Genomic DNA, 287,132 nt, shown 5'->3' on the forward strand with positions numbered 1-287,132 from the left:
GAAATACACTTTATACAATGTTCCATGAGAGAAGTGGGATGCTATTGTAATTATTAAAAAGTAGATAAACCTAATAAAGAATGAGTGAGGATTGACAGTCATAATATTCCATTGTATGTTAGCTCAGTCTAAATCCTACAAATCCTGTTTTTCTTCTACTGAAAGAGAATTTTTTAAAAATGTGTCTGGGGGTTGTCTCTTCCCGTAGCCAACAGATGACAAGCAGCTCTTGGAATTTCTCTGTGCAGTGTTAGATATCTTTCTGTCCCCTAAATTTTTGCCCAGTTTACTTAACCTGAAAAAGAACCCAAATCTCACCATGTAAAAGTAATCTGGTAGCAATGCAGTCATCCATTTGGAGCTGATCTCTCATAATAATTGAATGCAAAGGTGGGGAGATCACGGATGCAGCGAGTAGAAGGAAATCAAAGAAAGCACAAGAACGTGGCAGAGATCCTGTTGCACCCTTCTGTGTCTAAACCAGATTATTGGAGAGGCTGGGTGAGAGTCAGTTAAAAATTCATGAGCAATAGCCTGGCATTGCAATGCTAACTCAGCCCCACGTAACTACTATCGCTAGGAAGAGGTGAGTAGTCATCCATCCAGGAAAAGGAAACGATTTCTCTTTGTAATTGCTTTTGTTTATAATGGTAGCTGTTAACATCTGTGTCCTCAGGCTCTGATAGTCCATTAGAGAGCTCAGAGGAATGGCTGAAATGGAATTGTAGCTGGGAGGAGCATGAGGCAAGACAGCAAGGACTGCCAGACACCCTGTAATGTCATTACCGGGGCAGCTTCCACAGATCTGCTCTGCATTCCGAAGTAGACCCTTCAAAACAAATTTTAGCTCTCATCATAGATCAGAAGTAAAAATGTGGACAAATCACCCCAGACATTCAATGGCTTATCATATTTAGGGGACTTCTTTGTACTCTTCCATGGTGTGACACACTTTGCTCTCACTGAGAAGCACTGACTGCTGTAGCTCAGCTACACAAGTTTCCAGGAGATGAGGAGCCTTAAAGGCTGCAGTGATGGCCTCTGAAATACAGTTTGATAGTGATAAAAACATGAAACAACCTGCAAAACAAACAAACAAACAACTAATTCTTCCTTCCCTCTTAGTTCAGGATTGCAAAACAGCCGAGAAAGCATCCCCAAGAGCTTTCCTCAGTCTGAGTCATTTGCAAACCTGTTTTTACTTCCTTAACAGATTTAAAATAATGTTTGAGACTATGCATCTGCCAAAGACTGTAGTGTGATGGTTCATATAATATGGGTTTTTTTAAAAAAGCTTGATTTTTTTTTTAATCTTGCAGGTACATCTTACATATTTGAGGAAGGAGAAAGCAATACTGTGGCCACTTTGTGGGAAACGGCATTGGAGCCCTTGTACTTGTCATTGCAGGAAGCTGCAAGAAGACAAATACTGAGAAGGCTAAAACCAGATAATTGGGATTTTAATATAACAGGATAGTAATTAGGCATTTTGTATTGGTTTAGGGCTAAGTTTTAACTCTGAGGGGAATTTAATTCCTGAGGGTACCTGTAAGCACAGAAAGGAATTAAGTTCTCAAAAGTCTGCTGAATGCTTGAATTCTAATAAACAGGCAGCTTCCTACTTTACAATGATCAGCTCTTTGAAAATTAATCTCTTCCTAGAAAAGAACCATCCTAAATGTTTCCCCACTTAAACTGTTATATAAATATTTGCATTTCTTCGATGATGCATGTTCAGATTTACCTACTGCTGTTTTGATTACTTAATGTAATCCTGGAATTTACATAAATATGCATGAAAGGCAGTGCAGCTCATCATTTCCTCCCGTGTCTCACATGCTTTAAATTTATGTCCCAGGAGAGGGATGTACAATTTGTAATTCTGTTGCCTGGGCTGACATCACTTACAGTGTGGAGGCAGGATTTATGTGCTGCTCTTCTCCTGTGTTTATTTGGATAACTCATTATTAATGTAGCTGACCCTCTCTCCTGCAAGTTTTACTGAGCTGAGTTTCATGCAGCCTTACCAGAGAAGGGGTTTTTCTATGAGTGTGGCAGATGATGTGCTGCACTCTCATGTTTTCAAAATGGCAGTAATAGAAAGGGGATGTACAATTAGTCCACAGAATGTGTTTGCCTTCCACTTTCCTTCATAAGCCTGTGAGGATAGATAAAGGGCTTTTCTAAACTATCAATGGATTTGTTTGCCAGATGCTTTCCAGATGAGTGCAGTGAGGGTGGAGAAAGGAGGACTTTTGGCTCAACACAATTCCTTTGGTTCCTTTCATATTTCTTTCAAAACAAGCTTTTGTTTGTTTTTTAAGAAGCAGGAAAAAAAAATCTTGGCAATGGGAAGGCATTTTAGAGGGAAGGTAATTTGTGTAGGATTGTGTAGAAACTTTGGGCATCTTTAGTCCTAGAGAGGTGGAGGAAACTGCTCAGAGACTTTTTAGACTCTCAGAAAGATTTCATTTTTAAAATACATGGGTGTTAGCTTTGCTAATGTTGAAGAATGTTCTGTATGTGAGAAGTCTGAAAATAATAAAATTGTCGTTTTTCTTACTTGCATCACTTTTTTTCCCCTGTCCCCAGTATGTAAGAGGCCACTTGTTCAGTGCACTCTGGGAACCAATAATGGAAACAAGCTACTACTTTGTTTTCTGTTTACACCCTGACATTTCTAAACAAGAGAAGAATGCAGAATACTTGTAGAAGACATTATTTTCTCCTAATTTTGCAAGAAATAACAAGTAGAAGTTTGGTGATTTTGATTTTCTAATGATGTGTTATATGAGAAATATCCAGAAAAATTAGAAATGCCGAGAGAGTCAGGCATTTTAAACCTCCCTACCTGCTATAAATCCCAGACTGTGCTGCTTTCTGAAGCAAGAAATGTCACATTTTCTCTGTGTGACAAACTAGTTCAGCACTGGAACTGCTAATGAACTGCAGCACAGAAATCATGAAGATTGAACGGTCCAGTGGGTAAAGGAGCAATTAAAGAAGCAATTGACTGATGATCACTGTCATTACTGAAAGTGGAGCACAATTAAACAAACCAATCAAACAAAAAGCCCATCTCCTGTATAAGTTTGTTCACAGTTTTGGTGCTGAAGGCCTTTAACTGTACTAGAACAGGACTTTCCACCACAAAAACGTGCCCCCATCGCTGTGATTCTCCAGCCTGTGGCATCCAGAATGAGTGTTCAGCAGTCAGGAAGAGAAGCTTCTATCGGCTTTTGTGTGAGTGATTCCCTCTGATGAGCCATCAGTGTCATCTCCTTCTGCTCACAAGGCAAAGATAAATGTTTCTTTTTAAAATTTGTGCTTTGTGTGATTGACCAAGTACATTATCCAGACTTTCAGCTTCACGGTGCCTGTGGAAGTCCTTTAAAGTCAGAGTTCATCCAGAACTGTAAATGGAGAGGTTTGGTGCAGCCTGGTTGTTTTGCTGTAAACAAACTTGCAAAAACAATTCAAATTTGATTCCCCCCTCAACATATTTTTCATAAGTCTTTCCCAAGGACAGACTAATTCTTCTGTAGTGGCCTGGGAAAGAACTGTAAAACACCTCAAGACAAAGAATCATGAGCTAAGACCATGATCTGCTGTTTAATGTACAAAAGCAGGCAAGTGGACATAAAAAAGCACATATGATTTTGCAGCGAGCATGCTTGGCATATCTCTATACCCCAGAGTGAACTGCAGCTCTGGGGTATTTTGTTCTCAGTGCCTAAAACTGAAAAATCAATATATTTAAGCCATAGCTAATGCTGTTCACTGTAATTCTTTCTCTTTATTACTGAGACAAGTTGAAAAGCAAAGGTCAGAGTTTGGTTAAGCTGCCACTGCTGAGTTCATCAGGCAGGAAGGAAATGCCTTCTGCAAGAAAGTATTTGGATGGTAACTATTCCATTACAAGGTTGGAACAGATGATCCCTGAGGTTCCTTTCCAACCTGGTGTTCTGTGATTCTCTCTTTCACTCGTGTATATGATTAAATGATGCTGATTCCTGTAACTCCTCTGAGCATCTTCCTCTGTCCTTGTGTTGCCACTGTACTTTCTCCCCCTATCCTTTGCAACTAATTCCAAATTACTCTTCCCGCTAGGTAAGCTCATGAAAAGCTGTGGGTGGGACGTTCAGATTTTGAGTCCACTTCAATGTCAGTGAGAAAATTGAAGCCACTGTTCTCCAAAATAGTAAAACTAAGAGAGGATAGGAGGTAAAAAACCCCCTTGGCTCTTCATATGTGTAACTTTACCAGCATTATCCTGTAAGTCAAAGGTATGTATTGAGTTAAATAATGTTACCTTTGGTGAATTTCACCAATCAACATGCATATGCATATTTTTCGAATGAAATCAGAAGATTTCCAGTCAGAGACTAGCACTAAAAAATGAAAGTAATCTGAATTTGGAATGAAAAGAGAAAAAAAAAAAACACTTGTTGCAGAGCTCTGATTTCTGGCTCATTTTTGAAAACAGTTTTGAATACAAACAGTTTTAGTGATGCAGGATTAAATTTCTGTCAGTTAGCTGCATGTTTTATTTGCTGGGTTGGGTTTTTTTTCATTACAAATTATTTTGGAGGGTCTTTTTGTGGTTACTTACAAAGCTGAGAGTGCTGTAAAGTAGTTTTCCCAAACACACCCCAAGAGGAACGGTGAGAATAGGTGCCCCTCCTGATGCCTGATAGGATCATGGCATGCTTGTTAGCTCATGTGAGAATTACAGTCTTTTCTTGGCTTCTCCAGAGTGTCTGCAGCTGGGTCAGGAGTTATGTGGGATAAATCCTCCTCCCTCACAGTAACAGCCAGCAGAGTCCTTCTCTGACGAGCAGAAATACCAAAACAGGAACCATCTCATGTAAAAGGAGAAACACCAGAAGCTCCATTTCAGACTTTTAATGCCTAAAATATAGAGCAGGAATGGAGGAAAGCAGGGAGAGCCTAACCCATCAAAACTGATAAAAGAAGATACAAAGGCACGCTTGGCCCTCTCTTGGGCTATTTCAGACTTCATGCTGCTTAGCTGATGGAAAATTTCCAGGAAAAGGACTGTTCTTCTAAATCAAAGAATCTTACCTCCAAAAAAAGCAAAGCTGTAAGGATAATATGGACAGCAGTTCTAGCAAAGTTCCAGCATTTACTGGGGAGGGTGCTGGTGTTGTGGGGAAGAGGATAAATACACAACTTGGTACTGATTTAGTGACTTGTAGGCAGGTACCCAAACCAGAAGGAAATCATTCCAGAGGATTCAGTCAGGCAACTCAGCACTCAGTTATTTGGCCAGTTGTTAGCACTGTGCCATGGTTGGTTGATTATATACATTTCTTCTGGTTAGAGGATAAGGCAGATCAGTCTTTCCCAGCAGCCTAACCAAGGAATGAGCAGGATCAGGAAACCAGCAGAGGTGAGGGAGGGACTGTGAAACATTTCATGTTAGCCAGCATCTAATAATTCTTGTATTATTCAGTATTGTCTTCAACAGAGTTAATTCCCCATGAGTTACAAAGTGTTATACCTGAATTCTAGACAGGCTAGATCTATGGCATTTCTCTTGTTTAAAAGACACCAAAAAAAAATGTCCTTTCAGGGGAAGAGAGGAGGTTCCTGGATGCTTTCTGCCTGTGGTAAGTCTGCATAATTTTGCCCTCTTTGAATTGTGCTTGTATCTGCAGCTGTTCTGCTTTTGTTCTTTGGAAATTTGTTCTAAAGCCCTGTGTACTGCTCAGCTCAGAAAAACAAGTCTGTCACCATTTCATCAGTTGTTCTCCCTTCTCTTCACCTGCACCTTGAATGTTCCCCAGTGAGAGAGCTTTGCCTCTGCTTTCCTCGAGGCATTAACCACCCTTGACACCAGGCTTGGTGTCCTGTGCTGGGGGGCTCCACAAGACTATGACAGGTCTAAATACAAAGTGATGGCCTTGAGTAGGCAAATCTGGCTGCATAAACTCTGTTCTAAATGTTGTCGTACTGAGAACAGTTTCTTCTGCTGCTCTTGGAATGCGAAAGATAAATGAACATTAGCATGCTGGAGCTATCTACCCGTAATATATCATAATGCTTAAGTGTTTATGTATAGAACTTGTGCTCTCCAGTGCACAGCTCTGATTTATCTGCCCCTGGGGAGGACCAGGTAGCAGTTCTTTTGCATATGTGCTTTCAACTGAGGTATGAAAAATAATATATCATTTAGGGCTGTCTGCTTGGCAAGACTGTCAACTTTCCTGTACAAGCTGCAGACGAGGAAAAAACTAATATTTTTCCACCCACCCCTGGATGACCTGTTTAGCACCAAAGCTTTGTACATCACTTGCAGGTTAACAAACTAGCCAGACGTGCTCAGCAGTCTCCCTCTGATACTTAATTTCTCTGCTAGGCCATTTTATTCCCAAGTTTTTCTTTTGTATAGAGTTGTGCCTTTAGTAAAGCACCATTGTTTGCTTAGGCACTTCTTGTCTGTACAGTGTTCAGGACACAGGAAACCTCAGCTATGCCAAAAATCTTTAATGAAGTATTCAGAGAACATTTTAAAAGGCATTTCACCATCTAGCTGTAAAACTGTTCTCTCTGCTCAGACTAAGAAACACGAGGTCAAATACAGGTACTGATGTTTTCTTTAGTTAAGTCAATTCCATTTGTGCTCAGTTTAATGTACAAAACTAGTTTTGTAGTGAGTAACCTGTACAGATGAATTCTTCCTTTTTTCTTTTTCTTTTTTTTTTTTTCCCAGTAGACTTAAGGAATAAGCTCAGCTTTATGGATCTGAGAGAGGAAGAAATATTTTGTAACGTGTGGCACTAACTACTACTTACTAGTTAGTCATAAATCTCCCTCTGTGTTGCACATGGGTTAATTGTCACTGAACTTCCATAGCACCCCCGAGGCCACACAGCTTGGGATGGCACTTTCTAGTTAGGAATTTCTTCTGGAAAGCCAATCACTCTTTGGGACCTGCCCTCTTCCCAGGGTAGGTCTGTCTTTGCAGGCCTGGAGGAGGCTGTGCAGCGTTTGTGGCACTGGCATCTGCCAGCCTTGTCCCCAGGCCTGTTGGATATGTCTTTTCCTCCATGAAATGGAGTTGTGGAGCTGCCCTTTCTTCTCTGTCTGGGATGCCAGGAGGGAGGGCCCCGGCAAGGGCCGTGCTCAGCCGTGTATGGGAAAGGTGAAGTGGGGACACGGAGGCTCCTGAGCAAGCAGAAAGGAGGAACAGCGGGAAGGGGAGCGCTCCCAAGGAGAGGGGGCAGGGTAGGATGCGTGGAGAGTGCCACGGAGCAGAGCTTGCCAGAGGCAGGTTAGAACAAGCAATTGCCAGTTCAGCAGCCAGTTCAGCAGCTGAGGGAGGTAATGCAGCAACCACAGCAGCAGGGAGCTCAGTTTTGGCTCTAAAACATGTAGAAAGTCCTCGATAAACACTCAGTCAGCTCAGCCCACAGGCTGAAGCCGCAGCAGCATCCTCAGCGCGGGAGCATCACGAACTGCGTGGACAGAGGGCTGGGCTAGAGCTCCCCCCGGGCTGAGCAGCAGCGCAGTCCGGCGGCGTGTTTACATCCCTTCTCCGCGGTGTACGCAAACGAGCACAGGAGATGCAAATAAAACTCCCCGAGTCCATTCTCATGTTTACCTTGTTTTCCTGTATGGCGTGTTTGTAAATGCTTGCGAGTTAAACACGGCGAGGACTGCGTAAGAACAGGAGGGGGTCACGTCCACAGCCCTGGCAGCGAGTCAGGCTCTGGAGAGCCGGGGCTGAGACAGTCAGAGGTGGAGCTGTCTGAGATAGCTGCGAGTACAAGTTTCACAGACTTCTCTCAGAACATTGCCTGCAGGGCACAGATGTGATATGAGGGGGTGAATACACTCCTGTCTTTGTTGAGTGTTTGTAATAACATGACTGGGTTTGTTTTTGAAGCTGAGCTTTTAAAACAATGTCACTTTTCCTCCTACGGTGTTTTAACCTCACCACAGCAGTACCAAGAGCAGGGATGTTTAGCCCGAGCTTTTCCTCATCAGCAGCCTGTTCAATAAGCGCTTTTCCTTCTTAAGAGAGGGCCCCACGGAGGCTGCACAGGCTACAAGGAGCATCGTGCAGGGCTTGGTGCAGGATGCCTGTGCTGGAGGCAATTGCCAGCACGCAGGACGGCTCTTGCGACCATAACTGTGTAGTGTGGTCCAGTAGAAGGGTCTGTGTTGCTCAGAGAGATTTCTCACCAGAAGACAACCTCTCTTGTTTATTTAGACATATTTGCATTTAATCTCTTCTACTTTAAAACTTTCTTTCAATACTGAAGGTTTTGGTGATAGTCATACAGTAGCAAATGCCATTTAAAAAAAAAAGGCACCACACAACAAAAAACAACCCCTGTGGAGTCTTGTTTATGTAGCATAGGTCTGCCTTCTATTAAATACACCAGATCAGCATGTGTATTTTCTATAAGCTTGAATTTCTTTGCATTGACAACCAATGAAGGATTGCCTTGTTTATAAATACAGAGAGAAAATCCAAACAAAAAAAGTTCAAATCTCTGTGTTGTCTCCTCTACTTATTTGTCTATTACAGATACAGGAATTTTATCTGTGTTTTTAAAAATAAAAGTGTAAGAGATCAAAGGACATCATAGGAAGACTGGATAAACATTTATGGATTCCAGTTGAAAAATAACTAGAGCTATAAAGTCTAAATAGTTAGGAGGGTCTTTCCTTCATCAAACAATACTTAGACCAGTCTGACCTGTATCTTATTCTCCTGACTAAGTTCTAGTAGGTGGTTTGTTTTATAGCATGGTTTTCAGCAGCCCTCAGGGCAGGGAACAGATCTGAACTGGTAGTGCACATAATAAGGAGCCAGTGGTTATTTTATGGCTTGAGCCAGCATGTTCTTACATGATCATAATGCAGTGATAGCGAAATTTCTACCATTCTTTAATACTTCAAAGCAATTTGCATTGGAAGAAAGATTTGCTGGTTTACATCCTTTATAAGTTGAAATTATTGTGCAGTAAAACATTATGTATTTATTTGTTATTGGTTATCTGTTTTCCGTTGTTGGAATTGGTTGTGCCTTTCCTTTAAGGATTTAATCTCCCTTGGTTTGAAAAAAAAGCCTGTAATAAACTTGGGACAGGTTTCCTTCTTCAAAGAATTTGGGGGGAAGAAATGTAGAAATAAGCTGGAAATCTCATAGTACTGCTTTGGAGTCAGAATTCAGGTCAAGAGCCTCCTGATTTGCTTGTGTTTGTCACTGGTGTATCTGCTTCTACTGGGCTGCAGTTCTCTGTCCTCATCAGTCTCCTCTATAGAATGTGTTGCCCCCTATTCTTTCTCTTGCAGTGATGAACAAAAATGAGCCAAAACCACTGAGTGCTGTGGCAAGCTTGTGTCAGAGTTCCTTGGGGTTAAAAACTCTGTGACCTGACACAGAGGTCTCTTCTCAGGATTCGAGGGTACAGAAGTTTGAACTCTCATCTCTGCTGAGCATAGCTCAGGTTCATGCACTTTGCCATTGTTTCCAGTAGCTATTGTGTTCTATTAGAAAATGCATGATCATGATGCCTTATATTCATGCCTGTAATTCTAGGGGGGGGGGGGGGGAGGGAATCCCAGAAAAATGCTTTTTGGTCTGTAGCTCTGTTGTATTGACCATCCTACCCTAGGGCTGGCACTGTCTGCAGTCATTGACTGCTCCGGGGCACTCTGACCATTTCTGTGAGGGAAAATGTGTCATTAGAATGTGTTTTGATTCATTATAGTGACATTATGTCTGTGTGGAGTGTAAAGCATGTACTCTCAGGGCTTTTGTGTGTTTCTGCTGTACAAAACTAAGCTTTGATCATGTTCTGAGGCAAAAGCAGTGGCATGGATTGGGGGCGTATAAGAGTTCAGATTGTCTATAGATTCAAATTCACATTCAGAAGACCCAAGGACATGGGTTTGAAATGGTTGGACTCTCAATATGGTGTCAGAAAAGGGTCTTCTGAGAGATAATTATATTTTTGAAGTAGCTAATGCTTAGTTTTGTATACTAGGGAATGAAAATACCTTCTGGTTAAAAACTTCCAAGCTGACACATGGGATGAGGAAGCTTTTAGAAGATGGTTTCTTTAGGGGGAAGGGTGGGTGTGCCACGTTAGTATCAACCTACAGTTTGCCTTCCTAACAATGATGAATGACAGAGATGCAGGTTTGAAAACAATGAGTGAAGCAAAACAGGCTTGGAGGCCAGTTATGATGAATTGCTGGGTCTGTCTCAAAAAGATACAACAAGTACTCTGAAGGAGAGCGTGGAAAAATGTGCTGAAGAACAAGCTCCAGTCACACTGCTCCACAATTTTGTGTTGTCAGCACACAAACTTACCCAGGACAGGAGCTACTTACCCAACTGTTGGCATTTGTTCTTCATTCGATTTGGGATTTTTTATTACATCAGTGGGTCTGCCTGCATGTGCTGTAGTTAAATACTGGACATCCCTGGACTTCTGTTAAAACTGGAAATGCCAAAATGCACCTCTAGGAAGGAGGGGGTGGGGGAGAGGGGGGAAAAGCAGATGTTGAAAAGTGCCTCTCATGCTATACCCCTTAATAAAATTAAAATACAGTAATGTTATGAGAAGGTGCCATTGTGCAACTGTATTGCCACACTGTAATGGTAGTTAAATGGAGAATCCCAAACTCAGCAGTCTTTTGTCTCCATAGTTAATATTCCCTGTCTCCTGTTATTCACACCTTAACATCCTGCTCTGAAAGCACGTGCCAGGTCTTACCCAGGTGAAAGGCTATATATGTAATATGAGCACCATCACATATATTGAATAAGCACACCGTCTCCACAAATTCTGTGATTTAAAAATTCTTTTAAAAAAGGAATAAAGCACTAATAGATTTGGGTAAAAGAAACTACTGTAAAATTTCACTATAAGCTGTAAGCTCGTGGCACCCAACTGCTATTATTGTTAGTGAAGATACTTAGATCCATTGTTTTCTTACTTTATTTGGAAATTGAGTCCATAAACTTTTATGAGCTATAGTTTAGATAATGTTAGGAAATGGCTCGTCTGGAGCTAAAATTATCTCATTGTTTGAAACAGGCAGGGACAGGTTTTGGTCTTCTCTACATTAGTCTATTTGCTACAAAACAGATCTTATCTTTTAAGTGTTATGGAACTGCACATTAAATTTCTGGTTTTATACATGGAAATAGAGCAGATGTGGCTTCTTGATGTCTGTGGCTGCATGTGAGTAAAATAATTAATGATCCAGTTCACAGGAAGAGAAATCTATGGAAAAATAACCTGAAAGAATGTTACATTCTCTTGAGGGCTTTTGTAAGAGATGCTCAGGTTTATCTGTGTGAGTATCTTTATGATTGTTAGAAATGTGTTTCCTCTGACATATTCCCATCACAACTGGGGTTAAATGCGTTCTAGAGGCTGTGAATTTGTTTGCACCACATATCAATGGCAGAACAAGACTTCTCTGCATTATCCATCCCCCTTGGCTTCTAAGGAGCAAAGAGTGAATCATTTCTAGCCTTTTTGGATTTATATAGGCTTTTAGAATGTCATGGGTTCATGGGGCTGAATTTTTGGTAATAGGGAACCAGAGTCCACGGAAGTCTCCTCCCTTTTGACAGGCTAAAGAAAACCATTTACTTTTTAAGAGAGGATATTTGCTATCAACAGACTGAAATGTGCTGCATGTGTGGATACCACTAATAAAAGACAAGAGCACTTTTATCACTGAGAGGTTTTTTTTCCACAAGGACAAATACACTTAATATCTTCTGGTCAGTTATATTTAGAGAAGAATATAAGTCACTCCTAGATGGAGCTCACATTGTGCAGACAAGCTCAGTGTTGTTTGCACTGACAATGTACCAAGTGAGTGCTCCACCCAAAAGCAGAGTCGAGGTCTTGGAGAGAAAGTCTCTGAACAAAGACATCACCAGGAAGGAGCTGGAATTTGTAATGTTCAGAACTATTGTTCAGCCCTACCATCTCCATCCTGAAGCCCCCAAATTTTCAGATTCAGGACTTTGATTCAGGCTGGCTTTTCACTTATGTTAATTGTTTTCAGACAAAGAGGTTTGTTTGTTTGTTTGTTTTTTCTTCTGTTAAGGACCACTAAAAAAAATGAGTTCCCTTAGAAGTGCCTCCCTTCTGCTATATATTTCTTAATTGAGTTCTTGGCATAAGGAAGGGAGCAAGTATGTCTAGCTATTAGAGTAGCTGTGTGAACTGGGACAGCCTCCAGCTTCTAGAAATATATTTAAAGGCTTCAAGAAGATCCAAATTTCCAAATAACTTTTACTCCTTTGCTTGGTCAGCTGTCAGTATTTGATAAATAGGGTGGGACTATTGTCAATATTTAACAACTCAACACAAATATTATTCTTCATACACTGTAAAAATAGTATATGAAATGCAAATAAAGTGCTTTATTCCAGGGCTTGTTAGTAACAGAAGCAAGTGATAAAATCTCCCTTGTCTCCATACAAAGGCATAGAGAGGGAGAAAAATGTTACCAGTGGTAACAGTCTTCCCTGCTGGGAAACAAAACAGTGAGATACCTCACTCCTCCCACCTAAAGTCATGTCCCAGGGGGGGTTCTGTGATAGAAGTTTGTTGTGATGTGTTTCTGAGTAAGAAACAGCAAGGTATGATATTAATTCAAACCAGATTACTGTGAAGTTTGCAGGAACAGAGCTCCTCCTGTCTCCAGCAACACCACCAGGACCCCTTGAGCTGCTCTGCAGTCATATAGTGCATACAAAACTCAGATATTTCTGGGACTTTCCCTATGTTCAGATAAATTCATGCCAGAAAGCCACCATTTGGCATTATCTTGCTGGATGGAGCAGCCTGCCCTCTCCATAGGCATGTGCCACATGACTGTGGCATCACCCTGAGAAAAATCTGGGTGCAGCGTAGTCAGTGTGACGTGGCTTTAACGGGGATCAGCAGCAGCCCTGGATGTCACTTCCCAGTCTTGTGTTCCAGATTGGTTTCCCATTACTTAAAATCTTTAGAGACGTTATCTCTGTGTGAATGGTTTGACACAAGAGCCAGGAGATATTACTTTTTTTTACCTGAAGGAGAGAACCTGTGGGTGAGATGGCTCGGCCACAACCCGCAGTGACAGCCCCGGCTGACTGGGGGAGGTGTCCACCCCACACAGCCCGGTGTACTCTGCAAGGGTACTTGTGCTGGTAGCTACATGAGGCCACCACCCACACAAAACAAAGGGGAAGGAACACAGCCAGTTTATTCAGGAGACTTTCAGAACTAGCATTGTTTCGGATTTGGCTTCTGTTCAGTGTAAAATGCGCTCTGTGTGTTCCTACAGCTGCCCTGCGGAGAGGACCCTGAGGTGGCAGGGAACAGCTCAGTTACTGGAGCTGTAGTTTGCTGCTTACTCTGTAAGTTAGTGTGAGTAAATCCAGGAAGAAACACAAACGACAGTAGAACTTTATTATTCCATTTTGTCCAAAACAGCCACGCTGCTTTACCATTAGTTCTTCTTCTAATCCTTTACCATGATTACTGCACTGTTAATATGGTTCAACTGTCATCCAGAAATGTCAGATCTCAAAGCCCATTCCATCCTCCCCCTGTCCATCCCACAGGGTAGTGCTCCACTGAGAATTAGAAAGCTGAGCAGTCCAGATTACAGACAATTTCAGAGCACTTTAAGAACAACGTGTTCCTGCACACTTCTTGTCAATGAAGAGGGAGTTTGCCTTCACAGAAATGTTGCCTTCTGGCACTGATATTTGGAGGATCAGTATCTGCAGAGTGTCATGTGCTTCTTGCTGACATCACTGGAAGACCTGTATGATGTCATCTATAGTGTAAACTTCAGTGCCTTGAAAAAGAGAAGTGGACAGGTTGCCCACATAACTTCAACTGTCCCTCATCCCATTCCTGTTTTTTAAGTGGATAGGCAGGAATTGTGCAGCTGTCTTGGACTGAATCAATATGAACCCTATTTGCCAAACTAGCTTGCATAGCAACTGTAAGAACTGATGCTTTCTTGTTTGTGTTGACCTTCAGCAGTGGATTAAGCCCCTCTGATATATTCACTTGCAGGCTCTCATTTGTGCAGCCTGTCTAGGAGCATCATGGCTGTGTTGAACACTTGAATATGGTCCTGTAGAATCCCTTTGGGATGGATGTTACTAGAGAGTGTTGGAGCAGTTCATAATAGCTTAGACTTGTGAGGCAGGGCGTGCTAATTGGGCCAGATTTGGCACAGAGGCTCATTAATCAGAATCACTTTGCCAGAACAACCATTGAATGTGGGGCTCTGAAATCAAGATGTTCTGTGAGCTGACATTGGCCACGCTGCTTCCCGTGGCTTATCAATGGACACAAAGCAAATCTTCTTGTGTAGTCACTGAGCTGGTAAATTCTTTCATACTGCCAAAACTCCGTGTTTTGTCTAATGTTCTATTAAATGCTCCATGCACTATGGGCTGTAAGAAAGATTGATTTTTCCAGAAACCACTTTAACTCATCCTAGGATAGTCCCAATTTTTTAAGCACAGAAAAACTAGACTTTATTAATTTGTTTTCTGTCTAATCCCTCCGACTACAAATTTGGCAGCACACACAGGGAACAAATGCCAGCATCAGCACTTCCCTTTAAATAAACAGTAACTCAGATAACATTTACATGTTACAAAGAAGTAGTTCATTTGATGTTTTCGTTCTCTATTGCAGCTGAGCTATTGGGCTGAATTCTTCTTCCTTTAAACCACATGAGAGAAATACACTTAAATTATTTAAAAGCAAAAAAATCTTTTAAAAGTGAATTAGCAAATGGTTTTACTTTCTCAGATAGGATTTTTTTCTCTAAGAAAATACATTTTATTTGAGATGTTATCTCAAGCAAAACTGGTGGGAAAAAAAATGTCCAAATTTCAAAAGCCCTGTCAGAATTTCTATTTCTAATTGCAGTTCTGATGAACAAACCATTCAATAATTAATCATCTACAGCATCCAACATAACTTGGTCTGGACTAGGGAGCTGTGGTAGAGTAAAATTTATATGCATTGGTAGGAAGGAGAACAGGATATGTTAATTATCTGTCAAGATAACTACATCTAGTAAACACTGTACTTGTATAAACATTTGGGTTGAAATAGTGGAAATCATATTAGACTGACAGAAAACTTGCATGTATGTTAAGCCTAAAGTACTTGTGAATATCTGTGTGACAGTCTGTGATGCTCTCACTTCACTTTGGAGCTGCCAGGAGTTAGTTTGATTCAGAACCCCTGTGTACATCTGGTCTTTAAGTATGTCATGTGAATGTCCTTTCACTCCACTTGAAGAAAAATTCAAAGACATTCTGTTGTTCCACAGACTTCAAATGAAGCTTCCAAATTGTTTTTAGACAGGATCCTTTGGACCATCAACGGCATCACTGGCAATTGTGGGAAGAAGAAAGGATAATGTGACACTGAGTTTTTGTTGCTAAATCAAACATGTTTTGTGCCTTGGATGCCTGCAATCCTGCTGACTGGACTGATATCAATCCTAATGCTGCAGTTTTATGGAAGAGGTCGTTGGGGAGGATGTAGAGCACAAAACTCAGAGTGAGTCTGAAACTGGGGTTGTGCATTAATATTTGAGCCCATCTTGCTTTGTTCCATTTGTTGGGGTGTTTTAATAAACTTATTATACTGTCTTATACGCCTGCCTAATTGATGGTATGGTGGTAACAGGAGTGATAAATTATCTGCTCCCATGATAAATGTAGCTACTAAGTGAATGCTGCAGTGTAATCAGAAGCTTTTTCTGGTTTCTTGCAGCTGAACTCCTGCATCTGGAACAGGCCTGATTTATGTGATACGAAAAGCCACATGAATAAAACTATCCAAATGGGCATAAAAGAATTTGGATCCAAACCAATATTTTGTGACAGAATGGATGTGGAGAGCAGAGCATGAAACTGAGGAAATCTAATATATGGATGCACCAAAGGAAATGTCAGGATCCTATTAAGGAGGTATGAGGCTAAAAAAAAGAGATACATTACATTGTACATTTATGGCTTAAGGAGTTAGCAACAGTGAAAAGATGTCAGTACAATAAACCATGATTTATTGCCACTTCCTTGTTTGAATAGAAGCATTTTTAGCTGATAGAACAGTTTAGTAAAAATAATATACTTAGTTGATGCATTATGTACTTCATTATCCTCATTGTAAGTGAAGCTGTTGGGTACAGTAGGATTTTTGCTAGAGACAAAAATTAAAAGGGAATTATTTCCTACTTTTCATTAAAATATGCAAGATTTTTTTACTAGGCTGAGAAATTCACTCCAGCTGTGAGAGGAACCCTGGTGCAGTATTTCTTGGGTAAACCCCCACAGAACAGTTTGAAGATGGTATTTTAAAGAAGATATACTTGACAGCGTTCTTTTGGAACACTGACATGTTCTGACTGGATTGGAGGGAGATAAATGCAATTAAAATTCAGAAGACCCTTTTTCAGTCATTAGGGAATCTCAGACATCTTCCCATACACCCAGAAAACCACAAGGGATCACAGCACAGGGATCACCAAGCTGATGCCAACAAAGGGCCCCACTCCCCCCAGCCAAAATACTTGCCAAATGAGCTAATCTGTACCAAGATGGTATTGGAGTCACAATATAGTTGGAAATTAACTGAGACAGCAAGACATGCTGCTTCATTCCTATTTGCAATTTTTAAGGAGCCCGATGATTAGATAGGGGTTTTTTTTGCATCATAAGATAGACTTCTGTGTCAGATATTCCTAAAATAGATATTTCCCAAAGTGAAATTTGTTTCATATAGAATTGAATTAAAGTCCTAACTTGGATAGGAGACTGAATCCTGAAAGAAATCAACCACCAACAAGCAACTGAACTCTGAACTGATTAATTAACAGATTGATTTGTATAAAGTTGGCTTGCTGGGCTGCATGTAAGTGGATGTGGTTTAGGTTCCTTGTGTGTTCTCAGATTTTTCTTTTTTTAAGAAAAAAAGCACTGGCATTTAAGCCATACAAAGAAAACTGGCCTCAGGGGAACCACCTCCGATGCATCACAGGAGCTTTGTGCAAACGGTTTTCGATTACTCACTCTGGCCACACATTGGATGAAACGGTTTAGACAATGTGCTGCACATGAAGGGATTGGTGGGGAGGATCACCAGACTGAGCTGCTCCAGCCCACGTCATCCTTGGATGACCTCCAAGGGCAGGAAGCAAAAAAAACAACAAATGCCGAGCAGCAGCGTGTTCCTAGGAGAGCGTGGTGGGGCACCAGCAGCTGCACATCCGGAAACTTTCCCCTTCCAGGACATGAGGAAAGTTTTGTGCACAGCATTCCTGTGAGCATGGACAGAACTGCTCCTGCTGCTCGTTTGACCAAGGCCATGATTCCTGTAGGCTGGGTTAGTTAGGCCCAGAGCAGTCCCACGTGTTTCGTCATGTACTCAGGGTAGTCTTTAGGTACAACATTTTTAAAATGCTGCAGCCTGACCTTGTTTCTTCGTTGTTTCTGAGGTTAAACTAACCCAGTGGTTATTATCTGAAGGCAAAAAGCAGCAGCCAGGTAAAGTAGTGGGAGGAACATACTTGTGCCTCCTCATTTTATAAACTTCTTTAATATTTTGCCGCTCAGTCAGTTTTTCTAAACTCTTTTCATCCACATTTCCACATTTCACCTAAATTATATTGTAAAAGTTAACATTTGTTCAGGTTATACTTAACTGAAGAGTGTCCTCATGACTGATTTCACAATTAATTTTTGGATATATGCCACATTATTTCGAAGTAAAACTATGCTATCTTGCAATATTTGGATTACAAGCATAACCCAGACCTTCAATGTGAGATGAATTTGGACCTGCCAGTCTCTACTGTCATGTCATAGACACGTAAGAATGTTCCTTCAGTTGTCCGTAGTTCACGTTCTGATGGAATCTGTGCAAGTCTTTTTGACTCTATGAGATTATGCAACCATTTTAGGAGAGAGATAAATCTGGCTTTGTCTTCAAGTGACTGCCTTAACTTCATATCTGTATTTTCTCTTGGTTTGGAGGCAAAAATCTATTCCTAAATAACTATTTCCTCCTTCAAACAGGTTTTTCCAGAAAATTTTTAGCTGCCTACACCAAGCAGCACACACCTTCCCAACCACTTCTGAGTCACCCTTCACTAATCACCTGAAAACGTTACTCTCAAACACGTTCCAATATCAGATTGTAAGATTAACTGTACTCACGGGCACCATGAATGGACATGAAAGACTGTAAATAACTGAGGTTTTAAGGCATCAAAAGATGAAGGGGAGAAAACAAAATCAACAAAAATACATTTAAAAAGTTATGGGAGGATAGAGTGAGGTCTGAGATGAAAGTATTTGTGGGGCAAGTGCCAGAGGGAAAGTATTCCCTCTGATCTACCACGTCCTCCCACAGCTCCCGATGCTGCTGCTCCTCTCCATGCTCCTTGCACGGGCATCTCCCATGGAATTTTGGTATTTCTTTATTCCCATTCAGAGGAACAGGTTTATGTCCTGTGCAAGAGCCATAGGAGGGCTCCTTTCAGACCTTAGATAAGAAGTTTGAAAAGTATTTCAGAGGCTGGGAGGCAGTTTCTGCTATTATTGCCACTGAGGTTTTCCTGACTTTCCTTCTGTGTTTTATGGCAGTTGTAAAATTAAGTAGGCTGTCCCTTGAATTAGAAGAAAGTTGTTTAAATATAAAATGTATGCAATTCTTCTAGCCACCATATACTCAATAGTTGCTAAGACAGGAAGGTTTTTTAACTTAAATGTATAAATCAATTTAATAAAATAATGTGGGAAGGATGTAGACTGAGATAGTAACTTACTAAAACAAAAGACTGTAGGTTCATCAGGTAAAGAGTAAAAGTACACCAGGCAGAAAGGAAAGCGAGAGTCATTTTCCCTCCTATATTGCTATAATATATTGCCTTTTCACACTCCAGGGGTAAAAAATCCCCAACAAAATGGAGCTGTTTCTAAAAGCACACATCCCCAGTGAGCTGAGTGAAAATACTCAGGACCATGGTGACTTGCTTCTTGGAGTGGGTGGTTGCTTTCTCATGGCTTTACTAAACATGTGCCTGTTTTTCTAGCATCCTTCAGATCCCTGTGCTCCCAGGGGAACAGCAAGGCTTGCAGGGAGGGTGGTGCTGGGCACTCTGCCCCTGGGCACAGGAACACTTCTGAGCAGGTGTTGGAGCTGGCAGGGATGATCTTCTGTTTAGATATGGTGTAAATACTGGACTATGTAAACATGTTCCTTGCTGTCTGGTCTGACTGATTGCCAGAGGTAATGTACATAAACACCCTGCCCTATTGGCTATTTCCAGCAGACTGAAGCCAAGGTAACTATTTATGTTAATATTCCCTTTATGGAAAAGAGACACAAACATATTAAATGGACCACAATTGAAAGTTTTCCTTCTCTTCCTAAAGATTCGTTTCCTTTCACACCAAATGTGAGATATATTTACCATAACGTCTTTTGGGTAGACTGAGTATTTTTCTTGAGGCACCCTCTTCTACACCGAGTTGTGTACACTGTATTTCTGTTCACCAGACTGAAGATGTGGTCCTAGAGCAGCTCTGAGCCTGACCAGAGTCATATGTTGGGATTAGACTCTCAGAATATTTGCATCCCCAAACAACCATAAGCTCTGTGAGGCCAGTGATGATGAAATACAGTGGAGCTTTGGCTTGTGATCTTCAACTCTTGCCAAATACCTCACTGGGGCTTCTGCCCCTAGCACCTCATAGTTCCAGTGTTCCACCATCCAAATTCTGGATGAACTCACATTATTATGACCAAGATTAAGCCCAGAATCAAGTAAGATAAATTGATCATAGACTTTTACGTGCAAGGCATATAAACAGAAGAAAACATGCCATTTCAACATAAGGTCATTTTTAGATCATCACCATATTCCCACTATTTACTCTTTCATGTAGTTTTTGATTCTTTCCCATTTCAGAGTTTTAGAAACAAATGGCTGCAGGAGGTTCCCTCTATGTTGTTTTGGGGTTGGTTTTGACCTGGAAAAGATTTTGCTGTTTCACAAATCAGAAAAGTATTTTTCATTCCAGAATGTGCTCCAGACCTCATTAAAATAACAGCTTTTCCCGCTTTCAAGATAGCAAATCATTTCTATGCTAATTTTCCTGATATTTTTCTCTCATTTTATGAGAGCTACCCTGCTTAGCTAGGAAAATAATTTGCCAGAAAGAAGGATGTCTGTAGTAGCTGCATTGACTATAATCACACCCCAGTGGAAGAACAGAGCTCTGGTAGCACTTAAGAATTAAGCCAATGGCTGTTGTATTAAAGCAATGTTTTTTTCTCTAATTATTACGGACTGGAGAAAGAAGAAGGAGTACCCCATCATGCTTACTGATAGATACCTTTTAGATGGGCACTCATCCACATTCACCTCTGCCCTCGCTCGCCTTCTCCTTCCTCTGGTTCCTCTGAGGTCAGGAGTGAGCATTAACCACACTTTTACCATATAACTTCACCCAGAGCTTAACCAGCCGTGGTTTTGCTCAGTGAACCTCTTGTATTTTCCTTTCCTTTGCCAACGCTGACCAGCCAGAATTCCTCCTCACCAGCACATGCTCTTTGCTTCCCCTCCAGCATTTTGTTATCCTGATGTAACTACATTACTATGGAGTTTGTGATGAGTAAAATATCTCTGCTATGTGTGTGCTGACTGGTAACTCAGCAGAAACAGCAGCATTAGTTCGTAGAATTCAGTCTTCTTTGATTTTTCATCCATGTATACCAAACAAAGTAATTATTCTTTGTACAAATAATCAAATGTCTCCAGGTAGCTTATTATTGCTATTTAATGGTGTGACAGCATAGGGATATAGCTCTTGTTTTTTCCATTATAATCCAGTTGTCAGCAGTTATGTCCCAGTGTCAGCTGGACTCGATGACAAAACCCCTGCTCATGTATCAGTAGCTCCCAATGTACTTTGTGATTCCAGGTGTGCACCCTGTGCTGCCTTATGCCATAAATTCTTTTATAAAAGGGGCACTTAAGAGCAATAGAAAACACCAATGGAAAATGTGAAGCAAATGTTTATACCTGTAAATCCAGGTGAAACTAAGATGGATGGCCAATTCAGGGATAAAGTGCTGTACTTGGCCAGACCAAGTTAAAATACACAAAAAACTACATCTTTCGTGCTTTGTAGGCAGGGGAGGAAAAAAAAAACCCAACGAAGAAACATGTATTTAAGTGCTGTGGTCTGAGCTTACACGTGTTTAGCTGGTTAGTTTGCACTTTCCTAAGAGTCCCTAAAAATAAACTGAAAACATCTTAAACTACTTATGACAAGTAGAATGGCAGGAAAGCTCTATTGTTTCCAAATGTGCATTGAAAAAAAAGAGTAAATGTGAGGCTGCTCTATAAGAGAAAGAATCTTACTGGAAGAACTTAAGAACTTACAGTAGAACTCTGACTGAAGCCATATGAAAGTAGCACAGTGAGTCTTGCTGCTTAAGAAGATTTTATCTGTCAGTATAAAGTTAACCTTCAGGTCAACTTCAGAACATGTGTGTCAGAATTCAACTACTACACTTACACTTATGACTTATTTCCGTGAAAACTGGCTGAAAAGGCAGCACAGAGACTGATACAGGTCTGTGCCATTTCTGCCTTGTACAATAGGAAGATAAAGGCAGAACAAATGTTTGAAAAGTTCACTGCGACCTGCTGGGAAATATGAGATTGTTTCTGACCAGAACCAGGCCAGAATTCCAGCTAAAGGTATGGAAATGTATTTATGAAAAGGGAAGGAAAACTTGGAAATTACATGTCAAGGATAGACATTCTGTATGTAAATACTTCTAAATTTTAGTTAATTTAGGGCTCTCCCCTTGCTGCTTCAAAATAAAAGTGCAAAAGCTTAGTCATCTTCTTCCTCTAAAACAGATAAATGTGCTGTTTGCGGGCCTTTTTATTTGCATGCTTTCCAAAGTTCATTCACTATTTAAAAAAAAAATAAAATTAAAGATTTAATGTACTATTTCTGTATCAAGAAAAGGACAGGAAGTATCACCAATTAATATAATACCAAAACCATACTACCTAAGATATCTTTCCCCACTTTAAACCTGTAAGTTGCAAATGAACATAATCAGTGTGTGATGATGGTTCCCTGACATCTGTCTGTGAGCAAACTCTTCTCAAGCCACGTGTGAGTCAAGTGCAGCTCCAGGAAAGGTAATACAAGGTAGATCCTTTGAGGAGGTGCTCATTGAGGGAGGATGTAAACTGTAGGGAACATTTCTATGCCTTTTGGGTACAATAACATGCAGCTGCCAACTCTTAGTGAATCTTGCCTTGGCCAGTTGTGCTTGGAGTTTGTTCTTTGCATCAGATACTTCAGCACCACGATTGTTAAAGGCTAAGTTGATGCTGAATAAATGATTCCACATCTCCTCAGGTGTGCACTCCAGTCCAAGCTCTGCATCCTTTCAGGGAAGGACAGAGTTGGCCCCTGCATGCTGAGAGTACCTGGGATTTTCTCCACTGAATTTAGCCCAGGAATTTGTTGCAGGAACTGAAACACTTGTAAGGAATTTAACATAACTTGCAGCCTGAGCCCCTGGCTTCAAAACTGCTGTTGCAGTGTAAGCTACTGTCTTTGGAATTAAATTCATCACTTTCTTTAATGCCTTGCTTAGCCTGCTAGATCACTCCTCTCTTCACACAAGTGTTTAGTGTATTCTATGAAAAGTACAGATATTTTACTTGCCAAATTGAAAGGCTGAGACAAACTACTGTCTGCATTTAGACTTCATTCCCCACACAAAACTTTTTTCTAAGAATTATGCCTGTATGATAAACTCTGCACGTATATATCACTATATTTTGATTTTCACATTTACTCTAAATTTTAATTGAACACTGAGATTAAATATTAAGGGACGCAAAAAGAAAAGGTTAATTTTGGTTTTGTCAGTGCTTGTTTTCTCAGTAGCCTTTCTTCAGTTTTTCATAGGGTATTCCTCTGCCTCCAAACAGAAGTACGGATCTTCCTAAATGATTTGGAATTCCTTAGTGCTGCATACTTATTTAGGCAGCTGCCCTTAAAAGTTTCAGGCAACCAGCCTGATACAATAGTAAAGTGCTTAAATCAGTGTACTGAACCTGAGGGGGCTCTGCTTACAGCTACTGATCCAGACAATCTTGATGTATTTTCTGCAAGATATTTGCTTTGGGTTTTTTTTTCCCTGATGTACGATCTGATGGATTATATTCATCTTCTCATCAGAAAATTACATTTCTAAGTAGGTTTTTCATCTTGACTATCTGAAATACATAGTATTTAATCCGTTCTTTAACATTGCTTTTTCAGGCTGTAATTTATCCATCTGGGCCTATTGAGGCAGAAAACACCTGCTCTGCTCCTGAGTGCTGCAGGTATGTCTCAGACTGCCAAGTCTGAGGTTTCAGGAAAATGTTAATGAAAAATGTAGTTTCTTTGGGTAATGGATGGTGAGAAAGGAAAAAGGCTGCAAAACTTATCCCCATGAATCTGCTTTTTACTAGAGCTGACAAGAATAATTTTATTCATTGCTAATCCTAAAAGTGGGTAGAGTTACTGGAGTCAGCAGAATGCCTGCCAAGTTTCCTTCGGTTATGCCCTCGTTTCAGTAGTGAATGAGGTGATCTTTTAATGAAAAGCAGAGCATAAGTAAACAAATAATACTGGTTGCTTTTTTTTTTTTTTTCTCTTTCCAACAAGACAGAGCTGTTATCATTTGAGATTGTGAAGTACATTCACCGTTCAAGTACTGCTATGTTAATGATAAGGGAACTGACAAATCATTAGCACAAAAACACTGCCCTCTATTGCAAGATGCTCTGCTGCTGCTATTGCACTTGGATTGGATGCAGGGCTTGATGAGGACACTGCTGATAAACAGTTTGAAAACTGCCTACAATTGGGACATTTTAGCTCAGTAATTTTCTTCCAGTCTGTAACACCAAAGCTGTGCCAAATGGACTAATTTCACAACAACCCAGGCTCTTTCACAGACAGTGTATTTAGTCCTTGGTGAACACTTAGGTGCTGTTTGCTGCATTGCACTTACCTGCACACATCAGCTGAATTTTTATTTGGTTTGATGTGGTTTTGAAACCTGAAAGCCACAGAATAGTGTAAATCAAATCGAGGGGGAACTCTGCACAGTGGAGTTAGAGGGCAAGGAGCCAACTGCAGCAGAGCTGTAAACCAGGACCCAGGATGATGATGGAGGGTCTCACACCAGGGAAAAACAGGGCCCAGAAGAGAGAGAAGATAAGGCCTGGGCTGAATCAGGCTCCTGCTTACAGCAGGGAGCACGCACAGGGAAGGCTACAGCAACCACTCATACCCACATCTCGGCTGCTTCTTCCACTCTATGGTAAAAGTTGATGCTGTCCAATGTGTTCCTCAGGTTAAAGCACTTCTCATCAATAAAATAGGCTGAGTTTTTGTCAGAAAGTTCCTTCTCCAGGGCATGCTGTGCATCTCTGTTGAAATATATACACACACATTGTGTTACAGCGTATCTTGTCTCAGAAAGCTGCATGACATTACCCAGCGAAAAAAAGCAGAGATAATTTTAAAGAAATGGTCATTGTCAGTTAACTTTATCTTCTCATGATGTTTAAAACCTACATAAATAAACTATAAGGCAGTGAGGGACAGGCAGTGGAGCCATACACTGTAAACTGTGTGTAAACAGGGTAAGACTGATACTGCAAATGCTCACACACAAAAAAACCCTCCTCTTGCAATAACTGATGGAACTAATTCTCAGCAGCTGCCAAGGAGGGTAAAGTTATTGCTGAGCATGAGATTGCAAGAGTGCTGGCAGAGCCCTGGGCTGAGCTCAGCCTGGCTTGAGCACTCCAAGGCCGGGTGTTCTCCCAGAGAGTCCTGCACAAGGAGCCCCCGCTGGCTCAGAGCAAGAGGGGTACTGAGGAAGAGATTCACTTTTACCTTTCTAGTGCTTTTTCTGGGGAACGTTCTCTGTAACTTTGGGAACAGGAAATGATCAGTTGGCCCCAAAAGAAAGATATTTGAACACGTACCTCAGTATAAAATGTGGAAAGTTCTGCAGACATCAGTGAATGTAATCCATATGTTTGACAGGAAGCACAGACCCAAAGTGCTGTACTGGGCTGTGGTCTTACACAGAGCCAAATTTTTCATGGGCAAGGTACAGTATAAATTTCTGATATGTCTTCCTGGCCAGTTTTCCTCCCACCGCAGACATTTCAATTTGCTTAAGCATTTGGCTCTGCTTCCACATAACATTTTCATTAGTTTCCCATAGAAGGGAATTACAGAGCAGGAAGTTCAGGAGCTGCACAAGTATCCAGTGGTGATGAGCATTTACCTGGGGTGAATACACTTGAAATGGGAAATGGGTAATAGCCTACTTATTAATGACAAAAAAAACAGACCAAGCTCCTCAATTACTTTAAAAAAATATATTTCCAGTTTTTTTTCTAGGTTTGCTTTTTGTTTTGGTTTGGTGTGGGTTTTTTTTGTTTTGTAGGTGGACCAGTATTCAGTTGTGTGCATTCTTCCAATGCAAAGTGGTGACACTGTTTAATGCATTATTCTGGACACCAAAACTTTACTCCTGTGCCAACTGTTCCCATGCTGTTTCTGCACCTACTATGGTTGGGACTCTGAACATCGTGACATGAGAACTTTGTCAGTGATGGGAAAATGAAGGGAAGGTGAAAAGGTTGTCAAAGGTCTTGTAAAAAGAATAATCTTCCAAGTGAATGTACCCATTAAATTACTGGAAATTGTCTATCAGCAAGATACAGAATCAATATACTCAGAACTGACACGAAATACCTCAACAGTGCGATTTTACTGGAATGATACAGAATCTCCTGGGTATGAAACCTGTGAAACGCAGTAGCGAAGAGCATTCCTGTGTAACGCTGTCCTTGGCAGCTGCTCAGCGCTGTGACCGTGGCTCGGAGCTGGAGCACGGCTGCTTCCAGCGGCAGAGCGCGGTGCGGGCACACACTCCCCGCGGCTCAGCCCCGGCACCGCCCGGGCTGCGGCACCGCGATGGCTCCGTGCAATTAATGGTCAGTTAGTTCTGCCTAACGTAGCTCCGGAGGAGAAATCCCACGGTGGCTGCTGGCATAGCTGGACCTGCCGTCGCTCCCTTACCGGCGACATGAGCCGGACCCCGGCGCGGGTGCGAGGGGTGCTGGCACGGCGGGGGAGCCCGGGGCGGGGCTGCTCGGGGGTGTCAGCGGAGACCCCAGAGCAGTGTCAGGGTTGTCTCCAGGTCCCCCTGGAGATGTCACCGAAGCCCCCCGGCGATGTCAGTGAATGCCTCCGGGAGTGTCAGCAGAGCTCACCGGGGGTGTCACACCCCCCCCCCCCCGAGGTGTCACCGGCTGTCCCCGAGGTGTCACCGCGGCCCCGCAGCGCCCCCTGGCGGAGCGGCGCGGGCGGCCGCAGGCCCCGCCCCCGGGCGGAGCTGACGCGCAGCGATGGCGGAGGCGGCGGGCGCGGCGCGGCCCGAGGGTGAGCGGCCCGGGGGAGAGCGGCTGGGCCGGGACGGGCCCCCCGCCCGCCGCGCCCGCGCCACAGCCCTCGCTGTGCCTTGCAGAGTGCCCGGGGACCGGCAGCGCCCAGGCGGGCAGCGCGGCCGCCTGCCAGGGATGCCCCAACCAGCGGCTGTGCGCGGCCGGCGCGGCCGGGCCGGACCCGGGTGAGTGTCGGGGCCGGGAGGGGGTTCGGGCGGTCCGGGCGGTCCGGGCGGTCCGAGGGCCCTGAGGGAGCTCCGGGCCGTGCGGGGGCTGCTCTGACGGCCCGGTGTCGCCCCCAGCCGAGGCGGCGGAGCTGCGGGCGCGGCTGCGGGCGGTGCGGCACACGGTGCTGGTGCTGTCGGGCAAGGGCGGCGTGGGCAAGAGCACCTTCAGCGCCGCCCTGGCCCACGGGCTGGCGGCCGACGAGCACAAGCAGGTGGGGCCCCGGGCTGGCGGGAGGGAACGGGGAGGGGGCTCCGACCGTGTGCCCCATCTTCCTTACGGCCTCCTGGCCTTCGTGTATGAACCGCGCTGGGGTGTTCTCAGTGCTGCGAGTTCCCCCGGGGGGGACGGCCCTGTGCCGCCTTGTTTCCAGTGGGGCGCGTTGGCCGGTTTGTTTTTCCAGGTTGCCCTGCTGGACATCGATATCTGCGGGCCATCGATCCCTAAGATGATGGGTCTGGAAGGAGAGCAGGTGAGTGAAACGCTCGAATGCGTTGTTTAAAGGATGTCTGCTCGTTTTTACAGGATTTGGGCTCTGTAGGCTGAAAGCTTGTAAAGGACTGTTTTTGGGAAGTGTGTGGCAGTGGGTAGGGAAGTAAGCTGAGATAGAGGAGTTCAGCATAACTGATTTTGTGAAAGAGTCATCAGGATGAACAGTTCTGCAAACCAGCTTTCCTTGCATAACATTCGTGTACTCGTGACAACTTAAAACCTGAGTAGTATTATCATGATGGGCTTTATCAGCCCCCGAGTATTTTATATAAATATGTGAGGTCACAGGTAAACTTGCATAAGAGTTAAACAGTTACTGTTCACTTATTGATGGAGATCTGGTGCTCCTGCAGTTTTTACCTCAGCCATCCCAATAAAGCAGGATTGTCCCTGCAGGCAGGAAAGCTGTTACCCAGGTTTGACTTATGTTCATATTTTGTGTAACATCTGTATTTGTTTCTCTTACAACTTATGTATCATTTCAATTTTTCAGGTTCATCAGAGTGGATCTGGATGGTCTCCAGTGGTGAGTTGGGGCATCTGTTTCAGAAAGTTTGTTGGGTTTGTTTGGGTTGGGCACCATGTTCTGTGTTAAAAAAATGAGTGAGGGAGGAGCAGGAGGCACTTGTGTTAATTCTTTTTCTAGTGACTTAAATATTCAGATTCTATAGATAGAAGATACAGAATCTATAGATTCTACATGTCCAGATTCTATAGATTCTGTATAGCCTATATCCAGATTCCGTAGAACATACAGAGAATGCTGTAGAATATATTTACAGATTCTATGGAACCTGGATATACATTCTGTAGATTCAGAGTGTTAAATTTCTTTTGTTAATAATAGTAATACTGTATCTCTTGTTTACTGATTTCCCTACTGTGGGCAATAAATATAAATATAAGTTCCTCAGTTTTGTTATGTTGGGTATCAGTTAGCTGTGTAGTGTGTCACCTTTTCTGTGACAGCCAAGAAGTACCTTGCAACCAAGGAAAATCTCATTAATCTTAAGAAAATGCGAGGAGGGTTTTGCAGGAGATTATCTGTAGTGTGCTGTTAAAAAGGCAGCTTGGGCTGAGAGAGAAAGCTGTTTCTATCTTTTTGTTGTCTCCACAAACTGCTGTAACAGCTGCGTTTTTTCAGTCTGACTGCAGTTTTTAATGCCCTGTAATAGAAGATAAGGTTCTCTGCCTTTATTTTATTAATATCTTCTCCCCCAGCTGCTTTTTCTATAAAATAGGGCTTCAGAGTTGGTTTCTCTACTCATTCTTCACTGCTATGTTTATCTACATCTCTTTCAGTATGTTGAAGAAAACTTAGGTGTCATGTCAGTGGGATTCTTGCTTAGCAGCCCTGATGATGCTGTCATCTGGAGGGGACCCAAAAAAAATGGTGTGTATCACATGTTTTCAACAATAATTTACATACTTAAAATCTCTAGTATGTCAATATCATGAGTTTGTTTAATAACATAAAGCTATAAGGAAAAAATAAGTGAATGGTTTGTTACTTCTTTAGATGAACATGTTCATTTGGTGAAGTTAGGAGGTCAAGTGATGTCAGGTTTTTTATGTATTTTTAAGCTTTGTCAAAATACATGTTTTTGTCCTGAAGTTGACAAGTCAGAAGAATCTTCTACCTCGGCTACAGGAGTTGAAGTAGACCCTAAAATCTGCAATACAGGGAGATGAATTTCTTTTTTTCATACTCTTATCCTTTCTTTTAGGGTTGATCAAGCAGTTTCTCCGTGACGTGGACTGGGGGGAGATCGATTACCTGATCGTGGACACTCCTCCAGGGACGTCGGACGAGCACCTGTCCATCGTGCAGTACCTCAGTGCCACCCACATCGACGGGGCTGTCATAGTCACCACCCCGCAGGTATGGGAGATGAATTTCCATGTAGAAGCAACTCACAGGTTAAAGGCAGTCCTGGGGTTAGAGGCTGCTGAACTTCAGAGAAATCTGAGGGTACAGAATCTCCGAGGACTGCCTTGGTTGTGTTGTGCTGGTGTGTGGGTTGGGTGGGTGTCTCAGTGGAGCTGGGGATCCCACTGGGTCACTAAACCACAGGGCAATTCACAATCAAAAGCTGTTGTGTTCTGTATGATGAAATGCAGTGTTTCACTTTCTTCCTCGAAATTAGGGTTCACGTCCTTGTGTAATTTAATCATCAATGGCTTAATGCTCTGAAGAATATCAGTAAGAAGTTCAGTTTTTAAGTGATAAACTGTGCACTGTTTGACACCTGTGAAGTAACCTATCACCTCCAGTAGGCAGTTTTGTCATGTGCATCTTTTTTTCAGCTCTTGGAAAGCTGAAACTCAAAATAAGTCTAGTTCAGACAGAGGTTTTAATGCCTGGTTTGGAACAGGAGCAAAAAACATGTAGTATTTCCACAGCAGCTGAATGGATAACACATAAAGGAAATGAAGTGGTGAGAGTGATACTGGAGAGGTGGTGAGGGAAGGAGAAAGGAACAGGAGAATGAGTGAGGTCCAGCATATATGCAAAAAGTCTGAGGAGAAGATATTTCAGATTTATTTTGGAAGAGGTAACAAGTGTAAACCTGGTGGTTCTTGTCCTCGTTCTACAGGCAATACCAAGGGTCCTTTTGTAAACTGAAAACATGAAAAAGTTGCTTTAAGAAACTGAAGATATGAGATGAACATAGGAGATAAATATGGTGAATGTTTAGACAGATTTCAAAACAGAACCACATCCAGTAGGCTGGAACTGTTGGACCTGCTCTGTTGCTCCTCAGAATTGTTGCTAGCACAGGTAGCACAGATTTCTGTTCCTCAAAATATTGAGACAGCAGTAATAATGCATTATAAATACTCTCTTTAAAATAGCTCTAAGGAGGTAACTGAATGGATCCAGCATGAAAACATGACAGTTGAAATATGAACCTTTGCTAATATTTGTAGGAAATCTCACTTCAGGATGTTCGGAAGGAGATCAACTTCTGCCACAAGGTGAAACTGCCCATCATAGGTGTTGTGGAAAACATGAGTGGCTTTGTGTGTCCAAAGTGTAAGGTAAGGCTGGCTGTGTGTTACAGCGTTTTTGCTGTGGCATTGTATATAAAACATTACTCCAAAAATGCCTTATTGTGTTGCAATATTTTAACTCGGATTTTCCCGTTGTCCCAGAAAGAATCTCAGATCTTTCCCCCGACTACTGGTGGTGCAGAGAAGATGTGCCAGAATTTGAATGTTTCTCTCCTGGGTAAAGTGCCTCTAGATCCACAGATAGGTAAAGTTACTTATTGCACAGCACCTAAAACAAGTTGTTCCTCCTATATTGATGTTATTACTGGAAAAACATGATGTGGGCACTGATGTCTCTTAGGTAAATATCCACTTTTAGATAGAAGGGGTTTTTTGAATCAAAAGTTACTGGAACTGTGATATAGCATGATATGAACAAGAAAAGTGCTGGGGTAATTTCCTTAACCTGAAACTTTAATCAATTAAGATTAGATGATGCATGCTTTCAGCTCTGTAATTATATTTGAAATACAACACGTCTTTCTCTTTGCTGTAATCACCTGGAAATGCAGGCTGAATAAAATCATAACCACTTCAAAGAATAATACCTTGTAGATGTTAAGCATTAAAACTAGTGCTTTAACCTCAGCGTTACTGACACTGCCCAAATTCTATTGTGGGTTGTGAGGGGCCTTGGTTCCTTGCCCACCAGCTATTACAATTAATACTTGAATTAATGACATCAAGGAACAGGTCAGTACTCCCAACATAGCAAATAAAGGTTTCTTCTAACACAATTCCCCTGTAAACTGTAAGCTGTAACTGTAGTCTTATTACTGTCATCAGAGCTTCCTAAAAGGAATAGATGTAGGTGGCTGTTTGAAAGAGTGTAACTGAAGTGGGATAAAGGGTAAAAAAAAAAGCTTATCTTTTCTTGTTGCTTTGCTCTTGTGTTTTTCCCTGTCCTTCAAGGAAGAAGTTGTGACAGAGGCCAGTCATTCCTGTCTGAAGCACCAGAGTCTCCAGCTACGTTGTCTTACAAGAATATCATTCAAAGTAAGTCTGAGAATCACTGTGCACTCTCGGTTCCGAGCACTGCTGCAATATATAAAGGTGGTAAACAGGATTATGCTATTCTGCCACAAATAATAAAACAGGAAATGTGCATAGCAATTCTGAAAGTAATAGCTGCAAATGCCACGTTTGCTTCTGGGCATCGGTTCTGACAGGCTTTTAAAGCCAGAAGGAGATTGTGTTTGATAACTGGTTTCTGTATTTGATTCAGTCATTCATTCACAGAGGTGTGTGTGCCCTTACCCTCACAGAAAAGTTCTGAGGTTCTCAAGCAGGCCTGTGCAGGGTGCTCTCCATAACCCATGGGATGCAGCTGGCTAATTATGCCTCCACTTCTGACTGTAATGGCACAAAACTCCCTTTCAAAACCTACTAAAGAGCTGGTGTTATTACAGAATGCAGACAGCTGGGAAATCCCTGAAGCCATTTTCACCTTGATAAAGGCCCAACTTGAGATATTTGTACCAACAGTGATGCAGCATCAACAAACTCCTGATGTGCAACTGAAGTACCATTTACATTACTTTCTCTCCGTCTTTGCAGGAATTCAGGAGTATTGTGAACACCACCATTCTCAGGAAGAAAAGATGATCTAATCTGTGAATGGAATAAAAAAATGTAGCTCTTGTTTAATTACAGAAAAGTAACTTATGCCTTGATTTAATAGAAGGAATGTATTCTTTTTGTATATTGCAAATAAATTCTTAATTTAAATGTTCTTGCCTTAGTGCTTTCCGTAGTTCAGGATTCGTGTAGCTGTTCCTTCACTGGAAAGCTGCGAAACTGAGTCTGCGTGTGGGTTAAGAGGTGTATTCTGCCTGTGGTGTCACGGTACAAATAACCTGACTGTGAAGTTGGTATTTGGAGACATTGAAACCAAGATGTTGTTTAGGCAGTTGAATATAAAATATGCTGGGCTGACACTGGGGCGTCGTGTAATGCAGGTACTGTGCTGTGCAGGCCTTTGTCCTGCCTGCTGTGCTGGGATGGACTGCAATGCCTCTTCTGCCCCTGGATAACTTCATTTAAGGGTCCTTCCTTCCAGTGGAAAAGATCCATATCTAGAGTAAAATTCAGTGTAGTATCATAGCACAAGTACAGTATTTTATTTGTTTTTTTTCTACAGGTATCAAAATACATGAACATATTTTAACAGTACATAACTGCCTGCTTCACAGAAGTGCTGTGTGAACATGCCTCCTGAATTTTGTTTTCTTCTATTTGACCCTGAGCCTCGATACTAAATAAACATTCAGTATCTTTAACTAAGAGGCCCTTTGGGATTGTAATTCCTGTTTTTATTGAGGAATCAAAGCTTTGAAAAGTGAATATTGTGTACCAGAGAGAAAGGCAGTTTGATTTTGTTTATTGTAATTCCAAAATTAAACAACTTAGCATTGTCTTTTCATTACATTTAATTCTTGGCTAAGATAATCCAGCAATTTCTGGTTAGCTTTCCTGGAAGCAGTGTGCTCTGTATAAACCATTTTTTCAAACACAAATGACATTATTTCATGCAGGCATAATTCTAGAAGAGCTTTATTTAAATATCTTCATGTGAAGAACAGCTTTCATGAATTAGTAATTTTACTGCTCATCCTTTTAGTTCTTCCTTGTTTGATTACCTAGGGACTGTCTTGCCATGTTCTTCAGTTCCATCCTCTGAAATCCTCCTGCTCTGCCCTGCAGAGTGAACAGAGGACACGTGGCTGTCAGCAGAACCTGGGACATGGGAATCTGGGGTAGGTCCCCTCTGTATGACACTGCAAGAGAGGCTTGTTGGAGAATCAGAATCACCCTGCCAGGAGTTCCTGTGGGAACTGAGACCTGGGAAGAGCCAGAACCAACCGTGACAGGCGTGTTGGGCTGTGCTGCCTCATGGGCTGTGGCTGACAGACAGCTCAGTACTTACTCTGGGGAGCATCTCCCGTGCCAAACAGCCTCGAAGTTACTCTGCTGATGGTCTTCTGTCCCCCTAATTTGCAGTGGATGTAACCATATAAATTAGCAGCCTGCAGGGAGATCCCAGCTATCACGAGAGCCTGTGGACAAACAGGAGTTCAGCAGGGACAAATATACCACTACCTATCAGCCATGTAGGATCTACACATGTGTGTACCCGTACATACCACCTAGAGAAGTGTGGGCTGTAAGAGGGAGATAGCCCTTCCCATAATAAATGACCTTCAAAGAGATCCAATCATGTCAAACACAGTGGTTCCCTCCTACAAAATGTCTCTTTCAGCAGAACACTGATACCACTTTTGTCATGCTGCATTTTTGAAGACTTCATTACTTCCCTAAAAGCACTTACTCAGAAAACGACCTCCTCAACAGATTCCAGAAACATCTCATGGGTTTGAAGTCTGATTTGTATCTAAAAATTTTGCATCCAAATCTGTGGCACACTGCAGGCCTGGTTAGCTGCCAAATGCCTTATATCCAAATCAGATCCTGTAATTTACAAGTTTACAAAGGGCATCCATAGATAGGAATCCCTATCTAGCATTGACAGGCAGTGAAAAGAACTGGCTCCTTTTGTGGTACTACAGGGTTAGCAGCAGCTGGGACCCGTCTGACTAATGGAATAACTTACAAAAAATGTTTCTCAGCCTCAGGACTGGTTTCCTGAAAGGATCTAATTTTCCTTTATGCAGCTTGCCCTTTATGGGCACCTGAGCAACCTGCCTTCAGAGCCAGCTGGGGTTCTGTCTCCAACCAGCTCTTGGCTTAGCAAACAATCTCTGGTTTTCAAAAATAAAGGTGGAGCCACGAACAAAGAGTTCTGGTTTAATTTTAACTGCTGCCTTTTTAGCTGTGCCATTTGGGGTACCAAAAAGCAGTTAATGATTTGCAATTGATTCATGCCCATAGCTAAATTTCTTGTTTAATTGAATAGTAAAATGCAGTCTTGGCTGATAACTGGTTATGTGGCTGTACATGTTGGAGGTGCCTTTTATCTATCTATACTGAATTAAGAAATGGTACTGAGCATGGCTGGGGACGTGACAGAATGAATTCTGTGGTGATTATCCAAGCACCTAATGTTTGCAGGGGAAAACATGAAGATTTCATAGACAAAAATATCTTAACATAATGCAATATATACATAATGCTATGCAATTCCTCTTGTATTTAGAAAAAAAAAAACAACTTGGGTTTTGGTGTTTTTTTTTTTGTAAAGTAGATGGCTTATAAATAATTATAAAATACATACTTATAGTTCCATTTATCGAGCTTTTAAGCACTAATAATGCTGGTTCTTTTAAAGGGAATGGTACCAGAGATCTAAAATCCTTACTTTTCAGAGTAAGTAGCATTCAAATCCCGGGGAGACTTAAAAACCTGAAAACCAGCATCACCAGCTCATTTTTGTCCTCTTCCATTAGTTTCATTGGACTGAAATAAGCTGGGGAAGAGTGAGTTGCTACAGTTAAAAAGAAGGCCAAAATTTTGCCCACCACTTGAGGTTCTCCAGTCACATGAAGGAGTTGACATCCAATAACCCATTAGAAGAGCAGCTAAAAATTACTAATCCATTCCAGAGTGCAGGGCTTGAGTACAGAAAACTCTTTGGGGTTCCTTGAAGCTGTTGGTGGGATTTTTGTACTGTTGGAAGATTTGGTTCAAGACCAAGAGATCTGGGGTTTCCCTCTACCAAGATTGTCTGTTAGCTGTAGATCCTTCATTATTTCCTCACTCACCAGCCATTTCAGCTTCAAGGAGAACAAGGTGCTAAAGAGAAACAGTGTCCAAATCACGGGGCAGATGATGAGACCAAGCCAAAAGATTCGGGCTTCAGCTTCAGTTGAGGCAGCAATTGTAGGCACCTGGAAGGGAAATTATCGAAACTATCAGTCACCAAGTCAAAATGCACAATAAATGACAAATATCTGGGCTCTTGAGGGAGAACACAACACCTCAGAGCAGGCTGCAAGAGCTTTGGTTACAGATTTCTTTAGGACAGCACATCTCATGTGTCTCTGTCTATACTGGAAGGCTCGTGGTTAATTACTACACTTAAAAAAAAAAAACACACAACAAACAAACAAGCAAGAAAGAGAATTGACAGAAGGTTCTGATCTTTCCAAAGTTTTTGAAACCTAACTCTAAGCCTCAGACCACTCAACCACCAGCAGTGTCAGTTTCTGAAATACAAAGCTTCACACTTGGAAAAGAAAACACTCCCACTCTGAAAACTGAAAAGCCTTTCAGTTAATTTTCAATATACTGAATTTTCCATGTAAAAATAAGACTAACCCATCCTTCCCCCATGAGGCAGACATTGTCATGGAACTTGTAAATGTAGTTAAATTACTCCATCTTGCCTAAGAAACTCCTGAAAGATGCAATTACTATGAGGTGTCTTAACTTTTTCATGTACCCTCTAGACCAGTGATGTTGCAGAGATCCAGAGAATAACATTCTATGCCTTTGTAATTACAGAAAATGACAGCTCCTCCGAGTCAATAAAAGGGTTTAATCACCTGTATCCTGAATTACTGACAAATTACCCAGCAGTGGCATTGCATTGCACTAACTTTGTGGGAGGAAAAATCCCAAACCCAAACACCTGAGAACTTTGCACCTGAAAGACTTGGTTAATTTGATGAAAGATTACAAAAGGCTACACTCAGCAGACTAGTAAGAACTGCTTTTCTTTCAACCAGCATCAGCAGCAAGCAGGATTTCCGAGGTGAACTTCTGTTGTAACAACCACGTGCCAAGAATTAGTTGTTGGTGAGTGACTTGGAATATCTCTAAGCATATTTACCCATAAAGCAAGAGACCTTAATGAGCTGCCAGAGGACTGGCAAAGGAGGTGGGAATGCCTGACTCGGGGAAGTGAGAGAACTGCAGGTATTTCAGGACCTTGCTATGACTAAGTCTTTCTCATGGGTAAGCCATGACGGAAGTATTATCAATATGTTCCTTCTTGTGGTACTATAATTTTTGCATTAATGAAGTTACCACTTGCCAGAAATTTTGGAAGGCTTTAGCCCATGCGGGTGAATCAACTTGGTACTTCTAGGCTAGAATGAAAACCTGTAATAGGTGAACAAGGCTTGCTCATCTCACAGTAATTTTGAGGTCTGGAGGTCATTTTATGGATGTCGCTGCTTTTAAGTGCTAAGAAAGCTCTTTATTCCCGTCTCCACAGAAGTGAGACTCTCTGACGGTGGTCTGGTTTCTTTTCTCTCGTGCAGGGATGTCTCTGCTCTGCCTTTAGCTTCCCTTAGGTCACAGGGCCCAGGCGGAGCTGTGTTCTCTGCTCAGGGGAGCGCTGAGCTCGGCGCGGGGCTGCAGAGGGCACTCCAGCCCCGCACAGCTGGGAGGCCCCAGAGGGATGGATGACCCACTGAGCAGCCCCTGGGCGCTGTTCTGCCAGGCTCTTGCTCGAATCAGGCTGTGGAAAGCACAAACCTGAGTCTTGACTCTGGTAGTGATGCCAAATGCCATTTTACAGCTTGTTTGCTCAGGGTGTTTGGGGCAGCACTGGCAGTATCAGAGTGCTCTGTGATCTGGGTTCTATTCTCTGCAGTGTTCCACGAGCATGAATGAAATAGCAGTTTTAAAATACTGAATCACAGAATCAACGAGGTTGGAAAAGACCTCTGAGATTATCAAGTCCTACTTGTGACCCAACACCACCTTGTCACGCAGACCATGGCACTGAGTGCCACATCCAGTCTTTTTTTTAAACTCCTACAGGGACAGTGACTCCACCACCTCCCTGGGGAGCTCATTCCGATGCCCGATCCCTCCTTCTGTATGGAACTTCTCCCTAATGTCCAAACCTAAACTTCCCCTGGCGCAGCTTAAGACTGTGCCCTCTTGTCCCATTGCTGGTTGCCTGGGAGAAGAGACAGACCCCCACCTGGCTACAACCTCCTGTAAGGGAGTTGGAGAGGGTGATGAGGAATCTGAACTATTTAGCACCGCTTTCCACACAGACCATTCCTGAAGAGGATTCTGTGTTGGCATTATCTACGGGAAGATGTGTTTATTGCAAGATATTCTCACCAGAAAATAAAACAGAACCACCAGAAACGTTTCGTACCTACAGCACCGTGCTGTGAATATTTATTCTGCTGATCCATGTGCTGACAATGTTGTGAGACCAGCTTTGTCCAGCAGGCTTCCAGGATGTGAGAAACCAGTGTTTGCAATACTTATATTGTGTTCTATATGAACACTTACATTGTGTTCTATAGAAGCTGGATAAAAAGTAACTGTTACGAAGGTGCTCTATTTGTTACTCTGTTTGACTTCGGATCAGCTTTGCAAATTTCCTATGCGTTGTTTGCCCTGTGCCTCCTTCTATTAATATATTTACCTTTTTTGCTTCAAACACCCAGTGGCTTTTTCCATCTTCATCAATCTGGTTCCACCAACGCAAACCAACCAAGAGTCTTCCTGTCACGTTCTAGTGATGAAACCATTATTTGCATTAATCAGTAGCACAAGTCACTTGTCTAACAGTTAAAAATAAAAAAGACAAGCATGTTTGAAAATCATCTTCTTTTACCAAATGCTAAAATTACTTGTAAAAGCTGTGCCAGCTTGAGCACAATGGCCATTAATGATGGATGGAATTACCACAAATTTAGAAGCCTGTTCTCTTCTAATATGATGATTAGCACAATAGAACTTATTTAGATAAGAAATTATAGGTTGTATCTTTTTCAAGTCAGTCAGTTGTACAAGCACCCAGTAATAAACAAATTTCCTCAGTAAAAGAGGAGCACTGAGAACAAAAACACACTGAAAAATGGGAGATTAATGATAAGCGAATCAACTGTGTGGATCGAGCAAACAAACTAAGAAAATATTCCTGCACCTGGAAGAACACTGGAAGCTTTCAGAATACTGGAGACACATCAATGCTTCACTTCTACAAAACAAAAACCTTGTTCCACATGGGGAGCCCCTGGATCCTGGGCTGGCCTGACCCACCTGCCTGCACTTGATTGAGGCACCAGAGCCATAGCTGGGTTTCCAGGGGCCTCCTGCAGCCTCTGCAGGGGTCTGGTCTGCAGCTCTGAATGTCCCCAGGCATTCATTACTTTAATTTTTATTTTTTGAGGGGGAAATTACAAAGAAATCTACCTACAGCAAATCAATTTTCTCACCATTTTAGTATCTCCCACGAACCATAGAGAACATGGTGATAAACAATAACAAACATATGTAAACATCTTCATTAAACTGGGCTAGACATGTAATAAACCAACAAATCATGATGTTCTGTCAGTATGCATATTCCCTTTTTTCGTTTTATTCAATGGCAAGCAAAATACTTTCAAAGGTAATTACTATTCAGGGTCATCTTACCTTGACTGACCAAAAGTCAAAGGATAGAAGGAGGAGAATAGTGACAAAACAGGCAACAAAGCTGTTGCTGAACCAGTCACAGAACAAGTAGGTAACAATAGCACTCACTCGGAAAAACAGGTGGAAAAAGGTGGCCAGTGGGTGCCTAGAAAAGAAAACACAGAGCGTGTATGAAGTGATGGGACAAGAAGGAATGTTGCAGTACTCACTGACAGCGTAGCGTAACACCAGTATTTCTACTTCAAAGTGGTATTTTGGTTGTAGCTTCTATTATTTCAAATGTTGGTGGGTACCTTCATTATCAAAGCAATAGTATTTTCAGTGGCTGAGCTTCAATCCAAAGTTAAAAGACGAAGTTTAGTTTCACCAATTTCTTTGGTATGTCTGAAGGAGTGCAGTGGTTACATTCAGCAGTGTTGTAAAAATTCTCATTTTTTAATGAAATAAACCAGCTTTTCAAAGCACAAAATAGTTGAGACAATTCTTGTGCCTTTCAGAACTGTTTTGAAAACAAAACAGGAACTCTGAAACTAAAAAAAAAAAAGTATCCGTTTGGTGTAAGACAAAATGAATCTTCATACTTAATGTCTAAACCCAAGCACTTCCTTTCAGAGAGGGACAACGATTCCTGAATCTAGCAGTTCTTATGAATTATAGCATGTTAATTTCACTAGATATTTATGCTTTGCTCATCCAACAAAATTTTGTCTGTAACAAAACAAAGAGGAATTTCAGTGAAAGAAGTAACTGTATGACATGGAATATTGGCCTGTGCAGTGGGAGCGGGGGTTGGAGAATTCTGGAAAGAGCACAGTACAATTTTCAGGGGAATATGCCAAGTATAAAACTTACTCCATACAGTTGGCTTGTGTTAATTAGTTGAAAGTGAGAATTAACTAGAGGCTATTGCATTTAAACAACTTCTCCCTTAAGGGTGAATGAATAAAATTTATTTTCTGAATAAGATATTTTTATTTAAGTCAGCAGTTATCTTCTTAAGCTCCTCCACCACTATGAAAAATTAACAGTAGTGTGACCTGGACCGTAATTAACCATTCAATAGAATGTTATTTTGTTATTGTGTATAATAAAATGAGATATATAATATATACACAATTATAATTGTTTATTATAAACTTAAATGATAGCTTTATAAATATAATAACTATTTAAAGATCCTTATTGTAATATTATCCTATAGCTGTTTGACTGTTTATATTTATATAATGTCAGTACTGTGTTTGCAGTCCTACACACATGACTGCAGAAGGAAAAACGATGCACAGCTGTAGTTTATATTTACTCCTGGTCATGCCCAGGTTAACTTCAAACTTTCCAAAAACTGCTTCTGACTTACAACTAAATATGTCACACTGTAAGTGAAAGGGGCTTTTTCTGCTGTAAGCAGGTGGGTGGAGTGGGGTGGACATTGTGAGCTGTCAAAACCAGACAGTGCCTCGCTGCTCACACGGGGGTGGACAGAGCTTCTGTAGCTGTGTCAGTGCTTCCAGGCTGACTAACTTTGGAGAAGAACTGTTTCATTTTGGAAGGCAGATTGAGCAGGATTACTGGATTGCAACAGCATTACTGTTTGGATGCTGGATCTGTTCCAATCTCAAACTTTGAGGGGTATTTACTAGAAAAAGTCTGTGAGCAAGAAGCTCTCGTTCACTCCTGTGCTGAACACTTGCTGAGGCTGTGGAATGTCAGTCCTCTCCCAAGGATATGCTGACCAAGCCACAGACAGACTTGCAGGTTCTTGTCCTATGGGAGGAAGGCAGAGACGTATCAAAACTTGCACCTCATTTTTTTGGGCAGCTCTCTCAACCTCAGAAAATTTATGCTTAAAAAAATAATAATCCTGAAACTAATAGAATCTAGTAAATAAACTGCTCGCTTCCTCACTTAACAGAACAAATGTGTTCTCTTAATTTGCAGCTATTATGAAATTTTTAGTTCCTATCATATGCAAACAGAAGTTTTAATAAGGAGATGATCATCTTTTAAAACCTGAAGCTAAACAGTCCTTTTAAAAATAACTTTCTTGTTTTTATTCTGTGAACTCATTTTTATTGAATTAAATTGTACTCCATAAAACTCTTTTAAAAGTTAATATCCAGAAATACAATGGCATTAATTGTATATTGGTATCATTGCATAAACATACATTATCCCTTGTACTAATGGGAGACAGTACAGGCTTTAGAATATGCTAACTTTTCTTTTTTTCCTTTTCTTTATTCAAATCCAGTAAAGGATGAAGGTAACTGAAACTCTGCTTCGCAGACATTTGCTCCTGAGAGCACAGCAACCCTCTTTCTTGGACTTTCATTTTTCCTGTTGCACCTAAACCTCCCTCTAGTGTAGAACTGGAGCCTCGAGGCTGAAGGGTTGCCTTTTACCTTATTACAATGACCTTTGTTCAATTTGCAGGCATGATGCCTGTTGGGACAGGAATGAGCTTCTGTGAATTTAGATGCATCCCACATTAAGGAATCAAATATACTGAAGCAGATTTTGAATGAAGAGGCTCTCTGATCATTGTGTTGCCTGGTTGATTGGTAAAAGAAGTGATTATGTGTTCCAGATCCAATGTTCTGGTATTCCAGTGAACTGCAAAAAGGGTCTAAGTTATCTTTTTCTAACTTCCTAGGAAAGTAGCCATTAACTTCTCACTTTTAAGGAGCCCTTTTGCATGTACTTTGGAGAACCACAAAAGTACATCTTGTCATAGCTTATGAAAATTATAACCAATTTCAAGATATATGAAATTGGGATAAAGACAAGATTAGAACATCTTGTTATGCCCTCTAAGACGACAACTAAATTTTGCAGCACCCAAGTGTGGTACAGGCTTGTTTAGACAAGATTCTTCAGAAATCTAAAAACAAACATCTATGTGAACAGTGTAAGCAGTTCTGTGTGAATACAGTTTCATTTCTGCATTCTAGAGCAGGTGAATTTTCAGTATGAGATTATCTTTTAATATTGTTGTGAGGGCAAGAAAGAAGAGCTGTCTTTAACAAAATAAGTGTTTACACAAAGTTGATCACTTAATAGTTTGGTTTGCTGAACTTTGCTTGTCTGTATTTATGGAGTAGTGTGGGCCAACAGGAGCAGATCTGTAAAGTAACTGGTGCTGTGGACCCCCTACAAACATTTCAGGATGGTTTCACTTCATGCTCAGTTTAGTCTGGTCCTACAGATGGAATCTGTGGCTCATGTGTTCAAGGTACTTCTAAGCTGTGTTTCAGTTTGGCTGAATTCTTTGGGCTATGTCTCCAAGATAACATCAAAATATAAATGTTCATTTAAAATTTGTGCTGCTGCTGAAGGCTGACTCAGTGTGTAGTTAAAAAGTCCAATACAGTCTGAAGTGCAGAAATGCTTCACCAGATACCAGTAAAACAGAGTAATTGCACTGTAAAGCTACAGGATTGCTTGTGACCTCAGATGTCATTTTGTCGGGATTAACATCTCTTACGTTTCTTTGTTTACACCTAGAAGAAATATTATCATTGTAATGGACCAGAGTAAACTGGGGCAAAGTAACTGGGGCACCTTCTAAACCAAAGGTGATTATGTACATTATTGGTGAGTGCATGCATAATTTCTTTTGACATAAAATTCTTCCTTTTACAATCTTTTTTGAAGAACCTTCAGCCAGCTACTGTGGAACAGCTCTATCACCTGGGACCTCAGTGTGGCCAGAGCTGCAGAGTGACACCCAAGGTGACAAACCCAAAGGCAGACAGCTTAACCTGGTGGGAGGGGTGAATTTTCTTAGGTAACATCTACGAGGATAAGATGTACAATATTTCACACATCATCACACCCCGTGGTAGGGGAAACGTGACAGTTTTATTGCAGGTTTCTTGCTGTTTCCTTTCAGCCAGGTGTGCAGTGCAATGCCTGAGCACTGCAGCACAGCTGCTTTTGCTGGAGCTGAGAGGCCTCTCCGCTGCTCCAGCTCTAGCAAAGGTAGTTTGGTCGGGTTTTGGAGCGTTGGGTGTGTCAGGTTTCCGTTTCCATGGCCGGGAGATGCCGGACAGCGAGGCCGGGCCTCGCCTTCTCCAGTCCGGGCATCTCCCGGACAGAGGCTCCCCATCCTCCCCGGGCAGCCTGTTCCAGCGCTTCACCACCCTCTCTGTAAAAAACATGAATCAAGCGCTTAAAAGGAGCTTTCTGCGTTCCCGTGCATCACTCCGGCCGGAGCAGCGAGGGCCTCACGGGCTCCGCGATGCTGCGGCCTCCGCGCCAATACCTGATCCGCGCCTTCCGCAGCGCCAGCTCCTCCTCGCTCCCGAAATCCAGGGACACATCCTCGGTGTCGTCCACCAGCGCCTGCGGCGGGGACCCGGTCAGCTCGCAGGGACCGGGGGGGCTGTGCCGCCCCCCGAGCATCCCGCCCCGCCCGCCCCTCTACCTGCTTCATCCTCCCGCGGCTCCAGGGCCGGGAGATGTGCCGGGGAAAAGGGGTCGGGCTGCCCCTCGCCGGGATGCGCCTCCCCGGGCACCGCCTCGGAGCGGGGCCGGCTGCGGTGGCGGCGTCTGCCGAGGCCAGGGCGGCTCCAGCCCCACCGGCAGCATCAGCCGGAACGGGACCGCTGCGGTCTCGTGCTCAAGAGAAACCCTGAAAGGAAAAAGGAGTGGAGAGAAAGGCTGAACGTGGCTGTACAAACGTGAGAGCACACCTGCGTGTCGCGTCTGGGGGGCACCCGCGGTGCTGCCGGTGCTGCCCCCCCTCAGCGGCCCCGTGTCCCTGTCGGGTACAGCTGTGGGGAAGGTGGTAGGACACAGCACCGCGGTGTCCCACTGGTGTGGTGTGGGTAACTCGGCCCTGCAGTTAGAGTAGCTGAGGGCACTTGTTCTGTTCAGCCTGGAGGAGACCCCCCCCATTGGGGTCTGCACCTTCCTCATGAGGGGCAGTGGAAGGGCAGCTCCGATTTCTGCATTCTGTGACAAGCGACAGGACCCCAGGGAATAGCCTGAAGTTGTGTCGGGGAGGTTTAGGCTGGATGTTGGAGAAAGGTTCTTCCCAAGGAAGGTGGTTGGGCACTGGACAGGCACCCAGGGCAGTGGTCACAGCACCAAAGCTGATGGAGCTCAAGGACTGTTCTTGGGCACAGGGTGTGACTCTTGAGCCTGTCCTGTGCAGGGGTTGGACTCGATAATCCCTCTGGGTCCCTTCCAATTCAGGGTATTCTATGATTTATTTTTTTTTTAATTGCAGGTGAATTATGCAGCAGAGTCAGGGAAGTGAAACAAGACAACTGAATTTCAGGATGGGTGTAAGGATTTCACAATAATGGGGGGAAATAGTCTGGTCAGCTAAGCACAAAGTGGAGGGTCAAGGAAGATCTGATAAACTGCAGCCACGTGTAGGTCTGACTAGCTGTTAGCATTAAATAAACCTGCAAAATAATAACTTCCTAGTCTTTTCTAAAACACCTAGCTGAACCAGACTGCATCTGTTGAGTAAGTACAGAAGTTACTGAGGTGAACCATAGCCTAAAATTCTGAAATATTTAAGGAGACCTTTCATTCCCCGAAAAGATATAAACTCTTTGATGCTTAAAAACTATTCTGACACAGTTTCACTTCTTAATTTTATGCCAATTATTAATTAAGACAGTCTAACTGCATCAATAAAGTAGAGGTTTTATTCTTTGGTCAACTTCATCCAACGAAAAAGAGTGGAATGGAATGCAATGTTTACATTAAAGTTTATTTATCACATTTAGCACAAGAATATTACAGGCTACAGGGTAGAGAATATGCATGGAACTACTTAACAAACTATTACACACACACTTTATACATACTAACTTGTATCATTTATCTAATGATCTATTATTATGAATATCTCTTATTACTGATTCCAAATCAATATATAGTCCATGGATAAACATAGCATAAGTAGTCTTTTTCTCCCAGTTTTCACTTTGGTAACAGGTATTCCCTGCATGGTATCCCTCCACAGAAATTAGCAGCTTCTTCTTTCCCTCTCACTGAGTGTCCAAGGCCATTTGATGGATTCCAGCATTATCTCTGAGGCCTCTCTCTGGGCAGCTGCCTCTGGCTTTCTAGGCTGAACACCTCTTTGGTTTCCTACACTTTGAAAGCTATCATGAGGTACAATTACTAAATAATTTTGTGCATACCTGGAGCTGACCTCTACTTCATTTACTGTATCAACATGCACTTCTGCTCACAAGCAACGTATTAACAGTAACTCAAACAGAACCAGCTCTGACTTGGAAGCTGCTCCTGGAACTGCACTGACAGACACCTTCAGCATCTTCCTGACTGCCAGATTCTTCATCTCAGCTACTGTATCAGCTCCTCTTGTACCTCTCAGTGCAGTTCTGCCAGCAAATCTGATGGTTTAAGTTTAGTAATTCTGTAGTGTTGCTGTACTGTCCGACCTATTGCATTTTTGTTCTAAGGAAGTACCTGTGTGCTGTGTTCCTTGTCAGAGAAAGCAGAACTTCCATGGGAGAGGTGACAATTAGCCTGTCATTGCATTAGGTATCTGATTTACTACTCTGGTTCCTCTAATTTTCCCTCCTTCCAGTGCTTATCTCCACTGACTCACTGCAGGGATTAACTGTTTTCCTAACAAAATCTATGAGATAGTCCCACAGGAGACTATCACTATAAAATGCAAATAAATATTTTTTTAATAAATTCTCTAAAAAGCTATATCAAATTATGCTGTGTGACTATTCAAGGTATTTTACAGGTCATCATTTTCTTTTAGAGCAAATTAAGAGCTAGAAAGAATCTTTGGTCCCTAGAGGAATCATTGCTCAAACTAAGAATTCCTTCATTTTGAGTTTACTGGAAAAGAATTCTTCCTTTTTTTTTTAAATAAGTACATCTGAGTGAAACCTCATTGGAAGCTTCCAGTGTTTTCTAGGATTTCACAGAACAGATTGTCTTATTTTCAACACTCTTTCTGAGTTCTGGTTTAACTACAAATTATTTGAACCTTGGAAAGATTAGCAACACCCTAAAGGTGATGTAAGTTCTCAAATACTGCTTCAACAGCACCAAAGGTGGAGATGGTTACACTGAATTTATGAACTGTGCTTTGATTTTCAGGTTTGTACACAGGAAAACCTTGACCATTTATGAAATATATTAAGATTTCACTTAATTGCTGACAGAAATATATAGCATAAAATCGTTAAAAATATATCACTTGCTGCTGTGCACTTGCCATTACCTTGCAGGCAATCAATCCTCTCCCCAGGCAAATAACAGCCTCTGTATTGTAGAGCACTATCAGTGCCAAAGGCTTGATAGGAATAACTAAGAAATGCCTCTCATTCTCTGCTTCAACAATAAATAGGACCTCCTCTAAGATTAATATGCTGTTTTATTCACACAGCTACCAAGAAGTCAGCTGATTTCTCTTTCTCTGTAGAGCACCACCCAAAATCTTGCAGGATATGGCATCAGAGACTCTCCCTGTAAATAGCCCGAGGACATTGTGAATAACTTGACAGTTTTTGCTCTGGTTTAGGTATCTCAGTGGTGTTTACAGTTGAGTATTCTGTTCCTCTGAATGTTGGAAAATATTGTTAATCCACTAATAACTCTTACCTCACTTTCATTAGATACATTTAAGGGGTTTGTGTGAGGTTCAATAAAATGTTTACATTTTGAGGAGATAAGGCAACATCCCAGATCCACTGCAGTGGGTGGGGCTTATCCCTGCACTCTGGGATCCGTTTCCCGGAATGGCAGTGATTTTCTCAGAACAGGTGCTGCGAGTCCCTCCCTTTCTTTGCCCTATGAATTTAAAATGCCTGTGCACTCTCACACAAGCATCCAGTACCTCTCTTGCCTTAGGCCAGTCCTGTATAGGCTTGCTGAGGAAAAAAAATACAATACTAATAATCCTAACCTATTAAATAAAAGATTCTAAGGGTTATTGAACAGTTGAGAAACTTAGTACAATAGGAAGCTGATAAGAAAAACTGAGTGCTGTTGCTCCTACAGCTTTATCTGCAAAAAACAAGTTAATAAATAATAAAAGTTGAAGTCGCTTATAAAAGCTGTAAGCTGCTTATTCAGTAAGCTTTATTTCTTGTATTCTTTTTTTTCGTCCCCTAGCTGCTAGTAATACCCATGTAGCCTCGTTCAGCTTCCTGAGATGCTTGTTAGACAGTTCTTCAACCACTTTCACTGGCAATTTCTACTTCATCTTTTGTTGTGGAGGCTGTGGCTAAGCAGCTTTGGCTATACCTGTTTGCATTTGATTTTCTTATTTATTCTAAATTGCTGTGTCTGTGAGAGGGTGGTAAAGGAAATAACTTTATCAGGAAAAAAAAAAAAAAAGAAGAATATAGACAAAACACAAAGAAGGGGTTCCTAATCTTGGGATGCAATGAAATGAAAAGCCTGTACCCACCATTCCTAAGCATTTTGACTTGCAATTTTTTTCTGAAGCATCCTGTGTCCCTACGTTATTGTTTAATAGTATCTTTCCTTACTTTGTTAATATTTACTTTTCTAGTTCACCAAATGTTTTCAGCTCTCTAGTATTCCTTGTATTCAATCACAGAGAAATTGAAGGGATATCTGAGGAATTACAATTCACCAAATCCACACTATTTCTTGGGGTTTGAATCATACAGAGAAGAAGAGGTGCTCAGAATTGATCTTTAGGTCACTAGATCCCCCATAGAAGTCACAGGGGCATTAAATGCCTTGGAATGGGGTCTGACACATCTTATTTACAAGATCTACCAGGTGCTGCTGGAGACAACTCGCTCTGTATGGAGAACACAGCCCTGAACCTCTCCTGGAGCCAAGGACCCAACCTCCTCTGGGAAATATGAAAGCAAGGCTCACATCTGTGGCCTATGAGCCCCTTTTACAACTGAGTCTGGGATTGAGAAGGGACCACAATTCCCTCTGTGGCCTGGCAGGTGACAAGCCTCAACCTTCCAGCTGAGAAGGGGAGGGAGCTCCAGGCTGTACTGGATGTGCCCACAGCTGAAAGCTGTTCTGCCTGACTCCCCAGCTGGAGGGTGAAGCATTTGTCCCTCCTGTGAATGGACCTGAGTTCATGAGCCACACGTTTTTAAAATCTATAAATAGCCACCAATTAAAAATGCTGAAACAAACCTTGGAAGAGGGGCAAGAACCTAAACCTGTTCTTTCTCAGGGAATGCACTGAGAAAGATGCACTGCATTCTTTGTCTGACTTTCATCCTTCATGCAGAAGGGTGTGAGAGTTCTCCTTCTCCATGGCAGAGCAGACCAGGGACATCAGTGCAAGACTGCAGGAACGTGGACCTGAAGCTCCTGGAAAAGAAGTGGAGTGACCTTCCTGTGATACCACAATCACTGTGTGCAGCTGCAAGAACAACAGCACAGCTACTGGAATGGAAGTCACAGTGAGTGCTGGTTTATTCAACTGACTAAAGGTGAAGCTGCTGTGTCTGACATGGATTTTGATAGCCTTTGTGTCTGGTGTGTGTTTTAGTTGACGAAGATCAGAAATGCTCTAGGGAAGCCCCTAAAATATGTGGTTTCTTCAACTGTCAGTTTAGTATTTTTGCCTGAATCTGAAACTTGACACAGTTTGTGGTTTTGTGTGCATCCTTTCCTTTGTTTAGCTTGGGTTTGCATTTGTGTTCTGGTTTATTCTGCAAGAATAAAATTCTTGCTCTATTTCATTTCAGTGTGAGGGAAATCACGGGGGTTTTATGTCACGTGCTTCCATGTACCCGTGTACTGGACTAGTTATATGAGTTCCAGTCGTGGTGACAGAAAAGATACAAATTTCTTGTATTTTCTTCTTCTTTTTTTCTTCATTTCTTCTTAGCTATAGATAAATTATAAGTCCATTTGCAGTAAGATGAATACTGTTGTGTACTGTCTGTCCCAAAGCTACTGCTAAGAGATGTGTGTGTTTGTGATGCTCACAGACTCCTTGAAAACCAATGGAGGGCATAAGAGGTTGTGTCTCTTCCTCTGTCTGTAGGCCAGGCAGCAGCCAACTTTTAGTGGAAATGCTTCACTCTCCATCCTTGGCTTCCTGATGAAATACCTTGTGCTAATAAAAATCGTGTAATAAGAGAGCAGCATGCTTATAAATTAGCAGACACCTGAACATCACCTTGAGAAGTAATGTTCAATACTGTATTTTAGAAAAAAAAGATTAGACTCCTCTCTAAATTGCAGCCCAAGGTCCTTCCATAAGTTTTGCAGGTCTATATCAATATTCTTTTTACTCTCCTTTTAAAGTCACTTGGTTTTGTAAAAGTAATTCTGAATGCTATAATTTAAGCTGGGGTTCTGTTGTTTTCCAAGAGTAGAATTGCCCCAGAGCTATCCCTCTTCTCCAACACACACATTAATTCCCTGGTGGGTCAGACTGAGAAGTGACTTCACTCCCTCAGAATGTGCCTGCATTTTTTTCTCTCCCGCTGCCCACCAAAATCCTCAAGTCTTGAATTCAGCTTCAAAAGTCACTAAATACTTCCCCTATTGAAATCTGCAGCAGTTTCATACAGGCAGTGCAATTTTGTTGCTTATTCCAGACAACTGGAATTTCAAGTGGAAAGCATTCCTCCCATGTACGATAGAAAAACATCAGAGGTTTTCCTGCACGAGTTGTCAGAACCTGACATGGACAAGGGCTCCTCAGACTGTCAGTGGCTGCCATGCCAGTTGAGAAGAACTGCCCTTATTGTGGTCTCTCAAATCTACTCTGCATTTCTGATTCTGCAAGAGGTGTCAAAGAACAACTTTTATTATGGCCCAGCTATAAAAATGGGTGTTTGGTAGACACCCTGAAGGGGTGAATGTCTTTGTAGCTGCTCTTGCATTATACTCAGCTCTCTCCTCCTTATCTAGTCCCCAGTTATGTACTTCACGCTGTGTGTGCCCCAAGACATTCTCAAAATGCAATAAACAAAAGTAAATCTTTAACAAAGCAAAAAAGAAAAATAAAGCTAATTTACCAGAAATTAACTTCCTCTTGGCTCATTATCTGTCTTGTTTTAAGGCTTAAAACACAGAGGTTTAAACAACAGAGGGGATCCCCAGTGCTCAGTAGACAGTAGAGAGTATAGATCTACTTTAGAAAAAGATTGCCTGATTGTTATAGCAGAACTTACAGCCTGGAAATAAACACTGGGACAAAATTTCTAGGCCTGGCTTACAGATGGGATATTTAAACTCCAGTCATGGCTGCCTAAACAAGCCTGAGGCTGAGTATGGGAGATGTATTCAAATAGAATCTAAATATTTTCTCTTTATTTGTTGCTAGATTTTATTGCCTTGAAAATTGCCACGATTTCCTTTCATCATCAGATACATTTGAAAGTGGAGCAGTAATTCCACCTGGGAAGAAACAATGTTAAATCTTTATAAAAATTTGAACTACCCTATTCTTCAGATCCAAAACACCTTTGCAGAATAAGAAGAACTTAGTGCTTCTCCCAAACACTTGTGTTTATGGTCAATAGCAGAAAGAGCAACACTGGAAAAAGAAGTTCTCTCACTATGCAATAGCACAATTTTGACTTGCAGTGCGGGTAGGTAACAAGTTTTGCTCTAATTGTGTAAGTGGCAACTGAGAAGAGCAGATTAATTGATTTTCCTTATGGAAAAGTAAATCCCTTGGATATGTATTCTAATCTTCCTTTGAATCAGTTTGCCTCTTAAAGGTATTTTCCTTTGAAGTTGCTTCCTACATCGATTCAAAACAGAAGAAACATTAGTTTTGTTGATGTATGAGTAGGAATAAGGTCCAATTCATTTGAGAGAGCATTGCTCCTGGGCTATTACATGAAAAAGACTCTTTCTCCTAGTTTTATCATCATAAAACTACACTGAATAAGATGTCTTTACTTTTATTTTGCCATCTTGTGGAGCAGAAGAAATGCTGAAGGCAGCTGTGGGTTTCCTTTGCAGAAAGCTGGGAACCACTTGCTGTCACAACAAATCTGATTGAGTTTACCACAGTTTGGGGAAGGGCAAAGTTTCAGCTTCTCCTGCAATCACTGAGCTCTTGAATGGGTTCAACAGATTTAAAAAAAAACAAAAACAAATAGGCAAAAAGCCAAAAGCATTGTCTTGATTATTTGGTCAGGAAGGCTTTCAGAAACCTTTCTCAGCATCATCAGTCACATTCAAGACCCCTTTAGGCACCTGGCTAAGTCTCCTTTTTGATGGGAGGTGCAGAGTTCAAGCCACATGAGAAGCTGTGTAATAAAAGAGGAAACTCAATTTAAACTGTAATCCTTGGCCAGTCCCTGCAACTCCTTGAGCTGCTGCACCTTAGTTATGCAAAACTCAGATAAGGAAAGCTCAGAGCTCCAGGGCAGAAGTGTGAGGGGATAAATCAATGTGAGAATTGTAGAGTTCTTATGGGGAAAGAACTCCCCTCCATGGGATAGTTCCAAGGGAGCAAATAGCTTGTGGTACATCATCAGGATTGACACTTAAACATGAGAAAAGATTTTCTGCAAGTGTTTCACACCTTAAGCACGTGTGCCCAGGTGTTGTTCACCAGGAGCAGGAGATTAGAGACTTTTCAGCCCAAATACCAAATACAGTATTGCTTCTTCTCTTCTGTCCAAAGTGGAGACAGATCACAAGTGGGACAGCCTTTGCATAGGTGTTAAGATATAAAGATTCCAAGTTGGGTCCTGTTTTACTCTTCCCACAGGTTTTAAGGATTCCTGAGGAGTTTTCCAACAAGATCTGCAAGACCATGATCTGAGAGGAAGCCTAGTTCCTATACAGCTGCCCCTGGCTTTTGCTAAGCTATAGGCAAACATACCAAGCAACAATGTGCTGGAAATACTCTGACCTCAGAACGATTATCTTGTAGCTAAGGCCAAAACAAGGGAAAGGGGACTAGAGTGGCTTAAACTTTGAAAACTTGATTCAAGTACTTTTGCTGCTACAGTCCTAATTTACAATAGTTAAATGTGATTTCTATTTCTGCTTTTGGTTTTGCATTTGTAGAAAAAAAAAAATTCTTACTGTCTTGACATCAGATAAAATCTGCTAAAGGCTCATGTCATACCCAGATGCCATGAACTGAAGGACATAACTGGCCTACATTGGTACACTTTGAGCTGCCTCACTGTCCCTGGGAAAAACAGTGACATTTTACTAATATTATTTGGATTCCAAAATCTGCTGTAGGGCAGCATCATATTTACTTAGAAATGATACTTCCCCTCAATGCAGAGAAATCAAAAGCACAACTTCTCCTTTTCAACTCACTTTCCTCTTTAAAATGTATCATAGCACAAACAGTGCATGTGAAAAGGAGAACTAAGTCAGGCCATACATTTTTACTATTTGTTGGTTTTTTGTTGCTAGTGCTTGGCACTTTCCATTGCTAAGGCATGTCTTTTCTTTTGGGTTTTGAGAAGAACATGACAACCCTTAGAAGAGCTACAGCTGTTATGAAACATCCCTCTTATCTAGGAAAGCTGTGTATGAGGAGCCTGGATGGAAGGAATCCCAAACAAAAATTCTGCTAGGGAAACAAATTTATGGACAGAGAGGCCAAAGCCTGTAGCTGACTGGAAAACCAGAGCTCAAATATAGAGCTCAGCCAACATGAAAGGAATTTTCAAGGATGCACAATTCCCTGATTATAACACAATATGGAAATCTATAGGGACTTGGCAGCAATGCCCATGAGCAGGAGAGAATGCTGCCCTCAGTGAACATCCAAGGACCAGCCCATCCCCAGACTTTGTTACACTTTGCAAAGCAGAAGTGCAGGAACTTGTTTTGGATAAATCTCTGAATGAAGGCTTTGATTACCAATGCTGTGCCTTCCATCATGAATGCACACTCACATGGGATTTTCTCAGTAATTCTACCAGGGTTTGCAGCTCTCAGTGGAAACCTTTTAATGCATATTATGAACCTGACTTCCTGTCATGAATTGATGCTGATCATACCTGCAGCTTCCTTAGAAGGTAATTTTCTCCAGTGAATTTAGGAACTCAAAAGGTTCAGAATTTCCAATCTAGTAGGTACAAAGACAGATTAAGGCCTCAGATATTTGCGGTCATTCAGAATCTCACTGAACTTTGGACAGCAACTCTCAGAAGACAGAGCAAGACTTAAAAGACATGGGTCAAAATATGGGAGGAGATGCTGAGGATACAAGTCAGGATAGTTCACGAGAGGGCAAAATACTGACCTGGAAGATTCTAGATCTGTTATTACCTACATTCAGATTAGTGCCAAGAATTCTTATTTTAAAGGTAGAATACCAAACACAGTGGCCTAGTGCCACTTGTGTTGGGAGTATATATAGTCTGCTTTCTTCTTCTCATGAAATCCCTGATGTGCTTGAAGAGGTGTCTGCTCCTTCCCACTTTTGTAATGTAGCAGCTAAAATCTACATTCAAAGATCTTGAAAATCTGAAGCATTAGTCTTCATCCATCACATACTCAACCACGGTCACTGTTTTCTAAGTTTTGTAGATTCAAAGACATTGATTCGCTAGGAAATTACTCAAATTTTATTAGACACTTCAGCTCCCTTTGAAGCAAATTCTCTTCTGGATTTCTTGTTGAAATTTGGTTATTTGTCAGCCTTAAGTTCAATCATTGCTTCACTCTGAAGAAGATTTGCTAATAAAACTTGAGTCAGGAACAGATTGATATAAGCAGGGTTCCTCTTTATCTGCAGATGTTTACAGTTTCTGGACAAAAAAGTCCCAGCTTTCCTTCTCTTGTAAAGTGCATTATTGACATCTGTTTAGCAGTGCTTCCAGTACTGCTGAATATGCTCTGCCTCCTCTTTTTTCAGTAGGGCAGTTTCTCATTGAAGCAAAGAGGCTGATGGCCCTCTGAAAAGCTTAGGCAGTTCTCAGCTGTCTCACACCCTCCTGTTTTCCAGTCTGCTTCTCCCTCTGTCTGTAAGACCACTTTCCTAAACTGCTCCACTAGATGGACTGTTATTTGCTCCAGCCATTCCTTTCTGCTGTTTCCAAGCAGCTTATGAGTGTTGTACAAGAAGTGGACAACCAGTCTTATCTTCAGTCATGAACTGGAATCACAGCTGAGTAAACAGCTGAACTCCTGTTCCCCAGACTTCTGCTCCTGAAGTGCAGAGATTGCCTGCTGGGACTTCCACCTCAGAGACTGGTAAGGAAATCCACCTGCAGGGCAGGTGAGGGAGATTGTCTCTTGAGGGGTTGTGCTGCACACTAGAATGAGGCTAAAAGACAACCCTCTGAAATTTTGTGTGATTGTTTTCTTGTCTCCAATCAAAATGGAGCACTAAAATACAGAACTTGTATTTGTGCAGCCTTGCATTATTTTCTGCTCTGAGTGCTGTTATTCTGAGATGTTGCTTTTCTTCTAATGGGCACAGAGGAACTCCAGCACAGCCAGGATGGTTGGAGAGGATGGTGCTCTACACCACAGGCTGGACTCCGTGTCTGTAAATACAGGCAAGAGATCAGCTGCTCCCAGGGAGGAAACAGCTTTGTCCCTTCTCAGGGAGCATTTTCCCATGGAATCTGGTGGATCTCCTCTGCAAAGAGAAAAGGCTTGCACAGGTCAGCAGCTGCTTTGCTTATAGGAGCAGAAGAAGCCAGTTGTTTTCAAGTAGCTAATCAAAATCTTGCCTTACTGAAGCAGGAAATCCTGGATGTCATTGTGTTTATCAGATCCTACTTCTCTCCTTTTCCCTTGATAGAACTTTTCTTTAAAGCTATAGCCAACGGAATAATACTACAAAAAGTATTTACTCACTTTAGAATATAGTGTTTTTTGTAATTAATTGCTAATTTGTATCAGTCCATGCAAGAGAAAAGCAAGCAGATAAACTTGCAGAGCCACACAGAGGCAGCTACAGGCATCACTGATGGGAGTGCTCATGAATGAACTTGGTTTTCAAAAGGCTGTTTGTCTTACACCAGGTAGGCACTGGCAAGGGAAGTGATGATTAGATGAATAAACATTCTGTCGGATGCCACTACAAGCAAACCGTGAACATCATGTGCAATCCAGGGACGATTCACGAGCTCCTGTTTCACAGAACATCCCACTTGTCATTTTAGACCAATGGCAAGAGACTCATGCTTGAGATACCAAACCGATTTTACACTGGAAGAGTCTGTGAACACTTTCACTTCTGCTACCCCAAGTGGAGCTGCAAGGTAAGTGTCCACACACTGCTTGCTTTGCTCTTCCTGATGACTTTGGGACAGATTTGAACTGGAATGAAAAAGGACAGGAAGAATTCTGGGGAGCAGTGGAAATTGTCACTGTCGGTTCTCACCCAGTTATGAATTCCAACCAAATAATTCCATCTGTTCCGAACTGGCAACACGAGCAAGCTCTTCTTAGCGGTGGCAGTGACCAGTGAAGGTAACAGTGCTTGTTGTGCTGGGATTGCTAGAAGGGAGGTTCCTCTTAATTTTCCTCTTTGGAATTCCCCCTATGAGTGTTCTGGTTTGCTTATTTCCTCCTTTCTGCTGTCACTTTCTATTTGCCCTGGGTAGGACTGGCAGCTCTCCTCACTTTTTGGTACCGAACACAGAGGGAAAGAGCAGGAACTGTGCAGTTTCCTAAGGTCAGTTTTTCCTCAACCCTTGAATGCATGCTTTTTCCATGGTAAATTCATTTTAGCTTACCTTTTGTAGGTGTTGGTAACTGTAGTGCATTGGTATCTGGACTTCTGTTGCTTGGAATATGAGTAGGATGATGCCTGAATTCAGGTGAAATTTTGGATAGGGTTTTTTGTGATTTTACTTTGTGGCTAGCCCTGTTACTTGCTCTAAAGGTTGCTGTAATTTATTTCAGACTTTATTAAGAAGATCTTTGGGTTTTTGTATAAATGTTGCGCCAATAGAAACTGAAACTGAAAATCACTGAAAGAAACTGGCTTGTTTCCATCTTTTCCACAAATCCAGCAAAACAACCCAGAGCTTTACTTTCCCATTAAGGTGGGCTGGAATTTTGTCTGGAAGAAAATCACTGACTTAAAATGTAGGCAAGGTGTCTGCAGTGATGCTTTACTTCATCTCTCTGCTGGGATGGGAGGGCTGGGCAACACTGGATATGAAAAGGCAAACTCTGCTGTAAGTCCCAACTCTGACACCTGCAGGTCAGTGTGTCATTGGTCTGCCTCAGCTTGTCTGTCTCCAGCACCAGATGAGTGATATCTCTCTGTTGTGTTGATCACTGTGCAGCTAAGTTCATTAAAATGAAAAAACTCCTTTTTCCTTGTGATTTATACTTTTTCTAACTTTTTTTAACTCATCTGTAAGGGAGACAAAGGTGAATATGGCAGGATATGGATCAGTTTTTTTTCAGCATCATCGCTGTTCTTCTTTCATTTTTGACAATAAAGTCTGTGCAAAGTAACACCATTCCATTGGAAAGATAAATACTCTCAACAAAAGCAGTATCCCTTGTTCAGCTGGGTAATACAAAAAGAAAAGTTAAACTGCCTTTCAGCTGCAGAAGCTTTTCATAGATCAGAAATAGAAACTAAAACCTTTAAAGCTAAATATAAATTGAGCTCCATTACTTGCAGCTTACAAACAATCAGGCCGTTTCTGAAAGGAAAATCTGTGTGGTGCCTGGGGAGCAGAGGAATTGTTAGGGATGTATTTGGGGAGAGAAAAGGGAGACAGGTGATGGTAACGTGGAGGGGATTTCTGCCTTCCTTGCTGGCTTGACCATTTCCTCAGAAACTGTCTGAAAACATTGCCTGAGGCAAAAGCCAGGAAACAGCCCTGCCTTCTGGTGAGTGTATTGTGCACCAGGACACAACCTTTGGGGGGGGCAGAAGAAGAGAGAAAACTTTCTAAAGTTGTTGGGGGGGGAAAAAAAAAGCTTTAAAATTGTGGTACTGAGATTTTCAATCAAAGTACTTCTGAATCAAAGTGTTTCACTGGACTCCTTATTTATAGTTTGATATAACCTAGTTTTTGTCAGCTTGCTTCACCCAGATTCATGTGTAGCGCTTAATGGTCTGGAGTGTTGCAGGAAAATACCATTTCTTCAGCATCTTTGTGTTTGATTTTTCAGCCTCCTGTTTTCTCAGCAGCCCCATTCTCTAATTTTATTATAATCTAAGACTTGGAATGTTATGAAAGACTTGAATGTTATGTCATCCTCTGGTTGAAAAACATGTGATTTGCATGGCACTACTACTCTTTTCTATGAATTATTCTCAGCTTTCTAAACTGGTACCAAAAATTAAATTGCAGGGGGATTTCCTCTGTTCCTAAAATTACGTTACAACTTTTCATTTCCTTAACCTCTATATTCATGTGGGAGATTTTATTACCTGTCACTTCACATGTCAGCAGAGATCTGGAAAGTAAACCCCCTAACAAACCTCAATTCTCTTCTCCTTATTATTGGAGTAAATGTTACATTTTTGCCTCTGTAATTCTTCTTCCTTTTCTTAAAATCATTTGATTTAGTTAGTAGCAGACCCCATTGCCTGGAGTCTTTAAGATGCTGATAATTTAAAATACAGTTAAATGAAATTATTGGGGCAAAATGATAAATCACAACAACCTCCCTTACCTTTAGAAATCCAAAATGCCCCTTCTAACTCTTCAAACTTATATGTGGTTTAAGTGATTCCTTCATTTACTGGATTCTTCATCCTGGTACAGTGATGTTCACTGTTTCTTTTACTGCTTTTCCAGCATGTTTAAATCATATGATAACGCTTGGACTCTGAAAGAGCACTGAAAAAATAAAATGTGAATTTAAAAGTGAACTGTATAATCATGCTAAAAATGCAGAATACAGAGCTAAATCTGAAGCATCCTGAGAAGAAGCTTGGCTGTACCAGGTGTCCCTGGGTCACTGCAGAGGGCACACAGGCCTGCTCCACGCAGCCAGAGCATGTCAGCTGCTGGAGAAAGGAGGTGTTATTTAAAGATTTACAGGAAAAAATATTTGCTTTAACCGGTGCCCAAACCACAAAGGGTTGAGCTCCCTGAATGGCATGGAAATACGTTTGGAAGTACATCCTGCCTTGCCCCTGCCCAGCACATGCCCTTTGTGCGTGGAAGCCTTGCAGGAGGCTCTGCAGGCTCTGTCCTCCCCCTCTGAGGGCTGGCTCCAGCCCTCACAGCCCCAGCACACAATCTTTATTCTTTATATTTTACGTGAAACTAAACACCCATGTTGGCAACACTGGGTCTCGTGGGACCCCAAAGGGAATGTAATATCAGTAATCTAAGTTAAAATCATGTCTGAAACAGCTGAGGAAGTGCTGAGCGGTACAGAGCTCATTAATCCTCACCCTCAGACAGGGGACTGTTGGGATGCTGTGAGAAAAAAGGGGAAGCTCTGGGGAAAGGAGTTGTCGTGGTAAACAAGCTTGGGAAAGGTCTGGTTTCATTTTGTGTGCTTCAGTCACAACATGCAGCAAAACACTTGCTGTCCCTGAGGTGGAATTCTCTTTGCCTCTGGCTCTCTCAGTGTAGAAATTTCCACTTTCAAAAACTTGCTTCTTTACTCTTGCACCCTTGGACAGAGTGCTTTACATGATTTACATGGTCTTAATGAAGCAAAGTACAGCTGCTATTCAAAATAATTTGGTTCAGCTACAGAAAGAAATCCCAGCATCCCAAATCCAGTGCAGTCAATAGAGAGACGGTTGTGTAAAGATTTGTGTCAAAACCAAAACAAGAAAAGATACCAGAGTAAACTGAGGGCCATTCAGACTTGTGAAGCAAAAAAAAAAAGGCAAGCAATCAAGTTTTTCATTCTTGAAAGAGTGTCAGTCTGGATTCCTGTTAAGGTAGAAGGGTCTGTGTCTCTCACTCCTGTGCACCTGGGTTGTAGCATCTTCCATGTTCTAATTTTCAGCTCTTTAGCCAGACTTGGCACTGACAAGACTTCCCCTTGGTTGCTTCCTGACTTCTTGACTGTTTTAGCTGAAACATTTCACATTACTCCTGTATTTATCCATAGAGAAATGCTCTTGAAAGAAAAGGTTAAAATAAGATAAGCTCTAGTGACTATAAATTAATTAAAGCTTAATATTTCCATGAGGATTAAGGAGGCCTACTTGAGGAGGACAAAGCAAAGTGTTGCAACAAACCGAAAAACTTAATCTGGTGTGTTTATAACCTCATTCTTGGTTCTCATGCAGGTTTCTCAACTTCTGCTTTCCATTTATAGCATGCCAGGCGATAATATCAAATTTTTTGTAATCTTGGTAGCGTAGTGAGGCCACAAAGCATGGAAAAGGAGAACTACCTTAGTGCAGGTTATTCCTGCTTGTTGAACCTCACTGAGTTCAGCTCCTTTTGAAGTTCTGGCTCTCGATTCTGGTGTTTTCTGCAGCAGAACTCAGAAATTCCCAAGCTGTTCAGAGGGACAACCTCACAGAGGGGTAAGAAGAATGGGGATTAGTTTATAAAAAAGCAGCAGTGGTAGTGGGTGACCAGGTCTGCACTGCCTTCCCATCACAGCTGCAGTGTTGGCTGGTTTTCTCCGTGTTGCAGGTGAGCTTCACAGTACAGCTCCATGTCTGCACACCTCAGGAGAGGAGACAAGTGCAAGCAGGGATGGCAGTGGAATTCTGCTAAAGGCAGATTATCTGAGAGTCATTTATTAGATATTCTTCATTGCAGAATACGGTGCTGGACACCAAGCTGAAACTTTTCTTGGCTGTGGCGTGTGGACACCTATTTTAACAGGATATGGTCTGGAAATTTTGCTGGTTGTTTCATGCTGGTATCTCAGTATTACAGTGGAGGAAATCACTTGAATTGGCAGCCCAGGTGACATTCACATCAGTGTAAACACCAAAGAGCCAATATTTGGATTTGAAATAGTCTGTTAAAGATGATGAATAACCAACATGTAGTGTTGATTATTCTACACCTGTGGAATATCCAGAAGGAATGTTTGAACTTCTTCTAGAACCTGCTGCAGTAACTGGAAGCAAATAGAAGGGATTTAAAATGTGGAGATAAAATTAAATCTATCAGGAAATGTAGCTGCAGAGTCTAAGCAGCTCTCACATATGGGTGGCTGGAGCAGGGAGCACCTTAGGTCAGTGAGATTTGTCTGGATATTGTGTGGCACTCTACTTGGAAGGCTATAACAACTCCCAGCTCAGGAGTAGGTTTGTACATGAGTTCTAGGCAGGAAAGAGAAGTTGATTAAAAAAGAAATGTGATAAATTGCAAAATGTCAGAGAGTGCCATGTGTCCTGAAATTAATTCCCAAGGTGACCATGCCATTCTGTACACAATCAACCACATTGTTTGGGAAAGAATTGTAGAAAATAAGTGTTTTTTCTTTCACTGTCCCTTCTTGTGCTGTGAGGATGTCTCCTAGTGCCACCTCCAGGGCTTAGAAACTGGGTGTGGCATCCCAGCCAGAAGCTGCTTCCCCTGAGATGCAATTGTCCTGACAGTAAAAAATGGGCTTCTTCTTCCACCATCTTCACTGCAGCCTTCTAATTTCCCCAACACCTGCTGCATCTGAGCTTCCATCATTTATATCCTGATAAGATACAGGGGTTGCCACTTATTAAATACTTTTGGTCCAGGTGGTCAGACTGCAGCATCCCAGTGCCCTGACTGGAGTGAAAGAGAGGTGAGTCTCACTGCCAGCTGTGTCTGGGTCTGCAAGTTTAAGGATCTCAGGGTTATAACTCAAAGCAGGTCTAAGCAACACCAGTTCCCCAGAAGATCTCAGTGTCCTGCCCACAGAAAGCCACGGTGCAGGAGTTGGTTTGGATTGGCAGAAGCTGTGATTTTGTCAGAGCTAAAGGTCTGGAATTTGATTTCAGCCAGGAAGAGACAAACCATGGATTTTGTGCCTGAGAATGGCTACCTTGATTTACTGCACAGTGACTTCGACCCGCTGCAGCTGTGTGCTTTCCTGGATCCTAAGTCATCTGGAGATGGAGAATGTGACTTCACTGCAGGTTAGTAAAAGTCTAAAAAATGTCTGGTTAGTTTAGTGCTCATGCTGCAAGTTATTGCCATCTCCTCTCTGAGCCATCTAATGGCACTTTATCTTGGTGATGGGGCTAAATTCTACAAGCACTTGGTGTTATATTATGGGAACTTGGTTTGCATCTGTATATACAGTAGTGACTGCTTCCAGAAACTGTTGTGTTTTTAAACTGTACTTATTTACAGCATCCTGCTGAGTCAGTCTAACAAAACTTACTGTACTGGGATCATTGTGATTGATTTTTTCCCAGGCTGATCTTTTCTCTCTCAACTTGACTGTCAGTAACAGCTGCAGGAGTGTGTCTTCACCCCATGGCCTCACTTGCTCAGTGACTGAAAGCAGGATGAATTACGAATCAAGGACTGACTCTTGTGCTATCAGAGATGTTTCACTTATTTGAATACTTTTGAGCCTTAGCAGTGTCTGAGGTGATGTAGGTAAATCAAACATCATCAGGACACACCAACAGTTATTGGAAGCTGAACATCTCTGCTGGGCATGGGTTTGACCTTGCCCAACTAGAAGCTTCACATGCAATCTGCAGTACATGGACACAGCGTTGCTCTGAACAGGGAATTTCGATGGCACCACCGTATCCTGCTGAAGAAGGTTTAATAGTGTGCATGAGTCTGGGCTTTAATGTCATAGAATGGATTTGGGAAATACTTTATTTACTAGGAGAGATGAGGTCTCAGAGTTTAGCAAAAGTACTGACTTCCAGGTGATTGTGAATTACTGAGAGTTCAGTTCTGTTCCTCCTTAGCCAACTTACAATGCAGAGCCAAAGCCTTACGCTGAAGCAAAAAATCTGCCTGTTCTGCATGTCATGCTATCTGTGTTTTTTGCTCCTTATTTATGGTATTCACTGAGCCAAATCATATTCTTCTTTAGATCTTGAAGTTGATGCCAGCAACTATGAACAGTTAAATAATATGGATTTCATGACTACTATGGAAAATGCTGAAAATGGAGATGGGTCGTATCTCTGTTCCAACACCACAGATGCTTATGCTAAAATGGGTATGAAACTAATTTTAGGGTTTTAACTTGTTATTTTACAATCACCTGCTGTAGCTGCTCCTTACAAAAATTCTATTTTCACTCTGAAGCAGTGGCACATGCTCAAGTGGCCTGTCCCTCATGCATGGTAGATCAAACCAGAGCACCTAAACCTGTGCATTGTAGGGAAACAGAGGAACAGTACTTGTGGCTGTTGGGGGGAAATCTCTCTATTAATGTCGTCTTCTGCTTAATACTTCCTGTCTCAACTTCTCCTTTCTTGTGATCTTTATTTCCTGAACAGCAATTTACAAGAAAAACTTAATTTAACTCTTCAATTTTACTTAAACTGCAGATTTCTGTTAATAAGGGCAAGCTTACAAGAATTTTACTGAGAAATTTACTATGTCATTGCTGTGTTCCTCTCTTTTTCTTTCCTATGTTGCTAGCTGAATTAGTAGAATATGTGCTCAAGGATCATCAGGAGAAGCAAGTGGAAGACATTTTTGGTAAGATTTATATGCCAAAGACTCATTTTCTCCATAACAGTGTTCTGGCTATCATGTGCTTCATGCCCACAGTTCAAACACTAATAAAGTTTCTACACATCTGGTGTCTTCTTCTTTCCACTTGTGAACAGTGTCCTGGAGATACTTGCTTGACTTCTGGGACAAAGTCATTGCTTAGGTAGTAGCAAAAATGCAGCTGTTTACTATTTCAGAATATATATATATTAATGTGTGGCTGTTGAGAAATCCATAGAATCAGAAAGAGTCACACAATATCTGTATATCCTTTTTTTATGTTTGAGCAAAATAATTTGGAATAATTTACCAAAGGTCAGACCTTCCCTAGAATAATTCCGGCTACAGGAAGCTCACATGACTTTTCAAATGATTTATACTGCTCCTTGGAATGTCTAGAATTTGGGGGGTTTTGCACCTAATGGCAATATTTATATTTGTTTTAGAAAAAAAAACCCAAACAAGATACAGTTTTAATACTTTAGTATTTGCCAGTAGAAGAATGGTATGGGTAACTTCACAGTTCTTGCAACACAAAGTGTAAAATCATTTTAGAACCCTTTACTGTGTCTCCTAAAGGATCTAATCTCTCTTGTACATAAATTGAGTAACTTTACCTGTACTGAGATCACACTGTGACAGGGCTGTGATGTTTTATCCTTTACTCATCCCTAGAGCACTAAAAAGTATTTATGTTTTATTTACCACTGAATTTATGGCAGTAGATTAATAGTTTGCAGTTCAGAAACTAGCACGTGGTAAGAAAATCTGCATTCAGAGTTCTGTGGGCTTTCTAAATCATATTAATCTGGACACATGTTTTATGGCATAATTTGGTTTTTATCTTTTATTTGGAGCCTATTCCATCTTTGCTGCCTGATGGTGTGTTTCTCTAGCTTTTACTTCTCTCTGCAATTTTTCTAGGAGAACAAAGGTTGACATTTGGGCATTTTTCATGTTTTTAGCAGGGAACCTCAATTTGGATGAAATGGCTGCTGAAAACACTGAGAAATTTCCTGATGTAAAGAAGCAGAAGTGTCATAAACGAAGTAAGTGAAGAACATTAAGAATTTGGAAGGGTGTAGTGTTTGAATTCTGAACTTTCATGGTTTTAGCACAGCCCCAATGCACTTCTCATGCAGTTTTTCACTCATTCAACCAGATGTGTTTCCTCTGCCCCTGCTCGTGGTGTGTGGGCAGGAACTGAAAACAGCTCTTCCAGGCACAGGATTTACAATTCACAGAATCTGCTGTCCTGTGACATGACATTAGGCATGATCTATTTCTTCACATTTTTATCATCCATGTAACAGTGGATTAACTTCTTTTTCATTGAATCTATAACTTGGCAAGTACTGGCTGAACAATTCCCTCTTTAACAGCAAGGGCAACAGCAAAAATCTTTGGGTGGCACGAAAATCTGAAGCCTAATTAAAACTTCACAGTCAGAGTGAAATAATAATATGAGGCTTTTCACATTCATGTCTATGCACTGGACATGCACAGTTCTGAAACAGCTGAATTGAAACTCATAACACCCCCTCCTACTTTAAAAGGTTAAAATAAGCTTCCATGGGGTAAACTCAAAATTACCAAACCGGTTCAGTTTTTGTCACTTATTCTCACCTCTCTTTCTTTCAGCATTCTTAGGCTCTGCAGAAAATTGCACTGATGCTTCAGAACCAAAATACAGGAAAACTGGTAAGTCATTGGCTGAATAGGAGAAGATTATGGAACATGTATTTTCTCACGTTCCAGAGTGTCATCCTCTGCTAGGTATTGGAGCTCTGTCTTCTAGGAAAAATTTGCTCTCATAGATTTGGTGATTTTGACCATCATGCATTTTCATGGTTCTGCAAAAATCACACTTTTATACTTCTCTGAATAATTTATGGTGTAACAAATCCATGTCCTCTCATCAGCAACTCTTAACTCGTGCAACTTGGGATCAACCCCACAGTAGCCCAGGAACAGCTGGATCCTCGCGCTTCAAAAGCACATATTCTTGCCAGGGGATAGGAAAATTACTTTCTTAACATCAGCACAGTTGAGCTTTTCTAAATCCATCTGAAAGAAGAAAGCAAAACAGTGGAGAACTGTCTTGGTGCCAAATTCTGTAGTTTTGATCACGTACACCTCTTGTTTATGGTGGGTAATATGACTCAGGTCGTAGTTCGGCGTTTCCTGGGCTTGATCTCAGGAAGGAGTGTGACATCTTCCAAAACTCTGGGGAAACGTCCTAGTGAAAATAATAATGGTGAAGAGATGATTTCTTGGTCCAGTCCATGCTATAAAGTCCTTTAACCAAAGTAAGAAAGGGAGAAGGGGAAATTTCTAGGCTTTTGCACATTGTCAGACCTTCTGCAATGCCCGGGGCCAGTGGTCAGGCTGGAACTCGCTCCCTACGTGTCAACTGGTGCTACTGTTCTTACCCTACTGTAGCCTAAATGGATGTGTCAGACATAGATGAAACAGCAAAGTACTCTTCCAACATCCATGTGAGAGCAACCAGTTTTGGATGAATATTTTACACCGTGTTTTGAATTGACATTTGACTTGTTGTATGTCAGCACACCTCACGAACCCCCTCAGGGGAACTCTGACTGTACCAAACCCTGGGGGCCATGGACATGTCAGGAAGGGCAGCCAAACCAGAGTGTAACCTAGAGATCCATCCAGAGAGCTCCTGGATCAGGGGGGCTGCACCTCAGCACAATTCAGGCCAGCAGCTGGTAAGGAACTGGCACAGACTGGATGAAAGTCATAGAGAACAGATATGTGCACTGGGTCTGTGATCCAAGCTGATTTTCTGGTGTTCATGTGGAGTTCTGAGGCAGTGGGGAGGGAGGATTGAACAGAATTAGCTGTAGAAAAGATACATTTGCTCGTTCTGGAGAGGTAATCAGAGTTTCTACTGAATGAATACCTGATGATTGTAGTTATTTAGGCACAGGTGAAATTCCTGGCAGCTGGTACCCATTAAAGGTGGGTTACCTTCTATCTGCTTAAGTTCCCTTAGAGATTAGGCACTTTTAAAAGCCTTTTTTTATGCCACAGTAACAACAAGAGTTTTCAATAAGGAAACAGCACATCAGTTCCAAATGCCCCACCCTACAGAACTTGCATTCCAACATCATCACAGAGCTAACAGGTGCTTTGTAAAGCTGCACCTATCCTTTTTCTGGAAGTCCTCACAATATTTTCAGTCTCTCTACCTTCCTTAGTGCACTAAAGGCACTGAGGTGCTAAGGAAGGAATATGTAAATAAGACAGTATAAGTACTATGTACAAAAATCTAATGGACAAAAAGATGGGCCACTTGACAAAAATCAGGAATTTATTTAACCTGTCACAGAGTGATCCTGCAAAGGTAAGTGTATCAACTCTTCAGAAGGGTAGGACTACCTACAGTAAAGAGGATAATGTGTACTAAATTCAGAGTGGCAAGCAAAGGATGAGATTCTTTCAAAGGAATTGAAGGAAAGTTTGCCCAACTGTTTCGGTAGATATAGCAATATCTGTTATCATCTGACCATAGCAATGCAGAATTAATCCCACTGATTTAAGCATAAACTGAAAAACACTTTTTAATATCTGATTTTATACCTCAGTAAAAATAGAAGATTCTTTAACAAAATAACACCTCAGTTCCTCATAAGCAATGTAAATACATTCCACCCTAAAAGGCTTGCATTGCAGACATGGTGTAATTTATAGTGGCACAAAACCCACTCAGGTCTGTAGCTCTAGATAAAAACATCAGACCACAGAAAGTGATCAAATATAGACTTACTTTTTGCTGCTAGACAGGAGAGGGAAGGAAAAGGCAAAAAAAAATCTCTGAGAATAAGGATGTGGCAAAACCAAGGAAACTAGCAGAATAATTCAAATTAGCAAGTGTACCTTACTTGATTTGTAAGAAACTTTCCATAAGCACATGAAATTGTACAGTGCATGAGTCTCTCTCCTCATTTGTCCCATTTGTGGAAGAAAAAAAAGCGCTGTGGGCAAGATGCATCTTTTAAAATGCAGGTGTTTGTGATTGTTCTTTGGGAAACATTCTTAGGGTTGTCCTTGCAAGCACTGTAGTGTCTCAGCAGAGGCCTCAGTTTGCTGCACTTGGACCTCTCTGCTCTTGTGCAATACTGAGATAACAACCTGTCCTTGGGAAATTATCACAGCCAGTATCAGACCTTGCTATGTCTAATCTGTCAGCTATCCATGTGTAACATCATTTACATATCTATTTACAGCTATCCATGTGTAACATACATTTACATTTAAATCTGGAGATTTCTAAAAATAAGACAGACCAGGAAAAGAGAAAATATAAAAGGTGAACTACTCAGAAGAAAAAGTGATCCACTACAGAATTTCAAAAATATGTTTTAGATTTTGAGAGCTGAGTATATTCCAGAAAGCTAGTGTGAACTGTTCTTGCTGACTAGTGATTTGTGATATCTGTTGTTATCTCTTCTCTGGTCCCCTTAACTTCTAGCAATGAGATAACTTTCTCCTGTTGTTTTCCTTTTTTATTTTTAAGTGGAAGTGCCTGCAGTGTCTGCAGGGAATGGCAGCTTCTTAGCTCTGCCTCTCAGCAGCCTGCCAGTGAGCTGCACCTCCCTGACTAACCAGCACTTGTCCTTTTCTGGTCCTGCTGCCCACAGCTTGGAAAGAAGTTTCCTAATTCCTGGTACGTACCCAGGGCTGTAGGTGTGCACCTGTACAGAGGCTGATTTATACAAGGGGAAAACTCTTTTATAAATCTTGACCATGAACAATGGCAGGAAAACCAAGTATGGCAGCTCTCTCAATCAAGCACTTGAAGTGTGGCTCTCACTAAAAGAATGAAAACATTCAAGGGAAATTAAAGGGTATTGCCCCTAATGAAATAGGAGGAATCCTTCATTTAATTGGTGAAGTGCAGGTTAGAAGAGAACAGTTATTTACTATATGCTAATCTAAGTAATTACCTACTGGCACTTAAGAACAGGAAGTCACAAAACTTTCATTAATAAACTTTGATTTAGCTGCAATTACTTTTTCACTCCGAGGTCTGTAAAGGACTGGGGGATAATTACATTTGCAATAGTAGAGCAAAATCTAGGTTGTAATTTAGCTCATAAAAGCTGAGTATTGAGGGGCTGTGTAGGCACCTGGCCTTGGTCATGCTGTGCAGCAGAGGGTGCTCATGGTACACTGTGAAGTGCTAATTACAAAGACACAGTTCAACACCTTTCACTGTTAAATCTGTGCTGGAAAGGAACCAAAAGCAGGCTATAAGTTGGAAGCCTTGAAGTGTCTGATGCTAGCTGAAGCAGCATAAAGCAGCAGAAGAAATTCTGTCACACCTACAGAAACTCAGAGCTATGGCTGATTAAATTGCAAGCATTGAATCATCAAAAAAATTACCCAGTGTGGGTTGGGAGGGGGGATGCTTGCTGGCTACTTGTGCAGCCTGCATGATGTTCACTTAGGTGGGATGCTAAAATTAATGTGGATACTATTTTCACATCTTCTCTCTTCTGGATCTCTGTCTATATGTTGACAGACTTTGCCTTAAGCACTTTTCCTTCTATTATTAGAATTTCCTTTTAGACTGTCTAAAACCAGAGGACACTAAAAGCTAATGTAATTATTCTGCACTCATTTCAGGATCTTCAGAACCTTGTACTGCAGGGTTCCTACCTGTCAGTGTGAAAGGGAGCCAGGACAATCCAGGCTTTGCAGATCCTCCTCAGCAGTTACTTAACTTTGTTCTTGAAAATGGCATATCTGATTTTATAATATATCCAGGTAAGAGCAATAGCCTTTCATCCACATAAATAGGCATAAAGTACTGAGAAGTCAGTGCTGCCAACAAAGTGCTAAGTTCAGTTTTTGATAGCTATGAGATGCTAAAAACTACCATCTGTTTCTTGCCAGTGCTGCCTTCTTCCATGGAAACATTCATACCCCCAAGTTTTCCAGTTAGTTCATTTGGTAAGCAGAAAATCGATTTTTATATATGTTCAACACTTTTAACTGCTAGAGGGACTATATTGTTTCTACTCAAAGCCAATTCTTCTCTGCAGGCTCTACTCATATTGGTCTTATTGAGGAAAATAAAAATTGATAGCATTGCCTTTTTTGTATTGATCACTGTCTGCTTAATCTAATCCAAAAGAAGGTTCAGGTAAGGCTTTGCAGAGCTACAGGTTCAGCTGTATTTTAGCAGCCTCTGTGTTTGCCATGAGGTTCCAGTTTCTGGAATAAGTCTTGTCTAGTTAAAGCAATGCAAAGCCCAGTGTGCTTGAGCCCCATCAGAGAGTGGAAGTTGTTCTGGTCCTGGCATGACCTGAGCATCTGCAAGGCTCAGTGCTGGAAGCCAGACTCACATGGAAGCCTCAAACCAAACCTGTGATAACTTATTTAACTGAATAAAACAGAAGCCTAATGTAAAGAAAGGCTTATAACAAAGCCAGAGCCCCGATCAGAATATAATAGTCCCACCTGTGGCAATGAACTTCCCTGAGACACTTTTTCCAGCCCTCGGAGAGGGGCTGGAAGCAGGAGTTTGATGCCAGTGTTCAGTTGCTGGTCCCTGCAGCTGCAGCAGCCCAGTACAGGTGTTCTGTTGCCCTCTGGTGGCTTCCACCGCCACAAAAGCAAAAGCATGAAGTGGGGAATAAGAGGCAAATATCCCTAGGTCTGGGGAAGTCTTTGTAAATTATATATACTGCCTATCTGAAAACACAATGCTGATGATTCCAACCGATTTGCAGCAAAACGACATATGAATGTTGCAAGTCTCAGAATTCCAAATGCAGCAGAAAAATTAGCACAGAAGATTACAAGCCAGTGTCTTTTCCTTCTTGAAAAATTATTCAGTCCTGGTTGATTTGACCAGTTTCTCATCTAAATGTCCCATTACAGCTTCTTTGGTTTTTCGTTCTGTTTTCTAAATTAATAAAATAAATAGTAAACCAAAACCAGACACTTGCCTGAAAACAGGCACGACCCTTCTTTATTTAATATTTTCGGTTGATTTTTCTTCTACAAGGAGGAGAGCTATCTTTGTATCAAATGTATTCTTCCACTGAAAAAAAGGACTTGCTTATTAGAAGTCTGTGGTGCTTCCCTGCTAGAAACAACTCCCAACTCAAACCATTCCAAAGGTTGCTGGCATGCAGGATAGGAATTAATTTCCGGATCTCTGAAACTCTAAGACTTGTATTTTTTTAAACCACATTCTACATCAAGATGATGATATGGTATGAAATACATTTGTACAAACTTAAGGAGATTAACTTGCTTTGATTTGGGGGATTTTTTGCACATCTCTGCTACATATAGTTCCAAAACTAAGAGATTGGGTTTGTTACAGTCTCTGTCAATTTAAGTTCTGTCTTGCATTTGCAAAGCTTTGCCTACCAAGAGTTTTGTCAAAACTGATAGTCTGTCATTACCAGCCTGTAGAAAATATGCTCTCTCTGAAACATTCCTGATTCCTTTGTGTAAAGCAGACACTGCTCATCTGACCCATGTGCTAAAATTTGAAAGCAAATACATAAAACCAAGGGAAATTGGACAGCAACAGGACTTTGCCAGCAAAAGCAATGGGTAGATTCTGTTACCAACAGTCACTTCTCTGTGACTTTCATCCTTAGTGCTCAGTTACAAGGTGTAGAATAACAACATGAAGCAATTGCTTTTGAAGACATAGAGAAGCACTATGAGTGAATGTGAATTTATGCAAAACTCTGACACTTAAAAGAACAACGGATGTCACATTGCAATGATAGATCTGCTTCATGCCACCGTCAGAGCAGCTGTTGGCTTGTTTGGAGCCACACTGTCTGCAGCTGCACATCAGCTGAATCCTACCTGTGTGAGGACTTCTTTCCCTTTCCTTGTAAAGTCAACAAAATATCTCTTCCTCCGAATATATGCTGCAATGAACTTAAAAATTTGCATAAGTCTTATTGTTAAAATTAGTAAGGCTGAATCAATGACTATCTCGATGTCTTCAAGTATGTTGTTTTGTTTCTCCAGATGTAGAAACATTTGAAGAAGTTCAAGATTCCATAGTTCCTTCTGAAGACCCTTTCAAAACACAGGGTGAGTTTAGAACTCTTAACTTAAACTTTCCAGTATTTTCTGGAAAAAGACTCTTATGCTTCTTTTTGTACAGAAAAGCTACTTGTAGGAATTGTCATTAAATGATTTGTGGAGCTGTTCTGAGGGCCTGGGCACAATTCCTGTTTTCAAGATGTTAGACTTGACTACCTTTAGATATCTAGCTGTAGTACTTACTCTCAGCAGGTCATCATGCTTAGCTGTTTTTATCATCTGTGTAGATAGCTCCAAAATAATTCAGTTCCTAGATTTAAAATTGTCTGTTGTGACTGCACTTCTAACCTGCAGTTGCATGGGATAAATCCAGACCTATGGGCTTTATGGGAATGGATGTATTTTCACCATATTACCATAGCACTTAAAGCAGCATGAAATGATGATATAATTTGTGGGCTGGTTTCTTCAGTTTGTGTGTGCTTTTTATTTCTCTAGAGCTGGTGGAAACTTTCTGTACATCCCTTAAGGATTATTTCCGAGACACGTGCAAGTTTGTGACCATGGAGCGTGAGGTAGCTCTGGATCACCTGTTCATTGATGGGACACTTGTTCAAAGCCAAACTGAAACCAGGACTGGAAGGAATAATGCAAAAACAACAGAAAACCAGCTGGTAACTTGCAGTCTGCATGAGAAGGAAAAGACAGCCATTGACAGAAGCCAAATATTTCAAATCCCACAACGTAAAGGCTTAGAGACTAAAGTGATTGTGGTGCTGGGAAAAGCAGGAATGGGAAAAAGCATTCTCGTTCAGAAGATCTGCCAAGACTGGTCCAATGGAGAGTTTTCTGAGTTTGAATTTGTGTTTTGGTTTGACTGTGAACAAATAAGCTTGCCTGAGAAGCGATACAGCCTGCAGGAACTGCTGCTTGAATTTTTTGTAAAACCTCAAGAGGGAAGCAAAGAGATATTTGAGTATATATTGCAAAATCCTGCTAAAGTCCTTCTGGTTTTTGATGGTTTTAAAGGATTGCATGACCATGAGAATTCTCCTCGTCGCCCAGCCAGCCAGCCTGAAAAAGATTTGTACAGTATAAAGGAGCTGCTTTCAGGACTCACCCAAAAAAAGATACTCAATGGTTGTACCTTATTATTTACAGCAAGACCAAAAGACAAGGTGTACCACTACGTGTCCAAAGTGGATAAGACCATTGAAATAGTAGGATTTTCCCCTGAGCAGAGAGAACTGTACATAACCAAATACTTCAAGGGATTGTCCTACTGTGACAGTGCACTGAAATTAGTCAAAGAGCATGAGTACTTGTTCAGTCATTGTTACAGCCCTGGTATGTGTAAATTTATTTGTTTTCTTTGTGAGACAGCACTTGAAATGGGAGAGGAAAGCCTCCCTTCAACTCTTTCTGAAGTCTTCCTGAAATTTTTTCAGCAGAAGACAATACCTGTGCAAACAGATGTTACAGGCACACAAAATCAAGAGAATCTTGCTCCCTTAGGCCGTATAGCCTGGTGTCTTGGAGAAAAGCAGCAAAGTGCCATGAAAAGTGATCTGTTTCCTTCTAAGGAAGCTAAAGAGTTTGCTCTGAAATATGGATTTTTCCTGCCATTTGCGTTCCCCAGACATTCAGATAGCGAAGAAGAGGAATTTGGGAGCACGTTCTCTGATTTTGTTGTTCAGAACTTCTTGTGTGCGCTTCACCTTCTGTTAGCAGAAGAGCTCAAGGATAAAAGTGTAACAAAGTACCTGTCTTTTCCATCCAAAAGGAAAAAACCCTATAACTGGTTAGATTTGGTGCCTCGATTTCTGTCTGGGTTGTTGTTTCTCCAGGATGACCCTTACTTCTGCTCCCTTTCAAATCAGGATGCAATACAAGCAGTGAAGAAGCAGAATAAACTCTTGAAATACATTAAAAGGCTGCAGATTAATGATCTCTGTCCAGAGAGGTTGCTGGAGCTCTTACGCTGTGTTTATGAAACACAAAACCATTACCTCCTGCAGCACGTGGCCTTGAGACTCAAGCCAGACTTGTCTTTCCTGGACATAGTCCTTACACCACCCGATGTCCACGTGCTGCACTCTATTTTAAAAAGGTCAAGAAAGGAGTTTTCCTTGGATTTGAGAAACAGCAGCATTGACATGCAAGGGCTCAAAGACTTGGTCAGCCTGAAGAACGTGGCGTCGTTCAGGTTGGTCACTCTCTGTACGTAGTTCGTAGCACTCTGTAGATGACACCCTTTATACAACAACAACAGCTCTCCCATCTGTTGGTTTTGCATGTTTTGTCACCTCACAGGGCCTCCCTCAATGACACTGTCCGACTCTGGAAATCTTTAGAACAGTCGAAAGACTACGAGCTGCTGAAAGCCTCTGCAGAGAAATTTGTTCTTAATCCCTTTAAGGCAAAGACGATGAAGGACATCAGTGACCTCTCTGACCTTGTAGAGATACAAGAGAAGATGGTGAATTGGTAGGCTCATTTATGATCAGAAATCCTCTTGTGCTTGCAATTTCAGAAAATGGAGTTTCACTGACAGTGCTGCACAGCAGAGTTCTCTGCTTTTCCAAAGGAGAAGTAACTCAGGCAGTGCAAGCTCTTGTACCACGTCAGGGCATTCTCCTACCCTGCTGTGAGCTGGCTGTCATGGCAGGGTGGAGCAATGACAACCACTCACAGAATATTCATCAAAAGTGCCCATAAAACAGCCAGCTGTCATTTTTTTCTTCAGATTTCTTTTTAATCTCCAAGTGGGCCATCTTTCAATTGCTTTCAGTGCTAACTTGAGCTGATTCTTTCCCCCTGTAGCCCCTGGGCCATGAGTGAAAGCTTGTTTTGCACTGGTCACACATGGCCTGAGTCAGTCTTTTAGCCCGGGAGGGGAAAGCTTGGATCCATAAACCCTGTGTTTCATCCCTGCTCATACTGGGGCTAGGGGACTGGTTGCAATTAAAAGCACACAGAAATAAAGTTTTTGGTTTGTTTTTTAAACGATGGCTTCCATTTTAAGATGTGCAGAGTATTTTGATTAAAATATACACAAAATACTTTCATGTCTGACAGAAAATAGTTGATATAGAAAAGCGTATTTTTAAGTTTTATTGGAAAAAGAACAAAGAACTGCACTATGAAAGGCAATAATCAGAATGAAATTACTCAGCTGAAGAAAGGTTGGAGCAGAAGTTATTCTGAAGTTTCCTGGTTCCTCAGTTAATTCAGCAATTGTTTATTTCCTGTAAAAATTTACTAACCAATTATTTTTAAAGCACTACTTTGGTTGCTAAAATATTTATCATACTCTGGTTCTACTGTGATTTGTTTAGTGAGCAAGATGCATCTGAGTCCACCAGCTATGAAATTCGTGCCATCAAAAACCTCAGAAAACTCGAATTTGCGTAAGTGTTGAACTTCTCTGCTGATTGACATGGTTACATTTAAGAAGGAGAAATCATGGATATTGGCTGCAGTCCTTGAACTGATGTATAGTTAGTTTATGGTAAAGAAAACCTATTTTGCTTTTCTCAACTAGATTTATTAAATTATGGCCAAAACTCAGAAAGCATCATTTCTGGCTCCTGCAGTGATACAGATCAACAAGGTTTTATCAATTTTGTTTGATTTTACTACAAGTTCCCTCCTTACCAGCAGGTGTAGATCTTGTGCCACAGGGTACAAAATGTCTTGATCGTGATCCAGCTACCTGGGGAACATTTTTCCCCCAGAAATGCTAAGCTTTTCTACCTGGGTCTCCTGATGTGATTTTCTACCCTATCAGAGCTTAGGCCATGAGGGAATTATGTCAGAGAATGCCTCCCAAATAAATTATTTAGCACCCTTTTCCTAGAAGAAGGAAGGTTGACTTGGAAATACTTACTTTGAAAATGAGTGTTTAGTAACATTTCTTTTTTCTCCACAAACTTCAAGCAGCCTCCAAGGCTGTTCTATTGCTTAAAATATCCTGCCATGGGCTGTGAATCAGTTTGGGCAGAAATTGCAGCAGTGCAATGGAGAACTCTCAGCAGGTCTTCATCTGTTTCCTGCTCTTCAAATCTAACTCAACGCAGCACTGCAATGCTTGGCCTCACTTCTGATTTTATGCTGCTTTCTGTTCTCCTTTCCTCTTCTTATTTCCTTTTATTTAAATTAAATTTAAATCCTTTTAATTAAATTTACTCTGATACCAAAGAAACTCCAAATCAGAGATTAGGATCTGAGGGACTAATGTTGGGAGCACGGATATCAAAGAGCAATTTATGCTTTAAGATGCAGTGAAAGGTTGATTTTTGGTCTGAATTGCCAATAGTTGAGGCAAAAAATATTTTTTTAATCTCAGTTATCAAGATTATACTTTAAATTAAAAACCTGAGAAAGACAAAGAAAGAACAGAAACACAGAAATCTTAAAAAAGTGAGATGAGTTTTGCAAAGAGGAACAAAAAAGTGGCAAATGCATGTACCACTGACTCTGGTTCCTAAGGACCTTGGCCTTGAGTGCTCCTCATCTGGAGGCTTCACAGCAGAATTCCTTGCTGCAGGTGGTAGGGAAGAGTTGCTTCTGAGGAGTGTAAACAGCATTGGGGGCTGCAGGGAAAGAACTTGAAGATTCTTAAACTTTGCTGTCCGCGAGCATGTGAAAAAACTGCTGCGTGTCTGTGTTTTCTTCCAGGCTGGGTCCAGTGTGTGGCCCTCAGGGACTGCTAAGACTCGTCAAAATTCTTGCAGCATTTCCATCACTTCAACATTTAGAGTGAGTTCTGCTACAGATCAACTTTGCCACCATCAGCAGCCCTTGATGATGGGGGAGCTCTTGTACCCAAGAAACATTTTATGTTTATTGTTATGGCCACAAGACTCTTTATTTTGATGAAGAAACTGAACAGCAGACACATCCTGAGTCTGTAACAGCAGATGAAAAGCTCTTCATCTTCCCTTGGGACACTTGGTGGTGTTTCACTCAGTACCCTCAGTCACTTCCCTGGGTGTTCCTTGGCTTTTGGAAAGGGTTTAGTCCAGACCCACTGGGTGCTCCCCCTTTCCTGCCACAGCACCGCTCAACACTGCCTGAGGGTCACTTATTTCTTCCTTGAAGCTCCAGAACATGCCCTTATCCATGAAAAAAACAACTGTCTCTTAATTTTAAGCTTCCTTACACTGAAACAATTGTACCAACAATAGCCAGTACTCTGCCATGGTGTCTGTGAAAAGATGACTGAGGTTTGAGTGGACCTTTGGCCTCACTGGCTCAGCCCATTGGCCATTTGTCTGTATTGGATCTGGCCTTTTCATATTTTGGGAAAACAATAAAGCTTTAAGACTGAAATGAGCCCAATATATCCCAGCATTACCTGTCAGATTAGAAGGGGATCGAGTATCTAAAATTGTGACTTGATATGAAGAAAACCTTAATTTCTAATACTCCCACTCTGGAGAAGGATCTGTTTAGGCAGGGATTTACAACCTCTGCTGGATTTTGTCAGTTCTGTATTTCTGTGTGCGCAGGAAATCTCATTTCAGCTTAGCTGGAACACAGCTATTTCATAACCATTTTAATAATCTTGCATATCAAAGGAAATGGGTCAAGCCATTCATTCAACTAGTAAAAAAAAAAATTCTTAGGCTGTAAATTTGGGCAGCAGAAAGCTGCTTATTAGAGAAGCTGTAATTTGTGTGATGCTTCATGCTGATTGAGGCTACTGCAGAGAGGGAGCTTTTCAAGATAGATAGAGTGGTCTCTGAGGTGAATAAACCACAAAAATTTAGATTAAAAGGGGACCTAATTCTCTCTTTGTCGTCACCCAGCCTTGACGCTCTGAGTGAAAATGGCATAGGAGATGAAGGAGCAAAGAGTTTATCTGAAGTCTTTCCAACCCTGACATCACTGGAAACATTAAAGTAAGTGCAAGGGTAACAGTTCTGGGAAATTTTGAAAAGCAGTAAATTAAAGTCAGAGCCTTAAGGGACTGTGTGTTAACAATTATGGGCACAAGTACTCCATAGGCATGGAAGACCAAATGAGTCTATGGGGATAATTAATCTGCACATTCATTAGAGAAACAGGATAATCCTATGGCAATTCCTCCCTGCCCTTCAAGCTCCGTGTTTTGTCTTTTTCTCTGCATTTGGTCTAAACAGACTGTCCAAATTATATTTTTAAAAAATGAAAATTAATTTTCCCCATGTTGTAACAAATCAGAACAAACGTGCTCAACTAACACAGTGAACTCTCTTCCTGTAGTTTGTCACAGAATAAAATAACAGACGCGGGTGCGGAGAAACTCGCGACAGCTCTTCCTTCCTTGTCGTCCTTAAAAACACTAAGGTAAGCAGTGTATCCTGTCCAGGTGTTTTATACAACGTACCTTGCTGTCTCTGGCAGAAATTACCGAACGTGGAACAAACATATACACTGTGCAGCAGCCAAGCTTTTGACTTCGGTCTTGCATAAAGCCCTTAGAAAGAAGAGAACAATTCTGACCCAATGCAGACATACAGGGTGTCTCAGGAATATGAAGTTGTGTTTTAACCTTTAACTGCAAATAAGCATAAATTGAAAGCTAAGATGTATCAAAAATACTTGAAAACCCTTGATCTGATATATAGTCTGTTTACACTATCCATTACTCAATTTTGACTATACTGGTTTGGTTTTCTGCAGCTTGTACAATAACAACATTAGTGATTTTGGAGCAGAAAATCTGGCAAAAGTTCTTCCTGCAATGACATCTTTGAGAGTGCTAGAGTGAGTATGAAACCTTTTGAAATGGCCCAGGAAGGCTTACTTCCTTGGAGACTGAAAATTTGAATGTCCCATGCTTGGCTTTAGAAGAGACAGAAATTGAGGAGGAAAATTTCACAGGGGAAAATGTGCTTATGGAGAGTCCAAGCAGTCAGTGACTAGAGAAGATTAAGGAGCGGTTCACCATTAAAACTAAAATATTGCTGGTAAGGTGGGAGAATAGGGTCATGGGGAGTTGGAGGAGGACCTCAGGTACACAGAAAAAGGAATCCCTCAGATGAACTGACATAGTTAAGTTCCTGTTTAACCTTTTGAGTACATTATTACAAGCTTTTTTAATCAAGAATCTATTTTACTTTTTTTTTCTTTTTTCTTTCTTCCCCCATCTGCAGATTAGCCTATACAATACTTTTGATTTTGAATTAAATGTTTGATTACACCACTACATGATGTGATCTGGATTAACAAAGTTGTTTTTATTCCTCAGTGTTCAATACAACAAAATAACCAGTGTTGGAGCCCAGCAGTTGACCAACAGCCTACGAAAATGTCCCCATATAAAGAACTTGGTGTAAGTGTCTCGATAGGCTGTTTGCTGTACCTTCATTCTGTAAAACTGGGGTAGAAATCATGCTAAAGCTGAGATCTGTATCTGTCAGATTTATGAGGCACAAAGAGACATCACCAAAATACAAAAGCAGCCACAGTGATGTTAAAAAGTTGTCTCTGGTTTCAGCTGCATTACTTCCCAAAGGTCCCAGGCAAGTTTGTCCTGCCTCAAGCATAGTTTACATTAAGCCTCCCTTTGTAATCTTCTACCCTCCCAGAGAACTCAGCCTACTCAGCGCTGCAGGACTTGTGTTTGGGGGATAAACAATGAGCAACCATCACTACAGGTGATGGCAACTGAAGTCGCCAATACACATTCAGAGGGAGTTTGATGGAAAAGTTAAAGAACAGTTACAGAAACAGGATTGTAGTGTGTCCTGTAACCAGAGTCAAGAAGGTTATGGAGGACTGAGCTGCTTTTTTTCTAAATCAAAATGCATTTTCATTTGTTCCATAGCTTAAATACTTTCATAGCATGATATTCAAAGGGAAAGGCAATTTTAAAAAAAACCACAAACAAACACAAACAACAATAAGAAAATCACAAACACAACAAACACACCAAAAACACAGTGAAGCAAATAGCACTTCTTAAAATCTCTTTCCTTTATGAATTTGCTCTTACAGGATGTGGAATCCCACCATTCCCCATGGAATTCTTGAATATCTTCAGCAGCTGGACTCCAGGATCAGCGTGTAGATTCAGAGGATCCCACAAAGGTAACAGAAACCCTGGCTCCCTAAGACAGCAAGATTTGTATCTGGGGGAGCTGTTGATTCTGGGCTCCCTGGCAGCAGGCACAGGAACAGCATCCATGTATCCATGGACAAGGACAGAGATGCTGCCCTGGAATGGCACGGAGAGTCACATCAGGGTCCCTTTTACCCCACTCACCTTGTATTCCCCATCTCCCTGGCACCTGCACTAGCAGGCTGCAAGTGCTACATTAAGAAAAATGGACTTCTCCCAAACCTCCCAGTTCAGCCCAGCTCAGTGACTGGCAGCTGCCCTGCTTACCTTCTCTTCTCTGTTGCAGAAAACTAAAGCTCTGTGTACTTATGTTTAATAGATGAGTTCTGTGCTCTTTAGAGATGGTTTGTGTTGATTTTTAGGAAGTCCTTTCACTTTTCCTGTGTTTAATACAAATCCTCAACAGCTGCTTGTCCCGCTATGAAGCTGTACCTGTACTGTACTCAGAGCAAACCACTGGTTCCTACATTCCTTGTTCTCAGTCTCATTGTGTGGTTTAGCCACTGGCAGCCACTTCACTTCATTGATTCTGCCCACAGAGCTTCAAGGACTCCTGAAATAATTGCATTGTTAATAATTTAATAAGTTTGCCAGTGATCATCGGAATCTGACTGCCTTGATGCTCCTGGACTGAAGAAGCTGCAGCTGCCATGAGAAGTTAGGGATTTGTGTAGGATTTCTGTTCCCAGCTTTCTGCCATATGCTTCCTCTTGCTCTTAAAAAAAAAAAATTCGCAGGATGCACCAATGAAATGATCCCAGTGAAGAACGACATGCCAGAGTCAAGCCAGATACCGGATGCCCTTCAGCTTTCTTTCAGATGGCAAGAAAACACATCCCATGAGATCACCAGCTGCATGATCAGTGGCCAATGGCTCCCTAAACCATGAAGTGAGCTGAGCTTTTGCATGACTCCTGCTCTCAGTGCACTGATCACCAGATGCAGACTGGGCTGTACATATTGCACTGACCAGGCTGCAGGTTGTGGAAGACTCAGCTGCCACAGCCTGGCTTTATACAGCAGCACTGAAAAATTGTTGTAGTCCTTAATGGCCTACAGTCAACTAACTCTTTGTCCTGTTGAATGACTGTGCCTACTCAAGAAAGAAAACATTAGGGATACGATCACTGTGAGGAAATCTTCTGCATTAGCACTGGGAAGAAGCAATGGCAGGAAGTCTGGGTCCTGTCTCCCACCCTTGAGACATGCAGAGTACCAGCCACTGCTGTCTGTTTACAAAGCTCACCAAATATCTGATTTTGGTAATCCTAGTGGTGATTAGGCTGGTGGGTGTATATCTAATATTCTGTTTTCATCATTTCACAGGTGTCATAAAGAAGAGGGGAAGGTGTCCTTTGTGCCTTCCTATCTTCTCGCTGCTTTATGAATCAGAGGCAGATTTTTGTGTTGCAAAAAAGGTCACCTTTAAGTTTCTAAGTGATGCTTAAATTAGGTGAATTATAAAGTTTGAGTTTTCAAAGGTCATTTAAAGTGCTATTCAAAGACACAGTCGTATTCCTACTGAAGTGATGAAGAGTTAAGCAACATCAAGTGTCATCGACAAAAAGTGCATCCGGATACTGTGATCCCCATTAAAGGAGACCAGGAACCACCAGGATGTTGACAGTGTAGAATTCCATCATCGATTCATCAAAGAGCAGACTGAAAGCTGCTGAATCTGCGACACCTGAAACAGTGATAGATCAAATCTGATTGTTCCATGGTGCCAGTGGTAACTGTGATTGACTTTGGTCTGATGATTTTGGACTTTCAAAGCCCAGTGCTACAGATTCCACTTGTGAGTATGGGCTGATTTGAAGCATTAGGATGAGGAGCATAAAAAAGAATGATCAGTACTGGAAAACGTGATATTGGAAGATTATCCACGAGAATCTAGAAGTGGTTCTTTTCTTGATGCTAATCATCAGTGCTGTCTTAAGGGGTAGAAAGATATCTTCTATCACTTGTTTGTTACAGAATCCTTCAAAAAATCTGGGAGGGGAAAGAAAGAAGTAATGAGAAGAAAGGAATTAAAACTGAAAAACTACTAAGGATTTTTCTGACATCATAGAAATCCAAATGCATACAAATACTTCAGTTTATTGCACAAAAATCTTTAAAGTGACAATCTTTGAAGGTTTTTACTTTATCTCAAATGAGAACTGTAAATTAATATACCTGTATTGAGATTTAGTCTCTTAAATGCAGCTGGCAGCATAAATGTTTACAGGCATAGATTTTATACTTGACAGTGATCTCACTACTGTATGTGGTTTATGTGGTTGTTCTGATAACAGTTATGAGTAACTGGGCAAAAACAGGCAAAAATACATTTAAAAGCATTATCATGTCTGTGCTGCTGGTCTCAGTCATATGTGGGCCAAATACTCATCCTGTTGCTACAACAGCAAACCAATTGTCTCGGGTTTTTTCCTTTATTTCTGTTCTGTGAACGTGGAGAGAACTTAGGATTGTACAGAGACAATTGTCAGGTCAGCGCTAGAGTTCTGGCTTCCTGTCAGATACAGTCTGAGACAGAACAACAAAAAGCGACAGAAAAAGCTAGGAATGTTTGATATGACACAAATTGGGAAGTCTCTCCTTCACAGTTAGCTCAGGGTTAGCTCAGCCACTCCTTTGAAATCTCTTCTGCTAAGAAGCACTGACAATACTGACCCAAGTATCTGGTGCAAACTAGAATCTCTCAACTAACCTCTCAAATACTCTGCTGCTTGGTCTTTTACAAGTCCCCCATTTAAACAGCTCAAACCCACAGTCTTTGCATTCTTTCCAGCAAGTTACGCTCCTTTGCTAATGTTCCAGTGCCTGAAGGATCTTGACAGCAGGGACAGAGAGTGGACAAATTAAAGAAAGAAGGGAGGAAGGTCTGTTTGTTGTTTCTCAGAGCAGAGGATCAGATATAGTCCATGAAAGAATAGAGAGTAAGGTGGAAAAACTCTGTGGAGAATATGAATGTAATTAGAATGTGGTATTTTTCTTAACTGTCTGCATGGTTCTTCTCTCTAGCCAGAATCAGGGATAAAAGATGTCATTTATACTCCCCTTTTTGAGCTGCTTGAATGGGAGGTAGTTTGAGCCAAATCTTGTGTGATATTCCCATCAGCCTGCGGCGCTCCAGCCGAGCACATCCACGGTGAACCCTTGTCTTGGCTTCCCTTAACTAAGCTTGGGATGACAAATGCCCCTTCAGGCACATATTCTGCAGCTGCACTTTACTGTGACTGAATCTAAGAATGTGCTAAATATTACCCAGGCAGATGAATGTTACAGGACCCTGTCTGGACTGATAAAGTCAGGTTGTATATACTGCTGTTCTCTTTCTAGGAGTTAGAGAGAGATGTATTTTTATAATGTACAGATTGTAAATTGTGACACTGTGTTTTGGTTGTCTTTACACATAATTTTTAAAGTATTAATAAAACTCAGTATTTTGTTTTACAGTATCTTGTACGACCTGTTGAAAATTATTTTGATTTTTCTCTTGGAAACACTACGAGACAGTGCTGGCTGCTGTCATAATGACAAGCTCAAGGCTTCATGTTGCAGGTCAATGGGAAGCACTGTGTGTGAGGGAGACAGGTTGGTCCTGCTGGCACTGAGCAGTTCAGTGGTCTGGAAATGGAGAAATAATTCTTTCTTAACAGGTAACAGGGTATTGCAATGCCAACTGACAGACTGTGAGTTCAGGATCAGAAGATGCAAAAGGGCTGACTGAGCCTGCCTGCTAACAAAAGCAAAAAGGTTTTTTTATCCTTTCTAAATCTTTGCAGTTAAAAAATTCTAAAATTAATCACGGTTCAAGGTCTGGATATTCTTGAGGCACAAAGCTCCTCCAAAATGCTTTTGTCAAATGAGTGTATTGTGTATAGAGACTGAATTCACTGGCTACCCTGAAAGAAGCTGCTCTGATCTAATCTGTGTTCTAAAAATCTTTTAGGGTGAGAAAAATGCTGCTCTCTTTATGCCAATCTTCTTTTGTTGTCAAAGAAGCCTTGTTAAAATGCCAAGGATTGTGTTATGATGGAAGTCAGACCCTGTAACACTCTCCCCATCCTTTAAATGCCTGAAGCTGAGCTGTTCTGAGAAATCAGAAATCTTGATCTAAGACTCAGAATCTCCAAAGTGGTAATCCTTACTGGGTGAAATTTGTATTGCCTTATCTGTGCATTGTGTGGCATAAACCCACTGCAGGGAAATTACTACAAGATGGTAGATAGTGCAGCAAGTACCAATAACAACAAACTGAACTGTGTTCTTAAAATAGCATGCATGTGGCCCTGAAAAACTAGAGAAGCCACCTCTGAACAGTCTGAATTTTGATTACACAGGCAGCAGGAATGCCCCCTTCAGTAGCAAAATTCGACATTTCTTGTGTTAGCCCCAAATGGGCACATGAACACAACCTTGACAACTTTTTTGATTATTCTTTCTGTAGGTACCTAACTGGGGATTTAGTTCCCTAAATGTATCTTTACATGTTAGAATATTGTGCCCTAAGTGACTTCATTCCTGAATTGCAAGCCAGGGATTATATGGAACAAAGCACTTGTCAGTGTTTTAAGGCCCTAAACTGCATCTGATGACACCTATCTTGGAGAAAAGCTACTTGGCCCAATGCCAGCGCTTCATCTCTTGCAGGGGCAGCTGAAATTTGTATTTGGGGCACAGAAATTTTGGGAACTGGGAGATAGTTTATACTGCCTGGGGCTAAAAAATGCCGTTAGAGTGCAACACATTGGGAGTATCAGGGAAAAAAAAAAATCAATATGCAAGTTTCTTTGTCATTGTTTCATGGGGGATCTAAACCACCACCCTCTTGTTCCCTCATGCTGACTGTCAAGAGGCTCATGCTGTGTCTGGATCGGGAAGCCCCAGCTCGGAGCAGATGGTAAACACAGATCTCAGAGGACAGACATCATGCAGAGAGAGAAATCAGGAGAATTGTTTCCAATTCTGCTGTATCTGCAATGGTCTTGATACATCAACTTGGCTAAACAACCCCATAGTTACAAAACTCATACTTTTCTAAAAAATTAAACCAAGCCCAGGCCAATACCTGCCCTCAGCAACGTGTGGGTTCCTCCCACCAGGTTCCTGATGTTTCAGTTCAGGTCTGATTTCTTAATCAGTTGTTCATGAGAAGGATTTCTACATGCTGGGCATCTCAGCAATCTGGAACTATGTGAGGTACCTGTGGGAAAACTAAGATTTCCTGGAAAGCATATTTAAATTATTTTCTATCCAAATAGAATAATAACAACTCCAATATGACTGCTTTATTTTCATGGAAAAGGTAAGTCTTTATTGTATTGCTTTCACATCTGTACATAGGAACATGAGCTTAAACAATCTGCCAAATATTCTCTGTTAGATAATTAATCCATCTGACATATAAAATTCACCCTCTGATCTATTTCAAAACTCACAATTTAAATAAAATATCTTTCTAGCACAGTTCTTGCCGTGATACTCCCTGAACAGAACCTCCTTGCAGTCACTCCTGCATATTATCCCCTGAGAAAGCACTGCCTTTGAGCTACTGGCTGGTAGAGTTTTCAATGTGTGATTGTAAAACCCTCTTAAGCTATATATAGAGCGTGTCCACTTGGGTGACATGGCATTTATTCAAAAGTGTATCAAATCTGAGTAACATCCTGATTTTCTGTTACAATGGAACGCAGTTTATCTTATTTTTCACACAGTCCATCCCAGAATTACCCATGGAAGCCCAGCATGGTGCATAAATCACTGCAGTTTAGTGCACCTTCAAGAGGCAAAGGCCTTGAAGAGAAGTCACAACTGTCAAGGTCTGATGACAACTCTTCTTATTGGTCTTTTGTCCTTATTTCCATCTCCACATTTCAGAGTACAGTTTCTTTCCAGGACTTGATCCATTACCCTGGTCATAATCCATTTCAGCTGTTTAATGAATCTGTTTAAAAGAAAACACATAAATAGAGAGTAACCTTCCATAGATAAAATGAACAGAATAGTCACTGTGCATGTGAGATACAGCACCATGTCCTTGACTTTTTAAAACAATAAAAATTAAAAATCAAACCCTTTTGTGACTATGGTTAATAATTCTTTGAGCAGTAAAGGCCTGAATAACCTTTCATAAAAATTAATGTCACAGTTCCTGTTAATGTCAGAGCACACAAGCCCTTAGTGGAATTTTAACAGAGGCATGAAGATACCAGTATGAGGGCTTTGAGAGGTATGACAGTAAGCTGTGAACCACAGTCCACCATGCCAGCTAGTAAGGGATGTTTTTAAGAGGGTACAACAGCTGTGACACACAGTGGGGTAACCTGTTTTATGCCAGGTTTGATATCATTAGAGCTATTCATTAAAACTGATTTTTGACCTGGCTACTCTTTCTTAACGAGATACTGTTCATTAGAATGTTGTTATTTTTTGTGTCATTATGTTAACTATGTATTGTCTACATTTAAAGTAGCTCTAATTTTGGTCACTTTCTCTTTTAATTTAGAGTCATGTTGTTCAAACCACTTTGGATCCACTGGTAAGTAGTTATAGAGTTAAGTAACATTTTAGGGTAACTTACTTTGGTCTTACTGGCAAGAATAAATTACTGTTATATTGCTTTATCCCAGTTCAACCAATTTGCCTTGCCTAAGTCACAGTATCCAATTGCTATGAGGAGATGATTTTTATCTACCACCAGAGGTAAATACAAGAGCTGTGGATTATGAAGGTGCTGGGCACTGGTGACTGTGTCCATTTGGTGTTGTGATCTTACAGATGACTGATTACTACAGTGTAGAATGGTGCAGCTCTGAGAGGGGATGACTGTGTGGGGATGAATCTGTGTTGAGGATGAGCTGAGGTACAGAAGACCAGGAGCAGGTCCCCTGGCTGCCTGCAGCTCATCTGGGCTGTGTGGAGCAAGTCTCTGGAAGGACAGCTCTTCCCTCCTTCCCCTTCCTGGGTGTGAATGAAGAATGAACTATGATGATCACATGTTCTGCATGAGTTTGGACTGACAGAGGACTACTGGTATTAACAAGAGTGTTAAAGGAAGCTGAAAGCAAACAGGCTAACACAGTACCGAGGGAAAGGTTCCTCTGTGGATTGAAAGCAGATTAAAAGATTGGAAGGAAAGAATAAGCTTTGGTAGGAAAGAACTCAGTAGCAGAGTACACCAGGGATTAATTTTTATTCATCACCATTACTGACCCAGAGAAAAGAATGAATAGAGGAATCTTCCAGACTGCAGAAAACAAGCTCTTTCAGGTATTCAGAAGCTGTACTGATAGGAAGCAAATCCAGAAGGATTTCAAAACACTGAGCAGGCAAAAGGTGTCGGGTTTGGAAAACATTTGCTAAAGGGCTGGGCAGCAATGTGCCCTCTAACATCCCACATCCTACCACTGTGGATTCTGGGAAGCAGAGGGAGAACAGCCTGCAGATTTTGGTATCCCAGAGAGCATCCCCTGCCCCTGTCAGAGGTGGAACACAGGGTAGGGGATCGCGGTCTGACTCATCACGACATTTCACATGTTCTCGTGTCCCAGTTCCTGCAAATGCTGTGTCAGAAACAGAAAGCTCTTGTGTCCAGAGAGGCATTTCTGTCCAGTGTCTGTCAGCTACAGTACCTGCTATCAGTAAACATCGGCTCAAAACCCAGTCTCTTGAGCTAAGGTTACGAAAAGGGGAAACAGCAGCTCTTTCAGGTAACTCATTTCACATTTATTGGGTTGCCTTCCAAGTGGAACTAAAAACTGGTCTAGAGCAGACAGTTCAGGGAGAGATGGTTAGTATTCTGCACTGTAGATCAAATTATAGGCTAACCTAAAAATAGCACAGCAGAACGTATTGGGCCTCCAAAGCAAAGTATAAAGCCATCTAATGGAAGTTTCAAGTACTGCTGTAGGGCTGCTAGTCCAAGACTGTAATTTGTTGTGGCAGATATTAAATGGGGTGTGAAGTATAAAATTGACCAGGATACTCAATCTTGCCTTTCTCATTTTCTGATTAAAAGGCTGTCCTTCAAATTTCATGTGAACCTATTTTTTAACAGAAAATTTCAAAAATTTCAAAAACCAATGGAAAATTATAAGGTAGAAAATATTTTTAAAATCTCAGAATTACAGTCTCCCAGTAGTATGGCTGTAGTAGCATAACTCCAGCTTTAGAAGAAACTCATTAATGATATTTTGGTTAATTCTGCATGGTTATTTTTCCTCACAATTCAGCCTGGACCAAAGGACACACAGTGACTTTATTTTGCATCCTGACACTGTCTGCTTTCTGTTTCCTGACTTTCTGCAGGAGTATGTTTCAGATCTCGTGGCCTATTCAGGCTCTGCTGCCTGAGCAAGCCTTTGGTCTATTTTTCCTGGCCCTTCAAAGAGTATATTTGAACTTCAAAGAGTATATAACTGAACTGGAGTATTACCCAGCAATCATATCATTCAGTGCACGTCATCATTTTCCATTATACCATTATTTTCCATATATGGCTGCTATTAGTCTTTGCCCTTTTTATCACATATATTAGAAATATATTTGTGTCTTCAGAGAGCATCACTCAAATTATTCAGCTATTTTTTTCCAAGAGTATGGCCAAAGCACTAAAACTCATCCAGGAAAAGAAAGACAGTGTGACAGTTTCCCTGAAGAAATGGAAAGATTTAGCAACTTGTGCATACTATTTAATCCCTTTTGACAGCTGCACTCCTTATAAACTAGAATCATTATGAGGGGACAAGTACGTAGAGTTGGACTGGCCAAACACACACACTAAATGTCTCTAAACAAATTATTCTTTTCTTCTGTTTTAGGACTGTTAGTTATTAGCTGAACTACAGAGGCACTTTGTCCCTTCTCCAGAGGAAACAAACATGAAGAATTAAACTGGATTCATTTCTTAATTCCTTTGACAGCTTAGAACTGGTAATTGGCTATTGCCACCTATTGAAGCAAGTTGATTACAGTAAGCTTCATTTTTTATAGGAAAGAACTGGAGATTTTTTTTTTTAATTATTCTTTAAAATTACTTGTGGCTGAGGCTTTTAACACATGATGTACTCAGGCCTGAACTATTTCTATCCAAAACTTAATGTCTCCCTATTTTCTGTGCCTTATTTTAATTCACATTAATAACAGCAGCTTTTGGAAAACTTTTTGAAAAATCTAGTCTCTTTGCATTATATAAATAAATGCATTTGGCAGAAAATCACTTAGGACTGCCCATGGCTGTGGTTAATGAGTCTGTATGGACAGTTCAACAGAACCATGATTTTCTTCCTTCCATCTAGGATGAAATTCTTATTAAGTACAAAATTCTGTTTAAAGCAGAGTTATCAGGTAAGTTTGAACCTTGAACTTCTATTAATTTTTAAAACATCTAAGAATTCAAACCACATTTTTTTAATTGCTCTTAAGCCTCTTGTTACTATAACTATAAAACAGCCAACTGATCTGTATCATGGAGTTAACAAGCCACCTTGGAAAGTTCTACAAAGAGGGGGAAAAAACATAGTGAAAAATGGTAAGGTAAAATAAGTAGCAGATTGCTGTTCTCATTACTTTTAATATTTAAAGTCTGAAAAGGAAGAAGTCAGCAAGTGGATTTTGATGCATTTATCCTGACACTGCCAGTGATAACATTCTTCTGATCTGTCCTTTACAGGGCATCTCTGTTTCAGAGAGAGGAACAGAGGCACAGGTGAGTTAAGCTCACAGAAGACACCAGTGGCAGACACGGCAAGAAGTCCAGCGTGGTTATTTCCCTCTTCATTGGGCTGTGGTCCCACAGACACTGAGCCTGCAGTTCTAACTGGCACTGTGTTGATGACCTGGTGAGTAAAGCTATTTCTTTGATTCAGAATTTAGATGTTGACGTTCAGCCGAAGTGCTGAGTCATAAATCTTTGAGTGCTGGATTCTGCTCACTGAAGATATTCATCATATTTCATGTTATAAAAAAATACAGGTAATGATATATAATACTGTAATGTAATAACATATATATACATATACACAATATATATACAATTATATATAATATTGTAATACTGTAAGATTATATAAATTCAGTATTTCCTATTCAGTTTTGATAATTGATTACTTCTGCTCATTTTCTTTCTGATTAGAGTACTTTGTGATGAGTCACATCTGATTTTATGAAAGTATGAGAACAGAAATGTGACTTTATTCTAGGAGACTTGGAATATTAATAAAGAACCTGTCACACTCACTCTAAAACAATAGATGACACAAACAAGATCAATCCTGTTCAGTTTACACAGATTAATTTCTCCATTCTTTTGAATAGGGCAGGGAACTTCTTTCAGCTGCTTAGTTAGCTGTCTTCCTTCAATCTCTGCCACCAATTATGCTCAGAAACTTGGACAAGATTTTGCTCCTACTGAGTTTATTCAAGTGAGGGTTTTGCTGAAAGAGAGAACAGAGCTTTTCTGATCCACACGTTCTTTTAATTTTACATCTAAATTAGCCTTTCTGCATATTGCAGAATCACCTCTTGGGATTTCCTCCCTTTGTTTTCCTGCCACACATGCCACTCACCTCCACGCTTTCTAAAGGCACGGAGGATGCTGCAAGGTTTCAGCTGAGGCTAATCATAGCTCTTTGGTAGCTCTCAGAAAACCACTGGTGAGTCACATGAAGAACACTCCTATTTAATGCAGAGAGGATTTCTATGTATTTTTCATCACTGCTGGCAAAACTCAGACAAATTCCTCCTGAATCCTCAGCACTTCTGGGTGCGAGGCCACAGGGTGGGTGGGGAGCCTTCCCAGGCTGTGGAGAGCAAGGATTAACACTCAGACCGACCTCGGGTCACTGCAGGCCAGGCACCAAAGGAATTTAAATCTTCCCCTTTCAGTGCCTTACTGCAGCTCCCAAAGCGGAAAAAACAGCCCCAAATTAGGGCCCTTCTCTGCTGGCTTGCTAAGGGACTGGTGAGGAGGAATAGCACAGAACAGTGAAGAAACCTGTAACCAGGGTATTAACACAAATTCCTTCTCATGGTGACATGCTGAGTGTTTGCCTGGTAGCCAAATAATTATGCAATTTGTGGCCTGGCTGTTGCGTCTTTAAATATAATTAAATATATGAAACACAGTATGTTTTGTGCTGCCTGAGAATGGATCTAACTTTAGGGATTTGTGATTTGATTCTCAGTGGAAACCACCAACAGGACAGCTTCCAAATTAAAGGATCAAGGCTGGAGATGATACCTGTGCAGTCAGAGCTCCATTAGCTCACAGTGGACACAGACTGAGACTTACTTCTGAGCTTTATGAAGACCTCTGCATTTTGATTTCTGCATATGGAGATGACAGGTTTTTATAGTCCAAATATCAAGAAGTTTCCAGATCTGCTTATCTTTTTAATATGAAGGGAAATGTTCAGTGACATTGGAGCAGTAAGATTTGGAGTTTGGGGAAAGGTATTTTGGGGGAGAAAATGGATAAGGATTTTTGCACCAAACATTTTGCTTAGATTTTCATAAGCTTTTAGGAATTTCTTTCCTGTAATATGGAGCATGTCTGTTATTTGCCCAGCTGAAAAAGGAGGAGACAGCTACAAAAGTAGCCAACGGTGTTTTGTGGGGAGGTCTGTTCTGCTCCAAACCTTCCACTCTAGCAGAAGTGATTCTAATCCAGTTGCTTGGGATGAACCACCAAAATGCTGGCATGTTTCATTTTCAGTGACTATATGCAGTGGGATTTCTCCAGTAGCAACAAAATCTGTTCACTCCCTCGTTATGCTCCCACGTGCCTTTGACCAAGTGTTGTTCAGCTGTGTTTGTGCAACCAATGTTACTCCAACACCAATTTTTCCTTCTAAACTACTGACCAAAATCAGCTACTATTGCTTTATATGGAATCTGAATAGAAATATTTAGGAGAGAATTTTAACCTATATGAAAGATAGAACTACATGAAAGGTTTGTAGGTTTGTTTGTTTGTTTGTTTTAAATTAGATGACTTTAAAATAGCTTGATGTTAACTGGTATTTGTACAGTGTGTTTTCTGAGGTTATGCTTGTAATCTTATAACTAAATTTCTTATTTTCATAATTTGAAACGGGGGAGAGGTATCCTGAATTGGTTTTCAAATTTACAGACAGTATTTTGCTAAAAAATCCACTGGCAGATTTGCTAACACATTTTAATTTAAACTGTGAATGTTTCCATTAACATACATTTGGCACAGAAAGTCCTAGCCAGAAACAGTGATTTCTTCCCAAATGCATCTCAGTGTTTTAAAATGCTAAATCCTTACATTTTCAGAGTTTCAGAATCACTCAGAACTACAACAAATTGATCAAGCAAATCCTCGTGCTACAATTAAAATGGGAAGAACGGTGAGCTGGGTAGTTTGTCATGATCCACGAGAGTGGTTTTAAAGGGCAGTTGACTAAGATGTATTTCTTCTGTCTCGAGGATGGTCTCTGATTTGTACTAAATATTAGCCAGGTTGTTCAGTTAGATGCAGAGCTGCTTGCAGGACGGGATGAGCAAAGTTGCTGCCCATCTGTACAGGCAGCACAGCTGCAGTGGCTCGGAGGATGAGCCCTCGGGGTGAGGAAGGGACGCTGTCCCCGCCGGCCCCCGGGAGCTGCCGGAGGGGGGGAGCCCCGCGGCCCCGTGCCCGCAGTGCCGGGAGCTGCGCTGGAGCGTGTCCCGGCGCCGTGCCCGCTGTGCCCGCCCGGAGCGCCCCGCGGGCCTGCCCAGGACGAGCCCGGGGAAATTACTTACTTCCCTGACGAGGTCTCCGCGGGCCTGCCCGGCAGGAGCGGGTCCCGGCTGCCCCTCTGGCCCCTGCACCGGGCGGGAAGGGTGTCATTCGGGAGGGAAGATGCTGCGCAGGAGGAGCCGGGACGCGGCGAGGGCATCCCGGGGCCGCGGCGGCCGCCGAGCTACGGCCATGCCGGGACGCCCGGCCCCGGGCCAGGCGGCGGCACCGCTCGGTCGCTTCGGAACGCCCCGAGGCGTCACTCCAAGTATCCGTCAAAGACATCCAGCTCGCTGTCCGTCTCGTAGAGCACGGAGCCAGGGTCGGAGAGCATTCCCAGATCCACCAGAGCCTGGTCCATATCCTCGGGCAGGAAGACGATGCCTACATTGAGGACGATGTACTCCATCAGGAAGGCATAGTACAGGATCAGCACGTTGACAAAGAACAAGCCCACGTAAAACATATAGGGCAGCACCAGCAGCGCATGGAAGGCCCAGGACTCCACCGAATCCAGACGTGCCGAGACCGCGGCGGGCATGCAGCCGTGGGGGCTGCGGGGGCAGCGGGCACCGACCCGCACGGCCGGCGCGGGGGGGCGGGCGGCAGCGGCGGGGCCGGGAGCGGGGCAGGGCTGCACGACTGCAGCCCCGGCGGCAACGCAGGGCAGAACCCCCGAGGAGCCGGATCGGGACCCTGGGAAGAGGCGAACCTCCTCAGGGGCGCGGAGCGGCCGGCTCGGTCCCTTCCGTCCCCGGAGGACGAGGCGCCCCGGCGGCCAGCGCGGGTTCAGCGGCGCTGCCGCAGCCCCGCCGCTGGCAGGAGGCTCCTCAGCGGCATCTCCAGCGCGGCTGCTGCAGTCCCGCCGCGGCTCCCTCCTCCTCCTCTTCTTCCTCCTCCTCCTCCTCCCGCCCGCAAACTTCGCGGCAGGAGCCCGCAGGCGCGCTGGGAGCACCTGCCGCCGGCTGCGGGCCCGGCCTGCGCGCCTGCACCGCGCTGCCCGCCCCGCTCCCCGCCCGCCGCCGGGCACCGCCGGGATGGGGACGGTACCGGCAGCTGGGTCCCGCTGCGGCTGCCCGAGGGCTGGAGGGGGCAGGAGGCGGCTGGCGGTGCCCGACCCTCGCCTTGCCCAGCCCTGCAGCGCCCCGCAGGTTTGCGCTGTTCCTCTGGCCCTGGAAGTTGTTCCCTGTCCCCTCCTGGCGCAGCGCTGCGGGCGCGGGCCCCTCTCGGCTGCGGTGCAGGTATTTATGTGCTGACCAAGGCCGTGCCTTTATCAAAATATAACCGAAGGCACGATGTTGTACTCGGGGCAGTTTTAACATTGGCTGACAAACTCTTCAGCTTTTACTTAGATTTAATTTATTTCTCTGGTTAAAGGAAAAGAAAAAAAAAAAAAAGGCCAAACTAGGTCACGACATTCACTAATAGTCCTGTTCTCCTCATTCTTCTTTAATTTTTAAGGGGATTCAAAAGTAAATGTACAATCCTCATTGGAAGAACCTAAGCAAGGGGAAAGTCAGCAGCTGAATTTCCTCTACTGTGTCTCACAGCACAGGACCCAACCCCACAGATTTGCTTCCTTGGGGTTATGGAATTTGAACAAGGAATGTCGGTGACCAAATTTGCATTAAGGAAAACATTGCCAGCAGGTCGAGGGAGGTGATCCTGCCTTCTACTCAGCCCTGGCGAGGACACATCTGGAGTGCTGTGTCCAGTTCTGGGCTCCTCAGGACAGAGACACGGAGCTCCTGGAGTGCGTCTGGCAGAGGGTGACAAAGATGATGGGGGCACTGGAGCATCTCTCTGACGAGGCCAAGCTGAGGGAGTTGAAGCTGTTCAGCCTCGAGAAGAGACGATTGAGAGGGGACCTCGTCAATGTCTATCCGTATCTGAGTGGACGTGTCAGGGGAAGGACCAGGCTCAGCTCGGGGTGCCCAGCAATGGGACAAGGGGCAACGGGCAAGAACTGATGCTCAGGAAGTTCCACCTGAACACGAGGAAGAACTTCTTCCCTGTGCAGTGACCGAGAACTGGAACAGATTGTCCAGAGAGAGTGTGGAGTCTCCTCAGTGCGGATATTCCAGAACTGCCTGGACACAGTCCCGCGCCGTGTGCTCTGGGATGACCCTGCTGGGACCAGATAACCCGGTACGGTCCCTTCTAGCCTGCCCCATCCCAGGGCCCACCCTCAGCATCCCAGCCCGCCCGAGCCGTGCAGAGCCCTCAGCGCTCCCCGTGAGGGGCAGGGCCCCCCCCCCGCGCGGTGCCCGCCGGGACTCGCAGTCCGGGGGCGGGGCCGGGCCGGGCCGGCGTTCCCGGCGTGCCCCGGCCGCGCGTGCGCCCTGCGTGCCGGTGCCGCCGCCGGTGGCCGCCCGCTCCGCCCGCTCCGCTCGCTCCGGGCCATGAGCCCGTAGGGCCGCCGGGGCCGCGCTCACCGCCAGCATGTTCGGCCGCTCCCGCAGCTGGGTGGGCGGCGGGCACGGCAAGGCCGCCCGCAGCATCCACTCCTTGGACCACCTCAAGTGAGAGCGCGGGGCCGGGGGTGCGGGTGGCGCTCCCGGGCCGTGGCGGGGCTGCTCGGGCGGCTTTCGCCGCCGTCTCCCCGGGGGAAGGCGCACGGAGCGGCCCCGGTGGCGGAGCAGCCGCTGTGGGCCGGTGTCTGCCCCGCGGAGATCGGCCTGTCCGACCCGGAGCGTCCTCGGGGCGGGCGCAGCCCGTGGTGCGATGTCGCGTCACGCTCGTTGTTTGGTTTTTAATAATTGCCGCGGGCTCGTGGGCTGAGTGGGGTGCGAGGGGTGCTAACTATGGGAAACGTCACATTCCTCTTGGGGGAGAACTTTGTTCGCTGACGGTGGCGAGGTGGGAGCGAGGAGCCTTTCCCAGTGTGAGCAGGACAGACCGGCGGTGTGCGGGATGGATTGCGGGGCTCGGCAGCTGCTTGAGAACTGCACCGGTGCTCTCCGGAGCCCGATATATGTCCTCCTGTGTTACTGCTCTCTCCAGAAGATGGAATAGTTTTGGGGTTTTTTTTCCTAGCTCTGCCCCTGGAGAGTTGGCAGGATGGCAAGGGATAAAAAAATTTTAATTTCTCTGCTCCATTTTAAGTGTTGTGCTGTTGCAAGAAAAATTAGATCCTCTGTGATAACTACTCTGTACTGAAAAAGAAAAGGAGGTCATTAAGAGATGAAGCATTTTCTAAATGAAATCACTGGGAATATGTAACTCATTGAAAAAAAAAGAGTGATAGTTTTCAATGATTAGTGAGATTACAAGGAGGTCGTGAATGAGGTCTGACAGTAATGAGTAGGATGCACTGTGCAAGATTGGGATCTTGCAGTTTCCTTATTGAGATGGTTTATGGATTCTGGTCCTCATCCCTGAACTGGAAAAATGTTCAAAATGAGCAAGACTAACTGAAATGCATTACTTTTTACCAAAGGCAGGAAAAATAAGTGCATGAATAGAAAACTGATGAGGCAGTAGCATTGCAGAAGTAATTTTGAAAGCATGGTATGTCAGACTAGTAAGTCAACATGATGTGGCATTGCAGGAAAAAGGGGAAAATTCATGCTCAGATGTAAACATAGGAGCGTTCTATTTAACATACAAGGGGTAGTCATTAGGTACTCAGTGCTAGTGGAGCTGTAGAACTGTCTGGCTTTGATATTACACTTGAAGATAGAACAAGAATGCTGATACAGGATGAATTTTGTAGAAACTGAACTTTAAGTTTAGAAAAAAAAATAGGCTGGTGAGAAGGAGACTTGAGAAGAAAAATGTGTCCATATGTTCTCTCAGAGCCACAGAGAATACGAAAATGACACACTGGTTGATTTGCAGCAAAAATTGGGCTAGAGGTGTTGTGGCTTGTGCTTGACTTCTTATCTGAGAATTGAAATATACAGTTCTCTGTTAAAAGACTGGCTTTGGTCTATTTGCTTTTTTGCATGTGACTTCTTTAGTTATGAGCAATATGGAAAGGGCAGACAAGACCTTTGATCTGTTTAGACTATGTATATTTTAAGTGTTTATTTAGCCAGGCTGCATGAATTTCAACAGCAAGGGTAGTGGTAAGGTGAAATTTAGGGCTTTTCTGAGATAGCAGTGGAAGTGGGTGAAGTAACAGAAGGAAAAAGGGCAGAGAGTCTTCATTTTGAGTCATGAAAGCAAGCTGGTCTAGATAAGATCCCTTGATAAGCTGTCTGCATTCTCATCTTTTCAACTCATCCAAACTCCATGTTGTGTTCCATGTGAAGGAGTTGAGTAGAACACACCAGCCTTGCTGTCACAGATAAGCTCAGCCTGTAAAAGGTATCTTATGCTTACAGGAGTGAAATCTGCCCGGGCCAGCCTTATGGGAATGTTTTTATTTTGAAACTGGCATGAAGTAGAGTTTAGTCTAAACTGTAAACAATGCACCTGTTTAGTGATACCGAGAGAGTCTCTGCTTTTTGTCAGTAAATGTTGGATCTTTCCCATCAGCTTTAATGCAGTTTGTTTTGAAGCTTGCTTTTGAAATTTTACCATTCACTCTCTCTGCAAACATGCCTTGGAATGGATTGGTTAAAGGAAAATTGTGAAGCTGGTTGTATTAAGTGTTTTATACAGTCTGTGGGTCTAGTGAAAACAGTGACAGTTTAATCCAGTTTCTGAAATCTGATCTAGAGAGGGATGTACTATGCACTACCTGGGTGCTTCCGACCATTATTTTTCAGAGAACTTGGTATTTTTGTGCATCTTTGTTTCTAAGATGCAATTTTTCACCCTACTTTTCTAAGATATTTTACACAGCCCTGTTATTGCCTTTAAGTACATTCCCCATTGTTGCTTCTGCCCTTGGTATTTTAATTGCATAGCGATTGCACAACAGGCTTTATGCCATTAGAGTTGGGTGCTGAACATTTCCCATGCCTTGGTCAGAGCAGTGTCCCTGGAGGTGTGTGCTTCGAGTCTCTTTTCACGGCTGATTCATTTCCTGAGGTCCTGTCTGTGCTATGCATTGGGTTTCCTCTGTGAGAACAATATGTAATTACATATTTACAGCAGAGTGAAGGGACAAGCATATTATGCTTAGGTCTGGGGTTTTAAAATTTGACTGCTTGACTTACTAAACTCCTACATGTTTTAGTGTATTTTTGTGAGTTATAAGTAGGTAAGTCATTAATACACATTGTCTGTATTCATGGGTTATGATGTTACCCCTTTGAGCATGCTTTCTTACCAGAAAAATGTTCAGAATTTTGTTTGGTTTGCTCAGTTGCTGGCAACATCTCCCACTGATTTTGGTTGTATTGAGTACTTTGACACTTCCTGTGTGATGGGTTTTTGTTTATTTGAACCCAGTCTCCAGATAGAGAGATAACAAAGGCCTCCTCGGAGGGATTTTGTGTTTTGGAGCATGAACTTGACCCTTCTGTAATCAGAATTTAGAGAGGCTTTAAGAATTTGTCTAAATATAAAAATGTGGGATTTGTGTGATACATTGTTCTCATTGTATGTTATGTTACTTGTGTGGAAAGAGAAACAAGTCTGTGCCTGCTTTCTCATTCCTTTTCAAGTAAATAGATAGAGGAATAGCTTGAAGGTGAAGCCCAGGTTTCCTCTAAGTGCATCAGTGCCTTAACAAGTTAAGAAACTTTGCAGTAATGCTGATATTAAGTAAACAAATTTGGAGATAATGTGTTCCTGACTATTAAAGGTTTCTTCCTTTTTGCATCTGTAATGGTCTGTATTCCATAGGCTCTCGGGTGAGGTAATAGCATGTAATTCTTCCCACTGCATTCTGTTCCCAGAGTTCTGCTGTTGGAGTAAACTTTATTTCCAAGCTTGTATAATGAGATTGATTAATGAGAACTATTTGTTCACAGATGCAATCATTTATACATGACTTCAAATAGTCTAAAATATGTGAAGTAACGTGGTATACAATTAGTCTCTTTAACAATATCAGGAGAAATACTGTCCAGATTGCTGTGGAATGAACTGATCTAATTGCCATCTCTGCTCCGTTAACTGCTGCAAGCTCAGAGCAGGGACTGAGTTTGTACACAGTCTTTTGATTCACTGTCCTGATAATACACACAGTGCCACGATGGGAAGGTTTTGTGGGACTCCTGTGCCATGTGCTCTCTTAGAAACCCTGGGAATTCTCATACATGTGCAGGCTTAAGCTCTCACGTGTTCGCTGTGAGCCCTCACACTGTCAGTCTCCACAGAAGGAATCTTGGACTGTGATCCTTGGATTAGTGGAAGAGGATTTGCAGGTGCTCTTTGGCTTGCCATTTAATGACTGTTATGGCACTGCATGTAACCAGCCAGTTATGACTGCAGGAGATAGCTGTGAACCAAGTTTTCCTAAAGTGGTTTCAGCCTGAGCAGTTTCTGTTGTGGATTTGAAAATGAGTATTGATTTATGAAGGGGGAAAAAAAACACCATGAAGAGGGAGAGATATTTTTTTACTGAAGAGAAAGACTATGAAAAGCCAATTTTCTCCCCCTCTCCTGCCACCTCCTCTCTTTTTCCTCCTCTTTCCTTTGCTGTCTGGTGATCCGTGTCATATGATAATGGCTTTGGTAATGTGATACAGGCTTTGTCACATTGCTGATTTTGGGGTGAGGGAAGGTAATGTGGTGTATCACATTTGTTAAAGCTGTGAACTTCTGAGAGCTGTTTACTTCTGGCTGTCCCTGTGCTGTACTCAACACAGTAAAATGTTGTGTGATGATTAAGTAATATCAAGATCAGCAAGCACACAGTGTTTTACCCTCACAGCATAGAGTATTTTACCAAATCAGCTTCTCTAAAACAGCACCTACTCCCTTGTGGGGATGGAGTGTGTCTTGCAGCAGGTCCTGTGAAGCTCTACCCAGTTCAGTGGCAGCTCAAGGGTTTGATGTGAATTTAAAGTAAACTGTAAATATGATCAAAGTTAAACCCTCCCTCCTCCCCCTTTTTTTTTTTTTTGTGGGACAGACAGAAGTAACCTTTGATGTAACAACTTATTTTGGAGGGAGTGAAAAGCACTTAACCTTGATGAGTAAAATTCTCAGACTTAGAATACAAGCCTTTCAGATTTTATTTAGCTTCCTGTCACCTGTGTGATACAAACATCCCCTTTTTTTTTTTTTTTTTTTTTTTTTTTTTTTTTTTTTTTTTTTTTTTTTTTTTTTTTTTTTTTTTGTTTTGAACTCTTGCCCTTGTCATGGTAAAGCTGGAATTTGCCTCCTTTCCAGTCGGTTTTTCTGTGCTCCAGGGACCAGAGACCTGGTGATTAGGCTTTGCCAAGATGAATGAATATTCTTTGACAGTCCTGGTATTAAACATCAAATTGATGTGACTCTGTAAATGATCTGTGCTGACAAGAGAAGGGATCTGATGTCTCCAGTTAGATCTGTATGTGCCTCTTTCCACAGTTACACTTTCCCATACCATACTTACCTGCTTCTTCTGTTTCTCCTTTTTTCTGCCCATCACTCCTTTGACTTCAACATATTCCAGAGAAATTCACGTAAGAAGCAGGGTGGGACAAGTGTTACACAGTTTCTAGTCCCATGTTAACATATGCATAAACACTCATAACTGGCTAGTTAGAGATTGTTTCCTTTGCCACATATTCTGTTTAACAATGGCTTTTCTTTCTGCCTCAGTATTAAAAGGAAAGTTTAGGATTTTAGAATTGTGCAATGATTAGACATAGCGTGTGCATACATGTGGGTCTACAGTAAGTTAGAGTTGCTAAAGACAAAGTGGCAGGACAGCATATTACTTGTACTTATTTTTTCTTTTAGGTACATGTATCATATTTTGACTAAAAACACAACGGTAACAGATCACAACCGAAACCTGCTGGTGGAGACAATTCGTTCCATAACTGAGATCCTCATATGGGGGGACCAGAATGACAGCTCAGTGTTTGAGTAAGTTCTTCTGAGCAGTTTGGACTCTGCTTCTGTTTTTAAAGAATGCTTAGAGTTCTACAGAATTCTAGTTCAAAAATTAATTCTTCCAAGACTATATTTCCTGAATGTGTATAGAAAGCCCTGTCCTGTAGTAGGTGGGTGAGCAGGCTCATATTCATGTCGTACAAGAATCTGTTTATTTTAAAAAGTGTTCGAAGTCCAGAGTCCCTTTCATGTACTGCTTTTGTTTGACTCTCCATTCTTTTGATATAAATACAAACTAACTGATTTTAGTGCCCAGATTTACTTAAAACATCTAATAATATCATATTGCTTCAATTTGTTCACTTCAGTTTACCTAAGATATCACAAATAAATGTCTTATTCTAGCTATGTTATTTAAAGTTTTAGTTCAGGTGTTGTTTTAATCCTTATAGAGTAGGGCGATAGAAAAGTGAACTTCAAAACAAATACAGTTGCAAATGTGACAGTATTTATTGCCTTTGATTTGCAGTTTGTTTCAAAACACTTGTTCTTTTACGAAGACAATTTGTGATTGAGATAATAAAAGCTGAAGTGTTTGGTGGTTTTAATTACTTGTTTAGGGAGTGGTTTGTTTTATTATTACAAGGTTATTTCAGTATGAATTGGTTATGATGTGGACCAAGAAAATTATTCTGATTAGTCATATCTATATTGTAATTCTGTCACATTCCTTACTGTCTTCCCTACTTGGGAGAATTTTAGGAATGAGGAGTTTTTTCTTTTGTTAATATAAAGAAATTTTCGTAGATGTGTATTTGTTATAACCTGGTAGGAAAGAGTCCACATTGTTCCCTTATATTGCATTTCTGGTTTAAAAACACTGCAAGTGTTCACTTCTGTTTGAATTGTATAATGAGCCATGAAATGCCTGTTTGAATGTGGGAAAAAATAACTAAAGTGGATCAAAAATAAGCTCTGCAGTGTTGAAAAGAAAAAGTTTAACTTAATGGGCACGTGAAGAAAAGTGTAACCTTCATTTAGAGGCTCTCCCCTTCCAAGTTATGATTGTAAGGCAGGGAAGCTGCCTGATAAAGTGAGTATACTAAAATACAGTAAAAAAGGCCCTTAACATCCTTCCTTTGCATAATTTGAATTTTTAAGCCCCTGTGTTTAGTACCTAAAGTTTTTGAAAGATATTTTTTTATTATAGAGATACAACTTTGCAAAATAATTCTTCATAAAAGCAAAACATGCTGTTGGTCAAACTTGCTTTGAATCATCCCTGACCCTAGCCAAATTACGTACCTCTGTTCCTTTACTTACAGCATGTGACTTAATGACACCTCTGATTTTATTTCAGCTTTTTCTTGGAGAAGAATATGTTTGTTTTCTTCTTGAACATCTTGCGTCAGAAGTCTGGTCGTTACGTGTGTGTGCAACTGCTGCAGACTCTCAACATCCTTTTTGAGAACATCAGTCACGAAACATCATTGTGTAAGGGCACAATTCCTAGACTGATTAGGATTAAATGGTTAAGATTTGATTGAATCCCCTTTCATTCAATGAAATTTAGTACTATTAGCCCTTTGCAGAACTGTATGAATTACTAACAATCTTTTTAATTGAATCAAAATACAGTTTAAATCGACTCCAAAAAATATGAAGAGGATGGAGAATTAATAGCTAGTTTCATGTTCTCTACAACTATCATGAAGAGAAAGTTATATTGAGGCTTGGAGAGTTAAGATTTGGGGAGGAAAAGAGAGTTAAGTGTTATTAGCTGCCAAACCTACCTACATCGAGGAAGGTGAAGCATATTCTCAGTTGTCTTGTTCTCAGGAGTCTTTGGAGGGAACAATTCCTTTGTATTACTGCTTGAAACCATCACATGAGTTGTTTGGCTAAAAATTGGGATCTTCAAGCATCAGGTAGTTTGTTGCTGGCTGGTATCTTAAATACAGCCTGTTACCATAATGATTTTTTTTCCGTTAACCTCTTATTTTTCAGATTACCTGCTTTCTAATAACTATGTAAATTCTATTATTGTCCACAAATTTGACTTTTCTGATGAGGAGATCATGGCATATTACATATCATTTTTGAAAACTCTTTCCCTGAAGCTCAACAATCATACTGTACATTTCTTTTATAATGAGGTAAGTGAAGAAAGTTGCAGTGTAATGATAAGTGGACTTGAATTCGAACTTGATGGCAGTGTGGCACATACTCTATTTAGTCTCGTCTCATAATGTCTTGCATTTATTTTTATAATGATAATACCAGTGATTGAGGATTCATTTGTGGGGATCTCTGCAGAAGCCTGGTGAAGAAGTCCTTTGTCCTCATACAACTACAATAAAATAAAAATCTGGAAGTTACTGTTATATTGAACCATTTCAGGAGTTCTGAATTTTACTGCCCTGAGAATTTGACTTATGTCTTGTTTTCTTGTGCTTTCGTAAGCAGGTTTTTTTCTATTGCATCACTTGGTTCTAAGAGGTTTAGTCAAAGTCCAAAAAACCTGAGTAATCAAAGGGCAAAGTTGAAATCGTTTTTTCCTTGCTCCATTCTGCTTTTTGCCAGAAGAGGGCACGATAGCACTGAGTATGTGCTCGCTTATCATGGGAAGCTCTGATGCTTAAAACAGTTTATTTTAATGCAGAGCTACAAATGCAACTGACTGTGCGTTGTAAACTCCTTTAGATTACTTAAGTAGAAGGTAAAAATTCCATATTAATCCACATTAAAAAAATTTCATACAGAATCCCAACAAATATCCAGTACATGTTTACTGAATAAATGCTTTCTCTCCCCTTGTTACAGCACACTAATGACTTCGCTTTGTACACCGAAGCTATTAAGTTTTTTAACCACCCCGAAAGCATGGTCAGGATTGCTGTTAGGACTATAACTTTAAATGTCTACAAAGGTATGCTTTTTGTATATTAAAAAGGGCATGTGTACAAATCTTGCTTGATTGTAGTTTAATTTTCAGTTATTTACATTGGAGGATTTTCTGTCTGCTTTATGGGATTGCGAAGCTTAGCATTTTGACATGCTTCAGATACACATTTTGACTTTTATGAAACATTATCCCTAACCTACAGTATGTACTTGTAAATGGCATTATTTTCTCACCAGTGAAACTTCTTTAAAAAAACCCCGAGGTGTCAAGCATACACAGGGAAGTTTAGCTTCCCTTCCAGCAGAGATCAGAATGTGACTGTATTTAAAAAGTAAACAAACAGAAACCAACCCCAAAACGAAAATGTTTCAAGAATGTAAACTAATTTTTACTGATGAAATTGAGCTTTACAGTGTATGAAGCAGTAACCTACATCACTTCCTTTTGGATTTGAAGTGCATTGGAATGTGACTGTAGAACTGCTGGGTGTTGCAGTCACCCCAGTCTAAAGAAGAGCCAGACCATTCCCAGAGGTGTTAGTGAAGGCCAGGAGGACAGTTGCAAATTCCTGTGCTGGGCATTCCAGGAGGACATGAGGAAAAAACCTGAAACTTTACTGTCAGAGTAGTTAAGCAAGTTTTTAATTAACTGAGAATATCACAGTGATCTCTGTAGAAAAACAGTTGTTTATTCAAAATCTCTGCCTCTGAAATCAGCATGCTGTAAGGTAATATTAGGCAGTATGTTCATGCATGACTTGTTCTTTAATGCATTTTAAGTTAAATTACATGCTGAATTTAACACAACTTTCTGTCACTTAAGTTATGGTTTGATGACAGTCTTTATAGAAGAGTGCAAGATCTTTTTAGAACAATGAGCAATTTGCTTTGCAGATGACTGGGTAGTTTGCATAGCAGGGTCTTCACAGTGTTGACCGCAAGGGACAAAATATTTTTCTTTTGTATGATGAGAAACAGGTACTTGGTACTTGGTCTTCTACTTCAAGGAACTGTAAATGCAAATATGAGCTCACAGAGAAAATTGTAGGCTTCGTGTCCTATTTCTGATACAGTTATGTACCTAAGTATTTTACAGAAAAAAATGTCTAGAATTTTCATTAAATATTGTTGTAGTCATATAAAGGTTAGAGCTGAAAAAGCCCAGCTCAGATGTTCAGGTTTGATAATTCTCTGACTATCCATTTGCATATATTCTGCTCTAACACCTACCCTGTATCCTGTAGTTTAGATGCTTTGTGCTTTAGCTTTTTTAACCCTTTTAGAGGATGTCGCTATCCCAGTTCCTAATCCTGTTAACTGTTGTCTTTCTTTTGCCCTTCCTTCACTGATGATTCCCGTGTTCCTTAATGCAGTGTCATGTAAGTCTAACTAGCTTGACTCTCAGCATTACTGCTTTATTCTTGTGCTTTTTTCTCTTCTTTTTAATAAATAATGTGCTAAAAGAACCTCTCTGAATTCCACTAGATTTGTTTATCTTCAGACATAAGTAAATATATCAATATCAGGCTCATTCAAGCCAGCTAAGAACTGATATGACGTTTGTGTAGATTCCATTTCATGCATAAGATCGTGTCAGGTATATTCTCATGTGGAAAGCCAGCATGTCATCAAAATTCAGAAGATACTTTATTGTATTTCTTAAAGAGCAATAAAAAATACTGGCAACTCATTATTCTTTTCAATGATTTCCCTTCAGTGGACAACCAGCCTATGCTGCATTACATCCGAGATAAAACTGCAGTTCCTTATTTCTCCAACCTCGTCTGGTTTATTGGCAGCCACGTGATAGAACTGGATAACTGTGTGCAGACTGATGAAGAGTAAGCTTTTACAAGTGCTGGGTATTGAATGGAAATGCTATTCCCAGATGCTAAAGCTCTCCTTATTTTGTCTGTAGAAGTCCAGTTAAGTTAGTTTTTGAATATGTTCCCTTGTAGACAGTTTCATTCCTCAAAGCTTTTAATCATTCTGTAAGTTAACAGCTAGTGCTGTGTGCCCAATCTGTCCTAATATCCTTACAAGTAAATAAGTGTTTGGCAACATGCTTTTTCTTCATCTCTGTTTAATTCTGCTAAATTTAGTAGCTATCCAGAAGGCAAAAAAGGTATTTTGTGCTTCCCGATCTTATAGTCTTTGTCTTTTTAATGTTCCTTTTCCATGTATCATCTCAGAAGAAGATCTTTCTGAAAAGATTCTAGGGAAAAAAATTAAACTGGGAAGATGAACTTTATCAGACCTGACATGGCTGTGTAATATTCCACTATCAACTACAGAAATATTTTGTTGATTCAGGTTTTCCTTGCCACCCCCACCTTGGAGTGGGTGTCTGTTTCTTGCTTTCTTAAAGTGAAGAGGTAGATATTAAATACAACACAGAATTTTTCTTTCATTTTTGGGAACAAATCTTACCATTTTTTTTGTGTTTGGCTTGTGAAAAGCCTCTGTCAGTGAAGAAAATCTTGATATGTGCATCCTAAAGCACATAAAAGCCTGAACATTCTTTGCTGCTTGCAAAGTTGACTTTACTGAAACATCTTCTCCAGGCAGTCTGTCTGCACAAGGTGATCTGTGTCAGGGATGCACATTAATTTTTTTTACCTAGGTTTTTATGGCTGATGTGTGATTCTTTCTTTCTGTTCTCTTTCAGGCACAGAAATAGGGGCAAACTGAGTGACCTGGTAGCAGAACATCTCGATCACCTGCATTACCTTAATGATATCCTCATCATTAATTGCGAATTCTTAAACGATGTGCTGACAGACCACCTACTTAATAGACTCTTTCTTCCCCTCTATGTGTATTCATTAGTAAATCAAGATAAGGTAAGCTAATATCTGCAAACAGTTAATCCTCAAAGGTACTCCTTGTTCTCAGCTCAGTGATTTGTTCGGGATGTGTCTGCTGTAACAGGGTTAATACTGTTGGTATCTGTGTTTGTGTGTTTTTACATGAAACTGCTTAAATGAGGTGACTATAAGGGAAATCCCCTGTGAATGAATTTAAGAGCGCAACAGATTCAGTTTGTACTGAAGTCAGAAGTACTGCTTTGGATGACATGGTGGTTAAAAGCTGACAGTAGTGGAGACAAGAACAACTGTGAATTCAGAACAGGGTTTAAATTTCTCTGACACTGGGAGACGTGTGATTTCCTTTTCTGATAAGGTAACTTGTCTTCTGCCAAAAGCAGGTTATAATGCCTGTTCACAGTTCATGTGCAAATTTCCCATGGTGTTAAAATCTGTACAACACAGAAAATACAAGCTTTTGATTTTGATACTTGATTCTTTGATTTGCAGAGAAGCTGTGCTGGAATGTGATACGGCTGAATTTATTTTTAAGGCATAGCCATTAAATTTGGTGGAGAGCTACTTTTTAATGAAATAGAAACTGTTCTTTTAAAACCTGCACAGCTTTTAGCATTGAGTTGTCTTAAAAAAAGAAATTCACTGTTCAGTTCATTTTTGGTTGTTGTTTTTTTTTTTGTTTCCCCCCGCCCCTTCTTGTAATGTAGTGGGTTTGTTTTAAGATCACAATACTTTGGAATTTCAGCATGCTTTCATTAGATCAGGTTTCCTGCAAGTTAATGAATTCAGTATGTTGCATGTGCACTGAAGATTGAATTAACAATCAGCCTCTTGTCTTGCTCTTGATAAGACAATTGAAATAGAGTGCAGGAGCTTTCCTGACTTTTACTTTCATTTCAGCTATTTTGACTTGTTCCCTGTACAAAACCCTACTTTTCCTCCTATTTTCAGGCAGATGTTTGTTATCATGAGGCTGGAGATATTTGCAATCATAAAATTGGGCTGTTCCTACCTTCTGATGAATTTATCTGGTGATTTTTCTAAAGTATCACTGATTATTTTTAGAAACATTTTCAATACTACTGGTCTATAAACTTAGTGTTATTGTGCTGAAGTTAACACTTCAAATATTTTTGCCCAGTGTTATTTGCTTGATTTAAGAAGTGTCTGCCAAGAACACACTTCTATTATATAGATAATATTTCACTGTTTCCAAATAGCTGATTTTTAGAGCAGATTTTAATGAATGTTAACTGAGAAGAACTTTGTGAAAGAATAGTAGCATAGTGAAAACCAATGTCCTTCTCATATCCTCACCTCTTAAATTGAAGTTACTGAAGTGACCATGAAGAGTCTCCATTTGAAATAGTTCACAAGCAGTGAATGTTAAAAGAGCCATGCTTTCTGAATATTTTGTAGAAGAATGTGGAATAATACAATCTTAAACATTTTCAATTAAATATTAAACAGTGTAAATGGCTTTAACTTTGTATAAATAAATCAGCATTTTTTGTAACCTTTTCCCATAGGGTGGAGAGCGTCCAAAAATAAGTCTCCAAGTTTCTCTCTATCTTCTGTCTCAAGTAAGTATTTTAAGTATTTGTTGTGTATCAGAATAAGTTTTTCAGTACTGTTGTGATTTATGAATTACTGTGTTTTTGGCAAAACCATTAAAGACAATTAGGCAAAAGGAGGCTTTAACCTTTCTGTTAAAAAAAAAAAAAAAAGGCAAAACATTTTGTCTTTTTATGAGCAGACAAGATAGGTTCTTACTTGAGTTAATGTCATTCCTCTGAGGTTCCCATAGCACAGGGTAACCTCTAGAGCAGTCCATGACTGGATTGTCACCACCTGACCAATGATGCATCACAGAGTCATGCAACATGTTGGGACAGAACTTGGAGCAATGGCAGGTGGAATTTAGTTAGATGCTTTATTGCATTTTGGATCTACTAAGCTGTAAAAGATTTCAGGTCTGAATTTTCCTTTTTAAAAACCCAAACCCCAAAAACCACCACTACCAAAATCTCACTTTCTCTCAAGTGGAATTTCCTTATGCCTGGTGCTTAAGTCTATAATTAAGTACTTGTTAATTCTTATTCTTACCAGTTCCCACCTCCTTTTCTTTCTGGAACTTACTTGCAAATTAAGAGTTTTACAGTGGATTTTTTTACTGTAGAGAAAATTAATCTTCTCTCTGTAGGCTTCAGTGCCTTGCTGTGAGATTGGTTTTCTTAAATTACATCCCTGAATATAGTTTTGACTTGTATTCATAGAATTTATATTTCTTTTTCTTTGAACTTAAGGTTTTTTAGCAGTCCTTCTATAATTGTCTGGCCCATAATTTCATTCTTTTTTTGGAGCTTTACTAAAAGTGTGATTTTTTTTTTTTTCTGTGATAATATAATTTGATACTCCTTAGTTGAAATTCTAAAAAATTGTGGTGATGTGGGAGTTATTTACCACAGATAAAACTGTGGGAGCAACAGCTTCTTGTAACTAAAGGAATCTGCATCGTAGGGTTGTTTGAGTTGAACTCTTTTAACCTCTTTGATTTCAGTGGAAGCATCGATTGGGTATCACTTCAAGATTTGTATCTATGTTCTTCATTCTTTTTAAAAAAGAAAATGGAACTAGTCATAAAGAATTGAGAACAAGTTCTGTGCATCAGAATGGGATGTGATACAGAAAATCAAGCTGCTGTTTTTGCAACTGGCAGAAACGCATCTTTTTCTGCCTTTTTTAGCCCAAAGTCTGTCTTTGATGGAGTGGGATCTGAAAAACTCCACACTGAGGATCTGACAAACCTTGCAAACTGTTTCTGTTATTGGCACCAGGGATACACTTTAGGCACTACTGATATATTAGAGACAAGTGCTTGAGAGACCCGTGCTGGCAAATGAAAATGCACTGCTGGGACTTTTCACCCCCTGTTCCCAAAGTGAACATGTGATGTACTTACACCAAAACAGGCCTGTGTACAGTCGAGCAACACTTTCTGGATTGGCAGGAGCTCAAGTGATTTGGAGGTTCTTCAAAGCATTTTGGAGGTGTGATGAGACTTTCCAAAGCTTTACATGGGTCAGCAGCACAGGCTAATAATCGCTTCCCTTTTGAAGGTCTGGAATGGTGCTGGCTTTAATCCGAAAACCTGTGGAGAACATTGAGCTAAATATTGTCAAAACAATGATTAGATTTAATGACTTAGGAATTATTTTGGAATTTTGCAGCTCTTTAGGGATCCAGCTTTGAATCTCCTCTGAAGAGAATGCATATAAGCTGGGAGAAGGTTATTGTAACTGGACCTGAGCTGGTTCTGTCCAGAAGCCGGTTGTTTGCTGGCCCATACTTCTGTAAGCCTTGGCTCAAAAGAGAGGAGTTTGTGTAAACAGAGAAATCTATTAAAGCGCTTTAATGTTCCAGGCACTATGGCCCTTACCTGCCTTATGTAGCTGCTTTGTATTAGACCATAATTTGTTGCAATTTCAGAGCCAGAAAAGCAACTTGTGATGCAGAAAAACTACTTATGCATTCAGCCAATTGCATGGCATTTACTCATCAATCACCGCACAGCAGTTGTGGTCATGGCACAGAACTTCCTGGAATCCACACAGTTGTTGTCATGGAAGATCCGTGGATGCTGTGCACCATAATCAGTTTGTGTTGTTTCTAAAAAAAAATTAATTTCTGGAGCAATTCCTTGCCAGAGTATCATATAACTTTTATCTCAAAGTTGATAAGGAGAGAGAATTTACATATCTCAGAAGGAAGGAAGGAAGAATATGAACAATTGTTAAAACTAGGTGGCTTCAAAGGTAGAGAAAGTTCAAATAGCTGTAAAGAGGATTATGGTCTCCTGTCTTTTAAAGTAGATTTAATGATCAGTCAGTGTTACCAGTCATACTACATATAAACCAAAGATACCATTTAAGAAGGTCAAAGGAGTTTGTTCAGTGAGTGAAATTGTGAAATTGTATGCATTCTGTAAATATGTCTGATATTTCTTTCCATTCTTCTTTTAATAGGTTTTTCTAATTATACATTATGCTCCTTTGGTGAACTCCTTGGCTGAGGTTATACTCAATGGTGACCTCTCGGTGTTTTCTTCTAAGGTTGAGCAAGACATACAGAAAAACTCAGTAAGTGGCCAACTGTCTTTAATTTTAATGTTTTAGAGGCAAAGAAAATCTTTGAAAAATGAAATGCGGTATTGGGAACTGATAAGCCAAGGTGTGTGTGTTTAGGAGAGAAGAGCAGCAATAGACTTCAGCTTTTGTTGTTGGATCATCATTTTAATGGGACACTTCTGTAATCCAGTCTTCTGTGCTTGGATATAGAAGGAAATAAAGATTTTCTTCTGAATATTTGAGGTGTTTTAGCAGTAAAACTGATCACCTCTGAAGATGTGCAGCAGTGTGCATGAGAGTAGAGAGCAGCCTCAGACAGGTGGGAGGGCTGTCACCCAGTTACTGCCCTTGTACCTTCGCATTCAGCCCTGTGTAGACGTTGCTAGATGCTATTGTTACTGGTTTTTTAAGGGTCATACATATATTTTCCCTTTTGTTGTGGGTCTCACAGTTTGTGAAGTGCATTGGAAGCTGTGTGGGCAGATCTCATCCAGTAGCTTTTGGGTTCTGGTATTTTGTTCTATTGACCTGAATATTTAGAATCTATTTTAGAAAAAATCTGTAGTAGAATGGTAGAGTTGACTTAGTGCTTTAAGGTAATAAAGCAATCCCTTACTTGTGGTGGGAAATGTCTGACCTTCTGCTGGCTGCACACTGAATGTTGTGTGTGACTTGTGCAGAAGCAGCTTTGTTACAAGGAAATTTGTGGCAAGAGGGTGGAGCACCAGTTGTTACAGAAGTGAGATTTTTCTTTTCCTGTCATAGTTACTGTACAGAGTTACAAAATACCTGTAGCATGTGTTGTGTGCTTCCACTAATGTCAGAAATATGGGGGCTTCCCTGTAAACTCCTGTTCATCTATTCTCTTATGTTTGTAATGCTGTTTAGGTTGCTGCTTCTTACCGACCTTAGAGATATATCTTCACAGTATGTAAATGGGGAATTCTGTCCTACCTGAACAGGTAGTAAATAGGAGAGTATTGGCTTTCTGCAGTTTCTCAATCAGCTGGAGGTGGAGCTTTGTTACAGAGAATGCAGAGTGCTGGATGAGGGGGAAAACTTCCATGGGAGAAACTTTAATTTTTAGTAAATTAAACCATATTCTTCAATGAAACCACTGAGGGGAGAACATGTACTGTGAGAAAGCCCACTGGGGGAGGTTGGTTATGTGCAGAAACAGTGGGGTGATCTTCAGCAGAAGAGATCCATGCCCTGCTTCCAGGGAGAGAAGCTGTCATGTGAGCTGCTCTCTGTCAGTGTGTATGAACAACTGCTGCATGTATGGCTTGGTATTTTCTACTGATACACAGCTCAGTGCAGTGTAGATACAGAGGCATAGTCAAGTTAAGGTGAGGCAGTTTCTTGTTCCTCTGTGATGGAACTTCATAGAGCAGAAAGTTGATTTTTGAGCATTGTGAGCCATTTCAGCGGCTGTTCCTTGGACCATAAGGTGTATCAGTATAATTGCAAATTTCTGTTGAATACTGGAAACTATTTCAGAAGTTACTTTAGAATTACTTGTTTTGAAGTAGTAGAGAAAAGTGATGAGTAAGGTTTTTTTTAATTTGCGTTTTATCTGAGTGCAGAATTGTGTTTATTCGTAAGTCAGACCCAAAGTTATCTTTTACTTCCTTTTTACTATAACTTCTCATGATAACCACCCTGATAATCTCCTAAGCTCGTTGTTTTGGGGATGTAACTGAGATGTCTTGATATGTTTAAGCTGAAGTGTAACTGACAGTTTCTAAAACCCAAAGTAAGTAGAAAGTGATATCTCTGTTCATCTTCCTATTAAGATGAATTAAAGTGGAATGTGGTGTACACAGGAAGGGCTCAGACTACGAGAAGCAGAGTCACATGTCCTCTTCCTAGCAGACTAAATGAGTAAAGAACACTTCACAAAAACAAGAGCTGAGAAGGATTGCAATTGCTGTGTATAAATGCAAAATATCCAGAGTGATTTAGGACAAAAAGCAGTGGTAGTTGTCACAAAAGGAACAAGTGCTGCTTTTTACTGAAAAGCAGTTTATGGAAAAAATGACCAGCATCTGTAACTGCTAATATCTTACGAATTGACAATAACCTACCCACAGAGATCTGCTGGACATCATAGGGCAGTTACCATTGCTTGACCTCTACTGAACAGGTTCTCCACCTCAAAGTGTAGCAAATTAGGACACAACTTTATTTTTCCATATTTTTTCCCTGTATTTCTGGTTTTTCAACCCTTATCTCCCAATAAGAGTTGAATATGTGTAGCCAGCAGAATGCACTTAAACTTGTTGTCAGACATCACACCAAGGTTAACCTGACTTCCTGTGAGATCTGTTTTCCTGCATAATTCAGATGTGGGCCACTTCTACCCAGTGCATGTTTCTTCTCTAACCTACTTTCCCCTTCCCGTAAAAGGTGTTACTGGTACTGCCTTATTTTACCAGCACACGTTGCACAAGACAAACCATCATTGAAAATATGCTTGAAAGATATTTTAGATGTGTAAAGTAGCAGTACCTCAAGCTGTATAATCAACTTATATAATAAACCGTATACTATTTAAATGAATTTGAAGTCTGATTTTAGAATGGTTTAAATACACAGCCTTGTTGTGTTTAGCAGAACAGAATATATGTGTAGAGGGTTTTTTTTTCAGCAGTCTTTCTTTATGTGGAACAGACCATGACTCAGTGCATGTCACTGTCTACTGGTCTCTTGTACTGCTTTGCTCATGTGGCCAACAGCATGTTAGAAATGCAAGGATGTTAAGTACAAACATTCTGCATAAAGAAAGTAGCTAAAAGATTCTAGGCAGCAATGCAGAAGTAAGAACTGAATGCAGAAAGGGGAAAATGCAGTATGCAACTTGTATGCTACTTTTCTATTATTTCCCTGAAGAACAGGGCTTAAGGTGTTCTTCCCTTTCCTTACAACCTTTCTGACCAGAAGCCACCAATAAAAGGTAACCTGGTCGTTTTATAACCTTCCTGTGTTGCAGTTGGATAAGACTGACAATTTCTCAGAGAGGCAACTGGGGGACATGTGTACTAGATTTCATATTACGGGGTTTTTTTGGTCTTGTAGGAAGTTCCTCCTCCTATGTGGTTTGTTTCATTGCCAAATGTAAGGTGACTTATGCAAGATTTCTATAAAACCTTTGCAAAACATCAGAAGGCTCAAAGAATCATTTTGGCCTTTTAACTTGTAGACAGTTTCTTCTCTGATCTTTCCCTAATCTCTTGGTTTTTATGTAGAGATGTTCCTTATTAAGTAGAGGGAGGGATTTTTCCAAACTTTTTCCCTGAGGTCTCTTCAATGCACTCATCTTTGATGCTTATTGTACTTGAGTCACCTGAGGCAAAGAAAGGAATCAGTTTGGTATTTACTCTAGTCTTAGTTCTTTTCTCTTGCTCTAAAATCTTAAACCCTTTAGCCAGTGTCAGGTAAATGTGATGAAGTGTTAAGCTCTGAAAGGTAATGGAGTTTCTGTAGCAGTCTTGTTTAGCATAAACCTGTGCTGGCAGGATGCCCCCAGTCCACGTATTTCACTTCTTGGTAAGAGAGATTTGGCTGATCAACGTTTCTATTGTACTCTGGTAATCCAGCTGGCAGGCCTAGCGAGTGACAAGCGAGCTTGAAGCAGCACAGCTCAGAAACAAGCTGCAAAATTGTAGAAACCCAAATTTTGTTTTAGTCCTTCTAGTTGCAGAACTTCTTGTAGTGTCTTGGTCTCTTTCTACAGAGAATACATTGTTCTGTGTTAGGATGGCACAGGCTCCTGGAAATACTTCATTTCTTCTGGGAGAAATTTGTCATTTAAATTTAATTGCTGTCTCTATAACTTAATAATTGGGAAAATCAGTTGTGATAAATTTGGGTAAAACACAAGGTAAATTAAGTCTAATGAAACTTATTTTCTAGACTCCATAGGTCAGCATCTGGAGACCCAAAAAAAGGGTTAGTGACAGTGTCATTTGTTCCTAGTTGATACAAGGATTAGTTTCATGTTGAGGGAAGTGTAAGGCTCAAAACAAACAAACAAACAAAACCCCCCAAAACCCAAACAAACAAAATAAGGCTTGTGGCTTAGAGCAGTGGGTTTTGTCCTTGCTACTGCCAAAGACCTTTAAAGGGTGTATTTCATATTAATACACTACTGACAACACACACTCTGGATTTTGCTACTTTCATCTTTTTCACAAAAGGTGTCTTAATTGTATGTGTACTGTCTATCTTACCTGTTCAAAGAAGGGGAAAATAATTTAATAAACTTCTGTTGATGAAATAGGTAGCTCTGTGTCTTCTTGTCTCAAGATGGCATCCTTTTAATGATAAATCTTTGGGGTATTTTACTTTGGTAGTGTGTGCTACTGATGATTTGATACAAGTTGCTTTTTTGTATTTTAAAATGGATTTGAGATTTGTAAATATTATACCAATTTACATTCTAAACCCCATCTTTTGTACGAACTGAAGTTTCTTTATGAATAACAGTTAAAAGTGGCTTGATGTAACTCAGTGTAAACTCTCCAAATTTACAGGCAAAGTCAAGTATCAGATGTTTCATCAAACCAACAGAAACACTTGAGAGGTCTCTTGAAATTAATAAACAGAAGGGGAAGAAGAGGATGCAAAAAAGACCCAACTATAAAAATGTTGGTGAAGAGGATGAAGAGGAGAGAGGATCTGAAGATAACCAAGATGACCTTGATAAATCTAAAGGTACAGAAGCAAGTTCAAAAGGTGTAAGAACAAGCAGTGAAAATGAAGGTGAGTATACTAGCAAATAAAAATGATGCCTTGTATTTGTTAGAAACAGAAATTGAGAAAAATGTGGCAGTGTGGCATGCAAGCAATTGAAAATGAGTGTTATGCTTGGACAGTCCTGTCCAAACAGGGTTGAATTTAGGTTTAGATAAGCAGTCTGTTTGAGAAGGCTTTCCTTAAGGGGTGTCAAATAGCTGATGGTGTGTTGTCTACCATGATTTGGGGAAAATTTGAAATGATCTACTGTTTACTCTGGTGCGTTTAGTCGTCATCTTTGTCCAAATTCTTAAGCAAAAGCTGGATTTGGTCCTGATGGTTCTGCTGAAAGTCAGGTTTTTGAAGCACTGGGGCCGAGGTGTCCTGTGTGCTGTTATTGTAGAGGCCTCTTTACACCCTCCTTGAAACTTGATGTCCACCCGTGCCCCAGTCTCACCAGCATCCTCACAAAGAAATCTTTTTAGCAGAAAGAGGTTCTATGCTCTTTCTTCCTGTGGTTTGTGGGGAAGGGAGCTTACTGTTGCTTGTTTATTTGCCAAAATGATACCTTTGTTTTCTTTTACGTATTTTATGTGTATGTTTACAGTTCTTGTAGCATCAAACTCCTTAAAGAAATGTAAACAAAGTTACTGGGAAGAAAATTTGCCTACATCTGTTCATTCATTAACCTTTCTGAGGTGGTGGTTAATACCTCTTATGTATAGGTGCATCAGTCACTACTAATGGCAAACAGAAAATACAGAAGAGCTTGTCATAACTTTAAAAATATCCAATTTTGGTGGTGTGTTTTGGTTTTTTTTAGAAATAGAGATGGTGATCATGGAGAGATGTAAGCTGTCAGAGCTGTCCATCTCTACTGTGACAGAACAGAATACAACAGATGAAGAAAAGAGTGCAGCTGCTTCTGGGAGTGAGATAACAAACTGGAACAGGTATAAAGGAACTGTAATATATTTTGCTGTATTGTTTCCTTCCTTGTCCTCCCATTAATTCTTTCACTTCTCTTAAGGGATGTTTCAAATCTGCTTCCAGTTAAAATTACAGGGTTCTTCTGCATCACATATAAGGGAATCAACAGAAAAGTGGGATGTAGCCTCTCTGCTCATCACAAATTTCACATCACAGTTTCACAAATGACCCTGTTCCTTTGCAAAGTTTGTGCTTTACTTTATGGCAATTGTGATACATTAATTTGGTCAAGTTAAATTACAGAATATTAACACAACAAACCTATAAATATAAATGTTTGCATTCCAGAGTTTTCTAAACCTCTAAATTAAGTCAGAAGAAGGTTTATTAATTATATTTAAGGTCACATTTGCCAGTTTTGTATGCACCTGTAGGAGAAAATAACAAGGAAAACTCTTCAGGGCTGAATCTGGCAAAATTTTAGTGGTGGTGGTTACACATAAACCCTTCTAACCTATGTGCAGTTTCCAGGGTCCATTAGTGTATCTTAAGGGTATTGAAAACTTCTATTGAAAATGCAGTTTTCAAGTGTTTCTGGGAGCAGAAATCACCCTGACTTAACAATTTAAACTTGGATATATTAAATACATAAGACACCTTCACAGTAAGAATTTTGTGTTCCTGTTAATAGGATGTTAAAGAAAAGAAACAGAATGTGCTGTATCTGACACAAAAGTAATTGCAGATGTGTCTGTTGGGGAAATGCACATGTTTAATAGCATTTTAAATTTATTTTTAAACTTGGGAAATGCTGCCTTGGTATTCCCAGAATTTCATTCTGTCTCCATTATAGCTTTGATGTACCTTAGATTACGTTCATTAATAAAGATAACATTTCATTTCATTGTAAAAGTGAAATTGAACCTTGACTTGAACTGGCTTTAAAATACATTGTTCTAGATTATTGATAATTTGACTAAAATATGTGCCAAATGGCTTTTAGAAAGAAATTGGCCATGACTGCATTGAATACTAAAGTGACTGTGATGCTCAGGTCTCAAAGTGCAAAATCCTTAGATGTGATGCATTTGGCAAACGTCTGCAGTTCAGGACTCTCTTGTTCTGCAGATATGATCTCACAGCATCCTGCATCTTTCCTAAAAATAAACAACATCGAAGAATGTGCAGAGCTAAAAATATTTTTAGAATAAGGATAGACTTGTGTAGTGCAATTCTGGCCTTCGTTTTGTATGTGAAGTTTTGGAAATACTGGTGGATAAGCTGCTATGGCTTAAGATCTTGTGTTATCATCAGTGCCAAATGTAGCATTAGAAACAGTAGCTAAATTTCTCAAGAGATTTGTTTGAGTGTGTACAGTTTCTGTCCTACACTGATTGAAATCACTGAGTCTTGTGGATGAGGTGCCATGTGATGGTGGAAAATGCAGTGAACTTTATGCCATGCCCAAAGTGAATCTTCCCAAACTGGAATAATCATTCATGATTGTGGTGATAGTGATCCTCAGTGTACTGTTGTCTTCAGTTGTGGACATACTCCACAAGAATAAATAATTAGAAGAACACTTGTATGGCATTTGATCTGCTTCTTCTATCAGGTTGGTAGTAAAAGCCAAGAAAAGGGAGAAAATACTTACATAGTTAAGAACTACTTATATTTGAAAATATTTACAATATAGACATTACTATTAAAAGTGTTTTTAAAAATAGTCCAATAGTTGTTGAAAAATAAATGGAAAACATCACAAATGGGAGTTAAAACTCTGTAGCTCTAAAAGCTAAGTCAGGTTTTCAGTTTCCCGTAGCCCTTTTACTGCTGTGAAGAACATAAAAGAGACAGCTGAAGTATTTTAGGGTGTAATTTTATTTTGATGGGCCTCGCTGCTGGAAAGTTTGAGCTTAAAGACATGTTTTAAATTAACTGTCTTTTACAATATGCTGTACAGCAAAGCCTTTTTCCAGAATGTGAAATCTTTGTGCTATGCTGTGGCTTTGGTTGCTGCTTTCTTTCAGCTGAGTTTTTCTGGGTCTGCCGTGTATTTAGTCTATTTGAATACTGTTGGTGAGTGGGGTTCTTGGAAGTTGTTTTGGCCTCAGCTTATTGTGACTGAGACTCTGGTTATGCAGATAGAAATGCTGTGAAGAAGCATCTGGAATGAAAATTATTTCTCTTACTGCAGTAAGTTTTTTTTTTTCCAAGTTATGCAATTTCACAAATCTAATTAGTATGCTGTGGTAAACAATGAAAAATGCATTAGAGATTTCAGAAATCATTTAATATTATGTAATATTGGTGTTGTATGAACATCCTCTGTTTCAGCAGCTTTGACCTGCTGAAACCCCTGTGGGGTGAAAAGCCCCCAGTTTGAGGGTGACGTGAGGCTTTAGGGCTTGTTTAACCCTCAGGAAAGCTGAGGGCCCTCTTGGTTTGTTTTCAACATTGCTAATTATTTAGGTTGCTTTTCCTTGAATAGTTACCTTCCTTTAAGATCTACAGTATGTGGGAAATTTGGCCTGGGCACAGAGGGGTGCTGACCTTGGGCAAAGAGGGGTCATACCTCGGTGGCGTTTCTAGCAGAGGATGATTGTGGTGCAGCTTCAGAAAGGCACGACGTGCTGCATTGTCAGGAACTGAGCAGAGGAACAGCATGGTCTGTTAATCTGATCATTGCCCTGTTTCAGTAAAAGAGAACATGGTGGGGAAGTGTGTGTGGAGCTGACGGGAAGGTCGAGTCCCTTGTTATGACTTGGTGGCTTTGCTGGGACACATTAAGTGTGGCCCTGATGGCGCCACAGGCTGGGAGGAGGTACTGAAGTATGTTGTGTTCTGGGCTCTGATAGCCCTGCTGACCCTCAGCTGACCACAACCAGGAGTTTGTAGTGGGTGCTTCTTGTCTGCTGGCTCTGAAGATAGGGAAATGTATTTGTTTTTACGACTTTGATGTTACTTTAATGTATTTTATTCAAATGTAATTTAGGTAATGTAAGGTGGGTTTTTTTCCTTTCCCTGTTAAAAAATACTTAAAAAGATGGGGAATTAACTCTTTTCACTCAGGTTCTAGATTGTCATCTCTTGGTGACTGTGACACTTCCCTGATGTATGATTTGTTTGTCTGGACCAGTTGTGAAAATATACTGAATTTTCACTTGTGCACTGAAGTGGTGCAACTGATTGGATGCAAGCCAGCTTAAGACAAGAAGCCAAGCTGCCTTGCAGTCAGGCTTGTGCTCATATCAGCTGAATCTCAGCCATATCTGATATGTCCAAACGGCTTCTGGATTACACTGACTTTTGTGGTCTCTTCAGGGTACAGGTAAAGGGTGAACTTGGCGCTTTGTAACTTCCTGCAGAAGTGTCATAGGTCACACATGCTTAAACTCAGAAAAACAAAGCTTATTTGCGATCCAAAGCTTTCTTTTTTTCATTCAGATGTTCCCTGCTTGTTAATTCTTCTTTCCTGTAGCTGCTGTTGTTTGTTTTAGAACAATCTGGCTTCCTCCAAACTTCTGGTGAAAAGTGCTTACTTGTAATAGAACTTTTCAGTTCTGTTAAGTACATAAGTTTGGAGATATTCCGTTTCTTTTAGGCAGCAGTGAGAGCAGCTCCTTGAAGTTACTAAGGATACACTTAGAACAAGCTTTACAATATGTACTAAATGTGCCACAACCAACCAGTAAATGTTTGAACAATCAATTCCTGGGAAAGTATTATGTAACACATCCCGTTAAAACATCAGAATTATTGGCAGATTGTAAACACAGGGCATGGCTATAATCTGAGTACTCTGTAACAGCAATGTTTTTGATGCCTGAAAATGTGCATTACTGTAAATTTGCCTCTTCCATTAACTACATGTAAAATAAGATAGTTACCCATTTTTCTTTAGATATGTTTTTTTCTTAACCGTTTTTCTCTTTTTTAAATTACTTCTTCCACAGGCCTTTTCTTGATATGGTCTACAATGCACTGGACTGTCCTGAAGATGATTACTATGCCCTCTTTGTGCTCTGTCTTTTATATGCAATGTCACACAACAAAGGTAAGGGCTGTTATGCAGATTTAACTGCAAGGCCAGGACTGGAAGAAACTGTAAATCTCAATATAATCATCTTCTGTTTTATGAGGTTGTTTATTGCCGCTCTTGAGAACAGGACAGGGAGATCCCCAGCAATCCATAATTATGTATTGTCCTAAGAGGTCTTACAGTAACCAGTCTAATCTGAGAGATAACTTGATATTTTAGAGGAATATGTTGAAGAAAAATGGGATTCATTTCCTTATATAACAAGCAAGGGGGAATCTGATTTGCATGGGGGAGGGTACTCAATCAAAGGGTCCTAGTTACAAAATACAATTCCCATTTTTTTTAAACATATATGAACAGATCACTTACTACCAGAGCAGAATTTAAAATCAGACTTTCATCATTTCCCTTTTAGTCACTATGCTCTTCAGATGTATGGCTTGACTTTGATTTGATTTAGATGCAAACAAACAGTCTGAGAATTACAGAAACAGTAAAATAGCTTGGATTTCATCAACCACTTTGGGATTTAAATTCTCTGTTTAAGGCTGAGAATTTTCAGGGATTCATCAATGTCTTCAGTCTTTCTGTTGTTCCTCCTTGTAATATTAATTCAAAGCTAACTTGTTTAGTTTCATATTGCTAATTATTATCTTCTGAGAAAATTGCTGTGGTCTATTAAGTACTTGCCTCAGGACATATTCCTGTTTTCCAATTTGCCTTTCTTCCCTCACCCCCATGACAGGAATTGACCCAGTCAAGCTGGAGAGAATTCAGCTTCCAGCTCAACATGCTGAGGAGAGAAACTCATATAATCACGTGCTTGCAGAAAGGCTCATCAGGATAATGAATTATGCTGCACAACCAGGTATTGCTTTTCCGGTATTTGTTTTCCTTCCAAGCTGAAATTCTTGAAGCTGTTGAAAAGCCATCTGGGCTCTTCTGTCTGAAGGGATCATGACTGTTCAGCCTCGATGAACAATATGCACATATGGTTTGTGAAAGACAACTATTGGGTTTATCCTTGGTTTGAATAAACAAAAATGGATTGATTTTGTGTTAATGTGGGATTTCATCCTGAAATTATGATCTGTGGCAGTTTTGCTTGTAGAAGTAATTCCGATGGAGAAACAGTCCTGAAAATTATATGGTACCCTTTGCACTCCTTTGTTCATCACCTGTAGGTGGTAGCAATTTTTCCCATCATTTTTTCTTTTAAATCTCAGGTTGTATTTTTGGTAATGAACTGTTCTGCAGAAAGTGTGAGGTTTTCTCCTTCAGCTTTTCTTTTGTGAAATGAGGGTTACAATGCTCAGTAATCCATTCCATGGAAACTTGAGTTTTGTTCAAGCCACACCTCTTCTCCCTGCACTTCCCCCCTTAAAACTTCAAATGAGTGGAACTGGTTTTCCCCTGAAACTGACACATTATCAAATTCCTGATTGTTTGCAGAATAAAATCTAATGTTTGTTTGACTTGCAAGACTGATCTGAGAGTATTAACTTGTGCTGATTTGCCACTCAGAGATTAAAAACATGTTTACATATGAAAAGTTTCTACATACAGCAGCAGAAAAAAGAGGGAATGCATTTATTTAAGTAAAGGTTTGTCTGGGGAGGGAAGTGTTGGGGAGGAGTGCAAATACTGGATTTTTATTACACTTGCTAAATGCTGTGTAGAACATCTTTTCTGGGTTTTTTGGGGGGGTTACTGACCGTTGTATCTTTAGTTTCTGGCAGCACAGTGCTAACTTTTGAAGCGGTGGAACAGGAGTTGGAGTCAAAAGCTGAGATGTCAGTCTGTCTCTTGGCTATCTTGTCTTAGTGTAGATCACTGAGCTCAGACTGTACATAATTTTTCATATCTTCTTTTAAAATCCTTCTGACACTAAGCTTAAAATCCCGGTGCATTCCTTCACTCTGACTTCTCTAGATTCTCAAATCCAGGCTGTATCTGAATCCTTTGGACTTCTTTTAAGGACAAGCTATACCTTATTAGTATGCTACATACAAAGCTGCCTTTCACCTTGTAAACTTTATCCATGCCAAATGTTTCTGATCCTTTTGTAATTTTAGTGTAATTCACCCTCTGTTGCAGATTAATAAAGGCACTGGGTTTGGCTTATTTTTTAATAGTGTTAATCTTTGTTGCCTTCATATTGCACAGTTCCGCTTTAAATTACTCTCCCAGTTCTTTTTTAACCATCAGCATTGTAAGCCAGCATCAGCGCTCGTGCTTGTCAGATAGGGTGTGTGACAGAGGAGCAAAGTTTGACAGTTGGGGGAAAAGGAAAAATACTGAAGAACCTCAGATAGTGAGAAGAACAATAATTAAACTGGGGCTGTTTTGTGTACTGAAATTTTCTTTTCATAGATGCAAAAATCCGTTTGGCAACTTTGGAACTTGGGTGCCTGTTGCTGAAGCAGCTTGTGTTTTCCAAAAATGGCAGCATCATAAAAGATGTTCACCTTGCTTGTCTTGAGGTGAGAATTTTATTTCAAATTTCCAATCACAGCATTACTAGGCTTTGAGTCTTGTAGTATACTTGAATAAATTTGTTTCATTTCTCATTGCAATAAGCCTAAATGTGAAATTTGAGCTTCTAGAACATCATTTCACTGGTGACTCTGTGCAGAAGAAACAAAACCTCTGTTCTGTCCCCAGCTTTGCTGTTATCATGCTGTTTAAACTCATCTCAAGCAGTGTTAGGTTTAATTTTCTCTCTGAAATTTGTATGTCATCCACCTCAGTAATGTAAAGAAAAGTTCTTTTGAAACTAATAAGCTCACATAAGCTATATTTTTATAAGTTCAAAATGTATTCTGTCAAATTCTGGGATGAAGACAGTGTGTGTGGGGTTATTAATAGACAATCTCTTCTATATAAATTTTGGGTGGGTTTTTTAATGTGATTAATAAGTAAATTGTGTATGTACTCCCTGAAATACATTTTATCTTTTCCAGGGTGCAAGGGAAGAAAGTGTTCATCTCCTTCGTCGTTTCTATAAGGTATTTATGCAAAATGCTGTAAGAAAAAGTCCTTTACATCATGTGGAATTAGAAGCAAACCTGCAGTCCAGTCTTTACTGGTGCCCAAGGCAGCACTTTTTTTAGATGAGAACTCCAAATCTGTGACAGAAAAGGAAGTGTTTTGTTGGGGGAGTCCTCTGCTTTCCTGCCCTTCCAAACCATACTGACATACGTCACAAAAGGGCTTTTGGAAGACTCAGGGTTTATATTGGAGGTCAAGTTAGCAGTCATGCCCCTTTGTTGCTTCTGTTACTTGTTTCATGGAACTGAGTCACGCAATTAGAACATGATGCCTGGGATTTTATCATTGGCACTAATATGAAATGTGTTTGGTTTTGACATTCCTTTTTGTTTGTGTCTTATCTGAAATGCTGATACTTAATCTTTTTTTCTTATTGGGGACCTTTGCAGCTTTTTGCCTTTTTGTGTGTGTGTGTGTGTGTTGTGAACAGTGAAAGAATTAAAATGATAATATCTAGGTGTTAACTTCCATATAAGGAGCAGTAAATCAATTAGAGATTTCAAGTGTCTGAAATATCTTCCTGTTTTTGTCAGAATTCTTTTGGAGACTGTTTGCTCAATATGGCTTCCAAAAAATACGTCACCTATGGTGGGTTGACTTTGATTGGCTGCTAGAGGTCCACTCAGCTGCTCTCTCACTGCCCTTCCCCAACAGGACAAGAGAATATCTTGCTGCAAAGATAAAGAACAGAGAGGTCACTTGCTATTTACAGTCATGGGTGAAACAGAGCCAACTTGGCAAAAATGAATTTGTTGCCAATAAAAATAAATTTAGAGAGAGAGAAACAAAGACAAATTTAAAAATAAAAACAAACACCTTTCCCCCAGCCTTCTGATTTCCCAGGCTCAGCTCCATTCCTTTGTTCCTGACTCTTCTGCCCTCTCCCCCTGCTGGGTGGTGTGGGGGCGATGGGGAAATAGGGGTTTGATGTCAGGCCATGACAGTTCATCTCTGCTGCCTCTTCTTCCTCACACTTTCTCCTGCCCCAGTGTGGGTCCCCTCCTCTGTGGGCTGCAGGAAAATCATCAGTGGGTGCTGCACAGACTGCAGCTCTTTCAGGGCACATCTTCCTGCTGCACTGTGGGTTTATGTTCCACCGTGGTCCTCTCCAGGGGCTGCAGAGGAATCTCTGAGTGTTTTCCATCAGTGTTGCTGTGGGGCTCAGTAGTGTCCTGCAGGGGCCTCCCCTCACAGACACCCTCTACATAACCAAACCAAACCAACACAGCTCCACAGCCCTCAGGTTTCATGGTGTGTTCATGTTCTTGCTTTTGGAAGGGAGAAGAAATTTTTCTGGATATGTTTGAAGACGAATACCGCAGTATGACAGTAAGTGACACCCTTTCTGCCAAATCCTCAAACCCAGATACAGCACAGGAGCAGGAACAGTTACTGATAGTTACTGAGAACACTGGGCTCTGTAATAAAAAATAACAAAATATGACAAAACGTGGGCGGTGGTTTTGTCTCTACTCACATAAATTGTTTATGTGAAATTTCACAACTTTTGATTTAGTAAAGCCCATTACTTTCTGAGATGGAGTGTACAGAAATTACTTTATCCTGCTAAATGGAACATTGGATTTATTTTTTCCCTAGTTACTAAACAATACAAAAATCTTCCTATATCTGTCTGAAGCCCAGCAAGGTCTCAGTTTTGATGGTGTCGCTTTATTTACCAGTGGAAAACAGGGTTGGAGCAAGCAAACGCTGGGGCCTTTGCTCTAGGAGGGGTACTGCCTGTGAACATGTTGATGGATTACTAAGATTGATCTCAGTTCATATTTAACCTCTAAACGTGTTGTTAAAGGAATTATCTGTTTTAATTCTTAGGTTAGAGTTCAGATTAAAATGCTTTGGGTACTCAGTTACAAGGTTTTTCCTCAGTGGTCAGGGATTTAATGAGAAGCTGCTGTTTGTCTCTTTGAAAAAGCACAGTCTACAGTTGGTGTGTTATAATAAGTATTTTAATATGGGAAGCATCTTACACGTGTCTTACCAGCCTAACTAATGAAAGTTTGTTGTGAAACATTTAACTTTGAAAGTTGCTGCATTATTAGAAACTAGAAAGTTGTTTCTGGAGAGAAAAAGTTGCAGGAAACTTTTTCTTGCGATTGAAGTAACCACAAGTTTAAGTCAAAACTTAAAAGCAAACCGGACAAATTCGGGGTTTAGTATTAGGGAAATACCTCTTCTTCAGTAATCTTTTGGAGCTTCCCCTCTGTTCTATCAATATGGAAACTTCAACAGTGTGTGAGGAAACGACGTACAAATATAAACCAGAGATGGCTTGTAAGGAGCTTAAAGTAGGACAGATGGCATTAAAATTTCTCTGAACTTGAGAATATGCACCAGTGAGTTGTATTTGAAAGTAAAGAGGCAAATGCTTATTGTTCTCTATGGTAATCAATGTTAAAATCCTTTTATAGATTAAACCCATGAATGTAGAATACTTGATGATGGATGCCTCAATCTTACTGCCTCCAACGGGGACGCCACTGACTGGTATTGATTTTGTGAAAAGATTGCCTTGTGGAGATGTGGAAAGGACACGAAGAGTGAGTAGGACTATTTTTTCCTGTATTTGTTCATGGCAGAATGGTGCCAAAGTCCTTGAGCAATCCTAGAAATACAAATAATATTTTTCCTTGAAAACTGCTTGATTGAAAGCTTCATGCATAAAATCAGGAAGACATTGTGAAGACAGACCTGTGCAGAGTATAAGACAATTACCAGTCCCAGTGGAGAACTTTTTATCTATTATTTCTTGTGTCTGGTCAACACAACGTGTTCTTGCACTGAGGTTTTAATTTTTCAGATCATACAGGCATCTACATACAGAGGCATTTTGATATTGTCAGCTTCCTTTTATGATCTGATGTCTCCATCCACCTTGCAATTATATTCCTGTAGTAGGAATCTCCAGTGGAAGGCTGGCTGGCTTCCTACTACTCATGTTTCTACACATAGAAAAAAGTTTAATTCTACTCCAGAGTTCATCTTGCCAAAGTAATTAATGGTAGAGATTGAGAATGAGGAGAAAAATAGCAAAATATCTATTTTTAGGACTGACACAATCTGTAGAGGTAATCCTGACCTGAATGACATCATTATTATCACCCTTCTTAGGTTAATCAGTTCTTGGCCCTTATCTGGCAGTGTCCTGTAAGCCTTGCAGTGCCAGTAAGTCTTAGAGAGATATTATTGCGTGACATTATTATTTGAAAAGTGCTGTTCTTAGGGTTTCTCTGCATTTACATAAGTGTATATGTACTTATATTCAAGTACCCTTGAAGAAAAAAAAAAAACATTTTCCAGGAATCTTCTGATTGTTTTCATTACTTATTGTAAGCCACACAGCTTTTGTTATCACCGCAAGTTATCTGATAAAATACAGGGAATTACTTTGAAAAATATTCTTAGAAAGCAAAAATGCTTCCTGGAATTCTCTCTGAGGCATTTAACAGAAGGATACTTAGAAGTGCACATTAATGGAAACTGACTGTTCCATGGTTTTCATGTGCTAAATAAGGAATAGCTTAACTTCTGTTAGTGGAAATTAAAAAATCGATGCAAATATTCCTGTAGGGTGTTTGGGATGAAAGGGGCTTTGTCATCCACAAGAAGTCCCACAGTGCTTCCTTGTTGATCCTCCTTCCCCAGTCACATTGCTCTACAAGTTTTAGCATTTTCTCAATTCCTGGGCTGCTTTTTTCCAGCTGGGCTCCCTTGCTTTGCTGAATTGCCATGACAATGTGCTGAACTCGAGGTTTATCTTGTGACATTGCTGCTGCCACTGCAGCTGCTGGGGTTTTGCTGACAGCTTCAAATGAACAGTCAATTCTGAGCATCCTGTGTCATGATTCCAAAAAAATTTTCGAGTTTTATTTCACTGGCAAGTGAAGAAGTCCCTTAGTTTGATTATATTGTGAGTTCTTAGCTGTTAGAGATCAGATCTTTTTAGGCTCTGACTTCTTTCTCTATAGAAAATCTCTAAGTGGCAATAAACTGTTTTGGGAAGGCCCAGCTTACATGCTTTTGGATTTGTATTGATGTTGCTAGCAAACTGAGGGCTGTCAATATTGTAGAAAGCACAGTGTAATTCCCTTTTCATCTGATGTTCTTGCTTTTTTTTTTTTTTTTTTTTTTCAAAGGCTAAATAATTTTGTTTTCTACTCCTGTACATTAATCTGCAGTAAATGTGATTACATGTTTGGAGACAAGTGATGTTTCTTTTATAGGGAATGTATGCAACCAAAATTAATGCTGTCTAGGAGAAAGAGGATTGAAGGGAAAAATAAGTGAAAGCGGGCTGAGTGATGGCTGCCCTCTAAATTAAAAAAACAAACTAAAAAAAAAAAACAAACACAAGCCCACAAAATGAAACAAACAAGCAAAGCCCAAACGCCTTGTTGGGTTCGACTTTTGGGTTACCAAAATAGTCCTGTTCTTGATTGAATTTGAGAAGTTTTAAACCCACTATTGTGAATTTTCCTTGAAGCATGTGGTAGTAAAACTGCTTTACAGTAATAGTATATAATTTCAGTAAATCCACAATCCATTAGAATGCAATCTGCCTAAAGGGCAGAGATCTCCCATTACAAAGTGACTCTGTTCTTATGAATAAGCCAGTGTTAATATCATATTTTTTTAGATACCCTTGACATCCTTTGCTTCCCATAATCATATTGCCCCGATAGATTTCAACAGCATGCCCAATTCATCTGCTTTGTCATTTCATGGAAGAGCCGGGTACATGACTTCCCTCTCTTCATCCCTGCTGTGCCAGAAGTTTCTGAAAGCACTGCCAGGATGGTGGCTGGCCAAGCACTCACACTGCTGGTTCACAGGAGCCACAGTTCTGTTGATTTTAAAAATAGAGGGGTGAAGGGTTTTCCCTTAAAGCACTTTAGATTTGTTTTTCCTAATACTTCCTGCAATCTGGGAGTTTCTGGGCATTGCAGCTGTTCATGAATTCAGTGCTTTTACTGTAAGGCAGCAGTTAATTTACAGTATGCCACAGAATTGCTGTGTAGGAAACTCTTAAAAAACAAAACACCGGAAGTAATAAAAAATGATTTTTCATTTACTCTCCTGAAAATACAGTTCTTGTAGGGGAAGAAGATTATAAATGGTGCCTTTCAAAATGTGGCTAATAAAATGATGATTGTTCTTTGACACTTTTGGTCTTTGCATTCCATGTGTCATGAATTTATAAAGCAAAACTAACTTATTAATTTCACAGAGCAGCTGTTGAAAGTTTCTTGGGCCTGGTGCAGCTTTCAGAGTGCTCTGCCCTGGTACAGACCTTCTGAGAATATAAATCAAGTGCTCCAAGAATGTTGTATTACATGTGGCTAGTTTTGACGAACACAGCAAATTAAAATGCGAAAATTCCCCACTGTTTTCTCTCTAACTTGCAGACATCTTAGCTAAGCTTGGCCAGAAAGTTATCACTGCTTTGAGTTCAAAATGTGACAGTCTCTGAAGGCTGGTTGTGTAGATGTCTGTAGCATACAGGTATTGCAAACACAATCAGTCTTAAAATAATGATTAAAGAAAAAATTGCCTGTCAGTCACAATCTGTGTAAGTGTGCCAGTGTCCCAAAAACTCTGCTGCTTTGAACAGCACTTGGAACAGAACTTCATTGAACATTGCACATTTCAACTTCTTTCATATATTTTTCTAGCAAAGTTTGAAATTACATTCTACTTTTTCAATTCAAAATGTAGATCTACTGTATGAGAACAAACTTGGGGGTTATAAAAGTCAGGATATGCTTGTAAGATTCTGTTAAAATATGTAGTACTGGGTGTAGCAATATTTTAATATTCTTTTCTTTAATTTCTCAAGGCAATCAGAGTTTTCTTTATGCTCCGGTCGCTGTCACTGCACTTGCGAGATGAGCCAGAAACTCAGTTACCACTCACGAGGGAGGGAGATCTGATAAAGACAGATGATGTTCTTGATTTGAGTAAGTAGTCCCTCCATTTCCCAAATAGTCTGACATGGAGAAATTGCTGGCTTTTTTTTTCCCCTCTAAACTGCATATTACTGCTATTTTTTCCTTTTGCCTGAATGCAGTGCTGGTGTTTTGTGGTAGCTGGATGAGAAAGATCAAAGTATGTTGTAAAGAACCATTTTAATACTTTAATGGGCCCATTGTCCATTGTAAACCTTTAGGGGTAGTTGCAAGGTTGTCAGCACTACATATGAATGTTTATGTTGAGAGTCAGGGAATTCCACGGAAGGTTCATTCCATATTGCTGTGTATGCTGCCGCCAGAACGATATCTAGTACTTTTCAGTGTTGTTTTTCTGCTGTAAATAGTTTTGAATCACTCACGTGTTGTGTGATAACTGCCTGCCTCAGACTGCATGTGAGGCTGTAGGTGTCTCGTGCAGGTGTCTTTTTAATCTTAGTCAGCAGCTCACTGTGAGAAGTTCACTGTCAGCTCAAATTAACAGCCGCAGTGCTTGGTTTCAGGCTGGTAACAGCACTCTGGTAGTGGCAGTGTTTTAAATACCATGGCCAAGAGGTAAATGATGATACATTTAAAGCTTTTATTTCATTGCTGAAACTGAAAATGAGTCACAATATACTTAAGTCTTCTTGTTCACTCTGCCAAATATCCAGGCCTTAAAAAAGCAGCCAATATTTCTAAAAACGTGTCTGAGAGAAGTTTATGGTGGAATAATTGAGGTTGGAAGGAACATGAGGGGATCACCTGGTCTAAATCCCCTGCTCAAAATAGACTCAGGCAGAGAAAGTTGCCCAGTGCAACTTGTCATATTTGAGGAGAAGAGAGGAAGCCAAAATGTGGTGCAGGTGTATGACCAGGGACACATCCTCTAATCTCAACTAAATGTCCTTTGTGGGAACATCTAGGTGGATCCTTGATTTGTTGCATTCTTAGTAAGCAGTAAAGCAGAATATCATCCCTAATGGGCTATGTGCTGTTGGGAAAGGTTCTTCTTGTCAGGTGGGAGGGAGGTGGTGCATTAACTCTCTGCAGCCTAATGCTTATCTTATCTTGGGCCACCAAGTTTTCTGTAAGAGCTTTTAATGCCTGCAGATGATTTCTGGAATTGTGATGACAGTAAATTGTAAAATCATTAAAGATCAAGCCCTGAGGCAGATCAGGTACATTTAGTAGCTGTTATATGAGTAAAGAATTCATGTAATGCAATCTTCTCAGGTAAGTGTTACATGAACACAGTCAGCTGTTTTTACCTAATGTACATCTGTGCTGCAAGCAGCTGAGGCCTTTGAATTCTCCTTCCTTGGTTGATTCCTCAGACTTATATTTTTCTTCAAGAAAATCCACAGAACTGTTGGATCCATGTCTTGGAGGTCTAGTGCCCAAACTGGCTACAGGCATCATTTTGCATGAGGAAAAATGAGGCACTGCAGTTAATCTCAGAAAGGACAGCAGTGTCACATTGGTATTGAATGGCCTTTCAGCCTGTGGTTCACTTTAATCCCCAGATCAAGTTTTCAGTTTCAAACGGAATTTTAGTGGGCTTGGTATTTTCATCTAAATGTGTTAGCTATGTGATATGTTACTGTTTTATAGCATAGCTTTGAGTATTCTCAGATCAGTTCACTGGAAATGTGTTTAACTGCACTTCCTCTTCTGTTTTTGTCATCAAGGACGATGTAGCTTTTCACCGTTCAGCAGCTGTGAGCCAGAAACAGTCATGTAGATGGCCTTCACTCAGTTGTATAAACTCAAAGAATTCCTCTAACAGTTGCCTAATAAATGAGTAATTTTCCCTTCTGTTCTTTGATAAACTTATACAGTTTTACTTCAAGTTTTTGTCAGATCTAAAATGAAAACTTTCAGCTCTGGAAAGCAACTTCTGCCCCTTGAGTTCTTTACCTGAAGTACATTTTTGTAGTCGGGCAGTTGAATTTGTTGAATTACAGCAGTAATTCCAAGTATTTTAATCTGCTTGCTGTTACGCTAAAATCTTTATAAATATTCACATGGATTTTCTTGTTTTATTCTGTTTCTGTGGCTTGTCTTTTATTGTTTAGGTTATTAGAGTGCCACTGGTACAGTAATATTTGGTAGGGTTCAGTTGCCTACTTTGCCATTTTAGATGTCTGTGATTTTTCTGCCTGGTGTCTCAGCTCCTTCTCTAAACGGGAATAAATCTTCCACAGGCTCCTATAGTAATATTTGCCAATCCTGTAAGGATTTCTTGAGCCTTCTCTAAGCCTGTGAGAAGGTAATAGCAATCAATCCTCATGTAACTGAATCACGTCCTGTATGTATTGCACTTATTGATTAAAGTTGTTTTCTCAAATTTCAAGAGCTCACAGTAAATTCACACTGGATTAGCATTAATTATCCTCTTTTAATTGTGTTAGGGTTCCATTTTTCATCTCCTATCACCCAATCAATTTTGAATGGATCCTGCTGGTAAGGGATAATTTGTAGATTCAGAGAAATGTTAGTTGGAAAGGACCTCTCACTTGTGGTGTGGGGGTTTTTTGGGGAGGGAAGAGGAAGTTGGTTTGGGGAGGATTGTTGGTTTTGGTTTTTTGAAACTTGAAAACCTTTGGTTTTAAATTCCACAGCCTCTCTGGGTAACCTGCTGTGCTGTATTATGCACAAAGGAATTCCTTGCACCTTCCAACCATAATTTATGGCTGTTGCCTGTGGTTGGATGACCTGCCACTCTGAAAAGCTGTGTGATTCCACTTGTAGCTTTTGCATCTATCCTGCAAATGTTTCTAGTATGAAATATGGTGTTAAATACTTGGTTAGATGTTTGGATGAGTAAATTTAAGTTCTTACTGTTTTGTATAATGTTCAGAATACTTTACTTCCTATAAATTGTACTAGATGAGAGAGTGGCAAAAGACCTGCGTGTATCAAGTATGTGAATGAAAGTATCAGTCTGAAGCAAGGGATAAAGCAACTCATAGGGAAATTTAAAATATTTATTAAAAAAGCAAACAAAACCTTTAACCATGTGTTGTCAAAATGATTATGCTTTTATATATTAACGTTTTGTGTAAAACACCCAGAGTCCAAGATCCTCGCCTTCAGTGATTAAATAACCTTTTTCCTTCCTTTCTTCCTTCAGATAACAGTGATCTAATTGCATGTACAGTGATAACAAAGGATGGGGGTCAAGTTCAAAGATTCCTGGCTGTGGATATTTACCAGATGAGTTTGGTTGAACCAGATATTGCCAGACTTGGATGGGGAGTAGTAAAGTTTGCAGGCCTTTTGCAGGTAAGAGAAGTTGTAGTCTAGGTGGTTACTTTTTCTGAGCTGAAAATCTACATTTTGTGTTGGATAAACAGTAATACCAATATTAGCTTTCATGTTTAAGCTCTCTACAATGCTTACTAGCTTCTTCAGTTACTAATCTTTTTTTTTCTGCTTCCTGCCTTTATTTCTGATTTTCTGAAGAAGTTTACACAGCTAACCAGAAACACACTTGCAGATGAGGTGACTTCCCTAGTATATATTGGGCTGTGTTCATTTGAACACTGAAGTCATTTCCAACTAGGATTGAGTCCCAAGCACGTTGCTCAAGAACTCTCCAAGAGTTCTGATCTTCCTACATGAGTAGGGAAGGTGACAAGTTGCTACTTCAAAATTATCTGTGCTTATCTAATTGATTTCAAAAGCTTTAGGAAGTTTCTCCCATTTGTGTCTCCTTGCCTTGTTTTTATGTACTGAAAATTTGCTATGTTCAAATAATTTAATTGAATTTTCAACTGACTAAATCTCTCTGAATACCAGTTTCTAAAGGAGTAAATCCAAGGTTGTACGAACTGCAGTTGAGGTTTTTACTGTGGAAACTGTCTTTGTAAGAGCTTTAATGGAACATTCATAGTGTTTTCTTTTAATTTGGATATTTATAGTTTTAAAAAAAGCTTGCTTTTTCATTAACTCCTTACCTTGTGTTACTCTTTAGGACATGCAGGTGACGGGAGTAGAGGATGACAGTAGAGCTCTGAACATAATCATTCACAAGCCTGCCTCGAGCCCTCATTCTAAGCCCTTCCCCATCCTTCAGGCCACGTTCATTTTCTCAGATCACATCCGCTGCATTATTGCAAAGCAGCGCCTGGCAAAGGGCCGGATCCAGGCCCGGCGCATGAAAATGCAGAGAATAGCAGGTGAGTGGTCACTGTGAAAGGGTTCTGGAAACAAGGCTTGTGTGGCATTGCAAAGCCCTCTGTAACACAAGGGTGAGGTACAGAAATCTTGAAAAATGGTGGCCACAGAAAGCTGTAAAGCGGTGTTGAGTTTCCAAGTGACAGATTTTATTGGAGTGAAATATGTGGTTTCATAGTTATGACAGTTCAGGAAAGGATGAAAAAGGAATCCTGTCGGGTTACCACTTTCTGCCAGTTATTGTACAAAACTCAGTGTTTCTCTTCAAATGTGGTGCAGTGGTTCAGAATTCCAATAGAAAGCAGATGTTCTGCTGCCCCAGGACTGCACTGGAGCCCAGTTTGCTGGAGTTGGATGGTCTTGATGATAATGCTTGGATGTGGTGATGATGAGCAATCCAAAATGTTGAGTTGCATATCAGCACTAGATTCCAGCATATCAGCACATGGAGGAAATGCATGTGAAGAAATGAAGGAGAGAGTTAATTTGAGGAGATAGCAGTGATTCAAATATTACTTGAATATTAAGTGAGTGAAGAGTAGACTGAAGCTTACCAGTAAACTAAGTGAAGGGCAAATTGAAGCTTACCAGTAAACTGAGTGAACTGGTGAGTATAGGAAAAGAAACTTTAAAACATAGGATGGAAAATAGGTATGCAAATAAAAGGGGGCCCAGTTATTGAGGTTACTTGGATATCTCTAATCCTGGGGTTTTTTTAGCCCTCCACTGTATTCTGGGATTTCTTTCGTGTGAATGTGATGTGGACAGCAGTGGTAGAACAGGTTGCCAGAGGTACTGTCTCTCATTTTTCACTGCAATTATAACCATAATTAAGAGGTAAATGCAGACAAGTCACTTTAAAAATCTGGCTTAGTCTTAAGATCCTGAACAAACTATCAATTTTATTTTCACCTCCTCTTCCTTTTATATATTTTTGAGTAACAAAAATTATCAATTGTGATTAAACATAGCTCTCCTGGATCTTCCTGTTCAGCCTTCAACTGAAGTTATGGGTTTTGGACACAGCTCAGGAGCCACAGCCCAACACCTTCCCTTTAGATTCTACGACCAGTCCCGCCGTGGGAGCAGCGACCCCACCGTGCAGCGCTCTGTCTTTGCATCTGTTGACAAAGTCCCAGGTGAGATGAGCATTCACTGACAAAAACTGCATTGTAATTTGTATAAGCAGTGAAAAACTTACTGTAATATGTTCCTGACACACAAGTCCAGCATGAGGCTTATGGAAAAATTTACTCCTTGAGAAACAAGCAACACCTGGGTGTGTGTTCTGGCTGTGTCGTGAGTAATACTTCAAGGCAAAGACATGATACAGCTTCCTCAGATGTGCTGAGAATATCTTAATACTTTGCCTTCCTTTACAAACTGAGTCAGTTTAAATCCTGTTTTGCATACTCAGTATTTATGCAACACACCTGTCAGTTGTGCCTATTTCCTCCTTTCATTTGGTTATGATGATTTTCATGCCAGTTTGTAAAAATAACCAGGATACTGTGAACTACTTCATTTACCTTAGAGCCAGCAAGAGAGAAGAGGGCCACAGCTTCTCCTAAAACATTAGCTTGGAATTAGGATTAAAGGAATGATTCTAAAACAATGCTTTTTGTCTCTTATTTTCTGTTTCACAAACTGACTTCTGTGCAGAATTTCTTTTCCAGATGGTGAAATTTTCTCATTTTGTCTTGAGTCATGTTAAATTTGAATTTCATACTGCTTGAAAGTACTTATTTGGGCTGTATTATACAAAAAGATACTATGTCATTACCCCAGTTGCTGCCAGTCCTTTCACAGAAGTCAGCATTTCTCTTTAGATGTGATTCGGTGGATCAAAATTCAAATACTCTACTTACACCACAGATGTTTAAGTGCTTTAAGGCTGAATTAGAGCTCAGTTTTCCTGAGTCCTGGCTGGGGAACAGCAATGATAAAACCATAGATATTGCCAGTCAGGCTTCTCAAAAGACAAGTGTGTGTTGTATGATGGGAGTGCATTTCCTTTTTTGACGTGACTTCCATGGAAAAGGTGTGGTTGGAAAGGTGCCCCAGAGTTACTGTTTCATCTTTCTCCAAGACCCGTGCCCTTGTGTTCCTAACAAGTGACTTTATCACTAATTTGAGGGGGGGATATTGGAGGTGGTGCAATATTGTAATTTGTTCAAACAAGCACATATTTCCTTTGAATTCCAGGAAATAGAGACTTCCACTTGCAAATCCAGAGGAAAAAGTATTGCAAAGCTTTTATTTGGTACAAAGTACAAGAAATGGGGCACAGAACACAAAGTATTTAAAGTGTAGCATCTTTGAAGTGTATTTTATGACAGCCAGTACTATAATAAAAAATGGATTCATATCCTGTTTTACATCTGATTACAAAAAAAAGTATCAAATGCCTCTTTCTTGCTCATGAATGAATGAGGTTTCCTAGTTATGAGTGATTTTCATAGGAATCTGTTTATGCTTATCCCTTAATGAGGCCCACGGTGATTTTCACTTCAAGAGGAAGATTTTTTTTTGCCTTTTAAAACAACTACTGAAGAAGTTGCAGTTAAATTACTGGCTTCATGTATTCATTTCTTAATGCTATGGCTTCATCTGGTGCTTAGGAGCTGTGCAAAGCTCATACAGTCAGTAAATTTGACTGTACTTTTAAGAAACAAATTACACTTTCTTTTGGTGATGATGTCCTTTGTAGATTTAAAGGAGAACTATGTTTTTGGCAATATTTTTGGAAGATTATTTATTACTTTTAGTAGGATGGTAGCTGTCAGTGCTGTACACCCAGTGTGGTTTTTAAGACATTAACATAATAGAAATGTTTTCAGCTCTTCTGCAAATGTTGGTCTGTGGAGGATTTTAATACAACTGTTGAATCAGTTCCCTAATCCCCCTTGTCCATGAATTCAGAATTTCCAAGAACACATATTTCAGTCTGGTCTGGTTTCTGTCATAGTGCATACATAGAGCTCTCCATATTTCACTTGAGAGTCTGCAGTTACCTTACTGTAGGCAAACTGTGCTTTGTTTTACTTTATTGTTTCCTAGTCCAAAGTTAAAATGTTTTTGAAAGTGCTTCTTGGTATCTGGGGAGAAGAGGGTGAGGATTGTTGTAGCTTAGAACTGGATTTTATGCAAGCCACGTGAAGGGTGATGAGAATAGAACAGACCATGCCCCAGAACATCCCTGTTCACCTGTGCGTTTTACGGAGTGTTATCCAAAGGCAGTGAGGAGCTGCAATCATCCCAGCCAACTGGCTGATAAACTGGGCAGTTCTTATCAGAGAACAACATAAGCAAAAGCCTTCACTTGATCAATTTTATCATCATGAAGTCATGGCTATGAATATGCTTCAGGGTCTATTTTAAGTTGATGGCCTTTGCTAGAATGTTAGAGCATTTTAGGGATAGTTTAGCTGGCTGGACTGTTCACCATCTGTGTATGAATATGATACTTTTGAAGCGCTCTATGTAAATAATTATATTGTTTTCAAAGAAACCAGGAGATTTGGTAGGGGCCTTGTGAACATAGGCCTTCTACTCAAAGTAAATAAATAATGACTTCCTCTCCAAGCAAACTCAAGTATTAGTTTCAAGTATCAGCTCTATTCTGAGATTTATGTTCCCAGTGTGTCTTAAGGGAAATCTTAATGATTTCCAGCAAAAGGTGCATCTAAATATTTTAACAAGTGTGGTAGCTTACCTACTGAGTAAATTTATTTTGAAAAGCAAAAGGAATCAATAGATATCTCTTACTATTTTATCCATTGTTAATACCTTAGTATATGATGATGATGTGATTTTGAGGGGAAAAGCTGAAAAAACCTCTCGCTAACATTAGCCATGTCAAGCAAACTGTAACCATCTTCTTCTTAAAATCTGAAGGAAAAAAAAGATCTTTTAAAGCTTTGTAACCCTTTAAATGAAAAAGAAAATACAGACAAGAATTGTTTTTAAATTTGCTCAACAGCTACTGTAGGAACATCTGATTGGAATCAGAATATCATACTAAAGTATGATATGAGAATTTGTAATGAGATAACAATGCAGAGAACAGTAAGAACAGTAGCATAGTAAGAAGAATAGTAAGAAATTGCCCCAGAAGACATTGGGGCAATGAGGATATGATTTGCAATGAGAAAACAGTTACTACTTTCTTGGCCAAGACTTTATTTCTACTTCTCAGGCTTTTGTTTGTTTGTTTTTGCTCTTCCTGTTTTCTGCCACCAGTGCCCTTTCCCCTCTTCCTCACCTCCATTTTTATTCTTAGCAGAGTTTGTTGTTAAGGCTGTCTTTCACATTAGAACTTTTATAAGACAGTAGGTGAGCTTTGTACAGGAAGATTTGAATTAACTGCTTAAGAAAAAGTTCCTTCAAAGAAAAGCTAAGAAGCTATTTCAGGTTTTGGTATGAAATTTTGCTGCTGGTATGTGAAATGCAGTAGGATTTGTTGACAAACATGTTGATACATGTTTTAGGAAAGGAAACACAGCCCTACGAACAATTGTGATTATGAAAATAAGATCTCCAAGGAACTGGAAAGGCACATCTTTACAGTAATACCTTGCTGAGTCTTAAATAGAAAGTTATGTTGAAGCGGAATCATGACTACTGGAGAGGAAATATTTTTGTTCATTAGTAATATCTCAATCACAACTTGGGAGTCATAAAGTAGTGACAAAGACCTTTCTAGAACCTTCTAAGTTAATTTTCCTTCCTGTAGTTATGATTAATTCCTTCTCTTTGCAAGTATTTCCTGAAGGAGTATCCTGATTAGCAAATTTGTTCTTGGTCATTAGTTTCCCAGTTACAGTATTTTGAATGATTTAGACTTACCTTTCCTTCCTATCTAAAATAACTTCCTTTTAACTTCAAATCCTTCCTCTGCAGCTGTACTGGGAGAGAAGCTATGTTATGATGATTTTGAAGGAAATGCTCCCTTGTAAGGAGATGAATCCCTGAGTGCTGTTTTGCAGAAGTTTGGGCAGGCAATCCTGCTGAATCAGGGCAGCTTTCCCTGGGATAGTCAGGGCAGACCTTGTTTACTGTTTTCTGCTATTTTGGTGAGGATGGAAGATTTTTCCTCCCTTGAAGTGCAAACCTGTTGTGGATGTAGAATGCCTTGGTTGGGTACAGCTTTTTCCAGCATTGTAAGGGAAGAAAAATACGTTGATTTAAGCACTTCTGTACCAGTGGCTTCAGTAGCTATTCTTAAAACAAATTTCATTCACAGTTGGCTTTGCCTCACTTGTGTGGTCAGAAGTCCACTGATTATTCCTTGTTTCCCCATTCTAACTGGTATTTCAAAATATGAAGTGTGTGTGAGAAACCTAACGTACATTTTCTGTGATTAAAAACTATAGCACTCAGGGCCAGTGATAGAGGAGTCTTTCACGTTTGAGGTAGGTCAGTTTGTGGTTAACTTTTTGCAGACTGTCAGGCGTCACTGTGTATGACCTCAGTTCAACTTATCTAAGTGATTGTAGAGGATCAATCAGGTTGGTTTCTGAAATAAAAGACATGAATTTATTTACATTTATGGGTTAATTAGCCCCTCACCAAACTGTTTTGTTTTTCACTAAAATAGATGGCTCCTGCTGTGGTGGTTCTCTAATCCTTTCGAGTGGTGTTCATCTTGGACATAATGAATTGTAACTTAAAATAAGAGAAAAGCTTGGTAAAAGTGGCATTCACCCATCTATAACTATGATGCAAGTACTTCAGAAATTCAGGATAGCACTGTGTTTGTGCAAGTGGCTTTGAGTCTAGTTCTAGAGTATAAGCATGGGGATGGGAGTGTAGATCAAGTCGCATTATTAACAGGACTGATAACTGTTAGCTTTTTTCTGTTCTTTATTGTGTTTTTTTTAACTGGTAGCACAACCTGTCAGTGTGTGTTGCTGCTCACAGCATTTTCCTGACTTGTCATTTCTGTTTTTAAGCTTTCAGTGGGTCATTTGGGGCACTACATGAAATCGGCACCACTTTGATACAGTATTTGCTCTTACCTTTCCCCAATTTCTTCAATAAGTTGATTCTTTCAAGCTAATAATTAACTTGTAAACTTCACTGTGCTGTTTTGCAGGCTTTGCTGTAGCCCAGTGTATAAATCAGCACAATCCCTCCCCGCTCTCATCACCGTCACCTTCCAGTGGCAGTGGGAGCACAGGGCGCTGTGATTCAGTGACTGCGAGCTCGACATCCACCCCTTCTGCTGCACAGAGCCCCTCAGGTATTCAATCACCCTTTTCAGCCTAGGCACTAAGGGATATAGAGTAGTTCCTTGTAAAATTAAGTTACTGTGTTATTGGATTAAAAACAATGGGGCTTTATGGTTTCAGATCACTTGATCATTCAACTAAGCCAATTAAAAGTAAATTGTGGTGCAGATTTTAATGATCTCTTCAGCTTTCTGGAACTCTAATAAATACTTGGCATCTTTCAGTAGTGGTTTTAAGTACTGGTGAAACTATGTCTTGCTTGCCTGTCTGCTCTCCTAGCACATACAGTTTAGAATGCTGCGGGGGGTTTTTTTGTTGATGGTTTGTTTTGCTTGTGTTAACTGAAGTATTGCTTTGCATGAGTACATAATCTAAACTGTTAGCCTTTCACTTTAGTGGATAAGTTGATCTCCATCTTTTTTGAACTGGGTGACATTTCCTTTTGTATGTTTTTTTGATACTCATGTTAATTGGTAGCAGTGGGCCAAATAGGAAATTTTTGGAACATAGTTATTTAGGATGTTAATATTGTAAAGCTTTTGCAATAGCACTCTTGTGGCTGAACATCACCTTTCAGGAGGCTGTTCCTCTGCTTCAGAAGAGCTGCAGTATAAATAGTGACAGTGTAACTTTGACAAATGTGGCCCTCATTTATTTGCACTGGTCAAGGTATTTAGTGGGTATGTTTAGGCTGGGACTTCTTGTTGCATTAGAACACCTTCATTCCTCCTTTCTGGATAGTAATTGTAGAGAATCTTCTAACAGTGTCTGTTCTGAGTGCAAATTATGTGAGGTAAAGCCTCAGGCTGGAAACTAAACAAGAAGTAAATGCTGAAGGGTGCACACTGAGCTGCTTTCCTGCTAGAACCGATCCCCTCTGCCTCATTTGGTTGTAAAACAAAAGAGGGAACCTGATTCTCAAGACCTTTTCAAGCAACCCCCTCATTTCACTGGTCACTTCCAGTATTGATCACTCCTTAAGAGGGATGTTCTGCTTACCCCTTCTAAGACCCAGCATTTTGGAAGCCCCAGGTAGATCTAAACTTTATTGCAGTCCTACAGGAAATGATGCAACCTTTGTTAAAAAATTTAGTGTGTTCTGTAGCCTTCACTGAACAGTGTCAGCAGACCAGTATGCATTATATGTTCAAATTGACTATCCCTGCAAGAAATACTGGTGAAAAGGGTGAGGAAAGGGTGCTTGTGAAGTTTGTGAACAGTAAATATGTGAAGCATTTGGCACCCGGACTCTAGGGGTGCTATCATTTATTTGTCAGAACTCTCAGTATGGATTGGCACTACAAGAAAAGATTTGTTTGATGACATGTTTCTCCTTAGCAGTGTAAAAAAGGTCATGTGCAATATCCTCGCTGTATTTAAATCATCTGTGATCAGAGAAATGTAACTACAAGTTCTTGCCAATAGTGGCTAAGAGAAAACTGTGGTAAAGGAAATGAAAACAAAGAATCTAAATAGTTTTTGTTGTTGTTAAGCGACGTGCCAGTTCACAGAAATATCAAGCAGGACTGTACTACATTTCAAACTGAGGTCTTTCAAGTGCATATAATCTGGCTTCTATGAATAAATGCCTAGATTCAGAACACATAACTACTCACCAAGCATAAAAAGATAGTGCCTAATTGAAGAATAAACACAGACTGTAGTTACCAAAATTACAGTCTACTTACACACTATCTTGGCATTTGTATAACATAAAATTCTGTTTTTCCTGGAGTTTAAAAAGCCTGATGACAGGAGGCTGGGTTTTGTTTCCAGAAAAAATAAAAACAATAACAAAAACTCTTAAACTCTTCCCTACCCTCCCCAAACCAAAAAATAACCAACACCAAAACAAACAAATCCAAAACAAACAACAAAAAAAACAGAGGAAGGGTTTCAGTGTGCACTTTCCTGGTTGCATTGCATGAGCTGCCCACCTTGACGTTCGCTGTGAATTAATCATAAATTATGTGTATGCATAATGCCACAAGCCATCCAAGAAAACAGTCTTTGGGTGGGGTTTGATTTTTTTGCCCAGAATCTGAGCACACTGATGCAGGTGCTTCGGCAAATATAGCTCTGAAGATACAGATTTGTGTCCCACCACAGTGACCTTCAGTAAAGGCAGAGGAGGTGAACGTGAGAATGGGTGTCAACTCCTTCAGTCTGGGGTCAGCAGCTTCACTAACCTGCTGCAGAGATGACTTTGGAGCTCAGCTCTTGGATTTTGTTCTGCTCAGGGAACAGTAACAAAGAGGAAAGACAGTGATTGTAGGTGCCTGAGCAGGTAGTTTGTTGCAGTAGGATGATGCACAGGTGGTACTGAGATGCCTCAGGGATTTTGCCATGTATGTGATTGTCTGAAGGACCAGTTATTAGTTCAGGCATTCACTGCTATTAATATTTGAAGTGTATTTGGTGCATTTTTGTAGCATACGTTATAGTTCAGTTTCCTTGTGACAGAATCTCATTAATGCACACAAAACTGTTCCTAAAATCAGACCAAAGCATTAAGTGTACAGGATGCTTCAAAGGTCTGTACCAAACTGCTGGTGTAGTTGCAGCCAATAATGAATAATGTTTTAAATAGCTGTAGCTGAGGGGGTGATGGTGTCTCAAGGTCCTTAATATAAACTAGAGAGAAATCTGAAATCCCTGGAGGTAGGTCTTTTGGGGGTTGGGATGTGGGGATGATTTTCCCCAACTCAGGGAGCTCTATTGACACTTTTTGCTAATCTTCAGTGTCAGATCAGTACTGCTTTCTATTCCTGGGAACAATGTTTGTGCATTCACTGATTTGACTGGTTTACTGCAAGTTTGTCATTAATATTCTCCCTTTTATACTATTTCTGTGTAATTGAGATCTTTACTGGAAACTTTCCAGGAACACAGTCATGAAAGAGATGATCTCTTTGGCATGTCCAGATAGGCTTCTGCATGAGCAGAAGCACTCTGCAGAAATAAGTGCCAGTGTCATCACTGTGTGTTCTATCAGGTCTTACTGACCGCTCAGCTGGGATATGGAAACAGTTGTTGGTATTTACCCACTTCAGTGCAAAGCACAGTGATTTTCCCCAACAGGATAGTTGGAACTAGCCTGCCTTACTTGGCTGTAAGCAGAAGAGACTTGCATGATGTGAAGTGGCTCCACAGAGCAGCAAGTAACAAGTAGCTGATGAGCAGCAAGCAGTTGCCAACAGCTGTTTTATGTCCCAAGGTAGCACTTGAATGCTGTCACCATCTGTCACATTTGAATCTCCCGTCTCATTTCCCATTCCACTTTAAACACACTCACACAAGCACATGTAGGAGCTCTCTGTCCCTCCCACCTTCCCTGCTCCCATGTTTGTTCTGGCAACTGCTGGGGTTGTTGAGCATGAAGAACATGCTGAGCTGCTCAGGAACTTCAGTCAAGAAGGCCAGACAAGGTAAAGGGGAGATGGGTATGTGGACTTCAAGGAAACTACCTCAACTACCTTTCTTGAGAGCAACATTTTAAACCACACAACTTTTTATACTGTAAACTTGTGATCATAGTGTCCTGAACTACTGTCTGTTGACAGTTGCTATTGATTTAAACTGTTCAGGGATCAGCTCTCCTGCCTAATAATTGTCACACTGCTTTATGGCACACATATTGTAAAACCCGGCAGCTCCCCCATTTGTAGTATTTGGGAATTAATCTTAGCCCCTTTGAAAGATCACAGTTCTTTAAAACTGGAAAGTCAGAAGTCATCCCCTAAAGAAAGCAGAATCCCTAATGACAGAAAAAACAGTGTCAGGTTCTGCAAATGCTGCTGTTGGTTTGGGGTTTTTCTTTGTATTTACATTATTTACTTTTTTTAATGAATGTGTCCTTTTGAAGTGTTGCTGTGCATAAAGTAGAAATGCTCTCTTTCTAGGCAGATTTTAGTCATCAGGTTTCAGAGCTCAGAATGCAGTCACGTCTTGGCTAACCTTGCTGGAACCGAGCTCTCCCTTAAAGTGCTTATTTTATATGTGTCAAAGATTAGATATAGAAGTTCTCTTTACTGTAAGTTAGCAGTCTTCTAGAATTACAAATGTGTTAATGTCATCTACACTGTATTTTATTACTTTTTAAGTTATCTTAACTTTAAAAAGCAATTGGCTTCAGTGCTTATGAAAATGTTTACAATGGAGCAATTGATGTTGGAGACTTCATAAGGCACTGATCTTCTGTGCCACTTATGCTGTATTTCACACTTCTGGCAGATATTGATGATAAAAGACTTCAAATAAGTACAAAGAGCTGTCCCTTGTTGCAGTGATTATATTAGATTTCGGTCTGTAAAATTAAATTTTTATTCCAAGGAGAGGATGAATAATGAAGCATGGAGAGCCTGTAAGAGCAGTGCCTCCCATCCTATTGAAAGCTTCCCTGTCTCTTCCCTCTATGATCAGTAATGTAAATGTGGTTTGATCTCCTGTTCTGTGATGGTAGTAATTTTTTAACTAGCTGAGGAAGTACTTTTGTTCTTAGAAAGTTTCTTTTCTAGGAACTTTCTATGCACCAAGCATCATCATCTGAACTGCTGCTATCTTTTGAAACAGTGTGGTTAGCTTTAATATAATCGTTATAATTCTTTTAGATGATAGAATTGTAGGGCTGAATGGTCTGCAGTTTTCTCACCTGCACAGTACTGCACCTCATATAATTTATGGCCAGGGAAAGGGAGAATAATTCTGTGTCACCAGAATTTGTGATAAATAACTTCTCTCGAGATTTCTAAAGCATATGAGGAGATTGGGATGCAAATAAATGCCTACCAGTCCCTCCTTGGTGGAAGTGCTGCTGGTATTGCCAGACACAGCCCAAACTGCGTTATGAACCTTTCCAGATAGGGAAGCAGAAATTAAATTTAGTTAAACTCATTTATTCCTAAAGAATGAATACTTCCAGCTCCAGAAGTATTTCCCAAACTTAGAAAGCTCTTGGTGCGGTGTCAAATTGTATCCAAGATACCAGCAGTTCCGGATGCGTCCTTGTCACTTATACTTGTTGCTGCTCTAACATTTATCCTTTGTCTTCATTCCAGTTTCCCTTCCCTGTGTCCCTGTTCAAGCCTGTGTATGATATATCGCTGTGTTTTCCTCTAGTAAGGTCTGGCAGGAAAGGACGCCGGCGGGTGTTTAGTCTGTCGGAGGCTGACAGTCACGGCGGACACTGGGTTTAGGTCTTCGAGCAGCAGCTGCAGCAGAAACTCCCGCAATACCCACTCAGGCAGGTTCCTCCATAAGCTTTCACAAGCCCATAATACTTATTAGAACATACTTGGTTTCTGTGCTGACAGCAGTGACAGTGAGGTAGGAAACTGAAGAAAGAAAGCGTCATGATTTTTGTCTCTGCGTTTTGTTTAGGGAGAGTTGTAAAGCGATATTTCAGCCCTTTCTGAAAGCCTTATCTGCAGTTTCTCCCACGTCTCTTGGCTCTGGTGCCAAAGGTGGAAATTGTGCTCTCAAGCCTCCAGCTTCAAAGCAGCCATGTCTTCATTTGCACAGGGCAGCCCTGGCTGTAGTGACCTTGAGTAAGCCCAGGCTCTGAATGGACAGTGATGCAGGTGCTTGGCCAGCAGCGGGGAATCTCTTCATAGCCCAGGTAAAATGGACAGGCATTCAGCAGAACTGAATGGCCAACTGCCCCTGGACTCTGATGGCACGAGCTTAACACTTCTGTGATCATCAAACTCGGGCAGATGACTTTATGGACTGTTTAATTGCCTGAGGAGGGGAAGCACATGCAAAAAAGATGGAAAATACACTTCAGATGACCTACTTTTTTGTATAACTTACTTTAACTTGTATCTTAATAATTTCTTGTTTTTACTGTCGTGGCATGAAGATCCTTTACTCTGTTGATATTATGTAAACACCCTTTTTCATCTTTATAGATTTAATTTACATCTTTTCACTTAATGTCTGGTAATTTATGTTTTCATTATCCTTTCCTATTCTGTTGCTGTACAGATTAGAACACTTCTCTGTAGATGATATTCATTCTTTGCATTTTCTGTTCTAGTCTGTCTTTTTTCACTAATAATTCTTCTAAACATAAGTTAATATAACAGAAATTGTGATTTGGTGTGGATTTTTTTGCTGTAATGATACCCTTTGTAGCATTACAGAAGTGCTAAAAAACATCTAAGGCTGTTGAAGCCACTGGATCCAGGGAGAGCTAATAATACCTCCCAACTTGCAAAATGACACCCTGTTTTCAAATCTTGTTTGGTGCTTAAGTTTGGAGGTATGTGGGAGGGGTTTGTTAGAACTAAATGTCAGCATCACAACCATGTGAAGAAACTGGCTGCACTCTCCTTGGTATTGTTTCAGATTTGGCTTATATTTTTGCCAGAACACTCTTGCTTGGGGAGAGATAAGTAGAAATCTTGTTCTCCAGTATTAGATTACTTACATCCTTCTCTGATTTGAGCATGACTTCAAAAGGCTTTGAAATTTTGAGCCTCAAAGCTTTTCTCATTAGTAATTATTGTCCTGAAGCCATGTATTCAATTATAAACATTTTTCCATCATGAGGATTGTTTGAATTTTTTTTTTTTTTTCATTATAATGCCTCTTATATACCAAATTTTCATTCCAGGATGCTGGATCTCTGTCTTCCTTTGTCTGTAGTCTAGGATTGTTTCCCTCTAGGCTTATATCCAAAATATATGAGATAATCATGGTGAAAAACTTACTAGCACTATCTTGTAGTCGCATTTTCAAGCCAAGTGTACACCTCAAGTAGCCTGTGGGCTTGAGAGCATTTTTTGATATTTTTATCTTTTTTCATGAATGTTTTTTGAGACTTCTGTATGGAAAGTTTGGGCTTGTTAACTCCAGGTGCTTTTTCCTTTTTTTTTTTGTGGAGGATTTTTGCAAATACTCTTTGTGAAGTCAAGAAGGGAGTCACTTCAGCATTGATTTAGAACCTACATGGAAGGATTTGGGGCCAATACAGCATAACAAAGGAATATATATGTCTGTCATGATTTCAGTAAATGAAAGTATTGAGAAAATATATTGATATTTTATTGGGAAAGGGGGAGGAATTATATAAGAAATGAAATGCAGGATCAGAAGTGAAATAGCAGAACCAGATTAGAGATGTGCTGTAGAGAACATTCCTGAGCAGAATGCCATTGATAGAGAATGCTTTATTTATCAGAACGCCTCAAGTTTCTGAATCCTGAATTTTGGTGAATATTCACGCTATAGTAAAAGTAAAATAAAAAATAGTCTTGGCAAAGACCATTTGATATCCTTTTAAGGTCTTATAAATTCACAAAGTAAAATCACCCAGAGAGACTCACTGTTTTGTGCATCCTGAAATGGTAGCATTTAGCTTGGAATTCAGAGAACTGAGGCTGTATTTCATTGTTTTAGCAGTTCATTTGCCATGCAAGTCTTGCATCACTTCCTCTGTTATCAGTCACTGCATTCTCCCTAAAGCTTCTTGACAGCTGAAAAGAATCTGCAGAGTTACTTTGGATCTGCCCTTATATTTCAAAAATAACCAGTCATGTCCCTTTTATTTAAAAGGAGACTTTTTTACAGTCTGTGAATTTTGGTTTTGTCAAAGCAAGAAGCTTTAGCCACTGATTCAGCAAAAAGTAAATGTGAGTGATTTCTGAAGTGAGAATACACCATTGTTTGGGTTTATCTTACCAGCAAGGTAAAAAAATCAATAACCTTACTGTTACCCCACTGATCCATTCCATTCTCAGCTTTGTTTGGTTTTTTTGTCTTGTGTTTTTTTTTTTTTTTTGGTCTTATGTTCGTGCTTTCTGTTCTTTTCCAGGATTAATTGGAATCATATTGAAACGGAAATATTTTTAAGGTCACTGTGTATTAAAACCAGAACCTAATTCTTACCTTCTGTATTCACTACATTGCCTTGTAGACTTTGTGCCGATGCCTGTACACTTGAACACATGCTGTTTCTTACAAAAGCTCTAAAACTGGTCTGTCTTGAAGCTGGATACCTGTTACTTTAATGGCATCGATTGTTGTAGTCTGAGAAGAAAAAAAAAAAAGATTACTTTTCTGGGCATACTTGCTCATGTAAGGCTGTATCACCTCATCCCCTCCATTCCTTCTCCATCCTGAGCCAAATGAACAGTTTACTGGATAGTTCACTTGGATCTTTAGGGGGAAAAGGACAGTACAACTGGTTGTTAATGCTGGAGTTGTTTCCATAATGTGGAAAGGTGTAGTAGCATATCAGTTCTCTGTAGTATGTTATGCTTATTCTCAAGTTTGTGTTGTATGCTCCATGCTTAGGAGGACAAAAAAATCCTTCAACCCAAGCCTGTGTAAACCAGGCCTATTTTGCAGCACCTTTCACTTGCAGTGAGCACATTTTCCTCCTCTTGTGCTTCCCTAGTTCGCTTCCTGTGGTTGAGGTGTCGCTTAAATGTGAATCTGGAGAACAAATTGAGAGAATGACTTCCAAATTTTTGTAAGAAACAAGCCACCTTTTGGGAAAGCTAGCTATACAGTGGTTCTTTTTTGGTTTCTCTCTTATTTCTAAAGATCTTCCTGGCATGGGGTAGCTGTTCATTTTAGTGGATACTAAATACTGGAGAGGTTTTCTAATTCTTCCCCTCAATTTCCTCTCTCTAGGAATATTTCTAATATTGCTGCATATTCTAATACTAAATGTCTAAAATCGTCCGGTTTTGAACAGAATCCTGCTGGCATTTTAGGTTATGCCTCCATAATATCTTGTTTTATTTCTAATTACTAGAAAGTGAATGTGTAAGCAGAGTGCTTCACAGAACTCCATTTCCCACCCAACTATTCTTGAACACTCATGAATAATAGTATATTGTTTGACTTAATGTACATAGTAAATTGAATATTGATTGTTCTTGGTGTTTTCTTTTATTAGATGATCCTTCAGCTCCAGAGCATCCTCAGACGGCCATTTCCGGTCAGACGCTGTTGGCTGATGAAACTCCTTCAGCAGTCTCCAAGTCCAGCAAAAATGCTGGGAAAACCAGTGACATAGAAACAGCAAACCTGTCTCCCAGCCTGATTCCTGCCCAGCAGCCCACAATATCCCTAATTACAGACGACAACACGGATACCCTGAGCGTAGAGTCGCTGACTCTGGTGCCTCCGGTGGATCCACACAGCATTCGGACATTCCCCTGCATTCCTCAGCCCGCTTTGCAACCTGAAGATGAAGTTTGCAAGGTAAAGGAGGTTGAGGAAGAATGTTCTGACTAAAGGCAACATGCAGACTGTAATAAACAGTGAAGAAAACACATCCAAATTCTGAATTGTTTTTTCCTCTGGGAGTGCAGATACTTCTTTAGGCCTGAGAGGCCATTGGGTCCACAAGGGGCCCACTGGTGAGTGAGACTGTCAGCAGCTTTTAGAGGAAACATTGGATACTCAGCATATCTCAACTGGAGAAGAGGGAAAAAACCAAACTTTTGAATCTGGACTGGTTCTTTCCTACCAATTTCTGTTATACAAGAACATGAAAGTATTTCAGAGGACCTACTGTCTTTCTAACAGGAATTAACTAATTGTTAAAGGTTACAGTATTATGGGGAAGAGAAGAAATTTTTGGATACCCAGCTTCATGATGCTGTATTATTACGTCTCTCAAACTGGAGACATGCCATTGACCAGAAAAAAATGATATATTATAGTACAGAGGTAAAATTTCCATTTGAGTCAGGGTGTGGTTTTCGGTTTGGTGTTTGGTTTGGGTTTTTTGGAGGGAGGAGGGATTTTGGTTTTTTGTTTGGTTGGATTTGTTTGATTGGTTTTGGTTTTTAATCCTGGTCTTGTTCATCTTTTTGGAGGTCTGCGTGATACCAGCAGGCTTGGCCACTTTCAGTGTTGTCTTCATAGGACTCGAATATTGTTTTTTCCACGTGTAATATTTATTTCAGGGTTTGGTTCAAAGCAAGATACAATTTTCTAGAAGGTAAAAGTCTGAAATTAATGACAAATGTTTATTCAAAGTAACATAAGGGATTTTTGAGACTACTTTGGTCTTTGCTTAGCCATCTACAGAGGAACGTGAAACATTTTAAGAAATTGCTATAGCTTGTTTGTTTGCTTCTGACAGTCAAATTGCTCCACCTCTGAGGAATGGTGATATCCTTGCTCCTGAAAGACAACTTCAAGAAGCAGACAGAAGCAGTTTTACTCCAAAGAGGGTTTTCAAATTTTTCATAGTCATATAGGAAGAAAGTCACCATATCTGACCGTGAATTCCTTTGCAAGTCTGAAACACAGAAGGGAAGGGATTGTATCATGGTTTTTTTCCCATCTGGGCTGATATCCCAGTTAAACAACATTGCTACATAACAGTGATCCTGAGTTTGTGCTTGGCATACTTTGCTTCCTAGATCCTGGCACCAAGTTGACAGAGACTAGTGGAAAAGTATTGATTAAAGTCAGGGATGTTCTGTGCTGATTTCATACGTAGTTTATCATGAATGCAATTTAAGATTTTGCATCAATTTCCAAGTATCTTAATTTAAATTAATAGTAAAATGAGCAGATTGTCATTGTGGATCTGTTCAAACCTGAGTGCTTTCTGGCTCTCAAAGAAGGAAATCTGCTGTTTACTGGTATTGATTTCAGTCATCAGTGCAATCTGTTTCCTCATTCTGTCTCCACTACCATTGATTTCTTTTCAAATAGGGGAATCTGAAAAGTTTTTACCTACTTCCCAGTTGTTTATTGTACCTCTTCCTGGCTGTCATATGGAATACTTGAACTGATTTTCAATGTTATATTTATATATGAGATTGACTAATCCACAAGTATAACTTTTCTCACTTTTTCCATCTTCTCCTTCAAATAATAACTTAACCTTTCCCAACCATGTATTTAAGGTGTCTGCTGCTGAATGCCAGTAATTTTTCTCCTCCCCTTATTAACTTTTGCATGCAGTTTTGTTGATTTCTATTTTCCTGTGACTTCATCTCAAATTGAATGAACTGATAATTCTGACCATTCCAGAGTGACCCTGACTCTAAATGAATTCTGAGAGTCAGGTGTCCTGAGCACAGCTATGGATATTGGATGAGAATTTGGCATGGCTGGAGTAAGGGCTTACTTTTTAGGGTTTTTTATCACATTCTTAGGGCGAGTTGGCACTCATGCAGTCACTGTTGCAGGTAATGAGCTTGTACCTGCACAAGCATAGACATCACTAGCAATTTGGGCACAAGGACCACGTAAATTATTAGCTGAACTGATTGCAATCTAGACTTCCTCTAGACAATTATTCTAAAAAATACCTTAATTTGAAAGCATTTTATTTTAGTTGTTAACCTTAAACTCTTGACCTAGATTACACAAAATGCCACTGTGCAGAATGAGTTCCCTTAAATAGAATCGCTTTTAGACAGGAAAACCTTGATCTTTATGTATCTCCCTTCAAATTCAGTTCTAGGAAGATCAGAGCCGTGCATGAGGAGTCTCTTTGGGTATTCATAGTCTCACCCTTGAGCCACACTGCACAAGAAAGGGGACAAAGGGACAGAAAGCTGACTTTGTGCTTTTCATTGCCTTTGAGTGGCTTTTAAATCTCATAACCAGTTGTCTACTGAGAACTCCAGAGGAAATGACTGAGATGGATGCTATTATTAGGAAAATAGAAGACTAGGTCTACTGTCTATAATCTGCTGCTGGCAGAGCCTTGCTGGTTGAGGGATAGGTGGGATGTCTTGTAGCGGTTCTATCAAAAGCTCTCTGCACAGATGGAATTGCACCAGGAAAGCTCTGACTGCACCAGCTTTACTGATGTTGGGGTGTTATTCTTCAGCTGGGTCTGGATGGTTCTGCCACAGAAGCAATTGATTTTTGACTTTGATATTAAGGCATATACAATTTTCTGTGCTTTGTGCTGCATTAGGAGACTTCAGAATGTAAAAACTCTGGAGATGCCAAAATAATCTGCCACTGGCCGTTTTTAAGCTCTGCAATTATAATACTCATCTGCAGTTCTTTGAAGAGTATCATATCTATCTCTCACTCATCAGAATCTGTTTCCTTAGGCTGTTTTCTTATCCTCCTTTCACTGTAAAAAGGAAACTCAACCAGGAAGGCATTAGCACATCAGCCACAAATGTAATTTTTTTTCTTAAAAAAAAAAGTTTGAGTAACGTCACTCTCTAACCAAACCCAAATACCAAACTGCAGGTGAGAGCAGCAGCTAAACACCTGGTCATTCAAAAGCCCCACTCTTTCAGTGCAATACTGCAGAGGGAGATAGAATCTCTCTAAAGATAGGAGTGTTCCAGAGCAAAATACCAAAATTCTGGAGATATGCTAAATTCTCAGTGTATGTTTGTAGGGGCTGAGCCTCTTCAACCATATCCTGTCAACATAACACAGTCCTGTTATTCTTTTCCTTTGGAGAAGCCAAAGAAGCCTGAGCATAATGAATGTTACTTTGCTATTTTATGATGTGTGCCTTATTTTATTACATTTAACCACTTGTTTAACAGAACTATGTGTTGCCTTCACCGCTTCTTGCTGGTCCCCTTTGTTTTTTTGTCACCCAGTGTACAGCAGTGACCCAGACCTGAGCTTTTCATTTGTGAAGGGAGTAGTGGCAGCAGACACTTGGTAATTTGGTGAGGAAAGGGAGGGAGAGAGGAAACACCAGTTCTGGTGTCTGCTTAACCATGGAAGTAATGCTTGCAGTTTGAAACTTGGGTGTGGAAATCAATGGTTTTGCTGAAATTCTTTGATATAGAACAAAACCAAAGGTCAAGCTTCCTGCACTTCGTTTCACAAGCTGTGTGTATTAAACCAAATTCATTAGAAATGTGGTCACATATATTACTACAAAAAGCTGTATTTTGTCTGTGAAGTCATGAATTATATACACTGTAAGGGCAGAGCTCATTTGTATTCTCCACTGCTAATCATGATAAACTATAAAATTCTGACTAAACTTCCTTAAATTGCAGTGAGCTTAAAAAAAAAGAAATATATAAAATTACACCTCTTGAAGAAGCTCCTCAATGTTCTTCTCTTTGCAACACAGTTGGAATTTTACTTGAAGTTATTTGGTGAGAAAGAATTGGGAATATCTTCCAGAGTTCATTTTTTCTTTTGCAGTATTGTTGCTAAAAGACAGGTATGTGACATTTTAAAAAACATCTTCTTCCAGATCCAGGATTAAAGGCTCAGATACAGATCTATATTCAGAGTTTAAGTCAGTGTCCAGTGATTCATTTAAAAGCTTTACCCAGTGGAGACAGAATACAGGAGGAAATAATGTTCCTTTCTGGATTCGAAGTATTTTGGTTTGTAGAATTGGAGAAGTGATAGTTAAAATTGTTTGTTCATGGCAACATTTACGATGTTCAGAATCAAAATTACTGTGATTTTATTTTCTAGGTAAGCAGTAAGGTGTGAGTGACTGTGATTTCCACTTACTGAAAGTGGCTTGGGGTGATTAAGCAATCCAGGAATTCAATAATTGCCCTGTAACTGAGTGTCACTTCAAGCATATTTATTTTACTACTAGTGAAGACATAGGTAATGTATCAGATAAGCTGGTCAGACTGTGTGTGAGAGTGGGAAGCCACTTCATAAAAGTAAACACTTCATTCCCGTGGTGCTGTCAGTGCGTCACTGGTGTGACCGATCACTCTCCACTGCACATTCCAGCAAACTCCAGAACACCCTCAGGAGTAGTCAAGGTCATAGTAGTCAAAAAACACCACCAGCCTAAACATTCTGACGTTGTCTCCACTACCCAGCCAAAGTTGCACAGGGAGTTGCTTTCAAAAGCACAAAGTGAGGGGCTCAGTGCAAATCAAAGGTTTGCAGAGTCATCAGCTGGAGATCAAGGCCTATTGCCTCTGAAGATAATGAGTCTCCTTGATGAGTCTCCTACTTCCAAACAGCCTGATGTTAGCCATCGAAATACATGTTGGAAATTCCCTTCCTAACTGCTACTGTCATTCTTCTTGAAAGAGTCTTTTGGTGTGTTGCTGGTTAACCATCCCTGGCTCTCCCTGGGGTGTCACTAACTGGACACTGCTCTTCCACTATCTAGAAACCTTTGGAGTAGTTCTGCTGTGCTTGCCTGCTCTGTTGCTCTTGACCTTTCCCAACTTTTGCAGCATGAATTAGAAACAGATATAATAACTGTTACTGTCTCCTGGTGGATTTGGAAAAGCAGGTCGTGGTCCAAGCAGGGCGGGTGGGATGTTTTTAGGGGCTGGGAGGGGGGAAGTGCTTGGGGGTTTTTCCTGCTGCTCAGGATTTTTTGAGCAGCAACAAAGACATAGGAGATGCAGTTCTTGGCTGAGTCTCAAACAGAAGGTTCTTTCATATGGAAACATATTTTTATATTACATTTGTACAGAATTTTCCCTATTTTGATCTCCCACCGTTTTTAGATTTGCGCGTTGCTCGGATTTGATTTCTTTTGCAAGGTGTTCTGAAATGTATATTTTGTTTGTTAATGTATTATAAGTGTAAAGCTAAATTTTGGTTGTCTAATAAATGTGCACTGTGGTGGTATCTGGTTTATTGTTTTGCTAACTTGAATTCATTGGTTCTTAATAAGAAAAGGAAAAACTTGAGTCATTGTTGGGACTTTCTTGTCATAAAATGTGTGGAGTGCATTTATTTGAAAAGGGGGCTTAAGCAGGTAATGACTAACAATACTTGATAACAGAAGTTAGAGTTAAGGTTCACATTAGTATTTAGTGTTCACAGGAGCCTTTTAAGACCGTAATCTGAAGATACATTAGACTTTTTATCTTGTTCCCCGTTACTTTTGCTTATGGGTGCTCATACTAAACTGAGTTTAAGAGACATGGTAATTACAATCTGATAACTTCAATATGTATGAGGAGATGGGAGGGTCTGAGGTTTTGTGGCACAAATATTTACACTGAACACGAAGATTGAGAATAGATTCAAGTGTGCAAATGTATAGACTATTAGAATTTCTAGGAGCTTTGTTTTGCCCAGGGACAGCACTGAATAACACATTGTCACAGTTCTAGGGAACCTGCTGGAAGCATTATAAACTTCAGAAAATAACTTTAGGCATCTCCACTCGTGAATAGCTGTGTTGATATTTTTGTTGCAAACTTTTTATTTCATTTTGAGTTGTTTTGTAAGTTTGATTGTTTCAAGTGCAAAGAGGGAGAAATGTATTTTTCTAGAAGAATGAATGTACCTGGGGTTTAAACACTACATAAAACATTTCATGAACATGGACTGTCCTCCTATGAAATATGTTTCAATAAAGTTGTGCCTGAAATGTACTTCATTTGAGAAAAAAAATCAAGTCCTGAACATGCACTTAAATTTACACAGAAAAAAGCCCCAAAATGGGGTGAACTGAATTCTGAAATGTCTTTCTACAGGCAATAAGTATTAATTATTTAATATAAGTTATGTTAGACAGTTGGAGTAAATGTGATGATATGTTAATTTAAAGAAGAATGTAAATAAGTGTCTGGAAAGGGAGTGGAATTAGAAAATATTGTGTATGTTTCTGAAATCCAGATTTCTGTAGCTGAGTCTGTATTTGCTGGCATTGGTCGTGTGTCGTGGCTATTGAAAACCTGGACAAGGATGAAGAATGGACCTTTCTTTGTAAATGGAACTTGGCAATAAAAATGGTGTTACTAAGGAAACTTCCTTCCCCTTTCATGCTCTGTTGCTGCATTTGGTGCTCGAGGATGTTCAGTAACAGTGAAAGGCAAAATTTGCAGAATCTGCTGTTTGTTAGAAGAGTGTTGTGCATGTGTGAAGGGGGGCGCGTTTTAATCTTTGACCTGAAAACTGGAATAGCCAAAGTAATTTGCATCGTGTGTGCAGGACGGACACAGCATGAGAGGGAGGGGAGATGGAAAGTAGATGAGCCCAAAGGTTGAGGATGGCTGGGCAACATCTAAAATATCTGTGAACCACTTTGAAAGTGCCTGTCATGTGTGATTTCTTCCCCAAGTATATCCTTGCACTCTTTGCCTCTTTTCTCTGCTGTATGTTGCCAGTTCACTATATGGATTAAACCCAACCAAGTTATTAATTAGATTCTTGTTGATTAGCATGTGCATCAGTAGGAATTAGTTGCAGTCAGTATACATTCCTTGTGAAATGTTATTTCTCAAACTAATCGTTGCTCCAGGAGCATCTTGAGGAAGAAATTCAATTACATGGTATGTTGGAATAAGCAAGGAAAGTATCAGAGGGGAGAGACAACCCTGGGATTTACTACAGGATGCAAGTATTAAAATATGGTGTATAGTGGAAAATGAGTTTAAATCTACTCCTGGCAATTGAACTTTCTAAGTTGTGCCAGTGATACTGCTTTAAGGATGCCAGTTTTCTAACTTGTGGGCACGAAGTTCCCTTCCTTCCCTTCCTTCCTTTCCTTCAAGTTTGAACCTGGTCTATGATTCCATATCCTGATGCTTCAGAACTTCTTCAGCCTTTTGTGTTGTCATTTTTCCTGTGTTTTTGCACAAAGTCTTTCTAGACTCAGACACTGAGTCAGATTCAGCATCTTGTCCTGCATCACTGATGATCAGAGGTGGAATTAAAGCACAGCCTCCAACCCTCTCCTCATTCTCTGTTGAAAATGAGCTGGGCAGAAATGCAGTGCATAACAGCCCCCATGAATATGTAAGTGCAACAACTTGAACAGTCCTGTAACAGGTAAATCCACAGCTTCATCATTAAGATAATTCCAGCATAATTCTATAAATAAGAAATATGTCAATACGTATGTCTTCATCAAAATAACTCTTGTCTGAGTAAAGACACTGCATTTGGAGATTGGTATCTTCATTCTTTGACACTTAAACTTTGTTTCTGTATCAAGGAAAGCGTTCATTGGCATTTCCTGGGTGGAAAAAGCTGCATTTCTGTGCTGCCATGTTAGAGCCTGTGTGAAGACAAAAGCCATATTGGCATTTTCTGGTGATCATCTTGAATACAGAATGCATACAGCTGGGAATGAGTGTAGGTGTATTCCCTGAACATTCCATTGTATTTGATACCTTTTATCTCTCAAGTAAGGAGAAGTGGAGGGAGCTGCAACACCTGGAGCTGCAAATCTCCCAAGTGGCAAAATTAGAAGGGAGGTTTCAGGCCAGTGTTCACTCACACTGAAGGTGGTTGAACTGAGGGGGACTAAGTCAGTCCAGTTGGAAGGTGTTCAGTTGTGTGTCTGCTTTTAGCTCCAACAGCTTATCTGCAGATATGTCTAGGTCTTAAAATGATTATTGGTTTTGGATGCCAGTTCTCTGAAATGGATTTTAAGAGGTGAAGTGCCTGATTATTTGGACTTCAGATTGAGATCTTTTGAAATAAGTTGAAAGATTTTGCCTGTCCTCAGACACTCACTTTACAAAGTTGGGAAATAATTGTGCTTGTTGAACAGAAAATACTGATCTCCACATTCCATTCTCGCTGTCTTGCCCCCACATAAAGGTTTATATTTCACATAGGCCACAGTTTAATTTTTTTTGGCCTGTTTGGGTGACTGATAAGCGCAGATGAATACTTGGGCTTTGTTTCTTAGTTACACAACATTTTTCTCGGCTTTAGTATGGAATAAACATTGTGACACCGGATGAGAAAACAAGCTGTTATTTTACTGTAGAAGTAAATTTTGTCTTTTAGTTAATTGCGTGAAGGCATCTTTGTGTAAATTTGTCCTCATTTCGGGGTCATTTGTTTGAAGTGGATTAGAGCTGCTGCTTGAAACTGCATGTTGATAGTCAAGCAAGTCAAGGAGGCAGATAACCGAGTCGTGTCACCACCACAGGGATGGTCAGAGCTGGCTCTCCCTCAGCAGCAAGAGCTACCAGAAATAGAGTTTCTGAAGGAGGAGAGAGGCAGAGCCACCATAATGTCTTAGAGGAAAGAATTTCAAGTCAGCAAAGGGAGGTAGGGTCTGCAAAGGAGAAAAGTAATCTAGAGAACCTAATTGTGATGATAATGTGTGTGCCCACACTTCTACCCTGAATATCAGTGAAAATGCTCTGCCCTCATCGAAGGGAAATTTGCATCTGTCCTCCCTTAAACAAAAACATCTCTTTTAAGAGTAGATGCCCCTTACTAACAAGCAGTTATTGGGAAATTGTGGGTAAGATGAGCACTTCAACAGTTTTTGGAAATATCTAATGGTGAGTAAGACTGGAGAATCAAAAAAAAAAGAAAACCACAAACTTTGAGAAATCACTAATGCAGTCAGTCTGTGAACAGGGTGAAGTCTCTGTTTATTATGATTACTTCTTAGCATATCTTCTGTAGGCCACACTAAATGGAGGCTTCATTTTCTCTGCAGTGTTGTCTCAGTCTCTGGTTTGTTACTCAGAATCCAGGAGTGTCGTGACGCACTCTTGATTCACCGTTTGGAATGGTTTGGTGGGGCGTCTTTTGTTACTGACTTTTATTTAAGAACTCGATCCTCTTTTTCTGGGGACTGAGAGTGCAAATGTAGGTGCCTGTGTTGTTCAGGGGCACCGTGCCTGGCATCTGTTCAGGGGAGCAGGTCAAGGGTGTGTTAGGTCTGCACCCATTGTGGGACAGGAGGAACTGCACAAGGGGTTTTGCAGCACGTCTGGTGAGGGGAGGTTGCCAATGGATACGAACAAAACATCAATAAAAACACAATATAAAGTGAATTCAAAATTGTGCTGGTCTGCCACATCCATGTTTTGGATGTGGAGTGACTGCTGGTTTTCCAGCTGTAAAGCAGTTCCAGAAGCAGTTGCTTCTTTAACCTGCCCAGGTGTTCAATATCACAATTACTTTGTGATATAAATTATTTCAGAAAACTAATGCAGTTATTCTCCTAAAAAAGAAACCAGGCATTTCTGTCAGCAGTGTTCTCAAGTTGAACTGAGTTGGAAAGGTTTTAGGTTGCTGTCAGGTCTGCTGTGACTGAGTAGGACCCACTGCAGCTTGATCTGCCCTGTCCTAAGGGTTTACAAAGCATCAGAGCAGTCATGCATAGTTTAAAGCAAACTTTATTGCCATATTCAGGAGAGAATTTTCATGTAAGACAGTAATTAAATTTTATTTTAAGTTTATTCTTAGCTATTGACATCCATTTGCAGATGGAACAAGTCAAATAAAAATAACATAAAGCACCATAAAATAACTAGCTGGCCAGTAATTGTCTAACTTTGTATTTGATACCTTATTTGATACATCTGTTAATCTAGATGAATACAGTTTGGGATATGTTAAGATTTGGGAATATTTCCTGTGCACATCTTACGATTTCTGTTTGCTATTCTAGAATTAAATTAGTTTAGTGTGTTAAATAGACTTCAGATAAAGTCCCTTGGCTTTTTCTGATTGGTGGTAGATTTTGCTGTTCCATTTTGACTTCTCTCTGATAAGAAATTTGAAACCTTCTAATAATTTCAATGTAATGTCTTGTTTCAGGTATTAAAACTGAAAGAACTAGAGGTTGACAGGACATGAGAAAAGAAAAAACACTTTAGTATATTTATATTTCATCATAACCTTTGTTCAGGATATCAGTTACTTACCTGGTACAACAAAAAAGCACATTATCTGTAACTATATCAGCTATAACTGTCCGTGGCCACACTTGTATTTAAGTGTTACTCTTTCTACACCACCACATGACCCTGTGCAAACCCTAGAGCTGATGTGAGGAGGGTGTAACATAATTCCAGAGTTCTTGGGAACGAGATGTGAGCAGCTTTGCTCTGCTGCTTCTCCATAGTGCAGTTCACTTGAATTTGCTTATCAGTTTATCAGCTTCAGGGCTTTCCTGCGAAAGTGTTGTTTGTAACCACTGTCTGCCAGAAAACCTGCAATTCTTACACAGCTGCCAAAACGCTTTGAAGCGAAACAGGCTTGCTTTGCCCACTAGATTTTGGTTTAAATAGATCTTACAAGCTTCTTTGTGAGTTTCTGAACAGATCTTCATCTAAGATATTTTGTGAGGGAGGGAAACCTGTCACATTTTTTAAAACCACACATCTCTGTGAACCCCAGTCTTGGAGTTAAGCTTGCTCTGTCTTGTCTGAGTGTGGAAAGAAAACCAGAGCTATTATAGGAAATCAGAGCTGACTTCTCCGTAGCTGTGCCTGGATTAGCTCACAGTGAGTGTTATCCTGGCATCAGCAGGCTTCACCTTTGCTTTAGCTTACCAGCACGTTGGACAGGTCCTTCCTGTCCCTCACTTCCCGCTTTTTAAATGTATTTATGTCAAACAGTTCGTGGTTCACTTGTGAAGCTTCGTTGGTGTTTGCAAAGCGCTTTGGCGTTGATGCCAAGAGTTAAATCTCTTTATCACCTTGTCATAAAGAAACGTAGTTAAAACCATCATTTCAGTCTTAATTGCTCACACCAGGTAATGCAGTTCCTGGTGAATACCTGTAACTTTCAAAGCAAATAGCTTTTTTTTTTTTGTTTGCACCATAACTGACTCATCTGGACAAATTCCAAACGTTAAGGAAAAAAAATCTTGCACCTGGCTTCTAGGATTGTTTCATTTAAGTTTTGTACATAATTTGCTGTGGTTCTCAATTGTCCAGTCCGGTTAATCCACATTTGAAAAGAAGCCTGGTTTCTTTTTAATTAAAAAAGAAAAAAAGAAAAAGAAATCAGTATTTTTTGAACCTTTTCCATTGTTCCTATTTATAGTAATGATTGTAAGGAAATGATTAATCCACTTAAAAGTCAAACAATATTCTGAATGTTTGAGTCAGAATGCTGAAACTGTTCTAAGCATCTGTATGTAGACTAAAAGAAGCATGAAACTTGAAAAGAAATGCCTAAGAAAAGCCAGATCCTGTGAGAGGTTTGCCTCAAATTCAGCCATGACGTACAGGCCATCTCTGAAAAAGCCTCAGGTATTAGCTGCACAATTATTTTGGGGGGAAAATTGCAAAAATGGCACCATTTAAGACATGACAGTACAAAAGCAGAGTGACTAGAGAGGAATATGTGAATCCTTTTCATCTGCTTCAGTGACAGTCATGTCTTATCTGAAACCCCTGGGAAATGTAACAGGAAATGATGGGGAAGGGCTGGGGTAGGTGAGGAGCTCTTGGATGTTTCCTTTTGCTTTCTCTGAGTTGGGAGTGTGACAAAATTCCCTCTAAGACAGCAAAGGAGGAAAGTGTTAAGTGTTGGTAATCATGAAGAAATCTTTAACTGCTTGAGAGTCCTCAGAAACAGTACTGAAAATAAGGTATCTCTGAGTATAACAACCCTAAGCAAAGGTCAAATACAATATATTTGCTCATCAGAATAACTGAACAATCCCACTTGGTCAGTCTGTTGCTCAGAGTATCTGTCAGACTGTGGGCAGCTTGGTTGCTGTGCGGTTTTTCACGTAGAGCCTTTTCTGTTAGAAAAAGATGTATCAGGAAGCAGCTGAGAACAACTGGAGTGGAAATAGAAAGTCTGTACACAGAAAAGAAATGGAGAATTCCCTGTAAAGCTTTTTTCAGTGTTGCAAAATGAAGAACCCGAAGTGGCCAGCAGTGCAGGTCCTATAAGGCACTATTAGCAGTGAGACTTAACCAAGACTCACTCTTGTATTTCTTGTAACAATAACTTGAACATTATCCTGAGTGAATGAAGTGAATGTATGTGAAGGAAACTAGTCTGCTGATTTTTCACTATTCTCAAGAAAAGAAATGCAGAGGTCACCACAACCTTGTGCTAGAATGTTAGAACGTGTCCCTGTCTGTTGACAGGATTTCCTCAGCTCCCTGGTTAATAATGTACCATTCATTCTGGAAGCTGGAATTTCTGGGTAGTCCTATGACTAATCTTAATAATGAGAAACACTTATTCTTTCTTAATTACATACCGACTCTGAGCTGGATAACCAGAAGATGATTCAAGAACTTCTCATTCTCCAACTGCCTTTACTGATGTCTGTTTTGAATTTCCAGTGGCAAGAGAGATTATATGTAATATCTGATGTTAAAATACATCTAGACAGGATCTTTTTTATGTACATATAAGGAAACTTCTCCTTATGATTCTGCTCCTCAGAATAATATGATGAATAAGTAGATGTTTCAAGAAAAATAGTAGTACAAACCCAGAATGATTGTTCTGCCAGTCTGGATGAGAATCACCTGGAATATTGCCTCAGCTGTCAGCAGGAATTGATTGAAGAGCAATTTCCCATGGTTTGGTTGCATGTGAACTATCTAAATCAACAAATTTGGAGGGGGGACACTAAATGAACAAACTCTGATTTCAAGCATTTTGATGGAGAAAATAGGAATGAAAACAAATTGATATTTCAGGGTTTTTTAATGAGAATGTTTAATTCCAAGTGTATTGAGCAATTTTCATGCAAGCTTTCCTTAGCCAAAATGAGTAGAAATCTTGCAAGAAGACAGCTCTTCTGTCCAAGCAAGCACAGGGACAAGGTGCCTTTCAGAGTTCTGTAGGATACACTTTTCCTCTGGAGAGAACCACTCAGGGGGAAAGGCAGATTTATACAGATAGTTTTAGTACTGGCCAGGGACATGTCAGTGTTAGCTCTTCTGACTCTGTTTTACCCACGGAACTGTGATATTTCTGAATTGCTTCTAGATTAGGGAAACAATAGGGAAGAAAACCACAGTATTTCTTAACTCTCAGAATTAAAGTTCTGCAACAGGCAATTTTCAAACATTGCAGTGCAAACAGCAAAATACCCTGCCTTTGTCTATGTTTGAGATATGTCTCAGGCTTGAATTCTGGGTCAGTTATTAATTTACCACTGTGATTTTTGTTTTGTCTTGGCATGTTTGTTTCGTTTCAGCGTAAGAAAGAAAAATGAAAAACACAATCCATCCCGCCTGAAACCAGAAACAAGAAGTAGGATCTCTTGCAAGTCTAACCTGGCAGGCAGGAGCAGCTGCTCCCTGTTTTGTTAGCATTCCTTCTGCATTCCAGGAGGCTTGGGAGGATGGATCCTCAGCTCTGTGTGCAATGTGAATCCTGTTCTTTGTATTAAAGCAGGCAGTGAAGAAACAATAAAGTGGGAGTCTGTAATTCAACCTCCTTGAGCTGAGACAGGAAAACAAAACCTGTATATGCAAGATATAAAATAAATGGCCCTCCATGAACTTTGCAGTCCTGGAGCACACAGAGCAGCCCATTGCTGCTTCCAGAGTCAGTCTGGAACACGGGGCAGTGGAATGGTGGTTGGGAGCTCTGCTCTCTGGTGTGTGCAGTGGAGATGGTTTGTGGAAGGAGAGGAGATACCTCCCTGTGCTGAGCAGCACTGCAGCAAGGCAGGGGCAGCCTGAATTGTACCATCTCCCATGCCAGGAAACTCCTGGGCTTTTCTGCCGCCTCCCAGGCTCTGATTGTGCAGACTTGCCTGGCTCTGTGGCTCATAGAGAAGCTTGTTTATAGCCCCACTAGGATTCCAGCTGACAGGAAAATCTGCACAGCTTCTGCAAGTGAAAATAGTGGGTTTTTTTAAAGTGTATTAATAAGGATGATCAAATTACAGATGTATATATGGACTCAGGGGTGTTCTCTTTGTAATCTCTGGCTCTGTGTAAGTCAACAAGAGCTAAAGGAGAAAGCCAAGAGAAGAAGAGCATTACCTGCTTTAGTGTTTGGTACAGAACACTCCTGCCTTCAGCAGGCTGGTTCTACTTCTTAACTGCAGAATGGAGACCTGACAGAGTGTCAATGAGCCTGTTCTGCCTCTGGACAGATACTCTGGAGACTGGTTGGTTTCCCTTTTTCTCTTCCAGCTCCTCTAGGATGTGGTTAATTCTGCAATGTTGCTGTGTGGCTACAGGGGCAATTACTGCTTGTGTGAAACTGGAGAGAAATGGGTGGTTAAGTCTGCCTCAGATGTAATTAAGTCTGAAATGTCTCAGTGGTCACATTAGAAACACACTAATTTTAAGCTCTGTTATTGGTTTAGGCCATAGCCATTTGTTACATAAAGAGGCAGAGGATTTTTTTTTTTTTGTCCTTCAAATGATTTTCTGTGGGAACGTGAAAAAACCAGGGTTCTTCAAAGCAGCAAGACAGTAATACCCACTACAGACTCTTTGTCCTGCCAAAATAAATTAGTTAAGAAACCTCAAACCAGTTTTTTGAATGGAAAAAATATCTAATCATCCTTTTTTGTCCATTGGTGAAGCAAACCATGCCTGCAAGTTCATTTGTATGGGTGACTATTTCACTGTCTGTGGTCCAGAGATGGACTTCTAATGTCAAGTTAGTCATGCACAAGCTTAAATTGCTTGCTCTCAGGAGTATGTCATTTCAATATATTTTTCCTTGCAGAAAATGGTTTTAGAAGGCATTTGCTTCTGCCTTTATCTTCTAAGTTTCTATGCCCTTGTATATACATGCTGGTGCTGGCTTTGTATAATTCATTTTGGGTTGCACATGTTGCAACTAGTTTTGATTAAATGGGATGGATTTGAAAGTATAAAAACATAAAATATGCTGGATGGGGAGGAGGGAAAAGAAGGTGGAAACAGCTAGAATTGTTGATAGGAGTATTTTTGTCATGTTTGGTCCACTAGTGGGAACAAATGAAACAACAGGCACAAATTTAGCTTAAATAAATGAAACTATGTCCAGAACTGGAATTCCATAACTCTTGTATTATGCAGAGGGTGGGGGGGAAGAGGACTGGCTTATGCATTCCTGGCCAGTGACTGTTGGACATGGTGCTTATGTCAGAAGTTTGCTGGTTTCCAAATATGTTTTAGGCTGTTTCAGCAGAGTCTGGAGTGTGTATAAAGACATTTAAAACTGAGCCACTACACTACAGAATTGCTGTGAAGGAATGGCCTTGCACCTGCTGGTCCGTTGCCAGATCAGAGTAGATGCAGCATGCACTGCTTAAGAACTCTTCAGTTTGGAAATATTCCTGGTCAGACTTTAGGAAACCCAAGACTGAAGGGACTGTTTCTGAGAAACAGAAACTGGGCTCCTCCCTTTCAGATGGACCCAACAGCCGCAACCAGGAGAATGAAAAGTGAAACTATCCCTGTCCCATTAGGAATTCCAACAAGGTCAGTACTAAACAGCAATTAGAAGAGTTACCTGAGTTTGAACGCACAGCTGGCTCAGCTTCAACAGATGGTTGTTTAATCCATCCCCCTCCAGCTCCTGTTCCTTCAGCTGCAGCAGCCAATGGCTGGGAACACGGGAGTCAGCAGGTGGTGGAAAGCCTGAATGCAGACTGTGCTCTTGCCTGCCCACCACTGAGACAGGTATGGCATTTCAAAGTTAGCTCAGTTCAAAGTTGGGGGTTTTTTTCTCACTAAACCACCTGTGAAAATGTATTAAATCGTCTATTCCTTTTTAATGTGGTGTTTGAATTCCCAGCAGGCTAGACAGAGACATTTTATCTCAGCTAGTTTTGAACCTGAATGGGTTATGCTGATGCTGGCTTTGTCTGATGCTGCCAAGTGCTCTCGTTTTCCCTGACTTGCAGCCTTCACAGAAGTTACTTTCACATTTATAGGGCACCACATGTTGCCGTGGTGATACCAACGTTTTCATTCAACACGTTATGGAATTAAGCCCAAGTATCATAAACAGAATTGAGTTAATAGTTTTCCCTCTAAAAGAAAGACAGCCCTACAAAGGTGCTTATAAAACCCAGGTCTGTAATCTTACAAATACCTCAGAGAGATTAATCATTCGGGGGGTGGTGGCTTCTGTTTCCCTTCTCTCCCCCAGGAGAACTGAATAAACCCCTGAATATATTTCTAAGAATATATTGCCATCTGAGCAAGATGGCAAGTAAAATGAATTGTGAGTAAGTGGAAAGGTGTGAGGGGCACAACCAATAACAGCGAAAGTCAGGAACTGTGTCTAGAAAGCTGGCCCTGGGGTTTATTAATTTCCAGTGTTCTGCTCTCCTGGGCCATTGCTTCTCCTGTAGTTCCTCCTGATCCCCCACACCGTTCTTCAAAGTCTCTGACAAGTTTGAGTGACAGGACAGCTTTGTTTTCCCACACACACAGTCTCCATAGTGTTAACTCCCTGAATTTGGTACAGTAGAAGCAGAGACTTCATGGAAGACAATTTGAGGAATGAGTGATTTCCTTTTTTTTTTTTTTTTTAATTGGGAACTAGAATGTTTGATTGCAAGGGAAGTTATTATTTGAGCTTTTCTGGAGATTTTCCTACAGATGCCTGCCATCAGATGACTGAATGAGCATTCAGTCAGCTGATAACTCAAAGACATGTCATCAGTGTAACCTCCAGAAGTTGAGAGAAGAGCATTTTTAGCTGTTGAGAGAGTTTAGATGGCAAAGATCTGAGGAGTCTAGTATCAGCTGTACTGATACTCACTCAGTATCTTCCCCTTTTCACCAGCACAGGTGGTGAAACAGGTATTTATGCCCAACACAGACTCATCTTCAAGCCCAACTCAGATTGTTTTCTAGTCACTGAAGACAGGTCATAGCACTCTTGGGAGAGTAACATGCACTGGATGTTCAGCTTTCAGCACTGAAGGGAAAGACTTAGTAGCAATGGGAATAGTTAAACATATTAAATTCTCTTCCAGGAGTAGAATTCATTCAGCTTCTTAGCCAGGAAACGTTCATTTATGCTGTTTGCTCAGGCAGGCACCTCCTGAGGGCACAGTTTCAGCTGACCTGTGTAACCACTCACATGCTGTTCTCTGACAGCACTTGTTCTTTATCAGCCCATTAAGTGTGGGCTTTCAGCCAGTGAAAACATTGGATATTTGGCAAAGCATTTATAATTAGTAAGTGTTGTGGCAGAATAATGGAATCTGAGGTTCAGAAAATATCAAGTGTGTCCGTTTCCAGCCCATAATCCCATGGAGACAAACAAAATGGAAAGTGAGGGATACCAAATTGAAGGAGGCAGTATGCAGTGTTCAGATTTTCTGCAGAGTATCTCGCAGCCATCCAGACTCTTTCCAGAGTTTGATGGTGCCTGAAGACCTTGCAAAGAAGGATGTCTTGTCCCCTACCTTGCCTGTGTTTAACAGGCATTGCCATGCCACCTTGCCCTGCTCAGAAAGCTTTTTGTGTCTTGACAAGAGGTGCACTCAGGGAACACATTTTCATAATCTTGAAATAGTTCGATATTGAGGACACAGTCATGTTATTGGGAAGGGAAGCTGACAGAGGCTTGAAGTAGACTGTCTCCAGGTTTCTGGCCAGCCTCAGTCCCTCTCTGCTCTCAGGCAGGGATGTCACAACATGGGCACTTTCTGTCAACCATATTTTGTTTTTCTTTCTCTTGGCATGTATTTGGCAAAGCTTGATTTGGCACCTACCATGTCTTGCAGCCTGTTTCCTAAGAACTGGCTTCCAAGCTTTTGACATTTTCTGGCTAGATGTCACTTTCCCATAGCAGAAATACTTCTCTCCTCACATCACTGAGCATTTGGTATTGAGAGCCAACCTGTGCAGCACAGATGAAAAGCTTTTCTGCACTCGGGCTGGGGAGTCTGATGAAGTGCTCCAGTGGTTCAGTTTATTAAGGCCAAGTGGGTTGGCCATGTTTGAGACTTGGTTTATTTTGTACTTTTTCTAGAAGGTGCAAAAACTGAGGCAAGGACTTTGTCCCTGAACTTGTTTACCAGCAAAGTGGTTGAGTCTCTCCATTCTGTGATTAAAGAATGGAGTCACAGCAGCCTCATTCCATGGCAGCCTCACCTGGGCTGTGGTGGGTCCCAGCAGCACTTTCTCATGGGCTCTACTGTACAGCCTTCCCTCTTTTCTCCTTGACCTTGACTCCATAGCAGTCCCCCTATGACTGTGGTGAGGGAGTTAGCCTGCCTAAACTCTCACTGGAAGAAAGAAAGTTCCCAAATACTTAATTTCTTCTCTTTTTTTGCCAGGCATTCTGTTATAGAGCCACATGAACTTTACTGCTGGCACAAGAGAGAGGTGGGGAGGGAGGGACAGGCACAGGAGCACAGCACATCCTGAAATTCACTTAAACTTCCATGAAATCTTACTCAAAACTATCAGCTTATCCCAGGCCCTGAGTGCCAGGCATGTGCTTTCTCTGAGCTACAGTCTTGAACTACTTCTGCTGCTGCTTTCTGCTGTCTTCTTATCTCTATAAAAGAACCTGTCACTCATTTTGTGATTACTGCACCAGTGTGCAGTTTAAAGGAAACCCTTCAGAGCTACAATTTAGTCCTTCTCAGGACTTGGTATGTGCAGCAGTACTGTGGGCTGTAACCACGTTTTGTTTTTCTCTGTCAATATATCTGCATACAAAAGAACAGGGTTACTTCTGTTCTTATTCCGAAGTACTGAGTGAAAGGTGCTGAGCAGATCTGTGGGGTTTGCACTGGCTAGGGAAGCACTGTGCTTGCAAGCAGTGCTTAATAGTATGACGACACAGTATCCTTCCCATTTGAAACAAGGGCTCAGAATACATGAAACAGATTTCTTCTAAATGCCTAGAAGGGAGGACTGAGAAAAGCAAATGCCTCATTTTTGAGTCACTGTATCAGAGCCAGCAGAGTCTGTTCTCTTCTGCTCTTTTGGGTTCGTTTCGTTCTTTGGAGCATGAGGGATGGTCTGGAGAGGGAGGACACTGGCTCAGTACATGCAGGATCTGTGGGCCAGGGACTCAGTTCCAAGTGCAAAAATTATCATTTCTCAAATGCTGATTTCTGCATTAATGTAACGGGCAGGACTGGGCTGTGCAGTTCCATCCAGGCTTTTCCCTCTGGAGTCTGAACAGTGTCTCCATCTGTTGTTGCCCACAGAATGCAGGCCCAGTGCATTTGAGGTGTGCTGCAGTACAGAGCATCCCATGGCCCTGCTGCCACAGCAGCAGCCACCAAGTTGGAGATGTCTGGCAGGCCACGTGAATATTTTGCCAAACTTTCAGTGCAGGAGTGGCAGCATGAGCACAGCAGAGCAATGCAGGTGCTGCTGATTACAGGCCAGGCTTTTATCGTTGCGCCCATAAATTGCACTTAGTCCTTATTTTGTTACGCAGTTGTGATTGGTAGTGCTGCTTTGTTTCCAGGACTCGTGGGACACTGGCCTTGGCACACTCAGTGGGAAGGCAGTGTTGAACAATAAGGCATCGCAGGATTTTTAGCAGAGTACTGGCCAGTACCGTAGCCTGAATCTGATTAAATCAGCAGAAAACTAGGCTTTATTTTTCTTGCCAAGCTTGTAACCTACCACTTTAACCTTGACCTAAGCAGCAGCCGTGGCAGGGGGGTGGCACTGCAGCTCTAGTGACAGAGCTCCCGTTGTGCAGCCTCGCTGTTGAACACATCCCTGGGCACTGGCCAGGCTGTGCAGCTGAGCTGATCTGCCGTGGGAGGCTTGGTCATCTTGGTCAAACTTTCTTCCTCTCCCCCAGCACCAAGCAAGGCTGCTTCTGTGAAGGAGTTTTTCCCAAAACTGGGGGGAGAGTTGTTTTTCCTCGTGTTTTCTTCCTCACATTCCGATTAACCTCAGGTGTCCCTTTGTGTCACCACTGAACTGTCTCACAGCAGCTTGTGCAGTTGTTGATACACAGTGACACAGTGTGTTCTAGTAAATGCCTCGGGTTCTGTTAATCAGCTGTTGAGATAAGGCAGCTCCTCAGATTGCTTTTGTGAGGCTTAAGTTTCAGTTTCAGGTTCTTGGATTTGCTGCATTTCCTCGATGCAGTAAATGGTAGGGCACTTGTTTAAGTATAACTTTTCTTCTCCGGAGTGGAAACAGAAGTAGGAATCGTAAATATTTCTCTTTAGTTAAAATAAATAAAAACTTGTTTTCATGAAATATAAAGATGGGCCTCTTCTGATTTCAACATACATGTTTTTTCTTTTTTCTTTTTTTTTTTTTTAATGTTTAGAAATATCTACTGCTGTGACGTTTATCAATTGGCTCACAATTTAAACAAATTTTTGTAGCCTTTTATTTCCCAATAGGAATTTTCTGAACACACCTTGCTTCATCCCAGACCCATCTCCTTGTCTTCCTCCTCCCTGGAGTTAAGAGCACCTTCAGGGCCCAGCAATTGCTCCACAGAATCATATTTTCATGATCCCAGTTTTGAATTTAGGAACCCAAATTCTGCCATAATCTTGCTTCATAAACCTATAGTTCTTACCCTAAGTGTTTGGGGGGAGGTTAAATATCTTATGAACATGAGTTATGTGTCTGGTTTATCAGCTATAAGCTAGGAAAGAGCAATTATGCCTATTGTAGGGTGAGAGGAAGAAAGATAATATCCCTACCCATCTCCAGGCTCCTGTTCTCAATTTCAATGTGCTTTGGAACAAGATCAAATTAATATCTGTGTAACAAGTAGTTGTAATTGAAGAACAGCAGAGAACTTAAGCTTATACTGTAATGGAATATCAACAGCAAGTAGAAAAGGTAATTGTGAATTTCCTTTGTATTTCAGGTGGTTTTTTTTCCTCTCCATGAATTCTTTGCGACCCCTGGCAAAGAGAGGAGCTCCAAAATGAGGTAGACTTGTGAAACTGTCCAATGCTTCTGACGCTGATGCACTGGTATTTATGTGGGAATTATTTTACCAGAAGTACAGGTGGGGGAGGGAGGGATACATGCTATATTATTCCCTCACAGAAAAGAAAAATCAATCCATTCTCATGAATAATATACAAAATTCTCAGCGAGATCTAAATTCAATACACTTAGGATGTCACCAGAGTTCGAAGCCCGACTGGCCAGAGATCTGGCTGGGGAAAAGTTTTATTTAGTTCAGCTGCTGGCAAAATCTACTTGGACCTGATCACCCTCGCTGTCCATCACAGCCCCTGGAGAGAACACAGGTTATTTCTGTGGGCAGCTGAACAATCAGGATGTCACTGCAGTGCAACGTTTGTTGGGAGAGCAGGGGGCTGTTCCCACCTACTCACTCCAGGAGATTAAACAGAACAGCCAGGTGGATGGACTCTAGTGGTAGCTTCTCTACCTTCAACTGAAAGAATGGCCAACTTCTATAAAAGCAGAAATTGTCTGGTTTAATTCTAGAGTTGACACTGCCGTTTAATTAACCCTAAAAGAAGTTTAATGGGCCAAGGGTTTAGCGTTCAAAGTAAAAATGATATCAGCTCTTGTTTAGAGGTGTTATTACTCTGCAAATCCAGTGTTAATTGTCCTATTTTAGATCTGCCTTGTCACTTCTCTCTATGTTTGCAGAGCAAGATAACTGAGCTACCAGTTGTTATGAATAGGCAATGACAATATATTTAATAATTTTCTGAATAACTGGCTGAATACAAACTTGAGTACATTGAAACAGAAAAATGTTGACGTTTTGCTTCCCTTGGACTTCAGAGCCTGTATCAGAATTTTCACTGATTGCTCCACAGCCTTGTTTTTGATGTTTCCTTTTAGTTTGCCTTCTAATATTGTAAAAGCAGAGGAATTTAAATCTAGCAGTATAGGGAAAGTCCGTACATCCTAGGCTTTCCATCAAGTGTAGATATTTTAACTTTTCTACTGATTTTAAGACTAGGGTGCAGCACATCCTGTGGCTGGTCAGAGCTTAACAGCTGCTGGCTCTTGCCTCCTAAGTAGGAGGTTGGCCATCCCAAACAGTCTAAGCTATTTGTACTTTTTCCTCTGAGGTTAGATAAGCAGAGAAAAAGAAAGTAGTTTCCCCTCTCTCCACAACTGCAGGTATTCAAAGGCCTGGAGGCAGTGCATAGCTCTGGTATTTTAATATTTGTATGGCTGGAATAGGAGGAAGAAGAGGCAGCACAATAACATAAATCGTATTTTCATATAAAATTGAGACCAAAAAAAGTGTGCTTTGAGACAATTCTGCTATGTGCGTAAGCAGCTGGCTAAATTAAAGCAAGGGAGCAATTCCACTGAAATTTCCTGGCTCTCCTGTGGAACCACAGTTCTGCCTCCACTGTATTTCTACTCCAGCTGTTCTTCTATCCTAGGCATTCTTTCTAAAGTAAGCCAACACTTCCCTTCTCCCTCCCCATCCTCCTCCCCTCAAAAAAGGCAAACAAACCCTCATTATCATTTTCCAGGACTGAGTAGGTTGCAGGTGGTTTTAATACCAAATGTCCTTTTTGTTTAGAAATTAAAGCCTTTTCCTTATCTCTGGGCTGCCAGATCTTCGAATAATGATTTTTCTTCCTCTGTAATAGGAAGTTTCCAAAGCTATTCAAAAAGACCTTGGCAAATATTTGTCTGTCGAGCAGTAACTGAATAAAGACCCACCTTCTTTGATGCTGCCCCTCCCTTTTCTCCTGAGTTTTTTGTATCCATTGCTTTTTGCCTATAAATAACACAGATATAGCTGGAAAGGGAAACCTTTTTTGAGAGGAGACATTGTCATTTGGCGGCAACCCAGTAAGGCCCTATTGGCTGTCAGTCAGCGCTGAGCTTCCCTAAGAAAAAGAAAGGCTAATGTTAGTTTAGGATAAAACCCAAACCAACAATAATAATAAAAAAACCCACTCAAACCCTCACTGTATTGTGTTTGTGTTTAAAGTGAAAGGAACAGAGAATGGTTTATCTTCTCGTATAAGCAGGCATGGACAGACTTTAATGCTGCAGGCACTAGGACTTCTCAGTCCTTTTTATCCCTGGAAATCCTGTAAAGCCGGGGATGGTCCTCTCTGGCAGGTAGATCAGAGCCAGGTGTCCCGGGGCACAAAGAGTGGTGCTGGGATTTTGCCAAGTGCTGGGAGTAGAAACTCCTCAGTACTCTGAGCACCTGCTGAGCCTAAACCTGCCTCTCCCTTCACTTGGCGCTTCAGCTGAAACGCCACGGTGAGAATGGGGAGCCAAGTGTTCCAGAGAGCTTTGTGATGCTTGCCTAGAGCTGTAGGATATGTCTGTCACAGTGTTGGAACTGCTCAAAAATAAGACAGCAGAGAGCTTTGCCTGTGTGGAAACCACAAGATATAAATGAGTGTTGATTTAGGAGTTGGAACCATAGCAGGTCAGTTTACTGCCACCAGGTATTTTCACTTTCCCGTGCCTAGGAACTGAAATTGTGCGATAATCTGTTCTGATCAAACTAGGCACCCAAAAAACACTGCCTGCTCCTCCCACATCTTGTCCTGCTGTTTTCTTAATTGCAATCATGGTATTTTTCTGAAACAGCCTGCTCTGGTTAGTATTACTTCATCACACATTAGGATGTGATATTAGGATCGTAACAATAGCGGTTTCAAAGATTCTTGAGTTCAGAAACTCCAAATTAGACTGAAATGGTCACAAGAACTTTGTGAAAATGACCTCCTTCCATCTCAAAATGTTCAGAGACAAAGTACCAAAGTTCATTATTTCTTAGATATGGTTTTTTTCCTCTTCTCTGTCTAGATATAATGCAATGGTATTAGCACTCAAACAGCCATAGTTTATATGTAAGTTAATGAGTTTGGCATCTTCTCTGGCCTCTCTTTATTACGTAGAAGCTTACCTTGGATTTTCACTAAGATATTACCATAGATATTGTAAGTTTGGGGTTTTTTATTATTATTTTGAAAAAAAAACATGGAGGAAGCAAATAGCACAAACTTACTCTCCATCTTAGACAGGATCCCAGCCTGAAAATATGTTTATAGTTTGGACATAACCAGGAGCTCACTGTAAACATAGATAATTGTTTCTGTGCTTCAGGAAATGAAATTGAAAAAAGCAACAAACTTGGAATCAAACTCTAGACATTAAGTTGTTGGTTAGGCTGGAATCAGATTTGAGCAGAGTCACATAGCAATCCTTGCTGGGACTTGAACCCTTTGTTCACTGCCCCATATTAAACTTCAGAACTCTGAAGCACAAACAAGGTAATGTTAAACATGCACATTAAAATCAGATCAGTATACCCATGTGATGATTTATGGCCTGGTAACTTCAAAACCTTAATGAGCTCTGTACAGCTGATTTCCAGTTCCCCCCCAGCTACCCAGAGCTGTATGAGCTCTTTCCTCCCACCTGTATCATCTTCGGACTGTACCAAAGCCACTTGTACTCCACCTACACCTCAAACACACCAGTGAGATGTACCCCAGATTCTCTTACAATGTATTTTCCCAAGGCATTTCTGGTTTACAGCAGGAGCAGGGGAGAAGGTTCAGAACCTGGGTGACCTGGACAACAGAAATAATAGACTGGGATGAGAATTGCCTGGAGAAAGGTAGGCTTATCTTCATATCCAGAGGGTTAACACTTGTGAGGAGATGGCTTGGGCTGTCACTTGGCATTGGTGATGTGATTTACAGTGTTAGTGTAATTTAAGGAGACTTACACTGTTGATGGATATCTGGTGTAGATGAATGTGTGTGGACTGGCCTAAAGAGCAGAGGCTTTAACACAAATGTGAGGTTTTCATTATTTTCAAATTAAATCATTGCTGCTGCTTCTCCTTTCCTGGTTAATATCACCAAAATTCCCTAGAAATGTTTCCCAAAGAGGTACTATCTGTGTTCTGTTTCTGTTCATTGTTTTGCTTCCATGAAATAAGCAGTTGATTATTTACTCAGCTGAAGAAACTGGAACCATGGAAGCAGTAGCTGATTGATCAGAAGGTGAAGTTTGTTTTGCTTAATTGGTGTTAGAAATACAATGTGACTATTATAGACTTTGTGACCGAATCAGTCCCTAATATGCAAATCTGGGAAGGCCAGGGAATAGCTGGAGTTTTAGATAGTCTTTTCCTGGGAAAGGAAATAGATTTCTTTGTTAAGGCTGGTACAGCTCAGTGTTTTGTAACGGTGCAAGGACAATGCTGGGACAGAATCCCAGGATGGGTCAGGCTGGACGGGACCACCCTGGGTCATCTGGTCCCACCTCCCTGTTCCAGCAGGGTCATCCCAGGGCACATGGCACAGGATTGCATCCAGAAGGTTCTGGAATGTCTTGGAGACAAAAGCATGCTTTACATGCCCAATTCTGAGGCTGAGCTCAGGGTAAGCATTGTGACAGGGGGAGGAGAAAGGTTCCTGCTCTTCAGGAAACAAAAGAAAGTGTCCTGAGGATGTCACAGTCTCCCTCAGGATCCTCCTGGCTCTGAGAAGCTTCTGTGTCCGTCGCAGGGTGAATCATCCTCCCACTGTGTGAGCATTCCCTGGGCTCCCACTGCCCTTTACAGGCCACACAGATGCCCACGAGCTATAATTGCACTTCCAGGATATGCAAAAAAAAGGGACGAATTTTGAGGCATGGATCAATTTTCTTTGGGTTTCTTTTTTTTTTTTTTTCTTCCCTGTCTATTTTTGATATTGGAAGTAAGCCAACAGAAATCACAGAGAATAATGCAAAGGATGAATCTCAGATTTTTATTTAGGAGAGAAACTGTGTTAGGAAGACTGCTGGGAGTAGAGCAGTATAAATATGAGATCTATATATATGCACATTCTTTTGAACAAAGCATTTTAGCAAAAGCTGTGATCAAGAGAATCCCATAAAGCTACTGAGATATTATTTGACTGTCATCAAACACAGTGTTATTCTCCTTAACCTTCTTTCCTCAGTACATTTATTGGAAAAAAAAATTAACCTACTTCTAACATTCTCTTGAGTAGAAACTTGTGGATATAAATTAGTAACTCAAATCAGTGGGCAGCCTGTGGCTGACTGTATCTTGACCTTGTATCCTGTAAACTTGATATTCTATCGTATTGTGTTGAGTTGTTTGTCAGGAAGGATCCTTTCAGCGTGGCAGAGGTCTGGCTGCTACTCTTCAAGTTCCCACCCCGGCTCTGATCTCGGTTGTGCTGAACGCAGTTACAGCATCCGAGGGAAGTCCTGTGCAATCAGCAAGAGTTGCTTCCCCCTGACTCGGTGGGAGCTCCGCTATCTTGTTACAGAAATCAGCACAGACTGTGCAGTTCCCACTGAGCTCAGGTTGATGTGGTTTGGAGTTATCTGTGCTGACCACGGTGCTTCCCCACCCAGCTGAGCCCTGCGGGGCTGGCTCTGTGCCCGGGCTCAGCTCACTGCGTGGGGAATCAGTGCAGGCTGAGCCTCAGGGGCTGTTCCTGCACCACGCAGGAGCTCAAGGGTCCTCTGACCGCTCTCTTACACCACAGACGGTCCTTTAACTCGCCCCAGAACCAGCAATCTGCAGCCTTCCTTCTGCATTTAGTCCTTTATTAAGTCATTGATTTAAAAACTGGGGGTCTGTTCAGAGGACTGCAAAGAGCCGTTGTTAATGAAGTGCTGATCGTGCAGCACTTTGATCACGAAGTGTCCCAAGGAGACAAGTAGATGTTGCATCCTCAGCCAGCTGCTGCCACGCAGCATGCTGGAAGGGTTTCTGCGTTCGCAGTGACCTGCTTTCATTGCAGAGGTGTTTCCATGTTAAAGAAATCAGCATATGGATGAAATTCCCCTAGAAACTAGTTCAAGATTGCTATCCAAACATTTACAGATATCTTTCAGATATCTCTATCTACATACTTTTGGTTTCTCAGTCTGGACAGCACCCATATGTGTTTTAACCTCAGTTCATTCTAAAAGTAATTACATTTTTTTGCTCTCTAAATTTTCATTGAGAGTAAAAGCTCGATAGAAAGTTTGGCACCACAGTACATAAAATCAAGATATAAAACACTTTGTGGTGTGATTTTTGGTGTGTGTCAACACAGGCTTGCTTCTGCCCTACTGGAACTGTGCTTGTGGGTTTATCATCCTGTTTAAATATCCCCCAGATCAAAGAACTTACAGGTGCTTTCCTTTGGAATTAGCAGTGTTATGTCATATTTATCCTGGTAGGTTAGAGAGCAGGGTGTGCTCCCAGGCAGCCTGCCATGAGTGCTATAGAACACAATTAAACAGACTGGGTGTGATACAGCTCTCAGGATCCAGAGCTAAAATTCTGCATAATAGAAGTGATGCAACACGGTGCTGAAAAGGGTCTCAAAAGAAAAAAAAAGGGGGGATTTTATGCCCATATCCTTGAACTGAGGAAACTAAGACTCAAGTTGTTTAGAAACCTGTGGGAATCAGAGAGCCCTGGCTGGCTTTCCTGCAGGAGGCAGCAGTTTTCTCCTCCCAGTGCTGCAACAGGAGACACATTTTGTGTCCTTGGCTCTTCTGCATTAGCAATCAGTGCCCTGTGCCTGCCGTGGTGCCGCCTGCATATCCACATTCCATTCCCCCACCCCGGTGTCCTCATCTTCCCCCTTCCTTGTCCCCACTTGCTCATGGCATCAGAGAGCTCCTGCCTCAATCAAATATTAGTAAGATGACCACATTTCTATTACAACCATTGCTGGTGTTTAAGAAGGGCTCGAAGGAGCCACAGGAAATTCTGATTACTTCTCTGAAATGAGACTGAATTGCAGAAATGCTTTGGTGGAACCTTTTCCTGGTGTAGTGCAGCCACCGTGGCTACGAGGAGTGAGCATTGCAGAGCTGAGGGAACACCACCTTGTGCTGAGTTGCATCACACAAAATAAGTGGTATTTTACAAGGCTCCTTGCCATTGTTTGCTTTACAACAGCTCAAATGTCAAATTTGAAACGTTTATGAATTAAACTTTCTAAAGGTGAGGATGAGAATTGACCAGAGAACTTTTTTTTAACATCCTACTGCCAAAAAGATAACAGATTTTCTGCATCTAAATACAGTTTATAGAGAGAGGTGTAAAGATGTACAGAGGAACTTGGGATTACTAGAGAATTCAGCTAGCAGGTACTAAAGAGTTTACTCCAATGCTGAAAAGGGATATATTAGATCAAAAGCTAAAATACTTCTTTGGATTTTATTGGTATTTTATGGCACCTTTTCAGTACATTTAAACATAACTGCAGTGATGAAAAGTCTACTGTGGTATGAGTCATGATGTCTGTGTGTTGGTGTCAAAAGTTACTGATGGCCTCTGACTGAGCCTTCTGCCTGCAGAAACAAGGGAGATGTGACATCTTAGTCGAGAAATTAAACACTGTGGTAGAGAGGAAATCCTGGTGAGCAGAAACTCTGAATAAAAAGGCTGAACCGAGGACAAATCTGGGGCTTAACTTGTGTTTTCCCTCTGTGCTTGGTAGAGTGAAGGGTCTTGAGGAACAAAGTTCTGATGATTCACCCAATTACTGACTGGCCTGCAGTGTCTTTGGCTTGGCAGGTAACAGTAACCTGGGATGCAGCTGCAAGCAGTGCATTAACCCTCTCCCTGCTGCCCTCCTTTCAGCAGAAAGAAGCCAACAATGCCAGTCTTGTTAAGAGACGCTGCAGACCATGAGTGACAAGTTAAACAAAGATTGCAGGACAAATCCTTTGATTTTTGTGCTGCTTCTCTGAGAATGTAGCTGCAGATGAAGGTCAGAGCAACAGATAACTTGCATCTGAAGAAACCAGCTGTGTGAGGGCTGCAGGCCCCCTCCCGTTGTGTGAGGAGGGGCCAGCACTGACTCAGCCCCCTCCTGGGGCTGGGATTGTTTGCAAGGAGAAGTGTGTCGAGCCAGAGCTTAGCCTGGCTTCTCCCATCTGGGAACCTCATCTGAGCACAAACGTTAGAGCTGGATTGGTTTCCCAGGCCAGTGAGTTAGATTTGTCCCTGCTCTGATCTGCCTGAATTTGCCGGAGTCATTCAAGGACAAGTGTGAGAGGAGTGCACCTGGCAGAGCTGAACATCAGGTTTGAGGATGGGGAAATAGGGAAGTGTGGGAAGAAGAAGGGGAAGTTGGGAAGGAGCTTTTTTCCCTCCATGTTGTCAGGCTGACAGTGACCCCTTCTCCAGACACAGTGCATCGAGGGTTCCCAAGGTTAATGAGGTTTCCTTCCTCTACACCTGACAAGTTAAAGTTTTCACGTTGAGGGGTGTGCACATAATGCTGGGATTCCTTCTCCTTTTGCTATCAGGCACTTATGGATCTTCCACACCAACAGTGTACTCTGCTCTTCTCACTGGCTCAAAGTTTTGGCCCCTCTTGGCACCTTTTCTGAGCAAGGCACAGGCAGTCACAATTCTTGCCCAAGGGCAGCATCTGGGGCAGGACACAGAGGATGGTCCTCATTTCCCTATGTGTTGGCTGCAGTCTGGAAGAAACAGTTTGTTTTTGGCAGATGCAGAAGAAAAAAAAAAAAACCCACAAAATTTCCCCCCTCTAATTAAGAATCCAGCTCCATTTTTTTTTTTATGAATCTAAGCCCAGCAAATGAAGAAGCTGATTTTACCCACTGACCTCAAATAACAGTAGGAACAATGCACTAGTGGTCCCCTGTGGTACTCAGTCCCAAAAGACTGTGGCCTCTTCCTTTTTCTTTAACAGCCATATTTATGTGCCCCAAACCTCATCCACAGGAATGAAAACAGCATCAGCTGGAATTCAGGTGGCGTGAGCATGAATTTGTTAGCCCGAAAAAAAAGTGTTTTGCTTTGGTTTCAGAGCATGCTTTACCAGTGAGCTACAGAAACCTTTCCTGCAGGGGAAAGGGGGGTCTGCAACACTCCTCACCCCCCAACACAGGCACAGATCTCCTGCCACGTGAATGAAATAGGCTTGATGCTCTGGTGATAGGGATCCCAGCTGTTTCAGGATTTTCTCTTGGGTGAGAAGGGACTTGCAAAGCAGCCACATTTGTGCAGGGGTATGTTATGCCAAAACAGGGAGAAGAACTTGGTGTTTGTCCAGGCATAACAATGACTTGGCAAGGACTCGGTTCGGCTCAGCCAGCTTCATGTCTGGGGCCAGCCTGTAAGCTCAGGAGGAAAATATCCAATCAGCTGGTCCAAGTGCTGTAGGGTGGTTTCTTTTTAAAAACTTCCATCATGTTAGAACATGTGATTTGTCTTCTCATGAAATAACATCCCCACCCTTAACTTGTAATTTAAGGACACAGAGACTCTGATGAGCCTTTATAAATAACATTCATAAAATCATTTACATGTGTCATAACTGTGCTGGATGTTGCCAAAGATTTGCCCTTCTCTGGAGAGGAAATAGCTGATACATGGTTTGAGCATGTGTGTGTTGTCACACCAGGGATGCATGAGTGTGTTGATTTGTGGTACATTTTTTGCATCCCAGTCACCTGAGCTGGAAGAGTCACAAAACTCCACTAGCTGCATCCATGCAGAGCAGTTTCAAGGGCTGTCTGTGCAGCACTTCTCTTTTTTTCACTTATTTCCTTTCCAAATAAATTAAAAAAAAAAAAAAAAAGTAGGGATAAAGGGCTAACTGCCATTGTAAACACTAAACAAGCGATAATGGCGAGAGCAGGAGGGACGCAGAGTAAGAGAGCAGGATACACAGAGCAAACAAGCTTGGGAGGGAGCCAAGAGGAGGTTTTACAACACCCTCCCTCGGTCTTGCTTAAGCCTGCCTGTACACACGGCCACAGAAGGCAAGGTGTGACTCTGAGCAGGCAGCTGCTTCCAGCTAATTATTGGAACAGCATCCTTTGCTGGCAGAGTGCCAGCAGCGCGGGGCCCCTCCACGCTCATGCCATGCTTTGCTGACGGTGTTCCAGCAGCTCTCGGCGAGGGTTTCCTCTCAGAGCACGAACAGCTGTGCTGCTGTACCAGTCATGCATCTGCCCTCCCATTTGTGGCTTCTTTCTAGGTCTCCTCCTGGGGCCCAGTGGCGTCAGAGCTGATGCCTGACTGAGACGTCAAGGTTTCAGAGAAAGGGAACTGAGTCTCGCATTCCAGACTTCGTTTTTAGTCGCTGCAGAAACAAAATATTTTGCCCTCCTTCCCAAAATAAAGCGATTAGCCGCTGCGGATCAGTCAGGTTATCGCTAAGCCAGGAGCTGATCACATCCCCTGAAGGGATGTTTGTGTGTCCCAGGTGCATCAGAGAAGCAGGTGGCTCTGCGTATACCTGTTAATGGCTTTCCAAGGAAAACAAGGGCTCGTCAGTATCTGGAGGGGCCACCTAAGGAGTGGAACATTGACACATCGTTTCCACGAGCTGAGAAAACTTCTCAGAAGAGAGGGAAGTGTTAGGAATAGCAGTTTCCCTTGAAAGGAAATTCATATTCCTAAAAATCACATGTCCTACCACAAAAACTGAAGTACTCCTTATGCTTCCCCTACCCACGTTTTTCTTCTCCATCTTGGCCCATTGTTTTTCAGAGGCCAAGTTTTCCTCAGGCTACTTTTTGTTTGCTTTTTTCTTCAATTGGATTGATTCTTTGTTTTCTTCTTGGAAACGGCCTCACTTTTCCTAACCCCGTATTTTTTTTACACTCTTTCTCTTTTCCTTCTTGAAAGAGCTGGCGCCCCCACACAGTGCCTGCCTCTGGGGGAGAGGCCGCGGGACACTTGGGATGCAGGAGAAGGGACGTGGCATTCCCCTCCATCGCCGTTGGCCACTTAGAGCATGGATGTGTGTACCTTAAGCTCTCTCTGGAGAGAAATTAGCATTTTTAGGGCAGAGTGTGTTAAATTATGCTAAATTACGCTGTAGGATGAGATGAAACACACCTACACTCTTTAGTGTCCGAATAAATTCATGGATGTGACTATATTTAATCGAATTTATATTTGCCTTCATCTTTGAGTCAGCTGCTGACAGAGTGGATGATTTGGGCGAGTCACCAATCTGTAAATGGAACAATGTTGTGACTATAACCTGGTTAAGTTTTACTTCGGCCACACAAGGATTTGGCTTCGTGCAGCGCTGTTATCCTATGTTACTTTTGACTTCTTTTTTAACCTTTGGACTCTTTTGCAATAGGAAATTGTGTCATTCCTTTAATTGGCAAGGGCTGGTCCAACATCTGCAGGCACAAGGCTGGAGTTTAAGACCCTTCTCTTACAGTCCAGAGCTCTCGTTGTCCAGGGAGCAGCTAATCCCTCTTTTTCCAGAGGGCTGCTGCTGTTCGGGGGAAGAGAGGGGCAGAGGGTGTTGAGTGCTCTTTCTCTTTGCTTAGGAGCAGTTTCTTGTCCTCAGTCCATGATGGCACTAGAAAGGTTCACTGCATCAAAACAGCCCTCCAGGCTGTGGCAGGAGGTCGACAGCAAATAGGCAGGGTTTGCCCCTCGGTTCTTGTGTCCTTGAGGGGAGGTGAGGATGGAAGCACCAGCAGGGCATGTAGTACCTGAGCTCAAAGAACAGGGCACGGGCAAAGGGCTGAGCACAAAGCTCAGCAGAGGAGGTGCCTGATGCAGTGGCTTTGGCAGTGTCACCAGGTCTCTCAGTTTCATCGTGGATTCATAATATTTAGTGATATAAAATTCTCAGCCTGCTCTCAGAAACAAACAAACAAATCCCTCAACCGAAACCAAGTTTTTGTCAAGGAGAAAAAGCTCTACAGTCTGAGCCTCCAGACCAAAAAAATTGTTGGCCAGCAGAATCCTGAGTTAGTAATGAAGTTTCAAAATTTCACTCATTCCTGTCCATTTCTAGGGTCCAATTCACAGATTTTGAGCATTCCCGAGGCCCCTTTGTTTTCTTCAGCATTAAGACACATCAAGGTCACCCCATGATATTTCCTGTCTCACTCCTTGCTTTATCCCATTTTTAATTACCTCTCAAAACTGAGGTCACCAGATGCACAGCTGTGCTGGCTTTTGCACAATTAATGAGCTGCAGATCAGCACAATTGAAACCATTCTGCTCTTTTCATCCATGCTGACTCTTACTCAACAACACTTATATGCTGAATTTTTTTCATCCCACAGCTTTACCAAGTTCTTCTTTTGCTGTGAAGTTCTCTAATAGGTTGGATTCTACCATGTGTGATTTCCCTGCGGGAACATCCTGACTTATAAAGGGAAGGACTGTTCATCCTTTGCTTCATCCTCTGCAGATTGGATTTACAGCCTCTGTAAGTTGAGGTGCTGGTCATGTGCTTGAAAAAAAACACAACCAACATATATATATTCAATTCCATTAATGACAGATGAAATAACAGGATATCCAGTTACTAGTTTTCCTTAACACTTCTGGCTTTTGGTACAGGATGTACCCAAGGGAATGAGCCTGCTCAGTCATCATTACAGTGACAGCTTCCTCCATCTGCCTGCTGTGCAGGCATTTGCAGGGACTCCCTGTCCTTTCACCTCTTCCAAAAGGCAGGAGAGCTGTAAAGTTTGATGCCCACAGTCAGCAGGGGCTGTGCTGTCTTACCAACATGTTATCTGGCTCTTCTGCATGAGACTGCCCTTCTCCTGTGAGAGCATCAGCACTTAAATAAGACAGGAGGCTTCTGATGTGCAGTACTGAGGGATAGCATTTCTAAGCTTGTCAGTTGGGCCTGCAGGACCTTTGATCCTTGTTACCCCAAAGATTTACAACTTTCGAAGTGTGCTACCGGGAAAAATCTCCCGCTGTGATGGTGTGAAAAAAAACACAAAAAAACAAAAAACAAACAAAAACAAAACCTGCATGAGAAAGAACAGTTTCTCATGCAAACCCCTTTGGTTACATCTTCTCTCCTTTCACTTCCTCCCCACCACCCGAGCAAAAAGCAAGCACAGAACAAGGATCACAAAAGCAATTGTTGTGCAGAAAAGCTGCTTATAGTTCTGTTGTGGTTTAACTCCAGTTGGCAACTAAGCACGCACTGCCACTCCCTCACTCCCCTCAGAGTGGGATGGGGGGAAAGACTTGGAAGAGAAAAAGTGAGAAAACCCATGGGTTGAGATAAAGGAAAAGCAAGGCTCCATCACACCTTGGGAAGATAAACGCTATCCCTCTGAACATCCCTCTTTTCTTCTTCTTCCCCAGCTTTATACACTGAGTATGATGCCATATGGTCTGGAACATTCCTTGGGTCTGTTTGGGTCAGCTGTCCCAGCTCTGTCCCTTCCTAACTTCTTGTGCACCCCCAACCTCCTCCCTGGTAGGGTGAGGAGCTGAAAAGGCCTTGAGTCTGTGTAAGTCCTGCTCAGCAATAACAAAAATATCCCTGAATTATTAACACTGTTTTCAGCATAAATCCAAAACACAGCCCTATACCAGCTACTATGAAGAAAGTTAACTCTATCCTAGTCAAAACCAGCACAAGTTTCAGCTCAGCTGACTAGTTCAGTTCTTCCTGCTGGTGCATTCAAAGCTAAAAGAGAAGCTGATGCAGAAGATGTTTTCCATATTCTCAGATTGTTGGTAATTATGTACACGAAGAATACATGTTAAAGAAGAGGACATAGTCTGAGACCAGCAAGGACTGTCTAAATTTGAGGTAGCAAAGTGTCTGAGTTTTTCATGTATCACCAAAATCCAGGCTATGTCTGTCAGTGCTTTCTCCAGCTACGTTTGAGCTTGTGGGATCAGTTTTAACCCCTAATAATTAGCCCTGCTTGAATGATTTGCTCTTCTCATACTCATAGATGCCTTTCCTCTATAGTTATTTAATTATGTGGAAACCTACCCTAACTATAAGTTAACTCCTACTGTGTGCTGCTAGCAAAGCTGCAGCTGGATATGGAGGCAGCCTTGAAACCTTCTGTTCTGAATCGCCAGCTGTTTTTCCCAGGAAACATTCCTGGAATGGAATACATCAACAATTTCCTGCAAGACATTTGACTGAATCATTTAGCACACAGTGCCTATGCTTTCACCTTATCTCTGAAGAGTGCTCTCACATCTAGAGAGCTGCTGATGCCTGCACAGAGTGTACCCATTTGTTTGAGATTGTTGTTGGTATCAGCCGAGCTCTGTGTAACTTGGGAACAATCTGTGTTTCCTGTAGGTCATACCCTGCTTCATCTGCACCAAAGGCACTGATGTACTGGAAGATCTATCCCACTAGAACAGCTGGTGGCAACACAGTGCCTTTTTGTTCCTGGCATTTTCTGGATCACCTGGAAAGAGGATGCATGAAATGCTGTTGTAAACAGAAGTGCAAATAGCTTTGAACTGATACCACGAGCCTTTCAGAGAAAGATCATTTCCATGCTCATGCAGGTACACAGCCCAGCAGGCACTGAAGAAAAGGTTCTTTGAATGATGACCATAGGAATGGGACACAAGAGTGAGAAGCACTCAAAAATATGGGATTCGGGTTAACACTAACCAGTGAAAATAAGGTATTAGAATGGTTGAGTCTGAAGCACAGAAAGGTCATTAATAACATGTAAAGGATCTTGCAGCTACCCAGGATGTGGGAAAATAACTGTGAGGTTTTTTTCTAAAGATTGTATCTATCTTTAATTCTGCAAGTATAAAGCCCTTGCTTTATAGTTAAATAAAAAATTGGTACCAAAAGTTGAAAGAAAAAAGCTGCTCTCAAGCAGAAGCATGCTTGTGTAAGAGGAGTATGAAACTTACACTAAAGTACCCTTTTGGTTTCTACATCATGTTCTAGAATATAGAGACCATTGTCGATGTAAAGGCAGAAGTCCTTGTTTATGACTGTAGAGTTAGAATGGAGTCCGGCACAGTCAGATGACTAGAAATGCACTGAGTTCGAGGAGCCTTAGGCTAAAACAGTAAATTCCTACTGGAATGGAGAGTGAACTTCATGTTGGGGCATATATTGGTGTAACTATTTTGACCAAGTAATTGTAGCAGTGCAAAACCAGGCTTGACTAGACCAAAAGTTAGTGTGGAAATTCATTAGTAGTGGCTGACCTTATAGAAAAGTTTGTGCTTCAACCTCTGGTTCCTGCACAGTTGTCTTTCTGAACTGTCACCTCATAAGGTTCATAAAGCTCAAAGTCAAAGACTTAGAAGACAAGAAGAAATTAGTGTATTTTTTAATGTAGATAGACTTTTGATATACTCTTGTCTTTGAGACAACTAAAATGGTTTCATCTTTCCTTGCTATTTCCGCCCCCAAATCACAGGGTGGATTTTGGTCTGTTGCTGTGTTGGGCCCAGGTTAAAGCCATGGGAAAGGCAAGAGAGGCAAAGCTGTCAGGAGACAAGGCTGAGAGCAGTAATCTGAACAGAAAGGAGTATCCCAGCTGAATGACAAGTCTGTAAAGTCCTTCTCTTTTCACCCACAACCAAATCTCTGACTGGCCCTTTTCTAGTTGGCAGTCTTGTGATTCAAGGAGCAGTTTGGCTTGAGGGTAAGACTTCAGATAGATGAACCCTTTCCTAACAACTCTGATTTTCACTGTGGGAGGGCTAATGCCTGCTCTTAATACCTAATATCAACAAATGAGTACAAGCTTTATAAACAGTGGATTGTTTGCTGGTGTCATTTGTTTTAACTTAAAACATTGGTCTTTAGCTCTTCACTTCTGATGATCTGCTGCTGCTGTCACCCGTAGGGTTCCACTCATGGGCACACAAGCCCTGTGTCCCTGAACAAACAGCTGCTGCCTGTGTGCTTACTGATACTGGATCTGATGGCAACTAAAGGTCTGCAGGCAATCTGTTCCCCTCAGTGCAGATTCAGCAGGTGACTATTGAAGTATACACATTTCTTCTGATATAGCTCAAAGCAATCCAACACAGCATTCCAGAAATCCATTTAACTACACTACGATATTCAATAATATTTTCTCCACCAGAATCTTTTAAATGTCACTTACCTAATGCCAAGGCTAATTCAGGGTAGTTCAAATGCCTGTGCCCTTTTAAGTCTGGGCCCCAATAACAGAAATGTTCTGTTTTGTTAATCTTCTTCCAGGACTCTGCAGCATACATTCTTCTTTTATACTAAAACAAATAAAGAACAATTTTAGAATAATAAAATAAGAAAATGTTTATACTAAAATAACTGCAGAAGAAAGGGAATCCTTGTAGGGTTCATAAATGGGACATTTTACTGACTGTTTTAAAATGATTATTGGATTCCCTCTCATCTCAGGCCAAACTGTATCTAGTAGAGATGGCAAAGTAAACTGGGGATAATAGCTTTGCAATGACTGTATTTCTGCCAGCCACTTCTTCCTTGTCCATGGACTTTTAAGTTTTTCTGCACCTTCTTTCTGATTTTCTTTTCAGCCCTGTTTTGACTTTACAGGGGTGATATTCTCTTTTGGTCCCTTCTAGCCTTTTGCTCTTGGGTTCACTGCAGACACTCCAAACTCAGATCTCCCCTTTTTTGTATTATCAGTCTCTTCAAACTTTTCTTTTTTGCTTCTGTGGGCCTATGTGCATTTCCCCTGCTCTTAAAATATTAAAGCAGCGTCCTTTTATATATAACTTCACTAAAAGAACTGTACATTAGTTTCATTGACTATGCTCTATAAAAAGCTGTTATAAATAGAGCTTTTTCGAAAGGAAGTATAAGCAAGCTAAAAAATTGAGATCTGTCAGATATAAGTATAAATATCCACCTATATTAAGCAGACTCGGGAAACTGTGAATTGGAGTATTTAGAATGTATTTTCATTTTGTGATTCACCAGAACTAGACTTTGTGCAGGTTTTCTGCTGAATGTGATATCAGTACTTACTGATGGTGTGTGTGTGTTTTTTGTCAGTAGGAGTGAGTGGCACAGAGTGAAACCTGGAGTGAAAATAGAAATTTCGTTCAACTTTGTCTATGGCACAGCAGCAGGATTTCCCCTTCCCTCCAGCATGCTTCCTGCTGCTTTTCCCAGTAATTTTCACTACCAAATAAGGGTTATTCCTCTCAGGCATTTTTATGAGCTAGTTAAACTCAGTGACAATAAATTATATTTTCCTTTAGTGATGTTGAATTCTTTTTGCTTACTCTTCTGCTGCTCTTTAATCTCTCCTCCAGATCATTCATCCTGCCTGTTGGTTAGTATTTCTGAATATTCCTGGTAACAGGGCTTGAATCAAATGCTCTGTCCTCCAACAATGAATCAATTATTTCCTTCTTCCCATACTCAATCAGCATATGTGTAATCCACCTTTGAACCCCGTTTTTGTTGCTAAGAAGTGGATCCTGCCTCTGGCTGTTGCCAATTCCTGTAATTCCACTGAAGTGGCCTGGCAGGGAGTGCCCTAAGAAGGAAAGTGCTGCTGTCTGCCCCTTTTCATCACACTGAGTCAGTACCACAGAGGATATGTTTTTTCCAGTCTAGCTTTTTTTTTGGTCATAAAACAAACTTTGTTTCATTACTGACTAATTCTGGTGCTTAGGTCCAGCGTTTCCTCTCTCCAGCTAGTAAATGTATCTCCAGAAAAGGGTTAACTGGAAATGGTGATTAGAAAAGGGAATTTGAATATAGGAAGAAAGTAAAAATGTGAGTCAAAAGTAAATTACTTTTTAACACTAGTGAGGGTGGCACTTATTCAAAATGCTTGGTCTTTGAAGCACTGGATGAAATCATTCAGTGAGGTATGAATTTTGGATGTGAGCTGAAAATAGCTGAGTCTGGAGAAAGCTGGGTAAGTCCTGGTTAAAGACTTCAGCCTAGAAACTGTCTCTTGAAAATATCCATCAAAAAGCATTTCAGCTCTGCCCCACCTTAGGCTGCAGAATCCCGGGGTGCATTTTGTTGCTTTCTGTTGCAGTTTCCTCCAGAGCGGGGAGGGCAGGGGGAATTCTCAGCATGTCAGTACTTTGCAATGAGATTATTGCTTAAAGGAAAGTTGCATGTGTCTGGATATGCTTCAAAATCCCCCTGTGTTTTGAGGAAGAACATTGTTAGTATGAATCAGTGCTCTCAACGTTCATCACAGGCCTGGAAAGCTGCCAGATGAGGTGGCTTTGGAGTCCCTTGTTTTGCAGAAATCAACACTGAGGGAGATGCTTTCTTAGTTTGCTGAGCTTTAATGGAGCTACTTTGGGACCTGGAACTCCCACTCATCAGTCACATACTTCTGGGCTAAATAATTCTCTCACCAGATTATTTTCAATTAAGCTATTCTACCTCTAATGGATTGTGGGCATTGTAGAGTAATTCTGGTTTGAATGAACAGACACCCAAGGAAGTGACTTATTGTTACATATATCTTTAGCTTTATGTGTATTTCTGATATATCACACAAACAGCCTACACAAGGGCTAAAGAGAAGTTTGTTGCTGTTTCTTTCTCTTGTTCTCAAGTCTGTTGCCTGAACCTTTTCCCATCTGCTTAGCAAAGATGAGTTGGACTGGCTAAACTCCCCCTGGTCAGCCTATCTGGAATTCAGCCTCATTTCCCTAGACTTACAGAAATGTTACTGCAATAGCAAAGGCACTTTTGAGTCAGCTTTGGCCTGCATGACGCTTGCTTCTGCTCTGTCATTTCTTCCCAGAGAAAATGTTGCAAGCCCAATAAAATATCAGGTATTCTGGGCAGCCAAGCAGAGACCCAGGGTGCTTCTGTGTGCCACTACACTCCATGTAGTGCAGTCAGAGCTGCTGCTGTTTGTCAGTGCCATTGTGATGAGGGGATCTGCCTGCACAGGGAGGAGCTGTGAGAAGGAAGGAGTTGGGACAAAGCCAGTTGTAGTCCTCTGGAACCGGGGAAAACCAGGCTGGGAGTGTGTAGAGGAAGAAATCCTACAATCCAGGCTGACTGACAGCTGCTGACTGATCCTTCATGTGGGCAATTAAGAGGGTTATGAAGAGGTCACTATGCAGCTGCTTTCACATACTCCCACCTGGCCCATCCCTGCAGAACACCACTGTGCTCTTCAGGGAAAAGGGAGCCACGCACCACTTGTCTGACCAAGATCAATGTGTATTTTCCCCTTACTTACCAACCCTATGGATCTGACAGACAGACAGAGTAGTGTCTACCTCTGCAACCAAGCTCTCACCAGGCCTTGGTTTTATTGAAATTCTGTGAATCTGTTTGTGCAGTCCTGAAATGTCCCAGCAGGGACAAGTTTCACTGGGGTTTGGGATGCTCTCTGTAAACAAAGTTGTGTTCAGGACTCTTTGGAGTACAGGTTCTTCAATGAGATTATTCTTTAGCTTGGGAATGGTGAAGGTTTTCTGGTGACTGTAAGTATGGAAGCAGCTTCTTAGCTGACCTGCACACTTATAAACTGATTTTGCTCTTTATTTTTTTAGTTTTCTGCTTATAAACCCATGTTTCCTCTACTCAACAACAGAAGAGTCTGAGGGAAAAGGAAAGGCAAGTTACAATAACTTCCTCTTAGAAATCTTTTAAGTTTACCCCAAAATAGCTTAATCATAAACTATGTTGTGGCAGTGTTAAATTCAGTTATTTTTACTAAAAGACATGAGTCCCTTAAAGGAAAGTTTTGGATCTTTTTCAGACTAAAACACCCATCTTCAGCTGCTGTTTCTGCTCTTGACAGTTCACTCTGTGATTACAGCAGATGAGGCAAGTACAAGTTAAGGAGATAGTCCACCTTTTTTGAGGGGGAAGGGGCAGGGGGGGAAAGAAATATTTAACAAGGTGACTCCTGTCTCATGGACAGGCCAGGGGAGGAGTTATGTCCGTGGATATCCTACATGGACAGAGCAGAGGGGCAACTAGTTGCATGTGTATTATGGTACCACAATTCACCACAAAGCCATCTCTAATTGTGGCATCTATATCTCTATATATCTATATATCTATATATCTATATATCTATATATCTATATGGAACATTCCAAAAAGCAGATGAGCTAACCTTCCTTCTAAAAAAAGACCTAAGGCAAACCAAATGCAAGAATTTGCCTTGCTGCAGCCCTTTGCCCACAATCACCTCCCCAGCCCTGCCACTGCATTTCTCAGAATATGCCCCTTTCAGCTTTTCCATGTGTCACTTATACTGTGAACTCCTTAGAAGTTTTATGCATAAGTCATAGTCATGGTACTAACAGAAACCTGGCTTCTCTCTGAGCTTGCCTGGCATTTCAGATCATTTGGATTATGGGAACTATCAGCTGTAGCACATTCACTTCCAGTGCTCAGGTCTTTTGAGTTTGTGCTATTCTCTCCCAGGATCAGGCCACCCATCTGCACAACTCTGATTGCACGAGGGAGACTGCCCAGAATCTTCAGGGCATGAGGCTCTGACCCTGTCTACTGAGAAAATTTGTTAAATTATGTCCAGACTTTCGCAATGCCAGCTCTTCCTCACAAACCTGGCACTTCTTGGGGGAAGAGGGAGGGGGGTTTCCTGAGGTCTCTCATGTCTCTCTCAGGAGGACAAGCTTCTTACAAAAGAAGTAGGATTACTATAACCCATTTACAAGGCTGTTAAAAGCAAAACAGAAACTGAAATTACAGATGCAGTGCCGCTAATGGGAGGTTTGAGGTTACTTTGTTTAAATTCAATGACCGTTTGACAGGAATGAAACCCACTGACTCAGAAATCTTTATTTGAAGTCTCTAAGGTGAAATTATTAAGGAAAAAAAAATCTTTTTGAGTTTTCTTAGTCATGCCACCAACATATCACTTGAATCCCTTGATAATAACCCAATGTTACAAGTCAACAGTGCAATGCTAGAAAAAGGCAAGTATTTTACTGGAAACTCTTAATCTAAGGGCTATTTCTGCTGCACAGGCTCCAAGCAGCTGCTGCACAATACGACAGGATTATCTCACAGATTGTACCTTGGAGTAAAAGGAACGTTATTGATTTTCGTTTTGAAGAGTTACTGAAACCGAGGAGGAGAGAGGGTGAGGGATTGTTAAGTTCCAGGTAAAGTAAAACAGAGATAATGACAGCTGCATGGGAGGCAAGGGGATGGGCAGCCCAAATGTCTGGCTGCCTTTGAAGCTGCATAATTCGGTACCAGCAAACTTCGGGGAAACAGACAGGTTTGTTTTCCAGGAAGAGATAATAATGTAGAAACCTCTTTCTTGTGGCTTTCTTTAATCACATGGAGGGATGGTGCTAAAAGCCAAACATGTACAGAGAGACGGTCCCTTTGAAGTACGAAAGCACAATGTATCCCAGACCCGGTTCACTAAACGGGCACTTTACTGAAAGTCACTGTCACCTCTCACATGAGCTGACCTCTTTACCTCTTCTAAACACAACTGTTTGAGCAGTCTTTGCTTTTACAGTATTGTCAGGAAAATTCAAACGTGCAGAGAGCGTGTCACTGCAGCTGACATCAATGTGCCTCATTGCATGAGTCTCTTCAAACCCATTTCAGCACATTTGACATCAGCTGTGTGAATCTAGTTAAAATACTTTCACTAGCTGAATAGTCATTTCTCCAGAACTGTGCCTGGGAGCGTTCTGCTGATGTACACCATGGTATCCTGTTTCCTTTCAGATTTGTAGGTCACTGCTTGCTCCTAGTGCAGATTGAGCTGTCATTTTTGGTGATTGCATGGGAACCAATAAATCCCTGTCATTTCTTCCTTCAGTGTTTCCTGGGATGGCTGAGTTGTTCGGTGCTGCGTGTGCTGCATCTGGAGCACCTTCAGCAAGCACAGGGATACCAAATTCTGCTACAAGCAGAAAGATGAAGACACATCTATGATCCTGGCAGGGATCTTATGATCCTGTGCATTGCTACTCAGTGAACAGTGAAAAAGTTATTCTGCCCTGCCCTACTAAGGGCTGATTCTGCTGCACTGACCTGAGGTAAGACCATATTGTGACAGAGCAGCTGATTTACAGCCCTTTTTGTTCTCTTTAGCCCTCATTAAATCCATGCCATCTTCAGCTGGGAGTAAATGAAGCACAGCAGACTCAGCAGCCAGGCTCAGCCCACAGCTCCCTGCTGCTTCCCTACATGGGGATCCTGCAGTGGGCAACCAACTACTACCCTGAGGGTTCCTCTTGCAGATGCTGCTCTCTGACCTCAGCCATGTTTCAACCACTGAGAAAGCCCAAGTTTTAAAAACTTGATGAAACAAGATGAAAGGATTTAACAGCTCCTGTGCAAGAAAAAAAAACAACTTACTGGCTTAAAGCCTGCGTTTTCTTTTCAGGGAATTACCAACAGCCAGATTATAACAGTCATTTTCCAAATTATAGCAACCAACCACATTTTCAGTGAAGATGATCTTGGATTCCAGTAAGTAAAAAAATTGCTGTTGTTTATTCCCCTCCTTTTTTCCTTCTTCTTCCTGTTTTTCCAGGAACTCAGTATTGTCTTGTTTGCCTGCTCTGAAGCAGTGATGGTCTGTATGTTCGAGTCATCCCAAGGACGCCGTGTGCCTGCTCTTGGCCAGATGGTTTTGGTTCTTTGTGCACTCAGAAAAGAATCTGCCATTTCTTCCTGTTCTAAGATTCAAATCCCCACAGATCACTGGAAACTTTCTTTTCATTGCCAAGGGCTTTTGGATCAGACACTCAGGCTCTTATTCAGCTGCAGCTTAGTTCCTGGAAAGCTAATATTTGATGCCCCTGTCCATGAAATCACAAATTAAACTTGACCTGATGCAGAAGATGTAACTAGGCAAATAAAACAGGCTAGTTTTGTCCAGCCCCTCAATTGCTTTATGTGTGAAAGAAATGTCCTATGTTTTAGCAAAAAACTCAAATCTTTGTGAGATCTTTTTGAAATTCAGATTTGCATTCACTGTCAACTTCGTATAGCAAGTTCAATGGGAATAATTCGATGGGAATTTTGCCTAAAAAAGTCAGGGGGAAAAAAGGTCTTAACTCTGTTAATGCAGTTCACTGTAAATATGAAATATTCTTCAATTCACCAGTGACATGTTTTTTCTCTTGGTCAGTCTTTCATTTTACTCCATAAGTATTCAGCCTTAATTACAGCTAGTTTGGTTTAGTTTGAGATTGTTGGTTGGGGTTTTGGGGGATTTTTGGGGGCTTTTGTTTTGGTTTTGGTTGTTGCTATGAAAACTAAATTTACCATTTAAAATGTTAACTTATCCTTCCTGGAGAATTAAGAGATAGAAAGTTTTGCATTCTACTCTTTCTTCGGCAGGCTTTTCATATCAGTCACTTATTGTGACAGAAGTAGCAAAGTCCACCACTTTATGATTTTTGGATCCTACTTGCCACATTATTAATAGACTCTGATTGATTTCTCTCACCTATTGGACACGTGCTTTCAGTTCAGCATTTTCTCTCCAGGAAGGTTCTGCCAAACTCAACAGCAGGCTCCTGCAGTAGCTGGGTTGAGAAGTTTGTCTTTTACTGATGTTCTGCATGACTGATTTGCCAGTTTTGGTCAGCAAACAGGAGCTGGTACATCCCAGCCACATGCTCCTTCTTCTGTTTTGCACTGGTTCTCACATTTCTTGGATACTTTTTTTAGCCATTTTTGCTCCTTAATGCGTCATGAATGCATTTCCCCCCCACCTTCCCCCCTAAAATAGCAAGTTGTCTTGGCTCTGGAAGAGTCCTAGATCATAAAGGGTCCACCATGAGATTCCAGGGCCCAGGAGCAGGGATGGCAAAAGGGAAAGGCCAAGTTGTGGGGGAAGCTGCTGGATTGTCTCAGCTGTCTGTGACGCCACACTCTTGAGCTGTTTAAAAATCACCCTGCCTACATTGTTTCTATCACACAAAATATGCAGCCAGCAGCCTTCTTGTTTCTGGCTCACAGGAAAGAGCTAAAATGATTGAGAAAAATTTTATTTCAGGAGTGCAAATATGTTTTGGGACTATTTAACTTACCAGACTTGACCAATTTTGATGTAGAGCAACTCAAAGAAAGGTTATACTGGCCATTCTGTTGAGGATCTTAGTTGGATTATGTCCTTCAGGTTACCTTTAACACTTTTAGAGGTAAAAGGTAAAATAAAGACTACATAAACAGTATGGATGAAGTTGCTTTTAGAGACTTTTTCAGAGTTTTTTTATCTGATTTTTTACCAGTTTCAGTTTTGGGGGATCAACCCCTCAGTTGCAGGAATGGACTGAAGACTCTGCAGTGCTTATGAGGGAAGTGGAAAGAATTATCTACTATAGCCAGAGAGAGGAGCAGGATCTGCCAAGTATGAATGGTTAAAGGAGTTACCTTATAGCCCCTTGGATGAAATGAGACCCTTTCTCACTTTCCATGAGTGAATGCATTTGTCCTACCAAGTCAGAACTTCAAAGTGTACCAAAACACCATGCCAAGGAAAATTGTGGAAATTTCACATAGCAACACCGTAGTGAGTGAATGGGCACCACTTTCCCAGCGCTAAACATTTCCATCCTTACTTTCAAACACTCCAGCAACCCCTGCTTTGGTTGTCACTTAGCTGAGTACATTCATTGGCCCATCCCATGTGTAGGTGTGCCTACCTTCCCCACAGCCACCTGCTCTGTTTTGCTTTCCCCCAGCCACTGGCAGCATCTTTCAGCTGATAGACGCGCCTGGGACTCCTTCTATCAGTGTGTGCATGCCAAAGAGTTTCAGGTTTGCCAACAAGCAGCTGAGAGGTTGTTTTCAGACCAGTATTGAGCCAAAATGATGAATGCCTGCTGAGAGGCTCAGCAGGTTGGCTCAGAACCAGCTCCTCCTGTACTACAGAACTTCCTACTTGTGGCAGTGTAGACAGAGGGTGAGACAGTCTGCCCACCCCTGCCCTTTGCTGCCAGCCAGCTCCAGCGAGTCTGCACTTGCCCCCTCCCACTGGGGAAGGACAGGGCAGATTTCACAATTTTGTGTAACAACAATTTTGGAAATCACACAGGATGAGACACAGGGAAGTGCCACAATAGCTTCCTTATAGATTTCTCACATGGAAGATGAGGGAAATCCTCCACTCCCTTACTTACAGGTGAGGGCATGATCCCCTTCACTTCCAGATTTTCCAGCTTTTTTAGGGTGAGGGAGCCAGGACAGTCACCCTTGTCACTCTGTCCTATTTCTTCCCTGCTTACTTGCAGCCTGGTTGCAATGTAGTAGTTTTACAAGGCTTCTGAAGCCAGCAGAGGAGTTTTTTTCAGAGGATTCTCATCCCCCTGATTGTCTGTGAGTGCAGATAAAGTCCTTAAGTGTCACTGAGTTGAAAAGAAGGTAAATGGTGGAGAAGAAGAGAGAATGGGTTTGTGACATGATTTCCCTATGTTGCCTCTGTAGAGAGTCCTCTGCAAAGCAAAATCTGGACCCAGATATGACTATGGCTTTTAGCCGTGTTCTTTGGGATTGTCAAATTAAAACAAATCCTGAATCCTGAGTAAAATCCTGAAATCAAATCTCAGTGTTACTCATGTCAGGTGCTAAAAATCAGAACAGAGCCTCTAAACATCTGAGCACTGGCAAGCTGCTGAAGCATAAGAGCAGCCAAATACCAGTTTACCAAAGGTGAGGTGGCAAATCAAACACTAATATTCTGATCTGCAGTCTGATTCTCCTGAGTTAGGTCATACACTTTCTGTTTGTGTAAGAATTGTTAAAGAAGCTCTTCTGACCGTCTTGTACCTGAATTTTTTGTCAGCTACTGACATCCTGTCTCTGTTCCTGTGAGAGCTACACAGGCACTGCAGGTAGGTCTGACTGGTGCAGGTCAGGTGGTGTTATGTGATGGGTCATTCAGTGAGTAAACCTTTCTGTTGAAATGAAGACTTGACTAGGACAGGGAACACCTGTTGTGTCAGCCTGATGCATGTGCAATCTAGTCCTGCCTTAGCTGCCTCTACAGTCAAGGGAGCAAAACTCCCCCTACTTCAGTAGGAAGTATTTAGTTCTTGAGAAGTTTTCCTTTTCACACTTTTGGTCTTGGGAAATGGTTATCTCAGGTATATGGACGGGCTTGCCCTTTCACAGGATTTCACAATCAAACATGAGAGTCCTGATGTAGGAGTTGTATTTGCCAAGAACCCTTTTTCCCCCCAGCAGTCTAGTAGCCAGGCAGATTCAGTGCTGGGATTGGGTTTGGTTTAAGTTCTCGTTGCCTCCCTCAGAGGTGAAGGTCCTGCACTGCACAGGTCTCTGTGAAGGCTGTACAAACAGTAGGGCATCCCTAGGGCATCTCTCTGGGCTGAGCAGAAGAGAGCAGGGGAGGTCTGCAACCTGCTGCTTCAACTGCTCCCTGTACCTGAGAAATCCTGAGATTTAGTCATCAATCCAGAATTATTTCTGGATTTTATCTATTCACTGTTAAATCCTTATTCCTTCTTCTATGCGCACTTAAGTTTCCAGATGGTTAATTTATTTTCCTGGGCTTACTCCTGGGTTATCAGCTCCATTTCCTAAAGTGACTGAGGCAAAGGTCACAGACTGGAGTATTTCCAAAACAGGACTAGCGTTTGCAAGTCTGAGCTCCGGTTTGGTTACATAAGTATATTTCTTTCACTTAAACTTACAGTAAAATTAATAAAAGTGGACCAGGTTTGGAATATTGACTAGTTCATTCTCCTCAAACCTCTTCATATTGAGCATAAAACATGGATTAATTTGAAAAGTAGAAACTGAGTTCAGTGAAAAGCTGGCTGTTCCCCTCCTCCACCACCAATAACATTAGAAAGTATTGTTTGTTGATGCTCTTTTCCCTCCTCAGCCTTTAATTTCCTGGGGGATCATTTCTGACCAGCAAATTTAGAGCACTGTGACTGTGAGATATGTTCTTTAACTGTGGTGGTTCTGGTGTAGTTGTTTTGCATTAAAATGTGTAAATTAATGTACACCATGCATGGAACAGGCCATGCCACTGTTTGTTCTCTTTAGATTTGTAAACACTATGTCTCTTTAAAGTGGCATTAATAGCAAACAACATTATCACATGCAATTTAGCTATTAGTAGTTACCAAGAAGAGATAATATGCCAGCTTTTTCATGGCAGGTCAGTTATTTTGTTAGCACAGGCAACAGTGTATTTGCATTGTGCAACTCTTCCTAGGAACTGAGCTGTGCTAGAGGGCAGGAAATCATGAGAAGCAGGATGGACTTGAATTAAAAGGAAGGGATTTGTTTTTCATGTATTTGGACGCCAGCACCTGTTGCACCAGTGCCTTATGGTACAATCTGTACTTCTCACTATGCAATTAAGCAGCAGGAAGACCTGCAGGAGATTACAGTAAGAGTGAGTGGACTGTAGCTAGTCTAATTTGAATTTTGTATCTTTTCTCTTGGTTTTGATGTGGTGACACTGTCTCTGCAGGTCAGACCTCTAGATTCTGGGACCAATTTGCAAGGTGGTATTTTACAGGACTTCCTGAGCTACATACAAACATATATATGCTAATACAAACATACAAATGATCACATAACCCAACAGAAGCTATTGAAAATTCAGACATTTCTGTATGTTTTATAAGTAGTGAGACCAAGCTACTTTCATAATCTGACTTTATGACTCAAACTGGGGGACTTTCATAAATACTTTGCTCACGGTTATTTAAAAAGATGCTGTCTTATGAAGGTGCTTAAGAGGTGTCTCTCCCTACTCCTTTTTTCCCCTACAACCAGCACATTATCTTAAATGTGCACTTAATGTGGATTAAGCTTGAATAGAAGGGAATGCATTCATTTAATCTTAAGCACTAGAGGCTCTTTAAAACTAAGTTCAAGTTTTAAAAAATTGGACTAGCAGTGGCATAATTTGTATGGCAATTAACTAAGTGGCTTCTTCAAGTCCTCGAGAAGGGCTCAGGCCTTTCCTGTTGTCAGTGGAAACTGAGCAGTTTTGGACTGTGCTGGATTATGTCACATGCCCAAGTCTTGGAGTTAAAAGCTCCAGACTGGGTGTAGAATTGTTCTGCATCTGGGACTCCATTTTTCTAACAGACATTACAGCTGGCAAGAGAACTAGTAAGAGCCACCTGTATGGCCTTGCAGCTGTTGTTCCCGGTGTAATTTTTTCAAAACTCAGCTATTAGTTTCTCTGGCTCTCTCAAATGCACTACCTCCTTCCAAAATCTCACAGCCTTCTAGTTTGCTTTTCTCTGCCATGCTCCATTTTTCTCAGATTTCACACAGAATTTCCTTTTAGAGAGAAAACAATTTCTTCCAAAGCTACTTTTCAGCTCCACTCTGTTGATTTTGGTAGAGATTGAAAAATTGAAACCCTGAAGACCACTGGCCATAAATTAAACCTGGCATTTGTTTCAAGCTGGCCCTGCAGTGATTTTTTTGTTCCACCAATAGCCCGCAATTCAAGCTACAATATTCATGGAATCACACACGCTCTCATAAATTAATTCCAAGCCTATTTATACCAGCTTGGAGTGTGTCTAGGGGTTGTGTTTAGCATCTACATGCAGTTGCCTTTGGCCTTCATCTGGGCTTGTACACAACATCAACAGATAAGGCTTGGGATACAGTGCAACTACAGCAGACTGTGCAGCAGCCAGTTTTCCCTCATCATGAATCGGAAGTTCATGTCTGGCAGATAAACTCTAGCATTTTAAATTCCGAGGAGTCAGAAGAGATTATTCTTCCCCTCTAGAAATGTCACTGCTAAAACCTGGGCTTCCAGTTCCAAAACATATTTTGGATTGGTGTGAAATGTGCTGCATTGTAAAAGCACCATCTTCTTTAAAACTATATTGAAATTACAAAGGAAATGAGATATGTAGGAGAGCAAGGAGCAAATAATGTAGATGGCTGAGAAAGGTAGCTCTGGACTGTGCAGTCCTCATTTTATCCCTAGTATACAGAAATAGCCTTACCTGTACTTTTCACTTGTGTCTTTTAATGCAGATTTGGAAGTCCTAAACCATTTCAGTATAAGGGATTGAAATTTTCATTGTGTTCACCGTGGCAATGAGATCCTGCATGGTCTTCCATACAGTGCATAAATTACACTTATCAGGAAGAAAAATTACCTAGGTTTTATTGGTTCCAAAGCATAATAAAAAGATACACTGTGCAGGCCATGCAGTTCACAAGGGTCATGCCTTCCTCGTTAGGCATATGTGATTTAAAGGTAGACATAAAATAATACTTAGATATATGATAAAATAATTATTAAGTATTTCTTGATACTTAGACCTTTGTACTTTTATTTCCTAGAGATAAAGGCTCTTCCTAAACACATGTGTATTGCAGTAAAACTTCCAGGACAAAAGCATGATACCCAATGCACAGGTAAGGGAGTGAAGGCATGGGGAGGTTTATAGCCTCAGTTTTTATCAAGAGACTTTTATCCTACTGTCATAAAGATGTGAAGTTTGTTGTGGTTCCAGCAGGGCAGCTGTAAGAGGACTGGAAAGAGAATAGACCTTAGTGAATTAAAAATAAGCCAAACCTCTCTTTACTGAGTACTGTGTTACTGAGACACTTGCAGTGCTGCCTAATAGTCAAAAAAAAAAAAAAAAAAAAGATACACTTTCTGTCATGTGCTGTGAAAATCATTTAAAAGCTGTGGGGAGATTATAAGGTCAAGTAGTATGATGTAAAGAATAATTTATTGGCAGAGACCACAATGAAACTCAAACTATATAATGCAAGAGTCCAGAATCCCAGGACAAGAGAAAATGTCCTTGTTTGGAGTTCAGAGTCCTAAGCCTCATTTCAGTAGTACTTCAGCCAAGGGTTGCGTTTCTGCTCTTTCCCATTTTCTTTTCCTATTCCAAGTACTTCTATGCTTAACTGGAGCATCCTTTGTGCTTTACAGCTTCAGCAGGCTTTGCTATTTCACATTCCTTCTCACCCTCTGTTCCTAAAAGAAAAGCTGACCTCCTTTATTTGTATTTAGACTCTGCAGAAAATCCCTCTGACCAGTATGTACATGGTTTCTAGTCTTAAAATTCAAGGCCAGAGTGGTATGTGGGCTACACATTCCATTTTACATTGGAACATATCAGATATGTTCTAATATCCAAAGTGTTCCTGATATGTTCTGTACTAAGCTGAAAGTCCTCAAAACTGTGTTGTCCCTGGCAGAAAGCTGAAGACATGTTAGTCTCACCAGTTGTTGAGACCTTTACAACTTCAACACATGAATTAGATGAGATGCTCTTATTTAATTCCCAGGGACAAATACAGCCTGCTGAGAAATCCCTGAACAACACCCCTTAATTGTCAATCTGACCCGGCATAACTGACAAGTTAGAAGAACAACATTGGTTGCAAATGTCATTGTACACCTGCACCTTTGCAAATACTGTCCATAAAGAGGAAAAGTGTAGCAAATTTAGGCTGAACAGCAGTTTGATGTTAACACTGTTAACAGCTCAGCCAAACAGAGCCTCAGTTTTTTCTGTCCAGCAACAGCAATGAGAAAACTTACAGCAGCCAGAAACTCTTACATGAAGAAGGAAATTACACTGCCAAATGTGCTGGCCTGAGAATACTGGAACTGAAATTTTGAATGTAAGAAAGGCACCATCTGCTTTGCATGCATTTATACAAATACGGTGCATCTGAACACGTTTAGGATACAGGTACATGACACTTGCAGAGTTGTGGGCCACAGGAGAGCAGTCTGTGCTCAGGACTACTGTTCTTAGTGCAGTACTACATCTTATCTGTGAAAAGCTTCTGTTGGCTGCCAATTTTACACAGACACTGTGAGAAGAATTTTCTCCTCTCCCTACAAAACCATAATTCTTCCTGCTTCTCCAAGACAAAAAGACAGGAATCTGCCTAAGATAGTAACTTACACATGGTACATTTAGTCTTAGGACACTGATGGATTTACCATTAATCACAGAATTATTGGCTGACTGGGAGAGATTAGATAAAAAAGATCCTCCATTTGAAAAGGGAAAATCCTGTCTCATGGCTGAAAAAGGCTTGAGGTACTGAACTGCAGTTTCACTTCGTTTTAAACAAAAAGCAATTGCTATGTAATACTTGCAAAGCTTTCATGGCTTACTCCATTCTACTTTGTATAGCTGGCCTTGTTGGGAACCAGGGAAAAATGTGGGGAAGGGTTCACACAATGTCCTTTAGGCACCTAGCTGGCAGATCTGATTGTCCCTGGCAGTTACACAATTATCTGAAAGTTTCTGATTTTCAGCTCGTTCAGCTGTTTAAAGTCACTGATGAGAACAACTTACCTGGTGAGAGCAAATGGGAGTGTGAGTGGGATAGAAAACAAAATCATCTCTGAAGCATCTGTCGAAGCTATTTCTGAACAGATTGTGTATATAAAATACATACCAGAAGTAAACCTTGCTGGAGGTTTACTGATTTACATCTGGGCAGAGCTAAGAAAATAGCTACTGATCTTACTGCTTGTGTAGTGTGTGTATATATATGTAATGTCCCAAATTCATCCTGATGATAACGTTAGAGATCATACCTATCCTGCTTTGGTGCCATGAGTCTATAGGATATACAAACTCCACCTCCAGTTCTCTCTAGACTGTCTCAACAGTGGTGGTACACAGTAAGAAATAACCAAATGAGATTATTACACTAAGTGTTACAAAATCTGTAAGCCTCAGGAGGAGGCTGTGTTGTAACATTTTTGGGACACTATTTTATGTTCACTTTTGTTTTCAGCGCTCTGTCTGGGAGCCAGAAGTTGTTAAAATCCCAGAGAGAATACCTAAAATCTCAGCCTGAAAGTTCAATCAGACTCAAATCCCAGTAATGATTAGTTTCTGCTGTAGGGAAGTTGATCTGGGGCAAATTTGGTTAGGGTGAAAATGTAACACAATCACCAGTTTCGGGTTCGAAGGGCACAGAAGAGACCTGCAAATACTCTGCAAAACTCCGAGGAATGGGGGTAGGAAATTCCACACAATCTTGTGTAAACATTTTCAGCATCAAAACTAAACCCCCTCAACCTGTGAGTTAGCTGGAGCTTTATCAGGTAAAAAATATTTGTGATACAGCCATAGTTCCTACTTTAAAAGATACTTACTGTTAATAACACTGTCTGCAAGAAAGTTGATCTTCCCTGGAAATTGATTTCTGTGGAGCTAATATTTCACTACAGATGTTTAGATATTCTGGTATGATAAACCTGCAACTGAAAACGGTTAATATTTGGGTTTTCCCACAATGTGTGTAAACTTTATGACCAAGGCAGATTGACCAAGAGAAATAATGGTTCCACAATATCCTCTGTGTCTGTGTCCTTCAATTCAGAACAGACAACTACAGGCTGTGGAACCCAGAATCATGTGTAAAAAAGATACTGTAAAGGCTAAACCACATAACCCTTTCCTGTAACAAAAATAGAATTAAAAATAATTAATTACATTGGAAGAAAGAGGCATTTAATGAGTATTTCTATGGAAGAAGTGATAAGAGTTCAGCAGTAGATTAATATCTTAAAAGCCTCTGATTTAAAACATAATAACCATGTAAAGAAAGTTCCTCTTTTTTTAACCCCTCAATCAGAACTTTTCTTCCACAGCCATGTCTGGAGGGATTATGCCCACCTACAAGCACAACACAGGGGCCAGTGGCTCTTATTCAGGAAAAAAAAATCTTGACAATTGCTTTATTTCAGTTAGCAGCAGAAAAAAACAAACAAAAACAAAGCTCTCTGATAGTGAAGATGAACCTTTATGCTCACAAGCAGAAGCAGGCCAGGCAGTAGTGATTCACAGAGGGAGACAGAACTCTTTAATTAAAGAGTGATGACTGGATTTATCCTTCCTCCACATGGCTGACAGCTGGCTACAAAGAATAACTGAGATAAGAGTAACTGAGACTAAAATGACAACAGAAAGGTGATCCTACTTTGCCTTGCTAATGTTATGAAGAGGAACAGAATGAAGGAAGCTGAGCAAATGGGGCTTGTGGCACTGATAGTTATTTGCTTTCTTCTGTTTGGCTGCTATTCCACAGTCCCAGTGCATCTGCCCTTCTCACATCTGAAGACTACAGAGTAATTGCTTTGCTATGCACAAACATCATCTCTGTCATCTGTGTTGTGTCCAATAGCATGTCCAAAGTGTGTCACTGAGCTGCCAGCAGAGGGGAAATACTTCTGGCACATGGCTAACTCACCCATCTGTCAGCCAGGACGTTATATTCTGACTCTTTGGCCTTTGCTGCTTTGCCCTACTTGAGCAGTGGTTTTACACTGGGATGTGTGGGAGAACTTGGGCTTCTCTTTACACTTCCTGCCGGCCTGTATTTCTATTATTCCATGGGATCATAAAGAGCAAATTTGGACTCGGGTGTAACAAATCTGGCTGCTGTTCTGGGAAACAGCTGTGGAGAAAAATTCAGATACAAGGACAGGATCTGGGTACTATGCAGAAGTAGGACAACAAACAGGACAGAGGCAATGAAAAGCTTTGAGTGGCACTTCATGGCAATTGGGAGAAACTTCCTGAAAACCTATGGCAAAGGCAGTTGCTACCTTACACTTTGCACAGAAAGCAATGCAGAGTCTCAATTAAGTCCCTACCTTTGACTCAAATTAGTGGAGTGAGTTAGTGAATAAATGCGTTGCTTACACAGCTGCTGGCACTGTGAATGGAGGGGGGGAGGAGAGCCAGGCACTGAATGACAGCCCAGCACGACACAAAGGGTTGATCCTGGATCTGAAGAAGGTTCAGGAGGTGGATCTGCTGTTCAATAGAGGATTAAGTACAAGCTGGGTGAAGGGTATTGATGGCGAGATACGGGCAGCATGTTGCCCTAGGGGCACTTTTTTTTCTTGACTGTTGAAAATAGCATCAGTGCTGACTGCAGCTGAAGCCTCACTTCTTGTAAATGACTTCAATCATAACAGAATTAGTGTGACCACAGCTTCACAGCGGGGACGGCTACGCTCGTCGTTCAAGAAGCTCCTCCTACTGAGCATTCAGTAACTCTTCGCGGCTTAAATAACCAGCTTCTTTGGGCATCTAGAGTTCTACTAATTAGCTCTGCTCGTTTGCAAGGGTTTTGCAGCTGCTGCTTTGGGTGTTAATGAACCTACTCTGGAAGCAAACGTGTATTTCAGCCTAAAAGGCGAGGAAGCCTCAGTCTTGCTGCCTGTTGAGTCCCACTGGAGCAGGGTGGGGGTGTCCCAGAAGGTCTCTGCTGCTCAGTGCCCACTCTGATGCCCTGTGGGACAGGTGACAGAGTCATGCTGCAAATGGGATCATTTCAAAGCTGCCCCCTCCCCACTAACTGTAAAATATTGCAGTCTCTTCAAAAAGGTGGCTTTGCTGTGCTCCTAGCTCAAATTCCTCTATAGTCCTTTAACAGATTGACTGTTTATGTCACTTTTCAGCCACAGTCAAAAGGTCAGAGGAAAGAGCTGGACAAGAGGGGGAGGGAATGGAATAACCACTCTTAAGGTGCTATTTAGCAGGAAGGATTCTAATCACTGCACTGTTTTGTGTTTCCATTGCTTTAGGTGCAGAGTACAGCAAATCCCCCACTTGACCCTGCTGGTATTCTATTAAACCTGAGGATGAGATTTAACAGCTGACATTACTACAGAAATCTTCAACTACTGCTGTGCCCCTTAGATGTGGCATTGCCCTTGAAGCAGTGTACAAAGGTAAGCAGACATTTTAGAGAGCCCTTCATTTGCTCTTACGTGGGTCACAGTGACACTGTGAACACACACACTGAGCTATGTTTGCTTTGCAGCAACCTACATATACCTACTAGAAAGAGGACCTGCCTGGCCACTGTATTGTATGCTGAGGAACGAGAAAAGGAACGTTAGGGGAAGAAATATAAGGCAGGTAAAAAGATAATGTAATCAAAAAATACAAGTCAGCTTTGTCTCCTCTTTACTTTAGTAGAGACATTTCAGACAATTCTGACCTTCTTGTCCTTATTTATAGTTGAGGTTATATTTTTTTCTGAGCTATCTCACATTTGCATTTCTTACTAAAGACAAAATGAAGGTAATTAGGCACCACATGTGGGAGGATAAGGACCATTTTTCCTAAACTTACTCTAAAGCAATAAAAGGGTGAGAAAAAGAAAATAAGTTTGTTTCTGCCAGGAAGAAAATTAAGTGGTCTCAATCCTTATAATCAAGCCCCTTACTGTATATCTAGGTCTAGTTTAGTTTGGTTTTATCAGAGGCAGCAGAGACCTACATTGTGCTTTTTGGACTGTCTTGTGGACACTCATTTATACAGCAAGGCAGTTTGGGGCCTGAAGGGTTAAAAGGTTAAAAGTGTGGAGCTGGGAGAAAAGTATGGGAAAGGGATAACAATCTCTGCTAACAGCAAACCAGTTTGGCCGCCTTCACTCTATAGAGGCTTTTTTTCCAATTTAACTTCTTAGTGCTGTTCACATTCAGGCAGTGGCTTTGCTCTGCTCTCCTCTCTGCTTCATAGCACAGCACTCACTTCTTCCTGAATTTATATCCTTGCAGCTACCATGGGAAAAACATTTGGTAACTAATTCCAGCTTCAGAATTAAGGAGAAATGCTGCTGTCTAAGGACTGATCTAAAGAACATTTTTAGGGAAACAACACACTGAAAAGTCACATGGTACTGCCTGTGTGTTCTCTCTTTTTCCCTTTTTTCACAATATCTAATGCAGTGATCCTTAGTCACATTTAGGAGGAAACCTATTAATTCCAAAGAAACATCAACTATGTAAGAGCTAACTGGGTAAACAATAAGCAAATGATTCAGAAAGAGTCACTATAGAATATATACTCAGTGTTTCCTAAAAGTGGCTTATCTTTAAAAGGAATGTGAATTACAGTAGGGGGAGAGGCCTTTTATCTCCCAAACTCTGAAGATTACTTCATTTACTGCTTACAGTTCCTGTAAGCACTGTAGATCTGTGCTGATAGAGTTTCTGTGAAAGACTGTGCCTTCTTTGAAGTGATTTGGTTCAGCTGGTTTTCTAAGTCAGCTTTTCATGGATTTCAGGAAATGCTTGGGGGAGGGGAGAATCACTTTCTCATAATGCAGGTGACATTTTGCCAAATCAGGCATCTCAAGTCATTCAGCTGCAGTTCTGTGGGGCACTTTGTTTTGTGAGCAGAGAAACAAAACTAATGTAGTTTTAACTTTCTCTGAATGCAGTTTAGCCACTAGAAATTACAGCTGCAAATGTGATCACCAGGAATAAGACAGAAAAAAATCTTTTTTAGGTCTAGGGAATGTCTGCACCCTTGTAATTTTGTGTACGTTAATTTTCAAAGAGAACCAAGCTATCCTTTCCCCAAAGCCCCATACTGATAAAGTGTTCACAGACTTTTACAGTGTGTGAACAGCATTTCTGGAAAGTTTTATTTTTCCCCACCGAGATTCATGGGGTCTGGTTACATCAGACAGCAACCTCTGCTTGCTCAGGGCCTTGTACCTTTTAACAGAAACAAGGCAAGGCAGATTTAGTGCAGTTTGCTCAGCCAAGGGTTTGATTCTCTCTGTCAAAAACTATGCATCACCATAGTCTTAACACATTGTTCCTGCTCCCATGAATTTAGAAGACAGATTCCAGGGCAGATTCATCCTGAGTACCTTTTCTACTTGCTTGTATCTTTCTACTGTAGGCTTTTGAGGGCAGGAATCCTCTGCCTGCTGGACTAGCATGAAGATAAACTTTTTGGGTAGGGCAAATAGTCTCTCACCACGTGGAGACCTGTCTGCAGTTACACACTGAGTTAAGCAGGTAAAGTTTGACAGCAGAATAGGTACGAGAGCCTTTAAAACTGAAAACAGAGATGCCTTTTTTTTTTTTGTAAAAACTGTCACAATAAAGTTTATTATGTTAATATCATTAAAAATATTATAAAATAATAAAACCTTCTGCTTGGCAGAAAAATTACACCAGGGTTTTAAAACCCCAGGTTTGTGCAAACAGTTTTTGTAAACATAATAAGTCAAGTGTTCAGGTTCCGTCCCAAAATACAGTAAATTGCTACAAAAATAAGTTTGCTCACTGTCAAACATATTTAAAAACCCAGGAAGCTGGATTTCGTTACACATTTCTCACGTGTCCCTATGCAGTTAATGCTGTACTTATATCTGAAACGGAAAGGATTTCAGATAGTCCTTTAAAACAGGATTGAGGGGGATCTGGTTTAAGTTCTCTCCTCCAAAAGTCTTCACGATGCTCTTCCGGCAGAGCTCCTGCAGCGGCTGTACCCGGACCTTGCGCAGGGGGGTAACCAGTACCTTCCTCGGGGAACTCAGGTAATGTTCCAGCAGCTTAAAAAGACAGTCAAAAGTCTCTTTGCTGCCATCCAGGCTGAAACGCCCTGTCTGAAAGTTAATCCGGATGCTGGTGGGCCCAGTCGCAGTCTTAACACTGATGGCAAAGAAGCAGTTCTTTTGTGTGCTGTCCCTGATGAGGAAGGTGCCCTCGGGCTCAGATTTAAGCTTCTCGTGGGCCGCGCTGACAGACAGGGGTCCCCAGTAGAAGCCACAGGCATCCAGCAGGCTGCTGGCTCGGGTGATGCTGCTGAAATCCGCCTGGGAGCGGAAGGTTCGGAAGTGCGTGTTGCCCTGTGCCTGCACAGTGCCGGGCCGGCCGGGGCCGTGGAAACCTCGTGCCTGAGAACGATCCCGTGCCGGAGGGTCAAGAAGCCGTCTTGGGTCTGCTCCAACTGCATTATCTGCTGACACCTTGCTGTGCGCTACCATCCTACAGCCGAGAGCAGCGGATGCGGTCTTCCATAGCGTCAGTGGCTACGGCGGGGCAGCTTTCCAGCAGCTATTCTGAAATGCCAAAGAGAGACACCATGTGAGATCCCCGGAGGCAAGCGGCTGCAATCGCTGAATGACCCAAGTCTTCCATTGATATGCCTCCCACCCATTATAAAATGATAAAATATTTATTTTCCAGTTTACACTGGGCAAACGACTGCTCGCTTTCTGACAAGATTACAAGTCTATCACTATGGCAAAGTCCAAAGCTCCAAAAATATTTAGCAAGGATCATTAACAGCTACAGAGGATGATGCAGTTTCCCTGCTATGAGCCCACGGAACTGTACCAGAGCCTAGTGAGTCAAATGATTTCTCAATGAGAAGTTATCTTGTGTACACTGCATCCTATTCAAGTTTTTAGAGAACAAAGCAACAAGGTTTTACAACTGAGTTACCAACTTCTCTGCCCCTCCCTCTTTCCCTTCCCCAATCCCAACTGCAGTGTCAGAACTCAGACAATGTCATTATTTATTGCACTGTGTGAAAAAAGAGAAAGTGATTGTAGGGTATGCTTCCGGATAATCGGGAAAGAGGGTACATCAAGTGTAACTTGGAGGGGCAGATTGTGACACGGCCAAGTTACACAGCAATCCTAAAACTTCTTTCCTCTCCCCTGTTAACCTGAGCCTCAGCCATAAGAGGCAATTTCCCATTCCCCAACTTTCCCTAGGGACAGTAATGCTACAACCTCACTGGCGTATACAAGTCAACCTCTGTGAACCCTTAAAGCATTACCCCACAGTCTCTCTCTTTTCTATATTACATGCACTTTAAGTGGCCCAATCTAAATTGCTTCCTATTGATATATCTTTCAGCATGAGGGACTAAATTCATCCCTCGTGTTACTTCAAAGGAATTAGCAGTGCTGCACCAGGAATGAGTTTGGCCTGAAATGTCTGTCTCTGACAGTGTGGTTCAATACATCTCCGCTGGCTGCCTTGACCTTACTGGCAAGCATAGATTTTAGGATTTATCCCTATAGTCAAATATAGATCTGCAGCAGCAGCTTGTGAGAAACCTTGAAGTATTCTCAGAAATGAATCCCTCAGCCATCTTACAGTTCAGGGTAACATGCTAATGAGGATTTCAAAGAAAGTACGCAGCTGGATTCCTGTCTATGCTAATTTAACAACTTGATGTTTGGTTTCATTTAGGTCATATTACCTCCTCAAGCAGCTAAGAAGGTTATAAAATCCTTATGCTGGCAAATAACTTAACATGCTGAAAGTAGTTTTGGGCTTGCTTTGCACAGCAGAAGGAAACTGATGCCAGTTTTTCCAGTTTCTGGGCCAGGATTATCGCGCAGTGTTTAAAGTTAAAAATTTAATTTCAGGACGCGCTGGGGAGAAATAACCACTAAGCCAGAGATCTAAAAAATCAAAGGGCTCCCTAGCAGCAGCCGTATAGAGCCAACAGAGAGTTTGCGGTGCCTTTCCGAAGGGCACAGAGTAAACAGGGGACACGCCAGACGAAACCTCCGTCTGAACATGGACATTGAGCCAAAAAGGCAAGGAAAAAAAAAAAACACAGAAACAAACAAACAAAAAAACCCACAAAAAACAAAAAACAAACAAACAAACAAAAAACAAAGCCAAAAAAACCCCACAACACCAAAAACATACAAGGGGGCAAAGACCTCCGAAGCCACCGCTCTCCTGCACAACTGGCAGGACTCTTCCGAAACCTCTCCTCTCCTGGCTGCGGCTCCGGACCCTCTCGGTGCACGGCGCGGTTCGCGTGGACCCCCTGGCAAAGAGACCCCTCCTTACCTCGGGGAGCTGTGGGCGGGGGCCGTCCCCTGAGCGCAGCACACGCTGCTAGTCCTGGTACTAGTCCTGGTACTAGTCCTGGCCCCGGCGGCCGGCCGAGCATCCTCCGCGCGGGGGCCCTGCCTGGCGCCGCGGCGAGCCGGGGCTGCCGCGGAGCGGGCGGGCAGCGGCTGCTCCGGCGCTCTGGGCCCTCGCATAGCCGCTGCTTTCTATTTAATAGCCGGCGATGCACTCGCTCCTCCCCTCCCTTCTCGGAAAACACGTGGCCCTTCACTTTCGCTTTCCGAGTCTGTCCCGGAGCCAGCGGTAGTACCGCTGAGGAGAACACTCCGCGGGCTCCCCGCCACTCCCCTCTGAGGGAGCTGGCCCCGGTCTCCGGGTGACCCCGCTTCTCCAAACTACGTCTGGGTTTACTGTTTTATTTCCTTTTTTTTTTTTTTTTTTCGGTCAGGCGGGCCTGGCGGGAGGTGCTGCGGGATAGTCCCGAGCACAGGAGCGCTCTGAGACCCCGGGGAGGAGAGGGGACAGTTGAGATAAGTGATGGATGAAGCTCTGACTGGCAGCCAGCTCAAAACACGGGCGGAGTGGATGGCAAGGAAAGCAAGTATGCAACCAATATGGGAAGTTTTAACGTGCTGCTCTCCTCAGAGAGCGTGGACAGAACAGGTGAGAGGGTTGAATGTGTAACTTAAACGTCCAAGGAAGGGCAAAAAATTAGACCTATAATAAAGTGAGAAAAACATTCAGAGAAGCCTATGATCCTTCTACTGAGAGGACTGTGAGGATGCTACACTGGGGTTTGAGTTCTCAAAGCAGAATTTCCATGGGTTTTTCTACAGGGTAATCAGAGTTAAAAGTTCAAATCCCAGCTGTATTTATAACCTTGCCAGCAGCCTGTGCAGGAGACTTGGGATGCCGTTCTGCTTGCCCAGAAGATTTGAAACCTCAAGTACCAAAGCAGTGTCTTATGTGCTCCCTTAAGCAGGCCCAGTAAAGTACACTTTCTTCCCAAGAGTATGTTTCTTAAAGTTATAACTGACACCTTTAAAAGGCCAAGAAGTTTCCCTGCAGTCAACATGTTTTGTGACAGGAAAGAGAAAATGTCTTTGCCAAATTATTAAGGGGAGAGGAGCTGGAAAGGCCTTGTGAGTTGTCCTTTGGGATGAAGTTGAGGGAATTGTATGTCCTGCTTTGACACTGAACTTCTTTTTCAGAATCCAGTGTGGTCGCAGACTGACTTAACCCAATGGCAATACAGCACCTTACACTGATGTGCAGCCAGTGTACAAGAGGTGAACCTGGAAATTTCTGATGATGCTTTAGCCACTCAGATTGAACTGCTTAGTTCTGTTATGCATAGTTGACATAAATGTGGAGAAACGGAGCTTGCCATTAATTTTAAGACCTTGCACAGAGATTCACTTTGTGGTCAGAATCCTCTCTCAAACAATTTTTGAGCAACAGAGCTTTAGTCAAGGCTTGGCATAAGCAGCTGGGGGAAGCTCATCTGCTTTTCTGTGTAAAACAAAAGCATGAAGCAATGGTGGAACTGAAACTTACTTTAGAATTTGAACATGCAATAGTGAGAAGTGTTTTGCCACTATTTGCTTTGGCGTAGTGCACTCCATGCTGAGAGCAGATTCAGTGGCTGCCTTGATGTTCGTGTTCGGACAGGTAGCACAACAAGGCCTTGCCCTTAACTTCTTAAAGTCTACTTAGGCAAAACAAAATCTCCTTCCTCCACCCTTCAAAGGAAAGGGTTTTGAAGTCCTTAATTCTGTCAAGATAAATTCTATCAGAGACGGAAAGTACCAAGATAAAAAATATTAGAGCCAAAAGTACAGCTGAGATCCTCTAACTCCTCCCTAGTCCCCCGAGGCGCCAGGCCAGGCTCCCTCCCTGCTGCTGCACCCTTGGCTCCTGCCCTCACTGGCTGTAAGTGGGAGCACAGCACGGCTGCGAGGCAGCACAGAGCTGTGCGTGTTTCTCAGATGAGATGGAGCTGGCTGGAGGCTGCTGTAGATGTGCCAGGAAAGCTGTTTCACTCTCATGTAATTCTTAATTTTGTAAGATCACAGGGGAAAGAAGGATCCTGCAGGTGCACGTGCAGTCTGTCTGCCATGCATTGAGTAGTGCAGCTGATGAAGTGTCTGTCCAAAAAATCGTCTTCATTGAGCAAGAATGTGGTAATAATACTCAGCTGCAAAGCTTCAGAGCTTGGCAAGGCTCTAATGGGCAGGTTAACTCCCAGTTGCTGAGGAGAGTGATGGAGTGAGCCTGCCAGCTCGGACATCAGAAGCCAAGTGTGTCAGGCTGCTGCTTACAGAGTCTGACACCACCTCTATGTGAATCACAGCAGAGTGGTCCGGGGTGCTCCATAAAGTGCCTTGAAAAGGCTTGCCCAGGAAAAGTGGCCATCAGCTGTAATATGTGAAGGAGACTTGCACGGTGAGTGGAGTTTTTGTGACAGGAAGAGCTGGGGTTTTAGAATCCCACAAACTGAGCTTTCTTGGGATATCTTCAATTTTACCCACTCATGTTTCATTTTTTGCAATTCCCCATTCCCATCCTGTTTCTTGTATCCACTCCCACAACTTCAAACCCTTCAACATGGGCCTTGGGGAGAGCTCCACGCCGGCAGGATTGGATAGTTACTGTACCCAGTAGAGGGCAGTGCAGAAATTTGGAACCGGTGCACAGCTGCTGGACAGAGCCCATAGAGAAACATCTCTAGAAAGGACTGAAGCTGAAAGCACAGATGCCAGTTCAGATTATTCTGATCTGTGCTCTGTCATTCAAAAAGCAGCTGCTTTTTGCAAGGTGAGTTAGAGTCTGATTGGTAACTAAATCCTTCTGTGTGAAACACCCACTTTTCTTCACAAAGTACCTTTTCACGTGGAGGAACAAATTGTGTTCCCTTTCTTCCCTGCTAATGGTCTCAGAAAAGCAAAACAAGGTCTGGGGAGAAAGAAAATTATCGGGAGACATTATCCCATCTTCCCTTCTCCCTTGTTTCCTGGGGCAGGAAAGTAAATGCTTTTGATTTGAAGGTTTGTATCAGTAAATCTCCAAAAGCTAAGATAAAGAACAAACTCAGCTTTTGTTAAAAATAGAAGCCCTTACCCCTATTTTATAAACATTGGTTTGGAAGATGACAGAAAATTCAGAGGAATTGCTGGGCATTTGGTCAGCAGGAGCAGGGCTAGAAACAGGGCTAAGGGGAGAGGGAATCTGTTAGGAAAGCACCAGGTAAGGTCTGCCAGGTGGCAGCAAGGGAAAAAACATGGGTCTGAAGACAGTTTTGAAGGTAGGAGAGTACAGCATCTTTTGGGGTACACAAGACATTTGCCTGTTGGTTTGTTTGTTTTCCAAACCCCACACTTGTATCCCTACTTGCAGCACTGTAATGCAGACAGAGCTTCCTTTAGTTATGCTCCAAGCCTTTCCTCACCCTGCAAAACCACCAAGAGAGAGGAGGTTGTGGTACCAGGTATGGTATTCTCCACTATAAATTCCATTATTGGGCACTGCACACCCTGCTGAATTCATCCCCACTGCAGGGACAATCCTCGGGGGGAAAAAAAAAATCAAAAAACCTGAAAGGCTTAGAAAATCAGCAGGCACTCCCCATTTTAGCCTTTTCCTAACTTCTGAGAATAGAAGCAGACACCGATTCTGTTATGAATCTGGATTAATTGGCAGGCCAATGTGTCTGTGGAATAGCATGTCGTTTAGAGTTTTGTTTAGTAAGTGGGTGATCAGTGTGGGAATTTAATATGGAATTGCTGTTTTCTTGGAAGAACAGTTCAGTAAACAGGGTCACATATTTTTCTATAGTGTTTTGAGGTTAGAGCCTCTCTTGCACTGATACTGTAAATGGTAGCTCTTATGTGAATGTGCTTATTATCTAAATTGATCAAATCACCAACATCATCTTCAGAAAAGGGGAACTGAAGCACCAGGAGATTCAGTGATTTGCTTGAAGTCACAGAGATAGTCTGCAGAAGGGCTAGGAATGGAACATAATTCAGGTCTTCAGAGCCCTATACTAGAAACTTAACCACAATACCATCCTTCCTGTTTTAGTGGGTTTTGTTTTCTTCTCCAGAATCTGAATTTTCATTTAAACGAAACCCTTGCAATCGGAATTCTTTGATTTTGCGAGTAAATTAGACACCACACTGTCTCTGAGTCTGCTTTCAGATGCAGTGAAACCAGCAGCACTGAGCGAGGTGTGAACCTCTGTCACCCACTTTGATTGGGTTTTAGGGTCAGAGTCTGATGTGTTTAAATGGGATGTGCCCAAAAGTCGTAACTATTGTGGCCAGACATTTCCTCACACCTCTCCCAATCCCATACTACCCATTCAACAATTTTCTAAGTGAAGAGGTAATAAAGCAGACCTGAGGAATACAGCTCATCCTCTTATCCTTTTAGTCAGTTCTTCCAGGTAAAATGGCTACGAAGATGACTCACTTTACACTGATATCACTGAAGAACAATGTGTGTCTGGCACAGTTGTCAGTCACAGCAGACACGTCATTATGCCAAGAACAAAACGCATTTTGAGGAATTCAACAATATGTTATCAAGCCTCAATAAGCATCTGCCTAGACAAGGATTAACCAGTTGGTAAGGACATAATAAATTCTGTCTGAACTGGAATTCATGCTGTTTTTCAGAGAATATACAAGTCAGATCTCATCCAGCTGGGATGGACAACAGGAATTGGGTTTGTCTTCCAAAAAGGGTCACTCTATTAGTTGCTAGAAAGTGCATGTCTACTGGCTAGAATGAAAAACACTGGGTTTTGGAAGTTAAGCAAATTAAGCTTAATTCTGTACTAAAACTGAGTAACAGCTGAGCCTCTCCCTCTTGTCAGTTCCTTGTCCAGTCTATGTTGTCTGAAATATTTCACTGTAAGAGATAAATGCCATGTTTCAAATAAGTAATAAACAAACTGTCTAAGGTTTTGAGGGGAGTTTCTTTCTAAGCTGGCTATTCTGGAATTGTTTATTTTAAATTATGTTAGTTACTTTCTCAGGGGTAGCTAGTGCTGGTTTCCCTGAGCCCAGGCTAAATGGTTCTTGTCTGATGTTTCAGTGGAAGCTCTTTGTTGACATTAACCAAGTCAAATCAAGATTCGCATTAGCCTTATGAATTCAAATGCTGAGCAGTTAACCACACAAAAATGTGGTTTGGGTTTTCTACATCTCAGTAGTTTAGACATCTTTCTTGGTAATTAGTTGAGTGGGGGGAAAAAAAGGAAAGTCTCAAATTGTTGGTAAAAGTGTTGTGAAAGGGCAGTCTGCTTTCTGGTAGTTTATTCATCTGAATGATGATTCCGTGTTGCTGGATTGTGTGTGTGAGTCTGCGTGGGCTTACTCCACAACTACTGAAGGAACTGTGGATCCCTAAAAATAATGTTGGTGCTAATCCCAGAGATAGTAGGGTGTTGTTCAGGGGAACTGCAGCTATAAATACTGGACTGGATATGTTAAAGCAGGAGTATATATAAAGTTTAGCTTCCAGATAAACTTACTAGACTACAGAGGTTTCAGCTCTGGCTGGAGGAACACAGACACTGGATTTCAGAGCTTGTTGCTGATTTTATTCCAGTCTGGCTGAAATAAAACACCTGAGTGGTCTTTTCCAAACTGAGCCATAACAGACCTCTGCTCCCTCTCCATTGCCTCCCTTGCTGCCCTCTCTCCCTCGCTTGAAACCACACTCTGTGTTTCTCCAGCTCTCTGTTCTCATTGGGATCCCAAGCCCATGAAAGGAGAGGGTAACATGGCACAGGACTGATGCTGAACTGTACTGTGGGTTTTGGACACCACGTTACTGTTTGTACACCCAATTAGGGTCTTCAGGCATTTATGGATCTATGAAATATGGGAAGAGGATTCTGACTGTAAAGAGTGTACAGGAGAGGTGGTAAACTTCGGGGAAAATTTATTTTTGAGTGGGAACCTTGAGAATACCAAACAATACATCAATTAATAATGCAAAAATGTCTCCAGTGTATCTTTATTACTAGTTTCATGGGATCTTTACTCTCTGCTTTTATAGTTTCCCATTCTTACAGGCATTTTCCACCACTTCTTTTTCTTTACAGTGCCTATTTAGCTTGTCCTGAATGATTTACATGACTACAAATTTTCATTTGCTGTTGCAGGTGGACAGTGTTGATGCTCCTGCTGGTGCTCCCATGAGTCCATCTGCTCAAACCACAGGCAAATGCTGTGCTTCTACTGAAGTCAAGGGTTGTAGAATCAGTTTCTAATGCATTTTATACATGGGCACAATCAACACGTGAAGAGTTTTTTTATGGTTGGAGTGAGGTGGAGGAAATGACTCAAGCATTCCCTCACCTTTGGTTTTCACAGAAACTGATTAAAATTCATGCTTAATATGGTCAAATGGATGCAAATCTCAGTTCTACTTCCTTGAACATAGAGAGATTCTGCAGCCCAAATTACAAGGAAAAAAGTGGTCCTGCTCTCGAAGAGAACAAAGTGCTGCTATGGGAGACACAAGCAGCACAGAGGAAGTTGAGAAATCAGAAGGTGGTATCATAGCAGTGTCTTGCAACTTCTCATCCAGATCCAGGTGGACAATCTTATTTCTTTCATTTTCAGATCACTTGGCTGGACTTTTAATACTTGAAGCCATCAAGCCAGGATGACTAAACCTGAATAAATCACTATTAATCACTATTAATACTCAGCCCTAAGAAAATATCTTCCATAGGCATGATTTGCTGACCTCTGTCTTTCTGCTGTGATTCTAACCTAGCTTAATTGACAGATCTTTTTTACAGTTGCAGTTTCATCTCAAATCATAAACCACCAAATGCTTAGGATGGTGGAATATATTAGGTCCTGCAGTATCTAATAACTCCTACAACAAATAGAAACTACTGAATGTGCACCTTTTATTCTACTCTACAGATAGATGCTATATAGATTTTATTATGGTCCTATGGTCTTGGCTAGTTATGTAACATGCCCACAAAGATCTAGGCAAGAAATAGCTACTGTGAATTTTAATGTCTCAGTTTCAAAGTACTGAGAAATTATCCAGATTTCTGTTTCTCCTCTGTCCCTGGAGAAAAGAGGTCCTGATATGTGGGTCAACAGTTTTCTTCAGAGTACAAATATTAATTCCTCATTTGCCAAGAAAAGGGGAAAAAAAAACAACCAACCCTACCATAATTGCTCTTGTGGAAAAAGAATTGGATTTTTTTTTCTTCAGACATTTTCCCTCTCCAGATTTATTGCAAACCACAGCCAATTTTACATGTGAACTCAAAAAGCTGTGTTCAGAATTGATTCACTTCACCATGCTCCAACTCCAGGAAAATTTCTAGGAATCAGGAGAATAAGCTGACAATTTCTGACATGAGATAAGAAGTCCTTTAAATGTAGACATTTTGGCATCTGTTGTTAAAATGGTAAATTACAAACATCACCTAATGGTGTTAATGGAGCGTTCTCTAATTTTAGAAAGATCTATGTCAGTTACATGCAGAACTCACCACACATGCTTTTGGACTAATTAAGAAGAAATATTGCATTATGTAAAATTAGTGTAGCTTTGCATGCAGGCCTTGATGTCCCCTAACAGTAAATTAGGTAATTAAGAATATGAAAGTGGGAAGAGTGCCCAGCCTGGAGGATTTCCTGCAGGAGTTCTGGAGAGATCTTGCTGAGTTGCTCTGGTAGGGAGCTCTTGCTGTCTGTGGTGACTCACCTTTTAAGGGCCACTTTGTCCTCTGACAGAGTGAGAAGTCTTATAGTCATTTATCTTAGACTGGAGTGCTAATGCTGTATTTCAATTGCAGGTCTATCTCAGTTCATAATAACGTCAAAATAAAATACTGGCGACTGTCTGATGAGTCTAAAGGAAGCCTTAGACCTGGTTACATAAACTGAATTGAGGTGACCTTCAAACACTTCTGGGACGTATGACGAGTGACCTGTGATGACCTCAATCCACAAGTAATTCTGAAACAAGTAATTCAGAATTACAAGTAATTCTGAAACAACAATCCTTCTGGAAAGGTGAGTGGAGCTATTATAGGTGAGCAGTTTAAATTCATACTTCTCTTTAATTCTTTACTCCATCTGTCCTGTTCTGGCTCTGTCCTATACTATTGGAGTACAGACTGAGTAACCTCTCAGTTTTTGTAGCAGTACCAAAACTCTGTCCATGGTTTTCTGGGTTAACCTCTAAACAAAATGATCTGTATGTTCCTGGCATTTCAGCCTCATCCAGCATAAGTTCCTGCAGCCTTCAGGTGATTGCTGATTTAGTACAATAGCTAAGCTGAAGTTCCATAATTAGATTTCTCTAATCATCAGTTTAAAAATTCAGATTAGCTGGGTCTTGTCAAGAAAAAATAGATATAATTCTTCACTTGCCAAGTGTTGGGGCTTTTTCTCTCAAGAACTTTCATAGGCAAACAGATGAAATTAAGCACCTCTAGCACGAAATACCAATACACTGATGAATGCGAATTTAAACACTGAGCTCTCTCTCATGATTTCCCATACAAATAGGTTTATATCCTCTCTCCCTGAGTCTATAAGGAAAGGTTAAAATACTGACAGGTGGTATGGATTTTGCAGTTTGTCAGCCCCTTTGTAATGCTCATACAGTGCTGTGCCTTACCCGTGGCGAAGGTGGAGCAGCTACAGACAAGGCCCTGCACATCCTGAGGTTTGCTGAGCTCCAGAGTCCAGGCACCCAGAATTCCTGGGTACATTAAAAATGCTCCTGTATCTTCCCAAGTCCACACTTACAGACTATGTCAGGAGGAAATCTTTAGTGAGTTTAGATTTCTTGGCTAAAGACTTGGCAGGAGTTTCATCAGAGCCCTTATGAAGATTTCCTGATGCAGTAGCATATAAACACAGGAACAACAGTACAGTGTCTGCGTTCTTAGGAAGTTTCTCAGGATTTTTTTCCCTTGTTGTGCAAGGTGAACATTTTTTTCTGTGGTCTGTGCTGGTGCTTCAATAGAAATGTGATAGATATACTGTGGCTTTAGCAGGATGCAAATGTGACTTCACGTTAGCCTTGACTTCTGCATCCAAAATGCTGCAAGTGGCAGTTGGGCAAAGATCTCCAAGTAGATGTTTTTAGTAAAATGGAAAAGCAGGATTGCACCCAGAATAGAGCAGTGGGGTCCAGGCCTTAACATCACTGCTAAAAATAGCCTATTTTTGAAGACAAAGACATTCAAAGCTCCCTTGTAGACACATTTGTGTTACAAATTTTGAATTAGCTGAAAGTATATCCCCTAAAGCCTCCAGTTTCATTCTGGCTTTTTATTCCTTGCATATTTTATCTTTAGTTTCCTAATGTCCCATTTTCCCCGGGACAGTCATTGACCACTGGGTCACAGAGCAGGGGAGCCCAGGGCAAGGCTGTGCCCTGTGCCAGGGGAGCAATGCCTAGAGATCCCTGCACTGGAGGGTTCCAGGTGTCCAGGCTGGAAAAAGCAGCTTGCCTGGTTCAAGCACTGGATAAAAAGATCCTCACTTCTTGCTTGCTCATGGATCATACTAAAAATAGCTCACCACTGATAAACATGCAATATGTAGCAGTGTGTTATTCCAGCAGTAAGCTGAGTAACATTCCACACTTTTCCTCCTCTGTTTGATTCTATGAAATTCAATAAAAAACCCTAGTCCAATGCACATACACACACACACACAGAGGAATACATTTACTCTCAGTGGCTGCATTTACCATCAAAGTTGGTAACGTTTCCTGAAATGGGTTTCTGATCCCCCTGAAAGGCTGCGGGTTTTTCTTCTTTTTTTCTTTCCTTTTTTTTTTTTTTTTTTTTTTTTTTTTTTTTTTTTTTTTTTTTTTTTTTTTTTTTTTTTTTTTTTTTTTTTTTTTTTTTTTTTTTTTTTTTTTTTTTTTTTTTTTTTTTTTTTTTTTTTTTTTTTTTTTTTTTTCTTTTTTCTTTTTTCTTTTTTTTGTTTTCAAAGGTTAATTTCAGGGAAACTGAACAACACACATGAAACTGTAAAATATCAACTGTGCAGATAAACTGTGGTATCAAGGGTGTAATGTGTGTGACCTGCCTCCAGTTCCATGAATTCCAGTGAATTCCCAGTTTCCACTAGCAGGTGGCAGGCAGATCTGAGTGTGGCTCTTTTCTGTTAATTTTGTGCCAACACGTAGTTGTGATGGTGGTAGGAGAGTAGGAGGGGTGTGATTTGGGGAGAGAGGGAAACACTAGACTCATACTGGGGAGGTAACCCATTGGGTGTTAGAGTCACACTCATTGAGCTGTTTCAGGTCACAAATGAATCCCCTCCATGTGACAGACTCGCTGCAGAAAATACCAAGAATGGTACAGCCTACAGAGCATTGGCAAATAGATCATCTCCCATGATTCATGCAGCATCCTTTCTCTACTCTGCATATGATGAGATGTGTACTTGAAAGGCAGGGCTAAAGCCAAATCTGGATTTAAAGAATGATCCACAAGCAGAGTTTTGTGCAGCATAAAAAAGAAAAACTGATCCCAGGTGTCTGTAGCTGCCAACATAGATTGTCAAAGCAATTTTTTACTGGATGAGCTGCGTGTTTGTAATGGTTAATAGGAGGTTTTCCTCTCTTAATTTCACTCATACCTTATCTCTGAGACACTGAGAGTGTCACTGCCAACTTCCCAGAAGTCCTGTGGGTGATTCTAATTTTCATAAACTTTTCTGCCTATTGCTATGTGCAGACAGAAATGGGTCCAACAGAAATATTTTCTTCGTTTTCTGTTTCTTCCTTTATCTCCTCCCAGCCTCCTTTTGGGGGCTGGGGAAATATGACAGATGCCTGCACAGGCAGAAGCAGATTTGGGAGGGTCTGGTTGATGGTGCTGTTTTCACCAGGATTTACTGCCCCAAGGAGCACTCCGTGACTGGAGAAAAGACCTCATCAGCAGGAATTTAGCAGCCATTCCCCTCTGAAAATGGGATTCTGGTGCAGTCATGAGACCCCATCACTCTTCCAGAGAATCATTACCCCATTTCCTCTTCTGTTCTCCTAATTAGCAGTTTGCACTTCAGTGCAGCAGAGACCACAGCCTTCCTCCCATCCTGTACGCTGGTGCACACACTGCACCGATTTCATGTGGTTACAAAGCCAAGAACTAAAAACTGGGCAATATCAGATTTACATTTGCATATGCAACCTGAAATCTGCCCACTCACACATTTGTGCACCGAGTGACACGGGGGTGCTGGGGAAATGTGTGATCTTAACTCTAACAAAACTAGGACAGAACTGGCAGGAAAGGCAAGGAAAGTCCTGTCTCAATTTTAAGGGCTGGAATTTGCAAACAACTACATTTTTTTTACCATAGGTTCCTATAGAGAATTCTGTATTTTAAAAAGAAGGAACTTTGCTAGCATTCCAGAATTAGGTTTTTTGTACAAACTTACTGATGTTTTAATTAATTGCCAGAAAGAGAATGTGCTGAATGTGGGAGAGCAGGACTCTCCCAGGTGCTGAATATGGAGATCACTGAGTTGAGGCAGGATAGGCTGGCAGAACTGCGGTTCCCCCTGCTTTTCTGGATCTTTGAGCTCCTGCCTTACTTAAAACTAACGATGAGACGCCAGAACTGTTCACATTTTGAAGTGCTTTTGTGCTACTGGAGCTGCCTGTGCTCACTGGCAGCATGCTGGTTTCTAAGCAGACAAGCTGAGCAATGCAAAGCATGTGTGCAGGTCAGGTATGACTCAAACAAATTTGAGGGGACGGAGAGAAGGAGGTAGACAAGTAGAAGGGGCAGTATTTCCTCCACCTGAAGTGAAGAGATAGAAACCTCATGAAAAACCAACGCTAAACATACGTGGCCTTTTGGAAAGTGTCTCTGTACAGATGCATCCACAACATCTAGAGTGATAAAATCACCTCCTGAGCTGAGTCGAATGGCATGGTTGAAGTAGAGCTGTAAATAAAAGTGGTAGGCGGTTTCCTGCTAAAACTCCCCTGCATGTCCAAGAACCCACTGTGACTCAGCCCTTGCAGTCACTGGGAACTCAGTGCAGACACCCTTTACTAGTTGGGTAGTTTTACTTCTCTTTTTTGCACCATACCAAGAGGGGCTCCATTCATCCCTGGATTGACAATATGACCTATTATTTTTTGTTGTCTTAAGGTAATGATCTTACACTAGACCCAACAAGACTGTTCAGACTTCTTGTCTGATTATCAATGACCCGCAAAATTATCTGTGTGCTTGGATCTTTCATGTGAAAGTTCTTGGACTTACATTCACATACCTTAATGAGGCTCTTACCTGCACCTCTTCATGGCCTAAAAATCAAATTTTTGTTGCTTTCATTTTATGTGCAAGAATGTGATTCTGTAATCCATCATTACAGGTTTTTACAACTATAATACTCAGAAATTACTTTTTAAAACTTATTTATTTTGAAGAGTATGTGTGTTAATATGCTGAATGGGAGACAATTACATATTTGCATATGATACATTTTCCAATGTACTTACTGTTCCTTTACTGTTCCTTCAAAGAATTAGCACCTTTGGAAAGATGAACTGAGCTGGAAGAAGCTATGCCCTTGTTAAAACAACAGCAGTAGCAATGTCTAGTAGATTTTAGGTCAGCAGCATCTAGAGTCTCACTCTCCCTAGAATATTTTATGTCTGAAGCTGTCAGATGTCATTTTACTCCTCTGGGTTCATAGTTATGGAACATCCTTTGCCACTGAGATAATGCTCTTCCTGGTCCATTTTGAATTTGCACAGACAGTCGCCTTTCCACATGAAAAGTTCTAAACTGTGACAGTTTTAAACTTGTCATTGGCAATTAATAAAACAGATTTGGGAGATCTGCAGGTTTCCATAAGCCGACCTAGAACAGTTTGTTCGTTCTTTTTCCCTCTTTATCCCATACAATATTTATTCTGCTACTTCTTTCTTTTCTCTTTCATTTCTAGCCTGTCTCCTCTCTTCCAGTTCAGAGTCCTTTTCCCGTGTTTTAATTTATTGTATTCCCTCTGTGCTAATCCCAGCTAACTCCTTATTGGCTTCTTCAGTAATACTGCTGGAAGTTTATCCCCATCTGACCTTCTTCTGTGTGAACAAACCTCAATGTCCTAGGTTTACTCCACTCCAGGTTTTTTCTGCTTTCCAGCCCACTGTTTTCTAATTGCTCCTTTAATTTCTATTTAATACTTCTTTTAGTTTCAAGATGCTCTTGTCTTTTGCTTTCTTTCTGTCTGTTATATTAAGTATACTTCATATGGCTTTTGTTTTGGTTTTTTTTTCTGAGAATTAAGTCTACTTTCTCCAGAGTTTTCAGTTTAGCATCTGAAGGTTATCAGTGGTTCCTTGTTAGTGAACTTCCTTTCTGGGAAGTCCAGCCTCATTGTATTCTGACTCAAGCCATTAACATCGAAGTAGATTCTTTTTTTCTTGCAAATTCCCATAACTGCCCACCGTTCTTTTCTTTCCTCTTCCTCAATCCCCTCCAGTGCCCCCCACAGCAGGGCACTGCTTTCTGAAAGACACCCAATTGCTTTTCCCCTTTGTGAAAACCCTGACTCTCTCTTTTCAGATGGGAGGATTTCAAAACACAGCACGTCCTCCACCATTCACCTCTGTAAGAGCAGCACAAAGTGCACCCGAGGAGGGGATATCCAAGGAGCTGATGCCAGGAAGGAGCTCAGATTACTGTAGAGCCCAGAGGGAAGCGAGGGGTAGGTGGCACTGGGGAGCCAAAAGGCAGGGGCAGTGCTCAGAGTGCCCAAGGGTTATCAGAGGGCAGGTCTGCAGTGATTCCAGGCAGGCAGGAATCCAAGAGGGATTGTAGGCCAGGGTTGTTCAGGCAGGGAGGGGGTGCTCTGGTGTGGATATTTTAATTTTATGAGAAGAAAGGCAGCTCTATAGAGAAGAAATAGGTTTTGGAATGGGTTTGGAGAGGTGGGGTAAGGGATATCAATTGATATCAGTTGATATTGATATCAGTTCCCCCAGGTCCAAAGACTGGGGGAACTGATATCAATGGGTGGAAGTGTTGAAGATGTGACAGGAATGAGGGGACTCAAAGGCAGGAGTGCCTGGGGCTCACCATCTATCAGAGCAGGTGCCATTAAATGGGATCCTGGTTTGACCTGCCACATCCCCTTTCCTCCCAATGAACTGCTGTAAACCCCTTCCTTGTCTACCAGAAATACCAGAAATAGTATGTCAGTACATAGTACATCCACTTCCAAATAGAAGTTTTAACAGACAATCTGAAATCCACACTAAATAATAGTTTATATAATTATAGTTATTTATAATAATAAATAACCAGAACTCTCCTCCTCCACCTCCTCCTCCTTCACCCCCACATGCTCTTTTTTTTTCAGTATATTAATACTTAAGGAAAATTATGGGGCTATGTGGGTCGTGACACTTGTACCCCACAAACACAGGGTGGGTGCTGAGATCCTGCCTTCTGAGAAGAACTCACCAGAGTGACCAGTGAGGGCAGTGAGTGGGCAGAGCCCAGGCTGCTGCAGTGATGCACCTCAGCATCCTGCAAGGGGACTGCTGGCTGTGGCTGTACCAGGACAGCCTGTGCCCACGTCAGGGAGGGAAAGTGCTGCACCCTTACTGGTCATGGTGAGTCATTTGCACCTTCTGCCACATCTGGCATGAATTTCATTTTGAGTTACTCCAGTGCATCATTATTTTCAATAGTTCCTTCACCAGAAGCTGGAGCCACAGAGGTGAAAATAATTACATTTACCAGAATCTGTCATTAAAATTGGCAGCTATTTCTCATTAGAAACAACAGAATCTGGTTGTGAACAGCACTGAACAGTGCTATTCAAGTGGTCACATGGGGAGTAAAATTATTCATCAGAAGCAATAAAGATAATATAATTCCCAGGTATTCAAGTGCACCTGCCTGTACTTTTCCTCTGTGTGAGCTCAAATCCAACAAGGAAACAGTCCTTGCGGGACAAATCCAATTAACAGTGAAAGAGAGGAATTTACTAGAAGACTAGGCAGCCTGTTTTAATTTAAAGAGAAATTTGTGTCACTCTTTTGTCTTTATGTAATGCTGTGTGCAACTTAATACTAAGCATTAGCTTCAAATGTGCTTCAAATGTACCCCACCACCTTGGATTACAGCCGTGGTTTTGGTCTCACCTGTACTGTGAGGCTGCCAGTGTCTCTTTTGGCCATCCAGATTTGTGTCAATTGTTAAAACTACAAAGTGGCCTCAAATAATTAGATAACTATGCTGTAAACTCCTGGACTACTCACAGGACATGTCCTGCCTTCACATACATAGCTTTGTTGTGGCTTGGAAAACTTTCCACCAGGCCTTTACCTCAGTGTCTTCTCTGTTTGTTTTTCTTATACTCTTACTGAAGTAGTTTACAGGGACAGATTTAATAGGAACTTAGACTCAACTTTTCAAAGGAATTAGGAGAAAAAGCTTTTTTACTTGCACAGTGTGCCTGTCAGGTACAGCTGCAAGGGCTTTCTGGTGAAATGGAAAAGCCACACTGAAAAATAAGGGAAACAAAGACAGCCAGAGCAACACTCAATTTGAATTGTGTCTGTTTATATTTGAATGCCTTGTTTGGAGGAAGTCCTGTTTTTACCTTAAACACTATGCAAGTTCCTACAAAAGTCAGTTTAATTTTAGTATTACTCAATTTCCAAAGAAATCACTTGGTTTTGTGTTTAGAAAACTTACTGCCAAGCCCCCTCTGCTGGAGGGAAAACTATGTTTTCAGCCTTGCATCCTGAAGACATCTAGTGAAAGCATTCCAGCTTATTCTTGTGCAAGTAATTGCAGGCTCAGAGTTCACAAGATCTTCACTATGTTTCTGTAATTATCTATCTTCAACTGCCATGAATTGAGCTTTAGAGAAGTCAGGATGATCTGCAAATATGTTTTAATTCCTCCATACAGTCAGTCTGTTGAAAATTCATCTTCTCAATTGATTATTTTATCATCCAAGTTATTTTCCGTAGTGTCCACCCTCTTCATCTTCCACTGTGTCTCTTGTGTATTACTTACACCTTTTATCAGCCATCACTGCACACAATTAGAGTGAACTTGTATAATATGTCTATGCAGGAAACAGTGAAAATCTGACTCCAAGAAGAACACGTGCTTTTCCAAGGCAATTTAAACTGCAAAGACCTGTTTTGCTTGTCTCTCAAGTGTGGCAAGAGAAGCTTGCTGGATGACCAACAATACTATGTGCTGGTTAGACCACTCTCCTCACTTGTGTACAACAAAGCTTTTTGCAAGGACCAGCTTCCTATTTACAGATCAGGAAATAGGCCCAGCATGGATTTTGGTCCTGCTCTGGAACAGATTGCCTGGTGACTTTGCACTTTTTAATTAGGCTAAAAGCCAAAAAAGAAATTGTCATGACTCTGAGCATTGCCCAACAAAACCGGAACTTCCTGAGATAAAGTGTTGGACCTGTTTAAGATCCTCTGTGGTGCACACTGAGAGCATTGAATTTCTCTGTCAGGAGATCCCAAGCAGTCAGTATTCCATGCAAGCAGCCAGCAAGGAACTACTGCTTATAGATGTGTGCCTGAAGCTTTTCCCTCTCTTGAGCTTGTTCAAAAATTGATCTTTGAAGAATAGCAGTCCTTTAAAAATGGAGCTGCTGATAAGTACTTAGAAGATTCTTCAGCATGTGGAAAAGTGAGATTTGCATCCCTGCTTGGCAAAAGGGCAGTCAAACTTCAGTTTCTCCCTTTTCTGAAAGCTGTCCCAACTACTAAGTAGCAGTCTCCTCTCACTGAGAGGGAAAGAGGAATATTTGTTAGCCAAGAGAGACTTGGAGCTTAACAGCTAGAGCACTCCCCCGTGGGTGGGAAACACTGGGTTCTGGTGACTGCTCCAAGTGCTGTTATGCACAGTACATTCAATAGTTATTACATAAGCTAAATAAGTGGTATTTGAGGCTGAGACAGAGTTCAGTGGCTCACCTCTCTCAAATGAATGCCTCAGTCTTCAGGTTTAAAGGCAAGTCCCATTCTTTCTGAAGGTCAATGGCTCTTGAAGGCCTTTCTGTGAACTAAAGAAAGTTCACAGGAAGATCAAAGAATGTTTCCTTCTACAGGCTTATGGAGTGAGGTCATAATTTCAAAGTGGGCTTGACAAGCATATACTTGAGTCCCTCTGTGCCAGAAAGGGGTTTGAGCCTGAATTTCCCACATTTAAGCCCAAAGCACCCACATTCCCACATAAGATCTCACTGGCAAACTGCTGGATAAAACTGATGAGGTTGAAAAGATGATGGTACCCCTTTAAAGGAGATGTTCTAATAAAGTCTCTGAAGGGATAAGAACTATTTCAAAACCCTATTATTTCATTCAGTTTGATAAAATACAGTTGTTCCATAAAAATCAAACTCTGGCAACACTGAGGAAAGGAAAACCATAGTGAATTGGTGTTTTATGTTAAAAATACTTTTAAAAAATGTACTTCAGATGAAAACATGAACTAATTAAAGTTTCCTAGAATATACTGTAAGTACAGCATGGATCCTGGTGGGGTTAAATGAGTATTCAATCTTAGCTGCAGTAGCCAAATAAATGTTAAATTTAACAACAGGTTTGGAGTAGGAAGAAGTCTAAATAGCCCTGAGTTCCAGGGAATTTAGAGAACCCAACCCATGTTTGGAAATTGATGCCCAACCTCTTTGCTCACAGGGCAGAGGGTTAAATAAAAGTTGTGTCAGTTCTTGTGTATGCAACATTTTGTGACTGTGCAGCATCTCCTGGCTGACGAAATGCAGTTGCATCACCTCCCAGGTATAAATCATCTGTTGCTTCTTATTGCAGTGCAATAAGGAGTTCCCTTTGCTTCTGAAATGGGAACAGTTTATTGCAGGGCCAGTGCACAGTGAAGGAAGAAGAGAGGAAGGGAGAAAAAAGGTAGTAGGAAGTACTTCAGTCCCAAACAGTGGGTGATCAGAGATAGCTCTGCAACAGGAGGAGGCATTTGGACATGCTTAGTTAAACCTCAAGAGTTTCTAGGTCTGCAGTCTAGACATCTCATTGCATCTTCACAGGGCTCTTGTGCTTCCATGATCAGAGCTAATCTGCTTCCAGAGGCCAACCTGTGGCCAACCAAGCTGTAGCACTTAATAAAAGCTGGAAAAGGAAGCAGAAGCTCCCTCCTGCCTCGGTGGGACAGAGGACTGGGGTTGACCCAGGATACAACCTGCCACTTTGCAGAGGCCTTTTCACACAGGCGTCTCATTTCTTACCATCTGAAATGCACAGTTTTCCCATTTACACAGAGCTGCAACACAAAGATACAACTTTAGAGCTATTAAGTTGAAGCATTACATATTCAGACATCTACAGGTAATACAAAAGTGTGAATGAAAATCAGTAAATTGAACATGATAATGGAAACCTCTTCTTCATTATGAACCTGCAGGAGACACAGCTACCAGGGGAGATAAAAGCATTGGTCCTAAAGCACCTGTCTGTAACTGTGCTGATGAAATAACTGACAACAGAACATTCTTTTCTACTCCTGTACCAGGAATTTAATCGAGCTTAATGCAAGACTACAGACATTGAGGATATTGTAAAACATGCAAACTGTTTGGGATTCAAGGACAGAAGTTTTCCCCATAGTTGACAGGTAAGAATTTCATGGCACTGCTCCTTTTATGACTTTACGGGTACTCGTTGTTATCAGTTTGTAACACTCCACAGCTGTGTGAAGAAGATTGCAGAAGTACTGGAGGGGGGAGCTTTACTGTTTTACATCTGGGAAATGCAGCCTTTAGAAGGAAATGCATCTATCTATTGTACAGATCAAAAAGATGAATGAAAGAGATTTTCTAATTACTTTCAGTTCTGTTTCCTTTGGCTGGAATTTCTGTTTTCCCCAGACAATCATGTGTCCAGCCAGAATCCAGGGTAGTACAATGACATTTATAAGAAACAGAAGGGAAAGTAGACACAAGCAAAAGGGATGTTCACCAAACACTGCCAGCTTTGAGTAAAATGTGGCACTATTTAAATGAGCACTCCTGTGACTGTAAACTTGAGAGATTTTCTTAACAAGCACTGTTCCTCCCAGCCTTGCTTTTGCAAGTCACTAGTGACCATTACTCAGGCTGATACTAAAGGAGTCCTAAAATGTGTAGCATTTTTCAGAAGGCACTGTAGACCCTTCAGAAGAGGGAATACACCCTTCAGTCAGAAGAATCGGTGATTGATTCAGAGCAGTGCTGGTTTTACAAGCAGCATGTACTGTTATTTAACTGGGCCAAGCCAAAGTATTTTGTGAACTCTATCCACATTGTGCTGCTAAATCTAACCCAGATGTCTGAATGTTTAATTTTACTGGGCAGGGAGGAGCAGTGGAAGTGGAGAATGACTGGGGACAGCCCAGTTGCATTTGACAAATGTCTGCACTAAGCTATTTATTCCTTCATCAGTTTGGTTAACTGTTGCTGACCAACCTGGATGGAGGTAAAAAAAAAGGGGCCTGGAGAATACTTTTGCTATTGCTCAGATATTCACCCAAGTATTTGATTTGGCAGAAATGAGTGTAAAGCAGATTGCATTAAATGACAGCACAAATGCAATACTGACTGTGCTTCAGCTTCCTTAGCTGCACTGCTGAGTGCTGGAAGCTCTTGTGGTCTGCAGTGGACTGACACACCACTGAGTTCCCAGCAAAGGAAGAGCCAGAGGTACCAGGATGCAAATAAATCAGTGGCCTGTGTCAAACAGTGGGGTCAACTGTTTGGTTCTTCCTCTGCCTTAAAATCTATGAAAACAACAAAAATGAAAATAGCCACACCTGTTAGGGTTATTAGTAGTTACGGTCTTATCTTTATAAGAGACTAGATAATACAAAGGAAATTAGAGATATCTGTAGGTAAGAAAAAGAAACTGGTATGTGCCTTTCACTTTCATCCTGTATGATTTCTCATAAATGAAGCTGTAACCGGCAGCGGAGCCCAAGGACTCTGATGAGCTTTGCCTTGCAAATCTGAGGTTGTGTGCTGCCCTTTTCCATTCTAAAGTGTCTATTGTCTGAAATTCATATTGGTTCGAACTGCAGCAGAGCTACAGCTCTTCAAATGCTCCTGTGCAAAGCTTGAAATGACTTGAATGTAAGTGCTTGATGTTTGGAACATCCAAATTCCAAAGGTGAAACCAAAAACGTGCACATGTTGTCCTGCCAGCTCTGCACAGCCTATCTGTGCTGTGTGATGTTTGCATGAATATTAGGCACCATCTGCACTGAACTGATGTCTCCTACTTGGCTCTTAAAGTATTGACAGTTTCTATTTTGAACAAACAAGCGCTGATGGCTTTTGCAATAGAGAGCACTACTGCAAGTCTGGTTTTGTGGGCTTGTCAGGTTTTGGAAATTAGGTGTACTGGGTTTGCATTTATCATTCATTGCTGCTTCTCATGACAAGCTGAAAGCTTGTACATTTTTGGCTTCAATATTTTTTAATCCCCAAAGAGTCACTTTTTGATTGTATTTGAATTTCAAGTCTCAGTTTTGCTGCTTAGTTTGGAGGGCTGCCCTATATAGAGCTACATTTAGAAACAATCATTGTTTTGCACAACCATGTACCTTTTAGCCATCTACAGAAAGTCAAATATATATCTGACTGATAAGTCTAACACTGATAAGTGAACACATTCAGGTTCATAAGTGTTCATATAGTTGGCTCACTGCAGTCTTCTCACACTACTAGTTCAGTAGAAAGGCCAGGTTATTTTAATATTTTTCTTGAAGTAGGTCCTTTTCACAATTTCTTTGTATGTTGGTCTGGTTCATATTATTTTGCTGTTTAGGTCTAAAGTCTCACTGGAATGAGGTGATTAAAATCTTGGAGCACCAGTAGGTATATTTAATTTAACAATAACATGAGGTGTTCATGGACCAATTGTCAGTGACAGCAGTTCAAGACATCTAATGCCATCAATAAAAGTCTGACCTTCATCCCATCAAACTGATATTTGACCCAGCATATTCTGGGCTGAGTGGAAAGAGATGGGTCTTAATTAGAGAACTTCAACATGGTGCTTAATATAAGGTGCTGTACAGACTGTAAGATTAAAATGACTTAAATCAAGAGGTGGAGGCAGTCTGTGACATTTTAATGTCAAATTATATTTTAAAATGTGGCATTTCCATATGGGTCACAGAGGTTTTTCTAAGATGAACTGATGATATGCCTCCCCATTGGTTCATGCAATCTTGTGTCTTTTGATTATTTTAAGAAATTAAAGAAGCCTGAGAATGTGAAAACATGCTTCAGCAATTATACACTGAGTGTTCTGATTTAGGAAGAACTCTGTGACTTTACTTGACACTTTATATCTTCTCTTAGACCTATGAAAATAGGCCCTGTATAGCCCATACACTAATGTGACTTTAACCCAAAATTACCTTTCCAACATTCGTTCATTCATTCTTTCATTCATTCATTCATGCCAGTAGTTGGGGGAGCAGGCTGCTATTTGTAGGGGGATGGCAATAAATCCAGGCCTGTAACTACTTCTGGTTTTGAACCTTGCTTTACAGAATGCTCACCATGATGTAAGAAACTGAGAACTCAAGCTTCTTTAGGTTCCAGTCCACCTAAGTACATAAAAACATGTAAGTGCTATTACTGAGCAGCTTTAAACAAAAGTTTCTCTGCTGTTGATTTCCTCTTTATATTGTTTCTGCTTTTTCAGTCATTCAGCTGTTTGTCCTGAATTCACACTCGGGGTCCCCCCTAGAGCAGCTCAAGGCCAGCTGTGCCTTCAGCTGGGGTTTTTGCTTTTGCTTTCTGAAGTACCAATACCAGATCCTTCCCGCTCAGCCCTTGGCAGTTCCTCTTTTCAAGGCCATTTCTGCTCTTCGTCCGATATTACTGCCAGCACAGGTGAGTCAGGGGATCACTGCTCTATCCAGTTTCTGAAGAGGATGCAGGGCTGTTAGTGACCTGTGTCCAGTCTAGGATCCTTTTTATCTGCACCCCTGGACAAAGCTATAGTCACATGGAAAATAAATGCAGCCATTTCACATGGAGATTCCCTGATCTCAGAGCAAAATTTGATTAGTTGAGGACAGTCCCCACGTACACGTCCTAAGTGATACTTATGGGAATACAAGTAACAGAACTGGCTAAAGCACAGGGCAATTCACTTTTCACACGAATTGTCAGTGATTATAAAGGAGCTGACAGTCTCCTTGGCTGTGTGACCTACAGCCACTACCAAACCTGCCAAATACCTGTCTCCTGAAGACTCTGCAAAATAGTACCTCCCACAGCAACAGAGGTGTGGGCTTTCTCCTCTCTGGCTCCCTGTAACTCTTGGAGGCTCACCTCAGACTTTCATATTTAAGTAGCTTGATGTTAATCTTAAACTTCCAAAAGATTTTTCCTGAATTAATGCAGGTGTGTGCAGGCTTGAAATACCTGAGTCATTATATTTAAACTCTAAACACCTTTTAATCCTGTTCTAACATTTTATTAATTTGAAATTACCTTGGTTGGTGGTGGTGTAGCTGTGATGCTTTCAGTTTAAACAAGATCAGCTTTGTAGGGAGAAATGGTCTCTTTGACTGGACCTCAGAAAATCTTGCCTGCTTAAAATTTGACTATTAGTAAATGCCTCTCCCTACTAAGTACCAGAAAATTGTTTAATGAGTCTTTGAAGAGGCCTTGAACACTGCAGAATCCTGGCAATGACTGTAGCTTCTCAGTCTTACTAACTTCTGCATATATTTCTAATATTTGGCACCTCAGATTTTAAGATTTTGAAAGTAAAAGGTTACTTCTCTTTGGGAAAATTGTTCTGCTCTCATATCACTGGATGAACTGGATGCTGAGGATGCTAATTGGAGTGTATTTGTGCAGAGGCAGCAGCTGTCAAGGGAAGGCACTGTGATCTGTATTCCCCAACAGTACTTAGAGGGACTCTTCAATTCTTTTATGAAGTGAAATGAAGCAGCAAGGCTGAACAAATGAAATCTTCTAACAACTGGCTTCACTTCAGTCAGGATGAAGATCTAACGCTTTGGATGCCATTCATATTTCCTGTCCAAAAAGATTTCTTTTTTTCCTTGAGGAGGAGTTTGAGTAAGCCCATCTGGAAGCCAGCTTTGCAGACTCCCAGAGCAGCAAGCAATACTGGCAAAGACTATGATTAATTCTTTTTTTTTTCCCCTTTAATCATGTCATAGTCCTATTCCATAGAACACCAAATGATTTTGGTTCCACACCAGCATATTTATACCATGGAAAGAAGCAAACAGGTGACATCCACTTCTGCAGAACACAACTGCAGCTCTCTAAGCATTTCCTCTGAGTATTCTTTGTAAGTGAAATGAGTCAGCGAAGTGGGAGAGCAATGCTCTGTGTTCATAGCCTGCATGCTCCCCTCAGCAGGGGCGTGTGGTGAGTGACAGGAACTGGTTAAGTTTGCGTGACGGTGAGAGGAATGAAATAATTTCTCATGCTAAGGCTGGCTGTACAAGCTGAGGTTTCCACCCTCTCTGAGGAGATGATGTTTTTCTCTGCCATGCACTGGGTGCAGCTGTCAGCTCCTGGCAGCTGCAGGAAGGCTCTTGCCATAATCCTCCGCCGATTCCACTAAACATAAGCTAACATGCAATGTATAGCATCTGTATTAAGTTCTTAAGTAGGATTTGCCACAAAAGTTATGTTAATTCATCTTATCTTAGCGTGACTCTCGTGCAGTTTGGGCTGGAAGACTCTATGGGAGAAGCCAGACTCTTGTTGTTGAAAGTAGTGGGATTAGGACGTCTAGTGCTCACATTCACCTGCCTTTTCCAAGTCACTTCTAAAATGCCACTTATTCAGAGCTCCCTGCTAACTAAAACTTTGGCAGCTTAAATCTGGAGTTTTCCTCTTTCAGCAGATGACTTTACTGGCTCCAGGTCTTTTGAAATTCCTGAACAAACACAATTTAGTATCCATACTGCCAGACTGATCAGTCCCAAAGCATAAATTACAAGCAGCTGAAGCTCAGGTTAAGGACGTAAATATGACTGACTTCCAACCCATATATTCCAACTCACTGATCTGTAATTTCAAATAATTAATTAAATTCACTGATGATGTGATAGGTAGTCTGAAAAAAACACCTTGAAGGATGAAGGTGGTTTTGCAGATTTCAGTCAGCATGTCCACATTGCATCTTTTATGCAGTGCAAAACAAACACCAGGAACAACTGAATTTTATACTCTTGTGTTTGTTTTATATAGTTCTGTTTGCAAAATAAGAAAATAGATCTAAATTATGATGGATCTTCTAAAGTTGAAACCTGATACTTGTCTGAGCTAAAAGCTGCCCTTCAGTGAATTTTCATAGGAATACCAGGGAAAGGAAGACAGACCTCTCCATTACAGAGTAATGCATTAGTACAAAGTACAAATCTTAAAAACAACCTCAAAACCCTAAAACTTTGTTTGAAACATAGTGACTTCTCAGTACTAGGAAAGTGAAACAGAAATAAAATTGAAGAACTTTTTCTGTACACATTGATCCTTAGACTGGGGTGGAAATATTTTTTAAAACTCTTTTGGGTAGGGTGAAAGGCTGTAAGAGATCAGAACTTCTGGCCAAAGGAAAGGAGGATTTTTGTGCTTGTGTATTCAGCCTTTTACCAAAATTAGAGAGTGAAGCAGAGAATTGCTTCCATTTTAAGTAGTAGGGAGTTTCTTTCAAGTAAGAGCATGGAAAGGTCTGAATAGAAAATTTCTAGTTGCTACTTCTTTGGAAATCTCTTTTCATGGAGATCTGGGGTCAAATTCTTTTCTAAGGTCTCTTGGCACCATACCAATAAAACAGTGCCAGTGTAATTCAGGGAGCCCTGGCTCCTGCTATATTATCTAGGTGTAGTTTACCCTTTCTATTTTACTCATACTGTGACCATCTCACATGCATGTCAGCGTGAGGAATTATGTCCTTGAAGATTGCTTTGAAGAAAGGTGCCCACTGTAGTAGCAGGCAGAAGAAGATTGATTCCTTCCTTCTAATCTGTGCAAACCAAGACTCTGTCTCACCCAGAGCACTCTCAGGAAATCTGCTCATGTTTAACCCGCTGTAATTTACAGCCTGTCAGGCACCAACTCACTGCCTTTTCTAACTGTGTGTTGAGCTTCCTCTGCTCCCCTTAAATCAGAGGATTATTACTGGGGGGTCACCTCCAGAAACCAGTCTGTTGAGGCATCAGACTTTCCTTGCAGCTTCAGAATGTGTCTCTGTGCTTGGTTGAGACAGTTCTTTGGTAAGGGCTTTGCAGATAATTCAGTGTAAGTTTGCATTTTACTGAAAGACAAGGATTTTCTGCTTTGGGAAAACAAATGCATTTCTTGATGCAGAATGCCAGCGCTTCTGCCCTTCTTATAACACAGTTTCTAGAAGGCATATCTTTTAAAAGGGACCTTTTAGTCTCTCTGAAGATTCCACTCCTGTAGGGGTCTTGCCTTCATCTGTAGATTTAATGGCTTAATAAGCATTAGACCCTCCTATTATGCAGTAACAAATAGGAATACAATACTTTTATCAATATTTGGCACAATTAATTTTTTTTTATGTGAAACTAAATATTGATGTTGTCAAGTGACTGCAGCTCAGGGACATAAATTACAAGTATTCTTCTCCTATGAGCCTTGCTCAAATTTTGCATTCATATACAGTAACCATCTAATGTCTTTCTATTCCTGTAAGCCATATGATTTGATTGCCAGATTACATGGTTCTGTATTGTGCTTTGATGTCAGTGTTTTTATTGTTATTACCAATAATATCTTTTATTCTTACTGTAAGTGGTAACAAAAAGTTAACTGCTTCCTTACACTATAAAAAGAATAAAGTCCCATTTACAGAATGTCTCTAAACAGAAAATATCTCTGGAAAAAAAGATATACGAATAAATAATTCACAACATCATGGGTGAGTAGAAAAGAAGGTTTTTGATGTATTTTGCTACTCAAAACAAAACCAGACTTTTTAAATAAAGTAACTGGCTATTTTAGTGGAGAACAAAAGCTCTTTTAAAGAGTAATGATTGCAGGGGAGCCAGTTCTCTCTGCATTTTTATCCATTCTGCACTTTTGTTGGTAACAGGACTTGTGAAATTGATTAATCCATCCCCTTGGGTTTCCCAATTCTTTTGTTCCATCCTCCCGTTTTTGCATTAGTTTATTTCTTGGCTTCTTTCCTAAAGAAAATGTCAACCCACCCCCCCACCCAAAAGAAACCATAACATTTCAAGGATTTCAGGGTGCGGCAAAGCGAATTAGCCTGTCTGTAATATAAACAGACAGCAAATGAATTCTTAAAGGCCTTGGAATTAAAGTCTCCCATCTTAAACTCCCCCACACTTTCAGTTCGTTTTTCTCCGGATTTCCACAGAAGTGGAACAAGTATACAATAAAAAGTTATCCTTGGGAAAATCAGCACGGGCATTTTCCTGTATTCCCATGGAAGCAGAGGGGCTCCATCAACTCAACAGTGAACATCGAGCGGCCCTTCCTTGCCGGGCAGCGACAAAACCCCCGGCACGGCTCGGGGGGTCTCACACCGGCTGGGGGCAAAGAGCAGAGCCGGGTCTGCAGGGCGGGGCTGTCACAGGAAAGCATTGCATCAGATTTTTGCATTAGTTTTAGCACGGTAAGGAGCCGATCCCGAGCCGAACTCAGGTAAAGCGAGGGCCAGCCAGGCGCCGGGTCGCCATCCCGGTGTGGGGGTGCCGGCTGGGCACACGGTGCAGCCGCCGGGCAGCCGAGCCCGCCGAGGCCAGTGAGAACCAGCTGGGTCCCGCGATTAGCGCCAGGCACGGCTGTGTGCGAACAGCATCCCTCGCACACCTCAGCCCGTTAACACAGCGCTGCGCCCGCCCTCAGGCGCCGCCGGGGCCGGCCCTGCGCTGCCCGCCCTTCGGTCCCTCGGCGGCTGCGCGCCCTGGGCCGCCGCCCCTGAGCCCCGAGCATGGCCGGGGAGGCGGCGGGCCCGCCGGTGAAGGTGCTGTCGGCCCAGCTGCGGCGGGCGGAGCGGGGCGCGGGCGGGACGTGGCTGCTGTGGCGGGCGGGCCGGGCGCCGCTGGCGCTGCGGGCCGTGTGGATGCAGGGCACGGTGCTGGAGGTGCAGCGCGGAGCCCGCGGCGGCTCGGCCCGGCTGCGGGACGGCACCGGCGCCTTCACCGTGCTGGGCGTGGAGCAGGTGCCGCAGGGCCGGCCGTGCCTCAGCGCAGGTACCGGGGGCGGCGGGAACACCCCCCCCGAGCGGCGCTTTCCCTGCCCGGGCCTGCGCCAGCCGAGCCCGGCACATCCCGGCCCCTGGGAGGTGTCGCTCACCTCGCGGGACCCCAGGAAACAAGGACAGGAATTCCTTCCCCCCCCCCTCCCTCCCCCATTTTTCTTTCTTCTGCCCCTCTCGAGTAGCGTCAGTTCCACTGGTGAAGTGTTGGGACTTCAGCGCCGCAGGAGTTGTGGCACAAAACAGGCACTTGGCGTAAATTTTCAGTCTTCTCGATTGCCCTCCGCCCACTTATGCACTAGAGGGACACATTGTGTGCTTGTTTGGCTTCTGTTGTACATGAAAATCCACTCAAATCTACTGTAAAAGTGGCTTTACAGATAATGAGGCCTTTTTTTCCTAAAATTTAGTTCTAGGCAGTCTTCATCATGCCTTGAGTTTTCTTGCAAGTATCAGCAGCGTCAGTTCACAGTGTTTAACTCTCTTGAAATAATTTGTGTTATGAATTAAAATGAAAATGCAAAGGTTAATTAAATTTCGCGCTTGCTTGTTTTTTAGGGAAGTATGTAATGGTGATGGGTGTGGTGCGGTCCTGCAGTCCTGAGCCTGTTCTTCGAGCAATAAAGATGACAGATCTCTCTGAAAACCCCGTACATAAGGATATGTGGAGCCTTGAAGTGGAAGATTTGCAGAGAGTCATCCCCTAGATACTGTTTCTTCTGCCTGAAATAACTGGAAATGTACTTTCTTGGTGTAGAACATCAGACTTTTCTGGGTGTTTGTGGTTTCAGCCAGCCACCAGTTACTCTTGCAGTAAACAAAAGTGAAAAGTTAGACTTGGAGTCAAGTGTAGGGATCAGTGCTTATCTGATAATAACTGCAATGTTCATGTCTTCCACCGTTCCTTTTTACACCAACAGATTTGAGAAACACCTGTTTGATGTTTGGAGCAAGATGTCCATGCTGTTGGGAATGCTCCATGTTTCTGTGTTTGTTGCTTCTAGGAGCATGTGTTGAGGGAGTCATTCCTGCAGCGGGGTGGGTGTTCTTGGCAACAAGGGCTGCAAAGAACTCGTGTTACCAGGGTGAACTCAGTACCTGGAACAAAGGCAAAATGTGTGTCAGTCTATTTCGGTTGTGGTTGGAAATAACACCTTTGCCTGTATTTTCTCTTTCAGTAATGACCATGTCAGTAAACTCCACTTGTAAGACAGATGTCTCTTGGTAACCATAAAGCAGAGTCTTGTACTTAAAAACCTCTCTGGTTTCTGAAATACTGAAAGTGGTACATAATGACCCCTGTGTTCCACTGAAGTGAAATAAACTGAAAAGGCATGATGCAGGATTCCCTGGGATACGTTCTCCAAGATGCAAATACTTGTATGACATCAAAAAGCCTTTAAAAAGAAGAAATGTTACTGCTATTTATTTTCCCTCTCGTCTAAAGAGAGCTTGAATTCTGAAGAGTATATTGCATTATCTGTGTGGAATAGCTTTGTGTTTTGGGACTGTGTTGTCCAGGAATATAGCTATGTTAATTGGGAATGCATGTAGGAAGAGAAGGTGATTTTTTTTTATTGAACACTCTACAATTTAAGATGAGAATCAAGGGATAATAACTGAATTTTTTAACTGTGAGGTTATGTTTTCAAAGCATGTGGAAATTAAATAGTGTCCTTTACAGATTTGAGATCTTTGCAGATGAAGGACTGAGTTTCAGAGTGCAATTCCCAGCCTTGAGTTTGGTATTCCAAGCCAGACCACATCAGAGACAGTAGGATAATGGAAGTCCTGTGCTCTGAGGCCCTGCTCATGTAATACCAAAATACACAGAGATACAGAATTTTGATAGCCTGGGTTTATTTACTGCTTTTAATCCTGGAAAAAAAAATTAACTTGTGGAATGCTGCAACCTTTCAGAAATGATCCACATGGTCAGCATGCTGACTGGCAACTGTTCTTACCTGAGGATAGTTTTCCATCTGAATGCTTCTTATGCCAGGAATCTGTAGTTTGTTCCAAATATGTTTACCTTGTTATGCTTTCTAACCAGGCAGTAAAACCCTGGTAATAAAGAGCTAAAGCCCTGGAAATGAACAGTTAAAACTCCTGCACCCTTGCCAGCATCAGTGAATTTACAGCAGAATTAAAGCATGCCTTGCCATCTGGCAGTGATGCATATTTACGGAATGCATTTGAAGAGTTGTGTTGATGTAGGGTTGGATTGTATTTAGGGAGGGCTGGATCGGATCTAGACATGAAAGGCATAACCTGAGGACAGCTCAGAGATAACCAGCAACAGCTGAGGGCAGTGCCTGTAGTTTAAAATGTTTATTCCGTGTGAAATGGCATGTTTATCTATGGTGATAAGTTAAATGCAGCTTGTAGGAGACCTGGTGTCTGCATCCAGCTCGATCTGTCAGACATCCAACTGCTGTCTGCAGTTAACATTTAGTTAAACTTCTCTTTATTGCTGACTGAGCTTTTCTGAATCTTTTCCTCTACGTGCTTTGTCTTACTTCGTTCTTGCAACTGTCACCTCAGGATTTTTTCAAAGGTACTCGGTGTGCTTAGCTGGGGAGTGAAATGACATTCAGTGACTGGGGAGCAGATGATGCATTTTTTTGAATGACTAACTGCTATAAATACTCTTTAACTTCCAGAAATATTTCATACAATTTTGGCTTCATTACAGAACACCTCCGTAAGGGTGCAGTTATAAAATTACTACAGAGGAAGACTTGATTTCTGTTTTTATACAGCAGCATCTGATGTGTGTGGCAATCCTAACAAGTGCAGGGTTTTTCCAGACTAGTGTGGGGATCATGTTTTATTTAGAATTTGTATCACACTGGGGAGTCAAGTGGTCAGGAAGAGAGTGTGGCTGAAAGCAGCATCCACGAGGTAAGAGAGGCCAGTGCTGGGTTTGTCTGCGAGCCATTCAAACCCAGCCAGTTCCAGCTCTGTAGATCAGTACAGGTTTATATTCTTATGAATAATCAATAAAAATGTACTCCAGCAATATTAAGGAAGTCAAATGTTTATTAGCATTATCTCCTAGTTCAGAACCCCATTATTTCAATGTTTGCATGTTATGGAAAGGCATGGGAAGGATTTTGCAGTGTTAACATTCTGCTGAAGAATAGCTGCCTTCCAGGTACTGTGTGCAGAAAGGTAATGCATTTCTTTAATCATTAGACTTAAAATATAGAAAGTGATTTCACAGATAAGACACTTTCACACAACAGTAGCTATAACACCTTAAGGCTACTTCATGGGCAGGATAGGTATCAGTCACCCTTTCCCAACACATCAAGTGATTTCTGAGAAAGGGGTTCTAAAGGCACAAAGGGAGGAGGTAGAACTGGTACACAGATACCAAGAAGGGTGTTTCTCATTTAACAGCGTACACATTAGTAAGGGAAACATCAACCAGCGTGAAAACGAGAAAATTGTTAAGTGCTTTCAATTATTTAACCATCTTATTTCTACTGTAGCTCTTGTGTGTTGAAGCACTTCCCTGGAAAAAAAAAAAAAAAAAAAAAAAAAAAAAAAAAAAAAAAAAAAAAAAAAAAAAAAAAAAAAAAAAAAAAAAAAAAAAAAAAGATAACTTTGTCCAGAACCACTGAACAGCAGAGTTTCATTTCTGGAGAAAAAAGAAGTCATCATCTGTGCTGACTCAAAGCTGATAATGCTGCTTTCACAAAGTATTCCACCTATACTGATCTGAGCTGGAAGACACCTCTTGTCAGCTTTTGTATTTGTGCTATGATTCAAGGCTTGTGGAGACACAATTCTGCCACTGAATGGGAGAATTCTTTTAAAGTAACTGATACTACTATGTTCAATTTCTTATGGTTGATTATAGTTTCTTGTCAGTATACTGAAATAATCTGTCTTGCCCTCAGCGGTTCTGGGTGGAAAGCTTTCCTGTTATACTATATGTGCTTCATTATATTCATTGTCTAACTAATGCATTTGCACTGCTATTGTTGTCCTGCCTCTAGCTTGTCTACGTAAAATAAGTTCTATTTTTGAGTGCTGAAAGGGTTCTTCCATCTCCAAGGGTTGGTATGTGCCATTCAGAACTGGCTCAAGCTGAAATGAAGAAGAGATGAAATCCAGGTAAGTGGTTAGTAAGTACAAGTGACATGTAATGCAACCTGTTGTTACACTGAATTACAAGAAATCTGTGAAGGGAAAAATAGCATCAAATACATTTATGACACTCCTTGACAGGAGTGAATTTATAGGGAGTGGTGCAGAGGTGGTTACTCCAGACAGATACTTTGGTTCTTTGACCGCGGCTGGCTCTCGGTTACTGTGCGTGACTGGACTGGCCACTACAGACTCTTCACTGTGTCAAACCCAACTCTCCCGTGCTGTAGTTTGGTCTGTTACACTTCCTTCTCTTTAGTGTGTTTACATATTTAGAGACTTGGCTCATGTTAAGCCTCAGCCCTTCAGTTTCTTCTCCATGACTATTCTCAACTGGTTCACAATTTAAGTAAAACATGGTGTCCGAAACGGGATGCATAAGACAAGTAGAGAATTATTTCTTATCTTAAATATGTTTATTCATGTATACATCCCCAGTGTACTTTGCTTGTTTAAGAGCATGCTTTAATAGCATGTTATTGTTAACTGAGCTTGTGATCCACCTTCATTCCAATCCCTTTCTTCAGAAATGGGATAATGTAAACCAGCAGCACTAGCTGACTTCAACATTCAACTCCCAAGCCATTCTTAAACTCTATTTTCAACTGGATATTCAGACTCAAATTTAACAAAATGTGTCTTTGTATTTCATATTCATATGTAGAAGTTTCTATAAGAGATTGAAGTGGATGGGCTCTGGTGTGCTGGTGAGGGAACAACAGGAAGGGAAGATAGCCAAGGAGCAAGAATAATGTTTCCAGGAGTAGACTGAGTTTTGCTTATGCCCATGGTCAGATTAACTGGATTCAGATTCATTTTATTTTCCCATGCATTCTTGAATGACAGACATGTAAGTACTAGAGCAATGCAGTCAGAATTTTCAGGGGGGGGAAAGAAATGAAACTCACCACTGCGGAGGGATTTCCACAGGGACAAAATTCCGGTTGCACAGATGAACAAAAGCTGCTGCTGAGCTGCAGGCAGCCCCCAGGGCCGGGGACTCACAGGTGTCCTGTGTGCACATGGTGTAGAAGGGCTCGGGGTCCACCTTAACACAAAGGGATTGTTTAGGGGAACAGGGGGCACCTGCAGGTGGACCCAAAGGTTTGATTTGGGTCTCCCTCCCCCCTGCCTCGTTAGGGCTATTCATAAACCATTATTCCCTTCCTAACATTGAGGGAGTTGTTTCTATTTCCAAATTCTAGACTTGTATCCTAAAGAGTGGTGCAATCATGCTCTGTGGATGTCAAGGACCTCAATTTATATGTATGGTGATAATAACAGCTTTTTTTTTTTTTTTTTCTGTTTGTATTACTGTTCTGATTATTCTAAAGTTCTGATTATTCTAAAGTTATCTGTGACTGAACTACATCCTTGCAAGGGTTATGTGTCCCTTGACACGGGGGTGATTCAGACAGTCCTTCATGGCTGAAGTTCTACTTACAACTTTGAAGCAGTTCCTAAGAAGTGAATGTGGTTCTTCAAAAAACACTTTGCAGATGTTTTGCTTGCCTGTAATTGGACATGGCTTCTCTTTCTTCGGTCCAAGACTGCACGTGTTCACCTGGGAAAGCAGAATTACTGCAGTTGGGGGGCTTTGTTTTTTAATACATCAGGTTAGGGTGAATTCTTCAGATTTCCAATGTGAGCTGGTTTAAAGGAAGATATGGGCAGCTCAGTATGCTGCTCTAACACATATTGTTCAATAATACTGAGAGATAACTAAGGTTACAGATTAGACATTGTTTCCTTTTTCTCTTGATTCTGTTGTGCACTGAGGGATTTGGGTGTGTAGCTGCTGCCACAGCAGGCAGTTGGCTAGTTCTCTTATTATATAGATCTGACAGGTCAAAGATGTGCTTTTACTAGATCTTTTTAATGCAGAAAAAAACAATATCTTCCTCTCCTTGCTGGGTTATTCATAGGTAAAGAAGCCTTTAAAAAAAACTCAACTCAAACAAAAACTCCCAAACAAAAAACTAAAACAAACAAACAAACAAAACCCCAAACCAACCAAAAAGTTCTTTAATTAAGTGTAAATTTTAGTGATTTTTAGTTTTTATAAAAATGAACTGGCAGTTTAATCTGTGATAACCCTCATCCTGCAGGAGCCAGACCTTGCAGGCTCCTGCTTTGCCTCCTGCTGTTGTGCAGCCCTGGCCTCATGACACTGGAAATTTGCTGGAAGGAAGGTCAGTCTCCAGGGAGCGAGTTGCCAGCCAGAGTTCGCAGTTCAGGGTGAGGTGACTCCAGCAATGCTTTTATTTCAGGCTTCAATACCTGGCCAGATTTAACCTGACTGCTTTCACTTTCTGTATCACAAATTGCTGAGCTAAAACTTTTGGTCAGGAAGGATTTTTTTCATGCTCCATTTGACCAGCAGAGCTGAGTACACTATAGCCTGTTGGGACTGGGTTATTTCCACCCTATCATCTCTTCCTATCTTGAGAAAACTTCCTAAGACTTTGCAGGAACTCCTGACTTAGCACTCTTGCATTGCTGGCCCTTGCTTCAGTGCAGTGGTAAGTCAGTCTTTTTGTTATTTTTTTTTCTGAAGGGGTTATGACAGTGACCAGCACAGGGGTCAGCCAGAGTCTCCTGTACATTCTTGCACTGCAAAGCTGCCTCAGCCTACAAATAAACTGCACCAATCAGTAGTGCAAGTGTAGCCATTCTGATCCTGAATCAGGACATACACGTGGCTGCCCAGCTTGTTTATGACACTAATTTCCTTATGTATTGATTTAGTTCAATGTCTCTGCATAGGTTTACATTTTTATGAGTGTATTAGAAGTTAATAGTTACAGCAATTAAGAAAATGATACCTATGGTCAGTCACATTGTGATCCTGCCCTATTATTAACATATACATAGACTGAAAGCTTGTTAACTGTATCTCTGCAATAGCAAGAAGATACTTGAAGCAACTCTCTCTTCTACAGTAAAGTACTGATGTAAAGCTGAAAATAGAATTTCTGTTCCCAGGACTCACACAGCTTCTGGCAGAGAAGGTAAAGAGAAGAGTCACAAAACCTTTGTAGTAATAAGATGCTGGTTCCTTTTCTTTTGGGTATTAGATTCTAAAAATTAGGCTTGGAAGGGATTTAGAGTATCTCGTCAACATGGCTTGAGAGATGTTAAGGCTACTTTTCTTGCTGGGTTACCTTCACAAAAGGGTATATACACCTGCACATTTGTGTATTTGGATTATTTTCAGCTGATGATGGAGAACATAAATTAAGCAGAAGTGTAATGCTAGTGGTGAAGGTGTTACAACATTTATTTGTGATAGTTATAGGAAGTCCTTTTATGCAAGTCAGTAATTGACAGTAGCAGCTAAACCTCCAAAAAAGTCACAGTGGTACAGAGATAGAGAACAAATTCATTAGTTTCTTGTAACTAGTTGTATTTATTGATAAGGTGTAAAGGAGGAAGAACAGGGGGGGAAAAAAAAAGAAAAAAAAAACCTGTTCTTCTTGAACAGTTTGTAGCAAAAATGTGCAAACTTTTCCCTGGTTAAACAAGGGGAAAACAGTTTCAGTACAGCGTGCTACTGGTTTTCTAAGCCAACCAGCATGTCATACACTGCTCTTTGTGCTCAGCATCTCTGGTGAGCCCTTGAGAAGCCCTTGAGCTCCTTACCTGCCAGCTCTGTGTGAACTCCTGCACGTTGTCAGTGAAGGAGCCATTAGGAAGCATCCATTCATTTCCAGCTTCATTGTCATTGGTACCAAAAAGCCCAGCTGAGATACCTGGGATGAAATTGAAATGGGGTAACATAGTAGTTGTCAGGAGGAGATGCAGGAAAGTTACAGAAGCTGTCTCTGGGCTCCAGTTATTCTGTACAGCAGCACTCAGCTCTAACATGGAAAAGAGAAGGTATGGCCAGATAGCCATTCTGGATTTTCCCCACCCTGCCTTGCCATCTCTTGTCCTAGCTGGTCATGTGTTTCTCCTGACCACACCAAGGCATCAGATCTATCCTCTGCTTGTCTTGGGAGTGCAAGTTTTAGAATAGTGTGGGGCACATGGATAGGAATGCATTCCACATATACCAAAAACCCTGTAAGGTTTTAGGCCTCCCTCTGTAGTTTTCTTGCAGATCTGACAAGCTAAGCCATTTCTAAAGCAGTGATTCTCATCCAGGATTTGGGGCTGGGCTGACTGCATTGCATATGTCTGCTTTATTACACTGAATCATCAGTAACTCATAACCACTCACTGTTCTCCCTGGAATGATCCATGCTCTGTTTAGCAATTACAGGGAATGCCTAGGGCCATTTCCAAGGTGTGCATGAATGAAGAGGGGAAAAAGAAATGAAAGACAATGCAGATTCTGGTACTACAGGAGGTAATAATATAGAGAGATAAAAAAATGACTAAGAGCTGACAAAGGCTGATTGGTACTCACCATGGTGCCACCCAGCTAGAGTGACAGTACAGAGATCATACTGAAAGTTACAAGATAGAGAAACTCCTTTCTGATTAGATATTTCTATTTTGTTGGTTTCTCTCCTTGAATTAGTAGTATTCTTTTCAAGTGATTTATCCATTACTTGGCAGTTCTCTTCCGTAAAGGAGAACATCTTGGAGATCTGTTTTAAAATGAAAATGCAGTTTCAAATCTGTCACTGTTAAAGTTCAACAACAGGCAAGCTCGGGGGGCCAACTTAGCCCAGAATCAGGGAATAAGAAGGGGGTTGTGTTAAACTTCCAAAAGAGCAGACAGCACAAAGCCTCCCAGGTGCCCCAAGGCTCCAGGCTGAGTTTGATCTCTAGAACTCTCTGACATGATCTAAGAGAAACGCTGAAAATTTCCTTTAGTATGCAGAGAGCAAAGATGCAGCCCTTGCTTTAAATGGGCTTTGTTTTGGAGATGTGTTTTTTGATCAAGAAGTGGTTAATTTAAAGCACTTGTCTGAGAGCTGTTCTCATCTATGTTTTGGGGATTAATATTTGGAAAGCTTTTTTTGTTGTTGCTGGTTTAAGATAATTTCTGCTCTGAAAATGAAGAATGTTTGACTTGCTCCTCCTACCTTCAGTCTTGGGTGGATACTGATCACAGTCTGGTTCATCTCCACATACAGTGATCTTGAGTTCCTGGTTTCCTCACTCAGTATTACAGTGAAAGCATTGTGAACGAAATCCTTGGCAAGAAGTACACTGCACTTTGATGCCAAATCATAAATTTTTCCATCAAAAGTCACAAGATGCTTGGTCCCCACTAACAGAGCATGATCTAGAGATTTCAGAAGAAACATCAGTGAGTTTCCCACAGAGCAGTAAGTGCTGTGCATACTGCAACACACAGCTTTTGGCTGGCATGCTCTTAAAATAATTTCTCGAGTTATTATTACTACATGGACATTACTACATTCACATTTTAGTTAGTTACACTGTAGTTGGTCTGCAACAAAAATTTTACCAGAAACAAAGCAATTTAATGATTTATTTTTCATTATAGATTTACCTGGGTGTCCTGAAACCTTGAGAAGCATGAATTGGGATTCAAAGCTCAGCTGGGTTTATTGTCGTGCTACTTGTAAACTTGCTTTTTGTAAGCACACACATATACCCTACACTTCAGACATTCTTATGCAGAAACCAGCATGAGTGTTAACTGTCTCCAGAAACTGCCCTTCCAAACTAGAGCATCAAACAGAGCTGCAGTCCCTGCTGATACATCACTTAGATTATTTGGTCACCAGGACCAACTTTCACAGCCCTCTTTATGCCTATAAGTCTAGTAGGAGGAGACCATTAAAAACAGCTCTTTCTGGAAAAAACATTCTCTCTAAGGGACAGTTGGGACTGTTAATGCAGTTTTTTAGCATTTAGCAAGGCTTTTACTGGCAATACTGTCTCTGAAGTTTTGGTAGGGCTAAGTTTTCCCATCCCGGAGTCAACAGAGGTGAGATGACCAGTTTCAAAGACTCCATGCCAGGACACAGCCTTGGGTATGACTGGCATTGAGCCATAGTACCAACTCACAAGGGCATGTGGATAAGACAGATAAACAGCACCTGCTGATTTCTAGTTTCAAGAGTATGAAGTGTAAAGAATTGGAAAATTTGCATGAATATTAAGCAGAGGAGTGTTACTGCATGTCAGCTTTGCCCAGAGTGTTGATATTATACATACCATTAGTGTCTTACAGAAAAGACTGTATAAAGTTGATAATTATTAATTAGCAACTATCCATAGTGAAGTACTATGCCAAGTATGATTTTTCACATATAGCACCAAGTGGAGGTAGACCCAGCTACAAAACAAAGCAGCACTTTGAAAGGGCTTACATTCGAAGGGACTCTCCACCATCCTCCTTTTGAGCCTGTAATACTCTGCAAGGATGTTGATTTTGTAGAGGTCCTGCAGAGGCCTCATTAGTTTCTCTCCAATGAGGTAAGTAGGAACATTTGCCAGCTGTAGGGAGTTGTCTCCTTTGGGCAGTACTGGCAGCTTTATTGCCACGGAGCAGTTCCTGTGGAATGCAAACAAAACAGCAGGAGCCCTTATCTGCTCAACTGATGACATGCTGTTGCTTTATTGTAAGAAATGTGGAAGTGAAAAATTCATAAGAACTGTAGTCTGGTTAGAACAGCCCCACACTGGCCAACAGCTGCACTGCCCAAGGCCATAACAGGCCAGTTATCAGTTATTACTGTTGTGTTTGCTGCCCAGTAGCTCCTGTTGAAAGGCAGTCAACAGAAGTGAACATTAGGGTGTCTTGTGCCCAAAGCAAGGAGTGGTTGGGTGTCTGTCCAGAACCCTCAGCCTACAAACTGATAGGAAGACTACAATGCACATATCCATTTAGAGCAGCCCCAGCAGCAGGGATCCTGCAGGAACACCAGTTACCTGGCTGAAAAGCTGTACAGGTTGAGCAAGGGCTTCCGGATCTTGCTCACAGCTCTGGAAAATGTGGCCTCTGCCCACCCGAACATCTGCTGTGTGGTCTGTTGGAGAGTCAGAAGAGGAAATTACAAAACCGACTTCAGTATGGCTTCAGGGCAGGGTCAATACTTGCTAAGGAGTTTTAAATCAACAGTCAGTGAAACAGCACTTTAGTCTCTCGCATTTGTCACTTGCCTTGCAGCATCTTGTCATTTAAAGGTTAATATCCAGAGGCAGGCTCTACTCACAACAGCAACAAATAATGGACAGAAATATATTCTTCCTACATAGCCTTACTTAAAGTATACCAATACTTCACTGAGTTAATGCACTTCAGTATCTTGCAAAGGATTGGTATCTTTGTTAATATAAGTTGGCATGATATATTTTATGCTGTTCATTTCAACCGGAAGAGCCCAAATCTGTACATTGTTTGCTGGAATCACAATTCATCCTCTATGAAGAAAAGTAAAAGCTACGTGAATGACAGATGACTGCTGCTGTGCTTTCAACCAGAACTAGTAAAACAACCTCTCCTCCAGCTGGAAAAGTACTGCTTTCAAACCAGGACAAATACTGCAAGAACAGTAAGTTAGCTGTGCACAAGTTTGTTACGTGTAAAGACAACTGGACTGTTTCCATAAACAAAATAGTTAACCATTTTTGTGTATCCATAGTTCAAAACTGAGACTTAAATTTGTAGGCCTTGTCTTACAAATCATTAAAAATGCAGAACTGAGTTATACCAACCATATCCAAGGCTGCTTTCACAACCTTTAATGCCAGCTGGATTGGCTCCATTAGCCACGCATCTTTTACAATATTGGGTAAAAAAGCCTGGATTTTCTTCATGTACTCTTCTGTCTTCTCTTTCCAGACCTCATCCAGTGGCTTCAAGGTCACATCATAGTAGGCATCCTTCAAAGTTGCTAGTGGCTCTGAAGCAAACACATTAATGGAACAAACCTTAGCTGGTGTGGTGCAAAGTGGCTTTGTTTGCTTGTTTGTTTGCTTGTTTGTTTGCTTGTTTCCTCACAACTTCAGGATAAGGGAAGGGGGACACACAAAACAGGAAGAGGGGGCGCTTTTTTCATGGCAGTTTGGGAATATTGCACAGCTGTCTGTGTGGACCCAGTGTTAGCAGAAACTGAAAGAGGTATTTAGCTCTAACCTTGAGCCCCTTAATGGACTTTTGGACCCTGCCACTGTCCAAAAGACATGTGAGGAATGCTTTGCAATATGCCACCAGAGTACTGCACAAACTGCATCTGATTAGTAACAGGACAGGTTGGTCACAGATGATTTCGAACATGGTATGTCAACTAAACCCAGCTTTTGAGTGAAAAGAGCCTAGAGTTAAGTGGCCCAAAGTGAGGTTTTACTCTTGTGAGAACTGAAGGTTCTTACAGCTAATTACAGCTGAAACTCAAAGGTTTCAGGATGGGCCACAGTCCAGCTCAACAGTAAATTAGAGACTAGTGGATAGGCTTAAAAAAAAACAGATCAAGTGAAATCCGATTAGTACAAGCATTCAAAACTCAAGGATGGATATGAACAGCCCTTTGGGAGGAAAGGCTTGCCAGGGAACTGTTAGCAGAAATACTTCAGCTTAGGAATTAGGGCTCTGTTCTCATCCGACTGAACTCGGCCTCCTGTGACCCAGAGAGTGTCTCATCACTGATTTCATTAGAAAGGTCTCACAGAGAGCTTATTTAGGGCTTATTGCATCAAGGCTCCCACTCTGTACACCAAGAGCCAAGGTCAGCACTTTTCACCAGATCAAAATAGAAACCTTTATGCTGTCAGCATATTTTATAGTTTATAGTCAAGTCTGGCTTGCCCTGCACTGACATTGACCTTCTTCTCCTCGCTTTGCACAGTTTCGCTTACTTTGCAATTCATTCTGCATTTGCTGGACAACACCTTGAACTTTATCCAGGTAAAGTGGGACCTTGTTCCTCAGGATGTGCCCAATTCCGCTTTGCTTCCACGCCTGGGCGACAGCTCTGCCCCCGCTGTGCAGGAATCCTGCTGCCATCTGCAAGGCTGTGGAAGGCCAGCCAGCTGCTTCAGACAGGAAACCAACTTGCTGCACCTACAGTGGTTCCCAAAAAACGAGCAATATCAAAATACATACTGATCTCACGCAAAGCTTTGATTCCATTGTGAGGCAATTCTGACTGCTCGGTGTTGGTGTGGAGATACAAGATCTCCGCATGAAACACACTTTTTGTCTGAGTTACAGGTCAGCACAGGAGTAATCATTTAAATGTTTGAGCAAAACAAAACAACTGCAGGCAATGTAATGATTTTAATTAACACTGCATGAAAAGCTCATGGTGTTTTCTCAGATATGTACAGATACTTACTGATCTCCTGAATCTCCACATGTATCCATCAAACTTCTTTATCTTTTCCATCAGTTTGGCTTTCAAAAGACTCCCAATTTCAATAAGCTTGTGCTGTGAGAAGATTAATAAAAACCTTGAATTTATGACTAAAAACTGCTTGTGCGGGGTCCAAATCACTCAAAGTTTGTACTAGTTTAAATGCCAGCAAATTTCCACAGTGGCCTCCCATTTCTCAGGGGGAGTTGCTTCTGCCCTCTTCAATGGATAGACATGGGAACAGAAGGTCTAAGGATGAAAATTCAAAAAGCCTCATCCAAGCAGAGACTATGTGAAACCCTATTAGAAGTAAAAGCACATTCAGGAATACTAATCTTGGTTTTGTAACCAACATACTGAGCAGTTACTGCTGCTCTCACTTTGTTTACTTACCCTCCTCAGAGAACCCACGCTTCAGGAGAGGGTCCCTTATTTTCTGTCTCTGGGTATCACTGAACTTTTTAATTCTCACCATGATAACTTTTCACATCAACGTGAAATTAACGTTATTATGAGTTTAAAGATTACATCATTTTGCCTGGCTACTCACTAAAACTCACATCTGAATCCTACGTGGAAGGTGTTCCAGCAAACTGACAAAATTAAACAATATTCTGGGAAAACCACACTGTAGTTAACAGGCACTCAAGAGTCTCACCTCAGCCTTAAGAACTGGATCCCCACATCCATGAGCCAGAAAACTCAGGCTTCCATTAGCAGCTGATAGAGTCACTTGTCCCATGTTTTCCTGCCTTTCCCCATTGATGGTGAGATGGGTGTTAATGGCAGCCATCTCCTGCCCATCAGAACAAGCATTGACTTCCATTCCTTCTTCCAAATCCCCTTAGGGAAGGAAAAGACAACGCTTCATTTACAGGAACAACACTGACAGACATTGTTTCAAAGCCAGCTTTTAATTACTTAGGTAGGTGATCAATCAATGTCTGAGTGTGTTAGGTGTTTGTGGAAAAAAAAAAGAGAGATAAACAGGAGTCAGATCAGTGTCAGTGTTTGATCTTTCTCTTCTGCGTGGCTTGTGAATGAGTTGCAAATACAGATTTGCTACGGCAAAGGAAATACTGGATTAATGTAAATATAAATATTCCGGTCTACTTTAGTCTTCACTGTTTTGATGTTTCAAAACTGCTCAGCTTGTCAGGTCCACCCATCACACCGAAGTCGCTTCTACCCAAGCACGGATGAGCATAAACAGAAACGGTTGGCAAAGGTACGAAGAGTCTGGGTGGAGAGAGCTGAGTTGAACCACTGTTACAAACTCCTGACTTCAGTAATTCACAAACTAATGGTCCTAACCTCAGATACATCACAGCACTTACAAATGAGGCCATGAACCTGTGAGAAATTCCCCTGCAGAAGTGTGGAAAGGCAAATCCATAACTGAAACAAAAGTGTCTCCCAAGCTTGACCTTTGTGTAACAAGTTTTAAGTTTCAGGTTTTTTTTTTTTTTTTTTTTTTTTTAATCTGAAAGACATAACTTGAATCACCATGAACTGAGCTAGCTTGGCACCAGAGACACAGTCTTTTCACAGCAATGACAGCCAGGAATCACAGAATAGCTCCAGTCAGAAGATACCCATAAGGATCATCAAGTGCAGGTCCCTGCTCCTTGTAGGATTACTTAAAACTAAATCATATGCCTACAAGCATTGTCAGGGAAGGTACATACCTTTCAGATACCCCAGGTAGTACTGAATACACTCCTTTCCTTTTGAAGCAGCTACTTTTACTTTCTCTTTCGGATCAATAATCCCCTCCACCAGGATTTGGCTCTGGACAGATGAGGAAGTAGCAGTTCCTGTCAGGCCCAGCCAAATATCTTCAAAGGCTCTTAACTGCAGCCATAAAGGAAAAACATTTATTCAAAGCCACCATACAGAATTAAATGACTGTTCAGAGGAGATGCTCAAATAGCAGTGCTTCCCACAAAACAGTGAGTGGTGAGGGAAGTGTTTCCCAAAGCTTGTGCACTGTGCAGGAGTTTCACTAAGAGAGGCACAAGCATCAGAGGGACTGGCTCAGGAGCTGAATGACTGGATAGCACAAGACTCCTGGACAAAATTTTACTGGCAGCAGTGTAAGCATGACTACCTTCTAATGAAGATTTTGGATGGTGCTGAACATGTTACTTTTCTGCCTCAGTCCCTTTCCACCACCAGCTTCTCCACCTTATTTATTTCACAGGAAATTAAAAGCAAATGCAAAGCAGAGGGTAAAAAGAAGAGATTTGCCTCAGATGAGCATCATATGTACATTGTGTAATTGCTCCTTTATAAAAAGAACTAGAGAAACCAGGAGTATTTTAAGCTGCCCACTGTTTTACAGTCACTGGCTGCACCTGATCCGTTTGGGAGATAGATGGCAGCAGGCCTTTAAAAACCAAAACCCAGTGGCACTAAAACAAAATAAAAACTCACTTGAATTTCCATAGAATAGTTCTTCACATCAGCAGTGCTCTGATTCTTTATGGATACTCCAATCAACCCTTCATCTGTCCTGTGATCACCAAGGTGGAATCTGCCCTCTGACTGCAAAATGGTGTTATCTTTGTTGAGCTGGTGTTTTCCAGATAAAACAATTACCTAAGTATGCACAAAAAAAGGGTGCTAAAGCTTAATTCTTCCAAACAAACGGGCTCTGCATAGAGTAGTAAGAAGTTGTACAATGGTAGCATTCTCATGGAATTACACAATAAAGAGATGAACAAAACTTGTCGTTTCAGAAACCAGCACATCCTCCTCCTCACGGCACTGTCTCACTTTGTTACATCTTCAGTTTCTGTTGTACAAGAAAGCATGTTTGGTGATTGCAGCCTAAGATTACATAAACAGTTGGAAACTATATTTTGTTAAAACATCCTTTTTTTTTTTTTTTTTGCTCCTGTGCTTCTCAGCAACTCTGGCCAGACATTTTGATAAAGCTGGGGTTGCGTAGGAGGTTGGATATTGTCCTGGTTTTGAGTGGGATAGAGTTAATTTCTCCTCAGTAGCTGGTACAGTACTGTGTTTTGGATTCAGAATGAGGACAATGTCGACAGCAAAACCAAAACATCAGTAGGTTAAGTCCTGTTTATCTTAAGTCAAAGACTTTTTTTTTCTTCTTCTTCTTTTTTTCTTCCAGTGAGGAAGTGCACAAAAGAAACTGGGAGGGAGCACAGCTGGGAGAGGTGATCTGAAATGACCAAAGGGATATTCCACACCACAGAACATCATGCCCAGTATATAAACTGTGGGAGTTACCTGGAAAGGGCAGATGTGGGTTTAAGAAGGGGGGGTCTGGCATCAGCAAGCAGGTGGTGAGCAACTGCATTGTGCATCACTTGGTTGTTTTTTTTTTTTTTTTCCTTTCTCTTTTTATTATCATTATTATTATTTACCATTATTATTGTATTTTACTTTGTTTTCAGTTATTAAACAAACTGTTTTTATCTCAACCTACAAGCTTTAATTTGATTCTCCTCCCCATTCTGTGGGGCTGGTGGGGGGAGAGAGAGGGCTTGAGGAAGCAGCTGCTTGGTGCTTAATTTCCAGCTGGGCTTAAGCCATGATGCCTTTGAAAAGGAGGATTCAAAAGAATACAGAGGCACCTGATTTTGAAGTGACATACATACATATTCTTTGCACTGTAAACAGGCTCTATCACACCTTAGTCTTGGAAAAAGCTTTCACAGGCATCAAAATGTGGCTTCTGTTTCCCGTTGCTAACAGTGTCACCTGCTGGAAATGTTTTAGCACTGGGAATTGAAAACATTTATGTAAATGAAGACATTTACTGCAAGTTTCAATTTTTGTGTTTGCTGTAAATATCTATAGGCAACCCTGAGGTCCAATGTGCACCTAAGGAAGATCATGGATCGGTCTTCAATTCATGTGTTTAATAGAAATAAAGGTCACATTAAGGTTCAAAAATCCATCACTACCAGCAGAGCAATCATAAAAACCACAAAACATTTACCCACAGGGGAAGGAAAGCACTTTCATTCCTCTCTAGTTTCCTTTTCGATCACTTATGAGCCTGATTTGATATTCTCCAGAAACATGAAATTAAAAGACCTTTGAAATAGGAATAGGAAAGAAAGAACATGGAGGAAGTGACAATCTTCACAACCACAACAGGGCTTACAGAATATGCTACAGTGCCAAACAGAACCTTTCTGGCCCTCAAAAGACACTGTTTATTTATTTGGTTCATTAGAAGTATGAAGAGCTGCAGCTGAGGAAAAATGAGTCTCCAAAACAGTAATTACATTTAAAGTGAAGTAGGTTCAATGTGTTTATCTGAGACTTACATTTGGAAGGTCACAGAACTCAAAGCTTGCATAATGATCCAGGGAAGAGCAGTAGTTTGTTTCTATTTTACCCAGAATCTTCTGTTTGGTGCATGGGGTCAGGAAAATGTTTTCTAGAACAGCTTCTAACTGGAATTTATCAGGATACAAGAATTGATTCCTCTGCAATGAACCAAGAAAACAAAGTAAAATATGCCAACAGGACCTTAGACACTCCTGGGTGCCCACTCATCCTGTCCCTGTGCTGGCTTTTGTTATTCCAGTAGCTTCAGGATTTTAATGTGACATTTCCGAGACATAACATTTCCACTTGACAATGTTCTGGATCATCAGCCTTGTTTCTGGTTCCCATCCTTCAGAATTAAGTCAACAGTTTTGCAAATTTAGAGCACAAGTGAGGCCTCTAGTTTGTAAAAACTCTTTCTTTCTTTAATATGCTGCATTTATCTTTCTTCCCATGTAGAGAAATATGTAAAAGGTAAAACAAAATATTGATATTTCACAGAAAACGGCACTCTACAGAAGCTTTCTTAAAGTGCATGCAACATTATGTCAAAAACCAAAACAATTTCTCATCTATTAAGAACAGCTTTCATAAAAATGGTGAGTTAACAGTTACAACTGCCTTCTCTTACCTCATATGTTAAATTGTGTTTGATTTTTTTGTCATCCCAGTTCAGATCTAGATATTCATTAAACAATGTTGATCTTAGCTCTAGAGACCCACATGCATGCAGGTGTTCCATACTTAATATTCTCTGAAGCTGGAAGAGAGGAAAAAATTAACCCATATAATTAATTTTAAAAAAATATGTTCAGTATATCCTAGGGCAGTGCATTTCCTGGGCAAAAATACACCCCTGTGAGAACCCCTGAACTGTCTATACCCATAAAATACTGCTTCAATCTCTGCCAGCAGACCTGAGGGGTTTGACAAGTCTGTCCTGAGGGAAAGCTGCAGCCCCAATACAACCATGTCTGGCAACTTGAAACAGAATCCTTCAGAGGGTTCATTTTTCTTCCTCTCAGACATGAAAAGGTTGGCTTCAAGTAAAAGGCCTTCATATGGAAACAAGTGCAGAAGAAAAACAAACAAACAAACAAACCCCTCTCTTCTGAGAGTCTTAAGATTGGTACCTGGCCTGCAGAGAGTGTCACACAGCCCCCCCAGGCAGCGATGTCCACCTTGGATTGATCCTGCAGGGTCAGTCGGATGTCAGTGGGCTGCCCGGCATTCCCTGCCAGCTGCAGCTGAAACCAAAGAGAAGGGTTTGTCCAGCAGCAAGACCTGAACCAGAAGAGCTGCAGGGAGATCCAGCAGAATGATCCCCATCCAGTGGAGAGAAACAGAACCACAATGAAAACTGCAACAGGCTCTGGGGTCTGGAGACCAGCACAGGGAAACTGCTCTGCTGCAGCCCAGGCAATGCAAGTATTTTGCTGCTGTCTCTGGAAGCTGCCTGGGGTCTGTCATGCACAGCAAATAACGACACCACTGGAATAATGGCCCTACAGCAGAATTTATTCCTCTGAATATGATTCTTGAGACGTAGTGCAAACCACCCGAGAGCACCAAAGGGCTCCAGATGAACAAACAACACTGCACTTTTGGCACAGCTTCTTATTGAGCAGAAAGTCTTCAGCCTCAGCAACTGGAGTGTCCTGATTCATGAAGTGCATTTTCAGACAGAAAATACTGTGTTTAATCTTTAAGGATGATTTGTGGAGTTCCTCCTCCTCTTTTTCCCTATATATGCTTTGCAAGTGCACTCATAATTGTATTTTAAAATCTTTCTAGTCTTGCATTTTTTTTTTCACACTTGTGTTATAATTTTCCATACAGCTCAAAAATTTATGTTTGCTCCACAGGGGTATCAAAGGCTTTCTGGTTAAGTTGTGTTGTGGGGTTTTTTGGATGGCACGTTGTTTATTTGAGGGTTTTTGAGTGTGTGCACTAGGGATTCGTTCATTTCTTTGTGGAGAAAATTCGCCTCATTTTCACTGCTAGGCTGCCCCCTGTGCACTTCTGGCTTCCTACCATCCAAAATGGGTCAATGCTAAAAGTGCAAGTCTGTCAGTCAAAACCATCTATGCTTAGGAAAAGAAACAATGCTGGAGGTTTGGACACAAGGAGAAAGTAGCACTTGGTTTTCTTAACATTTTTCAGGATGATATCTGGTTCTGCCATCCTCAGGGATGAAAGGCACACTAACAGTAAATACAGCACCACAGGTGTGTATTTTGCAGCCCTTTCTCATGCTCTCACCTGCTGGTTGTACTTTCTGCCCCTTCTTTCTGACAGGGAATGGATCTCCAGTTGCTTCAGGGTGTAATTAAAGGGGTGGGCAACAGTGGCTCTGTAGTTTGTCCGGTGTCTTCCAAACTTCAGAGAAGATGACACCGATATCTGATCCACAGCAAGACATGTAAAAGGAATTTCTGAAATCAAACACCTCTCACATACTGACCTCAAACATACACCCAGCAAGATTTCCCTGTACCTTTTCCTCAGACAAATTATCTGCCTAATAAACTCCTTTTTGAAGTAGTGAGGGAAATTAATGTTCAAATGAGGACATTCCTGCTACTTGAGTTACATGGCACAGGTGAAAGTAAAACTATTCTCTGTGTTTTACTAAAACCATGAACAACACTTAAATTCGTTGAGGCTTAATTTTGGTCTCATCTTTAGGCACTGCCACAGAGTGCTTAGACACAGCTTGCACAGTCAAAACTCAAGAAAAAACATTCTGTATGTTAATGTATTTTACACATTATCTTCTATCTTTCCATTATTGAGAAAATAATGTAGTACTTAGCCAAGGTGCTGCATTTCGGATACACATATACAGATAGCACAGTCAGCAGCAAGTCAGCAATTGTCCCCATTGAACCACACCTGGAAATCAACCTACCCCAAGTTCTCCTGGTTCTGTCCTTTTTACTATTTATATTTTTTTTAAATGATGCTGACTTACTTTAAGAAGGCAAAGGCTGGTTTCACCTGTGCCATAATTGTCATTCTTGCTAATAAAGAGCAAAGTGAAAGAGTGAAATACAAAAAAGCTTCTACTACATCACTAAAGCTGAAAACACCAAGTACAGGTATGTGTCACACTTCTGTGTGGGCAAACACAGTATTTTAGCCATGCAACAGGTTCTCCATCCTTTTCAGCCTCACACTAGTGCTCACACTTGCTTATTTGTCTTAGGTTCTATTTCTTTTCCCCTACGCTGCTTTAAAAGCATATCAGCTGCTCATCTTCCATAGTCAGAGCCTTTTATATATCCAAGAAGGAGGATAGTTTGCCTCCTGCTTGAATTCCCTGACTTGCTTAATACCTTAAAAAAAAAAAATCATTTGATATTCCTGATTTGCTCTGGGCTCCTGTACCTGGTCCTTCTCATTCCAAAGGACAGTAAGATCATCCCGGTGATTACGTGCCGAATGTTTCGCATATAAGTTGACCCTGGCATGCCTTGGGAAAGGGATGGAGAGAGGATGGAAAAGTTCCACTGCAAGGAAAAAGAGCAAACAAGTCAGATTTCCCCCCACACAAATCATGACTGTTCATTTTCTGATAAAGAAAAAGGCATAGGACCTATTCTCTCACTGGCAGCAGGGCAATATTTGGTTCCCAGAGCAGCAATGTCTTTGCTCATACACACACACCACCTTCCCAACAGCCAAAATGACTGCAGTGTGCTGATTTCTGCTCAATATGAGGACATGCAAGTGAAAACAGGAGCCCCCTATCTACCAGCTACACAGCAGTTACCTGCAGTAATCACAAATTGATAGCTACACCCAAAGCAGCAAGAACAGCCAGGAAATTAATCTGTTTGAAGCTGAGAACACCTTACACTGGCAGAGGAACATCTCAAATAAGTAAATGCAGTTATTTTCTCTATTTTCAGATAACAAAGCCTCAACACATGGGATTAACACCTCAAAGTAGTGGCCAGTGTGGCCAGTGCTCCCTTCAGTACCCGATGCAGTAGAGTAGCAGAGTCTACTACAGTTTTAAAAAGTTAATTTAAGTTTTATGCTCCATATCCACAAAGCAGAAACAGTATTCTGAAGTGGAGGTTTCTAACAGCCAGATTATAATGAATTTAAAGCATGTAACATCTTAGAAGGCCTAGATTGGAACCAGGATTGAAACCATTTGGACATGCATTTTGAAATCAGATTTATGTAGTTTGTTTTATTTTATAGTTTGCTATCAACACTGGCAAAAGACTTAAGAAACCTACCCTGAATGTCATGACCTCCAGGCAGCTTTGGGAAGAGTCCAGTGTAAGTGCCTGTTGCCTTTATCTCTTTGCCATCCCACAGAGCAATGTGCCTCAGCATTCGTGTCCTGTTGCCCTTTTGGTAAACAGTCATAAACACAAGCTGCCTTGGAAGAATTTTTAGCTAAAAATGAAAGAGAGGAAACATTAAATCCCAATTTCTCTGAGAAGTTAAAAATCTAAGTGTAATTTTGGTACCATAAAGTCTTGTAGGGTGTAGTTTTAGGAATGTGTTTTTTAAAGGTTTAATGCAATGATACTCTAAGCCCATTGTTATTCATTTCTACTTGTCTTCTTTTCCACAGTAAGTCATCTTTTCACACAATGGAACTGAGTGTTCCCTTTACAATAGTCTTTGCTTAATATAAAATTTGATTTTCTCTTTCATCTCACAATATAATTCTTACAACACCCAGAGTCCCACTCTACACAATAAATCCAGAAGATAACACAAACAACAGTATCTACTTGTTACATCTTTTCTTCCTTATTTAGAAAAAGAAATGTGTGGTAGCTGCATAACAAAAATTGGCAATGGGTCAGTTTGTAATATATTATTTTTCAGATTTCCTATAAATCCTATATATGTGCTTCATCTATGGGAGCAAACAAATATAAAACCAAGCAGCAGGTTATACCACTGGACACACAATTAATCTGCAGTTTGCTCAAGTTAATGGAGAAATCAAGGGCTAAACAACTCACACAGCAGGAGATGTATTTGACAACCACCCCCTGAATATTCCCTTCTGAAAGATACCAACCTGGGACATGGTCTGTGCTATTTCCAGGGTATTAGTGTAGCTGGTTCCAGTCAAAGTGAGCTTTGCTGTAACATTGAAATCCCTTTTTTCCATCCTGAGGCAGAGTTTGCCTTTTGCTTCACTCATATCATAATTTACCTTTTCAAGTTCCCCATTAAATTTAAAAAAAAAAAAAAAAAAAAAAAGAAAAGGAAAAAAAGAAAGACTGGGATTGTTAGCATCTCTGAAAACATGAACATCCTTGACAACAACAAAAGTGTCAGAGTTACTAGCACTAGATATAATGCAGCTTGACTCCTAAAATATTAGACAAGTCTAATTTGCAGTGATGTATGTGATAGATAACTTGCAGATAGTTACCTTAGAAGACAGTTCTGCTGCACTGGGGAAGTACTGTAGAAAGAAGGGATGAGTCTGGAGTGCTTTTATATTCAACTCTTCACTAAAGGGAAGAAATGTACTTTTGTTCAACAATATTTCAGAAAGTACACTCTCACTGGCAGCACAAGTTCAGCTGAGTTACTCCAAGTCTGCCACAGGTTTCAGAGTTACAAATGGCAGTACCTTCCACTGAACACTCACCCAGCTCCCAGTTTTTGATGCATTCACACAAAGGTAGAGGAGACCAAAGAGCACCTTTGACCTCAGTGAAAAATCTGTGTGTGCATCCCAGGGACAGAACGTAGCCCACTCAACCAGAAATTACTTTGCCATAGAAAATGCACCAGCTTTTTAAGAATTGTATAAGTATTTTGGAATCTGACTTTGCAAGCACTGTCATAGTTTACAAACTCAGAACTATTAGAGAGTTCAAAAGAACTTACAAGAAATTTTCAGTGCCAAGGTCTTTCGCTAGAAAATTAAGAAATATCTGAAATACTCCATGGCTGAAAATATCACACCTCTTAAACATCCTCAAAACCCTACAGTTTTGTGCAGATACAGCCATACTGATTCCAACTTAGAAAACCAAGTCTCCATAATTTTACAAGTTTCAATGGTGCCAAAAAGATTTATTAAGATTTAAACAGTTATGTCAAGTTAATGTATATTTTTAAGTACTAGAGTTTTGTGGATTATTTCACTGTCTGCTGTTTCAATGCTGTGGGAGCAGGCAGAGACAGGCATACCCCAAGCTGTGAGGAATCTGCAGCCCTTCATAAACTTCCTGAGGTGAACAGACTGTTTGGTGTGACTACTCACTGTATCCAAGATTTGTTAGCCATTTCACCAGTGATTTGGTGATTCAAACAGTAACTTTTTTCCACAGAATTACAGTGGCCTAATGACATTTTTACAGTGCTCAGAATGACTCTTTTACCCTTGCTGATCCTTTTTCCTACTGATGGCAAAGGAGAAGTTTGTGTTTTGTTCATAGGTCAGCCTCAGAGCTCCTGCAGTTTCATTTTCAGTCAGGACTTCCTGAATTATCATCTGTGGAGGGGGAAAATAAACAAATCACATGCCATAACCTCTACCCAACATTTCATCTCGACTGAGCACGACCTTTTGACTCACTTAAAACCATCATCTTGACTGAAGTTTATCTCCCAGACAGGCCTTCTGGATGCTTGCTGAATGAAGCCCAAAAACCTCAAGAGATGTTTTGCTTTTCTTCTGTATGTTTCCATAGCTACTCATTTGCATTATTGATAAATATTAGCCTTACTTTCCACATACCCTTACCTGCTTTAAGTCTAAAGCTGCTGGTTCTTGTTTATATCTCCCCCACTCTCCTTTTTCATATACTGTAAAGAATTAATATTTTTTTGGAAGAAACAGGTTGGGCTCCACAAATCTTTTACCCTGGGGTATTTTCTTCCTCCCACAGCTCCTGGATCATCTACAGCTGTAGCCTCAATCCCTCTGGGGAAGATAAGTACACTTAAATATCAACATGTGCTTGCCAAAGTCTGTGGGAACAGTAATTTCTGATGTCCCATGATTACACTCATACCTCATACATGAATAAATCACCTCAAGAATTACCATCTCTGCTCTTCTTTTTTTTCACTGAAACATCAAAGGATGAAAGACACTTCACTAAATATTAAGGGGCAAGAAGCAAGGGATATATCTAATACTTTTCAGTTTTATTCAACACTAAAGCATTTCCTGTATTTGTGCTGTAAGTGGTCTAACCAAGCCAAGGAGTTCTCTGGATATGAAGGACAGCTGTTTTCTATCAAGAGTCCTTCTTACTTTAGTAAGCTTATCAGCTAAGAGGTAACAATAAATGTGTGCCTTCCTGAAATGAACCCTGAAACTGGGAATTTCAGATACCTGACCAGTTTCCTTGGAAACAGACCACTAGCTCTGTACTTCAGTTAAACGAGGATTCAGATAAACAGGGCAAGTCACTTCTCATCTGCACTTATACAGACCTGGAGTAATTTCGCTGAGGTCACTGGGAGTGCTCTGGATTCGTGTAACTCAAATGACAGCTCTAATCAAAGCACAGCAAAAGATCTATGGTGTAATACCTTAAGAAAGAAGGGAAGTCCCAGCTGATGGAGGAGTGATATGGAATGCTTCACCTCTGCCTTGAACACAAATACACCAAAGAGTTCAAAGTCTGTGCCAACATCCACAGTCACAGTCACATCTTTCTCATCGTATTGGATTTCACAGACAGTCTTGGCTTTGTTTTCTATGTAGAAAGAACAGGACAGTGCCAATTTGAGTGGCTTGTTTTTGAGGAATTTCAGTACTGTCTGCATTTGGGTCATCATTCAGGATTACAAGAGCTTTGGCCTGTGGTTGGAGGAGTGTAGTTTTTTCGGATGTCCTTGAGCCCCTTTCTTCACTTTCCTACAAGCTTTTTATTTTTGAAAAAGAAAAATACAGACTCCTACAAAATTAAAAGTGAGATGAGAGATGTGAAACCCTCAAACTCTTCATGGAGAAGACAAAATCACAGACCACCATGTAAATCTGCAGTTGAGTGATATGCAGAGAGGATTTATGCCAGGCCAAGTTTTGAGAGCAGACTGGCTTCATCAGGGTGGGTGTGTCTCCCCTCCACAGTTCAGACAACAAAAGCCATTTAGAATTAGTTCAAAGACTACTTTAAACTACAGTGGAATTCACATTTTTTGTGCTGTGTAACAAGGGGGTTTTGTGTGATATTGGAATCTTATGCAGATAAATATCTCAGGAATAACCTGTTTTACCAGGTGTTGTACCACATGAGATCTTTCCTGGAGCTAAAAAAACATGTAATATAACTAATCACAGATGCAGTTTCAGAATGACAGTTTTACTTACAAAGAAGAGAAAGCCTCTATTTAGGTCTTAGTCAGTTTGCAGCTGTTGAAGGAACAGTTGAAACAGCCTCAAAGAGCTATCACAGAACAAAAAATCTGCCAGGGATGGCAGGTACCTACCTGATTTCTGTAAGCTGAGAATCAAGTTGATTGCCTTAGGATAACCAACTGCCTGGAGTACCTCACTGCTATGTACACTTTGGCAGAAGATATCCACTTGGTGACCAGCATAGTAGGAGTTTATTATGTATGTGATTGATGTTTCTCCAGCTGCAATATGCACGTATCGTTCTTGAGTAGCCTTTCCCCCTTGAAAAACCACATCTATCTAAAAAATGACACATAGACATTAGTTCTCCTAACAACATTTAAATACTATTTAATTTTAAAACAGGGGACAAATGGAAGTGTAAGGAAATTCTCTCTAGTCTATACTTATGTTAAAAATCTATCCATTAATAAAACATATCTTAGCTTTTCATTAATCATCTATGATTTTCCAGTACAAAGTCCACTCGACTGAATGAATTTCAAACCACGTCAGCCTCACTGATCGGTCTCAAATTCTCATTAGGTTCTCTTCTATCCCACAAACACGACTCCCTTTATATAAAGTACACTTGATCCATGCCTACCGACAATATTTACCAGATAATAGGTGCTCCAGTACTTTCCTGAAAATAGCACCCAAAGAAGTTCTTCTTTAAGTATAAAATTCCCCTTAAAGAGCATAGGAGCAGTATTCCAGTCCCTGGTGCAGTGTGATGAAGCTACTCTCCTGTTGAGTTACAATATCAACAATACCCACTGTACTAACACTGGTCAGAACGGAACATTCTGGTTCAGAAAGCAATCAGTAAGAAATCTGCTTTTTCAGTCGTTCAGATTTTAGCTCTCCATAGCTTTTAAATATCAGAAAATCTCAGCTTCCATCCTGTACCTCACAAAACAGTAGTTTTCATTCAAACCATGGGCTACTGCATCATAATAAAGGAAAATAATTGTATTAGAAAAAAAAAAAAGCAAAAAAAAAGCCAAACCTAAACTACCTGTAAAGACGGTGGGACTCTGGCCTGTAGCAGCCATGGCAAAGTGTGATGGAAATTCCCTGTTATGTTGGTACTTGTTTCAAACTCCTGGATTTGTCCTTCGAGCACTGTTAGGTGAGTACCATAAAGCACTTTCATACTGAAGCTCTTGGTCACCTCCAGGTTCAAGATACCCTGTGTACAACAAAGGTAAATTGTGAAAAGACAGTTTAGTAAAAATTAAAGCTCCTGTTGGTCAGGCAGTATCATCTCAAAAACTTAATCCTGTGTAATCTTATAACACAACATGATGTTACAGATGTCCCTTTTATTTTTAAATTCCACATTTTAACATGTATTCTCCAGTATGGCCATGCCTTAAATGCTTCTCAAGCAGTTACATAATTAAGAAAGTAAATGTTGTGTTGTAGGCTTGTGTTTCTCAGATAAATAAATATACCAGGTAATCAAAACATGGGAGGAAAGTACCATTTGGAATGTAACCAGTGCAATGCCATCAGAACTCACCTCTGCCCAGTCTGTAGAAGGGGCAGTGCAGCTCTGTCAGGCAGAGGAGGCACAGGAGCTGACCTGCACTGCTCTCCCCAGACAGGGCAGGCTGCCAGCCCCCCCGGGCTTGTGCTGCTCCCACATGGGAGGAACCTCCAATCTCCCAGTCCCAGGGCAAGTTCTGCTCTGGCAAGGTATTCTCCCAACCCCTTAGCAGCAAACTGAGCTTCTGGACTCTCCTCAAGAACAAACAAAGTGAGCAGCAGGACTCCCCTCTTGACCTACAGAGCAAACCTGTAAAATCCTACCTGCACCTCCTGTCCTTTGCCATCTCACTTTTACAGCTCCTGCTTCCCTCAGGGTGTCATTCCAGGCTGGATTTGTGTCTCCCCTGCCATTGCCTGGTAACTCACCTGCAGTTCAATCCTGTCTTTTATCTGTAAAGTCTTCAGTGCCTCTACGTTATGAGTGAGTTTGTAGTTAAGAGACACAACATCCAACTTCTGGACAAAGCTCAGTTCTTCTGTGATCTGTTCAGTCCAAGTAAACATGACAAAAGTTAACTGTGGCACATCTCTGATACTGAGACTTCTCTGATTGATTGTAATTATTGTACTAATTACACATTAGAGTAAAATTATGAAAAGGAGGAAAACTTTATGGTGAAGAATTGTACTGTAAAAGGGACTGAGCTGCATCAAGTGAAGATAAGTGATAAAAAAGGTTTGATACAATTTGCCAGTGGGAATCATGGATCATTGCTGATGTCATATTTGTTTGTAGGAGTGACTGCACAGAAAGAATGGCTGGAATATGCTGCTTTCATTTAATTAAGGTCTTTAAAACCAAACCAGCCTCTGCAGGGTATTCCTACAGGGGCCTCATGCACAGGTGTTTCAGATGGAGAAACACTGTTTACTAAATCAAGTAACTCACTTCAACCTCTATTTCACATCTCACCAATATGGAAAAGACACTTACTTGATTGCTGTTCACACAGAAATGAATAAATCTTTTATAGAAGTCACTGTTTTTTTCTGATATCACATCAATTAACATCTTCATAGGAATGCCCATGTCAGCAGCTCCTTGAATGTTGTGGGTTAGCACTGCATCCAGCTCTTGCCTTTCCTGTTAATATTTCACAGCACAGATAGCAAAGCACAGGTAGAACCCAAAGCTTGCTGCAACACAGAGCTCAAACCAGAAATTTAACAAGCCTGTCTGCCCTATATTTAATATTAAAATGAATTGCGTTGAACTTAGGGGAATTACACTGGGAAAGAGAAAACAAACATCAAACCGAGGTAGGATTATATATATATATATATATATATATATATATATATATATATACACACATATATATATATTTCAGCTGAGAGGAAAAAAGGTGTAAATGTTTCTCCCTGATGGCAAAGAACTCCCAGTCGCTATCTTGTTTCTCTGTGGCAGAAACATGCAAAAATTACTAGTTATGACAAGAAAACAAATGACCACAAAGAAGACACGTGTGTGTGTTCTCTACTCTCCTGCACTGATGACAAGAAAAGCCAAACTTGTAACTGTCAGCAGGAAAGCAAGAGATTCACAGCCTTTCTTGTGCTACTGTCTTACTTAAGTAAACACCAGTGTCTCAATTTATCCCTGCCTATTATTTTGCAATGTAAGTCACAGTGACATAAGGAACATCAAATAGTACAATGCAAACAACAAAAATTTACAAAGAGAATAACAAGGAAGTGATTCAGGAAGTGCCATAGCCTGTATCCTATTATCCTGTACATTTGTTACTGTCTATTACAGGTGCCAGATTTTCAAAGATTTTATTTTTATTTTATTTTTATTCTGGTATTTATTACTAGAAGTTGTTTATTTGTTCCCAATAAAACAGTGTGGAGTGCATTACTCAGTAATTTGTACATGCAGTCTGACAGCCCACAGGATACTCACATCAGTGACTTTGAGTATAAGGAGTCCTTGGAATTTACTGTCATCAACAGTGATCAGTGTCTGTGAATCCAGGTTCATTTTAGTCATCAAAATGTAGCCTGACCCATCAATTTTCACTGGTGCTCCAAGATCCTGTAAAAGTAAAAAAAAAAATTTAAAATTCCCCATTTTTATACACTCATAAATCCCTACCACTGAAATCCTTAGACTATTGTCTTTGACTTTGGTAGGAACAAAGATCCTGCCTTTGATGCACAGATTCAGTAGCAAAGCAATAAATTCTTCTCAATACCTGAATTGTTTGGCATTTATTTTCTATAAGCATTTTCCACTGAAGCTTCTTTTCAGGGTCAAAGTCCCCATTCATTTGGAGCTCACAAGCACCCACTTTCATTCCTATTCCAAGGAAATATTTCGGCTGTTTCCGTGCAGTGATGGACAGCTCATTTTCCCTTGGGATTTCCTTCAGCTGGGGGAGGTCATGCCTGAACTGAATTTCCAGGGTGATCTTGGGCTTGCACTCTGCTCTCACTTCAAGACGGGCACTTTTGCCTTCTGTTTCCAGCACAGAGAGAAGCTCTGCTTGGCACTTGTCCCTCTGAATGGATCCTGTGAGCCGTGACTGAGTTGGGAAGCTGAGATCCTATTGAGATTTAAAAACAAGAGTTCCTTTGGAATGTACAAACACTTCCATACAGGTGTATTTTAAGACTTCTTTCTTCTCCCTTTAGCCTAAATAAGGCCTGAGGAAAGATATTGGGAGTGTCCTGCAGAGTTTACAACTTCTGTATCTTTACAAAATTTCTCATTTACGAAACGCAAAATGCCTCTTTTTTCGGACTGGCAAAGTCTACTGAACATTCTCTGCTTCATTCAGACCAGACGACTCTCAATTTTTAAATTAACCCACAAAAAATAATAGGCCTAACAGACATTCTTGCACCTGGTGGTACAAGGATTTTATACTTTTTACTATTAAAACTTCAAGCTTGTCTTGTGCAGCATCCCCAGTGAAATGGATTTGCAAAACCACAGAAAATTCTGCTATTTTTAATACTTTAAGAGGTTTTCATTCCCTCTTCACTATGGATAATACTCTCCTGTCACTTTTGTTTTTATGTTCCTACTTTGTAGTTGAGGAAGTTACTCAATTTGGGGATTTGAAAGGAAAACATAAATGCTTATGAAGACCTAGAAAAAAAAACCATTTTGCAAGAGTCATTCTTTTTAATGCACTCAGTGAGACTACGTGGAAAAACCAAGGAAATGTCACAACTTTTACTTTGATATAAACAGGCAGACCAGGGAATATATTTTTGACAATGCTGCTGTTGAGCCTTAGAGGGCAGTCTCGGTCTGTGAAGGCAACAGACAGCAAAGACTGAACTGATGTCAGTCTGCAGACACCACCTGTGACCAGGATATGCGAGACACTTCCCTGGCCTTGTGCTGTAAGACAGGTGTACTTTAGAGTGCCTTTCCAACACTCGAGAAGTTATTTTAGCTAAAACCTTATACGATCTGCATTTGATCCCAAAAATCTCCATAAAAGCCTCCAAGAGCTACCTGCAGAAGTTGACATTCTGATTCTGTTTCCAGTGTCCATTCAGCTTTATTCTGAATAGAGAGATCTCCTCTAGCCTTCAGTCTGCAAGTGCCAGCCTGCAGCAACAAAATGCCCTCTGTGGCAGAGTCTGTGGCTGCAGAGAACAAGACAGAGTTTTCCAAAGGTAGCCCAAGCTGACTGAGCCAGGGCAGCGAGTGCCTGAGCATCCCTTGGAGTGCATATTCCTGTTGGCAGGAAGTGTCTATCTGCACATCAGCTGTTCTACCATCGCACTGGAGGTTCATTAACAAGCCCATGTTGCAGATGTTCTGTTGAAATGAGCCCCCAAAGACCACAGCATGAGGCAATCCCATCTCCTGCAACAGAAAAGATTATACAATTTAAAACACACAAGGTAAAGCAATTGGCTTCCCAATTTGTTCCTAATTCATGAGGAAGCATTTCTTCTTTCTGAAACAATCTGCTTTTGGAGAGGACCATACAAGACAGCTTGTTTCATAGAGAAATCAGAAATTTGTCAGTGAAAAAACTGAAATAAAATAAATGGGGGGGGGGGGGGGGGGAAGGAATAAATCCTACAATAACCTTCTCGTAAGTAATATAGAAGAAAAAAATCTTAACTCCCAAAATACCTCCACAATTTCAACCAGAAAGGACATGCTTTTCACTGGACTTTAGGACATAAGTGTATTTTAATTAAAAAGCTATTATTAAACAACTCTTTTATGGCAACAGCATTGCATTACTCCAAATTCCCATCTTCAAATGCACTTTCCCTTGTGAATGCTCTGACTCATTTCTCTGCCAAAGCAACTTTAATGACCAAAATTGTCCTGTGCATAAATAACGGTGTCAGGAGAGAGTTCTCTGAGACTCATGATCTGAACTCACAGACTACAGGCCATGCAGAAAACAATCTGGGCTTACCTCTAGACTGACACACTTGTTTCTGACAGTAAGTACCCACTCTGTTTCATTGCTGGCCAGGCTCACTTCTCCATCAGCTTTCAAACTGCAAGGCCCAAGGACAATACCAAGGATGCCCTTATACTTGTCACTTCTCAGGGCTGACACCTTCACTTGGTTCTCTCTGGCAATCCCCAGAGAATGAAGTGAAGGCAAAGAGTGCTGGAAATCGATTTCCAGATGAGGCTGGATGTTGGCAGTGGCGTGGAGCTGCAGGCAGGCAAACAGGTCATGAAAGGAAACAAGTCCAAAGAAGATGACAGTAAAGTTGCTGGTAAACATTGACCCATTCAGTGAAACTCTTGCTGGAGTCTGAAAAGTTGCAGAAAAAACTGTTGTCAAGTTTGCTTTCCTGTCAGGCCACATACTGGTTTTAAATGTTCATGTTACTAGAAGAGAATTATTTCCCTACACCATTTTGTGTTCATCCTACATGTTTATAAATGCCTAAACAAATGGAGACATGGTCTAAAATCTTTCAACTTCCATAGTAGAAATAAGAGGAGAAAAAAAACCCAAATCCATAACTCTTAAAACACTTACTAACACCAGATAAATAAACGGTTATTGCTTTTACTATCATCGCTTCTGGTTTTTACAACAGTAAATAGAGCTCTAGCACTGTAATATTTTGTTACATTCCTGTCAGACATCAGCAGGAACAACAAGTGTTATGCACATTGTACCCATGTTACATGAGGGATTAACTGAAGTGCATTTGTCTTTTTTTTGGCTTTAGAACACACACACAGGAATCAGACTCTCTGCGATTACTGTCTTTATGGAGAAAAATGCAATCTCCTGTGATGTCACTCACAGAAGATGCTTTTAACACATTCTTAATACATCCCCTTATCAGGTATACCTTTGTCAAACAGTTCAAGAGCCACAGGGATTTTCACAAACAAATAGTTAGCTGGAAAGAGCAGAAAATAGAATAAAGAATAAACTGAAATTCTCAGCCTGTGCCCCACATGCTCCCTTGCCCAGTTCCTCTATCAAGTTGGCTGCTCAGTAATAAGACAGGGCCATTTACACCCAGTTCAATTCTGACTGGCAGAAGATACAGTTTGGAGACTTGAGCTAAAACAGTTTCTGAGGGAGAAGTAGCCTGTTTGAATCTGAATGTTACAGGAGCGAAAATATCTGAAGTGCATGCAAAACCTCCAGCCAGGTCAAACCCATTTCTTCATGTGTGACACCTTCGAGTACTTGGAGTCCCTTAGTGGAGGTTAAGACAGGGTGTTGTTGACAGCAGAGTTTATAAATGAAGCCAGTACCTCAAACTGGTGAAATGCAATTGCACCATTGCAAAGGCCAGAGAGTTGTTTGTTGGCAGATTCTCCACTGCAAGCAACCTGTTGGCATTATAAACAAAGCACTTTGAGAGCATGAAGGAGAGAGGACTTAAATTCAAAGGAGGGAGCTACAAGGTTAAAGGATAAAACAGATGAAGATACCAAAATATAGCTTTAAGATTAAATGTGAGAGTTCAGTTTCAAAAAGGAAAACAGTTTAGTAGATCTGAGGCTATATCATGTCATCAAAATAACTGTGCATTATTATGCCCAAATATTATCAGCACAGGTAAAGACAGAATAATATCTTCAAATAGTAGGATGGAAAAGCTGTGACTGCAAGTTATTGGGCTGGGCAAACACCTACTCCAGTTCCATGACAGAAATGTTTTCCTACCCACCACATCTTGAAAAACCTGCTCTTTATTGCTAAGCAAACAATTTTTAGGTTTTCTCTACTGGCTGCTGGCCTCGTTTGACAGAAATCTCTCTTCTCTCTGACCTGCCAGCTTGCTCTCCAGGGTACACCTGAACAGCTGAGATGTGAGGCATTCAAATACACGACACCAAATACATCACAATATATGGCAGGATTTCTGCAAACCTCTAGTACATGTGGAACAATGTCCATCAGTCCTCCCACATCATGGTGAAGCGAAAGCGAAATTTCCACAGCACTGCCAGTGGTTTCCTTCTCTATTTCAATTTTGAGCTGTTCCTTCTCCACTGTGGTTGTTATCCCTGCAGCAATCTTTGTGGTGAAATTCTATGCACAAAAGAAACCAAACTATGGAAAGAAACAAACAACAACTTCCCAGCAACAGCTGGCAAAGACAGAGTCTGTTTGTCTACAGCAGAAATGCAGACAGAACAATGGCTAAGCAATCCTGTACCAGGAGTCATGGTCCATGATGCTTCTGTGGGTAGCAATTTCCAAAATGGAAAGCCATGCCAAACACTCTCCTGCTCTCTAGCAGACATCCAAAGGATGACATCAGAACTAGCTCAGTCCAGGCCCAGATGCAATGCAGCACCTTGGCTCACTGACACCTGATGGCTCCATACCTTAGGCCTGCTGGTTCCCTTCCCATTTATAGAGGAAAAACACAATTGGACATCTGTTCATGTGTAGAAAAGCACTTCACTTAAATGAGAACTGAATGTAGCATCTCATTTAGCCTAAAGTCAGCTCCAAGACTTCAAATGGCAAGTACACAGCATGACAAGAAGCCAGAAAACACCTTTCTTTCACACAGTCATTCAGTACCTCTCAAAAATGCAGCAGCTTTTAAAATAAATATATATAGTGCCAAGGCAAAGCCTGCAGTTATTAGAAATTGTTCTGCCAAAAAATTAAATAATCACAGGCAGAACTCTTCTTACCTCATAATAGCCAGCAGCTTCTACAGTAAAAGGGATCCCACGTTCCTTCATCTTTGAGATGTTGTGCTTTAAGCTCACAGAGAGCTGGGATTTAGAAGGCTCTGTGGCCAGGCTGTGCCCTCCAAACACAGCAGTAATCCCTTCCCTGCCACTCTGCAGGGCTACAGCAAGGCTGTGATTTCCTGGGCCACGCTCACACGTCGCAGTGAGAGTGCCATCCCACGGCAATCCTACGGACAGGGGAGGAAGCAAAATCCACACAACACTTCTGGGTTGTCATTATAAAACACAGAGAAAGATGTATTACAGATCAAAAGAACCTTTCTACAGCTTTTCATAAGAAAAGACACACCTTTATATAAAGTGTGATCACCCCGTTAGCTCCACTTACTGATATTTATGGAAAGACATTACGCACCATGTGAAAATGATATTGAAAAGGGGTTGCTAAATTAAAATGTGGCATGCGCTAAGGAAGTCAAAGTTTTCCTTTCTTAATAAAGGATATTTACCAGGGGGTAGTGTGTCTAACTCCAGTAGTCAGCTGTTAAAAAGTTTCAGAATGGATTTATTCAGTCCAAAGGGACAAAGGCAATTTACCCATTCAAATTACTGATAACTCCAGCTCAAGAAAACCCATGGCTTTGCTTAGAAAGCAACACTTGGCATAAAACACTTGGAGGAACTGATCAGCTTGCAGTAATACAAGAGAGAAATAATTTACTCTGAAGTACTTTAAAACTGTTTGAGCTAGTTCTGTGTCCATTTAATTGTATTTTCTCAACAATATTAAAAAGAATGTTGCTAAGTCTGGATCACATGTTGTTCTGGTGTGAGCAAAAGCAACTCATCTATTTCCACTGGTCTGCAGTCATGTAAATAAATTCACCACGACACCTTGTCACACCACGCAATCAAGTCAGAGTTTACCTGCATTTTTTAAGAAGTCGATATTATGTGTGAAAGTCCCACTGACTCTGCTGTGCCCATGACTCATGAGATTGAAAAAATCTACAGAAAGAGCCTTCTCATCCACCTGGAAGCTGGCTAGCCCCCTCTTCATCTCTTTACTCAGCTCCAGGTGCCCTTTCAGTCTTGCCTCCACTGGGATTGCCAGACTGCCATTCTGGTACATGGCAACAGTGATGTTGTGTACAGTGACATTCCCAAACACATTCCTGTTCCTGAGATGGAGTCCATACAGTGTTTTGTTGACCATCACATTGATGTTACCTGTAACAGGCAGAAATTATTACTGTGGAGAGAGTCCTCTGGGACAGAAACAACCACAGTTCTAGAAGCAATATAAAAAAATAATCATTAGTTTAATACCAGGAGGAAGCAGATGAATTTCCATTTATTATAACAGATAATTTCACCTAATCTGGAGAGCAAATCAGTTTATTCTCGAGAGTTTCCCTACCAGTAGAAGTGTCTGTGGTTAAAACAAATCACATAATATTATTTCTAGCAGCTGTTTCTCTTTATTGACCAAGTTGCTTGTGCCTTTAGGGCTACACTGCACTGCCTTCTGAAGGAAAATTTACAGAGGGACTGTGACCCACTGCTTGTGTAACTCCAGGCTAAACAATCCCTCTAGAGCTCTGCAGTGACCTACTCCACTCATGGAGCCATTCAGAGGAGTGAGAGCCTCAAGTCAGGCCCCCCATTTCAGAAGACCTGCAGAGGAAAGAAACCACCCCTCATTTTGCCCCAGAGCTTGCTGCATTATGCAGTTCAGTGAGGAATACATTAAAATTAAGAAGCTTCCTTAGATAGCTGCAGAACAGCAACAAAACACAAAGGAGACGAGTACCATCATGAGTGTTGTTTTTGCACTTCAGTAATCCATTCAGAGAAAGAAGATGAGGTATGGCCTTTAATCCAGCAAATGTGTGTTGGACTCTTCCATTTAGGGACAAAGCAAAACCAGCTTTCTGTTCCCTGGCTCCCATGAAATCCACACGAAGCCTATTTTCATTAAGCTTCAACTCAGAAGATATCAGAAGTCTAAAAAGGCAGAGATAAAAATTGCTAGTAAGATATGATTATGCTCAATTTATGATGGTCAAGGCACCCCTCCTCTCAGTCAAAGCAGGATCAATGAGGGCAGGGTGCTCAGGAGTGTGTGTGGCCAGGTTTGGGGTTATCTCCAACCACAGTGAACACTCTTCAGTTCCTCAGTTAACCAAAACTCTGATTCCTCTACCTTGATGGAAACATTTTGCCCATGAGCTGCAGCTGTATCGATTCTGGGTTTGCCAGGATTGTCTGATGGAGAAAAGCCCTCAGTGCAACAGCTCTGCCCTTCCTCCTGTTTTCATTGTTCACATCGACCTCCAGCATCAGCATGTCCCTTCCACTGGAGTGAAGGTGAAGAGAGCCATTGAAGTTTCTCTCCCCATAACGCCTCAGGGCTGCCTGGGCCTGCACACAGAGAAAAAGAAAAGCAGGACATTAAGGATCTCAAATACAGCCCAGAATACTGAAACATCAGTTTGAGCAACAAGACTGCAGACAACAAGCTGGGACTGGGAGAAAGCAGGGAGGGGAGCAGAGGGGAAAATGAGTTTAGAGGTTTCATCTCTGTGTCTCACCATCTAACTCTAATTTTATTTGGCAATAAACTAAATTAATATTGCCCAAGTTGAGTTTGTTTTGTCTGTGTAGATAATGGGTAAGTGATTTCCCTGTCTTTATCTCAACCATGTCACCATGCTAAAGCTTTCAACAAAAAAATTGTGAAGTACATTGAATTTTGAGTACAATTTAACTGAACTTTGAGGGTTTTCTGAATTTCAGCCAAAACACAAGCCACCTATTCCAACCACAGGTACCCATCTAGCCAGAACAAACTGTAACCATCAAAAGTTAATCACTTCCCTAACAATTTACCTCTCCACTGTACTCACTGAGTTCCCTGAGTTGACCAGCTGTGTAGTACACACATAGGTTTGTGTTCCCATGCTTGAAAAGCAGTTGCTAAGCAGTTGCTAGCAAGAAGTGTAACAGCTCTCAGGATGTGTTTCATGTGTTCCCAGTGCATGTGAGCAGAGACTCAACACAGCTCTGAGTGCATGGACTGCAAGAGCTTCAAGGTTCAAGCACCAAGGCTGTAAATCCAGGGCACTGACCTGTGAAGACACGTTCTTGTTGATGGTGGCTTTCACACTCACACCACAGTCAAAGTGTGCCAGTTTATTCTGCCTGGAAAACAGCTCCCCACTCAGGCCCATTGCCTGTGGAAACTCCAGCTGTTTGACAAAGTACAATGTCAGAACAGAATGCTGCATTCCCACCAACTGCTTCACGTGAATTAATGTCTGAACTCCCAGCACTAAGAGGAGGATGCACATAAGCAAATGTTTGTATAAAATTTTACCAGTTTTATCCAAAGGTACTTAAAAATAAATCAAATGCAGTAAAAAAAGTATGAACACAGAAGGTCAGTGGGTTTCTTACAAGATATTATTGATACAGACTATAATTTAACCTACTGAGGTACTTAGGGTCTTTGGCAGGGCCAGCATTCGATTGGACTAGGACGTTTACCAGCATCAAACTATTAAAATATTAAAGGTAACACAGTAAAACAGTCACCAAGATATAAAAAATAGAATACCAGAAGTGAAAATCACAAATACCTGGAATGAATGGGTCACATCCATGTGCAAAATATGCCTAAAATCAGCCTCGCTGGATTTGTTCTGATACCTCCCTAGAAAGCTGAGAACATCTTCCTTATTCACCTTCAAGACAGTCTCAAATTCATTCTTCACCTACGTGTTAAGAATAGAAATAAGGGAACTGCACTGACTTTTAACCCTGAATATTATGAAAGATTAGAGGGTCATCCCTCCACATCATGAAAAATCAGAGTTGTGAGGTATTACATTGTGGCTCAGAATGAAAAACAAGAAAAGCAAGAAAAAAACAACTGTATTTGGTAAGAAAGGTGAAGAGGTACAGCTAAGTAAGAGTGAGAACCCTGAATTCATTCTATCCCAGTACTTGTTATTGAAAACATTCATGTCTAACAATATTCTAAAAATAATATATTAAGTATTCTTATCATATATTACTATGCAACATATTATTATACAAAATTAAGGAGGTCCCAAGCACACAATCACCCTCTGAACATTTTGGATGCAGAAGTTATGTGGTGAGGAACTAAAGACCTATAGCAAGTTAAGTCTGAAAAGACAATAAAGTGTAAATAAACAGATAATTAATCTCTCCTTCTACTGAATTTAATGGGAAATTTACTCACATTTTGATGACTTAGAGTTAAAATGCATATTTCAATGTCTTTGGGGAACAGCTTGTGGTTATAAGGATGAGTTAGGCCAGCACAAATCTAAAAAAAAATTTGAGAGGAAAGGCAGGAACATAAAATACCTGCAGTAAATCACTAATTTGCTGAATTTGTTGGTATGTCAAACTGAAGGAAATTCTTAGAAAACTCACATAGGGGTTTTCAGGTTGGTAACCAAGTATAAGAGTTTGAACTGTTTCCTCAGCCTCATTTATCAGAACCTTTGTTTCCATGAAATAGTGCCTTTGCTTCTTGTCAACGGTAAAAGTCTCCTGCAGAAGGAAGCTCTGCAGAAAGGGCACTTTAAAGGGATGCCTGGAAAAAACAAGGAATAAACAAAGTGCAAAAAGATCTTAATAGAAAACTACAAAAAGAAATCATGCAGAATTCAACTTGAACTCCAAGATTTTCAGTTGCAGATACAGCAGGGTGTCAGGTGCAGAAGCAAAACACATAAACACAGGACCTTTAAGAAACTAAAGAGCACCATTACAGCCTCATACAAACTATCAGAAATTCTGGTGCGTCTAAAGAGTTCCCATCCTGGATTTGGAAAAGGCTTGGAAAGGGTGATGCTCTAAAATTCTGACATGCACAACCAGCACATACACTTCATATACCTGCATGGCCAAGACTTCATTTCAAATGTGGACAGTGTCCAAAAGCTTATGGCAGGTTTGAAAATCTCACTCTCCACATTTTGTGCTTTCTGTAGAAACAGTATCTGCATGCCAAGAATCCTGTGCAACAGATGTTCAACCACTACTTAGCTCTTGGAGTAGTTTACTACTTCAGTGTAATATTTATGGACTTCAGTAAATGTTTCTGCACATTTACTCAGTCAGATATCTTGGAAACATGCAAGAACTTTCATAAGCAGATGCTGGACTGCCTTTATACGTGCCAGGATATCTGGTACAGCTCTTCATTCTTCATTTAGGTACTTTTTTTACTTAAAGGATGCCTGGCAGGTTTTTAGCTACCTCCAAGCTGCACAGTGCAGCTAAGGCAGCCTGTGCACTCCTGTGGTCCTGCTGTGCCTCAGGAAAGCTGAGGTGTCCCCAGAGATGGTTCAGATGCCTCAAATCTGAGCATACATTTTTCCCAAGGCCTTCAAGCTGTGTTTTGATAATGGGTAATGAAGAGAGAAATTTCAGGGACAGCCAGTATCTAGCAGTGCACTCATTCTCATTAGAAAATGGAAACATTCCAAAATCTAAACAAGACCATTTGTTACATGTTTTAAGAGGATATCTTTGGCTTTAGAATGGCTATATTATTCCCAAGGACTAGGAAAAAGGCATCTGGATGGCACAGAAATCAGATCTGGATTTTGGAACTTCTCACCATTTCCAAGTTTGGACACACCACAAATCCTGCTACTTTCCTGAAAGGAGGCTCTAAACCTGACTGAGTTGCCAACAAGCATGTCACAGCACAAGTGACCTGTTACCTTTGACAGCTTTGTTTGCTGTCACTTCAGGAAAGAGGGCAAGAGCCTATGGATGCAAATAACCACCCCATGAAGTTGCTGTGCTTGAGCAAGTCCAGAGACCTAGGTGGGACAAAGCACAGGCTCTGTGCAGGTGGCACTTTCACCTTGTAAAACCCAGAACATTTCCCAAGAGCATCAAGATGCATGTTACACTTAGGCCAAAACATTCTGAAATAATAAGGCAACTGAACCTGAAATGGAGGGTTCCACGTTTTTGATAGAGCATCTTCTCCTTCTTCAGCTCCTCTATCTGACCTTCCAACTGCAGTGTGACAGGCAGACTCTTGTAATCTCTCCACACAACCTTCACAGAAAGGTTTGTCTTCTTCGGCTGCACTCAAATCACAAGACCAGAAGAATAAAGGACAATTGCATCAGATTTACTGCATTCATGTTCAGGAACATCCATCTAGAAGCCATAGTGCTCAACAGGCTGCAGCAAGGCAGTCATTTCAGAGATCAGTCCCTTTGTGTCTCACACAAATCCAGACCTCCATTTACACAGGATTAAAAGTGACATTAGGAGAAAACTGACTTCAGCAGAGGAAAAACGCCCCATAATGCATCACTTGAGTGTCACCTATTTGCAACATGAGAGAGCTCTGGTACATGGTCATACAAAAACTAACTGGATTTTCAATGCTATATCTAAAAAAGTGTTTGTGGTTTTAAGACTTCCTGCAAGGAACAGACGGACCAAAGCAACTCAAAGTGTCCCTTTCAAGGAGAAACTGCTGGTTACCCTTCCTGTGCCACAGACATCAAGCAAAGCGAAAATTATTTTAAGACTGGAAGGGATGTAGAGCCTAAAATAGCCCATAAACCCTGGTTTACCATGATCACTTAAGAGGCAAGAGATTCTAATTCTCCAAGACAGTAGAATCATCCACGCCTGTCATACATCTGCATCAAATAGTAACTAATCACATCTACAGCTCTTTTCTAGTTGGGTAGTCTCTCTTTGTCCCTCCTCCCTGACTTTGTCTGTAGCTGGACTCCCAAATAGGTGAGAAGCACTCCAAATTGCACGACACAAGTTTTTGTTTGTTTTCTCTTTAAACCTAATTTTACACTGCAGCCTTTCAAAACAGACAGAAATAGATGTAGCACGAGAAGTGTTTAAGTTTCAACACTAACAATAACATCTCTCAGGAAGGTGGCAGACCTAAAAAACACTGAGTTAAAAAAATTGCATTTGTTTTTCTTTCTTACCATTGGCAGATTCTGATAGCTGGCTGTGAAGTTAAATTCCTGTTTTGTACTCGTTATCAGAAAGCAGAGAAGTTTGGCTCTTTCATTATTCTCCAAATGAATCTCATTCTTCACGAGCTGGTTCCACAGAGAGATCATTTCACCATAGCTATGCAGAACATTCCTCCCGAGACGATTAAAGGTGGATGCCTGAAAAACAAAGACATTAGTCTGGCTTAGCCAGGACAGACAGCATTCCATTGTGCCAGTAGCACAGAGGTGAAAGAGTGACCATTGCAAGAACTATTAGAAATGTGTGCCAGCTTTTCCATTATGAAAGTATTCTGAATTGTCATAAAGATCTCCAAGTTTATTTTACCCTCGCTAAGCAAGGGAGAGAAAAAAAAGCTCTCCAGGAAGAGGAGAGTTACATTCTTCTCAGGCAGAGGATGCCTTTAAATCTAGTGTCTCAAGATTAGTGAATTTAGGTAATCACTGGGCTGTTAATTTAGAAGTTTGTCTATTGTTCCTATTTTTTAAAGAAAAGACACTCTCAGCTGTTTCATATCAGTAAGGGTAAGTTTTAAACATTTTTTACAATGATGATCCAATTTTCCAACTTCTTGAAATTGTTAGCTCATGGAAGGGATGGAGGTAAGAACTTTAAAACAGTAATACTATTTGCACACTCCTAGGCAGAATTCTGCCCTCCTGTTTTGGGCTTTGTGCAGGGAGCAGTGGATACCCATTCCAAAGAGGGCCAGAGCTGATGGTCCTGACATTTTTTCAAAGCTAATACAGAGCCCCAGCTGTGCTGATTTGACAGCCCTGGAGAAGAACAGCTCATCATTCAAGCACAGAAAACAGATGAACACAAGCATTTTGAGATCCCCTTTTATAAGCTGGCACACAGTGCGCGAGTTTCTCAAACAAGCACTTCACAGAGCACCCTGAGCAAGTGCTCCTGCAGTGAGCTGACAGTCCCAGAGCTGTCACAGAGCCCTCTCATCAAAGCCATGACCCAGATGGGCATGTTACCAACCTGCAGGTATGTGGTAGCTGGTGTGTAAATGTGAACTTTCCCTTCCTTTTCGTTGCCTTGATCTTTATAGAACAGTTCCACTATGAGGTTCTTAATGGAGAGAACTTTTCCAGTTGTCAGCTCCGTGGTCAGTAAATAAGCAGAATTCTGAGGCTGATGTAGTTTGTGAGCTGCATGCAGATACAGCCACGGAGTGTCTAGATTTACCCCACCTGGAAGGAACATATATTAGAGCTGACAGAAACATGAGATTCCAAGCTATCTGGACTCTAACTCAGCAACCAGACTGATAAGATGCTGGGGTTTTGGAATGAAGCTGAAATGCTACTACCAACCTATTCTCTTCCAGTTACTAAAATCTCTGGATGGTATGTAATGAGATTAATGTCCTTCACTACTGTAACATATGGCACATTGTAACACAGATGCAGGTTTGCTAATAAATGGAATTGCTGGAAGAGGCCAGCCAGCTGGGCTGTAGAAAGTTGAAGATTTCAAAAACTCAGCTAGACAAAGCCACAAACCCAGTCCTGATTGGAGCAGCAGGCTGGACTGGATAACCTCATGGTTTGTCTCTTCCAACCAGCACCTCTATCATTCTATTCTGTTACACCCATGCAAAACAACCTCAGAAAAGCCCAGCAGCACCTTCCAGTGCCTGCTTTTCAAATCCCAGACTGGAAATGGTTGGTAGCACTTCACCTTCCCACTTCTTCAGGCCATTTCTGGACGCGTCCTTCCACTGCAGCCCAGCTGCAAGCGGCACATGGTCATTGTACTGCACCTCAAAGCTGGTGCTGCTCTGCAAGTACACCTGAGAGGTGTGCAAGTGCTGCAGCTGGGTTCTGTAATTCACCTGCTTCTCCAGGACTTGCAGGGCAAACTGGAAAACAAGTGAAGCAAATTTAAATAAAACCAGGATCCAGTCTTCAGGACTGTCTAATTTAAAACACATACACACAGAGTAGCAGGCAGGTCACAGCTTCTGCCCCTGCTCTGGGTACTTGACTTATATGATTCATATATACCATGTTTACAAAAAAGTTCTTAATAAATTATTATTTTTTTTTCCTTATTTTGTCTGTTGGATATTGGAAGTGAAGATTTCTCAACAATCATGATTACCTCCATGAAATAGCTGACTACAGATGGACTGGAACTGTTTTTGAATGCTTGGCTGATCAGCAGTTTCTTCTTGTTGCTTTTTTCATTCCAGTGTTTCCCATAGTTCACTTCCATCTGGGAAGAAAGCCAAGATGCACTCCCTTCATGTTTCAGGTGAACCTAAAGAACAGAAAACTGCATTTTTCCTGTGAATTTTGCTTTCTCTTACATGTACTGAGCCCCTCAGTGCATGAGTGACACAAGGGCACTCAGCACACAAGTGCTTGGGCCAGTATTTACCTTGTGATTGTAGGTTGGAGTCTGCACACAGTGAAACTCGTGCTCAACATCCAGTTTGTACACTCCATGTGCACCTGTCTCCACTTTAATATTTTGCCTCATACTGCATTCATGACGAGGATTTTTTGCCTCTCCTGTTCAAGTTAAATCACAAAGTCAGCAATTCAAATAAATCAAAAGCAAACTTCCAAAACTGTAAGTCTGATACTGGCTTCAAGGCTTCCATTTTTCAAAAACACTCAAGTGAGATTTGTCTCCTTTTACAGCTGTTGTTGATTTATCCCACAAACCCAAAGGAAAGCACACATTTCTTTGTCAGTGTACCTAGGAGTCCGTATTTTATCCTCAAGCTGTGAGACCACAGGCCCTCCTGTCGCTGGAGAAGAGCGATGACGTGAGCTCCAAGAACGCCTGGCAGGAAGGTCTCCCCTTCCAGGGAGTATTGTCCCAGCTTGTCATCAACCTTTTTCTCCAGCAGTGCTGCAAAAAGAGTAGAGGTGATTATGCAGTGGTAGAAATGGAAGTTAGTTTAGCTGGTAAAAGCTAAACTACAAAGTCAGAGCCAGGTTGTGGCTTTCCAGTAGCACTACCAGTTCTCAGGGATAAAAGTCTGAATTCAGACCAGAACTGGTTTTGATGCAGCCACTGGCAATCCACATGAAAGGACGAGGATTTCACCAAGAGATGATCTCCCAAAAATCAAACTGGCGTTTTGCATTCCTTAAAGGTCAGTTTTATTTGAAAATACTGCACAACACTCTGATATTTCAGTGTCTTTGCCACATGGAGACTACAGGAAAGGATGAGAACCTTAGATTCAAATTACCGATTTATTCCACTGTATTAATTTACTTTTCAATGAACTGATGTTATACAAATAGTAAAGCCCTTTCTGATACCTTTCTCTTATATTTTCCTTTTAGCGTGATAGTGAGAAGAAAAAAAGATTTCAACATTCTTAGACCTACAGATCTTAAAAAACATTCAGTTACAAATGCACATCTCTGCACTGTTTTGTACTAACAAAAAGTGAAAACAGAAAACATCCTAATAGTTGATATTGTTTGGCATGTTTTTGTTAAGTGATTCCTTATATCTTATCTCCTCCACCCTCTTCAACAGTAATTCAAAGCAGACTTAAAAATGTATTTTGTAATTCCTATTATTCTATTATCAAGGGTAATAACTGTAAAAAGCAGTGTTTACTGATTCAAAAGGGCTCCAGAACTTGCATTTACATGGCAAATACTTACTGTCCTCTGACCTGAAAGAAATGCAGCATCCTTCAGTAAATTACTCAGGGACACTGAGAAAGCTATCTTCTTGCCAAGCTGTTTAGTGATGTTTCCTGACAGAATGACAGGACTGCTTTGCTTTATCAGCTTTACCTCCAGCTGGGTCATGGATCTCTGCTCCCCACTCAGCACCTGCAAATCTGTCACTCCCTAGAATGAACAAACAAACCAACCAACCAGACTCCAAGCCACTCAACAACACAAATTGATCAAGCTTTGGGAAAGCAGTAGTAGAGACTTGGGCATTTCAGAAATGAGACAAGAAGAGGAAGAAAAGAGGATTTTTTCTATACACCCAACAACTGACCTTCCACCTCCCCTCAAACTATCAAATTTTCCATTAGTAAATAATGAGGAGGAAGGATGGATTTGTTTTTCCAGTTACACAAAAATCACAGTGCTGTGAGATGCTATTTCCTTCAGCTCCTGCTGGGTTCAGTAGTGACTGAAACCACTAAGAATGTTGCAATATCGGGCCAAAAAATAATATGGTGTTACTGAAAATACTGGCAGCCTCACAGGGCTTTAGGCTGAAATAGATGCAAATGCAACAGTCTGCAATGCTGGTTAGCATTTGGTTTCATGAGAAGCATTCAGAAAGTCTTCGCTGAAATATTACTCTAGAAAAAAAATATCTGATAAATAACGAGCTCACTATAGGAAAATACAGTGTTTGAAAACAACTGGCTTTGGAGGCCCACATAAGACGTGGCATCCTGCTATGGGCATCAATTGAATAATGAAAAAGTTGTTCATGTCCTGAAATTTAAATAAAAAGATCAGCAGAGTTTCAGCGATAAACTCCCAAATGCATTTTAGTTTGGTTTTTCATTTCATCATTCAAATATTGGCATTCTCTTGCTTATTCCACCTCCCCACAGTTTCAGTAATAAATAACAATACCTCAGAGATTCTTACATCTACAGAGCCCACAGAAGTGAGGAAATCAGCCTGGGCTTATCAGAGCTGGACATGCATGGCCACAATACAAGTCTGAAAGAACTTTGTGGCCACATATGTGTGTAATGAGCCAAAGGCCACAGGAGTCACTGGGAACTTCTCTACTAAATTAATATATGGAAGGAACCCCAAGGTTTTGAGTACATCTGAATGGGAAAAAATTGCTTTAGATGACTTGCAGAAGCCATGCTTTAAAAGCTTTTAAAACAGCCATTTAACATTGAGTCTATCTCAAAAATATATGAAAAAGAGAATTGGTAATTTCTCTGATGGATTGCTCACAGAACTACTTTTCAATATGTGTGTTTTCACTGCCTTTCTTTTGTGTGCTTTTATTTAAGCATTCATCCCAGTTTGACAGCTCATGAACTGAAAACATACCTTGATGTAATACACGTCTCGGTCATCCACTATCAGCTCCAGGTGTCCAATTCGAGAATTTTTAGAAAACTCAATCCTCCCTTGGAGAAAAATAAAACTGTTTACTTTTTCTGGGCACACACTGTTCAGTGATGCTTCATAAAACCGTACCCAAGATGACAGTTGCTATTGTTATGAACAATGTATATACAGGGTACAAACATAAATATCAGCTCAAAGGAAAAAATTTAGGATCAGAGTTTGCAAAGTCATTTTGCAAAGTGTTCTCAGAATACACTTGTCATTTTGAAAGGACATTCTGAGGTTATTAATTTAGAAGAGGCAACAAAGCTTTCTCCAACAAAAACAGCTTCATTCTGGAATTGATTTACACACTTCCTTTAGGTCTGTGCTAAAACTTTTAAGTTGTGCTGTGGAGACATTTCAGGAGCTCAGAACACTATGCATGCACACAAAGCTTTCCACAGAGTAGATAAATCTTCCTTGCAATCCATTTGAAAATAACCAGGATCAAACAAACAAAAATAAATGAAGGGACAAATTCTAAATAACTGATCTGGCAGGATACATCAACAAAAAACATCACTTGACCAGCATGTAAAAGAAGCTGAAAGATGTTGTCTATATTACTACCATGTGTGGATCAGTTTATATTTCAATATAAATATTAAAACATATCAATGTGTTTGTTGATTTTGTGTTCTATGTTGTGACTGAAAGGTTACATTTTATTAGAATGCACAGCAATTGAATTGAATTGATTTGGCAACAAATAATTTCATATCATAACTAACAGAACACAGCAAATGCAAACAGTAAGGCCTGTTCAGCATATGTAAAAGATTACAGAACAAGCCATCATGTTCCTTAGCCTTAATTTAATTTATTTTTTTAACAGCTTTCTTGTCTAACATGGATTTATGAATCAGGTACTGAACTGAACATGCAAAATAGTGTTAACCAAGATGCAAACCCCACTGGGACTGGGTGTTACCTAAAGCAGTGAATTGAATGCCTAACACACAATAATGCAGCTTCAGCACTAGATTATTGACTGAAATATATTCATATTTCTCAGTTAATTCTAATTAAGTTCTCCTAACTGATATTAACTGATGATGAGATTCTTAGTTGAAAAACCTACCTACCATCAATCTCAATTTTTCTCTTGGGTTGTATAAATTGGATCCTGAGTTTCTTCTGTGGGACACTAAAACTGAGATCAACACCAACATCCCTTTTCAAGTCTGACTTTGGAGTCCCAATGAAGAAGTGAAAGACAGCTTCATTTGGGATCCATGAATCCTCCTGAAAGAAAGAAAGGATAACCACATTAGTCACTGGCAAGGCAATTACAAAACAATCTATGACACTGAGAGTGTTTGTGTGGGCATTTTTGTGTACAAAAAGTGTGTACCTACTATCAGCATCAGTAATTTATTTTTTACATATTTTCCCACTATAATGGGAATGAATTAATAATAATGTAGACAGCTTGAAATCCAGTTAGTACTGAGATGTACCACTTTGCCCTCAGAATAATGAAGTCAAGCTAAAGCCAAAGTACAAATGCTACAGGTACCTGAGGGACATAGTTATATGCAGCTTCCACAAGATACTGCTGCAGGCCTCTGTCCTGCTTAGTTAACGTGACAGCCACTCTCAAAGGTCCAGTGAAGAGGAAAACCAAACCACTGGCTGGGGCAGGGTATGACATTTCAGAGCAGAGCTGCCAGCCAAGAATCTCAGACACTGGGGGAAGACAACAGTTGAATGTCCAGTTAGAACAGCAAACAAAGAAAACGTGCAAGGGAACATTGCATTGAAGACCTTTTAGAACTAATGTACAAAAAATGAGCCCTACTGAATAAAATGATCTGATTTGGATCTTTCAGAATGATCAGGTTTTCTGAGACAAACATGTTAGCTGGACTCACCTTCCTCCCTAGTGCAAGACCTGGTATCTGTGTGGTCTTGGAAAACATCTCTTTCTTCTGTCTCATCTACCCCTCTGAAGTAGAGTTTAGAGCTACAACCAAGAATTGTGAACAGTCACTCAAAAACAGTTATGCTGAAGTTCCAACAATATTTAAACAAAATTCTCAGTTATGTGCCACCTTCTCCCAGATGTGAAAAACAAGAAATAGGAAGTTCTGCTAAGGTTGGTTTAGATTTCTACTAATTAGCACTGACTTTTATCCACAGTTTTCATGTCTGACCTCTCACTATCTTAAGAATTCCTGTGCAGTATTAGATTTCTCTGTTCTGAGCAATTTGCTATGGTCAGCTAATTGAACTCCACTCCCTTCCTGGCTTCTGTAAGTTTTGTTTTCCCTTAGGCTGTGTATGGACATCAGTTTCGTTTCAGTCTTGAAGTTCTTTCAGAACCTCAAAACTTCACTAAAAGCTCACCAGAAGGGTTTGAGCACACCTTGTTACTATCATACTCCACATTTCTCCAATGTTTTGCTGAATAGCATTCTGTGCCTAGTATTGCTAAATACCATCTGCAGAAGCAATGCTAAGCTTTTCCTCCACCATTTTAATACCTTGAACCAGATTCTTTGGACACTAAAGTTCCAGAGACAGCATTGACATTCAGAAGGAAGAAACAGAGGAGTATGAAAAAAAATTATTTTACATCTTTTATCATAAAGCTTTGATTTGAATGTATGTTTTTATGGTAAAATAATGTAGAATGCACCAAATAATTTCCCCTTGGTTTTCTTCTGAATGACAGATCTGGACTATGAGTCAGACTGAAACAGTTTATTTTCTGACAAAATATATTTCTTCTCTATTAATGAACCTGTCAGTCCAGTTCTGATTCAAGAAAGTTAATGTGGTTACTATTTTTGGAGATGCCCTTGCTCAGTCTTACCTGAAATTAATTATCTCCATAGATTCTTCTGGAGTGTTCAAGAAAACTTTGAGCTCTTGCCCTTTTTTCACCTGGATTCCCCCATCAAGACTAGTAGATGTCCTCATTCCTGTCAACCAGCCTAGGCCAGCTTGTCCCAGAGTCCCCACAGTTCCCATGTGCACAGAGAGCTGAACAAATGCACTGTTGAAAGATTCAGATACATATCCTTCTAGGAAAAGCATTTTTTTTTAAAAGCACTTCATTTAAACCTCTTCAATAAGCATTTGTTGCTGTGACACAAATAAGCATTTGCTGCTGTGACACAAATAAGCATTTGCTGCTGTGACACAGTACATTCTATGACTAAAATAATGAACTATTTTGTTTCAGACATAACTGAAAAATTTGTATGTACAGATTTCTATCACAAATTAAAGTATAGTTTTACTATATCTCCTAAGTAAGGGATTTAAACCCAAACTTGAACATGAAATACAGCAGTAGAGTTCAAAATCAGACAGGCAGAACAGGAAAACACCGCTGCCCTCACGCCATGGCAAGCATTCAGCAACATCAGGCTGATGACTGCTTTTGTTCTTCAGGAATCTCCTAACTGATTACAAAGGACACTCACAGAAAACATTCACATTAGGAATTGCTGCTTGACATCAGGAATATGTGGAAGTGACACATTGCAGCAGTTGTTACCTTGGCTTGATATACCCGTTGAGAAAGAAATCTGAGTGTTGTTTGAAATCCGCATTCCCTTTGATTTTTATGCTGATTGCTGCAGAGGCATTGACTGCCAGCTGAACAGGAAAGCCTGAAATTGCTGGAAACTGCAATTCTTCAGTGGCCAAACTCATCCTTTTATTAAACTGGACCTCCTGACCCTGTGGTGAAAAAAACCAAGCAAACCCCAGAATTTTATTTTGCACAATAAAGTCAGCATTAGGCAATTTTTCCAGTTATAACTATTGACTGCATCTGCCTGCTGTGAAAATGCTTTTAAGTGAGCTGATTTGGAACATCAGGAAGAAAGCAGCCCAAAGCCTGCATCTGGCCATGGCATGAGTCAGACACTAGTCCTACTCCAGCTAAAGAAAGAATTAATTATTTTAAGCATGGGTGGATTTGAATGAGAGAAGCAAGAGATAAGAGTCATTAGATGACAGAACAAGTCCTTGTCTAATGTACTGAATGTAAATATACTAATGTATATTTAAACCAAATATACACTGGTGTCTTTTGGAGTTCAATTTAGAGAAATAACAAGTAAGATTTTGTACCTTTTACAAATCTGTCAGAAAGGAGTTCCTCAAGATATTTACTTTCAAATAGAAAAAAGGTTCCATTTACCCTCAGAAGTTTGACAGCCAGCTCAGCCAGATTTAAGGAATAATGTTTCATTTGTTTTCTTAAATCTTCACAATCTAAGAAGCTAAGTTCGTTTCCAAAGATTTTCATGCTCAGCTCACATTTCAGTGCCTCCTTTCTCACTGTTCTCTTGGTGAACTGACAAGTGATAAAGAAAGAAATCAAAGTGAATGATATTATAACTTCCTTTCAAACTCGTAATAGACAATTCCTCAGTGCAGACTCTTAGTAAAGAGACATCAGGCTCCCTTTTACAAATACTTCAAGACCACTTAAGACTTACTGGCTTAGTACCTGTTCTTTGCAGCTAAAATTCAGCTCCACACCGCATGAGCTGACTGCCACTATGAACACAGGTCATGTCCAGTCACAGGATGACTGGCAAGGGAGAAGTGTTGCAATCCATACCCACAAACAGCTGAAGTTTTGAAGGATGCAATCTCAATATAACATTAGGGATTGCTAAATAAACTTCTAAGGAGTAAAAATTTTGCATTTGCTCCCCTTTGTGAATCGATACAACAGCAACACACACGATCATGAGCTTACACCTGAAGAAGATGAGCCCCAAGAAGAGAGATGATCTAAGACAAACTGAATAAATCATAGTCCCCAAGTTTTCCAGCTAACACATCAACAGCTGAAGTCAGTTCTCAGAGCTTTCCTGTTGTATACATAGAACACAGCTCTTCTCAAATATGGGTAAATTCACAAAGGGTCAATGTAACATCCAACATCAAACTGGGAAGTCAGATCACAAACAACAGGAACTTAACATCAAGCAGCTGTTTATAGTGCCAAAGCAGTCAATAGACAACAGGACATCAGTATAAAGAGGATCAGAGCTCAAAATAATGAGAGGAAGCCCAAAACACAGGCAGTATACTCCCATGGCTGAGAACCATTGTTTTGAGACAATAGAACAACCTGAAAAACTGAAGATCTGGC

The 287,132-nt window shown here is 41.1% G+C and overlaps 9 protein-coding genes and 1 long non-coding RNA gene across 16 annotated transcripts; 5 read left to right on the top strand and 5 right to left on the bottom strand.

Moving 5' to 3' along the window:
• Positions 1-13,684: 13,684 nt before the first annotated feature.
• TEKT5 (tektin 5) lies at positions 13,685-25,745 on the bottom strand. Its single transcript, XM_027885842.1, is given in 5 exon segments — positions 13,685-13,860; positions 17,513-17,696; positions 22,389-22,617; positions 24,433-24,567; positions 25,687-25,745. Coding segments are annotated over 5 exon segments (783 nt in total).
• Positions 25,746-26,573: 828 nt separating this feature from the next.
• Positions 26,574-32,103, top strand: NUBP1 (nucleotide binding protein 1). Its single transcript, XM_027885851.1, has 10 exons — positions 26,574-26,789; positions 26,907-27,043; positions 27,233-27,301; positions 27,815-27,847; positions 28,624-28,714; positions 29,049-29,203; positions 30,253-30,363; positions 30,478-30,580; positions 31,288-31,371; positions 31,933-32,103. The coding sequence occupies exons 3-10, from the start codon at positions 27,278-27,280 to the stop codon at positions 31,983-31,985; spliced, it is 654 nt and encodes a 217-aa protein (XP_027741652.1). The 5' UTR covers positions 26,574-26,789; positions 26,907-27,043; positions 27,233-27,277; the 3' UTR covers positions 31,986-32,103.
• Positions 32,104-32,912: 809 nt separating this feature from the next.
• TVP23A (trans-golgi network vesicle protein 23 homolog A) lies at positions 32,913-43,252 on the bottom strand. Of its 2 annotated transcripts, none has more exons than XM_027885854.1 (7): positions 43,151-43,252; positions 42,989-43,068; positions 38,833-38,869; positions 37,727-37,816; positions 35,094-35,219; positions 33,302-33,431; positions 32,913-33,072 (listed from the first exon to the last, which is right to left on the bottom strand). In XM_027885854.1, the coding sequence occupies exons 1-7, from the start codon at positions 43,157-43,159 to the stop codon at positions 33,011-33,013; spliced, it is 534 nt and encodes a 177-aa protein (XP_027741655.1). In that variant the 5' UTR covers positions 43,160-43,252; the 3' UTR covers positions 32,913-33,010. The 2 variants fall into 2 exon arrangements, with proteins under 2 accessions (XP_027741655.1, XP_027741654.1); XM_027885853.1 differs by having other exon boundaries at positions 38,725-38,869.
• A 4,863-nt stretch (positions 43,253-48,115) lies between these two features.
• Positions 48,116-81,813, top strand: CIITA (class II major histocompatibility complex transactivator). The gene is made up of 20 exons (XM_027885862.1): positions 48,116-48,137; positions 60,521-60,658; positions 61,582-61,710; positions 62,139-62,198; positions 63,179-63,262; positions 63,855-63,914; positions 66,757-66,906; positions 67,869-68,009; positions 68,139-68,195; positions 70,248-70,313; positions 70,764-72,471; positions 72,579-72,752; positions 73,604-73,675; positions 74,946-75,026; positions 76,079-76,171; positions 76,515-76,598; positions 76,935-77,018; positions 77,503-77,586; positions 78,252-78,344; positions 79,702-81,813. The coding sequence occupies exons 2-19, from the start codon at positions 60,538-60,540 to the stop codon at positions 78,322-78,324; spliced, it is 3,321 nt and encodes a 1,106-aa protein (XP_027741663.1). The 5' UTR covers positions 48,116-48,137; positions 60,521-60,537; the 3' UTR covers positions 78,325-78,344; positions 79,702-81,813.
• A 1,862-nt stretch (positions 81,814-83,675) lies between these two features.
• Positions 83,676-92,065, bottom strand: DEXI (Dexi homolog). The gene is made up of 3 exons (XM_027885861.1): positions 91,385-92,065; positions 91,150-91,294; positions 83,676-84,328 (listed from the first exon to the last, which is right to left on the bottom strand). Exon 1 carries the CDS (start codon positions 91,665-91,667, stop codon positions 91,386-91,388), a length of 282 nt encoding a protein of 93 aa, XP_027741662.1. The 5' UTR covers positions 91,668-92,065; the 3' UTR covers positions 83,676-84,328; positions 91,150-91,294; position 91,385.
• Positions 92,066-93,523: 1,458 nt separating this feature from the next.
• CLEC16A (C-type lectin domain containing 16A) lies at positions 93,524-148,276 on the top strand. Of its 6 annotated transcripts, none has more exons than XM_027885835.1 (25): positions 93,524-93,648; positions 98,915-99,043; positions 100,371-100,504; positions 101,018-101,166; positions 101,834-101,939; positions 103,288-103,293; positions 103,632-103,755; positions 104,583-104,757; positions 106,269-106,322; positions 108,765-108,878; positions 113,402-113,630; positions 114,427-114,556; positions 118,490-118,590; positions 119,321-119,443; positions 120,949-121,058; positions 121,539-121,583; positions 122,905-122,955; positions 124,056-124,184; positions 127,481-127,601; positions 130,726-130,877; positions 131,569-131,773; positions 132,743-132,910; positions 137,869-138,015; positions 143,127-143,246; positions 146,913-148,276. In XM_027885835.1, exons 1-25 carry the CDS (start codon positions 93,569-93,571, stop codon positions 147,251-147,253), a joined length of 3,243 nt encoding a protein of 1,080 aa, XP_027741636.1. In that variant the 5' UTR covers positions 93,524-93,568; the 3' UTR covers positions 147,254-148,276. The 6 variants fall into 6 exon arrangements, with proteins under 6 accessions (XP_027741636.1, XP_027741640.1, XP_027741638.1 ...); XM_027885839.1 differs by having other exon boundaries at positions 143,123-143,246; positions 146,913-147,100; XM_027885837.1 differs by lacking the exon at positions 143,127-143,246.
• A 56,769-nt stretch (positions 148,277-205,045) lies between these two features.
• SOCS1 (suppressor of cytokine signaling 1) lies at positions 205,046-207,915 on the bottom strand. Its single transcript, XM_027885849.1, has 2 exons — positions 207,791-207,915; positions 205,046-206,031 (listed from the first exon to the last, which is right to left on the bottom strand). The coding sequence occupies exon 2, from the start codon at positions 205,954-205,956 to the stop codon at positions 205,333-205,335; it is 624 nt and encodes a 207-aa protein (XP_027741650.1). The 5' UTR covers positions 205,957-206,031; positions 207,791-207,915; the 3' UTR covers positions 205,046-205,332.
• A 21,430-nt stretch (positions 207,916-229,345) lies between these two features.
• Positions 229,346-230,994, top strand: LOC114058472. Its single transcript, XR_003571461.1, has 3 exons — positions 229,346-229,463; positions 229,544-229,734; positions 230,927-230,994. It is a non-coding gene; the product is annotated as an uncharacterized LOC114058472 (long non-coding RNA).
• Positions 230,995-234,814: 3,820 nt separating this feature from the next.
• RMI2 (RecQ mediated genome instability 2) lies at positions 234,815-236,417 on the top strand. Its single transcript, XM_027885850.1, has 2 exons — positions 234,815-235,076; positions 235,640-236,417. The coding sequence occupies exons 1-2, from the start codon at positions 234,815-234,817 to the stop codon at positions 235,786-235,788; spliced, it is 411 nt and encodes a 136-aa protein (XP_027741651.1). The 3' UTR covers positions 235,789-236,417.
• Positions 236,418-238,672: 2,255 nt separating this feature from the next.
• LOC114058465 lies at positions 238,673-273,094 on the bottom strand. Its single transcript, XM_027885843.1, has 40 exons — positions 272,993-273,094; positions 272,068-272,285; positions 271,675-271,868; positions 270,789-271,091; positions 269,859-270,088; positions 269,080-269,241; positions 268,458-268,535; positions 267,139-267,489; positions 266,477-266,567; positions 266,211-266,344; positions 264,937-265,287; positions 264,645-264,776; positions 263,673-263,822; positions 263,105-263,221; positions 262,203-262,376; positions 261,274-261,481; positions 260,371-260,537; positions 259,209-259,321; positions 258,248-258,329; positions 257,888-258,025; positions 257,085-257,247; positions 256,222-256,343; positions 255,094-255,234; positions 253,965-254,078; positions 253,463-253,591; positions 252,828-252,989; positions 250,957-251,121; positions 250,209-250,374; positions 249,179-249,363; positions 248,503-248,595; positions 248,024-248,228; positions 246,884-247,071; positions 246,098-246,195; positions 245,536-245,720; positions 244,276-244,478; positions 243,651-243,834; positions 242,882-242,991; positions 240,684-240,803; positions 240,148-240,287; positions 238,673-239,179 (listed from the first exon to the last, which is right to left on the bottom strand). Exons 1-40 carry the CDS (start codon positions 273,092-273,094, stop codon positions 239,164-239,166), a joined length of 6,384 nt encoding a protein of 2,127 aa, XP_027741644.1. The 3' UTR covers positions 238,673-239,163.
• Positions 273,095-287,132: the final 14,038 nt, after the last annotated feature.

This window comes from Empidonax traillii, unplaced genomic scaffold (genome assembly GCF_003031625.1).
Source record: "Empidonax traillii isolate 1590-97213 ecotype Southwest subspecies unplaced genomic scaffold, ASM303162v1 scaffold173:size850371, whole genome shotgun sequence".
Lineage (NCBI taxonomy): Eukaryota > Metazoa > Chordata > Aves > Passeriformes > Tyrannidae > Empidonax > Empidonax traillii.

What these genes read in the sequence shown, in the direction of transcription:
- LOC114058465 (XM_027885843.1), bottom strand. Translation starts at nt 273,094, where the DNA reads ATGGGCCTGAGTGGGGAGCTGTTTTCCAGGCAGAATAAACTGGCACAC. An exon ending in TTATACTCAAAGTCACTGAT is followed by an intron (nt 263,823 to 264,644) that starts GTGAGTATCCTG and finishes AAATATTAACAG; the next exon opens with GAAAGGCAAGAGCTGGATGC. An exon ending in GTATCCACCCAAGACTGAAG is followed by an intron (nt 243,835 to 244,275) that starts GTAGGAGGAGCA and finishes ATTTTAAAACAG; the next exon opens with ATCTCCAAGATGTTCTCCTT.
- NUBP1 (XM_027885851.1), top strand. Translation starts at nt 27,278, where the DNA reads ATGATGGGTCTGGAAGGAGAGCAG. An exon ending in TCATAGTCACCACCCCGCAG is followed by an intron (nt 29,204 to 30,252) that starts GTATGGGAGATG and finishes TAATATTTGTAG; the next exon opens with GAAATCTCACTTCAGGATGT. An exon ending in TTGTGTGTCCAAAGTGTAAG is followed by an intron (nt 30,364 to 30,477) that starts GTAAGGCTGGCT and finishes CCGTTGTCCCAG; the next exon opens with AAAGAATCTCAGATCTTTCC.
- RMI2 (XM_027885850.1), top strand. Translation starts at nt 234,815, where the DNA reads ATGGCCGGGGAGGCGGCGGGCCCGCCGGTGAAGGTGCTGTCGGCCCAG. An exon ending in CCGGCCGTGCCTCAGCGCAG is followed by an intron (nt 235,077 to 235,639) that starts GTACCGGGGGCG and finishes CTTGTTTTTTAG; the next exon opens with GGAAGTATGTAATGGTGATG.
- DEXI (XM_027885861.1), bottom strand. Translation starts at nt 91,667, where the DNA reads ATGCCCGCCGCGGTCTCGGCACGTCTGGATTCGGTGGAGTCCTGGGCC.
- CLEC16A (XM_027885835.1), top strand. Translation starts at nt 93,569, where the DNA reads ATGTTCGGCCGCTCCCGCAGCTGGGTGGGCGGCGGGCACGGCAAGGCC. An exon ending in AACAAGCAGTGAAAATGAAG is followed by an intron (nt 113,631 to 114,426) that starts GTGAGTATACTA and finishes GGTTTTTTTTAG; the next exon opens with AAATAGAGATGGTGATCATG. An exon ending in TTCACCTTGCTTGTCTTGAG is followed by an intron (nt 121,059 to 121,538) that starts GTGAGAATTTTA and finishes TATCTTTTCCAG; the next exon opens with GGTGCAAGGGAAGAAAGTGT.
- TVP23A (XM_027885853.1), bottom strand. An exon ending in TTGACTTTTGGTCAGTCAAG is followed by an intron (nt 37,817 to 38,724) that starts GTAAGATGACCC and finishes TTTCATCACTAG; the next exon opens with AACGTGACAGGAAGACTCTT. An exon ending in CCTTGAAGCTGAAATGGCTG is followed by an intron (nt 33,432 to 35,093) that starts GTGAGTGAGGAA and finishes GTTTGTCCACAG; the next exon opens with GCTCTCGTGATAGCTGGGAT.
- SOCS1 (XM_027885849.1), bottom strand. Translation starts at nt 205,956, where the DNA reads ATGGTAGCGCACAGCAAGGTGTCAGCAGATAATGCAGTTGGAGCAGAC.
- CIITA (XM_027885862.1), top strand. Translation starts at nt 60,538, where the DNA reads ATGGATTTTGTGCCTGAGAATGGCTACCTTGATTTACTGCACAGTGAC. An exon ending in AGATGCTTATGCTAAAATGG is followed by an intron (nt 61,711 to 62,138) that starts GTATGAAACTAA and finishes CTATGTTGCTAG; the next exon opens with CTGAATTAGTAGAATATGTG. An exon ending in TTTTCCAGTTAGTTCATTTG is followed by an intron (nt 68,196 to 70,247) that starts GTAAGCAGAAAA and finishes TTGTTTCTCCAG; the next exon opens with ATGTAGAAACATTTGAAGAA.